This window comes from Haematobia irritans, chromosome 2 (assembly GCF_050003625.1).
Source record: "Haematobia irritans isolate KBUSLIRL chromosome 2, ASM5000362v1, whole genome shotgun sequence".
Classification (NCBI taxonomy): domain Eukaryota; kingdom Metazoa; phylum Arthropoda; class Insecta; order Diptera; family Muscidae; genus Haematobia; species Haematobia irritans.
In genome coordinates this window covers 71,764,224-72,002,003 of record NC_134398.1, presented here as the reverse complement: position 1 = coordinate 72,002,003, position 237,780 = coordinate 71,764,224, and the positions used below count along the sequence as shown (strand labels likewise).

Below are 237,780 nucleotides of genomic sequence, written 5' to 3'. Positions count from 1 at the left end.
TGTGAAAGTATGTGAAATGTTAAAATTATGATATTTTATAGATAATATCTCGCTGAAGATGGTCACCGAAGGTGTATCGAAATATCCGAAATAGCAATATTTCAATAATAAAACAATGAAAAACAATTACAACAGCATTTTTCATTTATCATGACCTCAAGCCAAATGAAAAATCCCAATATTTATAAAATTCCAAAGGTCAACTAAGAAAACTAAACGTAAAAAACATCTTTAAAATAAAGTGTTGAAAAAATGTCCTATATTTGAACGATTTTTTGCTTTGTAGTCAAGATGCGAAAAGACAACAAATTTAAAGACAATTTCATTAAATTTAAAGAATTTTTCTGAATTATTAAAGTCAAGTTGACCTTAGCCCAAACATTGTTTCTTTCATGTTATGATACTCAGTTTTAAGTGAAATCACTTAATTATAAGGATAATACCACTTCATTGAAAAGTTTATCGACTTTTGGACAAGGAAAAAAACTTTATATTAGAGAAATGCGTCTTCTATGCTAAGCAAAATTTGCATTCTTATTTTAAAGACATGAAATCTTTAACCTCACGACAATATTTTTTTCAGTGTACATGCTTGAAAGGGGTACATAACTAAGTTTTGACTAATAAATATACATGTTGACCGATCTTCCATTTTTATTTGTCGAGCATTTAGAAGACGATTTGCATAAGATAAAAATTCGATGACTCTTTATACACAGAAAAAAAGTGTCTTGTAAATTTAAGGACCATTTTAACTTCCACATAGTTCAACAAATTTACTGTAATATAGTTCATTTTTCGTAACCACAACAAAAATTAACTTAGCTAAAGGAAAACTTATAAAAATTCAGTAAATATTTTTTAGTTCACTAACTAGGAAATGGGAAGGATTTTTCCTTAAATAAATTTCCAACACAGTAATTAATGCATTGCTGATTCTATTATACAAATACATGGGCAATATAAAAATCTTACTACGAAATGTGGAAAACTTACTAAGAAAAAAGTTTGTATGGAAAACAAATTTTGTAGCAAAAATAATAACTTAACGACATTACCGATTCGTATGATGGCTACCTACAGATTATTTCCCTTTTTATTATAAGGTAGAGTGTTTTCCCTCACATTGAAAATTGTAGATAAAGTAGAATAAAAAGTAGTTAATATAATCCTTGACGGGTGTATGTCATTTTTTATAGCTTCCTCATAAATTTGGTATATATTTTACCTTAACTTATTGATAGAATTCCAACTAATCAATAAACGTGCTTCTGGAAAATGAAGTGAGAAGAGAGTAATGAAATCATTGCATCATATGAGGGAGTTTTTAGAGACATTTTGTGTATATCTCGTATGATTGTTTGTGTTTGTTATTGCGTCATTTATGCTGTTGTTGGTTGTTTTGATTCTAGAGACAATGGAATGTTCCTTGTGTGTTGTTGGTATCTTTTGTGGTGAGAGTTGTTTTTTTTTGCAATAGCGAGATCAGAAAAGGATCGTGTGTGTGTGTATGTGGAGTTGTGTTTCTTTACGGCAGGTATCCCTGCAAACATTTTCAAACATCCCAAATGAGTTTTTGCAAAAAAGAGTCTTAACTTACTCTTTTGGAAGATTCAAAAATGTTTAATCGCGGGGAAGATTCAAATTTTAGTCATATATTAGTCTAAACAATGGTTATTTATAATCGTTTAATTTAAATCATCAGAAAGATTCGATTATCCATTTATTACTCTATTCTTATGTTGTTAATATTAAACTATTTTACTGGGTAATATAAAACTCTTTTACTTAACTCTTAAATTACGAATGTGGGGAGAGTCATTTATAACAAGACAAAGATAACAACAAAATATTAGTGGACAAAATATGAACCGTTGAGGATAACGGTACCAAATATTTTGCAAAATATTTGGAAGCTTATAATGATCATTTTGGATTCAAACATCGTGGTGAGTAGTTGTATTTTACAAAATGTCTGCAAAAGCGATTCGATTAAAAAGCAAGAGGGAAGCAAATCGGTTAATTAATAATGTGTTTAGTTGTGAAACAGAATATAATATACAAAATTTAGTGAAAATTAATGAACAAAGTGAAAATATATTGGAAAATTTTGAAAACATTGAATATGAAATAGTGCAAAATAAAAATTGTGATGATGATGATAAAAGTGAAATATACAGTGAAAATTTCCTTTCAGATTTAACTCATCGCAAATTCCCAAATTCGGACGATGGTAAAATAAGTTCCATTTTGCAGCAGTACATCGTACACGCTAAAGATCGTGTAGAAAAACGCCAAAAGTCGAATTAATCTGCTTTGTTTAATATGCTAATTTTATTCCCATATTTTTGATTCCTTTTTATATAATAATTTAACTAGTTGTTATTAAGTCGAAATGAATTCATTTTTAGTTCCTTATATTGTTATTAATTACTATTAAATATAAAATACTAGCAACAGGGTTTTTATAGAATTAAAGTGACAATTTTGATTTTCTGTCTTTATTGTAATTTAGTATTTTTATTACTATTGCTATATCTTTATTGCAGATTTAATGAATTAATTTTTAGGTTTTTGTTTCATACATTTTTATAAAATAAGTAAATTAAACTAGAATTGGTTTGTTGTTTTTATGTTTTTTTTTTTTTTTTTATTATATATTTAAGGATAAGTATAATTAGTTCTTTAAGTACCTGAATTTGTATATCAACAATAAAGCCATAAATTAAATATGCAAATTTTAATTACAAGTGTATTTCGTGGGAACAATTAAATACTAGTTAGAAGGAGTAATTTCTAACTCTTGAAAAGACTCAATATTTAATCTGACGTGGGGAGTTATTTCTTAATCTTTTGTAGGGGTTATTTATGAAGCATTCGATTGATTCATATATGAGTAAGTAGATTTATCATATTATACTTCTTTCAAATGACTTTTTTTACTAATCTGAAATCATTTTGAGACACAACTATTTTATACTGGGGACGCATAAATGACTCTCAGATTCGCTCTTCCGCAATCGTTTTGAACATCAAAATGATTCAAAGAAGACTCATTTGCGATCGAAAATGTTTGCAGGGATGTATCCTTTATGACTATTTGTGTCTTTGAGTTTTATTGCTACATTCACTCCTGTTGATGCATTTATGAAATGCATTCGTGGTTTTAATTTTGCAAAATTGTATGTGCGGTACACCGAAAGAATTTTCTTCGTAAAAAGAACGAAAAATTTCGTTAAAAGTACGAAATTTGTCATTGTTTTACAACCAAAGAAACTTTTCATTAAAAGTACGAAATATTTCGTACTTTTTACGAAGAAAAGTTCTTCCAAAATGTTCGTACTTTTTATGAAGAATCTTCGTACTTTTTATGAAAAATTTTCGTACTTTTTATGAAACAATTTCGTTCTTTTTATGAAAATGTTTCGTACTTTTTATGAAAAAATTTCGTAGTTTTCATGAAATATGTTCGTACTTTTTATGAAAAACTACTTCTGAAAAATGTTCGAACTTTTAGAAAAAAAATTTATAGTCGAAAGTGCATTTGGTTGTAGTTGCAAGTGTGAAAAATGACATCACTACTTTACATCTTAAGTTTTTGAATAATTTTTAGTTTTATTGCTTCACTTTTATTCATAGCGCGCTATCACCCAAATGAGAAGCAGCATAGACTTGCATAAAAAAAATAGAATAAAGGAATACACTCAAGCACATTATAAAAGACAATTTAATGCCGCGAACGGAAATTTTACAACTTCAATGAAACTTCTTCGTTATTTCAAAGAAAATGTTTCGTACTTTTTATGAAGAAATTTTAACGCAGAATGTTTCGTAAAATATTCGTAAAAACTTCTTCACAAAATTCATGAAATGTGAAGAAAGTTTCGTTAAAAGTACGAACTTTTTACGAAGAAAAGTTAATGTAGAATGTTTCGTAGAAGTTTCGTATATTCGTAAAATGTTCTTCGTAAAATTTACGAAAATCAATGAAAATTTCGTTATTTTAATGAAGAATTCAGGAAGAATAGTTAATGAAGAATTCTTCGTAAAATTAACGAAGAGAATTCTTTCGGTGTATTGGTGTTTATTAATGAAAATACATTTATTTCGAAACATTTTAGAAACTGAGAGGTGAATGATGTGATGTTAGAGAAATCAAAAACACTTTTTTATTGATAAAAAAAAAAAAACAATTAACAAATTAAGGAACTGTATATTTCTGTTAATAGTTTAAAATTAGTGTGGATTTTTAATTGATTTACATAAAAAATATACAACATGGTAATAGGATGGTGGTAATAGGATGATCTATATTTATTCTACATCTGGATCACAGGTTGGAGATGCAACCAGTTTTTATACCCTCCATCATAGGATGGGGGTATATTAACTTTGTCATTCCGTTTGTAACACATCGAAATATTGCTCTAAGACCCCATAAAGTATATATATTATGGGTCGTGGTGACATTCTGAGTCGATCTAAGCATGTCCGTCCGTCCGTCCGTCTGTTGAAATCACGCTAACTTCCGAAAGAAACAAGCTATCGACTTCAAACTTGGCACAAGTAGTTGTTATCGATGTAGGTCGGATGGTATTGAAAATGGGCCATATCGGTCCACTTTTACGTATAGCCCCCATATAAAGGGACCCTCAGATTTGGCTTGTGGAGCCTCTAACAGAAGCATATTTCATCCGATCCGGCTGAAATTTGGTACATGGTGTTGGTATATGGTCTCTAACAACCATGCAAAAATTGGTCCACATCGGTCCATAATTATATATAGCCCCCATATAAACCGATCCCCAGATTTGGATTGCGGAGCCTAAAAGAGAAGCAAATTTCATCCGATCCGGCTGATATTTGGTACATGGTGTTGGTATATGGTCTCTAACAGCCATGCAAAAATTGGTCCACATCGGTCCATAATTATATATAGCCGCCATATAAACCGTTCCCCAGATTTGGCTTCCGGAGCCTCTAAGAGAAGCATATTTCATCCGATCAGGCTGAAATTTGGTACATGGTGTTGGTATATGGTCCCTAACAACCGGTAATAGGATGGTGGTAATAGGATGATCTATATTTATTCTACATCTGGATCACAGGTTGGAGATGCAACCAGTTTTTATACCCTCCATCATAGGATGGGGGTATATTAACTTTGTCATTCCGTTTGTAACACATCGAAATATTGCTCTAAGACCCCATAAAGTATATATATTATGGGTCGTGGTGACATTCTGAGTCGATCTAAGCATGTCCGTCCGTCCGTCCGTCTGTTGAAATCACGCTAACTTCCGAAAGAAACAAGCTATCGACTTCAAACTTGGCACAAGTAGTTGTTATCGATGTAGGTCGGATGGTATTGAAAATGGGCCATATCGGTCCACTTTTACGTATAGCCCCCATATAAAGGGACCCTCAGATTTGGCTTGTGGAGCCTCTAACAGAAGCATATTTCATCCGATCCGGCTGAAATTTGGTACATGGTGTTGGTATATGGTCTCTAACAACCATGCAAAAATTGGTCCACATCGGTTCATAATTATATATAGCCCCCATATAAACCGATCCCCAGATTTGGCTTGCGGAGCCTAAAAGAGAAGCAAATTTCATCCGATCAGGCTGAAATTTGGTACATGGTGTTGGTATATGGTCTCTAACAATCATGCAAAAATTGGTCCACATCGGTCCATAATTATATATAGCCCCCATATAAACCGATACCCAGGTTTGGCTTGCGGAGCCTAAAACAGAAGCAAATTTCATCCAAGCCGGTTGTAATTTGGAACATGGTGATAGTATATGATCTTTAACAACCGTGCCAGAATTGGTCCATATCGGTCCATAATTATATATAGCCCCCATATAAAACGTTCTCCAGATTTGACCTCAGGAGCCTCTTGGAGGGGCAAAATTCATCCGATCCGGTTCAAATTAGGAACGTGGTGTTAGTATATGGTCGCTAACAACCATACCAAAATTGGTCCAATCACACAAAAATTGGTCCATATCGGTTCATAATCATGGTTGCCACTAGAGCCAAAAATAATCTACCAAAAATTTATTTCTATAGAAAATTTTGTCAAAATTTTATTTCTATAGAAAATTTTGTCAAAATTGTATTTCTAGAGAAAATTTTGTTAAAATTTTATTCGGTTCATAATAAAATTTTCGTCATTTTCAAAATTTTATTTCTATAGAAAATTTTGTCAAAATTTTATTTCTATAGACAATTTTGTCAAAATTTTATTTCTATAGAAAATTTTGTTCAAATTTTATTCGGTTCATAATCATGGTTGCCACTCGAGCCACAAATAATCTACCAAGATTTTATTTCTATAGAAAATTTTGTCAAAAGTTTATTTCTATAGAAAATTTTGTTAAAATTTTATTTCTGTAGAAAATTTTGTCAAAATTGTATGTCTACTTTGTCAAACTGAATTATATAAGTATTGGATCGATCTTTTTTGATTTAATATATACCACGTATGGACTTACATACAATTTAGAAGACGGTGTAAGGAGGTTTTAAGATACCTTGCCATCGGCAAGCGTTACCGCAACTTAAGTAATTCGATTGTGGATGGCAGTGTTTAGAAGAAGTTTCTACGCAATCCATGATGGAGGGTACATAAGCTTCGGCCTGGCCGAACTTACGGCCGTATATACTTGTTTGAATCTATATTTATACCCTGCGCCACACTGTGGAACGGGGTATTATAAGTTAGTGCATATGTTTGTAACACCCAGAAGGAGACGAGATAGACACATGGTGTCTTTGGCAATAATGCTCAGGGTGGGTCCCTGAGTCGATATAACCATGTCCGTCTGTCTGTGAACACATTTTTGTGATCAAAGTCTAGGTCGCAATTTAAGTTCAATCGCCTTCAAATTTGGCACATGTTCCTAATGTGGGTCAGAGTAGAACCCTATTGATTTTGGAAGAAATCGGTTCAGATTTAGATATAGCTCCCATATATATCTTTCGCCCGATATGTGCTAATATGGTCCTAAAAGCCAGAGTTTTGGCCCAATTTGGTTGATATTTTGCACAGGGGGTAGATTTAGCATTGTAGCTATGCGTGCGAAATTTGGTTGAAATCGATTCAGATTTAGATATAGCTCCCATCTATATCTTTCGTCCGATATGGACATATATGGACCCAGAAGCCAGAGTTTTATCCCGATTAGCTTTAAATTTTGCACAAGGAGTACAAGTGGTAGTATAGTCAGGTGTGCCAAATTTGATTGAAATCGGTTCAGATTTAGATATAGCTTCCATATATATTTTTCGCCCGATATGGACTTATATGGCCCAAGAAGCCAGAGTTTTGGCCCAATTTGGTTGAAATTTTGCACTAGGAGTACAATTAGTAATATAGTCATGTGTGCCAAATTTGATTGAAATCGGTTCAGATTTAGATATAGCTCCCATATATATGTTTTTGTGATTTCGACACAAATGGTCAAAATACCAACATTTTCCTTGTTAAATCGCCACTGCTTAGTCGAAAAGTTGTAAAAATGGCTCTAATTTTCCTAAACTTCTAATACATATATATCGAGCGATAAATCATAAATATATTTTGCGAAGTTTCCTTAAAATTGCTCCAGATTTAAATGTTTCCCATATTTTTTTACTAAAATTGTGTTCCACCCTAGAGCATTAGCCAACTTAAATTTTGAGTCTATAGATTTTGTAAAAGTCTATCAAATTGTGTCTAAATCGAGTGATATTTAAATGTATGTATTTGGGACAAACCTTTATATATAGCACCCAACACATTTGACGGATGTGATATGGTATCGAAAATTTAGATCTACAAAGTGGTGCAGGGTATAATATAGTCGGCCCCGCCCGACTTTAGATTTTCCTTACTTGTTTTTATGTTAAAGCAATTCCTACAGGTGAGTACTAAGTTCGAGTTTAGCCGCTAAAATTAAAAATAAATCACTAAGAAAAGTATAAAATTATACGTCTTCGATACAAATTTAAATATAACTTGATGGAGAATAGCCCAATCCAAGTTTTTTATAAAGATTATTTTTTTATAATGGATTATTAAAGAAAACTTATCATGGAAATTGTGATTTTAGCCTCTAAACTCGACCCTAATATCCTCCTTAAATACTAAATGCTATGCTGACAAGTGGAAATTATGTCTAATTTTAGAATATTTTTTATTTCAAATATATTCTGAGAATAATTTCAATAACGTCCCATTAGTCCATGGATATGATTCCAATAATGTACCTACTGGATGGATTTTTCAATGTGGTAAGTTTTTCTATAAACGGTATTTTGTCCGTTTTTAATAAAACCAAAATTTCAATTTATTAAAAATAATTATTTTCACTTGCAGGTATACAGGCCTTGTAATGGTATTTTTTTGGAATATTCTTACTGGTTAATGCTAACTGAGCTGATATCCTTATTGTCTCTAGGAAATACTCTTGAAATAAGTTAAAAATCAATATGTACGATAGAATTTGATAATATTTTGTATAACTTTGCAATTTCAGATGCTTATAAGACAAATCCGCCCAACAAAAGTTAGCCAAAATCGATTCAATTGGACAACAATTCAATGAATATAGCAACTTATCATATATCTTTCATATGAATAGAAAACATGGAAATTTAAATTAATTAGTTTAGTCCTAATAACATAGAATATTACCCTTTTGAAGAAGCAATTATTAACTACACGGATGAAAAATACTGTTTTTCATATGTTTGGCTATAAACATTATATGTTTGGAACACAAATTTTTAAACACAATATTTTTGAGTGCAAGCATATAATGTTCATAAACTAGCATAACATGTTTGGGACATATATGTTAATATGTTAGAACATATTATGTTTGGGACATAAAATGTTTGTAAATATAATATGCTTGGATGCAAACATATATTAATTTAGAAATAGCCTATAAACATATATGTGTTTAGTAGCTTGGAGCGCTATTTAACAGGGAGCGATATTGAATTAAGTTGGTGTTTGTTGCTTGTTATTACAAAATTAACATTTTATTTTTCCTTGGGCAATTGATCAGCTACTTCTTTGATCCTTACAAACTGTGTGGTCCGCTGTTCGAATCCCCGTCCGGCAAAAGGTAGAATTAAAATAAAAAAAATCATACAATTGAATAATTTCTTCTACAATGTTTGTATTACAGAAAAAGGTGCTAAGAACTAAAAAATCTCGTGGAAGTGAGAAAGATGTGGGGGAATATACAATTGGGCAGAAACAAAATTTTGAGCATTCAGGTCGAAAACCTATGTTGTTAGCACCTATATTACCTGTTTATTTTCATAATTCATTATGATTGTAAATATATAAATAAATATATAAAATTTTGAGCACAATATTGTTTGGGAGAATTTTTTTTAAGCATATAATATTTTTGGGTGCAAAATGCTTCCAAACATATTATATGTTCACATAATAACATATTGTTTTTTGGAAGACAACATTATTGAATTTGTTTGGAAATTAGACTACCCAAACATATATTGTTTAGACCAATATGCTTTCAAACATATTATATATTGGAAGAGATCAAACATATAAATGTTTGGGCAATACTCAAAAATATATATGCTTGAAGCAAAATATGTTTGGGAGTATATGTTACAGAAGCGATTTTTTGTGAGCGTGTACCGACAAGTAACTGCATCCAACGTACGAATAAAAATATTTCCTTTATTATATATCATAAGCCATAGTTTTGTCTAATATAATAATAATTTTTTGAAATAAAATACTGGTGGTTATAGAAAATTTACATGATAGAAAATTTACACGAAAAATTTCTTAGTTTTATAAAGGCTTGTTGTACCTTTGATTCTTCAATTTCTCAACTGTTTTGAAAATTATACTGACAAACAGTTTATTTCAAACCAATTTCTTAATACAGGTTTCCCAAAAAATTGTTCATTTTTCCGGATAGCAGGAATATTTTGAATGAGTTTATGTATTTCTTCCCACAGCATAGAAATAATGAACTAAAATACGATGCAATACATGAACTAATTTATAAGAAAATCATGAACTTATCTAGATGAAAAAAATCTTTGGCGCCAAATCATGGTCATTCTTACTATGGGTTAGTTCATTTTTCATAAAAAATAGTAAACTTTTTTTTCGGTGTACCAATAATTAATTTTGATAAGAGCTTGTATCGGATGATATTTTGAGCACCCAATTCCTGGTTTTGTGCCTTGAAATCTTCATTTCTTTAGCATAATTTCCAATTTTTAAATTATAAACGATTTACAGCAGAGCCTATTCTCTTACTTTTTCCAAAAAACTTGCCACAACTTTTAATGAATTTTAAATTAAATTATGGACTTTTTGGGATCAAAGCGTTTCATTTTATGGATATGAGCCCGAAAAATACTGGCTACACTGATTACTAATAACAAAAAACCAACCACTAGAACGTGTAAAACTCCTGAATATGGCTAAATTTTGTTCTGCAATTGAAAGTTCGCTAACATTTCAAAAAATACAAATACATTTTTTACAAAAAAATAATACTTTACCAACCAAAAATGGAGCACTTTATCAGCAGAATTGTAAGGAAGAGGGGCAGTAACAACTGCTTACCAAACAACTGAAGCACTGATTTTAAAACATCAAGTAGTGGCGCTTATTATTCTTTTATATATAGCTAAATAACGATCGTGATATAAATATTAACCTTTTAAATTTCTAATTTATTTAAAAATATATTTGTTTTATTTCAAAACAAATGAATTGAAATACAAAAATAATTACATGTAACAGTGACACTACTTAATTTTAATAAGTCACGCACTAACACGAAATGAAATACACACGCAGAGAAGGAATATGATCAACCCAAACATGTTTCAAAAGCAAAATGTTATTTATATACGATGGACATGAAACATTTTTGTAGCAAAAATGTTGTTTTCTCGGCAAACATATGCATGGTTGCCGAAATCAGATACATAATATTCGAGAAAATAACATGGTTGCGACATATATGTTCCATGTTCACCGTCCAAAAATTAGAAACCACATTAAACCAAAAACCAGTACTATTGCCAAAAACCTCTACATGTACTAAGTTAATCAGTACATCTGACAATTCTACTCGCAAGTAATTTCAGTAATTTATACTGCAGGTATAAATCGATATATAACACTAGTTTACAATTTATAAAATGTGCTTCATTTACACTTGATGAGCGGCAACTATTTTATGTATTTTCATCTGCTAAATTCGAAAATAGAGGTTAGATTGTTTTTATTTACACACTATTAAGGACAAATTTCTTTAAAATAATGAAATTTTAATTAAAAGAAAGTTTATAATCTTTGCTTCAAAATTTTTTTCATTAAATTTAGGACACATATTTTGAAAATTTGCGCCCCTTCGTTAAAGTTGCATGACTTTAAACTAACGCAAATTTTCCTTAAAGTAAAGAAACACATTATTGGTTTAAAGAAATCGTCCTTAAATTAACTGAAATATTGAATCTTTAGATTTAAGATAAAAACGCTTCAAATATAGGCTAAGACTTATTTTGAGGATTTAGCATCTTTGGTTTAAAGTTATTTTGGAATTAAGAAAATATATTTTACTTCGAAATATCCGTCATAATTTCGATTTTTAAACTGGCATTTGTTTGTACGTGAATAGCTTCATCAATATACCGGAAAAATAGAATGAAAATTCAATAAATGAGATCTGTATCCTAATTTTAATTTAATAGATCCTAGATTTAGGTCGCAAAACAATTTCCTTATTTTAAAGAACCCGCATCGGAACCAATACCAAAATCCTTAAAGGAAGGTCAAAATCTTTGGATCCAAGTAAACTTTTTTTTGAGTGTTTGAAGTAACACTTTCCAATGTCATTAATCATAGATATGTATATATGTCACATATTTCATATATGTATGCACCATCAAAAAAAAATCGCTTCTCTAACATATGTTCCAAACATATTTTGCAGGACTTCGACATTCGACATATTCGTTTTATGTGAACATATTATATGTTTGGGATAATTTTGAGCCCAAAAATATTATATGCTTGGAAGAATTTTCTCCAAAGAATATTGTGCTCATTCCCTCACATAATTTCCACTTCCACGAAATTTTTTAGTCCTTGGCACCTTTATTTTATAATTTCTTTAAATTTTATCTTTCGCCTGGACGGAGAATCGAATCGAGGACCATACAGCTTGTAAGCCAACACACTATCCACACGGACGAAAAAGACTGTTTTTCATATGTTTGGGTGTAAAAATTATATGTTTGGAACTCAAATTTTTAAACACAATATTTTTAAGTGCAAGCATATAATGTTCATAAACTGGCATAACATGTTTGGGACCTATATGTTAATATGTTAGAACATATTATGTTTGGGACATAAAATGTTTGTAAATATAATATGATTGGATGCAAACATATATTAATTAGAAATAGACTATAAACATATATGTGTTTAGAAAGAGAGACCTACAGAGTATGCTGCAATTAAAAGAATGGAAGTAACCAATTGGCGCCTTAAAATATATACACAAAGAAAATTCCATTAAAGATTGGAAAAATACTATGTGTGAATATAAACAAGTATAAATTTACAAATTTGGAGTAAACATATATATGTTGTGATATAAGACCGCCAAAAATTGTATATGCTTAAGTAAAAAGATTAAAATGAGTATTCGGAGAGAAATTTCATTAAGAAGCAAGAAAAAAGACATTTAAAACAAGTAAGAAAAGTCTAAAGTCGGGCGGGGCCGACCATATTATACCCTGCACCACTTTGTAGATCTAAATTTTCGATACCATATCACATCCGTCAAATGTGTTGGGGACTATATATAAAGGTTTGTCCCAAATACATACATATAAATATCACTCGATTTGGACAGAATTTGATAGACTTCTACAAAATGTATAGACTCAAAATTTAAGTTGGCTAATGCACTAGGGTGGAACACAATTTTAGTAAAAAACCAGTAAGGAAAGTCTAAAGTCGGGCGGGGCCGACTATATTATACCCTGCACCACTTTGTAGATCTAAATTTTCGATACCATATCACATCCGTCAAATGTGTTGGGGGCTATATATAAAAGTCTGTCCTAAATACATACATTTAAATATCACTCGATCTGGAAGAATTTGATAGACTTCTACAAAATCTATAGACTCAAAATTTAAGTCGGCTAATGCACTAGGGTGGAACACAATGTTAGTAAAAAAAAAATATGGGAAACGTTTAAATCTGAAGCAATTTTAAGGAAACTTCGAAAAAGTTTATTTATGATTTATCGCTCGATATATATGTATTAGAAGTTTAGAAAATTAGATTCATTTTTACAACTTTTCGACTAAGCAGTGGCGATTTTACAAGGAAAATGTTGGTATTTTGACCATTTTTGTCGAAATCAGAAAAACATATATATGGGAGCTATATCTAAATCTGAACCGATTTCAACCAAATTTGGCACGCATAGTTACAATACTAATTCTACTCCCTGTGCAAAATTTCAACTAAATCGGAGTTAAAAATTGGCCTCTGTGGTCATATGAGTATAAATCGGGCGAAAGCTTTATATGGGAGATATATCCAAATCTGAACCGATTTCAAGCAAATTTGGCACGCATAGTTACAACGCTAATTCTACTCCCTGTGCAAAATTTCAACTAAATCGGAGCAAAAAAATGGCCTCTGTGGGCAAATGAGTGTAAATCGGGCGAAAGCTATATATGGGAGCTATATCTAAATCTGAACCGATTTGGCTGATATTTTGCAAGTTTTTCGAGACTCATAACATATTCGGGTGTACCGAATTTGAGGAAGATCGGTTGATATACACGCCAATTATGACCAGATCGGTGAAAAATATATGGCAGCTATATCTAAATCTGAACCGATTTTTTCCAAAATCAATAGGTATCGTCTTTGAGCCGAAACAGGACCCTATACCAAATTTTAGGACAATCGGACTAAAACTGCGAGCTGTACTTTGCACACAAAAATACATCAACAGACAGACAGACAGACAGACAGACAGACGGACATCGCTAAATCGAGTCAGAATTTAATTCTAAGCCGATCCGTATACTAAAAGGTTGGTCTATGATTACTACTTCTTGGCGTTACATACAAATGCACAAACTTATTATACCCTGTACCACAGTAGTGGTGAAGGGTATAAATATGGGAAACATTTAAATCTGAAGCAATTTTAAGGAAACTTCGCAAAAGTTTATTTATGATTTATCGCTCGATATATATGTATTAGAAGTTTAGGAAAATTAGAGTAATTTTTACAACTTTTCGACTAGGCAGTGGCGATTTTACAAGGAAAATGTTGGTCGAAATCAGAAAAACATATATATGGGAGCTAAATCTAAATCTGAACCAATGTCAACCAAATTTGGCACGCATAGCTACAATGCTAATTCTACTCCCTCTGCAAAATTTCAACTAAATCGGAGTTAAAAATTGGCCTCTGTGGTCATATGAGTGTAAATCGGGCGAAAGCTATATATGGGAGATATATCTAAATCTGAACCGATTTCAACCAAATTTGGCAAGTATAGCTACAATGCTAATTCTACTCCCTGTGCAAAATTTCAACTAAATCGGAGCAAAAAATTGGCCTCTGTGGTCATTTGAGTGTAAATCGGGCGAAAGCTATATATGGGAGCTATATCTAAATCTGAACCGATTTCAACCAAATTTGACAATCATAGCTACAATGCTAATTCTACTCCCTGTGCAAAATTTCAACTAAATCGGAGCAAAAAATTGGCCTCTGTGGGCAAATGAGTGTAAATCGGGTGAATGCTATATATGGGAGCTATATCTAAATCTGAACCGATTTGGCTGATATTTTGCAATTTTTTCGAGAGTCATAAAATATTCAGATCTATGGAATTTGAGGAAGATCGGTTGATATACACGCCAATTATGACCAGATCGGTGAAAAATATATATGGCAGCTATATCTAAATCTGAACCGATTTTTTCCAAAATCAATAGGGATCGTCTTTGAGCCGAAACAGGACCCTATACCAAATTTTAGGACAATCGGACGAAAACTGCGAGCTGTACTTTGCACACAAAAATACATCAACAGACAGACAGACGGACAGACAGACAGACAGACAGACAGACAGACAGACAGACAGACGGACATCGCTAAATCGACTCAGAATTTAATTCTAAGACGATCGGTATACTAAACGATGGGTCTCAGACTTTTCCTTCTTGGCGTTACATACAAATGCACAAACTTATTATACCCTGTACCACAGTAGTGGTGAAGGGTATAAAAAGCATGAGTTTTGTTTATCATTTTCACATTACGGGCATTACAAAAACAAAGTTTAGTTCCTCTTTATTAATAAGTAGTCCAAGAGGAGTTGACGGATACTTTCGAAAATAAAAGCGGACATTGAGTTTGAGTTTTGCCACTAAAATTATTTCTCATTTTAACGGCAAAACTCGCATCGGTAAAACCAGAATAACATTATAACTTTGTATTATAACTTGGTGGTGAATGATCCAAAGCAACAATTGAATAAGTTTATTTTCTTTAGAACAAATTATTAAAGAAAGCAAACAATTGTTCACACCTAATTAAATGTATGTGTTGGTTGTAAAATTATTGTTTCGAATTTAAATATAATGTGCTTTTGAATGGTTATCGTTAACTTTAGGATTCGATGGAAAAATATTTATATATTACTCGACTTCACTTCCTTTGTAAGAGTTTTTTGAATTTCTTCGAAAATTTCAAACTTGTGTACAAAACCCTTTTTTGTTACAATTTTTTTATTTTTGCAATAAAAAATAATATATGATTTGAAATCAGTCCATTTCGTTTATATCAAACACTGTTCTTTTCTCAATTTAAGTCTTTTATAATACACACTTTACAGTTTCGTAGTAAAAAGTTAATATAGTAGTATGTAATGTTGAACACCTTTTCGGGATATTCCGAACGTATTTGGAATATACGTAAAAAAATATATGTAAACAAAAAAATAAAAAAAAATGGTGTCGGTCGAAGCAGGGATCGAACCCAGGACCCTTGGCATGCAAGGCGGTCGTACCAACAATGGCTCCACGTCGCCAACATATGTATGTTTAACAATGTTATGTTGTTAAACAATGTTATGTTTGCATCGGCTTGTGGGCGCCGCAAGCTATGCTATATAAATATGACTTATAACGATAATTATCTCCTGATGACCATAACAGCTACATAGCCCATTGGTCCGCTGTTCGAATCCCCGTCCAGCAAAAGGTAAAATTAAAAAAAATTATAAAATTTAATAATTTCTTCTACAATGTTTGTATTACTGAAAAAGGTGCTATGAACTAAAAAACTCGTGGAAGTGAGAAAAATGTGAGGGAATATATAATTAGGCCGAAAAAAAATTGAGCACAATCTTCTATGGGAGAAAATTCTTGCAAGCATATAATATTTTTGGGTTTAAAATGTTTCCAAACATTTTATATGTTCACATAATAACATATAGTTTTTTGGAATACAACATTATTGAATTTCGATGGAAAAATACATAATGTTTGGAACTTAGACTACCCAAACATATTATATTGTTTAGACCAATATGCTTTCAAACATATTATATATTGGAAGAAATCAAATATATAAATGTTTGGGCAATACCTTGAAGCAAAATGTGTTTGGGAGTATATGTTACAGAAGCGATTTTTTTGAGGGTGTATATATATTCTTGATCGGGGAAAATTCTAAGACGATATAACCATGTCCGATTTGGGGTCTTTGAAATTGAAATTTGAAATCTGGAGTTATGTTAGGACCATAAAGAGTAGCGCTAAAAACGGTGAGTATCGGTCCATGTTTTGATATAGCCACCATATAGACCGACCTCCCGATTTTACTTCTTGGGCTTCTAAAATCCGTAGTTTTTATCCAATTTGCCTGAAATTTGAAATCTAAAAGTATTTTAGGACCATAAAGAGGTGTGCCGATGAGTATCAGTCTATGTTTTAGTATAGCCCCCATAAGTCCGATCTCCCGATTTAACTCCTTGGGTTTCTAGATACCGTAGTTTTTATCCGATTTGCCTGAAATTGCAAATATACTGGTATTTTAGACTCACAAAAATGAGTATCGGATTTAGTTTTTATCGGTCCATTTAGTAAGGCCTCCATATAGACCGATTTCACCTCCAAATAGACAGGGTAAAGAAGCCGCACTGACCGTGAAAATTGCCTAAAACTGAATATAAAATTTCCAGATTTTACTTCTCGTAATCATTTAAATAATGCACGCAGAGAAGAAACATGATTGTCACAATCATATTCGAAGAGCAAAATAATATGATAGGAGCTATTTTTGAGGCGACCATGTAACATTATGTTACTTCCAGTTAAAAAAAGAACATGGCCACAACCTAAAATGTTTCGATCTTTATGAAAAAACTTTTTTGGTCATCGAAAAAAGTATGCCACACAAGAAAAGAAGACACAAAATTAACTTTATTTATTTGGTTTTATTTATTTATAAACTAATTCATTGTTTATTTGTAATTATAATGTCGTGCAAGCAAACATCACATATTTTTACACACTCTATTTTGGTTCAATTTCAACAATAGTAATCATTCCATATTTACATCGTGCCTATCAAAGGTCCAAACGCAGACATCATGTAACTGTAAATAAAAATAAATGATACCATTAGCAAAATGCAGAACAAAAACCAGGTACATTTTTTTCAATTGCACTTCCCTTTTTTGTAGTCACATAAAACCACGTGCCACTTCTGAATAAATAAATGAACACAAAACACAATAATTCCGTATTCTTTGCCCATTCCAAGCACCAATCAACACACGACTGACGCGCAAAATTAAAATCGTGTGTACCTGCTCAATGTTTTTATAAAATTCTTTTCGCTGCAAAAAAGTTAAAAAATTAAATGGTCACGAAAAAAATGTACATGGTCTTTATGGCCATGCAATGGTTCCAGACCTTTAAAAATACTTTTTTCCCTGCAAAAACATAAAAAAAATATGATCAGGTACATGATTTTCTATTTATGATCAGGTACATGAAATTCTATCATTTAAACGATAGAACATGTTTGCGAGCCACCGTGGTGCAATGGTTAGCATGCCCGCCTTGCATACATAAGGTCGTGGGTTCGATTCCTGCTTCGACCGAACACCAAAAAGTTTTTCAGCGGTGGATTATCCCACCTCAGTAATGCTGGTGACATTTCTGAGGGTTTCAAAGCTTCTCTAAGTGGTTTCACTGCAATATGGAACGCCGTTCGGACTCGGCGGAGGTCCCTTGTCATTGAGCTTACCATGGAATCGGGCAGCACTCAGTGATAAGAGAGAAGTTCACCAATGTGGTATCACAAAGGACTGAATAGTCTAAGTGAGCCTGAAATATCGGGCTGCCACCTAACCTAACCTAACCTATGTTTGCGACATTTGAGAACCATTTAAATGCTTGTTGTCAGCATACATTTTTCTCTGCTATAAACTATTTTTACAAAGACAAAATACATGGTTTTCGCTGCAATTACATACTCTAGATAAGCATTAAATGGATGCGGCAACCATGTCCAAACATGTTTTTTCTGTGCGTGTTACCAATTTTATTGCACGATTTTGCAATGTCATTATTCTGTCAATTTAAACTAGTTTTCTCTGTATTGCTTGCCAAAAAAGTAAATTAGGTAAATTGTATAATTTTATAGTATAGTTTTTGACAATTTTTTCTTTGTCTGTAGGCAAAAATGGGGAAGTATACGAATTGTAAAAGTTGCTACAAAAATGACAATTAAGCGGGTAACACAATTTTATGAAATTTATGGTTGTGAAATAAACGGCAGAATTCCAAATTCTGCCCTTTTAGAATTGACAAAATGGGGATCAATTTCTGCCGAAGGTGTTCCAATGGCAACTAATTAGAGAATAATTTTAGATGCACAGAAAAATTTGTTAAAAACAAAAAGCAAATGGAGAAATACACATCCTTAAGAAAGGGGACGACAAGTCGCATTTAGTGCTTTCCTTCATGTGGTGTCAAAATGTACCGATACAATATATAATGGACGAAACGGAAATTAATGGAGCTCAAAATGGGACGGACTTGAACAACTTTTGTAGAGAAGTTGTTGTCAACAGTTCGTTCCAGTTGAGTGTCAAAATTTGAGAACCCGGTGTATATGTAGAAATCGACGAGTCGGAAGCCGGCAAAAGTAAATACAAAATGTAGACGGGCAGTGCGTATTTTGAGTGGTGAGAGTGCTAATAAGTGCTTTGTAGTTCCCGTTGAGGACCGCAGCCGAGAGACCCTGTTGGCCATAATAAAAAAATATATCCGCCCTGTTTGTTTCTGACTGTTGGAAGGTGAGTTATTTTTTATTTTATTTTATAGTATTGAACAGTAAAGTTATAATCATCTAGTTTCAGGCCCACGATACTTTATCACAAGAGGGGTACACTCACTATAAAGTGAACCATAGACCCAGAAACCAACCAGCACACAAACACAATCGCAGGGCTGTGGCTCCACCTTTAGTCTTCGTTGCCGATATTTAGCTGTAGAAAATTGTTTTTCAACGGTTATTTGCAAAAAAATTATATTTGTAAGATGGTGTAATATAGAGGAATTTTTTTTATTCACTTTGCGAAATAGGCGGGATTATTGTATAATGCTGAAGATGCGCAAAGCGATTTGCATGGAGAATAATTCCGGCGGGTATACGCAGAAGAACTCGTTTTCGAAAACGAGGACGAAAATTAGATGATGGTGAGGAATGTGGATGATGATGGAAGATCCATCAACATAAAAACTTCAAGAGTTTAAAGAAAATGTCCTTTGAATTTTTAAAGGTTAATAAATCCAAAAAAGCGCTATAGGCGAAAAATTTTTTTTCAAAAAAATCGCGTGATTTCCATTTTTTATTAAACCGTTTTCACATGCGGCGCTTAGTTTTTTTTTAAGAAAAACTAAGCGGCGAATGTGAAAATTTTTTAACGGAATATGGATATAAACCGGTTGTTCAAACTTATGAGTTTAGACTTATAAGTACTCATATGTGAAAATGTTGTAATTTTATGACACCTTTTGAATAATTAAAATAACATTTAGATACTATTGTTATGATTTTATTTATTTTATTATGAATTTATTTTATTTTATTATGAATTTAGCAATAAGATTTCGTGGCAAGTCATCGAAATAGAATTTTACCACTAGCTTTTTTATACTTCAACGGTGAGCATAGAACAAACCCACTCTCCTATAATAACTCTTCCTTGAGATATTATCCCCTTTTGTTATAGACCCTGCTGCTGGGAAGTAAATTCCAGAGACTTATTACAGTCCACTATCACTCCAAAGGTTTATAAGAATGAATTCCATCTCTCCAGACTTCATCTCTCTATACACATAAGTCTAAACATCGGTTAATATCACCGGTCATAGTACAGATATCAGCTTGACTTTGACTCTGACGGATAGGTAGAGGTGCTAGGTACTCAATGCAATCGCTTATTTAGTAACTTTACATCGAGTATTTTTTTGAGCTTATAACCCAAGTTTTTACCTTCTCATTCAAATTTAGACTACTACAAAACAAAGTCTTTAATAAAAACGTTCACCAAACTTTCATCAATCACACGCCATACCTCTACTCTCCAGACTAAGAATAATCTTTACATGCATTCCTCCAGTATGGACGCCTCTATTCGCCATACTCCCAAACAGGGCTGCCAAAAAAATTTCAAGAAAAATCATCACTTTTTTCGATAAAAATCATCATAATCGGCACTTGCATTTTAAAAATCGTCAAAAAATCCAAAATGTAAATAATATTGAAATCAAACATTTTTGTTTTGGGTAAACACAAGACAAAAATAAAAAAAATGTACACAACAATGCATTTCCATAAGAAAAACATAACGAAGTCAGTTTTGTATAACAATAAGATTAACATAAAATTCATTTTCTAAAACAAACAAAACAAAATATTTCGTAATTTTTCTATAAAAAAACTATTTTTCTAAGATATTGTTATTAATTCAGTAACACTTTTATTTAAAAATAAAATATTGTGAAACTCAAGAAAAAGTCCAGTGTTTTCCAAAGCAGGTGATTTTTTATGATGTATCCGATAGATATGTCTATATGTGGTTATTTTTTTTTTGTACTACACCCTCAAAAAAAATCGCTTCTTTAACATATGTTCCAAACATATTTTGCAGTAAGCACATATATTATTGCATACTGCCGAAACATTAATATGTTTGTTTTATGTGAACATATTATATGTTTGGAAGCATTTTGAGCCAAAAATATTATATGCTTGGAAGAATTTTTCCCAAACACGATTGTGCTTATTCCCTAACATACTCGTAATTTTCACTTAGTTATTGGCACCTTTCTCGGTAATACAAATAATGTTGAAGAAATTATTCACTTTTATAAATTTTTTAAATTTTACCTTTCGCCTGCACGGAGAATTGAACCGAGGACCATACAGTTTGTAAGCCAACACACTATCCACTGGGCTACGTAGCTGTTATAGTCACCAGTAGATAATTATCGTTTTAAGTTACATTTATATAGCATAGTTTGCAGCGCCCACGAGCCCATGCAAACATAACATTATTTAACAGAAACATACATTTGTTTGCCACGTGGAGCAGTGGTTAGCATGTCTGCCTTGCATGCAAAGGGTCGTGGGTTCAATCCCTGCTCCGACCGAACATTTTTTTTTAGTTTTTTTTTTTTGTAATTTAAACATTTATATTTATACTATATTAATTTTTTTAAATGAAACATCGAAATGTGCGTTATTAAAGATTTATAGTCAGTAACAGTGCTTGATATAAACGAAATTGAATGATTTTTGGATAAAATATTATTTTTTATTGCAAAAATAACAATCTTGTAATAAAAAACTGTTTTTGTACAAAACTTTAAAATTTGGAAGGAATTCAAAAACTAACAAAAGAAGAACGTGGAGTCGAGTATAAACATACATACATAATTTTATAATATAAACATAAATTTATTTAGGAGTGAACAGTTTTTTACTAGCATTTAACACCACGCTCTAAAATTCCTTTTATTTTTCTTTAATAATTCATTTTAAAGAAAATAAACTTTTTAAATTGTTTTAGCTGTAAAAGTCGAACTTAATGCCCGCTTTTATATTTGATGGTGTCCGTCAACTCCTCGTGGACTACTTTTTAATAAAGAGAAACTAAACTTTGTTTTTTTACATTTTACTGTGTAATTTTTCACTATTTCCTCCTTATTTCATTTTACCGTCCCAACTCTAAAAAGAGTATAGTGCCCTTTCGTTATTTTTATGAAGACCCCTGATTTCTTTTAACGAACCAAGAAAAAAATAATGCCAAAATGATAAACAAAACACATGTCCACACATACATAAAATGCTGCTCTCAAGGCGAAAACATAAGCTGTTTGTTTTTCAAATGTCTATTCTATTGGTTCAGAATGTATATTCTCTTTATTCAAATTAAATAATATTTAGACTTAAACATATCAAATTTTTGGCCTTATCATAAAACAGTTTTCCGAAACAACATACAAGCGGTTTCACAGAAATTGTTCTCTTTTGACTCTTTTGCTGTGTTATATTGATATCTTTCGTCAACTCTCCCGGTTTCCATCTCTATTTCTCTCTATACTCTCTCTGTCGCTTTGAATAAAATATCACAACATATGTATGTTTAGTTGAAATTTGTAAATTTATATATGTTTGTATTCACACATATGATTTTTATGAAACATTCATGACCCAAACATAATATATTCTAACATATTACCATAGATGTCCCAAACATTTAGTGTTAGTTTAGGAAAATTACATGTTCGCACTTAAATATATTGTGGTTTAAAATCGTGCCCGAAACACATTTTGTTTATATCGGAACATATGAAAAACATATTTTTCTAACAGTGTATCATCATAATTAAACGTAAACGTTCCTATTGCATATTCTGAGTAAATCATTATCAATTCTGGATTAAAACATCTTGAGTCATTTAATTTTAGGTCATGTTTTGAACAGAATATTCCTTCCAATAAATTATTTCCCAGCTATCATCTAATTTTATTTTACTTGATTAAACATTTCTACGTTTGCTGTGGAGTGTGGAGGAATCATGATTATTTATACGAATTTTGACAAAACTCGCAAAGCCAAAGTAGTCCACATTTTCCAAACAATTTCAAATTTATTTTAATATTTTCAAAAATTTCTTCAAAATGTAAAAAGTTCAACTCCTTAAAATATGTGTCTAAAGAACGAAACAAATGTTGTCAAAATAGGACAAACAATCGGAGTTGTCCATTTTTTGAGTAAAAAATCGTCAAAATTCCGATAAATCGGCAAAATTCCGATAAATCGGCAAAATTGGCAGCCCTGCTCCCAAAATATTCCCAGCAATTTTCCAACCATATTCCAAAAACATATTAATCTCTCCTGCTATACATTTCCCCTACAGCCGACAGATGGCGCTGACCTCAACACCAACCACACTCAAACTATTCGGTCACACTTGCAAAGAGTTTATACATTTCTTTAATCGATTAACTAAAGAAACTTTGAGAGCCTCTATTTGTAATATTCGATTTACAGTCAATCTATAATTTCGAATAATTGTGCAAACTAGTATGTGGTATAAAAGTTTTGTAAAATTCAAATTCAATAATAAAATATTTCATAAAATTGTTTTAATTAAGTTCATGGATTACCATCCTTACAGACTAACAGGATTTATTTATAATTACTATAAAAAGTATTTTATATATATGAGGTGATTACCGTCTATATACTAAACTTAATCTATATTTTATTTAGTTTATCGACCTTTTTTTTCTATATTTATTAAATATGAAATGAATTGGGTTTTAATGTTTACCTTTCGTGCATTTTCGATACAAAATTATATTTATTTATTAATTTTTAAGTTTAGTTTATTTATAATCATAATAAATTATGAAAATAAATACAGATAAAGAGTAAGAAATTAACAACTAAGGGCGTTTTCGTTTCGCAAAAAATATGTTGCCCTGGTGTTACACTACTTTTTCCCTCATTTTATTTTCGCCCAAATGATAGTGTCAATCCAAAGTTATTGTTAATTCATAATATTGTAAGGAATAGAGGATCCAAAAGCTATGAAAGTGTCCTCCATATTTGGCAATCAGTTTGGAGAATGTTGCACCTTTTTTTACCAATCGAAATTGCCATAAGTGTTTCGACTTAAAAATTATAAATATATAAAAATAATTGTCTTAAAATCTAACGTATTCGAGAAAGTCTTGATATTATACTGACATACATAAGTTATTTATTGGTCATACAATCGATGGTGATATCGAATCTGAAAAGAAACCATTATCTTTTCCACGAGAAAACAAATTTGAAGTCGAGTCTAAATTTGAATTTTGAAAAAAGGCAAAATCTTAATTTGCTTCCTAGAAGCAAGTACACAAAACCCAAATTTAAAAGGGAATTGTGTCTTAAAAGTATCCTTACTTGCATGCCCGGTTTCAAAATCTTTGAAACCGGGCATGCTTTTTTTTGTGACTGTAATTACGGTTATTGAGTTCCAAAATTCCAATTTGAGTTATAACATTTTCGGAATCAAAATCACCATCGGTCACATATTTACTCGTAGTGATGCGAATACGTGCAACAAACCTATTGTTACATGCATTCGTAATACTATTCCTTTAGCAGACGCAGCATAGGAATTTTCTATTTTCTAAAATAAAATTAGGAATTCCACGAAAAAGTGATAGATCGAGATAAAAAAGTTGTGTTATATACCTGGTTCATTCATATCTTACACGGTGTCTTAAAAGCTTAGAGATTTGTTTATTTTTTATAAAATAGAAAAACTAATACAAACGTTTCGTCACCTATAATTTTTTTTTTTTTAAGTTTGCATTTATTAAATAGAGCTTAAAGACTAAGGCGATTCTAACAATTCGTCTAGTGTCCTAAGACGTCTCGTGTCCTAGAAACTAATTGATATAATTATTTTTTATTTGAATTGCTTCAATCACATCAATTATAATATCAATCACCAACAAAATGGAATTATAAAATTGTTAGAACAATAACATTTTGTTGGAAAAATCAATTACAATTAAATAATTATTTGATATGTGTTGTGATTCAATGCGCCTTTCAAATAGCAATCCAAATTCAGAGTGGAATGATTGGAGAAAAGAAACAGTGTGGTTCATGCTATTTCTATGGTTAATTTATGATTTAAATGAAAATATCTTTGTCAAAAATTTCGGATTTAATTTAAAATTTATTTTATTATAATTGTATTCGTTCGTTGTTTTAATTGTATTATTCAATTAAAATCTCAGTTGAAAAGTAAAATTATTCGGTCAATATATAAAGTGACAAGTAAAGAGCACCAAAGTATTTCCAACTAAAAAGTTGTGTCAGACCGAAAATATTTTCAATTAGAAATTAATTGATACATTTAACTTTTTAATAAAATGTAAATAAATATAATTTAAAAATTATTAAACTAAACTACAAAAATTAAAATGTTGAGATAAATAATATGTTAAATAAATTATTTATCTCAACATTTTAGTTTAAAACTTAAACTTAACATAAGATTTTTATTTAAAATCCTTATCCTGAATTACTGAAAATTAATTATTTTTTTAATTGAATAAACAACTTTTTAAAGAAATGATTGATTTCTTATGGTTTTATAAAAAAAAAACAATTGACAAAAATCAATGAAGTTTTTAATTGAATCCTATAAATATTAATAAAAAAAGAACCGATGAAATTAAATTACTTTTTAATTACATATCCTAAGCAAAAAAAAAACAACGAAAGTTTTTATAACAGATTTAACTTTGTTCATGTTCATAAAACTGATTGATTTTAGTTAAATTTAGCCAAATGTGAACTTTGTCCTTAATTGAATTAGATTTTGCTGGCTTTAATGACGGAAACTTAAAATGACAAAAAAAAACTAGAGTACCTATTTTTCTAAATTCAAAATTGGCCCATATTTATATTTTTTTTAAAGTGTACCATATTCATAAGTTTCCAAAATGAGTAAATTTAAACCATTTTTAAATCCAATATTTTCCTTAAAAATTGTTCTTAATTGTATCAGGCTCCAATTAATAAAATATTTTCTAACAAATCTACGCAGGTTTCGTGGTGGGTTAATTTTTTGGATGTATACTTTTTACAGATTTAATTAAATCTGTGATTGATACTATTATCTTCGTGATTGATGAAATTCAATTACGGAAAATTACGGCACTTTCTCTACACATATTGGAATAACTTGAAAACGGTTCATCAAAATCAATTTAAAAAAAATCCGAAACTCCCAAACAATATTCTCTTTAACCCTCCGATGAGTGACAGTTCTGAACTTCACGGCCGTGTGAAAAGGACCTACGGACCTTTTTTTTGTAAATCATGTTTTTTCTTCATATAATTTTTTTTTCATTTTTTGTTTTGTTTTTATTGTTTATAACTAAATTCTACATACAAAAATATTTTTTTTTTAATTTTTTTCTTGAATTTTCTTAAGACTATAATAAAAAATTTAAAAATTATTGTTTTTGAGCGTGTACTTCTTGTCCCCTGCCCTGTGCGCAAGTGTTGCAGCGATGTAAAAGTGTGCTATGTTCTCCGCAAGCAGCGTTGCCGCAGCCGAAGCAGTATGCCCGCGTTTTCCGCTGCCGCCCGTACTCAGAACGGCAAAGCCTACATGACGGTCTAGTTTACCTAGCCGCAAACGACGGTACATTGCCTTCCATCGGTCTTGGTAATACCTGAAGGGAAAAGAAAAATAAAAAACAAATAAATATATATTCTATTCTTGAATTTGAAGATGTTTTTCTTACCCTGACATCGAATGCTTTCATCGCATTGCGTATCCTTGGATATGAGGTTATATGGTTGTTCAGGGCACGTTCTTCGATATTTGATGTGGCCAATTGTTTCGTTAGCAGTAACAAGAACGACCGCCGTCTGTCACTCCTTTTTATAGGCTTCATTTCGTTGTAAATCGTAAAAGCAGTCAATGCAGCGACGTCCAGCATATTATAAAATTTGGCCATCTTCTTGAACTCCTGTGTAATGAATATTTTATTGTAGCGCACTGTACCAACATATGCGGTCTTCCTCCTCAACAAAATACGCGCCAAGTCAAGAGTGGTAAAGAAATTGTCCGCTTATATAGTACGGCCAGGATCTAAATATTTTTCCACAATATCCAGCACTACGTTCTGCCCTTGGTTTATCTCCCGTTGTTGGTTTGGCAGTTTTCCAGAATATATCATTCCCTTCACAGGATAATAACTCTGTGAGTCGCATAACCACCATACTTTCAAACCATACTTAGCTGGATTTGACGGAATATATTGTGTGAAGCGGGTGCGGCCTCTGTAAGGGAACAACTGTTAGTGCGTCATGAGGAGTGTAAGCTGCTGCCAAGTTATGTTGCAACATTTCCCAAATGTCGTCAATAGCCGCAGTTTTGCTGTTGATGAGTCCCTGTTGTGGAGTGTTTCCATTGTCGAATCGAATAAATTGCTTTATACACATGAAGCGATCGTACGAAAACGCAGCTTTGTATATTGGGCAACGCGTCGCGTCCCATAATTCCATAGCTGGTTCATGGTTTGATCTTGTGAGTCCAGCATACAAAAAATAGCTACAAAGGCGCCAAACTCTTGGGGATTCGCCAAATTCCATGCAGCTGTAACCTCCCTGCTTTTACGATTTGTTTCACGTAGCACTAAGTGTATCACTTCCTCTGTCATGATTGAACGCATTATTGTATAGGGGTCGTGTATATTTCCTGTTGGTCCTGGTTTCTTTCTTCTGAAGTCGACCACGTTATGATAACGAGTGCGTGATGTTGGTGGTGCTTTTTACTCCATTGGGTGCCATCTTTTTCAATATAGTAACTTTCATTCGTTTCCTGTCCATCATTTTCTTCCTCTTCATCATCGTCGTCATCAGTATCTTCATTTAGCTCGACGTATTCTTCAGTTTCGGCAGCTGACTCTTCAAAAAAATATGTGTGTATTTTTGTTCTTCGAAATTCGAATGTGTATTTTTGTTCTTAGAATTTTTTGTTTTTATCATCATCCCTAATGTCTTTGAGTTTAGGTCTTTGTGTTCAGAACAAGTAAATTATGTGTTGAAACAATAAAATTTTAATGATGCCCAAAAACATGCATTTATTAGTGAAATTCAGTACAAGGTCCATGCGGACCTATTCACACGTCCGCGTACTATCCTCTCTAAAACCTCAATAACTCCTAAAGTAATGATCCGATCGTCTTGATTTTTTTCCGAAAGATGCGCAACAAAATAATCTTGGAATACAGAGTAACTTTGGGGGGTGGGTTGTAGTGGCCGAAGTAGGAGTAATTTCAGTTTGAAAAGGCAAAAAGGTCCCTAGGGACCGTGCTTACATTGTGCTTACATTGTATTCAAATTTTCCAAGTAGTTTTAGAGATATCGTTCAAGTTTTGAAAAAATAAATAAATAAAATTTTTTACAAAAAAAAAAATTGTTTTTAAAAAATCCTAAAGTATAAAAATTGGACAAAAATCACAGTTTTTGTCTAAAAACACTTAGTTAAATATATTTCGAATAAAATGAGCTTTTTTAATTACAATCGGTGCACATTTTTTGATTTTGATTTTGTTTACGATTTACTAAATTATAAATAGCGATTTCCATACAAAAATATAATTTTCTAATTTGTATGTAATAAGTTATTTTTTATGGTTCTGTCGATTAAGAACTGAATATTGTTTTTAAGGTTAAGGTGGGTATTAAGTTCGAGTTTAGCCGCTAAAATCGTCATTTTTCACGATTACTTTTCTTTAATAATCCATTTTAAGGAATACAAACTTTGTGAAAATTTGCTTTGGGCTTTTACCCATCAAGTTATAAAAAAATTTGCAACAAATATGTATACTTACTTTTATGCCTTTTTCTTACTGATTTAGTTTTCACTTTAGCGATTTTAGCGGCTAAACTCGAACTTAGTACCCACCTTTATTTGGGACGCTGAAATCACTTATGTAACTAAAAATTTTACTTTATTGTGGACTATATCTTATATAGTCTATATCGTTTTCTTTTTATCAGAACAATAAAAAATTGAATATATGCAAAAACGGCCTATAAGTGAAATGGATTATTCAGCAAAATAAATGTGTGATTTTATTTCATAGTGATACTAAAAGAATGATGTTTGGACTATTTGTTAAAATCTCCTATAAGCCTAGTACTGAGATCACGTTTTCGCACAAAAAACTGTTATACTCCATATAAAAAAGGTTAAGCCTAGTACCACGATCACGTTTTCGCACGAAAAACTGTTATACTCCATATAAAAAACGTTAGCGCGGAATAAATGCGAAATCTTTGTTTTAAGTATATTCAGACATATATTTATACAACCCTGGATTTTTCGTGCGAACAACGGGAGATAAACCAAGGGCAGAACGTAGTGCTGGATATTATGGAAAAATATTTAGATGCTGGCCGTACTATATAAGCGGACAATTTCTTTACCACTCTTGACTTGGCGCGTATTTTGTTGAGGAGGAAGACCGCATATGTTGGTACAGTGCGCTACAATAAAATATTCATTACACAGGAGTTCAAGAAGATGGCCAAATTTTATAATATGCTGGACGTCGCTGCATTGACTGCTTTTACGATTTACAACGAAATGAAGCCTATAAAAAGGAGTGACAGACGGCGGTCGTTCTTGTTACTGCTAACGAAACAATTGGCCACATCAAATATCGAAGAACGTGCCCTGAACAACCATATAACCTCATATCCAAGGATACGCAATGCGATGAAAGCATTCGATGTCAGGGTAAGAAAAACATCTTCAAATTCAAGAATAGAATATATATTATACAACAGACATATATTTATACAACCCTGGATTTTTCGCACGAAAAAATAGGCAGGCATATTATTTCGCATAAATAAGTTAACATCCCTGATTTTGAGACCCTATTTACAGAGATAGATGAAGATATTCGTTTTTCGCAGAAACGAACTTAGTACTAAAGTGAAAGTACTACACCCATAGAAAAATTATTACCATACGGGCTCAAATCGATACCGTACGTTATTGATAGTTAGCCAACCCCGTATGGTACAATATCAATACCGAATGGTACAGGCGGTACGCAAACCATGAAAGTACCATTCGGTATTAAGAAAGTATCAATATGGTATTGAAAATAATACCTAAGCGGTACTATTATTTATACCATAAAGGTATTGATGTATAAACAGTGCAGTATTACCAAATAATACCTAAATGGTAGTGGTTTAATAATATTTAGTTTAATAAAACACACATAAAATGTCTTTGTTACGTACTTCATTTAATACATAACATACATACAAAAACCTAATCATATATCCATGCAATTCAGGCACTGCATCCCTCAAGTCGTCTGTTTTTGTATTTGGAAGGTTTTTGTATGTCAGTTGCGCATCTAATTAAAGGATGATCGAATTAGAAAACATAAATAATGCTAACAAATATTATACTAACCTACACTGGTAGAAAAAGTTTCGTTATATTAATGAAATGTGTCATTAAAATCGAGCCAATGAAACAAATTCATTGATATAACGAAATTTTTCGTTATTATAACGAATTTTTTGTTAGTCAACGAAACGTTTCGTACTATTAACGAACATTTTCATTGTCTTAATGAAAATGTTTCGTTGTATCAATGAAAAATTTTCGTTGGCTCAATTTCAATGAAATTTTCTTTGTGTGTATACTTCGCTATGTTCACTGAATTCATTTAATTTTCGTCATCTTATCCCAAGCTATTGTTATTTACAAGCCGCATGAAAAAACAAGTAAGGAAAGTCTAAAGTCGGGCGGGGCCCACTATATTATACCCTGCACCACTTTGTAGATCTAAATTTTCGATACCATATCACATCCGTCAAATGTGTTGGGGCTATATATAAAGCTTTGTCCCAAATACATACATTTAAATATCACTCGATCTGGACAGAATTTGATAGACTTCTACAAAATCTATAGACTCAAAATTTAAGTCGGCTAATGCACTAGGGTGGAACACAATGTTAGTAAAAAAAATATGGGAAACATTTAAATCTGGAGCAATTTTAAGAAAACTTCGCAAAAGTTTATTTATGATTTATCGCTCGATATATATGCATTAGAAGTTTAGGAAAATTAGAGTCATTTTTACAACTTTTCGACTAAGCAGTGGCGATTTTACAAGGAAAATGTTGGTATTTTGACCATTTTTGTCGAAATCGGAAAAACATATATATGGGAGCTATATCTAAATCTCAACCGATTTCAACCAAATTTGGCACGCATAGCTACAATGCTAATTCTAAAAATTGGCCTCTACGGTCATATGAGTGTAAATCAGGCGAAAGCTATATATGGGAGATATATCTAAATCTGAACCGATTTCAACCAAATTTGGCACGCAGAGCTACAATGCTAATTCTACTCCCTGTGCAAAATTTCAACTAAATCGGAGCAAAAAATTGGCCTCTGTGGTCATATGAGTGTAAATCGGGCGAAAGCTATATATGGGAGCTATATCTAAATCTGAACCGATTTCAACCAAATTTGGCACGCATAGCTACAATGCTAATTATACTCCCTGTGCAAAATTTCAACTAAATCGGAGCAAAAAATTGGCCTCTGTGGTCATTTGAGTGTAAATCGGGCGAAAGCTATATATGGTAGTGTTGGGAAAGTAACGAGTATTTGATTACAAGTACTCGTTACTGACTAATTTTTTGAGTACTCGTTACGAGTAAATGAGTACTCAATACCCTGCCAACATTTTTTGAATTTGGGGGCGCTTCTGAGAATCCCCAGTACGTCGAAAACAATCATATACGATATCAAAAACTCGTCGGAAAAGCGCCGTCACTATTGAGAAGTTGTACCACGCCAAGTTACTACAAAAAGGTTTCGCATGAGTGCAATTATTAGGTGCCTTTATAGATCAATTTAGAACAACGCCAATAAGAGACCCTCCAAACAATCAGAAAAAGCACATTTTAAGATAGTGGTAAAAGAATCATTGTGGTCGAGTAAAACACGATTGTTTAGATATTTATTAATTTGATTAATCATTTACAAATTCTTAAAAATATAACATTTATACCACTATCACATCACATTTAACATAATTTTTGGCATTAATGATGATGTAGAGTTACAAGTAGCGAGTTACATGTTATAGCGTCTATCAGCCAGTGTTTTTATTCGATGGAGGCAGCGTGTCTGTAAAATATTTGAAAAACAATCACTTTATTCCATTTGGAAAATCAAAAATTGTTCACCAATATACCTTTCACAATTTTAAGCGTAAAATCTATGTTTTCAGAACTTTATTTTCGTTTTTATTTAAATAAAATATAACAAGCTGGTTGCGCTTGGCGTTTCACAAAAAATAAAATGGCTTTTGTAAAAGTAGTGATGGCAAAATACATGTATGAAGTACATTTTGTACTTTATGATATGCTGCCCCCCATCACAGTAGGATGGTTGTAGTAACATTTACGAGTCTGTGGTAGCGATGAAGATGAAATGGAACTTTGAAATGCTGGCAGGGTATCTTCAATGCCAGTTTTTTTCTTCTAACGGTAAGTAAGTTGGCGGTTTGGAAGTAAAATTCTTGACTTCTTGGAAAATATTAATTGAAGTTTTCGAAAATCGTTTTTTCAGTTAAAATGACACGAAAAGGATATATGGCTTCATATTTGAAGAAAGTGAAAAATTTATCTGATTTCTTAAACAGAATCACATGGATCACGTCTCATGCGAATAGTATGAATAATAATGTCGTTGATTTATTCAAAAACCCATGGAAGATATCAACATTGGGTCTCACGATAAAAATGATCGCTAAATATTTGTATCCACTGTCAGTGGTGGATAATGGTGGATTTAAAAAGTTTGAAAATTGCAAGCATCAGTAATACACAATGCCATCTACATATACTCTGACGAAAAAATACCGAATATTGAATACGAAGTTGGCTCTAAAAATTTGAATGATTGGTGAAAATCTTTTTCTAACGAGACCCATATACTACAACACCACATTTTAAAACACTAGAATGAAACTGGATAATGTAATCTGCTTTTCTATACCGTTTTTTAATTTTAAAAAGAAGAAAAAAATTGCTCACAATGTCTTTTTTAATTTTTTTTATAAAAGTAACGAGTAGTAACGAGTACTCGATTCAAAAGTAACGAATAGTAACGAGTAGTCAAAAGTAATCAAAAATTACAACACTAATATATGGGAGCTATATCTAAATCTGAACCGATTTCAACCAAATTTGGCACGCATAGCTACAATGCTAATTATACTCCCTGTGCAAAATTTCAACTAAATCGGATCAAAAAATTGGCCTCTGTGGGCAAATGAGTGTAAATCGGGCGAAAGCTATATATGGGAGCTATATCTAAATCTGAACCGATTTGGCTGATATTTTGCAAGTTTTTCGAGACTCATAAAATATTCGGATGTACGGAATTTGAGGAAGATCGGTTGATATACACGCCAATTATGACCAGATCGGTGAAAAATATATATGGCAGCTATATCTAAATCTGAACCAATTTTTTCCAAAATCAATAGGGATCGTCTTTGAGCCGAAACAGGACTATCGGACTAAAAGCTGTACTTTGCAAAGCTGTACTTTGCACACAAAAATACATCAACAGACAGACAGACAGACGGACATCGCTAAATCGACTCAGAATTTAATTCTAAGACGATCGGTATACTAAACGATGAGTCTCAGACTTTTCCTTCTTGGCGTTACATACAAATGCACAAACTTATTATACCCTGTACCACAGTAGTGGTGAAGGGTATAAAAAACTAAACTACCAAGGCGACCAATTACAATTGGTCGCAACGTATATATATCATGTGTTACGGCGCACAGTGTGTCCTTCCCATACATTCGATGGCCAAAAATAGAAGGAGTTGTACGGGAGTAATGAAATTTGGCACGAGTTCCTAATATAATAGAATTAAGAAAATTTCAATGTATCGACAAAATTGACCACGCCCATCGCCCACCGCCCATACAAACTAAAATCATTTTTGGCTGTTAAAAATTAACTATTGCTACAAATTTCCTGAAAATTGCTGGAAGAACATATCTATGCAACACCTTTTAAAAAAAATTATTTCTTCAACATTGACCACGCCCATCGCCCACCTCCCATACAAATGATATTTCAAAAATGCCCGATTTACACTCATTTGCCCACAGAGGCCAATTTTTTGCTCCGATTTAGTTGAAATTTTGCATAGGGAGTAGAATTAGCATTGTAACTATGCGTGCCAAATTTGGTTGAAATCGGTTCAGATTTAGATATATATCTCCCATATATAGCTTTCGCCCGATTTACACTCATATGACCGCAGACGCCAATTTTTAACTCCGATTTAGTTGAAATTTTGCACAGGGAGTAGAATTAGCATTGTAGCCATGCGTGCCAAATTTGGTTGAAATCGGTTCAGATTTAGATATATCTCCCATATATAGCTTTCGTCCGATTTACACTCATATGACCACAGAGGCCAATTTTTAATTCCGATTTAGTTGAAATTTTGCACAGGGTGTAGAATTAGCATTGTAACTATGAGTGCCAAATTTGGTTGAAATCGGTTCAGATTTGGATACATCTCCCATATATAGCTTTCGCCCGATTTACACTCATATGACCACAGAGGCCAATGTTTAACTCCCCATTTACTCATGAGTTGCATATATTTTGGAAATGATGCTACTTCATTTTCGGATTTTGACTTCATCAGTCTAACTGCCGTGTGATCCAAAAGCTCCTGCAAACTGACTTTGCTTAAATTTTCCTCTACTATAACGTTTGCTGGATAACACATTCTTTTGGCCGCCAAAACTTTTTTGTAGCTTGGATATATATTATAACCAATATCTTTTCCTGATCTTCGCAGTATTTCATACTGGTGTATTGTCAATGAAGCATCAACAATTAGACTAAGTGCTTTTTCAGGACTAAAACATTTTTGAACTTCATTTTTGTCTCCAATTTTTTTGGCAGCAGATAATATGATATCTTCAGAGTTGTCTTCACAAAATGTAGTCAGCTTTTTCCTTTTCGTTCTTTCATTGCTCTCTTCAAAGGTTTTCTTTGGACGACCACGTTTACCAGGAGTAGACTGGGTTTGATCTTCGTCATCCACTGTATCATACACTACTTCATCAGTCAACGTATAAAAGTGTGTTAGCCATTCTTCATTATCACTATAAAACCTTGACGAAGTACGATGACTCTTGTTCCACTTCTTTAAAAATTGAGGCATGAATGTTTGTTTCAAAAACCGACTGAACTTTTCTTGATTTATTTCAGACGCGCTTTTATAATTCGCGAAAACTTCACCAATTATAAGATCAATATCTTTTTTACATTTAACAACAATTTCCGAGAGCGTTCTGAAAGATTTTTTTGACTTTTTTATTGTTTTTAAGAAATTTGCTTTAATTGCTTAATAAACACTCACTTATTACTTTACCAACTACAATTGGGAATGACAAAGAAGTAAAGAGCATAAACAAATGACAAAATCGATGCCACCAATGATCAATGATTGTTGTTGTTGTAAGAAATATAGCGTTATATTTTTTTTAATTTTGCAAAAATAAAATGCACATCAACATAGGTTCTATTTTTAGAATGACTATAAGAACTGCTACAATTTTAAAAGACTCTACACATTGCGTGTAATAATAAGTGACGTTATTATTCATTCAATCCCAACGTCTTTAATAGCTCAGTGGATAGATTTGGCGGCTGGTGTGCGAACATCTGGAGTTCGAGCCCAACTCATGCTCAAGTTTTCATTATGGTATGTAAAAATTTATTTAAAAAAAAAATAATAACTGATATGATTTGAATTTCAGTGTACGAACACTTTATACACAATTATCTTACAAATATACTATTTATAGTAATAGACATGCACACAGGCAAAACAACAACAAGCAGTAACGAAAGAAAGAGTGCGCAGTTGTTGATGCACTCGTAAAATAACGCATAACGCATATTTTTTACTGTAATTTTTTGGTTTTCCATTGTTTTTTTGGCCGCGGGCAAATTTGGGCACAAATTTTTTTTTTTGAAACTGTTAGCTGAGACCCTCAGCTTTAATTTGGTATAGGACTCCATGTTTCGCACTGCTTCGCACACAACTAAAAGTTTAACGGAAAATCATAAATGTTTATCTTTTTGGCCCAAAATAAAAAAAAAAAAAATAATAATGTGTTTTTTTTTTCAATTTTTATTTTTTTAATTTACATAATGCTTGATGCCTATTTAAAGTGAAAAAAAATTCTATAAGATACACTCGGTGTATAGTTTATAAGTAACAATGTTTTAAATATGACATAGAAAACTAACCTATTTGAGACTTGTTCACATATGCCAACTTTGCGCTGCTCGGGACAGAAAACCAATGGAGATATTTGCATAAAATTTTACACACATGACCTTTGTAATATAGTTTAACCAACTGTGCAAAAATCATCAAAATCGGAGAGCAGGTCCAAAATGATTTATTGCCGCAGCGGACACAGTGTGCGGCGTTGTGATAGTTAATACCACAATAATACCGGATGTAAATGATTTGATATAAAGTGGCACCAAAATTAAATGTAACGTGAATCAATTTATTAATACCAAACGGTAATGGTCACATACCGCCTTTTTTCTACCAGTGTAGTAACACTACTGTATTTATCAAAAGTTTATTAAATTTCTTTTTTGTTAATACTTATATACACCCAGAAAAAAGTGACCCTTCTTTAAGTTAAAATGAACTCATTGTGAAGAAAGTTGAACTTCGTATAGCGCCAAAGACATTTTTATTTGTTTGAACGATGTGATTTTTGTAGAAATTAGGTAGAATGCATTTCATATATTAGTTAACATTTTCCTATGTTTATGTACCACTATACTACAGAATGAAAAAAATTAACTGAATTGAATTCATATATGGAATGATTTTATTGAACTTTTTTTCATTCATTTGGACAAATCTTACATATTTGTGGTAAACTTTTTACTTCAAATTTAGAACTGCTTACCTTCGTTTTTAAATACAATTTTATGTATTTATATAAGCAATTTTTTCTTCAATAAAAGACATGTTTTATTAATATATTAAATATATTTATTTAGAATCAACTGGCCTTGAAATGTTAAAACACATTTTTTTCTTCTTCTAGTACCTTTCACTTTGAATATTTAAGTTGCTGCCTAGCAATTTTGTCCACCTTTTACAATTTCAATACCTACAAATATAAACAAAAAAATCCTAAACCAATTTTTCACAAAAGGTTAGCGTCACTGAATATTACCCCATAGTTGTTATTCTACTGGTGTTTTCTTTTTTACACCCTCAAAAAAAATCGCTTCTCTAACATATGTTCCAAACATATTTTGCAGGAAGCACATATATTATAGGATACTGCCGAAACATTAATATGTTTGTTTTATGTGAGCATATTATATGTTTGGAAGCATTTTGAGCCCAAAAATATTATATGCTTGGAAGAATTTTTCCCAAAGACGATTGTGCTCATTGCCTAACATACTCGTAATTTTCACTTATACAAAATATTTTAGTTCTTGGCACCTTTTTCTGTAATACAAATGATGTTGAAGAAATTATTCACTTTTATACATTTTTTATATTTTACCTTTCGCCTGCATGGAGAATCGAACCGAGGACCATACAGTTTGTAAGCCAACACACTATCCACTGGACTACGTAGCTGTTATAGTCACCAGTTATCGTTATAAGTTACATTTATATAGCATAGTTTGCAGCGCCCACGAGCCCATGCAAACATAACATTATTTAACAGAAACATACATTTGTTTGCCACGTGGAGCAGTGGTTAGCATGTCTGCCTTGCATGCAAAGGGTCGTGGGTTCAATCCCTGCTCCGACCGAACACTTTTTTTTTAATCTACACATTTATATTTATACTATATTAAATTTTTATAATGAAACTTCGAAATGTGGGTTATTAAAGATTTATAGTCAGAAAAGAACAGTGCTTGATATAAACGAAATTGACTTATTTTTGGATAAAATATTATTTTTTTATTGCAAAAATACCAATTTTGTAACAAAAAACTGTTTTTGGTACAAAACTTTACAATTTGGAAGGAATTCAAAAACGCTAACAAAAGAAGAACATGTCGAGTATAAACATACATAAATAATTTTATAATATAAACATAAATTTATTTAGGCGTGAACAGTTTTTTACTAGCATTTAACACCATCGCTCTAAAATGCCTTTTATTTTTCTTTAATAATTCATTTTAAAGAAAATAAACTTTTTAAATTGTTTTACTGCAAAACTCGAACTTAATGTCCGCTTTTATATTTGAAGGTGTCCGTCAACTCCTCGTGGACTACTTATTAATAAAGAGGAACTAAACTTTGTTTTTATACATTTTACTGTGTAATTTTTCACTATTTTCTCCTTATTTCATTTAACTGTCCCAACTCTAAAAAGAGTATAGTGCCCTTTCGTTATTTTTATGAAGACTCCTGATTTCTTTTAACGAACCAAGAAACAAATTGCGCCCATAATGCCAAAATGATAAACAAAACACATGTCCACACATACATAAAAGGCTGCTCCCAAGCATAGACCAAGAAAATATAGAGACATACCTTGATAATTCACCATGGTTTTGTTTATTTGCAGTGCGCAGTCATTCCACTCAATTGCGCAGTCAAGTGGCTCAATTTCTTTTTGGAAAACGAGAATAATCGTATAAATTAGTCAATTTGCATTACAAAAAAGGTGTGGATGAATAGTATTTTATAAACTGTCACAATATTTGGTGTTTCAACGAGAGAACAAAGGAAAGAAAACAAATTAAAGCCAAATTAAAAAATCACTCAATTGCAGACGAAAAAGAGCCATCTACGGTGTGCAGACAAACTACAGCGCTGTGAATTCACTTGAGATGTCTATACCTTCCTTGGTCTATGCTCCCAAGCCCAAAACATATGCTGTTTGTTTTTCAAATGTCTATTCTCTTGGTTCCGAATGTCTATTCTCTTTATTCAAACTAAATAATATTTAGACTTAAGCATATCAAATTTTTGGCCTTATCATAAAACAGTTTTCCGAAACAACATACAAGCGGTTTCACAGAAATTGTTCTCTTTTGATTCTTTCGCTGTGTTATGTTGATATCTTTCGTCAACTCTCCCGGTTTCCATCTCTATTTCTTTCTCTATACTCTCTCTGTCGCTTTGAATAAAATATCACAACATATGTATGTTTAGTCGAAATTTGTAAATGTATATATGTTTGCTTTCACACATATGATTTTTATGAAACATTCATGCCCCAAACATAATATATTCTAACATATTAACATATATGTCCCAAACATTTAGTGTTAGTTTAGGAACATTACATGTTAGCACTTAAATATATTGTGTTTTAAAATTGTGCCCGAAACACATTTTGTTTATATCGGAACATATGAAAAACATATTTTTCTAACAGTGTATAAACCAATTTTCAAAAAATGGACATTTTTCTCACTAATTTAAAATAACAAATATTTTATATATTTTATTTGTTTTTTATTATATTATTTTACAATATTAGCTTTTAACAATCTCTCCGTATACCATAACAACGCGATTCCAACTAAAAAACAACCCACGCTCAAACACATCGATGACAGGTATCGATTACAGGTGGATAAAAGAAATGTAGGAAATTTTCCTATATTCTAACAAGTGTGTTTCCTTAAGTTTTGAAATGATTGAATACTTCTTAGTACGAATGAACTAAAATATTTTTCTATGCCAAGTGTTATTCGTATGTATGATAAGCTTTCTATAATAAAGGAAGTCAGAATTATCATTTTATAAGAAATCTTACTAAATTTGAAGAAACTTGGGTTTAGTTCGGTTTTTGTTTATTTTTAAAGTATGCTTTGTTAGCAGTGAATAAAATTTTCTTTTTCAGTAGTAAATTATTATACCCAGCGAAGAAAACAGTATTAGTAAAATGCCATGCCTTATTCTAGTTAATGAACTATTCCTAACTGCTTTCAGTTTAGGATTTTTTTTGCTGAATCAAGTAAATATTATTATTTTAAATTGATGAACATTTTTCCTTTAGTTTCGAAGACACTTTTTTCTGGGTGTATGTATATGTTATTTTAGTTTATCTTTTGTTTCTCCTTTTCTTTTATAATTTGTCACCCAAATCTACTTACATTGTTATTGGAAGCGTACACAGGTAGTGATGAAATATAGTCAAAGATCTCTCTCCTATATTTGAGATATACCCACCCTAGTACACATGCAGGCCTTGATGTATACCCATAGCCACATGACGTTTATAGATGTTAGTCATGACTAACTGAAGGGCATTTCAATGGTCACTCATCCATAGCCTAGGCTTTGTGTGGTGTATGATGGTACTGGTATTCGTTGTATATTCTTTCAAAACATTTAAATTGAGTGTTCGTATGGCGACAGTGCTTATAATTCTCATTTAGTTTGTACTTCATTATGGTTATAATGTTAACGATAACCGACGGAATGTTATCGCTTCTCGGCCTTATGGCTAAGATCAAAGTGTAGTATCTGTTCTTATCAGCTTAACATCTGATAGATCCTCCATCGGAGGACAACAAATGTTAAACTGATTTTTGGAAATAGGCGGGGTGTTTAAGGGCTTGCTCTACCCCTGCCACGGGTTGGCCCGGTATTGCAGTACCGCCGGGATTTCGGCCCAAATAAACTAATACATTTCAAACAATATGAAGAAAATGTTGCCATGGAGATTTTGTTCTTAATAGTGGTAAGCTGCTGTGCAGTGTTACCAGGTTTGGGTCTCCCCACCCTCTCGTCCAAACCAGGGATGGAAAATACAATTTTTAAGAAAGTACAAAAAAGGTATTTTTTGAGCGGAAAGGTACTTTTTACTAAATTTCAACAAAAATTTCACTGGAAGATTATTGTCAAGAGACTGAATTTTAAAGAAAATAAAATTTTGAAAAAATTTTCAATATAAATAAAATTTGGCAAAAACCTTTTTTCGGAAGGTTCAAGTGTGGTTTATTGTTAGGTTTAATAAACTGCCTGAATTTATTCTTATAATTGGTTGATAGTTTTGCTGCAAGTAGGGGATGCTGATGAGGAATGTGGTAATTCCGAAACGTGCGTCCATCCAACCATCTTGCAGTCTATAGGACTTTGCCCAAATAAATTTGACAAACATTCTTTTCCTCTGTTGGTTAAGCTACACTTGTAGTTTAGTCAATGTATGGTTTTAAGCTGCAATAAAAAAACAACAACAATGCTTAAAGAACAAAACCAACAATAACAGAACAAAACGAAGGGAAATAAAATTTTGCAAAAAAATTCTATAGAAAAAAAATTTTGCAAAATTTTTTCTATAGAAATAAAGTTTTGCAAAAATTTCCTATAGAAATAACATTTTTACAAAATTTTCAATTGAAATAAAATTTTGACAAAATTATCTATAAAAATAAAATTTTGCAAAAATTCTATATAGAAATAAAATTTAGACAACATTTTCTACCGAAATAAAAAATTGATAATATAGAATCGCATTCTTTTTTCGACTAAAACATTCTTGAAGTTCAATAAAATCCTGTTTTTGACTATATCTTTTACAAAATCGAGATTTTCTTCCCACATGAACATGTCTGTTTTGCCATATTTGTAAAAGACTATTAGCAAATAAGGTTGATAAAAACTTTCTCAAAATATTAAAATATTTTGCCAAAGCTATTGTACCATAAATCTGATATCGACTCAAAAATGTCTACACAAAAGGTACTAAATCATTCGCGGGGGTACTACGGTACTGACCGGGGTGAAAAAGTATTGAAAAAAGTACTTTAGTACTGAATTTTCCATCCCTGGTCCAAACCTGTGTTGCAGTGTTGCCAGGTTAGGGGTTTCCCCCCCAAATTTAGGGGGATTTTTAGGGGTAAAATTTATTTGGGGGTAAAAAATTATTTCAGACCTTATAAAGTGGAGCAATTCTCAAGCAAATTCGGAACAATTTATAGCATTCTAGTTATGAGAAAAAAGATGCGGAAAGTCAACAAGAAGATCCTAAATACAAACAAGTATTATTTTCGTTATCTTTTTTAAACTCTTCTGTTGAAAGGGCATTTTTAATATTTGACAAAATTAAAAACAATCGTATTTTAACTTAGCAGCTGAAAGCTTTTTAAGTGTAAACCCGCTTTTTAAATTGATATACATATTGTATTATTACATCCATAAAAAAAATAATTTACTCAGGGATGAAATTTTAAACAAACGAAAATCTCTTTTGTTTTAAAGTATTTTCTTAAATAGCAAATTTTATTTTTTATTTACTTCAAACGAAAAAAAAAATTTAGCATCAAAAGAAAACCTAGTTTTTCTAAAATTTCGTTTCTCAGGAAAGAACTCTTCTTTCAGGATATATATTTGTGTTAAATTTAATTTTTAAAGTATATCACTACAGGATTTTTGCACGTAATTTTGGGACCACTTTTTGTACTTTTACATTCTGAAATTTTTTGGGGGTTTTTAAACAAAGCTTAGACCAGTTTAGGGGTTTTTTTCTTAAGATTTGTGGGGAAGAATCAAAAATCACCTGGCAACACTGCTGTGTTGTCAGTAGTGGGATTCTGTATTCAATTTTAATGATGAGATGGGATAACAAGAAAAATAACATCCAATGTATTCGGTAGACGTTTTAAACTACATTTACAATCGTTTAAAATCAGCTATGTTGTTTTCTGTGCAGATAACAATAAATAATTCATTAAGTAAACAACGAAGATTTTTTGGTTGTTTATTTTCTCTAATGAATTCACGTTATCAGCAGAAAATTTCATTCATGCAAAATAGGGTCTTTAATTATGTACGCTACTTTTAATAGGAAAAAAATTGATCCCTTCTCTATTACAAAAAGAGTTTTCTGCAATATTTTAAAAATCTGAAGGTTCTAAGCCGTTCTAAGAATTTTGTCGGGCGGAACTGCCTTAAATGGTCTTAAATTAGAGGGAATTTCATATACGTTGAGAATATCACCCATTTTTCTCTTCCGGATTTGTGTATTTCTTTTAAATTTCCATACAATTTCCAATTTTGCAAACTTTTTTTGTCATTCCACCGTTTTTCGTAGCAGGGTTGCCAAGCGCAGCGCAGCTTAAACAACAGTTGCTACATATTAGTTACAGAATGACACGATCGTTAGTGCAAACACGTTTTTTCGTAGACAACGTAAACGATGCGATTATCGTGAAGAAATACAGAATCCCACTACAGATTGGGGATGTAGCTGAGGATAACATCGTGGTTTGGGGATTTTCTGGGTATATTAGATTCAGGGCTGCCAATTTTGACGATTTTTTTACTCACAAAATGGACAATTCCGATTTTTTTCCGATTTTAACGATATTAACTACGTTTAGACACATAGTTTAGGGAGTTAAAGTTTTAACATTTTGAAGAAATTTGTTAATATATAAAAATAAATTTGAAAAATTTTGGGAAAAAACTCGGAAACAAAAAAAAAAAAACAGCAAACATATATATTTTTAAGGAAAAAACTAAAATTAGATGATAGTTGGAGAATAATTCATTGGATGGAATATTCTGTTCAAAAAATAACCTAAAATGAAATAACTCAAGTTGTTTTAATACCAAAATGGATAATGATTTACTCAGAATGTGTAATAGAAACTAATTATGATAAAATTCTAGTACAGTATAAAAAATAACCACATATAGATATGTCTATCGGAAACACCATAAAATATCACCTGTTTTGGAAAACACGAGACTTTTTCTTTAGTTTCAAAATATTTAATTTTTAAATAAAAATCTTACTCAATTAATAACAATATTTTAGAAAAATAGATTTTTTATACAAAAATGACGAAATATTTTTGTTTAACCAGAAAATGATTTTTATGGTGATGTTATTTGTATACAAAACTGATTTCTTTATATATATTTTTTTTTATTGAAATGCATAGTTGTGTACATTAACTTTCTGTTTTGTATATGTTTTTTGTTTACCCAAAAACTATGTATAATTTTAATATTATTTGTATTGCCGATTTTTTTGACTATTTTTAAAATGCAAGTGCCGATTATGACGATTTTTATCCAAAAATGGGACGATTTTTCTTGAAATTTTATTGGCAGCCCTGATTAGATTTTGCAAAATATTCCTCTCCAACTAACAGGTACTGCTCAGTGATGCCAATTTAGACCTTTTTGATTTCCAAAAGGCACCAAATTTATGATAAGACTGTCAATAGTAGAGATGTGCGCGTGACACGAAATTCTCGTGACACGCGTGCTTCACGCGAGAATCACGTGAGTCGTGAACAAAATCCAAAGCAAGTCTCGTGAATGTGCGTGAATGGGACTAAAATAAATATGTCGTGCGTGAGTGTGCGTGAGAAATAAAGTCGGTTCGTGAATGTGCGTGAATAAAATTTCTGCAAAATCACACTCACGAAAAAATCAATATTTAATTCATATTCGTATTTTAACTGAAATTAATTTAGCTCTCGAACTATATTCTGTTTTTGAAGTTTGTTACCTTTGCAGGTTCGTGAATTTGTCGTGAATCACGAGAATTATCGTGAATCGTGCGTGAACGTGAGTCTTTAAAAGTAGTTCGTGCGTGAGTACTGGTTTTCATTTCGTGAATGTGCGTGAGTGGGATTGGCTACAACGCGTATGGTGCGTGAGCGTGCGTGAATAAACATTTTGTTTCGTGAATGTGCGTGAGTGTGAGTGAAATTTCAGTCACGCGCACACCTCTAGTCAAAAGCTTAAGAAACTCAACTAAATTGATTGTTAGGAAGGTGGTATTGGTCTTTTTTTTAGTCAATATTTTTATTTAGGGTATTATTTTGAAAAACGTTTGTATTAAATTGACAAAAGCACTCATAATTGAAATCAGAAATAAACTACCTTCAAATATTAAAATACTAGAAAATATTTCCAAAAGACATATTTGAAATTCATTACTGATCAAAATAAATTGAATGAAGGTCAAATAAGCATTAGAAATTATAAAGCTCTTGGATAGAGGTCCAAAACTTAAAATGTTTCAAATAAATAAATTAAAAATGCTTCAAATCAAATCAATGACCAAATGTTCTATAATACATCATTGAATTTTTTTATTTTGTTTTTAGTAGTAGATTGAATTTCAGCTGGCTGGAGTAGTTTTTGTGGTGGGAACTTCTAATCTTACTTTGTATCTTCTATGGCTTTTAATATTCCATTCTATAACAATCGCTTTTATGGCAAAACAAATGATTTTGTTGCGTTTTAAACGTTATGCAAGTCTTTAGTTTAAAAAGTTATTTGTAACTCAGTGTATGTTGCCTATCACATGCATTCGTTTATGGGAGAGTAGGAAATTTGAAAAAAAAAAAAGACAATTTTCAATTTAATGAAAATGTAATAAAAGAAACAAATAGTAGACAATTTCTAAAGATTTTTTTTATTATTTCAAACAAAAACAAGTATTACGGCCATAAGTTCGGCCAGGCCGAATCTTAAATACCCTCCATAATGGATTGAGTAGAAACTTCTACTGAAGACTGCCATTCACAATCAATTTACTTGGGTTGTGGTAATGCTTGCCGATGACCTCGCCATCTTAAAACTTCTTAACATCGTCCTCTAAATTGTAAGTTAGTCCATACGTAGTACATATTAGACAAAAACAAGTATATACAGCAGTAAATTCGGCCGGGCCGAATTTTAAATACCCACCACCATGAATTAAATATGATAGTTTACTTTGAAAATTCTTTGCCGTAGTGGGTTACTTGATAATATATAGAATTGTAGGGGGTTTGATGACAAATCTTCTCCCAAGACAGTCAGCTCCCGAAGACAAACTTTAAAGATTCTACCTATGAAGGCCAGATAAGATTCTAGATTTATGCCTTCTTTGGAATTGCACCTTGTCTCTGTTATCAGTTGCCTGCGGTGCAACTATTTCATCTCCAATCAACGCATTACTGAGGTTTTCGGCTACCTTAGTCGACCAACATGTACCAGCATGTGTATTATCAGCAGTTTCCATGGCAACATTTGATTGCGTATTGTTGCCTGGTGGAGCCGTCTGCTTAAAGATGTTAAGTTCTTGCTGAAGAGCAAGAATTTTTTGCTCCATAATTTTCTTTTCTTCATTTGCTTGTTCTAGCGCTGTTTGCAAATTGCTTAGTGTAATTTGAAATTTAAAATAATCATAACGGGAGGCTGAATCACTATCAGAACTCTTCTTCCTCTTATTGTGATCTCGCTTCTTATTTCGCTTATTTTCAACAGTTTTGAATCCTTCATCAGATGCCCCAGTATCAGTTGCCATTTGCAAGGAATCATCATTTTTAGTGTTGTTACTATTGGCATCCACATTTATTGCGTATTTAGATATTGTTGACATGACTAAATTGCTATCGAAGACTTGTACTGGTTTATGGCAAGGGCCAAAATTGGAATTCCCAACACCACTATGAGGTGTTGGCAACGCAATTGACGTTGGTAATTGAGTGTTATGAGTTTTGATTTCACTCATAAGGTGAGTTTTTTTCACCAAAACACTAAGTTAAAACTACAAATATATTTATGAAGACGATTTTTTCACCAAAACACTAAGTTAAAACTACAAATATATTTATGAAGACGATTATATTTTGATCGAGTATTGCCAAATAATGGATGGAAAAGATCCAAGGAATTGATTGCAAATAATTTTATATTTCTAAATTAGTTAATTAAAAAAAGTAACCGTTAAAACAAGCTGGTTTTCAGCTTGAAAACTGAACATAGTACTCAGCTATATAGGGGAAATTATTTCCCAGCACTCCCACGTAGTTATGGTTGCAGTTTATATTACTGGCACTGGCACTCAAAACAGCTTTTTCACTTTCACTATTTTTCAAGTTATCCAGTTTTTCTAGTCCGACTGGTTTTTTCACTTGTTAGCACTACTTCACTTCACTGAGAAGACACACTATGATGACGATAACAGATAAACGCGTCATATTATCATTGCTTTTTAATTTATCTTCTCCCTCTTCTGCGCCTGCTATACCCTGAAAGAAGTGTTTTCTTTTTTGAGAAACGTAATTTTAGACAAGCAAAGTTTTCTTTTGACACAAATGTTAGAGACAATCGTTGAATAAACGAAACACTCTATAAGAAAAAGAAATTTCGTTTGTCTAAAATTTTATTATAGATTACTAATTTCCAGCAAATCGGATAAAAACTACGTATTCTAGAAGACCAAGAAATAAAGCCAGGAGATCGGGGTATATGGGGCTATACCAAAACATGGACCGATAGGCACCATTTGCTACTCACAAATTTGTGATCTTAAAATACCTCCAGATTTTAAATTTCAAACAAATTGGCCAAAAAATATAGTCTCTACAAGCCCAAGAAGTAAAAATCGAGAGCAGTCTATATGGGGGTTATGCCACAAAATGGGCCGATACACCTCAATTTCGGCACTTTTATTTGTGGTCTAAAAATACCTCTACACCCATAGAAAAAATCATGAACGGCGTTGTCATTTCAAAACGTTTCGTTCATGAAAGTGAATCAACACACATGTGTTGTCAAACTGAGAACAGACGGGGTCAATCTGACAACGTTAAAATGACACCATCCGTTGTCAAAACAGCAACGAGTGTTCATGATCTGAAAACGTAATGGTTACGAATTTATTAACAAAATTAAAAAAAAAAGATTTCCGCTACCGTGACTCGAACCTGTGTTGTGTGCACCATACGCGTTAACAGTCGCTTTAGCTCATTGCACCACCGGCGGAGTTGCCATAACAACGTCTACCGATTATTTTAAGAATTTTCATGGAAAAAGAAAAACGAATGCCGTTCATGAAATCGTGAACGCCCGTGGACAAAATCGTGAACATTTCGTTTTGATTTTTTGTGAACGTTTCCGTTTCATTTTGTCACCGTCCGTTCACGATTGTGGAACGCAATTTTTCTATTAGTGTAGATTTCGAATTTCAGGCAAATCATGTAATAAATACAGTTTATTGTAGCTCAAGAATTTCAGCTAAGCGGATGGTAAATATAGTTTCTGGAAGCCCAAGAAGCAAAATGGAAGATCGGTATATATGGGGGCTATACCGAAAAATGGACCGATGGGCACCATTTTCGGCACACCTTTTTATGGTCCCAAAAGAACACTAGATTTTCAATTTCAGGAAAATCGGATAGAAAATATAGTTTCTACAAGCCCAAGGAGCAAAATCGGGAAATCAGTCTCTATGGGGGCTATATTAAAACATGGACCGATGAGCACCATTTTCGGCACACCTTTTTATGGTCTTCAAATACCTCCAAATTTCCAATTTCAGGCAAATCGGATGGTAAATATAGTTTCTAGAAGCAAATTCGGGATATCGGTCTATATGGGGGCTATACCAAAACATGGACCGATGACCACCATTTTCGGTACACCTTTTTATGGTCGTCAAATACCTCTATATTTCCAATTTCAGGCAAATTGGATGGTAAATATAGTTTCTAGAAGCCCTAAAAGCAAATTCGGGATATCGGTCTATATGGGGGCTATACCAAAACATGGCCCGATGCGGACCACTTTCGACACACCTCTTTATGGTTCCAAAATACCTTTAGATTTTCAATTTCATACAAATCGGATAGAAAATACTGTTTCTAGACGTGTAAGAAGCAAAATCAGGAGATCGGTCTATATGGGGGCTATACCAAAACATGGACCGATATGGACCATTTTCGACACACCTCTTTATAGTCCCACAATACCTCCAGATTTCCAATTTCAGGCAAATCGGATGGTAAATATAGTTTCTAGACGCCCAAGAAGCAAAATCGGGAGATCGGTCTATATGGGGGCTATATCAAAACATGGACCGATATGGACCATTTTCGACACACCTCTTTATGGTCCCAAAATACCTCTAGATTTCCAATTGCAGGCAAATCTGATAAAAACTACGGTTTTTATAGGCCCAAGACCCCAAATCGGGAGGTCGGTTTATATGGGGACTATATCAAAACTTGGACCGATATAGCACATCTTCGAACTTGACCTGCCTGCAAACAAAAACTAATCTGTGCCAAATTTCGGGACGATAGCACCATTATTGAAGGCTGTAGCGTGATTACAACAGACAAACAGACAGACAGACAGACAGACAGACGGACAGACGGACATGCTTATATCGTCTTAGAATTTCTCCCTGATCAAGAATATATATACTTTATATAGTCGGAAATCGATATTTCGATGTGTTACAAACGGAATGACAAACTTATTATACCCCGTCACCATTTTATGGTGGTGGGTATAATAAATGGTGACGAAAACATGGTGTTTTTTGGCCATGTAATGGTTCTAGACATGTGTATACGTAACATATAAAAATACTTTTTTCCCCTGTAAAAAAGTCAAAAAATTGAACGGTCATGATTTTCCCTATCTCAAATTCTATCATTCAAATAATAGAGCATGTTTGTGGCATTTGAGAACCATTTACATGATTAGTTTTTGCATACATTTTTCTCTGCTCGAAAATTATTTTTACAAAGACAAAATACATGGTTTTCGCGACAATTACATGCTCTAGATAAGCATTAAATGTCCAAACATCTTTTTTCTTTGCGTGTGGTTACATGCCTCGGACTCCACCCCGCCATGGTCCGGATCGTGGTGTGTACGTTGTCCCTAAGTTATGGGGACGAGGTCCTCACGGTCGGTCACCACCCAAAAATAACATTTTGCCCTTAAAACATGTTTGAGGTGATCATATTCCTTCTCTGGGTGCACTCAATCGACAAATTAGAGTCTGCCTATTATCCACAAAATAGACCAGATCTAATAATGTTCCAGCTAAATCAGCCCTATGCCACTCATAGAGGCAAATTCAGCACTGCCGACTTTCGAGACTGCTGCGATTGCCCTAAAAAACAGAGTTGTATTTTGCTGTTTATGGTGACTTGAATAAATGAATAGGTCTGTTCGCGTACTTTTCCAGTAAAAAATATCCAGTAAAAACTAGCAAGAGAGTAAGAGTGTATTTTACACTCTTTGCTTAAAATTGCTGAAAAGTACACGAACGGTATCCAGTAACTATTTGCACATTGAAAATTTCAGCTGCTAAAACATTGAAAACAAAAAATAAATCCTGTATATTTAACTTCCAATCGTAGTTGCCGAACATGTACATTGTATTGGTACTTTGTTTGTTATCATAAACCAGCTGACAAACTATGCTATGGTTTGCAAGATTTTACTGGGGGAAAAATCTCTAGCAAAAACTTGCAATTTCTCTATCTCATAACTGTCAAATGTTGTCTCTCTCCGGCTCTCTTTTGTTGGCGTTTTGGTGTAAACGAACGACTTCCAGTAAAAATTTGTAATAATTATCAAAAATTATCGGGTTCTCGAACGGAGCTAATGTTGACTAATTTCAATTTTTTCAATTCAATTTTGATTCCAATTTTCTTTTTACATGTGATTCTTACATCTAAATTCTTATTATATTGTTTATATTTCCTTAGCATACATTACATATTTTTCAAAGGATTTTCAATTCTACATATATAGTTATGTGTTTGGTAGGCCAGCCACACCCATTCAACTTTCCTTGTTATATATCTAATTGACCTATTAGAGACAATCTTTTCGTTATTTAACTAGGAAAAGGATAAAATGCTAGGCATTTAGATCTTTTCTTTTTATTCTTCTATATATAAGTGCCTATAATCGAAATATACTATTCTATATAAGGTATATACAAAATCAAATTAAAATTAGTAAATTAAAATTAAAACCAAAAATTTGCCATCCCTTAAAAAGTAGGTTAAATCATAAAGCACAAAATAAATAGTGAAAAACTAAAGATAGGATTGAGGGATAATATATTTACAAAGGGAGGCTATGTCGCAATTCGACAATCTATTGGGCGGTTCTATATACTAGGTCATCGAAACCATATTTTCCAAAACGTATATGATAAAACAGCAGTTTACCATTGTTATCGTATAGTTTGCCAGCATTGGCCATAGGCAGTAAGGAGCCTGGAGGGAGATAGCCATTGGCCTCCAATATTGGGTCGATGTGCTGTTGCTCAATACAACATGCCCTCACCATCTCGTTAGGGTGGCGGAGCTACCAAGTTGGGCCCCCCTCCAGTGCTGCCGCTACTACTTCAATCGAAGTATTTTGCTTCAATTTCACAAAATTTACTTCGTCACTCCTTCTTCCAAAAATCTGCTTCTCTTTTTGTCCTGCTTCAAATTTTTAAATTCTTCTCCATATTACCTAATTGTTTTTCCTATTCCTTTAATTATGATGAACATGGCGGTTTTAATCATTGAATTATTAACCAATGTGGACCAATTTTTGCATAGTTGTTAGAGACCACATACTTACACCATGTACCAAATTTCAGCTGGATCGGATGAAATTTAATTCTCTTATGCGCTTTACAGTTATTCCGGACGGAATGTCGGTGTTTTTAAGAATCTTACAGTGTGTCGGATCGATACGATTTGTCGGCGATGACTAAATAATCGGTAAATGTGTTATCGATCCCATAAACATGCAGCAGTATCGATTATGCCTTCGGACTTAACTGATAATGTGCACAATATACACAGAAAAAAAAGGTGTCTTGTAAATTTAAGGACCATTGTAACTTTCACATAGTTCAACAAATTTACTGTAATATAGTTCATTTTTCGTAACCACAACGAAAATTAATTTAGCTAAAGGAAAACTTATAAAAATTCAGTAAATGTTTTTTAGTTCACTAACTACGAAATGGGAAGGATTTTTCCTTAAATAAATTTCCAACACAGTAGTTAACGCATCGTTGATTCTATTATAAATATACATGGGCAATATAAAAATCTTACTACGAAATGTGGACAATTTACTAAGAAAAAATTTTGTATGGAAAAAAATTTTTGTAGTAAAAATTAACTTAACGACATTACCGATTCGTACGATGGTTACCTACAGATTATTTCCCTTTTTACTATATGTTGGAGTGTTTTTACTCACATTGAAAATTTTAGATAAAGTAGAATAAAAAGTAGTTAATATAATCCTTGACGGGTGTATATAATTTTATATAGATTCCTCATAGATTTGGTATATATTTAACCTTAACTTATAGATAGAATTCCAACCAATCAATAAACGTGCTACTGGAAAATGTGAGTGCATCATGTGAGGGAGTTTTTAGAGACATTTTGTGTATATCTCGTATGATTGTTTGTTATTGCGTCATTTATGCTGTTGTTGGTTGTTTTGATTCTAGAGACAATGGAATGTTCCTTGTGTGTTGTTGGTATCTTTTGTGGAGAGAGTTGTTTTCTTGCAATAGCGAGATCAGAAAGGGATCGTGTGTGTGTGTGGAGTTGTTTTTCTTTACGGCAGCTATGTATCCTTTATGACTATTTGTGTCTTTGAGTTTTATTGTTGCATTCACTTATGTTGATGCATTTATGAAGTGCACACGTGGATTTAATTTTGCAAAATTGTACGTGCGGTATTGGTGTTTATTAATGAAAATACATTTATTCGAAGGTTCGGTTAGGATGTGGTATATTTCTGTTAATAGTTTAAAATTAGTGAGGATTTTTAATTGATTTACATAAATATATACAACATGAGTGGTAATAGCATGATCTATATTTATTCCACATCTGAATTACAGGTTGGAGTCTATTTTTTGAATCTATTTTTTTATGTTACAGCAATTCTTACAGGTGAGTACTAAGTTCGAGTTTAGCCGCTAAAATTAAAAATAAATCACTAAGAAAATTATAAAATTGTACGTCTTCGATACAAATTTAAATATAACTTGATGGAGAATAGCCCAAACCAAGTTTTTTATAAAGATTATTTTTTTAATGGATTATTAAAGAAAACTTGTCATAAAAATTGCGATTTTAGCCTCTAAACTCGAACTTAATGTCCAACTTAAATACTAAATGCTATACTGGCAAGTGGAAATTATGTCTAATTTTATAATATTTTTTATTTCAAATATATTCTGAGAATAATTTCAAAAACGTCCTATTAGTCCATGTATATGATTCCAATACCTACAGGATGGATTTTTCAATGTGGTAAGTTTTTCTATAAACGGTATTTTGTCCGTTTTTAATAAAACCAAAATTTCAATTTATTAAAAATAATTTTTTTCACTTGCAGTTAGACAGGTCTTGTAATGGTAATTTTTTGAATATTCTTACTGTTTAATGCTAATTAAGCTGATATCCTTATTGGCTCTAAGAAATACTCTTGAAAACCGTAAGTTAAAAATCAATATGAACGATAGAATTAATTAATTAATAATATTTTTCTTATATTTTGTATAACTTTGCAATTTCAGATGTTTAAACGACAAATCCGCCCAACAAAAGTTAGCCAAAATCGATTAAATTGGACAATTCAATTGAATATAGCAACTTATGCCACATATATCTTTCATATGGATAGAAAACATGGAAATTTAAATTAATTACTTTAGTCCTATTAACATAGAATATTACTCTTTTGAAGAAGCAATTACTAACTACCGACAAGTAACTGCATCCAACGTACGAATAAAAATATTTCCTTTGTTGTATATCATAAGCCATAGTTTTGTGTAATATTATAAAATTTTTTTGAAATAAAATACTGGTGGTTATAGAAAATTGACTTGCTTTGTACGAAAAATTTCTTAGTTGTATAGAGGCTTGTTGTACCTTTGATTCCTCAATTTCTCTACTTTTTTGAAAATTATACTGACAAACAGTTTATTTCAAACCAATTTCTTAATACAGGTTTCCCAAAAAATTGTTCATTTTTCTGGATAGCAGGAATATTTTGAATGAGTTTAAGTATATTCTTCCCACAGCATAGTAATAATGAACTAAAATACGATGCAATACATGAACTAATTTATAAGAAAATCATGAACTTATCTAGATGAAGAAAATCTTTGGCGCCAAATCATGGTCATTCTTACTATGGGTTAGTTCATTTTTCATAAAAAATAGTAAACTTTTTTTTCGGTGTATGAGATATGTTCGACACGAGCACTGGCATTAGAGACCCCGCAAGCCAAATTTGGGAGTCCGTTTATATGGGGGCTATACGTAAAAGTGGACCGATATGGCCCATTTCCAATACCATTCGACCTACTTGTGCCAAGTTTCAAGTCGATAGCTTCTTTCGTTCGGAAGTTAGCGTGATTTCAACAGACGGACGGGCATGCTCAGATCGACTCAGAATTTCACCACGACCCAGAATATATATATAATTTATGGGGTCTTAGAGCAATATTTCGATGTGTTACAAACGGAATGACAAAGTTAATATACCCCCATCCTATGGTGGAGGGTATAATAAAATGAATCTATTGTTTTGTTTTCAAAAATGTATGCTACTTCAATTTTATTCAATCTACTCCACTTCTTTCCAAAATCTACTTCACTCAATTTTTCACTAGCGACAGCACTGCCCCCTCCCAAATCTGCGTTGTCAGATTAGGCGATTTTTTTTTCATTTTGGGGATTCGGCTGAGGATAGCGTCGTGGTTTGGGGATTTTTCTGGGTGGGTATATTAGATTTAGCAAAATATTCCTCTCCTACTAAGAGGTACTTCAGAAACTTTCTATAGAAATAAAAATGTGACAAAATTTTCTATAGAATTAAAATTTTGGAAAAATTTTAACTTTTAAATTATATTACTCTTGAAAAATGGTCCGCTGGCACGAATTTTGGTCCAATTTTGGAAAAATGTTGGTCCAAAATAAAAATTCCTTGCGGCAACGCTGCTTTATATACTTGCTTTTTTTTTAAATTCACTGTGATACAAATATACTCATGATTGCAAATCAGGTATTGGAGTAAAATACATTTTAGCTAGCTGTTAGTTCAATTTTATTCTTAAATTGAAATAACTTTATGAACATGCCACCGGTATCAATTTCTTTGGTGGCATACGAAGTTCAATTTTCTCACTGGAAATTCAGTTTAACAAAAACAATAAATAAACCTATCTTTACTAAAAAATTAAAAATCTCGTTTATAGTTTTAATACATTTACGGCCATTATTATGTAGCTCAGTTAGGTTTTAACTGCCAGTTAACAAAAAGTAAATTGCAAATATCTTCTCTCCAGTTAACTTTAACATAATTGAAAAATGTTCAGCAGTTAAGCCCCTAACTGGCATATGGAATATATAGACAAGATGACATATATGTCTATAGTTCGGTTTAAAAGTTCATTAGCAAACGTAGCGCTAACTGGGTGAAGGAACAGAATGGTAGGAGCATCATATTTATGTCATTATACTGCAAACCAACAGATACACTTGGTATGGATGAACTGGACAAAATTGGTGAGATAATAGGCTCGAGTGAAGCGGTAATGGGTGCTGATCTTAATGCTAAACACCAGGCCTGGGGTGGTGATGTGATAAATTCATCGGGCAGAGTCCTTAACGAATGGCTCTGCACTAGCCCAAGACCGACAGAAATGGCGACTAGAAGCTGTTTCACCACAGTGTCATTTATTGACATATTTTTGACCACAGCAGGAATTGAACTACTGGACCATTCTCAAGCCGGACTTAAGACTTTAGAATTTGAATCTGACCACAGGGGTGTCGAGATAATGACACATCGTGTACAGGAGGAGGAGCCTAGGGAGATATTTGTCTTTGAGTCATTGGATAAAAAGAAATTTAATGATACGCTAGCAATAGGTCTTGAAAATGTAATTTTGCCAAAGGATAGAAATGCCACCATAGGAGAGATTGATGAGGCAGTTGGGGTCATAACCATGGCTATGAGGCATGCCATGAATAATTCTATGAGGAAAGTTAGACCAACTAGAAGATGTATGACGGAGTTACCAGCTGATGTCATATCATGGATACATCAAAAGAAAAACCTCCGCAGAAGGCTCCACAGATTACACGATCTGCAAGATTACAACACCACAAGGGCAATCATAAAAAAACTCGACCCGTGTAAAAATCGGTGGATCTGATCATATATAATTATATCAAAGTCAATCTAATTATATCTGATCATATATGGTTTGAGATATAATTAGATCTACATAGATATGACACGTATTGTGTTATATATTATTAGATATAATGTCAGATCTCAGCATATATATTGTTATATCTAATAATATAAACTTTATCTAATAAGATATAAATATATATGTTTATATATGGCATCATATCCAATTGCATCTAGCATATATTGGACCATATCTAATAGTACATGTATGACAATAAATCAAACACTAGTATAGGAAATAGATTTTTTTTATTTTTCACATTTTACTATACTACCACTTTTAAATTATTTGGCATTTTAGATACATAGTTTTCAATTTGCAAAAAGTGTTCAATTTCTTGCACATCGCTAAGTTTAATTATTTCAATTGTGCTGGTACTAGAAAAAGGTACAATATGTGTAACAAACGTTTTAGTTTTTTTATGTTGTATTCGATTATTTCGATTAACATCAAAAATATTAAAAAAAAAAATAAAGTTCATTGTAATATATAAAACAAGTAAGTAAAGTAGAAAGTCGGGCGGGGCCGACTATATCATACCCTTAACCACTATTACAGAATTAGTAATCATAAGCACTTGTGGGGTAACATATAGGTCTGGAAGATAAACCGCAGTTGCATCTTTAAGAAAATTAAGGGGTACATGTCTATGGGTGCTTTGTGTCAATCTGACTATAGCTCATAGTCAATGTTGCCAGGGAATATGTTCGGTTTACCCTACAAGGACAAAAAAGTTCCCTACTTTCCCATACATTCCCAAACAATTTTCCCTACTATAGTTTTCGTTAAATTTAAAAAATTTTACAAAACAAAAATGGTTCTAAGTACTTTATTATCTTAAAACATGAATATGGTTAGGTTAGGTTAAAGTGGCAGCCCGATTAAATTTCAGGCTCACTTAGACTATTCAGTCCATTGTGATACCACATTTAACTAAAAGTACCTATTACATATGGGCACTTCTAGTCTTAACCACTGAACCTTCTCTATTATTTACTTTTGTGGAACCAACCAGATTGCTCCAAAAACATTAACAAACTGCTTAAGTTAACGTTTTCCAGGTCAGCCAGTAATCTAAAGCTATATGCTCCTAAAATTCGCTTACGCCTTACACAAAAAGCAGGACACTCACACAAGAGGTGTTTAATTGATTCCTTTTCCTCCACGTCATGACAGCTTATACAATAGTCATTATACTTCGCACCTATAGTTTTTGCAAATTCGCCTATCAGGCAGCGACATGAATATGCAACGTATATAACTTAGAATATAAATTTGTATTACCACCACGGTTGCCACAGTTGGTAAAATTCTACCCAAATTAGTAACCTTTTTTGTTACATCTCTACAAAAATAAAATTTTGGAAAATGTTTCTATAAACAAACTTTTGTGAGAAATTTTTCTATAGAAAGTTTTGTATAGAAATAATATTTTGAAAAAAAAAATCTATAGAAATACAATTTTGACCAAATGTTCTATAGAAATAAAATGTTGACAAAATTTTCTACAGGAATAAAGTTTACCACACATTATTAAAGATCAAGCCTTGCCGGCTTCTAATTTCCTCCTCTAGAGCCACCAAAATGTAAAAATTATTACAAATTGTGTTGAGTGCAAATGTCCTACATTGTGGCCCTACGTCCCTACAAGACGCTAAATATTAGAAAACCCCTACATATAGTGAATTTCCCCTACTTCTAGCAACACTGGCTGTGTTGATATTGCACCTAATATTGAGTATGCCACTAATATTGAGCCCATTATTAAAAAAGAGAAAATCGTTAAATTAGTGTGGGTAATAAATACAAATTTGTAAAAATCGAGCAATATTGTTATGTAAGAGCTACAAGTACGTATAAGTACGATCGGCTAGTACATCAAAATTTGAAATTTGAGTAACATTGGTTAATAAATAAGAGTACTATGGCCAAATTTGGGAAAATCGAGCGATACATATATATGGAAGCTATATTTAAATCTGAACCAATTTGCATAATATTTTGCTGGTTTGATTAATACCACAAAAGGTTACCTTGTGCAAGATTTGAGTAAGATCAGTTAAGAAATGAGGCCTATATGGTCAAACATAAGGTTATTAGGGGCGAATTTTTCAAAATCGGGTGATATATATATGGGAGCTATATCTACATCTGAACCGATTTCGATGAAATTTTGCACATATAATTAGTACTATAAAGGACTGGATCTAGCCAACTTTGAGTAAGATCGGTTAATAAATAAGGGTTCTATGGCCAAATTTGGGAAAATCGGGCTATACATATATATGGGAGCTATATCTAAATCTGAACCGATTTCGATGATTTTTTGCACATATAGTTAGTGCTATAGAAGACTACATTTAGACAAATTTGGGTAAGATCGGTTGATAAAAAAGGGTTTTATGGCCAAATTTAGAAAAATCGGGCGGTACATATATATGGGAGCTATAGCTAAATCTGAACCGATTTCGATGATTTTTTGCACATATAGTTAGTGCTATAGAAGATTATATTTAGCCAACTTTGAGTAAGATCGGTTGATAAATAAAGGGTTTGTGGCCACATTTGGGAAAATCGGGTGATACATACATATGAGAGCTATATCTAAATCTGAATAAATCCGATTTGGATGAAATTTTGCAGACTTGAAGAGCGATGGAAAAGATTACCTTTGCCAAATTTGGTGACGATCCGTTTAAAAAAAAACGCAGCGTGACCCCATTTGTCGAAATCGGGCGATACATATATATGGGAGCTATATCTAAATTTGATCCGATTTCTTCTAAATTCAATAGCGTTCGTCCTTGTGCCCAAAAAACTCCCTGTACCAAATTTCATCAAAATCGATTAATAATTGCGACCGGAATCTTGTGAACAACAAATACATGGACAGACGGACGGACGGACGGACACCAAGCGCTAGATCGACTCAGGAGGTGATTCTGAGTCGATCGGTATATATTTTATGGGGTCTAAAATCAATATTTCTGGTAGGCACATTTTTTGGCCGATCAAACTTATTATACCCTGACCACTATGTGTAAGCGTATTGTGTAATTATTTGTCTTTGTGTTCTTGTATAATAAGGACGTGTAGATAACATTGTCTATTTAGGTTAGGTTAGGTTAAAGTGGCAGCCCGATTAAGATTCAGGCTCACTTAGACTATTCAGTCCATTGTGATACCACATTAACTAAAAGTACCTATTACATATGGGCACTTCTAGTTTTAACCGCTGAACCTTCTTGATTATTTTTCTTTGTTGAACCAACCAGATTGTTCCAAAAACAGTAGCAGACTGCTTAAGTTAACGTTTTCCAGATCCGCCAGTAATCTGAAGCTATATGCTCCTAAAAGTTGCTTGCGCTTTACACAAAATGCAGGACACTCACACAAGAGGTGTTTAATTGATTCGTTTTCCTCCGCATCATGACAGCTCATACAATAGTCATTATACTTCGCGCCAATAGTTTTTGCAAAATCGCCTATCAGGCAGCGACCCGTTATAGCAGATATCAGGAGTGATATCTGACGTCTCGAGAACATTAGCATATCTAGTGTGCGGTTTAAGTTGAAATGGGGCCATATTTGCTTGGTGTCGTTACAACCCTTGCAATTCTCCCATCGAACATTTGCCATCATAACAGCCTTCTCACGCAGCATGAGCTTGCAGGTAGCTAGGGGCATACCAACAAATTCTAGTTCCCCTGGAATATGTAAGGTAGTCCCTAGCCTTGCCAACTCATCCGCTTCGCAGTTCCCCGGTATGTTCCTATGGCCAGGCACCCATATTAGGTGAATATTGTACTGCTCAGCCATCTCATTGAGAGATTTGCGGCAGTCGATGGCCGTTTTCGAGTTGAGGAACACAGAGTCCAAGGATTTTATTGCAGGTTGACTGTCTGAGTATATATTAATGCCCACATTTTTTGGAACATTACTTCTCAGCCAATTCGCCACCTCTCTTATTGCTAATATTTCAGCCTGAAAAACACTACAGTGATTAGGTAATCTTTTCGCTATTCGAAGTTCCAGATCATTAGAATATACTCCGAACCCCACTTGTCCATCCAATTTGGAAATCTATATATTCTTTATTCCCCGGGGTCTGTGTGCACCACGCCTCACTGTTGGGGATTAGAGTCTTAAACTTTTTGTCGAAAAGTGGACTCGCCAAAGTGTAATCCACTACGTTAGGCACATCTGGCATTATTTGGAGGACAGAACTGTGACCGTAACCTTTTTCCGACCACAGCGATAGTTCGCGCAACCGCACAGCCGTTGTTGCAGCTGACTGTTTGGCCAAAATGTCTAAAGGCAATAGATGCAGCACGACATTAAGGGAATTTGTTCCTGTCTTGCTGAATGCGCCTGAAATACACAAACACGCCATACGCTGAACTTTATCTAAACAAGTCGGTTTCTGAAGTGCCGGCCACCAGACTACAACACCATATAGCATTATAGGTCTAACCACTGCCGTGTATAGCCAATGCACAATTTTTGGTTTTAGTCCCCACTTTTTTCCTATTGACTTTTTGCACGAGTACAAAGCTACAGTTGCCTTCCTCGCCCTTTCTTCAATATTAAGCTTAAAGTTCAGCTTCCTGTCCAAAATAACGCCAAGGTATTTTGCACATTCACCAAAGGGAATTTCAATACCCCCTAAGGAAATAGGCCTAACCGTGGGAGTTTTGCGATCGTTGCAGTACATGACTAATTCTGTCTTTGCAGGATTTACCCCAAGACCATTGTCTTTCGCCCATTTCTCAGTCATCCGGAGGGCCCTCTGAATAATATCTCTGATTGTGGATGGGAATTTTCCCCTGACTGCCAGAGCCACATCATCTGCGTATGCCACCACTTTTATCCTTTCTTTTTCTAGAGTAACCAGAAAGCTATTTATAGCAACATTCCAAAGAAGAGGTGATAGAACTCCTCCTTGGGGAGTGCCTCTGTTCACATACCTTTGTATGTTTGCTTGTCCTAGTGTGGCTGAAATACGTCTCTTCATTAGCAGTTCGTCTAACAGCCTGAGTATACATGGATCAACATTCAGAGTTGTCAGTCCATTTACTATCGAGCTCGGATGGACATTATTGAACGCCCCTTCGATGTCTAGAAACGCTACGATTGTGTATTCTTTGACAGATAGTGAGCTTTCAATAAAGCTGACTAGTTCATGTAGTGCGGTCTCAGTAGACCTGCCCTTCGAGTATGCATGCTGTCCTTACGAGAACAACCTTGAATCGATGCTAGTTCTAAGATAAATATCTATCATCCTCTCCAGAGTCTTAAGTAGGAATGAGGATAAGCTGATTGGTCGGAAATCCTTCGCCCTCGAGTGAGAGGCTTTTCCCGCTTTAGGTATGAAAACGACTTTTGTTTCCCTCCACTTTCCTGGGATATATGATAAGTTGATACATCCTTTATATATCACTGACAACCAGGGGATAATTTTGTCAGTTACAGCTTGTAACTCCGCCGGAGTAATTCCATCAGGTCCGGGGGATTTGAATGGTCCAAAGCTATTTAGCGCCCATCTTATTCTAGTTTCCGATACAATTTCCTCGACAGGAAACGACCGCTGAGCAACTGTGGCACCGCCAGTACATGGTTCAACCGTCTGATTTCCAGGAAAATGTGTGTCCAATAGTACCTCCAGCGTCTCCTCACTGGACGTTGTCCAATTTCCCTCCGATGTTTCAATGAAACCTGGAGCGGAGTTGGTGGATGCTAGAACCTTCCGTAGTCTGGAAGCCTCGGACGTATTCTCAATACTGCTGCAGTAGTCATTCCAAGAGTTATGCTGAGCCTTTCTCAGTTCTCGCTTGTATCCTCTCAGATTCCTCTTGTAAGCGTCCCAGTCCTCAGGGGCTCTGGTGGACTTTGCCTTGTTAAAGAGCTTCCTGCAGGATTTCCTCATATTACTTAATTCCGTAGACCACCATGGTGGTCGATGTTTCCCCCTTGGCTTTCCTCTAGGGCATGCAGCTTTCAGTGAGATGTTGAAGGCCTTAGTAATCCGCTCCACTGCGTGTTCGATATCTTGCACATTTCTCATATTTGTCTCTGTTATTTCCGGTATCATCATATTGAACGATTCCCTATACCTATTCCAGTCAGCTTTCCTAACATTTGGCGAAAATATGGTCTTGGTGATGTGAACATCAAATTTGAAACTGATGTAGCGATGATCTGAGAAGCTGTGTTCACTTAAAACATGCCACTCAGATATCATTTCATTCAGTTCTTGCGAGGCCAAGGTGATGTCCAAAACCTCTTGCCTGTTTTTAGTGACAAAGGTTGGGGCATCTCCCTTGTTGCAAACTACCAGATTAGTACGCAAAATAAACTCGATTAGCAACTCTCCCCTTGCATTAGTATCACTACTTCCCCATATACTATGATGCGCATTCGCATCGCATCCTATAATGAGTTTCGTCTTTGTTTTCAGTGACTCCTCAACTAAGGTCTTAACGGCACATGGAGGCATCTCCCTGTCATGTCCCATATAGACCGAAGATACCCAATATTTGCATTTGGCTATTTCTAAATTGGCAACGACAGTGTCTGCATTGCACATTGAAGGAAGCAGAAACAAGTTAAGCTCGTTTTTAGCAATTATACAGGCTCGAATTACATCATTACCAGTATACTGCAATAGTTTGAACCCCGGAGTACTTAATTCACATATTTTGTTTCTATAAACATATGGTTCTTGAATAAGAACTATGTCTATGTCCCCTTTCATCAGGAGAACTTTTAAGGCAGCACATGCAGCCTTACAATGATGAAGATTTATCTGGAGGATCCGTAGGACCATCGAGATTTTCAACAACCGTCACATTAGCCGCTTCAATCGAGTCATCAAGAATGTCCTCTTCAGAGATATCGGTGACTCTCGCAATAACCATAGGTTCGACTTTGGTGAGTTCTGAGGCAATAGAAGCCTCCTCACGCATACGGTATCTATCCATGTCTTCAACTTTGGTATCTCCCTCGCCTTCGCAAGAGGATCCGCTTACTTCTGATTCAGACAGAGGCTTGTCCATTTCTGAATCCTTTAGCTGATCGTTTTTATACACCTTCATTTGGATATAATGAAAGCCATAACATACACGGCCCTGGGACTTTGCTAGATGTGGCAAAGACTGAGTGTTCAATATAAACACTGCATGCCGTCTTGGTCCATCCACTTCATCCAAACGGCCAACCTTCCAATCAGCTGTTGGAAGATCTGGATTGCATCGTTTCAGTCTATTTAAAATAGATTCAGGGTCAGAAGGGTTTGCAGGTATCCAGGCATGTGCTCTAGGTCTAGCCGGTATGTCTTTCTTCTCGACTAACTCTAGAGCAGCTCCTTCCCAAACTTCACCAATTAATATCAGAGCAGCTTTAAAACATTCTATAGACCTCTGGTCCTCAAATGCGACTAGCTTAAATCGTCCTTGATACCAACCAGCCTCTTGGTGTCGAGGATCTGGGCCGGGAAACTTTTCCAGCACCTGTGAGTAAACGACAGACAGAGTATTCTCAATTTCCCCCATTTTTGCTTTGGAACCATACCGTCCAATGCTCCTTTATTAATGATAGCCATCACAAGGCTATCTTTAGCAACTGAGGCAAACGATCTTTGATCCCTTTTGGAGGATGGCAGCTCATCCGGCGATCGTTCCCTTTTTCCAGTCTTAAGAATTCCTTGAGCCCATTTTAAGGAATCGCTTTGTTTAGCCGACAGCGTGCTTGGGTCGACTGATCCTAACTTCTTTAGGATAAAGAAAGCATTTCTGCGTTCCTTGAATCTCTTTCGTGAGGGATTACCTCCTTTTGATGTCGTTACCTTAGAAAAAGTTCGACTTGTCAGAGTGTCGCCACCTGTCGACCCGTCTACAGGTCGACTAATTGGGCCTAACTCTTGGTCATTGCCCAGATTTATAACTCCAGTCGATACCCGTCCACTGGGCCCTGAAGTTAGCAACCCAGTGGATGACTAGGAATTTCGCTGCATGGTGGCTTAATATCCCACCACACTTGAAATTCGTAGTAGGTACCTATTACGATGAGTTTATCCGCTATTGAAAAACACGTCCGTTCCGTTCGACGGTTGAATAGAGGGTCAACATTGTCTATTTGACACCTAGAGAAAAATATTAAAGTTTTCAAGCCTTTAAAATAGGTTTTTGCAATATTTGACTCTTGGAAATTCAGTTCATAATTTACACATTTTCCAAATGTATGAAATACATGTGGTTTCGAAAACGGTAATTGTGGTACTTCGAACATTTTGCGTAGATTAATTGCACCTTCTGATATCTTCAGATTATTCATTATTTCCTTTCCTAAATGTTTAGTTCCATGTGCAGTCTTCGCCAAACGAAATTTTGGACAAACAAAGTTCGTTTCTCATTTGCTATTCGCTGTAAGGAAGTGTATTTGGAAGAAAAGTATATACTTTTTGTGATAAACGTTTATTCTTTTCCAGGATGTAAAAACAATTTCATAAAGACAAACTCAAAAAAAAAACATTGTTTTCTTGCTAATTGCATTTTCCCTCACATCTTTCTCAAATCCACGAGGTTTTTTAGTTCTTAACACCTTTTCCTGTAATACCAACAATGTAGAAGAAATTATACGATTTTATAAATTTTTAAAATTTTTTTACCTTTTGCCTGGAAGGAGAATCGAACCGCGGACCATGCACTTTGTAAGCCAACACACTAACCACTGAGCTATGTACCTGTTATGGTCATCAATAGATAAATATCCATATAAGTTATATTTATATAGCATAGCTTGCGGCGCCCACGAACCGAATAAACAAAGTTTATTTAACAGAAACAAACAATTAGTTTGGCACCGTGGAGCAGTGGTTGCTACGTCCGACTTGCATGCCAAGGGTCGTGGGTTCGATCCCTGCTTCGACCAATGTTTTTTTTTTGTTTTTTGTTTGTTTTTTTTTACATATATTCCAGATATGTTCGGAAGATTCCGAAAAAAGTTCAACATTACATTGTAGTATATTAAATTTTGAACTGTAAAATGTGTCTTATTAAAGACCTAAAGTCAGAAAAGAACAGTGTTTGATATAAACGAAATGGACTGTGTTGTTGTTTCACAAATAATTTTTTTTATTGAAAAAATAAAAATTTTGTAACAAACGAACTTTTTTGGTGATAAAAGTTTAAAATTTTCGAAGCAATTCAAAAAACTCTAACAAAAGAAAAACGTTTTCGGTACACGTTTTCCAAACGTTTTTTTTCTTTGCGTGTATGCAACAACTGATGCACGTTATATGTCATACAATGTTTTCCGTATATTTTCTGAAATTCTTTAACAAAGTACTTTAATAGCACATCGGTATCTTTCAAAGTCTTAAATCTGTATGATACCATAGTCCAATGGTTATAATAAAATTTGATCGCAGTTGCTGAACCAGATCGAGTTCAAAGAAATTGCATATATTATCATTTCCACACGACGAACATATATTAATGGCTTTCGTTGTCAAATACACAAGACAGTTCACGCAATAATAGTGCTCAATGATCGAAATGGTATCAAATTTTTTCTCGAGATATTTAAAGAATTTGTGCAGCGTCTTGGGCATCAAATTATCTCCTGGCAACATCTTTCCTAAAAGCTGAAGTTGGCACAACAAAGCAGTTTTTGTTAAATTCTGAGAAAGCCACATATCCACGACATTAAATACTGCTTGGTCCAACGTTATATCACTGCCTCTATAAAGCATACAGGATTCAACGCTATCTTCTACTAAACTTTCTTCGTCTTCACTTTGTGAATTGCTTGTGGAACTATAAGCGGAGCATGAGTCAGATTCACTTTCTGGATATTCATCATTTTGATCTTCACGTTCTTCCACACTTGAACAGTTATTACCTTCCTCATCCGTCCAACTTTCCTCACTGCTAGTATCACTTTCATCAAAAAACAAAACATTCTTATTGGCCTCGTCATCATTGTTGCTATCTATAGTCTCCTCATAATTTATATCTCCTTCCCCCATGAATTTTTTATTATGTTCTTCCCAACGTTTGCGATTTGCATAAGGAAGCTAAACTAGTTAATTGGCTTAATTTACTTACTGTCGCTTTAGATTGCTTTTCCCAGGCTTTATACCGCTTTGGGCTTGGTTCGTATTGGAAGTTGTCTTCCTGTGATGTAGAAATAAAATTTTGTAAAAATTTTCTATAGAAATAAAATTTTGTAAAACTGTTCTATAGAAATAAAATTTTGTAAAAATTTTCTATAGAAATAAAATTTTGGCAAAATTTTCTATAGAAATAAAATGTTGGCAAATTTTCTACAGAAATAAAATTTTGGCAAAATTTTCTATAGAAATAAAATTTTTACAAAATTGTATATACCCGTGTAAAAATTGAGAGATCTCATCATGTCTAATAATATCAAAGTATATATAATTATATCTGCTCAGCTTTGGTTGTAGATATAAATAGATCTACGGAGATATGTTATGTATAGTGTTATATATGATTAGATCCGATTCAAGATCTCATTATATATGTTGTTATATCTATTTATATCAATCATATATGGTAAGATATAATTGTATATCTTCATATATGACATCATATCTAATTATATATACTATATATAGCTCCATATCTAATTATATATATATCGCATTAAATCATGAACCAGTTCTGTAACACGGATAAAAAAATTTGTATATGTTTGTGTTTAAAAATAATGTGTTTGTTACGAGAATATTAACATGATATACTTGGTTATAAGCACGTATGTTTGGTCGCACATCAAAACAAGTGGTGAACATAACCAAACAATCTTTATATGTTGTGACAGTTTCAAGAAACCCTTTTAAATATAATTTTGAAGTGTATTCATAAAATGCTTAACTTTCAGACACAACTGTCTTTATACCCTTCACCACTTTGGTCGCACATCAAAACAAGTGGTGAACATAACCAAACAATCTTTATATGTTGTGACAGTTTCAAGAAACCCTTTTAAATATAATTTTGAAGTGTATTCATAAAATGCTTAACTTTCAGACACAACTGTCTTTATACCCTTCACCACTACTGTGGTACAGGGTATAATAAGTTTGTGCATTTGTATGTAACGCCAAGAAGGAGTAATCATAGACCAACCTTTTAGTATACGGATCGGCTTAGAATTAAATTCTGAGTCGATTCAGCGATGTCCGTCCGTCTGTCTGTCTGTCTGTCCGTCTGTCTGTCTGTCTGTTGATGTATTTTTGTGTGCAAAGTACAGCTCGCAGTTTTAGTCCGATTGTCCTAAAATTTGGTATAGGGTCCTATTTCGGCTCAAAGACGATCCCTATTGATTTTGGAAAAAATCGGTTCAGATTTAGATATAGCTGTCATATATATTTTTCACCGATCTGGTCATAATTGGCGCGTATATCAACCGATCTTCCTCAAATTCCGTACATCCGAATATTTTATGGGTCTCGAAAAACTTGCAAAATATCAGCCAAATCGGTTCAGATTTAGATATAGCTCCCATATATAGCTTTCGCCCGATTTACACTCATTTGCCCACAGAGGCCAATTTTTTGCTCCGATTTAGTTGAAATTTTGCATAGGGAGTAGAATTAGCATTGTAACTATGTGTGCCAAATTTGGTTGAAATCGGTTCAGATTTGGATATATCTCCCATATATAGCTTTCGCCCGATTTACACTCATATGACCACAGAGGCCAATTTTTAACTCCGATTTAGTTGAAATTTTGCACAGGGAGTAGAATTAGCATTGTAGCTATGCGTGCCAAATTTGGTTGAAATCGATTCAGATTTAGATATAGCTCCCATATATACACTGTTAGAAAAATATGTTTTTCATATGTTCTGATATAAACAAAATGTGTTTCGGGCACAATTTTTAAACACAATATATTTAAGTGCAAACATATAATGTTCATAACTAACACAAAATGTTTGGGACACATATGTTAATATGTTAGAATATATTATGTTTGGGGCATGAATGTTTCATAAAAATAATATGCGTGAATGTAAACATATATAAATTTACAAATTTCGAGTAAACATATATATGTTCAGTGTTGCCAATTTGGTGCTTTTAGCACCAAATTTAGTGCTTTTTGATTTCTAAAAAGCACCAAATTGCATTTTTAGTGCCTTTTCAAAAAAAGCACCAACTTGGTGCTTTCTGGCATTTTCATTTAGTGCGTTTGGTGCTTTTTTTATTTTGAACAGTATTAAGTTTAATTGATACAAAAATTTTGACTAGACTTTCAAGAGCCGAAGAAACTCAAATTTATTGCCAAATATAGAATTTGATTGTTATGAAGTTGGTATTGATTATTTTTTAATTAATATTGTTATTTAGGGTATTCTGTAGGAAAGTAGAGCGATGAGTGTCGAATTTTTGAATTTGGTAAAGATGTCATTAAAAACGTTTGTATTAAATTCACAAAAGCACGCACAACTGAAATAAGCAATAGACTCCTTCCATATATTAATATTTTGAAAGTTGAAAAACATCACTGATCAAAATGAATTGGACGAAAGCATTAAAACTGATCAAGGTGTATACTTGAATAGCGGTTCATAATGGTGAGTACTAAGTTTGAGTTTTGCCGCTAAAGTGAAAACTGTCTCAGTAAAAATGGCCATAAAATTATGCATATTTGCTGCAAATTTTATTATAACTTGATTGGGAATAGCCAAAAGCAAATTTTCACAAAGTTTGTATTCCTTAAAATGATTTATTAAAGAAAAGTAATTGTGAAAAAAATGACTATTTTATATTTTAGCGGCTAAACTCGATCTTAATACCCACCTTAACTTCTTGAAATTCAATTCACAAAAGTTCTATAATACATCTTCAGAAGTTTTTTTTTTTTTTTTTTTTTTTTTTTTTTTTTTTTTAGTAGTAGAGCATTTAATTTTCGATTTTGTGGTGGAAGGTGGTATGTTAGAATTTATAATATTTTTTTGGTGCTTTTTGGGCTTGGGGAGTTGGCAACACTGTATATGTTGTGATACTTTATTCAGAGAGCGACAGAGAGAGAGAGTTAGTATAGAGAAAGAAATAGAAATGGAAACCGGGAGGGTTGAATAAAAAGATATCAACATAACACAGCGAGAGAATGAAATGAGAGCAATTTCTGTGCAACCGCTTGTATGTTGTTTCGGAAAACTGTTTTATAATATGGCCAAAAATTTGATATGCTTAAGTCTAAATATTATTTAATTTGAATAAAGAGAATAGACATTCGGAACCAAGAGAATAGACATTTGAAAAAAAAACAGCATATTTGTATTACAGAAAAAGATGCCAAGAACTCAAAAATTTAGTGGAAGTTAAAAATATGTGAGGGAATGAACACAATCTTCTTTGGGGAATTCTTCCAAGCATATACTATTTTTGGACTCAAAATGCTTCCAAACATATAATATGCTCACATAAAACAAACATATTAATGTTTCGGCGGTATCTAATAATATATGTGCTTCCTGCAAAATATGTTTGGAACATATGTTAGAGAAGCGATTTTTTTTGAGGGTGTAGCTTTCGCCCGATTTACACTCATATGACCACAGAGGCCAATTTTTAACTCCGATTTAGTTGAAATTTTGCACAGGGAGTAGAATTAGTATTGTAGCTATGCGTGCCAAATTTCGTTGAAATCGGTTCAGATTTAGATATAGCTCCCATATATATGTTTTCCTGATTTCGACAAAAATGGTCAAAATACCAACAATTTCCTTGTAAAATCGCCACTGCTTAGTCGAATAGTTGAAAAAATGACTCTAATTTTCCTAAACTTGTAATACATATATATCGAGCGATAAATCATAAATAAACTTTTGCAAAGTTTCCTTAAAATTGCTTCAGATTTAAATGTTTCCCATATTTTTTTACTAAAATTGTGTTCCACCCTAGTGCATTAGCCGACTTAAATTTTGAGTCTATAGATTTTGCAGAAGTCTATCTAATTCGGTCCAGATGGAGTGATACTTAAATGTATGTATTTGGGACAAACCTTTATATATAGCCCCCCACACATTTGACGGATGTGATATGGTATCGAAAATTTAGATCTACAAAGTGGTGCAGGGTATAATATAGTCGGCCCCGCCCGACTTTAGACTTTCCTTACTGGTTTTGTTTTCAAAAATGTCACCCCATAACTATCACCATTAGCAACGCCTGTTGTTATTAAATTTGAAAAAAATATATATCAAATATTTGATGATGCGAGTTTGATATTTTTATTTCATATAAAAATCTAATGTCTTCTCATTTTTCGAGAAAGATAAAAGAGTAAGAGAAGCTGTGATATGATAAGTTTTAGAGGTGTGCACGTGAGTAATAGTTTACTCACGCTCACGCACACTCACGACGAAAAAAACTTACTCACGCACGATATTGTGTGGTAGGACTCACGATCAAGCACACTCAGGAAAGGAAAATTTGTACTCACGCATATTCACGTACGAAAATGTCGCAGCTTATTAAAACAACCGTGACTCACGAATAATTTTTTAGATAATTTACCTTAGCGACGTGTCTGAAAACATGAGCATTATTAAAATCGACAGTTTTTTTTAAATTCTTAACGTTCCAGGTGTCACTAAAATTGTAAATGAATTTAACTCTTAAGCGTTTGATGTTGGTGAGCGGGAATATCTTCGTGAGCGTAATTCATTTTGGTTTGTTAATCACGCTCACGTACACTCACGCCGTTGCCATGATCGTGAATCACGACTTAGGCGTGAGTCACGAAAATTGTCGTGAGTCACGACAATTTCGTGTCACGTGCACACCTCTAGTAAGTTTATTGTTTTGTTGCTATTTTTATATATTGAATATTTTCTCTTTTTTAGGGGGATGAAGTTGTGGTAGTCCTGGAAAAGATTAAAAGGAGACAGTGAAGCAACGTAAAGATTTGTGACCAGGCCATATCGGAAGTTGCGATAGAAGGAAGTATTATCCAATATCAAAAAGAATAAAAATTTGGAGATGATTTGCACTGTGAACCGGATACATTCCCGTGCAATTATTCATAATATGGTATTTGGGGCTTCGCACAAACCATTCAATATAGCGTTAGGTTAAAGTGGCAACCCGATTAAGATTCAGGCTCACTTAGACTATTCTGTCCATTGTGATATATAGCGTTGGTTTAAATTATTGGGTATGAGATGCAAATTTTGGTAAGTATATATATTATTTGCAAATATATTTTTAAATAAACTGATAATTCTTCTGTATATTTTATATTTTTCAGAGTTTTCATTCCGAGGAGCCAAATGAAGGAATTGCGAGACTCATTTAAAGAACTGTTTGCAGAGAGCAATGTACTAATGCCTTGGGAAATTTAAATGCCAGAGCCCTTGGTGGCTATGTATATATATTTTGTTTTTGTTGTTGTTTTTTTTTTTTAATTCTTAGATTTTATACCTAGACATATATAATGTACATATGTTTAATCCAACTTATAATATTAAATACTCTTTTCATTATAAAATCATAAAATAAATCTTATTTATTAATTACTGTTATTTCAATAATTTTGGAAATTTGTAGATAAAATTATATATAATTAGAAATATTAACATCTAATTATATCAAATTAGATATAGTTAGATGTGGGCCAAATTTGAGATCTGGTCAGATCTAATTCCTTTAGAATTAGATCTAATCAGATATTACCATTTTTCGGATCTGTCCAGATCTGCCTACATATACTGCCATATCTAATCAGATATGGCAGGAGATCTAATAATGTCTGGCTAGATCCACCATTATTCAAATGCGGATAACGAAATTTGAAGAGGAAAATCATCTCAAAACACTAAAAGGGATAAGTACTGGCAGAAATATGTTTAGGAAAATTAAAAGCATTAGTGCGTTGGGCCGTAAATACCATGTTGCTGAGTTAATTGGTCCACAAGGTAATAGGATTACAAGGGATTCAGACAAATCCGATATAATTGCTGAAAGCCTAGCGGTGATATATGAAGATACAGGTGGTGAAGTTTCTCAGCCTGATGAATGCATACCCACAATAGAATTTGGACAAATTTATAGAGCAGATGGAACAATGGCGCATGGAGCATCACAACCACCGTTGCGATTTATAAAATCCGGTGAAATTGGTGCCATACTGAAACGGCTAAATAACAAAAGGAGCGGTGGAGAGGATGAAATACCGAACTATGTCCTAAGAAAAACAAACGAGGTAACATGGGACAAATTGGCTCTGCTTTATAACCATTGCCTAAACCTGGCGTACTTCCCCAAAGCCTGGAAAACATCGAGGGTAATTCCGATCTTGAAACCCGGAAAAGACCCCACTTGCCCTAGCTCTTACCGGCCGATATCACTCCTTTCGAGTTTGGGCAAGGTATTTGAGATAATAATACTCGAAAAACTGAATGAACACATTGATGAGGCTAATGTATTGTGTGATGGACAATGTGGCTTCAGAAGAGGTATGTCAACGACGCATGCACGGGTCATGATCAATGAAAAAATCACCGAAGGGCTGAACCGTAGGAGCGCTACAATAGCTGTAGGCCTTGATTTTAGCAAGGCCTTTGATACCGTGTGGCACAGTGGTAAGATTGAGAAAATGGGCAACCTAGGATTTAATGATAACATCAGGCGACTTATAAGAAATTATCTCTATGGTAGAAGCTTTTCAGTGCGTATGGGAGAGGACTGCTCACAATATAGGGCCATTACAGCGGGTGTCCCGCAGTGCTCAGTATTAGGCCCTGTACTATATAACATCTATCTGGCGGACACACCACAACCTCATGGAGATTATATGCTGCTGATCTATGCAGATGATATCCTAGTAGCTGCAACCCACCCACCTGGGGCCAGGACTGCGGCACGACGCCTGGAGCAATATTTAAATATTCTTAATGAATATTTCATTAAATGGTGCCTCAGACTAAACATAGAAAAATGCCAGTCGATCATCCTCAAAGGCAGCAGAAAGGGGCTATATCGAAATGCCAAAAGATTTAAACCTAAGATAACAATAGAGGGCCAACTGGTGGAGAACGAGGAAATTATCAAATATCTGGGTGTTGTGCTACAAGAAAACATGCGATTTTCAAGGCATATTGATGAGGCCCTAAGAAAAGGTAAAGCAGCATTCCACTCAATAAGGAAATTGCTAACGACGAGAGGTGGACTGAGTAAAAGGGTAAAGCTCACCATCTACAAACAAATTGTGCGACCGACGCTGTCATATGCGTTCCCAGCCTGGGCCATGATTTCGTCTCATCAGATGGAGAGATTGAGAGTATTTGAAAGAAAAATGCTTGCATACTGTCTGGACCTTCGAAAGAAGCAAAGAGCAGATGATACATTTGTATTTCACAGCAATAGATTCGTCTATGATAAGAGTGAGGTGGAAAGAATAGACCGGCTTATGGTCGAACAGGCCAAGAAGCACTTCGAAAAGTACACCGATCATCACAATCCTATGATTCGAGAACAGCTATTAGACAGGCCCCAATATGAAGACATAGTCAGAACTAACGGTTATCTGTCCCCAATGTGTCTCCCACATCTGGATGATGATGGGGGGATTTTTGATGATACTATTTCCCAATAGAAGGTATGGTACAGTAGGCTTGGCGGACCTGGTGTACAGCACTATTCAGTGAGAATCTATTATTATAATAACATGAGATTGAAGTTGAATTAAATTTAATTTTATTCCTATATGTTTATATTGTTTTACCTTATTTCTAATTTTATTTTATTTTATTTTATTTTGATTGTTTTATTTTATTTTATTTACTTTATGTTGTTACGTAAAGGGTGATTTGTTAAGAGCTTGATAACTTTTTTTTTTTAAAAAACGCATAAAATTTGCAAAATCTCATTGGTTCTTTATTTGAAACGTTAGATTGGTCCATGACATTTACTTTTTGAAGATAATTTCATTTAAATGTTGACCGCGGCTGCGTCTTAGGTGGTCCATTCGGAAAGTCCAATTTTGGGCAACTTTTTCGAGCATTTCGGCCGGAATAGCCCGAATTTCTTCGGAAATGTTGTCTTCCAAAGCTGGAATAGTTGCTGGCTTATTTCTGTAGACTTTAGACTTGACGTAGCCCCACAAAAAATAGTCTAAAGGCGTCAAATCGCATGATCTTGGTGGCCAACTTACCGGTCCATTTCTTGAGATGAATTGTTCTCCGAAGTTTTCCCTCAAAATGGCCATAGAATCGCGAGCTGTGTGGCATGTAGCGCCATCTTGTTGAAACCACATGTCAACCAAGTTCAGTTCTTCCATTTTTGGCAACAAAAAGTTTGTTAGCATCGAACGATAGCGATCGCCATTCACCGTAACGTTGCGTCCAACAGCATCTTTGAAAAAATACGGTCCAATGATTCCACCAGCGTACAAACCACACCAAACAGTGCATTTTTCGGGATGCATGGGCAGTTCTTGAACGGCTTCTGGTTGCTCTTCACTCCAAATGCGGCAATTTTGCTTATTTACGTAGCCATTCAACCAGAAATGAGCCTCATCGCTGAACAAAATTTGTCGATAAAAAAGCGGATTTTCTGCCACTGATTTTGGTAATAAAATTCAATGATTTGCAAGCGTTGCTCGTTAGTAAGTCTATTCATGATGAAATGTCAAAGCATACTGAGCATCTTTCTCTTTGACACCATGTCTGAAATCCCACGTGATCTGTCAAATACTAATGCATGAAAATCCTAACCTCAAAAGAATCACCCTTTATATACGTTTTGTATCATTTGCTTCATTTTGCTTGTAAATAGTCCTTGTAAATATTTTCCTTAGTTTAAGTAGTTTTTAGGCGACAACACCAAGACAAACGAAAAATGTGATTTTTCTTCCATTTTCCACAGTAGATTGAATACGAAATAATGACTTAGGTCTTCACAGAAAATTTTTATTTAAGAATGGGCTGGCCTTGCCAAAAAATTCCAATTAGAATTAAACTGAATGTATTATTCTTAGAGAAATGTATTTACATGCCAAGAAAATTATTAATGATCTAAATGAATTAATATTGTAAATGAAAGTCTTGGAAATAAAATCAAACATCGTAGCGCTAACTGAGCTTCATGAAAACGGGGGTTAAAAGATTTAAAAAAAAAATATATAGTAAAAGATTAACAACTTCATTCTGTCTTAAAAGAAAAATAAACAAAAATTAAAATAAATTTGGAAAAAAAATAAATCTGTTTGTAACTTTAAAATGTCCCAACAATAAAAATGGAAGTTGTTCAACAAATATTTTTTTAAGACCATCCCGGGATCCTCCATTTACTTTTTTCCACTTCATTGAAGTTATTTTTGGGCCATTCTTAGAAAATACGCTATCTGGCTGTTTAAAGGGAAATTTTAAATTTTGGATTATTAAACGTCACAAAAAAGAATAAAAAATCAAGAAAAAGGGTAAAAAAAATAATGAAAAGAAAATCCGTGGGTATTTGAACCTGTGCTTATTGACTTTTCCCTTCCGTGGAAGTTCTTTTGAAAACGTTTTGCAAGTTACTCTTTTTTACCAAAACAAACACAATGACAAGGTGTTTTAATAAGGTCCACTTGTCTTTATTTTCTCTTATATGGTATATATAATTTATTATTAAATAATAATTATCCATTTTAACAAATTGTCATTAAACATTTCAATGAAACTTTTAGCCCATTGTCCATAGTTAATTAAAACACTCACACACAAACAAATTTAGTTCAGATTAAACTTTATTAGATAAAATGTCAACAAACAACTTATAAACTATCCTAAATGTATAGTAGAATATATAGAATATATCAAATAAATAACCCAGCAAAAAAATGTGAAATCTGAAATTTCAAAACTGGTCTGATACATGATTAAAGCAATTCAATTGCAAACATAATATTGAACAAACAAAGGACAAATAAAGTTTGCTTACAAATTAAACGTGAATATGATTTATTCTAAAATACATTTGTCTGAAAGTTCGAATATTCGAACATTTTTATGTTTTTTGTTTCGTTTTCTTACAACTTCGAAAATATCTCTTCAATGTTGAGTTAGTATTTTCGATATATTTTTAGATGTTTTTATGTAAAGCTTCAAACCATTGACAAGTACTTACTTAAGAGTTAAGAGTGGTGAATTCGTTTTTTTAAGAGTGGTGAATTCGTTTTTTTGTTTGCTTTTTTGTTTTCACTGTGAAAACATAATTTGGTCCATGTCTCATGTACATACAAATTAATTTCAATCAATTTAAAATTGTTCTTAGACTATTTGTTTAAACGTAAATTACTCAATCATCAAAAACAATAACATTTTGAACCTTTGGGCAGATGCTTTAAGAGAGACCCAGCTCCGCATCCCTTTCCACTTAACCAGTTAAGTTTTACATATAAGAATCTACGGGATAACGTTCGGCTTCCTCCAACATATGGCGAAATTCCATATGTTGGCCCGTTTGGCCGATATTGCCATTCATATATGCTGAGGGCACTTTAGTATTATTTTCTAATTGATTACCGCTTGGATGGCGATTTTTTAGATGACCATTCATGAGACTGACATGATGGCTTATTGTTGGCACTGCACCAGGCACATTATTTTCAAGATCCTGTAGGATGGCATCGGTTTGTTGATCCATACGGGTAGCTGCTCCTGTTATAGTCTGGTGTTGATTGTTGTTGGCAAAGGAACCAGTAATATTCTGTATATGATTACGTATAGATTTTTCAAATTCCCTCTGTACAGATGGGCTGTCCGTATCACCATCAATCTGAAAAAAATTGAAGTGGTTCAAATCTTGTAACTTTTAATCTCAGACTTAGATATCTTACAATTTGCAACCGATTACTATTGTCCATGGCCTTAAGCATGGGTAAGGTTTGTTCACGAAATAGTTCCAGACGACGGCGAAATGATGACACAGTATCATCTATACGCCCTCGACCTAACTGAAGTTTTGAGCAATCCAATAATATAATGGGTGGTCTTTGTTTGTACTGAAAAGAAAAATGTCGTATTAGTAAGTCTATGAACTAGCATTAGCGTAGCTAGACAATTTTCAATGGGGGGGGGGGGGGGGCTAAGCCCCCCTAGCTAAGAATTTATAGACTGAACTTATAGGTTCAATTAATGTTTTATTTCATAAAAATGAATAAAAAATCAGGCATCTAGACAATTCATTTATAATAAACCAACTAAAAGTAGTTCCACACTTTTTCCAGCAAAAAATTGGGAGTTGTTCTAAAGGCACAACCTTAAAGCACTTCCAAAAATGTCCTCACAAAGAAGTTAATTATTTAACTACACAGCAAGTTTTTATACCCACCACCATAGGATGGGGGGTATATTAACTTTGTCATTCCGTTTGTAACACATCGAAATATTGCTCTAAGACCCCATAAAGTATATATATTCTGGGTCGTGGTGAAATTCTGAGTCGATCTGAGCATGTCCGTCCGTCCGTCCGTCCGTCTGTTGAAATCACGCTAACTTCCGAACGAAACAAGCTATCGACTTGAAACTTGGCACAAGTAGTTGTTATTGATGTAGGTCGGATGGTATTGCAAATGGGCCATATCGGTCCACTTTTACGTATAGCCCCCATATAAAGGGACCCCAAAATTTGGCTTGCGAGGCCTCTAAGAGAAGCAAATTTCATCCGATCCGGCTGAAATTTGGTACATGGTGTTAGTATATGGTCTCTAACAACCATGCAAAAATTGGTCCACATCGGTCCATAATTATATATAGCCCCCATATAAACCGATCCCCCGATTTGGCTTGCGAGGCCCCTAAGAGAAGCAAATTTCATCCGATCCGGCTGAAATTTGGTACATGGTGTTAGTATATGGTCTCTAACAACCATGCAAAAATTGGTCCACATCGGTCCATAATTATATATAGCCCCCATATAAACCGATCCCCCGATTTAGCTTGCGAGGCCCCTAAGAGAAGCAAATTTCATCCGATCCGGCTGAAATTTGGTACATGGTGTCAGTATATGGTCTCTAACAACCATGCAAAAATTGGTCCACATCGGTCCATAATTATATATAGCCCCCATATAAACCGATCCCCCGATTTGGCTTGCGAGGCCTCTAATAGAAGCAAATTTCATCCGATCCGGCTGAAATTTGGTACATGGTGTTAGTATATGGTCTCGAACAACCATGCAAAAATTGGTCCACATCGGTCCATAATTATATATAGCCCCCATATAAACCGATCCCCCGATTTGGCTTGCGAGGCCTCTAAGAGAAGCAAATTTCATCCGATATGGCTGAAATTTGGTACGTGATGTTAGTATATGGTCTCTAACAACCATGCAAAAATTGGTCCACATCGGCTCATAATTATATATAGCCCCCATATAAACCGATCACCAGAATTGACCTCCGGAACCTCTTGGAAGACCAAAATTCATCTGATTCAGTTGAAATTTGGTACGTGGTGTTAATATATGGCCTCAAACTCCCATGCAAAAATTGGTCGATATCGGTCCATAATTATATATAGGCCCCATATAAACCGATCCCCAGATTTGACCTCCAGAGCCCCTTGGAAGAGCAAAATACTTCCCATTCGGTTAAAATTTGGTACGTGATGTTAGTATATGGTATCCAACAACCATGCAGGAATAAGAAGTTTTAAGATACCACAACCCAAGTAATTCGATTGTGGATGACAGTCTTTCGTAGAAGTTTCTACGCAATCCATGGTGGTTGGTACATAAGATTCGGCCTGGCCGAACTTGCGGCTGTATATACTTGTTTACTTTAATTTTTTTGCTCATATTTTAATGGGTAATTTTTTGTTTTCTTTTTTTCAAATAGTTTAAGAAAAGAGTAAGAATAAATAAAATGGTACAAATCATTCAAATTTTGCCACAAAAATGCCAAATCCATTATAGAAAAATCGATAATTTTTGAAAATATTCGAGGGAAAATGTTTCAAACAAGCTTTAGAATGCATTAAATCATAAAAACATAAAAATATAAAAATTATTTATTTGGGAAAATATCATAAAAGTTTTCAATTCACATTCAATACACTGAATTCGGATCGCACCTTAAGAAGTGATGCAAATTCATTGCAACGGCTGTTGAAACGGTGGACATATGTCCTATGACAAGTTAATATTACATTTATCGCTTCTCCGCCAATTTTGCACCACTTCCGGACACAAAAAGAAAATTTTCACTTCTTTTGGGGCTAAAATTTTTCTGGGGGGGTCTAAGCCCCCTCCCCAGAGGCCTTCCTACGCTTATGTGAACTAGACTGGTAGAACTGAATAGGAAAAAATTAAAATTCCACTGCACAAAAAATTGTCATTGTGTTACAACTGAAGAAATTGTTAATCAAAGATATGAAATTGTGCATCCTGTTAACGAATAATTTTTTTTTTCTAAAATATCGACATCGACTTTTTGTAGTCATAAAATTCAATCAAATAACTTTCGATTTTTCAAGAGAATCGAATAAAAGTATAAATCAAAATTTTATGTCAACCAAGATCGACTAATCGACGTTTGTTGGAAAATTCGAATTTGTATTGAAATTATGAAAATCACTTTGTGTAGACAGTTCATCAAAATATCGAAAGGCAAAATTCGACTTTTGAATAATCGCACAAATCAAAGCCGACTTTATTATAAATTTAATATGTCGAAACCAGGCATTCAGATAAATATCTTAAATTGCAACATCCCAAACATGTTTGCATTCAAAATATTTCTTTGAAATGATTTTTTGAAAAATGTGCTGCTACTTGTTATGACATTTCTAGCACATTTTTATATTATATATCACAAGTGGCTATTTTCATTACTCAATAAACAATTGAGTAATTAAAGTGTAACTGATTTCTATTTCAACCAACTTCATTCCTTATGTTGGCCAAAACCAAAAAAGTCGAAGAAAGTGTTAACGCTTGTATTTAACGAAACAATGCTCAGTCTAAATTTAAACATTAAAATTTAAATGCATGCTTAGTATAACTCCTTGTTTCTTTGACTCGAAATCAATATCAAAAAAATGGAAAGGCATAAAATCCTTGGAAGTGGATACGATTTTGTTCACTGTGGGACAAGTGTGGCAAAGGATGCAATAAAATGTTAAATATTTATGTATTTGAACTTTAGAAGGAAACTTGTTGGTCTAGGTTAGGTTAGGCATAGTGGCAGGCAGATATTTCAGGCTCATTTAGACTATTCAGTCCATTGCGTTATCCCAGTGACGCACTTCTCTCTTATCATTGAGTGCTGCCCGATTCTATATTTAGCTCAATGACAAGGAACTTGTTGGTCTAAAATGTGTATGGTCTGTACACACATGATATTCGGGTTTGTCGAATAGTTTGAAAAGGCTATTGGATATGCTAATAATGAAGAACATTTAATCGCTGTAATCTATGATTATACCTTTTCCTCAAAGTATTTAACTTGCTGCAAATTTCTAGGATAACCATCCACAATGACACCAATTTTATCGGAATGCTGCCTTAGATTTGTTTCCAATATATTGTTGATAGCTTTCTCTGGAGCCATTTCACCTGCTGCCAAAGCTTCTTTAACTGCATAACTTTCTGTATTGGCACGTGGCGCTGCATCGGTGATACTGCGTAAAAGACGACCCACACTGGAAGCAAACAAAAACGGTCATCAGGTCGCAATGATAATTTCTTATGAAGGACTTACCTAAAATGGGCCCAACCTGGATTTAATCCTACAGCCTTCATACACAATGTAGCCTTATTACTTCCGGGACCACCTATAACCCATATCACTGGTGGTATACCATTCATATTCGTACTCATTGAGGTGGCAGCATTTGTCAATAATGGCTGCCTGGTGATGGCTCCCACCGCATTGGCTGACCCCACCGCCTGAGCAGCATTCGAGGCTATATGAGAAATAACGGCATTGGTTATACTACGATCGTCCTGTGGCTGCTGCTGTGATGGAACTGTTGAAATTTGACCAGCGTTATAATTAAGATTTCCTTGAATATTCTGTGGTGCTTGACTAGGTGCCGTGTCTACGCTAACTATACTGCCGGGTATATCATTTATCCCTCTGCCCATACCTGTAACTCCATTGAGAATTGCCTCCTGATTTTCCAAAGAGCTCAATATGTCAAGCACGGCCGAGCGAAAATCTTTGTAGACCTCTGAGGGAGCCCGCTCACCATTAACCTGTTAAAATTCGTGATAAAATACAAGTGGACACCAATGATAGGAGATCACGTCTTACCGCTATTAGCATATCACTTTGATCAAAATAATCGGCAACTGGCATAACATTCTTGAAGAAATTCTCTAATTCCATTTTGGCTAAGGAGAGTACTACATGGCCCAATTTGGCGCCATAATCGATTTGTTTTTGCAATACCGACTGACGCCATGATATCAGTATAACACCATTCACTACTTGTATCTGAAAATAAAAATAAAATGTCTTAATCAATATCTTTTGAAAAATATATGTATGAAATGTGTACAGTACATATGTGAAATTGAAGTACACTGAAAATAATCATAAAATGAAGTTATGGCCTCCATTTTAGCTATAGGAGCGATAATTTTTTCTTAGATCCGATGCTAATTTTTACGCCAAAAGAATTCTCCTCGTAAATTGAAAAACAATCAGAAAAGGACGAAGGACAGAAGTGATTTACAGTCAAAGATATATTTTATTAAAAGTACACAATATTATATTTTCTCTTCATTTTGTGTGTACAGAGAGTGCAACCTTAAAAAGGCAATCTTTTTAAGGGACAGAAAAGAATTCAAAAGAGCAAAGAGAGTGAGTGTAAAATGAACCGAAAAACATACATAATTTGTTCCAGCTTTCTGTGCACTATATTTCTTTGGTATAAAATATGAATGAAAACATTGAAATTAGTCAATCATTGAAAAGTCATAGTGTGGTGCTTGAAGTGTAAAGACATAAGCGGAAAATTGAAAGCTAAAGTGAAGTGTAGTAAAGCTGATTCTCTTTGGGAGAAGTGAATATTGTGATTAATATAGATTTTGAAATCTATAATAGTCATGGGCGACAGCAGTGGAGGTGATATAGTGGTATCAAACAATGAGAATTGCATAGTAGGCGCAGTTGGTGGTATCCAACCTACATGCTATTAAAACAATGAAGAGGATATACCGCTACAAAATTACATAAACACAATGGATAGCTGTAATGGCAATGCATTAATAAAAAACCAAGAATGTCATAACGAAGAACAACAGAATATAATGTTGGGCCAGGGAAGCACCACTAAAGAGTTTCAACCTGTCCTTTCCAAGAGAGACAAAAACAAAAGAAAGAAAAAATCATGTGACTCTTCTGATGAATATGAAAAAATGAAAACGGAAGCCATAATAGAAAATCTAACTAAACAACTAGATTCCCTACGTATGGATCACCAATTAGCTCTAATGAAAGTCAATGAGTTAATGAAAATGAACGAGGAACTATCAAGAAAATTGATGGAAAATAATACCCATCCAAAAGAAATAATATTTGATGCCAATAGCAATGCTGGGGCTATTGTAAATGTTGATTGGAGTAATGAGATAGCCGAAAATCTCAATATGGATACGAATAATGAAGATATCAAACTGCCGGTGATTCCTAAAGGAGCGATTCCGAAAAACATTTCAGAAAACAATGAAGGAAGAGGAAAATCATCTAATAATGGTCAGATGAACAAGAATGCACCAAAAAGAGTAGATGGAAACACTTCATCAGTAACAGCAGAAAATCAAGAAGAGAAACGAGCTGACAAGGACACAGGTAAGGCCAGCCCACCTTCTATTAAAATTTATGGAATGAATATAAAAGAATTTTCGAGATGTATTAGAGAAAGTTTAGGGCACAATCTTTTTACCATAAATATTAAAAACAAAAATTTGCTGAACCTTAAATTAAGTAGCATGAGGGACTATGATATTATGATGAAATATTTAGAAGAGAGAAAGATATCACATTTTACATATACGTCGAAGGCTGAGAAACCATATTCAGTATTAGTAAAAGGGTTATCTAGAGCCTATACGAAAGAAGACCTGGAGGAAGATGTCAGAAAACATTTGCCAAATGTAATACTCAAGAGTGCGGTAAACCTGGGAGATGATAGATGGATTGTCCAGATAGATGGGGGATCTGACATAAAATCCTTTAGACAAGTGAAATGTCTTATTAACAATTGCGTTCAAATGGAGACACATAAACGAGAGGGCATAGTACAATGCCGCAATTGCCAACGATTTGGCCACTTATCCACCAATTGCCACATGCCTTACAGATGTGTAAAATGTGGTCAATCTCATGGAGCTGGCAACTGCAAGATTCCTGGAAAAGACCAGGATATTGAGGCATCTATAGAAAAGGACCCAGTCACTGGAGAAATTGTCCGCAAGGTGGGACATGTAGTACACTGCATTAATTGCGCTGATGATGGACATGTGGCAAGCTCAAAATACTGCCCGAAAAGAATTGAGCTCATGCAAAAGATGAAAGACAAGAAATTGGCCAGAAAGGACACTGGTGGAAAAGTTCAAAAGGATGATGGTCTTTCGGCATTATTGAGTTTGAGATTGTATGACTAGACTTAAGTGTATATTTGTTAACGCCAACTCCCTGGTGTCTCGTTACAAGAGACATCACCTGGAGTTATTTGTTAGGGAGAACAGGCCGGACGTGCTACTTGTAGCGGAGACAGCATTATTAGACAGACACAACTTTGGACTGCAGGGATATAGTATATTTAGACAGGACAGGAAGGTGGGCCAGCCGGAGAGGGGTACGGCGGTCTGCCTGATGGACAAGTTAAAGCGCGAGAGGGTGTCCGTTGATTTTGGCAATATTGAGGCCACTGTTTTTAAAATTAGAGCAAGTGGGGGGAGATATGTATTGGCCATGTCTATGTATCTCAGACCGACAGAAAGACTAGAAATGGACAGTTTAGAGAGTATAGAAAGGACTATAGGAAATTATGAGGCTATAATTGGGGCAGACTTGAATGCGAGACATAGTCTCTGGGGTGATACGACAGAGAATTCTGGAGGCAGGACAATCTGTGACTGGCTTGATATGAGCCCTACCATACTGGTAAGATCAACGTATGGTCCCACGAGATACACGTCGACATCTCGAACTTTCATTGATTTTTTCATAACTACAATAAATATTCGACCGATTGCGGGGGTAGTTAGAGGGGATAAACTAGAAACTACGGACTTTGAATCAGACCATAGGGCTGTGATTTTGGAAACTGACACAACAGGACTAGAGGATTTAACAGGGATTTAACAGAGAGGTGGAGAGAGATTTGACAACGGACATATTACCGACAGACAGAAACGTACTGCCTGGGGAGATTGATGACGCGATTGAGAGACTGACAAGGGCAATTAACAGTGCTATGGACAACAATATAAGCAAATTTAGGCCTAGATATGGTAGACTTCCAGAGTTACCACAGGATATTATTCAGCTTATTAGTCGTAAGAAGTCTGTGAGGAGAAGATTACATAGGAGCACAGATATGGATGAACATAATGTATTGAGGGCGATTATTAAGAATATGAGCAAGATAATTTCGGAGAAGATATCCAGATTCGAGGAGGAAAATTTTATACGTAAATTGAATGCTATATCGACGGGCGGAGATATGTATAGGAAAATAAAGGCACTCAGTGGATCATTCCACAGGAAAACAATTAATGAACTTATTGATGACAGAGGCCAGACAATAGTTGGAAACTTTGAGAAAGCTGAGATTCTAACCACCGAGTTCTCAAGAAACCAAATTAACAGTTATCCAGAATTTAATAATCAAGATGAAGAGGAAGAATACGTACCAAATGTGGTTGATTTTGGAAATGGACACATGGCAGATGGCTCAACAATTGAAGAAGTCGAACAAATACCCATCCGATTTGTAAAGCCAAAGGAAATCGGATCAATACTGAAAAGATTAAATAATAAGAGAAGTAGTGGAACTGATGGCATTCCAAATTATGTCCTTAGAAGGTTTGGAGAAAAGACATGGACAAGATTAGCCGTCATATATAATCATTGTCTAAACACTGGATATTTTCCAAGAGGCTGGAAAAATTCGATAGTGATACCCATTCTGAAATCAGGGAAAGATCCCACCGACCCAGGCGGATATAGACCAATTTCTCTCCTCTCTAGTTTGGGGAAATTGTTTGAAATCATAATTTTGGAAAGAATGAATGATTATATGGAAGATGAGGACATTCTTAATAACTGCCAATACGGATTCAGAAAGAGGACTTCTACATCTCATGCACTGATGGTCTTGACGGATAAAATCACCAAAGGACTGAACAACAGGTCAGCTACGATTGCCGTTAGTTTAGATTTTAAAAAGGCATTTGATACGGTCTGGCAAGTCGGCCTAACTAGGAAGATGAGGTACAATGGTTTCTGCCCACAAATGATAAAATTAGTAAGACATTACCTTCATGAAAGGGCATTTACCGTATCGCTTGGGGATGTGAGATCAAACCCTAAGATAGTATTGGCTGGAGTTCCACAGGGTTCAGTTCTGGGCCCAGTACTCTATAATATCTACCTATCGGATATACCACAACCGACGGCTGAGAATCTGATACTCATATACGCGGATGACATTATGGTCGCATCCACACATTCAAGGGCAAGGACTGCTAACAGAAACCTCACGGATTATCTTGGGATCCTGAAGGCATATTTTGATAACTGGGGACTAACCCTTAATATAGACAAATGCAAAGCCATAATATTCAAAGGCAAGAGGAAAAGGATATACAAAAATGCCAGGAAATTTAGACCTGATATTAGGATTGGACAGGAGAGAATTCAATCCTAAAATATCTCGGTGTAGTCTTTCAAGAGAACATGACATTCACGAGACAAGTCGATCACTCGATCAAGAGTGATCAATTCATAATGTGCTGGCGAAAAGGGGTGGTCTTAGCAAGAAGATTAAACTTATGATATGTAAGCAAATAGTTAGGCCAACGATGGCATACGCTTTCCCGATATGGTTCACAATATCGGCACATCAGATGGACAGACTACGCGTTTTAGAGCGGAAGATTTTGAGATATTGCCTTGAACTGAATTGTCGACAGGATGAAAATGGACAATGGATAAGACCTAGTTGTCAGCAGATATATGATCTGAGCGCAATCGACAGAGTCGATAGGTTCGTGGTGAGGACAGCCATCAATCATATCTCGGGTTGTACCAGCCACCCTAACGAGATGGTGAGGGCATGTTGTATTGAGCAACAGCACATGGACCCAATATTGGAGGCCAATGACTATCTCCCTCCAGGCTCCTTACTGCCTATGGCCAATGCTGGCAAACTATACGATAACAATGGTAAACTGCTGTTTTATCATATACGTTTTGGAAAATATGGTTTCGATGACCTAGTATATAGAACCGCCCAATAGATTGTCGAATTGCGACATAGCCTCCCTTTGTAAATATATTATCCCTCAATCCTACCTTTAGTTTTTCACTATTTATTTTGTGCTTTATGATTTAACCTACTTTTTAAGGGATGGCAAATTTTTGGTTTTAATTTTAATTTACTAATTTTAATTTGATTTTGTATATACCTTATATAGAATAGTATATTTCGATTATAGGCACTTATATATAGAAGAATAAAAAGAAAAGATCTAAATGCTAGGTTTTATCCTTTTCCTAGTTAAATAACGAAAAGATTGTCTCTAATAGGTCAATTAGATATATAACAAGGAAAGTTGAATGGGTGTGGCTGGCCTACCAAACACATAACTATATATGTAGAATTGAAAATCCTTTGAAAAATATGTAATGTATGCTAAGGAAATATAAACAATATAATAAGAATTTAGATGTAAGAATCACATGTAAAAAGAAAATTGGAATCAAAATTGAATTGAAAAAATTGAAATTAGTCAACATTCATTTATTCAAGTCACCATAAACAGCAAAATACAACTCTGTTTTTTAGGGCAATCGCAGCAGTCTCGAAAGTCGGCAGTGCTGAATTTGCCTCTATGAGTGGCATAGGGCTGATTTAGCTGGAACATTATTAGATCTGGTCTATTTTGTGGATAATAGGCAGACTCTAATTTGTCGATTGAGTGCACCCAGAGAAGGAATATGATCACCTCAAACATGTTTTAAGGGCAAAATGTTATTTTTGGGTGGTGACCGACCGTGGGGACCTCGTCCCCATAACTTAGGGACAACGTACACACCACGATCCGGACCATGGCGGGGTGGAGTCAGAGGCATGTAACCACACGCAAAGAAAAAAGATGTTTGGACATTTAATGCTTATCTAGAGCATGTAATTGTCGCGAAAACCATGTATTTTGTCTTTGTAAAAATAATTTTCGAGCAGAGAAAAATGTATGCAAAAACTAATCATGTAAATGGTTCTCAAATGCCGCAAACATGGTCTATTATTTGAATGATAGAATTTGAGATAGGGAAAATCATGACCGTTCAATTTTTTGACTTTTTTACAGGGAAAAAAAGTATTTTTATATGTTACGTATACACATGTCTAGAACCATTACATGGCCAAAAAACACCATGTTTTCGTCACCATTTATTTTTTAAAATGTTTTGCAGCGAAAAGAATTTTATAAAAACATTTATGGTACATCTTGAGTAAGAAATTGTTATACATGATAGTATACCTCATTTTCAGGACAATTTCATCAAAAATCGAGGTAAATGATAAGGTCCTGTTTTGTTTAATGTGTTCATGTGAAATGGAATTCGTTCCACATAAATTAAAAAGCAATGATAATATGACGCGTTTATCTGTTATCGTCATCATAGTGTGTCTTCTCAGTGAAGTGAAGTAGTGCTAACAAGTGAAAAAACCAGTCGGACTAGAAAAACTGGATAACTTGAAAAATAGTGAAAGTGAAAAAGCTGTTTTGAGTGCCAGTGCCAGTAATATAAACTGCAACCATAACTACGTGGGAGTGCTGGGAAATAATTTCCCCTATATGAGTGAAATCAAAACTCGTAACACTCAACTACCAACGTCAATTGCGTTGCCAACACCTCATAGTGGTGTTGGGAATTCCAATTTTGGCCCTTGCCATAAACCAGTACAAGTCTTGGATGGCAATTTAGTCATGTCAACAATATCTAAATACGCAATAAATGTGGATGCCAATAGTAACAACACTAAAAATGATGATTCCTTGCAAATGGCAACTGCTACTGGGGCATCTGATGAAGGATTCAAAACTGTTGAAAATAAGCGAAATAAGAAGCGAGATCACAATAAGAGGAAGAAGAGTTCTGATAGTGATTCAGCCTCCCGTTATGATTATTTTAAATTTCAAATTACACTAAGCAATTTGCAAACAGCGCTAGAACAAGCAAATGAAGAAAAGAAAATTATGGAGCAAAAAATTCTTGCTCTTCAGCAAGAACTTAACATCTTTAAACAGACGACTCCACCAGGCAACAATACGCAATCAAATGTTGCCATGGAAACTGCTGATAATACACATGCTGGTACATGTTGGTCGACTAAGGTAGCCGAAAACCTCAGTAATGCGTTGATTGGAGATGAAATAGTTGCACCGCAGGCAACTGATAACAGAGACAAGGTGCAATTCCAAAGAAGGCATAAATCTAGAATCTTATCTGGCCTTCATAGGTAGAATCTTTAAAGTTTGTCTTCGGGAGCTGACTGTCTTGGGAGAAGATTTGTCATCAAACCCCCTACAATTCTATATATTATCAAGTAACCCACTACGGCGAAGAGTTTTCAAAGTAAACTATCATATTTAATTCATGGTGGTGGGTATTTAAAATTCGGCCCGGCCGAATTTACTGCTGTATATACTTGTTTTTGTCTAATATATACTACGTATGGACTAACTTACAATTTAGAGGACGATGTTAAGAAGTTTTAAGATGGCGAGGTCATCGGCAAGCATTACCACAACCCAAGTAAATTGATTGTGGTAGAAGTAGAAGTTTCTACTCAATCCATTGTGGAGGGTATTTAAGATTCGGCCTGGCCGAACTTATGGCCGTAATACTTGTTTTTGTTTGAAATAATAAAAAAAAATCTTTAGAAATTGTCTACTATTTGTTTCTTTTATTACATTTTCATTAAATTGAAAATTGTCTGTTTTTATACCCAATTGCTCTAAAATATTGCTCTAAGACCCCATAAAGTATATATATTCTGGGTCGTGGTGAAATTCTGAGTCGATCTGAGCATGTCCGTCCGTCCGTCCGTCCGTCTGTTGAAATCACGCTAACTTCCGAATGAAACAAGCTATCGACTTGAAACTTGGCACAAGTAATTGTTATTGATGTAGGTCGGATGGTATTGCAAATGGGCCATATCGGTCCACTTTTACGTATAGCCCCCATATAAACGGACCCCAAAATTTGGCTTGCGAGGCCTCTAAGAGAAGCAAATTTCATCCGATCCGGCTGAAATTTGGTACATGGTGTTAGTATATGGTCTCTAACAAACATGCAAAAATTGGTCCGCATCGGTCCATAATTATATATAGCCCCCATATAAACCGATCCCCCGATTTGGCTTGCGAGGCCTCTAAGAGAAGCAAATTTCATCCGATCCGCCTGAAATTTGGTATATGGTGTTAGTATATGGTCTCTAACAACCATGCAAAAATTGGTCTACATCGGTCCATAATTATATATAGCCCCATATAAACCGATCCCCCGATTTGGCTTGCGAGGCCCCTAAGAGAAGCAAATTTCATCCGATCCGGCTGAAATTTGGTACATGGTGTCAGTATATGGTCTCTAACAACCATGCAAAAATTGGTCCACATCGGTCCATAATTATATATAGCCCCCATATAAACCGACCCCCCGATTTGGCTTGCGAGGCCTCTAAGAGAAGCAAATTTCATCTGATTCAGTTGAAATTTGGTATGTGGTGTTAATATATGGCCTCAAACTCCCATGCAAAAATTGGTCGATATCGGTCCATAATTATATATAGGCCCCATATAAACCGATCCCCAGATTTGACCCCCGGAGCACCTTGGAAGAGCAAAATTCTTCCCATTCGGTTGAAATTTGGTACGTGATGTTAGTATATGGTATCCAACAACCATGCAGGAATTGGTTCCTATCAGTCCATAATTATATATAGCCCCCATATAAACCGATCGCCAGATTTGACCTCCGGTGCCTTTTGGAGAAGCAAAATTCATCCGATCTGCTTGAAATTTGGTACGTGGTGGTAGTATATGATATTTAACAACCATGCCAAAAGTGGTCCATATCAGTCCATAATCATACATAGCCCCATATAAACCGATCCCGAGATTTGGTTTTGGAACCTCTTGGAGGAGCAAATTTCATACGAGTGAGTTGAAATTTGGTACATTGTGCTAGTATATGGTCGTTAACAACCATGCCTAACTAGGTCCATATCGGTGTATAGTTATATATGGCCCTCAGATAAATCGATCCCCAATCACACAAAAATTGGTCCATATCAAGTTCATAATTGTATATAGCCCCCATATAAGCGACCCCCATATTTCAATTCTGGCTCTCTACGTACAAAAAGTCCATATCGATTCGTAATTATTTGTAGACTTAACTATACATAACTTTTTTGTCTAATATATACCATGTATGGACTAAATCACAATTTAGAAAACGATGTTAAGAAGTTTTAAGATACCACAACCCAAGTAATTCGATTGTGGATGACAGTATTTCGTAGAAGTTTCTACGCAATCCATGGTGGTGGGTACATAAGATTCGGCCTGGCCGAACTTGCGACCGTATATACATGTTTTTTTTTTCAAATTTCCTACTCTCCCATAAACGAATGCATGTGATAGGCAACATACACTGAGTTACAAATAACTTTTTAAACTAAAGACTTGCATAACGTTTAAAACGCAACAAAATCATTTGTTTTGCCATAAAAGCGATTGTTATAGAATGGAATATTAAAAGCCATAGAAGATACAAAGTAAGATTAGAAGTTCCCACCACAAAAACTACTCCAGCCAGCTGAAATTCAATCTACTACTAAAAACAAAATAAAAAATTCAATGATGTATTATAGAACATTTGGTCATTGATTTGATTTGAAGCATTTTTAATTTATTTATTTGAAACATTTTAATTTTTGGACCTCTATCCAAGAGCTTTATAATTTCTAATGCTTATTTGACCTTCATTCAATTTATTTTGATCAGTAATGAATTTCAAATATGTCTTTTGGAAATATTTTCTAGTATTTTAATATTTGAAGGTAGTTTATTTCTTATTTCAATTATGAGTGCTTTTGTCAATTTAATACAAACGTTTTTCAAAATAATACCACAAATAAAAAAAATTGACTAAAAAAAGACCAATACCACCTTCCTAACAATCAATTTAGTTGAGTTTCTTAAGCTTTTGACAGTCTTATCATAAATTTGGTGCCTTTTGGAAATCAAAAAGGTCTAAATTCGCATCACTGAGCAGTACCTGTTAGTTGGAGAGGATTATTTTGCAAAATCTAATCAGGGCTGCCAATAAAATTTCAAGAAAAATCGTCCCATTTTTGGATAAAAATCGTCATAATCGGCACTTGCATTTTAAAAATAGTCAAAAAAATCGGCAATATAAATAATATTAAAATTATACATATTTTTTGGGTAAACAAAAAACATATACAAAACAGAAAGTTAATGTACACAACTATGCATTTCAATAAAAAAAATATATAAAGAAATCAGTTTTGTATACAAATAACATCACCATAAAAATCATTTTCTGGTTAAACAAAAATATTTCGTCATTTTTGTATAAAAAAATCTATTTTTCTAAAATATTGTTATTAATTGAGTAAGATTTTTATTTAAAAATTAAATATTTTGAAACTAAAGAAAAAGTCTCGTGTTTTCCAAAACAGGTGATATTTTATGGTGTTTCCGATAGACATATCTATATGTGGTTATTTTTTATACTGTACTATAATTTTATCATAATTAGTTTCTATTGCACATTCTGAGTAAATCATTATCCATTTTGGTATTAAAACAACTTGAGTTATTTCATTTTAGGTTATTTTTTGAACAGAATATTCCATCCATTGAATTATTCTCCAACTATCTAATTTTAGTTTTTTGCTTAAAAATATATACGTTTGCTGTTTTTTTCCGAGTTTTTTCCCAAAAATTTTCAAATTTATTGTTATATATTCTTCAAAATGTTAAAACTTTAACTCCCTAAACTAACTATGTGTCCAAAGAACGTAGTTAATATCGGAAAAAAATCGGAATTGTCCATTTTGTGAGTAAAAAATCGTCAAAATTGGCAGCCCTGAATCTAATATACCCAGAAAATACCCAAACCACGATGTTATCCTCAACCAAATCCCCAAAATGAAAAAAATCCCCAATCTGACAACAAAGGTTCGGGACGAGGGGTGGGGAGACCCAAACCTGGTAACACTGCACAGCAGCTTACCATTATTTCTTTATACTGTTTGAAATGTATTAGTTTATTTGGGCCGAAATCCCGGCGGTACTGCAATACCGGGCCAACCCGTGGCAGGGGTAGAGCAAGCCCTTAAACACCCCGCCTATTTCCAAAAATCAGTTTAACATTTGTTGTCCTCCGATGGAGGATCTATCAGATGTTAAGCTGATAAGAACAGATACTACACTTTGATCTTAGCCATAAGGCCGAGAAGCGATAACATTTGCCGGTTATCGTTAACATTATAAACATAATGAAGTACAAACTAAATGAGAATTATAAGCACTGCCGCCATACGAACACTCAATTTAAATGTTTTGAAAGAATATACAACGAATAACAGTACCACCATACACCACAATAAGCCTAGGCTATGGATGAGCGACCTTTGAAATGACTAACATCTATAAACGTCATGTGGCTATGGGTATACGTAAAGGCCAGCATGTGCACTAGGGTGGGTATATCCCAATGTAGGAGAGGGGTATTTGACTACATTTCATCACTACCTGTGTACGCTTCCAATAACAATGTAAGAAGATTTGAAATTGGAATTTTTCAATCGGGTGAGAAAGTGAATTGTCGGTTCTATAATACTTTTACCACAAATTAAAAAAGAAAAGGATAAACAAAAGATAACATTAAATAACATATACATACATATATAAATATTAAAAAAAAAAAAAATTCAGTAAACTTTTGATAAATACAGTAGTGTTCGCTTATAATCCATCGCGCATATTGCTTAGTACTAAGTTCGTTTCTGCGAAAAACGAATATCTTCATCTATCTCCGTAAATAAGGTATCAAACCAAGGGATGTTAACTTATTTATGCGAAATAATATGCCTGCCTATTTTTTCGTGCGAAAAATCCAGGGTTGTATAAATATGTGTCTCAAATACTCAAAACAGAGATTTCGCATTTATTCCGCGCTAACCTTTTTTATATGGAGTATAACAGTTTTTTGTGCGAAAACATGATCTTAGTACTAAGCTTATAGGAGATTTTAACATATAGTCCAAACATTATTCTTTTAGTATCACTATGAAATAAAATGCACACATTTATTTTGGTGAATAATCCATTTCACTTATAGGCCGTTTTTTACATATATTCCATTTTTTATTGTGCTGATAAAAAGAAAACGATATAGACTATTTAAGATATAGTCCACAATAAAGTAAAATGTTTAATTACATAAGTGAACAAAATTGAGTTTGATTCAGCGTCCCAAATAACCTTAAAAACAATATTCAGTTCTTAATCGACAGAACCATAAAAAACTGATTTATTACATACAAACACTTACATATTAGAAAATGTTATTTTTGTATGGAAATCTCTATTTATATCAATTCAGTAAATCGTTTACAAAATCGAAAGCTGTGCACCGATTGTAATGAAATAAAGCTCATTTTATTCGAAATATATTTAACTAAGTGTTTCCAGTGATTTTTGTCCAATTTTGGTATTTTAAGAATTTTTTAAAAGCAAAATTTTTTTTGTAAAAAATTTTATTTTTTTTTTTCAAACGATATCTCTAAAACTTCTTGGGAAATTTAAATACAATGTAAGCACGGGTTAAAGAGAATATTGTTTGGGAGTTTTTTTTTTTATTGATTTTGCTGAACCGTTTTCAAGTTATTCCAATATATGTAGCGGAAGTGCCGTAATTTTGAAAATAACCGTATATCTCGAAAAGTCGATCCGATAGGAAAAAAGAACCAAGTGCATATTTGGATTCAGCGTCCCAAATAGCCTTGAAAACAACATTCAGTTCTTAAACAACAGAACCATTGTTCCCTTAAATTATTTTTACTGAACTTCGAATTGGCATTGTGAGAAATACATATGATTCGTTTATGAATAAGAAGCAGCTGTTAATTATATGCTATGTTTTGCAAGTTTTTACTGCAAAAAAATCTCTATTGCTCAAATATACAATTTGATCTCCCTCGCTTCGCTGTCTTTTTGGAGTAAACGAACGAATTCCAGTAGAAATTCATGATATTTATCCAAAATGATCGGGTACTCGAACAGGGCTATTACAATCTTATTTTTACTTTGGAAATACGAACATACTAACGAACACAGCTACAGAATTAAGAAGGTTATTCCGGTTTATTGCATAATTAAAAATATAGGTGAAGACAGATATTCTTTTTATGTCTTGTCAAAAACTAAATGAAAAAGGTGCACTTACCAATAAAATACGTTTGAATCAGTTGTCTACTGTAGAAGTAGACAACAGCTACAATTCCAAAGCGAAAACCAAATATTTACTATATATACAAAAGTTTCGTACTATTCGTCCAACCCTAATACACATCCGTACAAGTTTATATACAAAAACATCATAGTTTTATTTGTATGGGGTTAGACTGCATACACAGGGAAAATTAACCGAGACGCAATTTATCTAAAATTTTTTACATCTGTTGGAAACAAACTTCAATCTTAAAAACAATTGGCATTTGACATATCAACATGTATTCGCAGTACTATAGTTAATCAATAATCTAACTTAAATAAATATCGACAAAAAATATCATTCTACTCTGATTCGCTCACTCTGTGCAAATGCTTTTATTATTAACAGCAGTTTTTCTGTATGTGGGAAATAAAATGCTCATCGGCATAACGCAAATTACCGTTCACCAACATCTGCCAGAGATGGTGAATTCAAAGTTCGTACTAACAAGTACTTTTTAAACTCTTTTTGAAAGCAATATCTTGTCTGTGGAATTTCTTTTTTTAATAAAATTTTAATTTTACTCCATACCTTACTACCTGGAAGCAATGTATTATTTTATTAGAAGACTACACCTTCGCTAAACTATACTCTTATATTAATACATTTTACCATTGGTGGCAGTGATTTGATGACTGAACCGATATATGTACATAATTATTTATAATTCGCTGTGAGTAATTATATATTGTTAATACCGTGGAATGGTTTTCGGAACGATTATAAAGTTAGTTTTAGAACTAATGGTACACCGAAAAAAAGTGAACTGTTTTGTAGGAAGAATGAACTACCTCGCACGAAAATTGAACTAAATTTTACTCCCCATTTTGAGATTTCCCTAAAGGTTTGTTAAAACCAGGAAATTTTAATGTTGTACTTTTTAACTACAGTTCACGAAATTACACCCTCTAATAGAAGAAAGTATTAACTGAAAGATAAGAAGAAAATCATTGGCGCCAAATCATGACCATTTTAACCATACAGTAAGTAGTTCATTCTTACTATTTTTGGAATCGTACGAAAATTTACTTTTGCTTTAGTTCATATTGAACTTATATGTACGGTCATTGAACTTTATACCCACGTTTAGTTCATAACATTTTTGAGACATACTTAAAAAAAGTAAGATTTCATTAAGCTATGGAAACTTTCGATAAAAATAATAAAATTTAACTACTAGCAAATAAATTTTTTCCAATAAAAAAAAATTAAATTTAGCGTTAGTTTAACTACGGACATTTTTTTCTGTGTAGTAACTAAGTTGGTCTTAATCAACTTTATTGATCAAGAATCTTCATAATAAAATGAGTAAATTTGATCAAATGAACTTAATATTTTTTGTCTGTGAATTTGAACAAAACGAGATTAAATGTTATCGACATATTACTTGTATTGCATGTTTTGCAGTTACTTCCTGTTTATTCTATCAAGCAAAGCATGCAATTTTTCTATCAACTTTTGTCTTAAAGGGAACTTCGTAGACCTTTTTTGTAAAAAAAAAACTAAACTTCTTTATGCTTTTTATATTATACATGTGCTCTAAATGGTATGTTCCATCACTAATAAATTGAAATCTCCAAGTGGTGGTTGTTTTATAAAATTTCCTTCAAAACAAATGTTTAGTACAGCCACAGTGCAAAACACGCGCAACGGCCAACAGTGTTAATGCAAAGACAATAAACTCTAGGAGGATAGGAAATTGGGTACTGAGGAGATCGAATCATTTAACGTGTTAGTTTCATACTCGACCCAAACGAGTATGAAAGAAAATTAAGTGCACGAAATAAATTTCCTTAAACGGGAAAATGTAATATTTTCTGTTGTTGCCTAAAATTTAACATTGTTTCATTAAGAAAATTAAGTTTTTCATTTAAAAAATAAAAACGAAAAACAAATTACAAACATGTATGGATCTAACATGGTAAATGCAACATTTGGTATGACGCCAACCAATTTCCTATCTTCCTAAAATTTATTGTCTTTGGTGTTAGTGGAGGTGTGCCATCTTGTCTGAACACATGGTTGCTCAGTATTAATCAGTGATGAGAAACACTGGCATGCTGTACATTTTTAATAATACGCACAACCCTGTACCCAAGTTCTGTAATTCTCACATTAATAAATTACTCACATGATGTATCAAAAATGGAACAGAAACAAGAGAAATTTAAACAAAATTTTGTTTCTCCTATTGAAAGTTCCTTTACTTTTGTGATTCGAGAAATGGCTATTATGTGTCAATCATTTTTCTTTTCTTTAGAAAAATTTTCTTAAAAGTGTTGCTGTAATGCATTTGAAATTCTTCTACAAACATATCTTTTTAAGATTATCTCGGGATCCTCTATCTAACCCTCTATTTCACTAAAGCCAATATAACTTTATTTTAGTTCATGGAAATATTATGCTTTGAGAAAGTTTCCTTTACTCTAATAGTTTTTTTTTGCGTACGTTAATTAAATTAACTAAAAAACGGAAAAAATTATACACAATTGAAACATAAAGATTTACTAAATTCGTACTTCTTATTTCTTTAAATGCGCCCATCTTGGACTTCGTATGACACTAAAGACATTCTTGAAATTTCGAACTCCAATTTTTTAACAAAGTGAAAAATTGTCTAATAAATTTTCTTGAATTTGTGCAAACATATTTATGTAATACCGTTTAGTTAAAAATTTCTATAAATAATCTAAATTTTAAATTTAATTTTAAATTTTGGACTTGGCGGAAAAGAATAGAATATCAATGAAAAAAATTTTTTGAGAAGTTTTTGCAAATTAAGTGAATTAACAATTGTGTTCTTGAATATAAATGGATAAAATATATGTTTACGAAAATGTATGTAGGTATGGTGAAAGTAACAATGAATTGAAGGCTATTTGTATTCTTGTTATGAAGTTTCAGTTTTGGTTACTATTATAATGTTGGACTTTTTGTTTTGATTTCCAACTGTGAAGTTTGAAAAATGGAAAATGTGTACTGTTTTTTATGAAAATATATTGATGCGATACTCATAAAATGGTATAATGACTCATTCCTCAAATTGGCTGTATTCGATCCACCCAACCGTACTGCATTCATTTTAGGTAAATGATTTTAGTACATATTCGCATACAATTTATTAGTCTCATCACTGGTATTCATATACAATTGTATTCATATGTATGGAAAGGGTCAGAGATGAGCTACATAAATGATATGGTACGGTACAGTGAACCCACCAGGAAGAAAACTTGTGGTTAATTTCAAAAAATTTTGAATATTTTTAGAAAATTTTAACTAAACAATATTACAAACGCTGGCATCACGCCGATATCACAAAAATAAGTAAATATTTTTCGACGAATTCAAGAAAATTTATTAGACATAATTAAGTTTTTTCACATGTTAAAGAAAATTTTGTAGTTTAAAGGAAAAAGATTGGAGTTCAAAACTACAAAAATGTCTTTAGTGACATACGAAGTTCATGATGAACGCATTAAAGGAATAATGAATTATGTTATGAGAAATACGAATTTAGTAAATCTTTATGCTTAATTTATGTATAATTTTTTTCCCCGTTTTTTAGTTAATTTAACTAACGTACGCAAAAAAAATTATTAGAGTAAAGGAAACTTTCTCCAAACATAATAATTCCACGAACTAAAATAAAGTTAAATTGGCTTTAGTGTAATAGAGTTAAATTTTTTTGAGGGTAAACAAACATTATTTTTATCCAATAATGTTTATTTTTTGGCTTAATTTCTATGTCAAGGCCGGTGCTTTTTCTGGACTTTGCGGTGGAAATCGGGTAATTACTTCATGTTAATAATAAAATTTACAAACCAGGTAAACCATCCTTTCAGAAATATTATTTCGAACTTGTTTTCTTAACACAAATACAGTTTTAAAACCATCATTTAAAAAAGCTCAATATTAACACAAAGCAATAGAAAATTTTCTATTATATTTTCTATCATATGCTTTTCTCTACCGTTTTGTACCTGATCATCGTTTCTCATCACTGGTTGATGATGACTGGTTTGGTGGTTGCTTATTGTGTTGTTGTTGGTGTAGTCACATTGTCTGAATATGTGCTGTGTAGGGTTGTCATTGTTTAAAAATTCCAATACATATGACTAAACCACGTGAAGATTGTAATTAATTTTTCGTTGTTAAATAATAGAAATTTCTGGTAAATAAATCATGACATTGTATTTAAATATATTTCCTTCTTTCGTAAACTTATATTAAAGGAAAAACTAGAAGTTCAAAATTGTTAAAATGTCTTTAGCGATATACGAAGTTCTAGACAGAAACTATGATCACATGTTGAGTAAAATTTATTCAATAAAAACAATATGAAATATTTTGTGTGAATTTCGAATTTAGTAAAATTGTGTACTTCATTTGTATAAAATTTTAATTAAAATAAGGAATGTTTTTTGAAAGCAAAATTCAACCACAAATAAGTAATAACCACACTGAAAAAAAAACGGTGAACCCACCAGGAAGAAAACTTTGAATATTTGTAGGCAATTTTAACTAAACAGTTTCAGCGGTGGATTACCCCACCTCAGTAATGCTGGTGACATTTCTGAGGGTTTCAAAGCTTCTCTAAGTGGCTATTGGGACTATATAATTCTTCTTTCACAAAATTATGTTCAAGTTTTTTGGAAGCAATAGAAAAACAGCCGATTTTGTTGAAAGTTGTCGTTATATATCATTTTTATAAAACTTTCACAGACATACGTAGTACCCCAGCAAAAAAATTGGAAATTGTTTCACAAACATTGGAAAAGACAACAAGAAAAGTGCTATTTGGCTATGTAAAGATTTAAATTTTAGACAATTAAATGAAATAAAATAAAAGAATAGGATATCATTAAAAAAGTAAACAAAAGAACACTGAAAATAAAATTAAAAATTTTACTCCCGCGGGGATTTGAACGTATGCCATGACTTTTTCGATACCATGGGTGTTATTTTGAGAAGGTTTTACAAATTGCGATATATTTAAAATAAGTTTATATGAAAAAAATATATTTATACAATATGTGCCAAAACTAACAAAATAAAAAATAAGTTTAACCCTTTGACTAGCGATATCCACCTAGAAGGACATTCGAAAACGATGCCAAACTCTACTTTTCCACTTAGTTTCGATTCATTTCTCGATGGTATTGCAAAGTAGTGGCTTTAATCTAAATAAGCTATAAATATTTTCCATATTGGTGAACACTAAAATGCATTTTTATACACTTCTTTAACAATAAACGAAAAATACGAAATTTTAAAGCCATTTTTCTACTGTATGTCTCTAGTAAATGCTCATTCGTACAAAAACTATTGCTAATATTTTTTGTATTTTTTCTCACACTTCGGAAGATATTATAGGCCAAATAGCGCTTAAATTCGTAAGGCAATTTGGTCACAATTCAAGAATCAAGTTTACAGAACAAGCTCATATAGCTCGTGAAGTAATTGTGGTAGGTCTTCAAAATTAAAATTTTTGGTCTGCAAGTAAGAACAGAAGAAAAATTTATGTTTTTAATATTAGTTTTATTTCGATAGTGAAGAGGTTAAAATAAAAAAAAGAAAAAAAATTACAAACATTTTAATTGACGTTTCGATATTTCGTGGAAAACAATTTTGTCCGATTTTTCCGAGGCACAACAACTAAAGCTTGCGACGTATGCTAACCATTCTACAACGGTGAATATTTATTATTATATTATTATATAATATATATTTATATTTATTATTATAATATATTTATATTTTATTAATTTAATTTATATAAATATTTAACATAGATTTACATATATGAATTATGGCAGGATCACATACATAGGTATATTTAATCTTAATGAAGGAATATCTCGAATGGCATCTCTAATAAAAAAAATATTATGTACTTTGCTGATATAAAGAAACGAATGTCAGTGTATGTTTATGTCTCAAAGCTGTAGATTTTCTTGGCTGCGTACTCTGTTCTATTGTAATTCCCATTTACGTTGCGCTTCTTCATATTCTTATACTTCAGTTTTTGGGCTGTTTAGTTACTCTGGCTTCTCTTCAGTTGTCGAATAAATCTTTCGCCTTTTACTAAAGATTTCCGTGGAGAGGAGCACTCTAATGAGTCTAAAATAAATTTTTTTATAGGCCTTCCTTTATTGGAGGGCCATTATTAATAAATGTGAAAGTTGGATAAGACGTGTTTTAATTAAGGCATGGAATATATCTGGATTTGTTGCTTCTACAACTAAATCAGCGTTAATAATGCTGATTCAGTGTTGTCAGGTTGGGGGTTTTCCCCCCAAATTTAGGGGTTTTTTACACGTTTAGTGGGATTTTTGGGGGTAACATTTATTTGGGGGGATTTTTGGGGGTAAAAAATTATTTTAAACCCTATAAAGTGGAGCAATTCTCAACAAAATTTGGAACAATTCTGGCCAGTGTTGCCAATTTGGTGCTTTTAGCACCAAATTTAGTGCTTTTTGATTTCTAAAAAGCACCAAATTGCCTTTTTGGTGCTTTTTCAAAAAAAGCACCAACTTGGTGCTTTCTGGCATTTTCATTTAGTGCTTTTGGTGCTTTTTTTATTTGGAACAGTATTAAGTTTAATTGATACAAAAATTTTGATTAGACTTTCAAGAGCCGAAAAAACTCAAATTTATTGCCAAATATAGAATTTGATTGTTATGAAGTTGGTATTGATTATTTTTTAATTAATATTGTTATTTAGGGTATTCTGTAGGAAAGTCGAGCGATGAGTGTCGAATTTTTGAATTTGGTAAAGATGTCATTAAAAACGTTTGTAATAGATTCAGAAAAGCACGCACAACTGAAAAAAGCAATAGACTCCTTCCATATATTAATATTTTGAAAGTTGAAAAACATCACTGATCAAAAAGAATTGGACGAAAGCATTAAAACTGATCAAAGTGTATACTTGAATAGCGGTTCATAATGGTGAGTACTAAGTTCGAGTTTTGCCGCTAATGTGAAAACTATATCAGTAAACAAGGCATAAAATTATGCATATTTGCTGCAAATTTTATTAGAACTTGATGGGGAATAGCCAAAAGCAAATTTTCATAAAGTTTGTATTCCTTAAAATGAATTACTTAAGAAAAGTAATTATGAAAAATAGTAATTTTAGCAGCTAAACTCGATCTTAATACCCACGTTAACTTCTTAAAATTCAATTCACAAAAGTTGTATAAAACATCTTCGGAAGTTTTTTTTTTTTTTTTTTTTTTTTTTTTTTTTTTTTTTTTTTAGTAGAGCGTTTAATTTTCGATTTTGTGGTGGAAGGTGGTGTGTTAGAATTTATAATATATTTTTGGTGCTTTTTGGCCTTGGGGAGTTGGCAACACTGATTCTGGCATGAATTTTGAAAAAAAATGAGGGAAGTCAACCCATGTTCTTAAATACAAGCAATGGCATTCTGTTTTAAACGCATCTGTTGAAGGGGCATTTTTAATATTTGATACAATTAAAAACAAATTAAGAAATGGTATTGTAACATTAAATTATTGGTCTCATAATTTCACGCCTACAATTTGGCGAATAATGTATATATTTACTGAACTTTAATTTTTTTTTATTTTATTATTATACCCATAGAAAAATTACTTTCCTCAGGAACGAAATTTTAGACAAATAAACCCGAATTTGTGAAAAGCGGTATAATGATGTTATCTACTGATTTTTATTTACTTCAAAAGAAATTTTGTTCTTCAGAAAAAAAATCTTTCAGTATATATATTTGTGTTAAATTTAATTTGTAAAGTGTATAACTGCACGATTTTTTTAGCGAAATTTGGGACACCTTTTTGACTTATTAACATTCTTAAATTTTTTGGGGGTTTTTGAAAAAAGTCTAGACCAATTTAGGGGCTTTTTTCTTAAGATTTGGGGGGAAGAATCAAAACTCAACTGGCAACACTGTGCTGATTATTAGTGCTAAATAGTGTTGTAAATTTTGATTACTTTTGACTACTCGTTACTTTTGAATTGAGTACTCGTTACTTTTATAAAAAAAAATTAAAAAAGACACTTTAATAACATCTTCCTCTTTTTTAAATTTAAAAACAGTATAGAAAAGCAAATTCTATTATCCAGTTTTATTCTAGTGTTATAAAATGTGGTGTTGTAGATATATGGGTCTCGTTAGAAAAAGATTTTCACCAATCATTCAAATTTTTAGAGCCAATTTCGTATTCACTATTTGGTATTTTTTCGTCAGGGTATATCTAAATGGCATTGTGTATTACTGATGCTTGCTATTTGCAAACTTTTTAAATCCACCATTGACAGTGGATGAAAATATTTAGCGATCATTTTTATCGTGAAATTTTCCAAGGGTTTTTGAATAAGCTTGAGTACCTTCTCTGAAAACAATTGGATTGAACCAGCTGAAGTCAACGACATTATTATTCATACTATTCGCATGAGACGTGATCCATGTGATGCTTTAAATTATAGCTCCCACCTACACCCAATGCAATTTTTTTCAAATGCAAACGTTGTTAAGAAATCAGATAAATTTTTCAGTTTCTTCAAAGGTGAAGCCATATATCCTTTTCGTGTTATTTTAACTGATAAAACTATTTTCGAAAACTTCAATTAATATTTTCCAAGAAGTCAAGAATTTTACTTCCAAACCGCCAACTTACCGTCAGAAGAAAAAAACTGGCATTGAAGATATTGAGTACTCTTTTACTAGTAACGAGTACTCAAAAAATTAGTCAGTAACGAGTACTTGTAATCAAATACTCGTTACTTTCCCAACACTAGTGCTAAATCTAAAGAGTTTTTTTGTTAGTCAAGCAATCACCTATGTGCAGTGCTGCCGCTAGTGAAAAATTGAGTGAAGTAGATTTTGGGAAAAAAGTGGAATTGAACGTACGACGTAAATACGCCAATATGTTGTCGCCGTCAATTTATTTTGTTTATTTTTTATTATTATTTTAATTTTAACATCAATAAAATTATTAATTATTTAATAAAGAGTTTTTATTGTAAACTCTTTTTTAGTTAAAATGTTCTCTTTTTTTAAAGCGAAAGTTCTCTTTTGAAAATTATCCATATGGAAACCCTATATATAGCTCCCATATAAACTGATCCCCCGATTTGGCTTGCGGAGCCTCTAAGAGAACCAAATTTCATCCGATCCGGCTGAAATTTGGTACATGGTGTAAGTAGGGTTGCCAGATGATGGTTGCCGCAATCCGGGACATTGCGCCGTACATTCCGGGATTTGTCGGGACAAGCAAAAACAGTCATATTTTTCGATATTAGTTCGCCATATTTTATTACTTGGTAAATTTGCATAAACGCCATGGCATAGTCGTAATTGTCAGCAAGCTTTGAAATTCCTAAATATATTGGAGCCTCTGAAACTTTATCCCAAGATGGCTGCGACGATTTTATATAAAACGTAAATAATTTTGGGAATATTTTTTTTTTTAACGGAAACCTAAACTCATATTTACTGGCATATTACTTTCGGGTTTGGTAAACAAACTTAAGCTCTGAGGTGACAATCGCTGCTTCTTTTGTAGTGGCTTTCGACTGGACTGGGAATTTGGATATCGCCATGGACATGGTTTTAGGTATATTTCGTATCCGAATTGGGGATTGTTATAGTGTCACTAAAGGGTCTATGGTAATTATAGGATAAAATCGAACTTTGAAATGATGGCAGGGAGCACAAACTTGACTTATAATTTGTTAAAATGCATTTTGCAGAAAAACGTGAATTGGATATTTGCGTATATTTTTTTTACATTTACTACTCAAGTGACAGCTGATGATTCGCAAGACAGTGATTTGATTTTTTTCTCAAAGTGGTGAGATTAAATGAAATGGTCAAAATCGGAAAAACAAATGTACATTTAAAATGTATGAAAATCCAAAACCAAAAATATTTTTGAAAGCGATTTAATTTTAAATCGTTTTCATTTTTAAGAAATGTAAAAAAAAATAAAACATATGCCTTGAGTAATTGAAATTCCGGGATATTTGGTAAATTTTGTGAAAGATCCGGGACACTTCCTAGAGACGAAATTCCGGGACAATCCAGGCGAATCCCGGCCATCTGGCAAGCCTAGGTGTAAGTATATGGTCTCTAAAACCTATGCAAAAATTGGTCCACATCGGTTAATAATTCAATGATTAAAACCGCTATGTTCATCGTAATTAAAGGAATAGGAAAAACAATTTGGTAATATGGGGAAAAATTTAAAATTTTAATACATCAATAACAACTACTTGTGCCAAGTTTCAAGTCGATAGCTTGTTTCGTTCGGAAGTAAGCGTGATTTCAACAGACGGACGGCAGGGATGGAAAATGCAGTACTATAGTACTTCTTTCAATACTTTTTCACCCTGGTCAGTACCGCAGTACCCCTGCGAATGATTTAGTACCTTTTGTGTAGAAATTTTTGAACCGATATCAGCTTTTTGGTACAATAGTTTTGACAACATATTTTAATATTTTGAGAAAGTCTTTAACGAACTTATTTGCTAATAGTCTTTTACAAATTTGGCAAAACAGAGAAGTTCATGTTGGAAGAAAATCTCGATTTTGTAAAAGACATAGTCAAAAACACGATTTTATTGTATTTCATGAATGTTTAGTCGAAAAAAGCATGTGTTTCTATATTATGCTTCTATAGAAAATTTTGTTAAATTTTTGTTTCTATAGAAAATTTTGTCAAAATTTTATTTCTATGGAAAACTTTGTCAAAATTTTATTTTCATAGAAAATTTTGCCAAAAATTTATTTCTATAGAAAATTTTGTCAAAATTTTATTTCTGTAGTAAATTTTGTCAAAATCTTGTTTCTACAGAACATATTATCAAGATTTTATTTCTATAGGAAATGTTGGCAACATTTGATTTCTATAGAACATTTAATCAAAATTTTATTTCTGTAGAAAATTTTGTCAAAATCTTATTTCTATAGAACATATTATCAAAATTTTATTTCTATAGAAAATGTTGCCAACATTTTTGTTTGTCAAAATTTTATTTCTACAGAAAAATTTTGTAAAAATTTTGTTTCTATAGAAAATTTTGTAAAAATTTTATTTCTATAAAAAATTTTGTCAAAATTTTATTTTTATAGAAAATTTTGTCAAAATTTTACTTCTGTAGAAAATTTTGTCAAAATCCTTTTTCTATAGAACATATTATTAAAATTTTATTTCTATAGACAATGTTGTCAACATTTTATTTCTATAGAACATTTTATCAACATTTTATTTCTATAGAAGATTTTGCCAACATTTTTTTTTGTCAAAATTTTATTTCTATAGAAACTTTTGTCAAAATCTTATTTCTATAGAACATATTATCAAAATTTTATTTTCATAGAAAATGTTGTCAACATTTTATTTCTATAGAAAATTTTGTCAAAAATTTATTTTTATTTATCTACAGAAATTTTATGAAGTAAATTGTGGCAATTACAATACTACGGTAGTCTTTGTAAGCGGATATAAAACTAAAAAAATTAAACTGAGGAGTTGACAAACAAAATTTTATTTGCTTTAAAATTCATTCTAAAAAAGCTGTTGACAGAAATCTTCCAATGGAATTTTTGTTGAAATTTTGTGAAAAGTACTTTTTCGGTTAAAAAATACCTTTTTTGTACTTTCTTAAAAATTGTATTTTCCATCCCGCCGTCAATGCAACAGAGAAATTTGTGACAAATGAGAATCAATGCTTCTTCTTCCTTTTCATTGTTTCGCTTTTTTTTTGGTTGTGAAAAAAACGTGGTATCGCAATAATTGAAAAGTGAGTTTTATAAGTGAATTAAAAAATGAACAAAAGAAATTACAAAAGACTTGTGAAAAAGCAATTAATATTGTACAAGGATAGAGCAAATGCTGAAGAGGAGAGCAGTTTCAGTGATTTTGTGCTGCAAGAAGAAAACTGTGAAACTTTTTAAGATAGCTGATTTGCTCACTCCAACTCTGAATTTGAGGGAAAAACTGAAGCAATGGTACATCGAAACATCGCCTTCCAGAAAGTGTTTGGATAAGCTGCTCAGTATATTGCAGGAGGAAGGCCTAGACGTTCCGCCTTGAAGAAATAGTGCCCATGAAAAAGACTGAATTTTTCTTTAATTTAATTAAATATACATAATAAATATGATTTTAATTTCTAATTTAACGCCTTTTTATTTGGTAAAAAAATGTTGACAAAATGGTGACAATGGACTACTGATTCAGTGGTTCCAATGTCTCCATATGGTTCCAAAAGTACCACCTAGTCAATAGTTCTTGTGTCAGTAGTTCATTCTCAATGACAAGTACATGTTAAATGTCAATAGAATTTTACATTGTCTGGGGTATATTTGGTCAGTAGTACTGGCGACACAGTCAATAGTAAGTCAGTACTGTTTCACAAATTGCGCTCAAATGATGAATCGAACTGAACGATATATGAATCGCAGTATAAAGTGCTAACTTCGCATTTGCTTTTCGATTATCATTTGTTGGCTTTATCCATCTCTTTAACAAAGGATCTGCTTCCCATGCTTTTCTGTATTTTTGGGAATAGTCCATCTATATAATATATACCTATTTTAATATATTTCTAGTATTTTTTAATAATAATTTATATTTACCTTAAGAAAAATACCAAATACGAATAAAGAAGGGGATAAATTTGCAACTGACAACGGCATAAGTCAAAATAAACCACAAAACAAAAAATGCACCAACTTGAGTTCATCAAAACACCATCATCTTGATTTACACTAGAGGTTGGCACGTGACATGAAATTGTCGTGACTCACGAAAATTTTCGTGACAAACAAAACATATGTCGTGCGTAAGGGTTAGTCAGGAAAATAATTTCTTCGTGAGTGTGCATGAGTACCGAATTTCGGAAAAATACGCTCACGAAAATAATCCCGTACATGAACATAAAACTCTTACGAGTTGAATTCATTTACAATTTTAGTGACATCTATGATGTTAAGAATCAACGAGGTAGGTGGTTACATTAGTGTATAATTCCATAGTCAGAATATATAATAGACCCTTATAAACTATCATATAGTGATTCACCTTCAAAGTAATAAGTCCCGCTATAATACCCTAGCAAAAAATTTGGAAGTTCTTCCAAAGACACAACTTTAAAAGCACTTCCAGAAGATCTACTCCCAATGACGCTCTTTATTTTAACTAACATACACAGGAAGTTATTCTCATTCAATTTAAAAAAAAAATGTTTTTTTTTCATATTTTTAATGGGTAATTTAAACTTTTTTTGTTTCAAATTTGTTAAAAACGGTATAAGAATTCATAAAAAGGTACACGGACGAAAAAGACTGTTTTTCATATGTTTGGGTGTAAAAATTATATGTTTGGAACTCAAATTTGTAAACACAATATTTTCAAGTGCAAGCTTATGATGTTCATAAACTAGCATAACATGTTTGGGACATATATGTTAATATGTTAGAACATATTATGTTTGGGACATAAAATGTTTGTAAATATAATATGCTTGGATGCAAACACATATTAATTTAGAAATAGACTATAAACATAATATATGTGTTTAGAAAGAGAGACATAGAATGTGTGCTGGAAGTAAAATCATGAAAGTAACAAATTGGCGCCTTAAAAATATATATACACAAAGAAAATTCAATTAAATATTGGAAAAATACTGTGTGTAAATATAAACAAGTATAAACTTCCAAATTTGGAGTAAACATATATATGTTGTGATATAAGACCGCCAAAAATTGTATATGCTTAAGTAAAAAGATTAAAATGAGTATTCGGAGAGAAAATTCATTCGGAACCATGAGAAAAGACATTAAAAAAAGAGCATGAGTTTTGTTTATCATTTTCGCATTACGGGCACTTTTTTTTGTTTCGTCAAAACAAATCGGAACGTAGGACGAGTAAGTCAAAATATTCAAACAAAGGTAATTAAAGGGATCTTCATAAAAACTAACGAAAGGGCACTATACACTGAAAAATAGCATGCCCAGTTCCAAAGATTGTGTCTCTATTTTAACAATTTTGGTATTGATTCCGAGCCAATGAAGCCGAGAATTCAAGTAAGGATACTTTTAAGACACAATTCTCTTTTAAAAGTGGGTTTTGTGTATTTGATTCTATGAAGCAAATTTTATTTTTTCGCTTTTTCAGCTTTTTTCATATGCTATAAAAAGTCCGTTGAAAACAAGACGTCCATTAGAAATTATGCTATTTTTCAAGTAAAAAACGTCTTTAAAATAACGTTTTGAAAAACATGTCCAGATGCAAGAATGCAACATGTTATGATACCCATTTTCAAGTCACTTAACCCTCTAATGCCCCAATTTTTTTGCCAGCTGATGAAATATTCAATGTTAACGATACAAAATCAAGAAAACGAAACAAGAAAAATTTATACGGCAAAATTCAGTATATGCTGCAAAGCCCCTAGATCAGTTTTAACTAAGTTTTCTTTTTATTTTACCCATTTTTGTTGTCTTAAGGTGTGTTTTACGAAAAGTTTCCTTATGTAAAGAAGCCCGCCTAAAGGCGGGATTGGGCATTAGAGGGTTAATTATAAGGACAACACGACATCATTAAAAAGTTTATCGACTTTTGAACATGGAAAAAACTTTATATTAGAGAAATGCGTCGTCTAAGCTAAGCAAATTTTGTATTCTTATTTTAAGGACATGAAATCTTTGGCCTCACGACAATATTTTTTCAGTGTACTCTTTTTAGAGTTGTGACAGTAAAATGAAAACATTGGGAAACAGTGAAAAATTAAACAGTAAGATCTATAAAAACAAAGATTATTTCCTCTTTATTAATGAGTAATCCAAGAGGAGTGGACGGATTCTTCGAAAATAAAAGAAAATAAAAAAGGCATTGAGTTCGAGCTTTGCCGCTAAAATTATTTCTCATTTTAACGGCAAATCTCGAACCGGTAAACCCAGAATAACATTATAACTTTTTTAGGCAAATTGTATTATAACTTGGTGGGGCATGATCCCAAGCAACAATTGAATAAGTTTATTTTCTTTAGAATAAATTATTAAAGAAAGCAAATAATTGTTCACACCTAAATAAATGTATGTCTTGGTTGTAAAATTATTGTTTAGAATTTAAATATAATGTGCTTTTGAATGGTTATCGTTAACTTTAGGATTCGATGGAAAAATATTTATATATATATACTCGACTTCACATTCTTCCTTTGTAAGATTTTTTGAATTTCTTCGAAAATTTCCTTTATTTAATTTCCCTTGTTTGTTACAAAATTTTTATTTTTGCAATAAAAAATAATATATGATTTGAACTCAGTCCATTTCGTTTATATCAAGCACTGTTGTTTTCTGAGTTTAAGTCTTTTATAAGACACACTTTACAGTTTCGTAGTAAAAATTTAATATAGTAGTATGTAATGTTGAACACCTTTTCGGGATATTCCGAACGTATCTGGAATATACGTAAAAAAATATATGTAAAAAAAAAAATAAAAAAATTATGTCGGTCGAAGCATGCAAGGCGGACGTACCAACCACTGATCCACGCCGCCAACAAATGTATGTTTAACAAAGTTATGTTGTTAAACAATGTTATGTTTGCATCGGCTCGTGGGCGCCGCAAGCTATGCTATATAAATATGACTTACAACGATAATTATCTCTTGATTACCATAACAGCTACGTAGCCCAGTGGTTAGTGTGCTGGCTTACAAACTGTGTGGTCCGCTGTTCGAATTCCCGTCCGGCGAAAGGTAAAATTTAACCCTTCTGCAATGTTTCGAAATATACCACACATATTATGTTTTGGGTCAATTTGACCCACCCATACAATCTCAACGTAATTTAAAAAAAAATGGATGTTTATTTAGTTCACATTACTTTTATTGTTGACGTTGTGTTTTTAAATCAAAATATGTACATAAATACAAAAATTCATTACATAAGTATCAGAAATTATAATATATAGCAGTCTTTTATTGACAATTTTTGCAAACTATATTGCTGTGTTCTTTGCAAACAAAGTGATTGCAGGTGTTGCACACAGTTGAATATTTGTTTGCGTTTTTTGTTTGTTGGCAAAAGAAACAACGTTGCCTCTTTCGTGAAGTTCCAGGGCTTTCAATATTACACTGAGATGAGGTTGCTTCTGAAGACTGATGTGGCTGTTGGATACTTTTGACAACGTTTTTAGCCGATGCGCCGTACGGTAGTTTCTCCCTTCGCAAAATTTGGGGCTTGATCATCTGGTTTGCAAGATCTTCCAGAAAAAGCCTGCGCTTTACAAGCTTGTTGGAATTCCAGGAAGGATTTATTTCTGTCCATATGACATAAGCGTTGTATGCTGGAACATCTATGATATTTGAAAATAATGCAACCGGCCAACGTTTAGTTTGACGTTTGCACGTATAGTTAGCTACAAGTTGGTCAAGTGCATCTACTCCAGCCTTATTTTTATTGTAAAGAAGTATTATTTCGGGCTTTTTCTTATCTTCATCACTTACAGCAGCAGAATGATGAAGAGAGCTCAGCGCAATTACGAACTTATACTTCTTGGGTACATAGGACACAATAGTTAACGCATTTGTGAATAAAAATTCGCTATGAAATACATCCTTCTTTTTCATGTCAATGATTTTAGCTGGCAAAAAAAGTATTATTTTTTCTGACTGTACCTACTAAAGTTATATTTCGACGAAGTAATTGCAAGGCCAGGTTATGCCTTGTAAAGAAATTATCACACGTAATGGTATGTCCTCTGGGAAGTGACTCTGACAGAGATAAGACAACACGTTCTTTGCCGACCCAAATAAACTTCCATGTTCCACGCATATTTGCTCGTCGAATCACATAGGGTCCATATGGATCATGCATAATATTCATTTTGCTATTTTACCTCATTAAATTCGCACACAAACTCTTGGTGGGTCAAAATGACCCAAAACATAATAAGTGTTACAAAAACATAAATATCGGGTCACCGCTGAAACGAAAAAATTTTTTGTATTGTTTCTATACAAAAACGTTGCTTTTAAATAACGTTATGAATAGAAAAGGCACCAGCTCATTCCATTAGTCCTAAGCAGAATTATTAAGAGATTTCTTTTGAAATTGGGTCATATTGACCCAAACATAGCAGAAGGGTTAAAAAAATTAAAAAATTTAATAATTTCTTCTACAATGTTTGTATTACAGAAAAAGGTGCTATGAACTAAAAAACTCGTGGAAGTGAGAAAAATGTGAGGGAATATATAATTAGGCAGAAAAAAAATTTGAGCACAATCTTCTATGGGAGAAAATTCTTCTAAGCATATAATATTTTTGGGTTCAAAATGTTTCCAAACATATTATATAATCACATAATAACATATAGTTTTTTGGAGACAACATTATTGAATTTGGATGGAAAAATACATAATGTTTGGTAGTCTAACTACCCAAAAAAATTATATTGTTTAGACCAATATACTTTCAAACATATTATATATTGGAAGAAATCAAATATATAAATGTTTGGGCAATACCCAAAAATGTATATGTTTGAAGCAAAATGTGTTTGGGAGTATATGTTACAGAAGCGATTTTTTTGAGGGTGTACAAATTATTTAAATATTGTCGAAGAAAATGCTAAATCCAATCTGGAAAAATTGTGAATTTTTGAAAATATTTGAGGTCAAACGTTTCAGGCAAGCGTTAGAAACCATTAAAAATTATAAAAATTATTTATTTCACAAAATTTCACAGAATTTTTTAATTTACATCCAAAACATTGAATTAGGATCACACCTAAAGAAGTGATGCAAATTCAGTGCACCGGCTGTTGAAATGATGGACTTCAGTCCTATGACAAGCCCATGTTAAATGCATCGCGCCAATTTTGCACCACTTCCGGATCCAAAAAGAACATTTTCGTTACTGATTTGGCGACGCTTTTTTTTGCTGGGACGTTACAAGTCACCAAAGTTCTTATAGTTGTCAGTTTTTATTTAATAGGTAAGTAATTTTAATTAATGTAATTTAATTCAATTCTAATTAATTTGTTTATTTATTCATGTTATTTTCAGATACAAGGTACTTTCCATTGTAGCTGATTTGGAAACGATGGCCGTCGTAGTCGCGATTAAATTAATTTTTTGTATTATTTATTTATTATATGTTCTTTTTTATTTTGTATTATATGTTCTTGTTTGTTAAAATTAAACTACATAATTACGTTTTAAAAAACAAACTCAGTGAAAATAAAAACGTCCAAACAATATTTGTATTTCGGAAATTGTAGGCTAATTTGAAATTACTGCACGGATATGTATAAACATTATATATATAAACGGATGGGTATAAACATTATATGTTTGGAACTCAAATTTTTAAACACAATATTTTTGAGTGCAAACATATAATGTTAATAAACTAGCATAATAGGTTTGGGACATATATGTTAATATGTTAGAACATATTATGTTTGGGACATAAAATGTTTGTAAATATAATATGCTTGGATTCAAACATATATTAATTTGGAAATAGCCCATAAACATATATGTGTTTACAAAGAGAGACAAAGTGTATGCTGGAAGTAAAATAATGAAAGTAACCAATTGGCGCATTACAAATATATATACACAAAGAAAATTTCATTAAATATAGGAAAAATAATACGTGTGAATATAAGCAAGTATAAATTTACATATTATGAGTAAACATATATATGATGTGATATAAGACTTCGCCAAAAATTGTATATGCTTAAGTAAAATATTAAAATGAGTATTCGGGGAGAAAATTCATTCGGAACCAAGATAAAATATATTTGAAAAAAGAGCATGAGTTTTGTTTATCATTTACGGGCACAATTTTTTTGTTTCGTCAAAACAAATCGGAACGTAGGACGAGTATGTCAAAATATTCAAACGAAGGTAATTAAAGGGATCTTCATAAAAACTAACGAAAGGGAGCCACCGTGGTGCAATGGTTAGCATGCCCGCCTTGCATACACAAGGTCGTGGGTTCGATTCCTGCTACGACCGAACACCAAAAAATTTTTCGGCGGTGGATTATCCCACCTCAGTAATGCTGGTGACATTTCTGAGGGTTTCAAAACTACTCTAAGTGGTTTCACTGGAATGTGGAACGCCGTTCGGACTCGGCTATAAAAAGGAGGTCCCTTGTCATTGAGCTTAACATGGAATCGGGCAGCACTTAGTGATAAGAGAGAAGTTCACCACTGTGGTATCACAATGGACTGAATAGTCTAAGTGAGCCTGATACATCGGGCTACCACATAACCTAACCTAACCTAACCTAACCTAACGAAAGGGCACTATACACTAAACAAAAAGCTTGTCCGGTTCCAAAGATTGTGCCTCCACTTTAACAATTTTGGTATTGATTCCGAACCAAATAAGCGGAGAATACAAGTAAGGATGCTCTTAAGACACAATTCTCTTTTAAATGGGGTTTTGTGTACTTGACTCTACGAAGCACATTTCAATTTTTCGCTTTTTCAGCTTTTTTTCATATGTTATAAAATGTCCGTTAAAAACAAGACTTCCAGTAGATATTATGCTATGTTTCAAGTAAAAAATGTCTTTAAAATAAAGTATTGAAAAACATATCCTATTTTTTAATGATTTTTGCCTTGTAGTCAAGATGCAAAAATGCAACAAATTTAAAGACAGTTTCATTAATTTTAAAGAATTTTTCTGAATTAGTAAAGTCAAGTTGACCTTAGTCCAAAAATTTATTCTTTCATGTTATGATACCCATTTTTAAGTCAAATCACTTAATTATAACGACAACACGACTTCATTGAAAGTATCGACCTTTGAACATGGAAAAAAATTTATATTAGAGAAATGCGTCTTCTAAGCTAAGCAAAAGTTGTATTCTTATTACTCTTTGGCCTCACGACAATATTTTTTCAGTGCACTCTTTTTAGAGTTGTGAAAGTAAAATGAAAACAGGGCGAAACAGTGAAAAATTAAACAGTAAGATCTATAAAAACAAAGATTAGTACCTCTTTATTAATGAGTAGTCTAAGAGGAGTTGACCGATTTTTTCGAAAATAAAAGCGGGCATTGAGTTCGAGTTTTGCCGCTAAAATTTTTTCTCATTTTAGCGGCAAAACCAGAATAACATTACAACTTTTTCCGGTAAATTGTATTATAACATGGTGGGGAAAGATCCAAAGCAACAATTGAATAAGTTTATTTTCTTTAAAAGAAATTATTAAAGAAAGGTAAAAGGGTAAACATGGCCATTGTAACGCGATAATACCAATTTATACCGGCCTTAAGAATTAATTAAAGTACAAAATTATTCGTTAATAAAAATTCATATTTATTTGTATTTCTAAATTAGCAAACAATTGTTCACACCAAAATAAATGTATGTGCTGTTGTAAAATTACTGTTTAGAATTTAAATATAATGTGCTTTTGAATGATTGTCGTTAACCTTAGGATTCGATGGAAAAATATTTTTATATACTCGAATTCACGTTCTTCTTTTCTAAGGGTTTTTGAATTTCTTCGAAAATTGTAAACTTGTATACAAAAACCTTTTTTGTTACACAATTTTTTTTTTTGATTTGAACTCAGTCCATTTCTTTATATCAAGCATTTTTCTTTTCTGACTTTAAGTCTTTTATAAAACACACTTTACAATTTCGTAGTAAAAATTTAATATAATATTATGTAATGCTGAACACCTTTTCGGGAACTTCCGAACGAATCTGGAATATATGTTAAAAAATATATTAAAAAAAAATGGGAAGCAGGGACCGAACCCAGGACCCCTGTCACGCAAGGCGGACGACCAACCACTGCTCCACGCTGCCAACAAATATATGTTTAACAATGTTATGTTGTTAAACAATGTTATGTTTGCATCGGCTCGTGGGCGCCGCAAGCTATGCTATATAAATATGACTTACAACGATAATAATCTCTTGACGACCATAACAGCTACGTAGCCCAGTGGTTAGTGTGCTGGCTTACAAACTGTGTGGTCCGCTGTTCGAATTCCCGTCCGGCAAAAGGTAAAATTTAACCCTTCTGCAATGTTTCGAAATATACCACACATATTATGTTTTGGGTCAATTTGACCCACCCATACAATCTCAACGTAATTTATAACCAAAAACAATAGAAAAGGAAGATTGGAAAATGAGCGACGTCATACCAAAAGTTGCATTTACGGTGTTCGATACATACACGTTCGTTCATTTTTAATTTGCAATATTTTTTGTTAAAAACTCACAAGTGATGTTAAATTTTGTGTAAATAATAATGAGAAACTTTTGACCGATTGTTCTACGTCATTCCCTGATATAAATTTCTTTTTATTCTTAGTTTAATTTGTGGAACAAAAAATCATGAACGACACGTTTGCATCGAACGCCGTCAATGGTTTGATACCCTCTGCTGCCATTTTCCCATCTTCATCTTCCATTGTTTTTGCTTATAACGATAATTATCTCTTGATGACCATAACAGCTACGTAGTCCAGTGGTTAGTGTGCTGGCTTACAAACTGTGTGGTCCGCTGTTCGAATCCCCGTCCGGCAAAAGGTAAAATTGAAAAAAAAAATTATAAAATTTAATAATTTCTTCTACAATGTTTGTATTACAGAAAAAGGTGCTAAGATCTAAAAAAAACTCATGGAAGTGAATGATACAATTAGGCAGAAAAAAAATTTTGAGCACAATATTCTTTGGGAGAAAATTCTTCTCAGCATATAATATTTTTGGTCCAAAATGCCTCCAAACATATTATATGTTCACATAATAACATATAGTTTTTTGGAAGACAACATTATTGAATTTGGATGGAAAAATACAAAATGTTTGGAACTTAGACTACCCAAACATATTATATTGTTTAGACCAATATGCTTTCAAACATATATATTGGGAGAGATCAAACGTATAAATGTTTGGGCAATACCCAAAAATGTATATGCTTGAAGCAAAATATGTTTGGGAGTATATGTTACAGAAGCGATTTTTTTTGAAGGTGTGGTTGGTGACGTAGGAAGATGGGAAATTGGCATGCGTCACACCAAATGTTGCATTGACGGTGTTATTTCCATACATGTTTGTAATTTTTTATTTGTTTTACGTTTTTATTTTTTAAATTAAAAAGTAAATTTTCTTAATGAAACAATGTTAAATTTTTGGCAACAACAAAAAAATTATATTTTCCGTTTTATCGAAATTTATTTCATGCACTTAATTTCTTTTTATTTGCATTTTAATGCTATGTCAACACTTGTCGTATACGCGTTTGGTTCGATAAACGAAAAGTATGGACCTAACACCGTAAGTGGTTTGATGTGCTCAGTAGCCAATTTCCCATCTTCCTACGTTATTGTCTTTGGTTGGTGCTTGCATATGTAATTATTAAATGCACTAATAATAATGTCCTAATTATAAGCAACAAGTAATGCAGAAAATAGTCTATTGGTTATTTTTGGCGACATGTCCTCGTAAAACTCTCCGCTAAAACAGATGAACCGTAATGCGGAGTGTAAGTAGGAGTGTTTATAAATGAGCTATATAGTTAGGTATTCACTGCTTCCCAGAACAAGCGGGATATTATACACGTGCACACCTCCAATATACACATATACAATCACAGAAAAAATATGTGTTTCTCTCGCACCAACAAAAATTGTTTGAAGTTTAATCTCCTTCTATTGTTTCTTTACCATCTCTCTCTGTACCAGGGATGGAAAATAACATTTTTAAGAAAGTACAAAAAAGGTATTTTTTGAACGAAAAAGTACTTTTCAATAAATTTCGGTTTTTATTAGGGCTGTGACCCGGTATTTTTTATTTTGAATCCCGGGATTTTTCGGGATCCCGAAAAAATAGTTTCAATTTGTTAAAATTAATAAATTGGAGTCTTCATTCAGTGTAAACGGCCCTTAGGTTAGGTTAGGTGGCAGGTGATGTATCAGGCTCACTTAGACTATTCAGTCCATTGAAATGCCACATTGGTGAACTTCTCTCTTATCACTGAGTGCTGCCCTTAAATTTCATACCCGACAAATTGAGTTAATGAACATTTATGGTACACCTTGCGTAAGAATTTATTATACATTAAGGTGAGTACTAAGTTCGAGTTTAGCCGCTAAAATGAAAACTAAAACAGTAAAAAAAGGCATAAAGTTATACATCATTGTTGCAAATTTTATTATAACGAAGCCAATATTCACAATGTTTCTATTCCTTAAAATGGATTATTAAAGAAAAGTAATCGTGAAAAAAATGAATTTTAGCGGCTAAACTCTAACTTAATACCCACCTTTAAGATGAGTATTATGTTCGTATTTTCCCCAAAACACTAAATTAAATGTATAAAAATCTGTATGAAGTCAACTATATTTTTATAAAGTGTTGTGAAATAATGAATGGAAGAATGAAAGAATTAAGGAATTGATTGTGAACCATTTTATATTTATAATTCAATTAATTTAAAAAAGTAACCGCGAAAACAAGCTTGTTTTAAACTTGAAAAGTGAACGTAGTACTCAGCTTTAGGTATACTAAACAGCACAATTTCATCAAAAATCGAAGTAAACGATAAGTTCTTTTGAATAATGAGTTCATGTGAAATGGAATTCGTGCCACATAAAAAAACAATGTTAAAGGTTCGTCGAAAATATGGATGCCTTGATATTTTGACTTAAATCGAAGTACAAAAGGATTATCACAAGTATGCGAAAATACGCCTAATCTAACCTAATCCTTAAAATGTTTTGCTGTTTCTTTGTTAATAAAATTGAATTAAACTAAATTGGTATAATGTACAACAATGTTTTGGTGCTGTAGATTGTTATTACTTAAAATATATAAGAAATCCCGAAAATTTCGGGATCCCGAATAAAATCTCGGGATGCAATATGTTGAAATCCCGAATCCCGGGACAGGCCTAGTTTTTATTCAACAAAAACATCTTATTTGAATATTTGGATTTTTCCATACTTTCTTATTTCAGTATGCCAACGAAAATTCCATTGGAACATTATTGTCAAGAACTCCATTCCAGGAGCTGCATTCCAATATTAAGTGTTAATGTTGTTGTGTTGTTCGCAAGTTTTAATATAAAAAATAAAATCAAATTTTTGTTACATTTAAACACGATTGAGGCTGGTTGCAGACTGATGTTATTCAACAACAAGAATTACAAAGTAGGTGTCTTACATGCTATAGTTCATAATAGATGAGATCAGTTAAGAGAATATTACATATGGTAATTAATCATATACACATTCTAATACATAACATTCCTCCTAACTTAAATTAAATGTTATATGTAAAATGCTCTAACATATTCAATTATTTCAATTCAATTATTTTCCTGCTCATAGTTCGCTTAACCACTCCACCTATCTTCGACTCGCCAAAATCCTGTTTTTCTTCTCCACCTAAATTCGACTCTCCCAAATCCTGATTTTCTTCTAAACTCTTCTCCTGTTGTTCGTTTTTACCCCTACATAGTTCGGATCTGTGGCTGTCCTCCTGTGCTTCATTTCTTTGCCTATTTACCTTCAACTGGAAGTCCTCTGCTCTCATTCTTTTATCCATTAACGTCTTTCTCAAATTAGCCTTAAACGTCTGTACTGCTCTCTCTTTGATCCCCCGTTCGATTGGGGGTGGTATGGTGGTGTCCTCAGAGCTAATATATTACTTTTAGTACAGAAATCTAAGAACTCACATGAGTTAAAAGGTGGACCATTGTCACTAACGATCTGCTTTGGCAATCCAAAAATAGTAAACATAGAACGACATTTCTCAATAACTGCACGTGCCGTCGTAGCTGACATTACAACTGCCTCAATCCACTTTGAGTAACTATCATAAATTATCAATATCTGACTTCCATGCAAAGAACAAAAATCCACATGGATTCTCTCAAACGGGTATTCACAAGGCGGCCAAGAACTCAACTGTGAATAATTACGCTCTGCTTCGCTCAATGTGCTGGAAGCAAATAAGACGGGCCTCTGCACCCCATCCACCATGTGGGACAAAACGCCGCCAACACCGTATGGACTAGCATCAGTCGAAATTATTATAGGTTTATGTGTGTCATAATGAGTCAATAACTCTATATCATTCAATAATTGTTTACTCCTCTGAAAGCATATGCGGTGCATCTCTGTCCATTGCCATCTAACATTTTTACCCATCAAATTATATAAACATTGTAAATTCCCTGATAAATTGGGAATGCATTTATTATAGTAATTGACCATACCTAAATAAGATTGTAGTTGCGACTTTAAAATCCTCCACTTTCGCACTACTGGGTCTAATACCCGCAGAGTCGATAGAATAGCCTAAATAAATAGCTTACTCTTTCCTAATGTTGATTCGGCATATATATCTTATTGCTAGAACTTGTTCTTTTGGAAATTCTGGTTGGCTCTAAGGATATATCAGGTTTGGTTGCAAACTTCTCTATATCTTTCCAAATAGATTTGAAGTTACTTCGATTTTCTTTAAAAATATTGAGTGTAGCATTAATTGTATCATTTGCTTGTCCGAGCGTAGCACTTTCTGTTAGAAAAAATGTGCTCAACACATGAATGGATTGGTGGGCGAAGTGAAATATAAACAAATTCACTATAAAATCAGATTTTGATATTATACTTAATAAACCAAGAGCCTCTACTGCATTTTTATCGTTGTTTTCATTAACTTCACCTTCCAATGCAATTTTAATGGCAGTGTAATTACTAATTAGTGACTTGCAATTTTGGTATCTGGTGCTCCATCTTGTATTGCTTAAACTGGCGATAGTCGAATTTGTTATTTGCAGGGATTGGCAAATAGCCTTTAAGGCACTATTGTTTCCAGGCTTAGAAAAGTGAATGTAGAGCGATTCCACTGTATTAAAAAAAGCGACGAAGTGGGTATATTACGGCAAGAATCGACAATTACAAGATTTAATCTATGCGCCAAGCAGTGAATAAATACATCATGTGGGTTTGTTTCCTTAATTTTTGCCTGTAAACCACCTTTAAAGCCTGACATTACACTTGCGCCGTCATATGACTGTCCAATTATTGGAAATCTTATCAATTTTTTATTTTCCAAAAATTTTAAAATAAGATTCTTTAGTGCATTAGCATCTCTCTCGGTAGAACAATCAATAAATCCAAGAAATCGCTCTTCAACATCTAAATTTTTCGCGAATCTTATCACAATCGACAACTGCTGCTCTTTATAGCACCGTGCTTCATCTACCATTAATGAATAAAAACCAAATTTTCCCACAGCATCTACAATTATGTCGTTAATAATGTCAGCACATGTTTCAATAATTTCATTTTGTATAGTTGGACTGCAATAATTGATGTTATTTTTGAAGTAATATTTAAACTTTTCGTCATATTTAGCAAAATGTTCTGCAAATTCCAAAAAGTTTCCTCTGTTTCTGGAGTTTTCGTCTTCTCTGTGTCCACGAAGTGGTAGTCCTTGGCGGGCTAACAACAGAACTATATCAATAACTTTTCTTAAATATTCACGACGATCTTGATTCTGTGACAAATCTTATGCATTTTATATGCCTGGAAACACTGAGAGTGGTAAAAGTCTTCACCCAAGACGAATGACTCCGCTGAGCCAACAATATGAGTCATATCGGCTTTTATCCTAGTCGCCAATGTTAGGTTAGGTGGCAGCCGATGTATCAGGCTCACTTAGACTATTCAGTCCATTGTGGTACCACATTGGTGAACTTCTCTCTTATCACTGAGTGCTGCCCGATTCCATGTTAAGCTCAATGACAAGGGACCTCCTTTTTATAGCCGAGTCCGAACGGCGTTCCACATTGCAGTTAAACCACTTAGAGAAGCTTTGAAACCCTCAGAAATGTCACCAGCATTACTGAGGTGGGATAATCCACCGCTGAAAAACTTTTTGGTGTTCGGTCGAAGCAGGATTCGAACCCACGACTTAGTGTATGCAAAGCGGGCAAGCTAACCATTGCACCACGGTGGCTCCCAGTTACAATGTTACATTTAAACACGATTGAGGCTGGTTGCAGACTAATTTTATTCAACAACAAGAATTACAATGTAGGTGTCTTACATGCTATAGTTCATAATAGTTGAGATCAGTATAAGAGAATATTACATATGGTAATTAATCATATACATATTCTAACACATAACAATTTTGTTTATCAACTCCCCAATTTTAAATTATTTTTTTTAGTTCTAAATCCGCTTACAAAGATTACCTATCGATAACTTCGTAATAAAGGATCACATGCATTTCCGGCACAAAATATTTTTAAAATTCAAAAATAAAACAATCGTGTGTTTGACTCTGACTTTTACAAAATCAAGATTTTCTTCTCGCAGGAACTGTGACAAACATTTGTAAGGATGCAGGTTTAATATATTGCAAAAGAAGTTTGTTAAAGGCTTTCTCAAAATATTAAGTTGGTGCTTTTCTGAAAAGGCACTAAAAAGGCAATTTGGCACCAAATTTACATCACTGGATAGGCTATTAAATAATCCCATGTATCATTACACGTACTTCGTACAGCAACATTCTTGAATGCACATCATAGGTGATAAATGAATAAGTAGATTTTATCCAAATTGTGTTCATCTTGAACTTGACTCCATATATGGTAGAGTCTATGTAAGATAAAAAAGGCAGATTAAATACTTACACACAGAGAAGAGGTTGGTTGGAAATCGGTTGAAGTAATGAAAATTCTACATTTATAATTAAATATCAATTACCCCAATCTATGTACTATATTTGCAATCATACTTTGGTCTTTAATATAATGCTTCTACTATTTCAATGGATTTACGTTTATGTTAGACGACAGACAGTTGTAGGAACTGAATATCTCTACTTTGAAAACTTATGCTTGAATTCGGATGACACGACCTGCCGTAATTAAATGTCGTAACTGTCACTTAGTTATCACCACTTACGGATGGTTTTCACAACCGAATGTCATTTGAATTATTTTACAAATGTCATTTCTATTAAAATATTAATTTCATATCTAAAGATTTTTTCGGACTTCAAATTAAAACGACAGAATTTTCAGCTACAGTAATTTTTTAATTATCTAAATATGCACGAAATTATCTGGAGAATTCGGTATGTAACAGATAGGATGAGAAATACACTTCCTCAATGGTCAGTGAGTCAAATATGCAGGGAAACCAGGTTATATTATATGTCAGAATAACATCACAAATTGAAAGAGCAGCTATGTAAAATGTATCTCCATGATTCTACAAAAACAACCTTAAAAGTTGGACACACCAGGTAGATCCAGATTACATTATGTGCTCCAAACCGGATTGGGATACAACCCAATTTCTTATACTATATGTTTAATTTTTAAATTCCTTTGCATGATAAAACGGATGCGTTGATACATTCAACAGGTATTTATCCCTAGCATCGCCCAGTCCATGATTTGACCGTTGAATTAAAATCGGTTTCTTTTAATTTATCATCATCATTTATTTGGATCATTTGATATCAAATACATTGTATTTAGATTTATATGCACCATTATACATTTTTTTAAATAAAATAAAATATTATATTTATTTGGGAAGGATTTGGTTTTTAATTTGGTCATGAGTATTATTAAGGTTGGGCAGCACAACCGAATAAAGAAGGTAGCCACAACCGATGTCGTTGGCAGACCCAACCAATACCATATGATGTATTAGTTGTGTCGACCGAATCAGCCGGGTGACACAACTGGCAGCTAATAGTTGCTACAACTGCCAATAGGAGGTTGGCAATAAATTCGATTGTCACAACCAATCTGTATTCTCTGTGTAGGTACATACACATACATATTTGTGGACATGTCATGTTGATTCTTACTATAATCTTAACGTAGAAAGGTCGGTTCAAATGGTTCAGAAGTAAATCTGAAATACATTTATCAGAGTATAGAAACTTTTGTATAAATATGTATATGAACGTTAATAAGTAGTCCAAACTACCTCAAAACATTTTTCCGACTTCGCCAGATATCGCGAAAGTTTATATTTCTTCGTCATGGATTTCTGTTATAAACATCTCTGGTCAGTATTTTAATAAATTAAAAGAAACCGATTTCGATTCACTGGTCAAATCATGGACTGGACGATGCTAGGGATAAATACCTGTTGAAATGTAGCAACGCATTCATTTTATCATGCAAAGGAATTTAAAAATTAAACATATAGTATTAGAAATTGGGGTGTATCCCAATCCGGTTTGGAGCATATAATGTAATCTGGACCTACCTGGGTGTCCAACTTTTAAGGTTGTTTTTGTAGAATCATGGAGGTACATTTTACACAGCTGCTGTTTCAATTTGTGATGTTATTCTGACATATAATATAACCTGGCTTCCCTGCATACTTGACTCACTGACCATTGAGGAAGTGTATTTATCATCCTATCTGTTTCATACCGAATTCTTCAGATAATTTGGTGCATGCTTAGATGATTAAAGAATTACCACAGCTGAAAATTCTGCCGTTTTAATTTGAAGTCAAAAATAAGTCTGCTTTAGATATGAAATTAATATTTTAATAGAAATGACATTTGTAAAATAATTCAAATGACATTCGGTTGTGAAAACCGTCCGTAAGTGGTGATAACTAAGTGACAGTTACGACAATTAATTACGGCAGGTCGTGTCATCCGAATTCAAGCATAATTTTTCAAAGTAGAGATATTCAGTTCCTACAACTGTCTGTCGTCTATCACAAACGTGAATCCATTGAAATAGTAGAAACATTATAGTAAAGACCAACGTATGATTGCAAATATAGTACATAGATTGGGGTAATTGATATTTAATTATAAATGTAGAATTTTCATTACTTCAACCGATTTCCAACCAACCTCTTCTCTGTGTGTATATAACGAACTTCAGTTTATATAGAGGTTTATATGGTGGAATAATTATGCATGAATTTTGCATGGTTGTTATAGAGAATAAAGTCAATGGCCATGTATTAAATTTCAACCGGATCGGATGAAATTTGAAATATGGGAGTCGGACTATACTTAAAAGTGGCCAATTTCCAAAACCATCCGACCTACATGAATAACAACTACTTGTGCCAAGTTTCAAGTTGAGTTACATGAGAAGTTTAGTTACATAAGAAGATTCACTTTGGTGGTGACAAATGGTTCAATTTGGGATGAATAATTCTCGTATGTAATTTCCATAAGAACTTTTTTATATGAGACCCAAAATGAATCATCTCCTCCTCCAAATCTATGGAAATTCGAGATGAAACATACTCATAATGAAAAAATTGTGATACTCTCATACTTTAATTAAATTTTAATTTGAAGACCTCCTACCCAATTCTAACTTTATACAAAAAAAAAATTTCTCCCTCCCCAATGAAATGTTAAACCAAAGAATTGGTAAAGTTGTCTCTTTAAAGAAAAATAAATCTTAGTTTATTGCACCAGTGGTCACCTTTTTTCCCGAACAAAATTTATTTTTGCCTGAAAGAAACAGTTTTTTCTACACCCAGAGAAATGATTGGTTGGAATTCGAGTACGACAACAAATAGATAGTGGAGACCTACAATTTTTAGTTGTTTGGAATAAATGTTAGTTACTTCCCTTGTTTAATGGTTTCTATAACCAATATAATAGCTGTGTGACTAAAAATTCGTACACCCGACCAAATATTGGTCGTTATTTATATATTGAAGTAAGCAACCATTTCAATATATTCCATATTGTTGTGATAACTAATTTGTTTTGCCAATGTGTCACCAAACCCAACAGAAAGTCTGTCTGGCCAATAAGTTGGTTGTGTTAACAGATTTGATAGTTATAAAGGGAACTTGTTGCTATGGACTACATATATGAAAACAAATAATCTTTTGTTTCATTAATTATCAAGTTTTTCAATGTAAGTAAGATCAACATCAAATTGCAACTCACTCTTCACCATTTATCTTAATTTCCATAAAATATGTAGAGATATCTTAGCAAATGTGACCACTACCGAAGTTGGGAAAGGTAAATATATGGTTTGTCTGCCTCATTATCGGTCTCAAAATCTCAACATTTCCCTGCTGCCGATATACAAGAAAAATTTATGAGCCTGATTGAATCCCAAGTCACACTGAAAATTAATCACGTGATTGTGAGTGGTCGAACTAACAAAGTTAATGTATGGTCGTGAGCCTTTTATGAGTACCCTTCATAAAAGGCTTTTTACAAGATCCTTTTTGGTCAATAACTACAATATACATTAATATATAATAAAATAAAAACTAAAATGAATTCAACGGATTTTTTCTTTAAATTCGCAAGCATTGGTTATCGGGCAAATAGTTAGTTGTTTTGACAAACGAACGCAATTGTATTGGTTGTGATTGCCAATTAGACTGTTAATGTGCCCAAAATGTAGTTCTTCAAACTATTTTATATACTGTTGTGTCAGACAACAATTGGTTGCTTCAACAAATTTTGTCGGTTATATTCTGATAGTAGATGGGACCAAATAATTTGGTTGGCAAAAAAATTGGTTGGCACAACAAATTTGTTTTCTGTGTGTACCAAACAAAAAAAAATAATTTCGTTCGATATTTCTTTAACCAATATCGATAAAGTTCCCGAAAAATCATTCATTCGATTAAATTGCTGACCTCTCTATGACATGGATCGAAACCACCACCAAACGCACCAAAGTCCGGTATGTCTCAAACGTGTTTAAATTTTTCATTAGAATACCGTTGTGCTTATTTCCCACAAATTATGAAATACGGCTGACACTACTATTAAGTGTCGCCCATGTATATGTCAATGTCGATTTAGAAAAAAAGACGAGTTGAGCACATGGCATTGAGGGAGTCCTGTGGCAGGATTTGTTATAAAAAAAAAAAAAAAACCTACAAGGTTAACAGTTCATTTCCGCCATTGACTTACTGCCTGCCGACCAGTTGTTGGTTTACTTTGGGGGTCCGTATATCATTAATGCCCTGTCAGTGAATGTCCACAAATAACGCACGAACAAATGAGTGGATGAACAAATGATTCATTATTAATTAAACATTTTAATTAATGCAGCTTGAAATTCAAGCACAGCCAACTCGTTCAATGGCCGGCAATACCAAGAAAGGTCAACAATGTCCTATAAGGACAATGCCGAACTATCAAAACTACAACAATATTAGATTCAAGAGCAACCTGTGTCAATATTATACCAAAAGGAGAAAGTTATTCGGGGACCTCAAATTAAGTAGACACATGAATTAATGATGGAGTAGAGTAGAGTACATATTCCATAGACGAAGAGCTATACAAATGCTCGCACATTTTTATCTATCTACATGGGTTGGTCGGAGGTGTTAGGAAAATAATTTCTTCGTTTTACCAAGACAAAAAACTAAACAAATTCAAACGGATTTACACCCAGAAGAGGAATATGATCATTCCAAACATTTTTAAAGAGCTAAAAGTTATTTTTGAACGGTGAAAATGGAACATGTTTGGCGGAACCATATTATTTTATCGAAAATTATGTATCTGATTTCGGCGACCATGTATATGTTTGCCACAAAAATGTTTCATGTTCACCGTCCAAAAGTTATATTCTGCTCTTACAACATGTTTGGGGTGATCATGTTCCTTCTCTGCGCGTAGGGATTGAAAAATCGAGTAAAAATCTATTATGATTTTTGTTTTTTGTCAATAAAAAGTCAAAGTCGACTTTGGTTGTCATTAAATTCGAAAAATTAAAATGTTTGAAATTATTTACGACCAGTTAATAGAAAGAAAATTGCAGATGTTTTATTTCCGGTTATTGTTAATTCAAAAATTTTAAGCAGTTACGATCACGGTTGCCATGCGTGCCAAAAATAATTTTCCACAATTTGAAGAAATTTTACCACAATGAACCAAATTAAAAAAATAAATTATTTTGAAGTTTTTGATTAAATCTTTGTTGTTAGTATGAAAACATTTGTTTTCTTCGAATGATTGAACGATTCCCCCAGCCCTCAAAAAAAGTTTACTTGGATCCAAAGATTTTGACCTTCCCTTCCCCTAAGGATTTTGGTATTGATTCCGAGCCAAAGATGCGGCTTCTTTAAAATAAAGAGTTTTTTAGCGACCTATCTGGCTTTAAATCTAGGACCAGATCTCATTTATCAATTTGTCATTCACTTTTCGCGGTTTATTAATAACGGTACTCACGTACAAACAAATGCCAGTTTAAAAATCAAAATTATATACTTCAAAGTAAAAAATGTTTTATTAATTCCAAAAAAACTTTAAACCTAAGACGCTAATTCCTCAAAATATGTCTTAGCCTATAATTGAAGCGTTTTTATCTTAAATCTAAACTTTCAACATTTTAGTTAATTTAAGGCAATTTCTTTAAATCAAAAATGTGTTTATTTACTTTAAGGAAAATTAGCCTTAGTTCAAAGACATGCGACTTTAACGGAGGGACGAAAATTTATAAAATTTGTGTCCTAAATTTAATGAAAAAAAATTTTTGAAACAAAAATTATAAACTTTATTTTAATTAAAATTTCATTATTTTAAAGACATTTGTCCTTAATATTTTGTATATTTCACGTCCTAATATTTAGGTTGCGTAATCTTTAATATCACGTAAATATTTTTTTCAGTGTATTAGCGAAAATTTTTGGAGTGTATAAATACTCTTGAATTGTACATGTGTCGACATGTTTTAATGTTCTGTATGATTTAACGATTTTGAATTGCACCAAATTGCTACTTCTACCAAAAAGTAAAACTTGTCGTCACAATGGACTTTAATAGTATGACAAAATACGAAAATTAATATTTTTAAAGATTTTGAATTATAACAAATTTCTCAAAATGTTATTTCTATAGAAAATTTTGTCAACATTTTATTTTTTTATAGAAAATTGTATCTCTATAGAAAATTTTATGAAAATTTTATTTCTATCGAAAATTTTGTCAAAATTTAATTTCTATAGACAATTTTGTCAAAATTTTATTTCTATAGAAATTTTATCTCTATAGAAAATTTTGTTAAAATTTTATCTCTATAGAAAATTTTGTCTAAATTTTATTTTTATAGAAGATTTTGTCATAATTTTATTTCTATAGAAAATTTTTTCGGAAGTTTATTGCTATAGAAAATTGAAGTACATCTTAGTTGGAGAGAAATCTACCTAAAAATCAAGGGTTCTACCAATCTACCAAGAATTCTACCAATTGTGGTAACCGTGGTTACGATCCTGAATTGTAATTAAACAGTAAGAGAAATATGCCCGTAGGAGGTCTAAAAGGTTTTAGTTAACACGGCACTAAAGGAGCTTCATGCAAAATGGAGTCTAATAGACTTTTGATATGTGCCCAAATCGACTAATCAATTTTCAACATTAAAGTCGAAATTGAATTGAGAGAGGGATGTGATGAGGGACTTTTTGTTCTGTTAGTCAAAAATCAAACTTGACGCAGAGAAAAAACATGTTTGGACATGGTTGCCGCATCTATCTAGTCATGTAATTGTTGCGAAAATCATGTATTTTGTCTTTTTCTACCAGAGAAAAATGTATGCTGCACTGAAAAAAATATTGTCGTGAGGTCAAAGATTTCATGTCTTTAAAATACGAATACAAATTTTGCTTAGTTTAGAAGACGCATTTCTCTAAATTAAAGTTATTTTCCTTGTCCAAAAGTTGATAAACTTTTCAATGAAGTCGTATTGTCCTTATAATTATGTGATTTGACTTAAAAATGGGTATCTTAACATGAAAGAAAAAATTTATAGGCTAAGGTCAACTTGACTTTAATAATTCAGAAAAATTCTTTAAATTTAATGAAATTGTCTTTAAATTTGTTGTCTTTTTGCATCTTGACTACAAAGCAAAAAATCGTTCAAATATAGGACATGTTTTTCAAAACTTTATTTTAAAGAAGTTTTTTACTTGAAACATAGCATAATTTCTACTGGAAGTCGGGTCCTAATTTGGAAAATAAGGTTGCCGTTAACTCGTTTTTAAAGGACTTTGATAGCAAATGAAGAAAAAAAGCTGAGAAAGCGAAACATTAAAATTTGCTTCCTAGAAGCAAGTACACAAAACCTAAATTTAAAAGAGAATTGGGTCTTAAAAGTATCCTTACTTGTATTCTCCGCTTCTTTGGCTCGGAATCAATACCAAATTTTTTAAAGTAAAGACAAAATCTTTGGAACCGAGTATGCTTTTTTTCAATGTGACAACAAGCATTTAAATGGTTCTCAAATGCCGCAAGCATGTTTTAACATTTAAATGATAGAATTTGAGATCGTGAAAATTATGTACCTGACCATTCAATTTTTATTACTTTTTTGCAGGGAAAAAAGTATTTTTATATGTTAGGTTGCCCAGCAAAAAAATTTGGAAGTTCTTTCAAAGGCACAACTTTAAAAGCACTTCCAGAAGATGCACTCCCAATGATGTTCTTTATTTTAACTACCCAGGAAGTTCTTTTAATTCAATTTGTTATAACATGGCTTTTTTCATACATTTAATGGGTAATTTTTACTTTTCTTGTTTCAAATAGGTTAAAAACAGACTAAGAATTCAAAAAATTGTACAAATCATTTAAATTTTGTTTAAAAAAAATGCTAAATCCAATCTGAAAAAACTGTGAATTTTTGAAAATATTTGAGGTCAAACGTTTCCGGCAAGCGTTAGAATCCATTAAAAATTATAAAAAATTATTTATTTGACAATATATCACAGAACTTTTTAATTTACATCCAAAACATTGAATTCGAATCACATCTAAAGAAGTGATGCAAATTCAGTGCACCAGCTGTTGAAATGGAGGACTTCCGTCCTATGACAAGCCCATATTAAATTCATCGCTTCTGTGTCAATTTTGCACCACTTCCGGATCCAAAAAGAACATTTTCATTACTTATTTGGCAACGGTTTTTTTTGGTGGGTAGGTATAGACATGTCTAGAAATACGACTTTAGAAGTTTTTTTTTGGCAAGCAATACTAGTTAAAATTGACAGAAGAATGATATTGCAAAATCGTACAATAAAATTGGTAACACACACAGAAAAAAACATGTTTGGACATGGTTGTCGCTTCCACACAGAGAATACGGATTGGTTGTGATAACCGAATTTATTGCCAACCTCCTTTTGGCAGTTGCAGTTACTATCAGTTGGCAGTTGTGTCACCCGAATGATTCAGTCGATACAACCAATATCACATATTGTGTTGGTTGGGTCTGCCGACGACATTGGTTGTGATTACCTTCATAATTCGGTTGTGTTGCCCAACCTTGATAATAGTCATGACCGAATTAAAAAGCAATTCCTTTCCACTTAAATATTTTATTATATTTAAACATGTTTATAGTGGTACAAACTGTTCTAACTACAAGATATTTCATAACAAAAGATGAAAATTGAATTTTGTTTGCAATTAAGTTGGTTGTAAATCAGCTTATATATCCTTCGTTATAAATTGATCAAATCATCCAAACCGGCAAAAAATCTTTGCTAAAAAAACAAAAAACCATCGTTTAATAAATCGATTTGTACAAATAAAAACGACTGAAAGATCGACCTAGCCCAATTCTAAGTACCCTACACCATGCAGGACTTATAAAGGGGACTGATCCGTTCGAGTCGGTTACTGTAAGGAATTCCAACCAAACTGTTTTGTGTGTGTATAAATACTGACGGCAAACTTTTACTCCGGTTTATAGCTAGATACGCTAAATTTGGTCGAAATTGGATCAGATTTAGATTTAATACATATCTTTCGCCCAATGACGACGGATGTCATTGTGTCGCTTCGGAAATTTTGTATCGAATATGTACATCTACAGAATGGTGCAGGGTATAATATAACTCACCCGCCCGACTTTAGACTTGCCTTACTTGAATACTCACCATCATTCCATTGTAATAAATTTATCATTCCGCTTGTAACGCAAACGAAATATCGATTTCCGACTATATAAACCTATATTTCTTCTTGATCAGGGAGAAATTCTAAGACGATATCCTTCTGTATTTCTGGCTGTGTGTCTGTTGTAATGACGCTATAGCTTTCAATAATGTATTTACCGTGCTGAAATTTTACACAAACTCGTCTTTTGTCTGCATGCAGGTCAAATTTGAAGATGGTTTTAATATAGCACCATATAAAGTGATGATCTGATTTGGGTTCTTTAGCATCGAGACATCGCAATTTCTATTCGAGCAAATGGAATCTTAGATATTTTGGGTCCCGCAAATATGTGAATGGAATTTGGAGTGCATCGGTCCAGTTTTTGGTATAGCCCCATTTCCCGCTCTGACTTCTTGTGTTTCTCGAAACCGACATTTTTATCAGACTTTGTTGAAATTGGTAAACTAGAGTTAATTTGTTTTTCCTAAAATTGGAAAAATTTGGTTTATATTGGTAGAGGTTTGATATTGTTCTCATATACACCGGTCTCTCGAATTATCTTCTTCAGGGACAAGAAGGAGCACTGATCACCCAAATTGCACGGGACCAGAAGTAAAACCGATCTGCTTGGGAGAGTCGATTTTACCTCTTATAAAGTTCTGGATCCAAGCTGAACCTCAACCTCCGAATTTATGTTTTATACATGCTAGAAGTGCGGCACAATGAGTTGAGTTCTCTAAAAAAAAAATTCCAATACAAACCATTGTTTTGAATTTCTTGCCCACATCCTCTTCACAGACCAATCTTGCTCTGTTACGATCACAAATAACAGATAATATCGATATTTTTTGCCATTTTTTGTTTGTTTTAAAGTTTCAAATAATACAAAAAATTCTTCAACTTATTTTCATTAATACAAATGACATTTAAAAAATTCGAAATGTTATTCGGTTGTGAATACTATATGAAAGTGGTAACTGCTGAATGATAGTTGAGAATTTTCCTTACGGTTGGTCGTATCAACCAATTTGAATCAAAATTAATCAAATGAGGTAGGTTCGGTTGCCACAACCAATTATCTTGTAGCACGACAGAAAAACTGTTAAAAATCTCAACTAATGGTTACAGGTATGACCAAATGCATGTAAGTATAGAAAATTGGTATAATCAACTTTAATTTATTTCTAAATACAGAATATTCGCAAATTCAACCGAATTCCAACTAATCTATTCTCTGTGTGCATTTAATGCTTATCTAGAGCATGTTATTATCGCGAAAACCATTTATTTTGCCTTTGTAAAAATAGTTTTATAGCAGAGAAAAATGTATGCTGACAACAAACATTTAAATGGTTCTCAAATGTCGCAAACATGTTCTATCATTTAAATGATACAAATTGAGACCATAACATGGTCGTGAAAATCATGTAACTGATCATTACATTTTTTTTACTTATTTGCAGGGAAAAAAGTATTTTTATAGGTTACGTATAGACATGTCTGGAACCATTACATGTCCTTAAAGACCATGTAAATTTTTTCGTGACCATTTAATTTTTTAATTTTTTGCAGCGAAAAGAATTTTATAAAAACATTGAGCAGGTACACACGATTTTAATTTTGCACGTCAGTCATGTGTTGATTGTTCCTTGGAATAGACTGAGAATACGGAATTACTGCGTTAATTTATTTATTCAGAAGTGGCACGTGGTTTTATGTGACTACAAAAAAGGGAAGTGCAATTGAAAAAATGTACCTGTTTTTTGTTCTGCATTTTGCTAATGGTATCATTTATTTTTATTTACAGTTACATGATGTCTGCGTTTGGACATTTGATAGGCACGAAGTAAATATGGAATGATTACTTATTGTTGAAATTGAACCAAAATAGAGTGTGTAAAATTATGTGATGTTTGCTTGCACAGCATTAAAAATACAAGCAAACAATGAATTAGTTTATAAATAAATAAAAACAAATAAATAAAGTTAATTTTGTGTTTTGTTTTCTCAAGTGGCGTCTTTTTTTGACGACGAAAAAAGTTTTTTCATAAAGATCAAAACATTTTAGGTTGTGACCATGCTCTTTTAACTAGAAGAAAAACATTTTTGACGAATACCATAACAATTTAGATCGTGACAATTGTCTTTTCATTCAAACAAAATTCTTTTTATCAATATAATAACATTTTAGATAAGGGCAATTTTATTTTTCTTAGAACTATTTTCACTGAGCCAACATGGTTGCAGGCGAAAATGCTACATGGTCGCCGCAAAAATAGCTCCTATCATATTATTTTGCTCTTCGAATATGATGGGGACAATCATGTTTCTCTGTGCGTGTTGTCATTCTGACTACAATACCTAGTATATTCCTATACGACTATAAACTCACCTTCTCGGAATATTCCACTACATCCCTCATGGATCGAGGATATCCTGAGATCAGATAGGCTTTGGCAGCTGGAGCCATCTTCATTTCTAACATTAAAACTTCGGTAACGGTTTTTGAAGATAATTGTGAAAAGTCTTGCATATCTGTAAAGAAATAATAAAATGTGTAAATATATAAAGTTATTAATAATAAATCAATTAAAAAAAAACATGTATATACGGCCTTAAGTTCGGCCAGGCCGAATCTTATGTACCCTCCACCACGGGTTGCGTAAAACTTCTACTAAAGACGGTCATACCCAATTGAATTACTTGGGTTGCGGCCGATGGCAAGGCATCTTAAAGTGTGGTTCACTTTGGGTTTGGTGAACTACCATAATTTGTTCTGATAATTGGTTGATAGTTTTGTTGCAAGTAGAGGATGCTCATGAGGAGTGTGGTAACTCCGAAACGTGCGTCCATCCAACCATCTTGCAGTCTATAGGGCTTTGCCCAAATAAATTTGACAAACATTCGTTTCCTCTGTTGGTTAAGCTAGTCTTGTAGTTTAGTCAACGCAATGGTTTTTAAGCTGAGATCAAAACAAGAAATAAAATTTTGAGAAAATTTTCTATAGAAATATAAAATTTTTAAAAAATTTTCTATGGCAATAAAAAGCGGACCGATAATGCCCATTTGCAATACATCAATAACAACTACTTGTGTCAAGTTTCAAGTCGATAGCTTGTGTCGTTCGGAAGTTAGCGCTATTTCAACAGACGGACGGACGGACATGCTTAGATCGACTCAGAATTTCGCCACGACCCAGAATATATATACTTTATGGGGTCTTAGAGCAATATTTCGATGTGCTACAAACGGAATGGCAAAGTTAATATACCACCCATCTTATGGTGGAGGGTATATAAATATGTTCATGTGAAATGTGTTAATTCTCTATATACACTGTCTCAAACAATTGTCCGTACACCAAATTGTTAAAGCTATATTTTATTGTATTTCAGAAACTATATGTCCGATTTATTTCAAGTAAATTGTATTTTGAAGTTCAAGCTTTAATGATTATTTTCTATTTGATACCAATAAAGATCGAATAAAATCAAATTATCTAGTTTCCAAGATACGATGAAATATATGTTCAACAGTTTGGTGTACGGACAATTGTTTGAGACAGTGTACCTCTAATTAGACTAATTTCAAATATGCTGAAACTATCAATGTATAAAGACGTATGGTAGTTTATTTTTATTAATATTATTTATTCATGATAATTCAATACAATATTAACAATTATTCGCTCCAGCGCCTTATAGGCTTAGGTTAGGTTAAAGTGGTAGCCCGATTAAGTTTAAGGCTCACTTAGACTATTCAGTCCATTGCGATACCACATTAACTAAAAGTACCTATTACATATGGGCACTTCTAGTTTTAACCGCTGAACCTTTTTGATTATTTTCTTCTGTTGAACCAACCAGATTGTTCCAGAAACATTAGCAGACTGCTTAAGTTAACGTTTTCCAGGTCCGCCAGTAATCTAAAGCTATATGCCCCCAAAATTTGCTTACGCCTTACACAAAATGCAGGACACTCACACAAGAGGTGTTTAATTGATTCCTTTTCCTCCGTATCATGACAGCTCATACAGTAGTCACTATGCCTATCAGGAAGCGACCCGATGTAGCAGATATCAGGAGTGATATCTGACGTCTTGAGAACACTAGCATATCTAGTGTGCGGTTTAAGTTTAAATTGGGCCATATTTGCTTGGTGCCGTTACAACCCTTGCAATTCTCCCATCAAACATTTGCCATCATAACAGCCTTCTCACCCAGTAAGAGCTTGCAGGTAGCCAGAAGCATACCAACAGATTCTAGTTCCCATGGAATGTGTAAGGTAGTTCCTAGCCTTGCTAACTCATCCGCTTCGCAGTTCCCCGGTATGTTCCTATGGCCAGGCATCCATATTAGGTGAATATTGTACTGCTCAACCATCTCGTTGAGACATTTTCGGCAGTCGATTGCCGTTTTCGAGTTAAGGAACACAGAATCCAAGGGTTTTATTACAGGTTGACTGTCTGAGTATATATTAATGATAATATTTGTTGGAACATTACTTCTCTGCCAATTAGCCACCTCTCTTATTGCTAATATTTCAGCCTGAAAAACTCTACAGTGATTAGGTAATCTTTTCGCTGTTCGAAGTTCCAGATCTTTGGAATATACTCCGAAACCTATTTGTCCGTCCAATTTGGAGCCATCAGTGTAGAAATCTATATATCGTTTATTGCCCGGGATCTGTTTACACCACGCCTCACTGTTGGGAATTAGAGTTTGAAACTTTTTGTCGAAAAGTGGTGTCGCCAGAGTGTAATCCACTACGTTTGGCACATCTGGCATTATTTTGAGGACCGAACTGTGACCGTACCTTTTGTCGACCACAGCGATTGCTCGCGCAACCACACAGCCGTTGTCGCAGCTGACTGTTTGCCCAAAAATGTCTAAAGGCAATATATGCATTCCTTAAGACAGGGAATTTGTTCCTGTCTTAAGGAATGCGCCTGAGATACACAAGCACGCCATACGCTGAACTTTGTCTAAACTTGTCGGCTGCTGAAGTGCCGGCCACCAGACAACAACACCATAAGCATCATATAGTGTATAGCCAATTTTCGGTTTTAGTCCCCACTTTTTTCCTATTGCCTTTTGCACGAGTACAAAGCTATAATACTCCCTAAGGATATGGGCTTAACCGTGGGAATTTTGCGATCTTTGCAGTACATGACTAGTTCTGGATTTACCCCAAGACCATTCTCTTTCGCCAATTGCTCAGTCATCTGGAGGGCTCTCCGTATAATATCTCTGATTGTGGCTGGGAATTTTCCCCTGACTGCTAGAGCCACATCATCTGCGTATGCCACCACTTTTATCCTTTCTTTTTCTAGGGAAACCATAGTGTTGTTTCCTCCTTGTGGAGTGCCTCTATTCACATACCTTTGTATGTTTGCTTGTCCTAGTGTGACTGAAATACGTCTCCTCATTAGAAGTTCGTCTAACAGCCTAAGTATACCTGGATCAACATTCAGAGTTATCAGTCCATATAATGGCGATCTCGGGTGGACGTTATTGAATGCCCCTTCGATGTCTAGAAACGCCACGATTGCGTATTCATTGACAGATAGTGAGCTTTCAATAAAGCTGATTAGTTCATGTAATGCGGTCTCAGTAGACCTGCCCTTCGAATATGCATGCTGTCGTTTCCAGAGCAAACTTGAATCGACGCTAGTTCTAAGATAAATATCTATCATCTTCTCCAGAGTCTTAACTAGTACCTTCCGTAGTCTGGAAGCCTCGGACGTATTCTCAATACTGCTGCAGTAATCATTCCAGGAGTTATGCTGAGCCTTTCTCAGTTCTCGCTTGTATCCTCTCAGATTCTTCTTGTAAGCGTCCCAATCCTCCGGAGCTCTGGTGGGAAATTTGCTCTGCTAAAGACCTCTCTACAGGATTTCCTCATATTACTTAACTCCGTAGACCATAATGGCGGTCGATTTTCCCCCTTGGCTTTCCTCTAGGGCATGCAGCTTTCAGTGAGATGTTGAAGGCCTTAGTTATCCGCTCCACTGGCAGTAGAAACCACCTCTCGCATACGGTGTCCATCCATGTCTTTGGTATCTCCCTCGACTTCGCAAGAAGATCTGCTTATTTCTGATTCAGACAGGGGCTTGTCCATTTCTGAATCCTATAGCTGATCGTTTTTATATACCTTCATTTGGATGTACTGAAAGCCATAACATACACGGCCCTGGGACTTTGCTAGCTGTGGCAAAGACTGAGTGTTCAATATCAACACTGCATGTCGTCTTGGTCCATCCACTTCATCCTACCGGCCAACCTTCCAATCATCTGTTTGAAGATCTGGATTGCATTGTTTCAGACTATTTAAAATAGATTCAGGGTCAGAAGGGTTTGCAGGTATCCACGCATGTGCTGTAGGTCTAGCCGGTATGTCTTTCTTCTCGACTAACTCTAGAGAAGCTCCTTCCCAAACTTCACCAATTAGAATCAACGCAGCTTTAAAACAATCTATAGACCTTTGGTCCTAAAATGCGACTAGCTTAAATCGTTCTTGATACCAACCAGCCTCATGGTGTCGAGGATCTGCGCCGGGAAACTTTTCTAGCACCTGTGAGTAGACGCCAGACAAAGCATTCTCAATTTTCCCCACTTGTGCTTTGGAACAATACCGTCACTGCTCCCCTGTTAACAATCGCCATCATAACAGTGTTATTTTGCCACTGAAGCAAACGATCTTTGATCCCTTTTGGAAGATGGCAGTTCATCCTGCGATCTTTCCCTCTTTCCAGCTTCAAGAATTCCTTGCGCACATTTTAAGCAATTGCTTTTCTTTGTCGACAATGTGGTTGCGTCGACTGATCCTAATTTCTTTAGGATAAACAAGGGATTTCTGCGTTCCTTAAATCTCTTTCTGGAGGGAGTAACTCCTTTTGATGTCGTTACCTTAGGAAAGGTTCGACTTGTCAAATTACCGCAACTTGTCGACCCGTCTACAGGTCGACTAATTGGGCCTAACTCTTGGTCATTGTCTAAATTTATAACTTCAGTCGATACCCGTCCACTGGGCCCTGGAGTTAGCAACCCAGTGGATGATTTTGAATTTCGCTGTATGGTGGCTTAATTTACCACCACACTTGAAAATCGTAATAAGTACTTATTACGATGAAATAATCCGCTATTAAAAACACGTCCGTTCAGATCGACTGTTGAATGAATATAGGCTTATAGAGGCTTATCTGACAACTAACTAAAGTTCAACTATTATTTCTAAATTATCTGAATATTCTAATTAACAAAAATCCTTCTAGATTTTCCCTATACTTTTTTTTCAAATTATTTTTAAAAGTATACAATCCTGAAATATTCTTCAGATCGAATTCCTTGTTTCGTTACTTCCAACCGACATCTTACTGTTTTTATACCCTCCACCATAGGATGGGGGGTATATTAACTTTGTCATTCCGTTTGTAACACATCGAAATATTGCTCTAAGACCCTATAAAGTATATATATTCTGGGTCGTGGTGAAATTCTGAGTCGATCTGAGCATGTCCGTCCGTCCGTCCGTCTGTTGAAATAACGCTAACTTCCGAACGAAACAAGCTATCGACTTGAAACTTGGCACAAGTAGTTGTTATTGATGTAGGTCGGATGGTATTGAAAATGGGCCATATCGGTCCACTTTTACGTATAGCCCCCATATAAACGGACCCCCAAATTGCTTGCGAGGCCTCTAAGAGAAGCAAATTTCATCCGATCCGGCTGAAATTTGGTACATGGTGTTAGTATATGGTCTCTAACAACCATGCAAAATTGGTCCACATCGGTCCGTAATTATATATAGCCCCCATATAAACCGATCCCCCGATTTGGCTTGCGAGGTCTCTAAGAGAAGCAAATTTCATCCGATCCGGCTGAAATTTAGTACATGATGTTAGTATATGGTCTCTAACAACCATGCAAAAATTGGTCCACATCGGTCCATAATTATACATAGCCCCCATATAAACCGATCCCCCGATTTGGCTTGCGAGGCCTCTAAGAGAAGCAAATTTCATCCGATCAGGCTGAAATTTGGTACATGATGTTAGTATATGGTATCCAACAACCATGCAAGAATTGGTTCCTATCAGCCCATAATTATATATAGCTCCCATATAAACCGATCCCCAGATTTGACCTCCGGTGCCTTTTGGAGAAGCAAAATTCATCCGATCTGCTTGAAATTTTGGTACGTGGTGATCGTATATGATATTTAACAACCATGCCAAAAGTGGTTCATATCAGTCCATAATCATATATAGCCCCCATATAAACCGATCCCGAGATTTGGTATGGACTAACTCACAATTTAGAAATCGATATTAAGACGTTTTAAGATACCACAACCCAAGTAATTCGATTGTGGATGATAGTCTTTCGTAGAAGTTTCTACGCAATCCATGGTGGAGGGTACATAAGATTCGGCCTGGCCGAACTTACGGCCGTATACACTTGTTATATTATTTGACTGCCTTGTATCTCGTTCACTGCTCATAATTGTTCTTTGAAAAATGTTTGTTCTTCCACCGGTTCCATTCAATACTTTGAATATGTAGAGCAATAATCCTTGCTTATATAATCCATATATCGGAATTACATTTTTAGTTTTATAACATACTTGTACAAATCATATGAAGATTATCTCAAAGGCAAGTTATATACAAGGTTCAAGGCCTTGTTTTGAGAACGTTGTAGTGCTTTTAACGCATTTGTATTTCTGCAGGCATAAGGTGAGTACTATGTTCGGGGTTTTCACCAAAACACTAAATTAAAAGTACAAATATATTTATTAAAACGATTATATTTTGATCAAGTCTTTTCAAATAATGGATGGAAAAGATCCAAGGAATTGGTTGTATATAATTTTATATTTCTAAATTAATTAATAAAAAAAGTAACCGTGAAAATAAGCTGGTTTTCAGCTTGAAAACTGAACATAGTACTAAGCTATACCCGGTAATCTTGTAGGTAATCCTAATCAAAAAGAAATAACCACTTATAAATTGACATCGCTACAAAGGATGTTATCGATAAAAAGTTAAAATTATCCATTGGAACAACTTCCAAATTTTTTTGTTGGGTTACATTATAGAACTATTGATCTTTTATTTCCTTTCAATTAATACTTAGTATTTATACAAAATTTTTACAAAGCTTTATATTATAAATAGTGTATTTAAATCAAAATTAAAATAGAAAATGTAGGTTTATTTAACAAAATACTAAAACGTGTTGCAAGAGGAGACACGATACAAATAATTTAGTAAGAAGAGTCTAATTGAAGAATATTCAAAAATATAATATAATAAAAATTATAATATAACAAAAACATTTAATTTGTTTCTGTTGTTTAAGAAAATTTCGTATCTAACGAATAGAAGGCGGAATTAATTTAAGAAAACTTCTCTCATGTTAGAAAGCAATAAGTTAATAGTACCAATTCCATATTTATCATGTGCAATTGTAATAATATGTAAAAATATGAACTATTTTAGGCGAAATTCGAAATTAGTAAAATTGTTAACTTTATTTGTTTCATTGTAAATTCATGTCGTTAGACTAAGCCAAACATTATTAACAGCAAGTAATTTACTTGATGTTAATGTTTTCAGCGCTGATGAAAAATTTTACAAATTTTATTTAATGTTAACAAAGAATATACTTATATAAATAAATTAAACACTAGACAGAAAAAGGAGTCAACTTTTTTTGGGAAAAATTAAATTAACTAAAGCAAAATAATTCTTTTTGTTATAAAAATAAGTTAATAAAAAATCAGTCGCTAGTAAGATTTGATCCTTAGTTCTTTATTTTGTATTCATAATTAAAACTAAAAAAACACTTCGAGAATTATGCCTTTGCTGTGTTACCAGGTTGGTGGGTTTCCCCCCAAATTTAGGATTTTTTGTTTTATGCTTAGTATACTAAGTTCGATTCGAATATAAGCATTTCTTACTGTCAATATACAGGAAGCCACCGTGGTGCAATGGTTACCATGTCCGCCTTGCATACACAAGGTCGTGGGTTCGATTCCTGCTTCGACCGAACACTAAAAAGTTTTTCAGCGGTGGATTATCCCACCTCAGTAATGCTGGTGACATTTCTGAGGGTTTCAAAGCTTCTCTAAGTGGTTTCACTGCAATGTGGAACGCCGTTCGGACTGGGCTATAAAAAGGAGGTCCCTTGTCATTGAGCTTAACATGGAATCGGGCAGCACTCAGTGATAAGAGAGAAGTTCACAAATGTGGTACCACAATGGACTGAATAGTCTAAGTGAGCCTGATACATCGGGCTGCCACATAACCTAGCCTAACCTACTGTCAATATGGTTGTTAGCTTATTTGTGCGAAATAATATGACTGCCTATTCTTCCGTGCCAAATTTTCACTATCTGCATCACTATTTGTTTTAGAAAAACGCAAAAGAGAGATTTCGCAGTTATTCCGCCCAAACATTTTTTATATGGAGTAAAATAGAGTTAACAAGTATGTACGGCCGTAAGTTCGGCCAGGCCGAATCTTATGTACCCTCCACCATGGATTGTGTAGAAACTTCTACGAAAGACTTTAATCCACAATCGAATTAATTGGGTTGTGGTATCTTAAAACTTCTTAACATCGTTTTCTAAATGGTGAGTTAGTCCATACGTGGTATATATTAGGCAAAAAAGGTATGTATAACATAGGTAAGTCCACAAATAATTACGAATCGAAATGTACTTTTGCACGGTACGTAGAGAGCCAGAATTGAAATATGGGGGTCGCTTATATCGGGGCTATATACAATTATGAACTTGATATGGACCAATTTTTGTGTGATTGGGGATCGATTTATCAGAGAGCTATATATAACTATAGACCGATATGGACCTAGTTAGGCATGGTTGTTAACGGCCATATACTAGCACAATGTAACAAATTTCAACTGACTCGCATGAAATTTTCTCTCCAAAACCAAATCTCGGTATCGGTTTATATGGGGGCTATATATGATTATTGACTGATATGGACCACTGTTGGCATGGTTGTTAAATTTCATATACTACCACCACGTACCAAATTTCAACCAGATCGGATGAATTTTGCTTCTCCAAAAGGCACCGGAGGTCAAATCTTAGAATCGGTTTATATAGGGACTATATATAACTATGGACTGATTGAACCAATTCTTGCATGGTTGTTGGATACCATATACTAACATCACGTACCAAATTTTAATCGAATCGGATGAATTTTGCTCTTCCAAGGGGCTCCGGATGTCAAATCTGGGGATCGGTTTATATGGGGGCTATATATAATTATGGACTGATGTGGACCCATTTTCGCATGGTCATTAGAGACCATATACTAACACCATGTACCAAATTTCAGCCGGACAGGATGAAATTTGCTTCTCTTAGAGGCTCCGCAAGCAAAATCTGGGGATCGGTTTATATGGGGGCTATATATAATTATCGACCGATGTGGACCCATTTTTGCATGGTTCTTAGAGACCATATTCCAACACCAAAATCGGGGATCGTAAGCCAAATCGGGGGATCGGTTTATATGGGGGCTATACGTAAAAGTGGACCGATATGACCCAATTGCAATACCATCTGACCTACATCAATAACAACTACTTGTGCCAAGTTTCAAGTCGATAGCTTGTTTCGTTCGGAACAGAGACGGTCTGTATCAAACTCTTTTAGGTTTGCGACTGTCGCAAAGTTGTAAACGTCGTAAACGTCACATACGCGTCGTAAATGTTGAAAAAGTAACAAAAGTCCCAAACTGAAAATACTTTAGTCGCGTCAGCTAGGCAGCGAATTCGATGATATCCAAGACGATGGTATGTGCGAAGAAGTTTCAATTCTTAGGAATGTTCACAATTTTCGGTTTTAGTCCCCACATTTTTCCTATTGCCTTTTGCACGAGTTCAGGGTAACCGTGGATTTTCTCGTCCTTTCTTAGCTTTAAGTTCAGTCTCCTGTCCAATATAACCCCAAGGTATTTTGCACACTCACACTGTTAGAAAAATATGTTTTTCATATGTTCCGATATAAACAAAATGTGTTTCGGGCACGATTTTAAACCACAATATATTTAAGTGCGAACATGTAATTTTCCTAAACTAACACTAAATGTTTGGGACATCTATGTTAATATGTTAGAATATATTATGTTTGGGGCATGAATGTTTCATAAAAATCATATACAAACATATATAAATTTACAAATTTCAACTAAACATACATATGTTGTGATATTTTATTCAAAGCGACAGAGAGAGTATAGAGAGAAATAGAGATGGAAACCGGGAGAGTTGACGAAAGATATCAATATAACACAGCAAAAGAGTCAAAAGAGAACAATTTCTGTGAAACCGCTTGTATGTTATTTCGGAAAACTGTTTTATGATAAGGCCAAAAATTTGATATGTTTAAGTCTAAATATTATTTAATTTGAATAAAGAGAATATACATTCTGAACCAAGAGAATAGACATTTGAAAAACAAACAGCTTATGTTTTCGCCTTGAGAGCAGCATTTTATGTATGTGTGGACATGTGTTTTGTTTATCATTTTGGCATTATTTTTTTCTTGGTTCGTTAAAAGAAATCAGGGGTCTTCATAAAAATAACGAATGGGCACTATACTCTTTTTAGAGTTGGGACGGTAAAATGAAATAAGGAGGAAATAGTGAAAAATTACACAGTAAAATGTAAAAAAACAAAGTTTAGTTTCTCTTTATTAAAACGTAGTCCACGAGGAGTTGACGGACACCATCAAATATAAAAGCGGGCATTAAGTTCGACTTTTACAGCCAAAACAATTTAAAAAGTTTATTTTCTTTAAAATGAATTATTAAAGAAAAATAAAAGGAATTTTAGAGCGATGGTGTTAAATGCTAGTAAAAAACTGTTCACTCCTAAATAAATTTATGTTTATATTATAAAATTATGTATGTATGTTTATACTCGACTCCACGTTCTTCTTTTGTTAGTTTTTGAATTCCTTCCAAATTTTAAAGTTTTGTACAAAAACAGTTTTTTATTACAAGATTGTTATTTTTGCAATAAAAAATAATATTTTATCCAAAAATCATTCAATTTCGTTTATATCAAGCACTGTTACTGACTATAAATCTTTAATAACGCACATTTCGATGTTTCATTTAAAAAAATTAATATAGTACAAATATAAATGTGTAAATTAAAAAAAAAAAAAAAAAAAAAAAATGTTCGGTCGGAGCAGGGATTGAACCCACGACCCTTTGCATGCAAGGCAGACATACTAACCACTGCTCCACGTGGCAAACAAATGTATGTTTCTGTTAAATAATGTTATGTTTGCATGGGCTCGTGGGCGCTGCAAACTATGCTATATAAATGTAACTTAAAACGATAATTATCTACTGGTGACTATAACAGCTACGTAGCCCAGTGGATAGTGTGTTGGCTTACAAACTGTATGGTCCTCGGTTCGATTCTCCGTGCAGGCGAAAGGTAAAATTTAAAAAATTTATAAAAGTGAATAATTTCTTCAACATTATTTGTATTACAGCGAAAGGTGCCAATAACTAAAAAATTTCGTGGAAGTGAAAATTACGAGTATGTTAGGGAATCGTGTTTGGGAAAAATTCTTCCAAGCATATAATATTTTTGGCTCAAAATGCTTCCAAACATATAATATGTTCACATAAAACAAACATATTAATGTTTCGGCAGTATGCAATAATATATGTGCTTCCTGCAAAATATGTTTGGAACATATGTTAAAGAAGCGATTTTTTTTGAGGGTGCACCAACGGGAATTTCGATACCACCTAAGAAACTAGGCTTGATCATGGGAAAACGTTCATAAATTTCGGCAGAAACTCACAGCGAATGCTGTCAAACTAAATTAAAAAATGTTCAGGATTTCTTCTATTCAAAATTTGGTTTTCTACAGCAGGTTTACGACTTTTGCGACATACGTATTATACCGTCGCAAATGTATGTCGCAAAAGTCACAGTTTTTGACAGGCCAACCCTGGTTCGGAAGTTAGCGTGATTTCAACAGACGGACGGGCATGCTCAGATCGACTCAGAATTTCACCACGACCCAGAATATAACATATATACTTTATGGGGTCTTAGAGCAATATTTCGATGTGTTACAAACGGAATGACAAAGTTAATATACCCGCATCCTATGGTGGAGGGTATAAAAAAACTAAAGATGGCGAATGAGAGAGATAATGAAAGACATCAGCACAACACTTTTAAATTTAGTTTATAAATAAATATGTAGAGCATAGCATTAAAATAAATTATAAACATATTTTTTATTTGTAATTCAACGCAAGTATGTATATGGCATTTTGCTGCAAGTAAAAAATGGAATTTATGCCTAAGGTGAAACATAATATGTTTGAACTGTATGTTTGAGCAGAATGTGTTTGGGAGTATATGTTTCAGAAGCGACTTTTTTGAGAGTGTAGGATTTAGCGGATACATTTACTTGGGGATTTTTAGAGGTAAAAGATAGCTGACACCTTATAAAATTCGGAACAATTATGGACGAATTTGAAGAAAAAATGATGCAGGTGGTCAACCCAAATTCGTACAAATTCCCTTAAAAAATCGCCTCTGTAACATATACTCCCAAATTTATTCCGCTTTAAAAATATATATTTTCGGAATTTGTTCAAACAAAAAAATATTTGTATTGTGCAAACATGTTATGTTTCACCCGAAGCATATATTTTTTAAATTAGTTTCTAAACGTTTGTTTGCTTGCAGCAAAATGTCTTAAATACAATTGTGTTGGAATAGAAATAAAAACATATGTTTGTAATTTATTTGAATATTACACCCCAAATACTTATATACAAAATAAGTAAGACGATAAGAAATCATGAACTCGTACTCGGCAACCTACATTTTTATTTGTTGTAATTAAACTAGCAGTTTAACATATCTACTCGCCAAAAATATTTTTTCCTGCAAACGAAATGTTATACAAACAAATATCGTTTCCCATTTGCTTTTCGCTGTAAGGAAGTTTATTTGGAAGAAACGTGTATACGTTTTATGATAAAAGTTGATTCTTTTACAGGATGTAAAAACAATTTCATAAAGACTAACTCAAAAAAATTGTTTCTGACTATCTGCTTTTTCCCTCATATCTTTCTCATATCGACGAAGTTTTTTAGTTCTTGCCATCTTTTTCTGTAATACAAACGATATAGAAGAAATTATTCCATTATATATATTTTTTTTAAATTGTACCTTTCGCCTGGACGAATAATCGAACTGAGGACACACAACACAATATTCACTGGGCTACGTAACTGTTATCGTCATTAACATACAATTATCGCTATTGCCATCAACGCACAAGCAACGCAAACAGTCAAGCAGTATAGTTTTCGGCGCCCACAAGCTGACGTAAAGAAAGTTTATTTGACAGAAACATACATTTAGTTGGTCACCGTGGAACAGTGATAAGCATGTCAGCTTTGCTTCAACCTAACACCAAACATATATTTTTACCTAAATTCCAAAAATGTTCAAAAGATTCCGGAAAGATGTTTGACCTTACGTACTATTATATTAAATTTTTACTATCAAACTTCAAAATGTGTCTTATTAAAGACTTATAGTCAGAAAAGAATAGTGCTTGATATAAACGAAATGGAATATGTTTTTGAATCAAAGTTTTTTTAGTGCAAAAGTAAAAATTTTGTAACAAAAAAATTTTTTGGTGATGAAAGTTTGAAATTTTCGATGAAATTCATAAAACTCTAACAAAAGAAAAACGTTTCGGTACACGTTGTCCAAATCGGATTTCCAAACATATAATTTTTACACCGAAACATATGTCTTTTTCGTTCGTGTATAAGCATTAATGCATTAGCATTGCTTTCGCTACCCTTTTCAAATGCTTCTGAGTGGTTCTATTATGATACCAATTCACGATCGGAGTTATAGTTTTTCAAAATGTAGAGAATTAGATAGTTAGGAAATGAAAGAGCTATAAAAACAATTGATAACAATTAAAAGTAAATTGGTTAGCAAACTTATTTTTTAATGTTTTCATTTAAATGAACATTCAAGGCATAAATAAATACTAAAGCACTGCGAGTTCTTCCGTCCTAGGACAAGCCCATGTAAACTTCATTTGAGATGGTCAATAGTAGATCCCATAATTGTGAATGGACCAACTTACCGTTTCCCATGGCATATTGTTGCAATAGATCCATCATATTGATGTGTATTACCCCACGGCGTTCTTGCATGAAGGTGTCGCAGTGGGTGACTTTGCCACTACCTGGGCCTCCTAAAACAAATATCACTGGCACTTTGGGCGGATCGAATTTTATTTTTCCAACATTTGGCATATCGGTACCGTTTATATTCGCCGATCCGGCAATATGTCCACCGTTGGCACTGTTTCGATTCTGTGTACGATTCCATTCGTTGCCTTGTTCGCCGGTGTCCTGTGCTGCACTGGCATCTATAAAAAGAATAACAACATACTGTCATTAGACGTGTCTATTCTTAATAACTGTTATATGTATTGATGTTGTATGCACCCAGAGAAGGAATATGACCACCTCAAACATGTTTCAAGAGCAAAATGTAATTTTTGGATGGTGACCATATAACATGTTCGCTGTAACCATGTTATTTTCTCGGAAATTATGTACATGTTTTCGGAAAGCATGTTATGTTTGGCGAGAAAACAACATTTTTGCGACAAACATGGTACATGGTCACCATCCAAAAACAACATTTTGCTCTTGAAACATGTTTGAGGTGATCATATTCCTTCTCTGGGTGTGTGTAATATGCGCTAGAACGACCAAATAAACGAATCGTCTTACAGAATGTTTTCAAGTAAACTCATTTTATTTATTCGTGACAATAGCCTATATACAAAATAGTAAAATAGTTCTTATTCTAATTATGTATTTAGTAAGTATTTGCAATTATATCTATGTGTCAAAGATCACTGATACGGATTTTATGGCTGGGCAAAATTGCAGTACATTCTTCAGAGTTACCACAGCTCTAATTGTTTTATTATAGTTGGGAAGATACAGCTGTTATCAGCACAATAGTTTATATCTCTACTTAAAACAATTCCAAACATACTTCATAAAAAGTGGTCATACTGCTTGGATCACAAGAAAAGACCACGAATTGATGGCACATACATATATATTCCACAATGACCGATTCTATGACAGAAGAGCGTTAAAGAAGATTGAGAAACTCATTATTGAACATGCCATGAAACGCTTCGGAAGGTACACTGATCATTACCAAATCCATGATTCGTGACCACTATGAAAATTTATTTCAGACTAATGGGATCTATCCCAAACGTTTCTCTCAAATTTATTTAATGATGGAAACATTTTTGACGACCCTGGGAAGGTGATACTCTACTCGTATAACAGGCAGAGAAGAAACATGATTGTCACAATCATATTTGAAGAGCAAAATAATATGATAGGAGCTATTTCTGCGGCGACCATGTAACATTTTCACCTGCAACCATGTTGGCTCAGTGAACATGGTTCTAAGAAAAATATAATTGTCCTCATCTAAAATGATAAAAATAATTTTGTTTGAATGAAAAGACAATGGTCGCGATTTAAAATGTTATGGTATTCATTCAAAATTTTTTTCTTCTAGTTAAAAGGACATGATCACAACCTAAAATGTTTTGATCTTTATGAAAAAACTTTTTTTGTCGTCGAAAAAAGGACTCCACTTGAGAAAACAACACACAAAATTAATTTTATTTATTTATAAACTAATTCATTGTTTATTTGTATTTATAACGTCGTTCAAGCAAACATCATATATTTTTAAACACTCTATTTTATTTCAATGTCAACAATAAGTAATTATTCCATATTTACATGGTGCCCATCAAATGTAAAAACGCAGACATCATGTAACTGCAAATAAAAATAAATGATACCATATAGCAAAATGCAGAACAAAAAACAGGTACATTTTTTTCAATTACACTTTCCTTTTTTGTCTTCACATAAAACCACGTGCCACTTCTGAATAAATAAATTAACACAAGACAGTAAATCCGTATTCTCCGTCCATTCCAAGAAACAATCAACATGATTGTGCAAAATGAAAATCGTGTGTGCCCGCTCAATGTTTTTATAAAATTCTTTTCGCTGCAAAAAAGTTAAAAAATTAAATGGCCACGAAAAAAATGTAAATGGTCTTTATGGCCATGTAATGGTTCTAGACATGTCTATACTTAACCTATAAAAATACTTTTTTCCCTTTAAAAAAATTGAATGGTCAGGTACATGATATTGCCGACCATTTAATGGTCTCAAATTCTATCATTTAAACGATAGAACATGTTTGCGGTATTTGAGAACCATTCAAATGCTTATTGCCACCGTACAATTTTCTCCGCTCGAAAACTATTTTTACAAAGACAAAATACATGGCTTTCGCGGCAATTACATGCTCTACACCCTCACAAAAAATCGCTTCTGTAACATATACTCCCAAACATATTTTGCTGCAAGCATATACATTTTTGGGTATTGCCCAAACATTTATATGTTTGATCTCTTCCCATATATAATATGTTTGAAAGCATATTGGTCTAAACAATATATGTTTGGGTAGTCTAAGTTCCAAACATTTTGTATTTTTGCATCCAAATTCAATAATGTTGTCTTCCAAAAAACAATATGTTATTATGTGAACATATAATATGTTTGGAAGCATTTTGCACCCAAAAATATTATATGCTCAAAAAAAATTCTCCCAAACAATACTGTGCTCAAAATTTTATTTATTTATTTATATATTTACAATCATAATGAATTATGAAAATAAACAGGTAATATAGGTGCTAACAACATAGGTTTTCGACCTGAATGCTCAAAATTTTGTTTCTGCCCAATTGTATATTCCCCGACATCTTTCTCACTTCCACGAGATTTTTTAGTTCTTAGCACCTTTTTCTATAATACAAACATTGTAGAAGAAATTATTCAATTTTATGATTTTTTTTTTTATTTTAATTTTACCTTTTGCCGGACGGGGATTCGAACAGCGGACCACACAGTTTGTAAGGATCAAAGAATCAATTGCCCAAGGAAAAATAAAATGTTAATTTTGTAATAACAAGCAACAACCACCAACTTAATTCAATATCGCTCCCTGTTAAATAGCGCTCCAAGCTACTAAACACATATATGTTTATAGGCTATTTCTAAATTAATATATGTTTGCATCCAAGCATATTATATTTGCAAACATTTTATGGCCCAAACATAATATGTTCTAACATATTAACATATATGTCCCAAATATGTTATGCTAGTTTATGAACATTATATGCATGCACTCAAAAATATTGTGTTTACAAAGTTGTGTTCCAAACATATAATGTTTATAGCCAAACATATGAAAAACAGTCTTTTTCATCCGTGTAGATAAGCATTAAATGGATGCGGCAACCATGTCCAAACATGGTTTTTCTGTGCGTGTATATGTTATTGTCATTAAAAAAAGGTAACGGTAAAACGGCTCTTGTTCCATCACTCTCAGCAATAGCGTATGCTCGGACAAAATAACTTATTGTCAACAAATGATGTCAGTTACCAAAATCCTAGGCTTGTCAGATGTATTGACGTACGTTATGATTTGCGGTACTATTAGTTTTTGTTTTACAAAAAAAAATTCAATTTCAATCAAAGCAATTCAATCAAATTATTAATGACACTGAAAATGGAAACAAAACAGGAGACCCCTTTTCTGATCATCTTATGATACCAAAGTCAACATTGTCTAGACACACATATAAAATACTTTCGTACAGAGTGTTTTTTTTTTGGTTTTCGGTAAGTTTTCTAAAAACTAATAAGATTTTGTTAGGAAGAAATGGTTTTGTAAGACATATAAAATAATATTGGAGTTCTGTGGTGAAAATAAAATCACAGCATTACGATTTTGCAAATATGAATTGTTTTTTAATATATTAAATGATTTTTTAATAATATAAATAACTTTTATTTGTGTTTTTTTTTATATCTTTTATGACACCTTTGGTCTTCCTAATTTATCATTTAGATTTACCAGTATTCGATAGTCGTTAGCTTTTTATGGTCAATGAACACACAAGGTCTTTATGGACTTTTACACCTTCTTCACACCTTCATTTTGGTTGTTCATTGACACCAGTAAATCAAATGGAGTTCAAAGGGATGTTCTGAAAAGGCCTTCTGTAAAAGATGGTGATAATTTTACACTTTGAGTCTCTCATATCAAAACGTTTTCATCGAAAAATGAAAACAAATGTCAATATGTTAAAACAAATGAGAAAAGTAGAAAATCGGGCACCCAGAAAAAAGTGACCCCTTCTTTAAGTTAAAATGAACTCATTGTGAAGAAAGTTGAACTTCGTATAGCGCCAAAGACATTTTTATTTGTTTGAACGATGTGATTTTCGTAGAAATTAGGAATAATGCATTCCATATATTAGTTAACATTTTCCTATATTTATATACCACTATACTACAGAATGAAAAAATTTAACTAATTTGAATTCATATATGGAATGATTTTATTGAAATTTTTTCATTCATTTCGACAAATCTTACACATTTGTGGTAAAACTTTTACTTCATAATTAGAACTGCTTACCTTCGTTTTTAAATACAATTTTATTTATTTCTATAAGCAATTTTATCTTCAATAAAAGACATGTTTTATTAATATATTGAATATATTTATTAAGAATCAACAGCATCGAATCTCTTTGAAATATTAATTTATTATTCCACTATTTCCAATTTCCGTGTGATATTATCAACTGTAAAACGCACTTTTTCTTCTTCTTGTACTTTTCACTTTTAATAAGTTGCTGCCTAACGATTTTGTCCTCCTTTTACAATTTCAATGCCTACAAATATAAAAAATCATAAAACATTTTTGTTGCAGAAGGTTTGCGTCACTGAATATTACCTGATAATTGAAGATTCCAAAATGAAGACAAATGAAAGGGTTGTTATTCTGCTGGTGTTTGCTTTCTTTATAAAGGGTGATTCTTTTGAGGTTAGGATTTTCATGCATTAGTATTTGACAGATCACGTGGGATTTCAGACATGGTGTCAAAGAGAAAGATGCTCAGTATGCTTTGACATTTCATCATGAATAGACTTACTAACGAGCAACGCTTGCAAATCATTGAATTTTATTACCAAAATCAGTGGCAGAAAATCCGCTTTTTTATCGACAAATTTTGTTCAGCGATGAGGCTCATTTCTGGTTGAATGGCTACGTAAATAAGCAAAATTGCCGCATTTGGAGTGAAGAGCAACCAGAAGCCGTTCAAGAACTGCCCATGCATCCCGAAAGATGCACTGTTTGGTGTGGTTTGTACGCTGGTGGAATCATTGGACCGTATTTTTTCAAAGATGCTGTTGGACGCAACGTTACGGTGAATGGCGATCGCTATCGTTCGATGCTAACAAACTTTTTGTTGCCAAAAATGGAAGAACTGAACTTGGTTGACATGTGGTTTCAACAAGATGGCGCTACATGCCACACAGCTCGCGATTCTATGGCCATTTTGAGGGAAAACTTCGGAGAACAATTCATCTCAAGAAATGGACCGGTAAGTTGGCCACCAAGATCATGCGATTTGACGCCTTTAGACTATTTTTTGTGGGGCTACGTCAAGTCTAAAGTCTACAGAAATAAGCCAGCAACTATTCCAGCTTTGGAAGACAACATTTCCGAAGAAATTCGGGCTATTCCGGCCGAAATGCTCGAAAAAGTTGCCCAAAATTGGACTTTCCGAATGGACCACCTAAGACGCAGCCGCGGTCAACATTTAAATGAAATTATCTTCAAAAAGTAAATGTCATGGACCAATCTAACGTTTCAAATAAAGAACCGATGAGATTTTGCAAATTTTATGCGTTTTTTTTTAAAAAAAAGTTATCAAGCTCTTAACAAATCACCCTTTAAATAACAAATATTTTATATATTTTATTTGTTATTTATTATATTATTTTACCATATTATTTTTTAACAATCTCTCCGCATACCAAAACAACGCGATTCCAACTAAAACAACAACCGACGCGCAAATATATCGATTACACCCACGCGCAAACACATCGATTACGATGACAGGTATCGATTACAGGTAGACAATAGAAATGTAGGAAAATTTCCTATATTCTAACAAGTGTGTTTCCTTAAGTTTTGAAAGGAGTGCATACTTCTTAGTACGAATGAACTAAAATATTTTTCTATGCCAAGTGTTGTTCGTATGTATGAAAAACTTTCTATTATAAAGGAAGTCGCAATTATCATTTTATAAGAAATTTTACTAATTTTGAGGAAACTTGGTTTTAGTTCGGTTTTTGTTTATTTTTACGAATGCTTTGTTATCGGTGAATAAAATTTTCTTTTTCAGTAGTAAATTCTTATACCCAGCGAAGAAAATAGTATGAGTAAAATTCCATGCCTTATTCTAGTTAATGAACTAATCCTAACTGCTTACAGTTTAGGATTTTTTTACTGAAACGAGTAAATTTTATTATTTTTCACAAAAATTTACCTTAATGGAAATAAAATGGATAAACTATATTGATGAAAATTTTTTCCTTTAGTTTCGAAGGCACTTTTTTCTGGGTGGGCGGGGCCGAATCTGACCCCATTTATCGAAATCGGGCGATACATGTATATGAGAGCTATATCTATATTTAATCGGATTTTTTTTTTCACAATTCAATAGCGTTCGTCCCTGTACCAAAAAAAAACCCCATATACCAAATTTCATCAAAATCGGTTAATAATTGCGACCGGTATCCTGCTAGAAACAAATACATGATCGACTCAGTAGGTGATTCTCAGTTGATCAGCATATATTTGATGATGGGGTTTAAAATAAATATTTCTGGTAGGCACATTTTTTGGCAGATCAAAGTATAAAAATAACTTCAACCACTATATAAAATATAGGTCAATTATTCTTCCAATGAGAAAAATTATATAAATTTTTTCGGGAAACATTAAGATACACTTCAACAATTAGAAATTAAACTACTAATAAATTCTTATTAAGTGTACACATAAAAGTAGTTATGCTATCAACCATTCAATTTTTCATGCATTTTCTGAAAAAGTTGCACAACTTTGAGAGAATGGTGTAGTGAAGTACACTGGATGGTCATTCATTCGATCGAGTTCATATTTTAATATAATATTTCACACTGTTTCGTTCCGATTTTATATAGGTTCCATAACTAAGAAGTTCAAAGGTTAAAGACTAACATCCACTATCGAATTACTTTGAGTGGATTGCTGGGAACAACCTATGAAAGGTATATTCAAATTTCTTAACATTGCCTTCTATATTGTAGGTTAGTTTATGTTGGATAGAAAAGACAGACAAATATCTACATAAAACACTTTAGTTCTTGATCGGTTTGTATAGAGGAGTCGACCACGAAAGAATTCGTTAATTTTAAGCAAATTTCTTCAGTAAATCAACGAAATTTTCATTGATTTTCGTAAATTTTACGAGGAACTTTTTTCAAATATACGAAATGTCTATGAAATATTCTACGAAATGTCTATGAAATATTCTAACTTTTCTTCATCACATTACATGATTTTTGTGAAGAACTTTATACGAATTCATTAACATTTTACGACAAATTCTTTTTAAAAAATGTCTTCATAAAAAGTACGAAACATTTTCGTTGAAATTACGAAGAAGGTTTATTGAAAGTATAAAATTTACGTGTGTTACAAAAATTGTCTCTAATAATGAGGATATTTTTTAATTTTTTTTTAATTTTTTAATGCATGTATATATTACTTCCCATTTTGATGATACACTCAAAAAAAATTGAACTCTATATGTCACTAAATCAATTTCATTCTATTTTAGTTAATGGAATTGTTGTATTTTGAGAAAGTTTAATTGACTTTAAGATTTTTTTTGCTTTCGTTAGTTAAATGAATTAAAAAAGGAGAAAAATCACGAATGAAGCATAAAGATTTACTAAATTCGTGTCTCCCATAAAATAGTTCCGAGTTTCTTAAAATTTTCAAATTTTACCAATAATGCACTAAAGACATTTTTGCAATTTTGAATTCCATTTTTTTCCTTCACGCTACGAAATTGTCTTTTACAAGTGAAAGAAAATAAGTAGGTCTAATAAATTTTCTAAAATTTGTAAAAAAAAATATTTACCTGTTTTTGTGAAAAAAAAATAATAAAAAAATTAGTAATAATTTTTTTAAAATTAATCAAACATTTTCGATTCTGTTGGGGTCACCGTAGTGTATGAATACAAATGAGACAACCAAACTGAGAATTATTCAACAGTATAAGGTTTAAAGTAGTGATGACATTTTCAAACTTGTTACTATCGCACTTAATTTCTTTTTCTAACAAAAAGTACGAACATTTCTCATAACAATTATGAAACTGTTTCAAAACTATTCAACTTTGAAGAACAAATTTCGCCAAATAAATATACCATTTCGTTTTTATTTGAGAAGGTTTTTTTGGCAGTAAAAAATTTCGTACTACATACAAATTGATCCAATTAGTTTTTTAATTGAAATGTCATCCATCACAAAAATGATAGTATCAATCACAGTTTAAAAAAAAATCTTGATTGAAAAATTAATTGATTTCATTAGCAAATTTCAATTAATTTTTTAAGTGATTCAATTAAAAATTTAATTGATGTTGATTGCAAAACTCAATTAATTTATTAATTAAAAAAGATAGCTATTTTTAATTAATTTCTGAATTGGCTTAGAGTTTTTACTTGGATTAATAGTTGGTTGTTTGAAATACATTTTTAATTAAAAATTAAAAAAAAAAATCATCACTTTTTTAACTGAATTAGTCTTTCGAATTTGATTAAAAGGTTAATTGTATCAATTAATTTTTGTATTTATATTTTCTCTCATGATTAAAAAGTTAATTGTATCAATTAATTTATTAATTGAAAAAATGTTCAACTGCAATTAACTTTTTAATTGGAAATATTTTGGTGATATTTTTTTCTGTGTATAACAGGTTTGTACACTACAAACAAATTCTGAATATATTTATGTTTGAAGGAGAATATGTTTGGGAGTATATGGTACGTTATACAGGCGATTTTTTGAGGGTGTTCGGCTACATTAGCGTCTTTGAGCCAACACGATTGACAGAAGCATTTGTTGGTAAAAATTAGTGAACGGAGCATTTCAAATCGGCAAGCGACTCGACGGCCATCATACTTTTCCACCATAATTGACATGCTAGTACAACACATAATCGTACTACTTGTTTAACCCTAGTTTTGGCATTATATACAAATGTAAATATCTCATTTTTGAAACTCTTGCTCTTCGGACTCAGTAGCCAATTTTTTGTGCTCTTTCATAAAATGTACATATTTAACAATTTTCTTTTTCTTCAAAATCAGCTACTATTTACAAATGTAAATATTTATGGTTTAAGATACTTTTAGTTGATTTGTTTTGAATTATTTCATATGAAAATAATACAAATAAAAAAAGAGGATATAAAAACCAAAGACAATAAACTTTAGGAAGATAGGAAATTGGCTTGCGTCATACGAAATGTTGCATTTACCATGTTAGTTCCATACACGTTTTTAATTTTTTATTTGTTTTTCGTTTATATTTTTAAATGAAAAACTTAATTTTCTAACCCCCATTTTCATGAAGCTCCGTTAGTGCTACGTTAGCTAACGAACTTTTAAACCGTGATATCTACATATCTGTCATTTTGCGTATATATTCCAAATGCCAGTCTAATAAATTTTCTAAAACTTGTAAAAAAAAAATATTTACCTGTTTTTGTGAAAAAAAAAATAATAAAAAAATTAGTAATAATTTTTTTAAAATTAATCAAACATTTTCGATTCTGGTGGGGTCACCGTAGTGTATGAATACAAATGACTGAGAATTATTCAACAGTATAAGGTTTAAAGTAGTGATGACATTTTCAAACTTGTTACTATCGCACTTAATTTCTTTTTCTAACAAAAAGTACGAACATTTTTCATAACAATTATGAAACTGTTTCAAAACTATTCAACTTTGAAGAACAAATTTCGTTAAATAAATACACCATTTCGTTTTTGTTTGTGAAGGTTTTTTTGGCTGTAAAACAATCAAAAATTTTTTTAATGTCTTCAATCACGAAAATGATAGTATCAATCACAGTTTTAATTGGGCATAGAAAATTCTTGATTAAAAAATTAATTGACTTCATTAGCAAATTTCAATTAATTTTTTAATTGATTCAATTAAAAATGTAATTGATGTTGATTTGCAAAACTCAGTTAATTTATTAATTAAAAAAGATAACTATTTTTAATTAATTTCTGAATTGGCTTAGAGTTTTTGTTTGAAATACATTTTTAATTAAAAATTAAAAAAAATTAATCATTTTTTTAAAATGAATTAGTCTTCCGAACTTGATTAAAAGGTTAATTGTATCAATTATTTTTTTAATTAAAAATTTTAAAATTTTCAATCATTGACTTAATTAACTTAATGTTTCTCTCATGATTAAAAAGTTAATTGTATCAATTAATTTATTAATTGAAAAATGTTCTACTTCATTAACTTTTTAATTGGAAATATTTTGGTGATATTTTTTTCTGTGTATAACAGGTTTGTACACTACAAACAAATTCTGAAAATATTTATGTTTGAAGGAGAATATGTTTGGGAGTATATGGTATGTTATACAGGCGATTTTTTGAGGGTGTTCGGCTACATTAGCGTCTTTGAGCCAACACGATTGACAGAAGCATTTGTTGGTAAAAATTAGTGAACGGAGCATTTCAAATCGGCAAGCGACTCGACGGCCATCATACTTTTCCACCATAATTGACATGCTAGTACAACACATAATCGTACTACTTGTTTAACCCTAGTTTTGGCATTATATACAAATGTAAATATCTCATTTTTGAAACTCTTGCTCTTCGGACTCAGTAGCCAATTTTTTGTGCTCTTTCATAAAATGTACATATTTAACAATTTTCTTTTTCTTCAAAATCAGCTACTATTTACAAATGTAAATATTTATGGTTTAAGATACTTTTAGTTGATTTGTTTTGAGTTATTTCATATGAAAATAATACAAATAAAAAAAGAGGATATAAAAACCAAAGACAATAAACTTTAGGAAGATAGGAAATTGGCTTGCGTCATACGAAATGTTGCATTTACCATGTTAGTTCCATACATGTTTTTAATTGTTTATTTGTTTTTCGTTTATATTTTTAAATGAAAAACTTAATTTTCTTACGGCCATTTTCATGAAGCTCCGTTAGTGCTACGTTAGCTAACGAACTTTTAAACCGTGATATCTACATATCTGTCATCTTGCGTATATATTTCATACCAATACCAATTGGAAACTTAACTGCTGAAAAATTTTCAGTTAAAGTTAACCGGAGAAAAGATATTTCCATTTTTCTTTCTGTTAACTGGAAGTTAATGCCTAACGGAGCTACATGAAAATGGCCGTTAACGAAACAATGTTAAATTTTAGGCAACAACAAAAAAATTACATTTTCCCCTTTATGGAAGTTTATTTCGTGCACTTAATTTCGTTTGCATTTTAATGCTATGTCAATACTTGTCGTATACGCGTTTGGTTCGATAAACGAAAAGAATGAAACTAACACCGTAAATGGTTTGATCTCCTCTGTAGCCACTTTCCTATCTTTGATAAAAACTCAAAATATTAATATCTTAGGCAACTGTAGCATTTGGTATGCACCTAGCTGTGCTCCACACAGACTGGTTTTTTAGATTGCCCACATATTTTTCTTATAGAACGCTTCCTTTTTTCTCACCATGGTAGCACATATAGCAAGCGGTTTTTACTTTTGAATATCGTCTGTCACCTTCATCACCCAACAAAAAATAATTCAGCAGTAAGAGTTTAGTTGCGCTTTTTGGTATACAATAAAGTAGGCAGTGCCTCCACACTGCATGAATCGGTGGCAATAACGTAAACGAGTAATCAAACTGGTTTATGATCATTCGTTTACGTTATTGCAATCAATTCATACAGTATAGATGCATGAAAGGTAGTGCTGTTTTCCTTCACGCCAACAATGTTATACTCTAGATTATATATGGCTTCTGAGGAAATTTTCTATTAAAATGAGCAATTATATCAGCGCTATGTAGAAACTGCTCTAAATCGGGACATCGCCCACAAAAATCACCGATGATTCGGTTGTTTTGTAAGCAGTTGGTACTGCCTCTCTTCCTTACAATCCTGCTGAAATAGTGCTCCATTTTTGAAAATGTGTCTACAATGCTCAATTTGTTTTTGGTAACTGGTTTAGGGCCGATAAAACGAGATTCACGAAAAATTTTATATTTTCGCATCCACTAGAGTTTTGAAGGATTTTTATCCAATTTTAATCCGTATTTTCCAACCAATAATTGCTACCTAACGCCACTAATTCAGATAAAATTTCACGTAAATACACGCACAGAAAAACCATGTTTGGACATGGTTGCCGCATCCATTTAATGCTTATCTAGAGCATGTAATTGCCGCGAAAACCATGTATTTTGTCATTGTAAAAATAGTTTTCGAGCGGAGAAAAATTTATGGTGGCAATAAGCATTTGAATGGTTCTCAAATACCGCAAACATGTTCTATCATATAAACGATAGAATTTGAGACCATTAAATGGTCGGGAAAATCATGTACCTGACCATTCAATTTTGTTTACTTTTTTACAGGGAAAAAAGTATTTTTATAGGTTAAGTATAGACATGTCTAGAACCATTACATGGCCATAAAGACCATTTACATTTTTTCGTGACCATTTAATTTTTTAACTTGTTTGCAGCGAAAAGAATTTTATAAAAACATTGAGCAGGTACACACGATTTTCATTTTGCGCGTCAGTCGTGTGTTGATTGTTTCTTGGAATGGACGGAGAATACGGATTTACTGTGTTTTGTGTTAATTTATTTACATATTCAGGAGTGGCACGTGGTTTTATGTGAACACAAAAAAGGAAAGTGTAATTGAAAAAATGTACCTGCTTTTTTGTTCTGCATTTTGCTATATGGTATTTATTTTTATTTGCAGTTACATGATGTCTGCGTTTGTACATTTGATGGGAACGATGTAAATATGGAATAATTAATTATTGTTGAAATTGAAATAAAATAGAGTGTGTAAAAATATATGATGTTTGCTTGAACGGCATTATAAATACAAATAAACAATGAATTAGTTTATAAATATATAAAAACAAACAAATAAAGTTAATTTTGTGTTTTCTTTTCTCAAGTGGCGTCCTTTTTTCGACGATGATAAAAGTTTTTTCATAAAGATCAAAACATTTTAGGTTGTGACCATGTTCTTTTAACTAGGAGAAAAACATTTTTAATGAATACCATAACATTTTAAATCGTGACCATTGTCTTTTCATTCAAACAAAATTCTTTTTATCAATATAATAACATTTTAGATGAGGACAAATACATTTTTCTTAGAACCATGTTCACTGAGCCAACATGGTTGCAGGTTAAAATGTTACATCGTCGCCGCAAAAATAGCTCCTATCATATTATTTTGCTCTTCGAATATGATTGTGACAATCATGTTTCTTCTTTGCGTGTAGGAATAAAACTTTGGCCACTATGGTCATATGTGTATAAATCGGGTGAAATGGGAGCTATATCTAAATGTGAATCGATTTAACCCAAATTTGACATGCATAGTAAGAATGTTAATTCTATTCCCTGTGCAAAATTGCATGTAAATTGCAGTAAAACTTTGGTCTCTGTGGTAATATGGGTGTATATCGGGCGAAAGATATATATGGGAGCTGTATCTAACTCTGAACCGATTTCAATAATGTCGAACAGATTATTTAAAAAACATTATCTGTAGGACGAACGAAGAAAAAAGTGCTTACTAAGCTGAAAATAACAAAGGAAACAAAATATTTACATATGCAATTAGTGGCAGATAATGTGGAAAAAATTGGTGCCAAAGCTATGGTTAAAAGTGTATATTTTAATTCACAAATAAATAAATTTCATTTCGTTAGTATTTTGGCTATTATTTTATTTAGCTATTTTTGCTATATTTTCCATGGTCCAAGACAAAGAAATTTCATTTTGCTATTTTTTCTGACTATTTCTTTATTTTAGCTATTTTCTGCTACATTTTTATACCCTCCACCATAGGATGGGGGTATATTAATTTTGTCATTCCGTTTGTAACAAATCGAAATATTGCTCTAAGACCCCATAAAGTATATATATTCTGGGTCGTGGTGAAATTCTGAGTCGATCTGAGCATGTCCGTCCGTCCGTCTGTTGAAATCACGCTAACTTCCGAACGAAACAAGCTATCGACTTGAAACTTGGCACAAGTAGTTGTTATTGATGTAGGTCGGATGGTATTGCAAATGGGCCATATCGGTCCACTTTTACGTATAGCCCCCATACAAACGGACCCCCAAATTTGGCTTGCCGATCCTCTAAGAGAAGCAAATTTCAGCCGATCCGGCTAAAATTTTGTACATGGTGTTAGTATATGGTCTCTGACAACCATGCAAAAATTAGTCTACATCGGTCCATAACTATATATAGCCCCCATATAAACCGATCCCCCGATTTGGCTTGCGGAGCCTCTAAGAGAAGCAAATTTCATCCGATCCGGCTGAAATTTGGTACATGGTGTTGGTATATGGTATCTAACAACCATGCAAAAATTGGCCCACATCGGTCCATAATTATATATATAGCCCCCATATAGATCGATCCCCCGATTTGACTTGCGGAGCCTCTGAGAGAAGCAAATTTCATCCGATCTGGCTGAAATTTGGTACATGGTGTTGCAAAAATTGGTCCACATCGGTCCATATATATAGAGCCCCCATATAAACCGATCCCCAAATTTTGCTTGCCGATCCTCTAAGAGAAGCAAATAATTATATATAGCCCCCATATAGACCGATCACCAGATTTGACCTCCGGAGCCTCTTGGAGGACCCAAATTTATCTGATTCTGTTGAAATTTGGTACGTGGTGTTAATATATGGCCTCAATTTGACCTTCGGTGCCTTTTGGAGAAGCAAAATTCATCCGATCTGGTTGAAATTTGGTACGTGGTTGTAGTATATGATATTTAACAACCATGCCAAAAGTGGTCCATATCAGTCCATAATCATATAAAGCCCCCATATAAACCGATCCCGAGATTTTGTTTTGGAGTCACTTGGAGGAGCAAATTTCATCCGAGTCAGTTGAAATTTGGTACATTGTGCTAGTATATGGCCGTTAACAACAGTGCCTAACAAGGTCCATATCGGTCTATAGTTATATATAGCCATCAGATAAATCGATTCCCAATCACACAAAAATTGGTCCATATTATGTCCATAATTGTATATAGCCCACATAGTTATAAGCGCCCCCATATTTCAATTCTAGCTCTCTACGTACCGTGCAAAAGTCCATATCGATTCGTAATTATTTGTAGACTTACATATACATACCTTTTTTGTCAAATATATACCACGTATGGACTAACTCACAATTTAGAAAACGATGTTAAGAAGTTTAAAGATACCACAACCCAAGTAATTCGATTGTGGATTACAGTCTTTCGTAGAAGTTTCTACGCAATCCATGATGGAGGGTACATAAGATTCGGCCTGGCCGAATTTGCGGCCGTATATACTTGTTCTTCTTCTCCACCGTCATTGATATGTTTATATACCTGGCTGCACCTATTGCCCATAGGAAATATTAACCTTAATAAAAGATCCTATCAAATTTGCACAATTTATTTCATAGTTATATTTAATTCTATTGCCACAATTAATAATTTAGTAATTGTGCTAATGTATAAACTGTGTTTTAACGAGGCCTGCATGCGGAAGACCTACCGTATATTATTACAGGAGTGACAATCTATATAGTCGTAGAGAGAGGAATATGTGTGTCTAACTCGTAAACATTTTTCTATGACACAATTCACATTTTAACCTCTCTTCTTTGGCGACACACTTCACAGAAATTGACCTCCCACATTGAAAGGTAAACCAAACACCACACAAGGTAAAATGGTGTACTTTTTAAGAGTAAGGACAAAAGCAGAGTAATCACTTCTTTGAAGGTTTAAATCTCAGGGACAAAGTGTATGATATTTTTGGTAGGAAGAGAACATTAACGTTTTCTTCCAAAAAAGACACGTGGGTCGTTTCTAATGTGTCAATAAATGGAGGACGTAACGCCATCAATCAAATGTGCCAAAAGGAAATGGTTTGTGACAATTATCGATTCATGTGAAGCAAAGATCTAACCTGTGTAGATAAAACCTTATGTACATATTTATATATATTGTTCAATCCTCAAGAATACCATTTCCATCTTCGGGAAATTGCGCATTAGTAAGGAAAACGAAAGAAATTTATTTATTTAATCAACAACGTTTTATTTTGTTGTTAACGTTGTTTCTTTCAGGACAAACAGAGTTCGTTGAGAACCCAAGTCGTAACAAGTGGCTCTTATTTTCGTTGAAATTACGAAGAAGGTTGTAGAAATTTGGGCCATTGAGTAAGTAGAATAAGATCACATACACAGAAAAAAATTTCACAAAAATTTTCCAAATAAAATCTTAATTGAGTTTTAAAAAATATTCAATTAAAAATTTATTTGATTCAACAAATTTTTTAATTGAAAGAAAAATCAACCACAAACATTAATAGTATCAATTAATTTTTTAATTGATACTATCATATCTGTGATTGAAGAAATTTCAATTAAAAAATTAATTGGATCAATTAATTTCGTGATTGAATCAGAAAAAAAAATTTTTTGTGTGTAGGGGGTTGTTTGAGAAATTACCTGTTGAAGGCCGCGTCTTCTTCAAATTTGTCTATGATAAGTTATCTTGTCATTTTTATCGTAGCGATGAAGAACGAATTATAGCCGTTTGATCTTAATACACGAACGAAAAAGACTGTATTTCATATGTTTTAGTGTAAAAATTATATGTTTGGAACTCAAATTTTGTAACACAATATATTTAAGTGAAAACATACAATGTTCATAAACTAACATAACATGTTTGGGACATATATGTTAATATGATAGAACATATTATGTTTGGGACATAAAATGTTTGTAAATATAATATGCTTGGATGCAAACGTATATTAATTTAGAAATAGCCTATAAACATATATATTTGTTTAGAAAGAGAGCCCTAGAGAGTATGCTGCAAGCAAAAGAATGGATGTAATCATTTGACGCCTTAAAAATACATATACACAAAAAAAATTCATTAAAATGTTTTTCTACCTAAGGTGCACAGAAAAAAATTTCCGTAGTTAAACTAACGCTAAATTTAACTTGGTTTTATTGGAAAAAATTTATTTACTTGTAAAGGGTGATTTGTTAAGAGCTTGATAACTTTTTTTTTTTTTTAAAAAACGCATAAAATTTGCAAAATCTCATCGGTTCTTTATTTGAAACGTTAGATTGGTCCATGACATTTACTTTTTGAAGATAATTTCATTTAAATGTTGACCGCGGCTGCGTCTTAGGTGGTCCATTCGGAAACTCCAATTTTGGGCAACTTTTTCGAGCATTTCGGCCGGAATAGCCCGAATTTCTTCGGAAATGTTGTCTTCCAAAGCTGGAATAGTTGCTGGCTTATTTCTGTAGACTTTAGACTTGACGTAGCCCCACAAAAAATAGTCTAAAGGCGTCAAATCGCATGATCTTGGTGGCCAACTTACCGGTCCATTTCTTGAGATGAATTGTTCTCCGAAGTTTTCCCTCAAAATGGCCATAGAATCGCGAGCTGTGTGGCATGTAGCGCCATCTTGTTGAAACCACATGTCAACCAAGTTCAGTTCTTCCATTTTTGGCAACAAAAAGTTTGTTAGCATCGAACGATAGCGATCGCCATTCACCGTAACGTTGCGTCCAACAGCATCTTTGAAAAAATACGGTCCAATGATTCCACCAGCGTACAAACCACACCAAACAGTGCATTTTTCGGGATGCATGGGCAGTTCTTGAACGGCTTCTGGTTGCTCTTCACTCCAAATGCGGCAATTTTGCTTATTTACGTAGCCATTCAACCAGAAATGAGCCTCATCGCTGAACAAAATTTGTCGATAAAAAAGCGGATTTTCTGCCACTGATTTTGGTAATAAAATTCAATGATTTGCAAGCGTTGCTCGTTAGTAAGTCTATTCATGATGAAATGTCAAAGCATACTGAACATCTTTCTCTTTGACACCATGTCTGAAATCCCACGTGATCTGTCAAATACTAATGCATGAAAATCCTAACCTCAAAAGAATCACCCTTTAGTTAAATTTTATTATTTTTATCGCAATTTTTCACAGCTCAATGAAATCTTACTTTTTTTTAAGTATTTCTCAAAAATTTTATGAACTATGGGTATAAAGTTCAATGGCCGTGCACATAAGTTCAACATGAACTAAAGCAAAAGAAGATTTTCGTACGATTTCCAATAATAGTAAGAATGAACTACTGTATGGTTAAAATTGTCATGATTTGGCGCCAATGATTTTCTTCTTTATTTTTAGTTAATTTTTTCTTCTATGAGATGATGTAATTTCGTGAACTGCAGTTAAAAAGCACAACAGGGCATTACAATTTCCTGGTTTTAAAAACGCTTTATGGAAATCTCAAAATGTGGAGTAAAATTTAGTTCAATTTTCGTGCCAGGTAATTCATTCTTCCTCTAAAACAGTTCACTTTTTTCGGTGTGAAACATAATCCCCGAAATTCGACATCGCAAATCGCAAAGTTTTCGTTTGACCATAATTTCTTAGCTAGGAAACTTTTAACCTTAAACCTTTGCAATATAGTTCTCTTTAATGAGAATTTCAAATTATAATTGTATTGGAGTCCTATTTCCTCGTTAGAAGAAAAATAAATTCTTGCGATTTGTCACTCCGTATATCGGAACATGGGGGAATATGTTCGAACAATATAAGCAATAGTTTATTTGGAAGCAGAATGTGTTTGGGGTATATGTTACAGAAGCAGAAGGGTGTACAAATAAAGTCTCATAATTTTAATGATGTTTTGTCCAAAAATAATTTTCCAGGTTAAATTAGTTTATATAGAATGCATTACCCACAATATACAATTATTTTATAATAAGTCAATAAGTTAGTATCGATATTGGTATTAATCGAACCGGATTGTATTCGAATATCAAATCTATTGTTATTAAGAACACATCACTAATCTAATGGATTTCATCTAAAGGGTGGTTAAATTGTAAGGGTCGATGTTGAATGTGAACCACACCTAAAAGCCAAGTTTTTTCCGAATTTTATTTGACATTTCTCTATTTCAGACTTACTCAATTTGAACCATGGAGAGATACACAATCCAACAACGTGTTAAATGGTTCCAAGAAATGGCAACAGTGGATGATCAATTTTCGAAGAAAATCATCTTCAGTGATGAGACACATTTTCACCTCTGTGGATTCGTCAATAAAGAGAATTGCCGCATTTGGGCGAATGAGAATCCAAGAGTGATTGTCGAAAAACCAATACACCCGCAAAGAGTGACTGTTTGGTGCGGTTTATGGGCTGGCGGCATCATCGGGCCGTATTTTTTCCAAAATGAGGCCGGTCAGGCAGTTACTGTGAATGGTGTTCGATATCGTGAGATGATAACGAACTTTTTATGGCCCGAATCGGAAAATATGGATGTGGACGATATGTGGTTTCAGCAGGACGTGCCACTTGCCACACAGCTAACGAAACAATGGCTCTTTTGCGCAACAAATTCAATGGCCGTGTTATCTCACGTAATGGCGATGTCAATTGGCCGCCAAGATCATGTGATTTGACACCGTTGGACTTTTTCTTTGGGGTTATTTGAAAGAAAAGGTGTACGTCGATAAGCCAGCAACAATTCAAGAGCTAAAGGATGAGATAATTCGGCACATTAACGGCATAGAACCTCCATTATGCCTCAGGGTCATGGAAAATTTGTGCCACCAAGGTCGATATTTTGTTCCATACATAATTGAGTAATACCAATATATCATAATAAAATAAAATTACAATAATTTCCTAAGTAGCTTGTGTTTTATTCAAAATCAACATCGGCCCTTGAAATTTTAACCACCCTTTATTTAATTTCTCGAGCTAATTTTCCACTAATTTTTCATTAAAATAACAAAAGGAAGTTTAAGGTGACCATAAATTTACATAACAGTGGTACGTATGAATTCTGTGCGTCTATTTCTGCAGTTCTCTTATTTGGTTTACTATTTGGAAAATGGCATCACAACAGGTTGTTTTATAAGAAAAGGTCGCCCATTTTATACGTATATTTAAACATATAATGATATACGAAATAGTATACAACAGTGAAAAATTAATAAACATTGTTCAAAACAAGCATTTTACAATTTTTTTCAAAGAGTTAAAGAAGGATACATGCTACAATAAATTTTTGCAACATGCCAAATATTTATTAATTTAGAAATAGCCTATAAACATATATGTGTTTAGAAAGAGGTAAAACATAATACGTTGGAACAATACAAACAATATTTTGTTTGGACCATTCCTGAAAATATATATGCTTGAAGCAAAATGTGTTTGGGGCATATGTTACAGAAGCATTTTTTTTTTTGAGGGTGTAGAGGTACGAACATATTTCATAAAAAGTACGAAACTTTCTCATAAAAAGTAAGAAGTTTTACATATAGAGTATGAACGTTTTACATACAACTACGAGTATGAAGAATAAATTTCGTTGAAAGAACGTAACATTTAGTTATTTTAATGAAAGTTTCATTGGCTGTAAAACAAAAACAAATAATAAAGAAATCGAATTTTTGTGGAATTTTTAGCATGAAAACAACTAAATCACATACACCGAAAAAAAGTGAACTGTTTTAGAGGAAGAATGAACTACATGGCACGAAAATTGAACTAAATTTTACTCCACATTTTGAGATTTCCACAAAGCGTTGTTAAAACCAGGAAATGTTAATGCCCTGTTGTACTTTTTAACTGCAGTGCACGAAATGACATCATCTCATAGAAGAAAGAATTAACTAAAAATAAAGAAGAAAATCATTGGCGCCAAATCATGACCATTTTAACCATACAGTAGTTCATTCTTACTATTTTTGGGAATCGTACGAAAATCTTATTTTGTTTTAGTTCATATTGAACTTATGTGTACGGTCATTGAACTTTATTCTCATAGTTCATAAAATTTTTGAGACATACTTAAAAAAAATAAGATTTCATTAAGCTTTGGAAAATTTCGATAAAAAAATAAATAAAACTACAAGCAAATAATTTTTTTCCAATAAAAATAAGTTAAATTTAGCGTTAGTTTAACTACGGAAACTTTTTCTGTGTACGTCTTTTAATTCAGATTCGACTTTTTTGATTTTGACTAACTTACAAGTCGACTCTAAAATCTTACATGGTCGCCACAAAACAGCTCCAATCATATTATTTTGCTTTTCGAATACCAAATGATAGTGTTTCTTCTCTGCGTATGGATGTATGTTAATGTTCCAATAACTATTATGCACACTCAGTCAACATGAAACAAGTAAGTAAAGTCTAAAGTCGGGCGGGGCCGACTATATTATACACTGCACTACTTTGTAGATCTAAATTTTCGATACCATATCACATCCGTCAAATGTGTTGGGGGCTATATATAAAGGTTTGTCCCAAATACATACATTTAAATATCACCCGATCTGGAAGAATTTGATAGACTTCTACAAAATCTATAGACTCAAAATTTAAGTCGGCTAATGCACTAGGGTGGAACACAATATTAGTAAAAAAATATGTGAAACATTTAAATCTGAAGCAATTTTAAGGAAACTTCGCAAAAGTTTATTTATGATTTATCGCTCGATATATATGTATTAGAAGTTTAGGAAACTTAGAGTCATTTTTACAACTTTTGGACTAAGCAGTGGCGATTTTACAAGGAAAATGTTGGTATTTTGACCATTTTTGTCGAAATCAGAAAAACATATATATGGGAGCTATATCTAAATCTGAACCGATTTCAACCAAATTTGGCACGCATAGCAACAATGCTAATTCTACTCTCTGTGCAAAATTTCAACTAAATCGGAGTTAAAAATTTGCCTCTGTGGTCATATGAGTGTAAATCGGGCGAAAGCTATATATGGGAGTTATATCTAAATCTGAACCGATTTCAACCAAATTTGGCACGCATAGTTACAATGCTAATTCTACTCCCTGTGCAAAATTTCAACTAAATCGGAGTTAAAAATTGGCCTCTGTGGGCAAATGAGTGTAAATCGGGCGAAAGCTATATATGGGAGATATATCTAAATCTGAACCGATTTGGCTGATATTTTGCAAGTTTTTCGAGACCCATAAAATATTCGGATGTACGGAATTTGAGGAAGATCGGTTGATACACACGCCAATTATGACCAGATCGGTGAAAAATATATATGGCAGCTATATCTAAATCTGAACCGATTTTTCCAAAATCAATAGGGATCGTCTTTGAGCCGAAACAGGACCCTATACCAAATTTTAGGACAATCGGACTAAAACTGCGAGCTGTACTTTGCACACAAAAATACATCAACAGACAGACAGACGGACAGACAGACAGACAGACGGACATCGCTAAATCGACTCAGAATTTAATTCTAAGCCGATCGGTATACTAAAAGATGGGTCTATGACCACTATTTCTTGGCGTTACATACAAATGCACAAACTTATTATACCCTGTACCACAGTAGTGGTGAAGGGTATAAATATGTGTGAATATAAACATATATAAATTTACAAATTTCGAGTAAACATATATATATTGTGATATTTTATTCGGAGAGCGACAGAGAGATAGAGAGAGAGTATAGAGAAAGAAATAAAGATGGAAACCGAGTGAGAGTATGAAAAGAGAACAATTTCTGTGAAACCGCTTGTATGTTGTTTCTGAAAACTGTTTTATGATGAGGCCAAAAATTTGATATGCTTAAGTTTAAATATTATTTAATTTGAATATTAAAATGAGTATTGGGAGTAAAGATAATAGACATTCGGAACCAAGAGAATAGACATTTGAAAAAAAAAACAGCATGTGTTTTCGCCTTGAGAGCAGCATTTTATGTATGTGTGTTATGTGTGGACATGTGTTTTGTTTATCATTTTGGCATTATGGGCACAATTTTTTCCTTGGTTCGTTAAAAGAATTCGGAACGTACGAGGAGTAAGTCGAAATATTCAGACAAAGGAAATTAAAAAAAACAAGTACGGAAAGTCTAAACTCGGGCGGGGCCGACTATATTATACCCTTCACCACTTTGTAAGTCCACCTTTTCGATACCATATCAAATCCGTCCAATGTGTTGGATGCTATATGCACCCATACACATATATTCTGTATATCTGACCAAATCTGGACAATACTTATAGATTTTACATTTAAGTCGGCTAATGCACTGAGGTGGAACACAATGTTAGTAAAAAAAAAATATAGGAAACATATAAATATGAACCAATTTTGAGGCAACTTCGCAAAAGTGTATTTATGATTTATCGGCCGATAGATGTGTAATAGAGTAATAGGAAAGTTTGAGTCATTTTGATAAGTTTTTGACTAAGCAGTGGCGATTTGATAAGGAAAATGTGGGTATTTCGGCCAGTTTTGCCTACATAGGAAAAACATATATATGGAATCTATATCGAAATCTGATTTCAATCAAATTTCACATGCCTAGTTACTATGTTGAATCTACTCCTTGTGCAAAATTTCACGTAAATCGGTTTACAACTTTGACCCCTGTGGTCATATGACGGAAAATCGGGTGAATGATACATATGGGAGCTATATCTAAATCTGAACCGATTTCAACTAAATTTGGTACAATTAACGATACTATTAAAAGTAGAGGTGTGGGCGTGAATGAATTTTCACTCACACTCACGCACATTCACGAAGTCAAATATTTATTCACGCACGCTCACCCACGTGTCGTAGCCACTCCCAGTCACGCACATTCACGAAATGAAAAGCAGTAATCACGCACGCTCACGCACGAAGTACTTTTACATACTCACGCTCACGTACGATTCACGACAATTCACGTGACTCACGACAAATTCACGAGACTCATGACATTTTCCCATCGGGAATGAGCAAGGGTAATAAAATTCATAAATAAAATATAGTTCGACAACTAAATCAATTGATTTTTTTCGTGAGCGTGATTTTGCAGAAATTTTATTCACGCACATTCACGAACCGATTTTATACTCACGCACACTCACGCACACTCACGCACGACATATTTGTTTTAGTCCCATTCACGCACATTCACGAGAGTTGCTTCAGATTTTATTCACGACTCACGTGATTCACGCGTGTCACAATAATTTCGTGTCACGCGCACACCTCTAATTAAAAGTGCTCGTTGTGCACAATTTGAAGCAGATCAGGGCAAAACTCTGGCTTTTGGGGCCATATAAGTCCAAATCGGACGAAAGATATATATGGGAGCTATATATAAATCTAAACCGATTTAGCTGATTTTTTGCAGATTTTACGGGACTGGCAAAACATTCAAATGTACGAAATTTGAAGAATATCGGACACCTTCAAATATAAAAGCGGGCATTAAGTTCGAGTTTTGCAGCTAAAACAATTGAAAAAGTTTATTTTCTTAAAATGAATTATTAAAGAAAAGTAAAAGGCAAAACATTTTAGAGCGATAATGCCAACTTAATACCGGCCTTAAAGGTTAAAATGAAATTAAGTACAAAACACGACAAGTCATTTAAAATGTTGTTAAATGCTAGTAAAAAACTGTTCACGCCTAAATACATTTATGTGTATATTATAAAATTACTTTTGTATGTTTATACTCGACTCCGCGTTCTTCTCTTGTTAGTGTTTTTGAATTCCTTCCAAAATTTCAAACTTTTATACCAAAAACAGTTTTTTGTTACAAAATTGTTATTTTTGCTATAAAAAATAATATTTTATCCAAAAGCTTAGTCCATTTCGTTTATTTCTGACTGTAAATCTTTAATAACCCACATTTAGAAGATTCAAACAAAAATATTGTATAAATATAAATGTGTAAATTAAAAAAAATGGTGTTCGGTCGGAGCAGGGATTGAACCCACCACCCGTTGCATGCAAGGCAGACATGCTAACCACTGTTATGTTTGCATGGGCTCGTGGGCGCTGCAAACTATGCTATATATAGAAAAAGAAAGAAAGAAAATTTCATTAAAAGTCAGCCAACGAAACAATTTCATTGATATAACGAAACATTTTCATTAATACAATGAAAATATTCGTTAATAGCACGAAATGTTATGTTGATTTGCAGAAAATTCGTTATATTAACGAAAAAATTCGTTGTATTAACGAATTTGTTTCATTGACTGACTTTTAACGACACATTTCGTTAATATAACGAATCTTTTTCTATTAGTGTATATAAATATAACTTATAACGATAATTGTCTACTGGTGAACAGCTACGTAGCCTAGTGGATAGTGTGTTGGCTTACAAACTGTATGATCCTCGGTTCGATTCTCCGTCCAGGCGAAAGGTAAAATTTAAAAAATTATAAAATTAAATAATTTCTTCAACATTATTTGTGGGAGCCACCGTAGTGCAATGGTTAGCATGTCCGCCTTGCATACACATGGGTTCGATTCCTGCTTCGACCGAACACCAAAAAGTTTTTCAGCGGTGGATTCTCCCACCTCAGTAATGCTGATGACATTTCTGGGGGTTTCAAAGCTTCTCTAAGTGGTTTCACTGCAATGTGGAACGCCGTTCGGACTCGGCTATAAAAAGGAGGTCCCTTGTCATTGAGCTTAACGTGGAATCGGGCAGCACTCAGTGATAAGAGAGAAGTTCACCAATGTGGTATCACAATCAGCGTTGCCATAACGAAATTTTATTTTGGACCAAATTTTTTCCAAAATTGGACCACAATTCCCTGCTGCGGACCAAATTTCCAATTTCGGATAAAAATGCCTTAAAACGTATTTTATTGTTATAAATAGTGCTTTTATTAAAAAAGTAAAGTAAACCAGAAAGGGCTGATATAATTTAGCGGTTGACATAGTAATCAAATCGTCGACTTTTCAACGTTTTTAAAATTTGGGAAAATAGACTTTTTGAAAAGGTCGTAAGGGGTAAAAAAATATGAAACCTGACCCAAAACCTAAATCGCGAAATTTTCATTCGATTTTCTGCGATTGAAATGGTATCTAATCACACACTGAAAAAAGCATTCACGGTTCCAAAGATTTTGTCTTTGTCCTTGTCGACTACAAGGGAAAATTATTTTATGTTTCAAATAAAAAACGACTTTAAAATAAAATGTTAAAATATATATTTTTAAACGCTTTTTAGTTTTGTACTCAAGATGCAAAAAGTCAACAATACTATAGACAATTTCATTAATTTTGCAGATTTTTTTAGAAGTATTAAAGCCAAGTTTACTTAAGTAAAACGAAATTTTCGTTCATTTTAGGATACCCAATTTTAAGTCGAATCGTTTAACTATAAAGACAAAACGACTTCATTGAAAAGTTTAGCGACTTTTGGACAAGGAAACAACTTTATAACAAAGAAATGAGTCTCCTATGCTAAGCAAAATTCGCATTTAATAACACGAAATATTCGGTCTCACGACAATATTTTTTTCAGTGCATAGATACTATTGAATATGTGATAAAAATTTTAAATACTAGAAAAAAATTATAAATTTATGAAAATGGACCAAAATGGACCAAATTCCGTTTGGTCAGACCATCGGACCAAATTTAAAAATTAGAAATCTTTTGGACCAATTTTGGTCCGATCGGACCAAAATGGCAACGCTGATCACAATGGACTGAATAGTCTAAGTGAGCCTGATACATCGGGCTGCCACCTAACCTAACCTAACATTATTTGTATTACAGAAAAAAGTGCCAAGAACTAAAAAATCAAAATGATTCCAAACATATTAATGTTTCGGCAGTATCCAATAATATATGTGCTTCCTGCAAAATATGTTTGGAACATAAAATGACCTCCTTAATTGGAAGTTGATTTTCATTTACAGTCATACCTTACATTGATCGAATGAATAACGCAATGGAAACTAATTTGCGTAAAAACTTGTTTAGTTACAAAAATGTGAAGTGTTTTCAAAGATTTAGATTAGGCGGAGTCAGACTCCGACTCCACAGCCCTGGTTTTACCATCGCAAACTAAAACGAAAATTCGGAGACAATGGTAAACACGTTCTACATTTAAATTGAGTACGATATTATCTGAAAAATTGAACTAACCGCATAAGAGAGTACTGTAATATTACTCATATTGTTTTTATTTTCATATTTTTATTAGAGCATATTGGGTCTTATGACAACTTGATATGGAAGAAAATGTAAACTTAGCACCAAGAATTATGCTAAAATGTCTGAGTCAAAGAGAGAGAACGTGATTATATTTCAGAGGCATCAATAAACTTTCTATAAAGCAATGGCATTCCATGTGTTCAGTTTACTTTCCACATATGCACACACATGTAGAACAATTACACGCGCTTATTCCGTAGTGAAGGCTATGACAGTCGATAGTTTTGAAATGAAAGAAAAAACAAAAAAACATGTCAATTAAATCGTTCAAAGGGAGACCATACAGAAGAAAATCGATAAAAGTAAGCAACCTAGCTCAATACAAATTTCTATACATTCATACCTATAACAGTGTGGAGGTGTGTGTGTGTGTGAAGGAAGGCCTTTTTATATGACGTTTGTTATTAATGTTGTTATATCAAAAAAGCTTTGCAAATAAGTTCAAACGGATGTGGATGTTCATGTCATGGAATAATATTGGCGGGAAATTTTATTTATGTCTCACCCGTAATGTGAATGAAATTGTAATGTGATATGTTAGGGTTTCCAACAACACTACAGCTAAATTGGCGGCCTATATTTCCAAATGTGTTTCATACGACAGCATTTGGAGCGAAAAGGTCGTTACATGAATCAATTTCCACTTCCAAATTCCTGATCAAAACAAGTAGGAAAGAGCGAATATGTGATACTCTAACTTTATGGAATTTGCCACAGTTATCAAAATAAGACTTTGTGCAAATTCGTTGAGGCTTAGTGCAAATCAGTGTTGCCAGGTTTGGGGGATTTTTAGGGGTAAAATTTATTTAGGGGGTAAAAAAATATCTTAGACCTTATAAAGTGGAACAAATCTCAAGCAAATTCGGAACAATTCTGGCATGAATTATGAGAAAAAAGATGAGAGAAGTCAAAAAGAAGATCCTAAATACAAGCAAGTATGCAATAGCATTATTTTCGTTATCTTTTTTAAACGCTTCTGTTGAAAGGGCATTTGTAATATTTGACACAATTAAAAACAATCATATTTTAATTTAGCAGCTGAAATCATTTCAAGAGTAAGCCTGCTTTTTAAATTGATATACATATTGTATTATTACATCCAAAGAAACAATAATTTCTTCAGGGACGACATTTTAAACAAACGAAATTGACTTTTGCTATAAAGTATTTTCTTAAAAAGCAAATTATTTTTTTTTTACTTCAAAAGAAATTTTTTTAGTATCAAACGAAAACTTACAGCCTATTTCTGATATCCGAACGAAAGCAATTGCGAACGAACGGCAGTCACTCACTTTCGTCTAGATTTGGGTTTCTCTAACTTCCTTTCGTTCGTTCGCATGGCTTACGTTACTGTCAAATGCTAATATTACCAGATATCAATTATTTCAATTACTTGAAAAAGGCCCATACATTTTAAAAATTATTTTCCATAAAATTCAATCTGGCATCGCCGTTTATTTTGCAAATTTTTCTCATTGTTGATATTTGGTTTAGCTCAATATTTAGTATAAATACCCTTCACCACTACTGTGGTACAGGGTATTTATACCCTTCACCACTACTGTGGTACAGGGTATAATAAGTTTGTGCATTTGTATGTAACGCCAAGAAGGAAAAGTCTGAGACCCATCGTTTAGTATACCGATCGTCTTAGTATTAAATTCTGAGTCGATTTAGCGATGTCCGTCTGTTCATGTATTTTTGTGCGCAAAGTACAGGTCGCAGTTTAAGTCCGATCGTCCTCAAATTTGGCATAAGGTCGTTTTTTGGAACAAAGACACTCGCTATTGATTTTGGAAAAAATCGGTTCAGATTTAGATATAGCTGCTATATATATTTATCCCCGATCTGGTCATAATTGGCGTGTTTATCAACCGATGTTCTTCAAAATCAGTACATCCGAATATTTTATGAGTCTCGAAAAACTTGCAAAATATCAGCTAAATCGGTTCAGATTTAGATATAGCTCCCATATATATCTTTCGTCCGATTTATACTCATATGACCACAGTGGCCAATTTTTAACTCCGATTTAGTTGAAATTTTGCACAGGGAGTAGAATTAGCATTCTAGCTATGCGTGCCAAATTTTATTGAAATCGGTTCAGATTTAGATATAGCTCCCATATATAGCTTTCGCCCGATTTACACTCATATGACCACAGAGGCCAATTTTTAACTCCGATTTAGTTGAAATTTTGCATAGGGAGTAGAATTAGCATTGTAGCTATGCGTGCCAAATTTGGTTGAAATCGGTTCAGATTTAGATATAGCTCCCATATATATGTTTTTCTGATTTCGACAAAAATGGTCAAAATACCAAATATTTCCCTTGTAAAATCGCCACTGCTTAGTCGAAATGTTGTAAAAATGACTCTAATTTTCCTAAACTTCTAATACATATATATCGAGCGATAAATCATAAATTAACTTTTGCGAAGTTTCCTTAAAATTGCTTCAGATTTAAATGTTTCCCATATTTTTTACTAACATTGCGTTCCACCCTAGTGCATTTAGCCGACTTAAATTTTGGGTCTATCAAATTCTGTCCAGATCGAGTGATATTTATGTATTAGGGACAAACTTTTTTATATACCCCCAATACATTTGACGGATGTGATATGGTATCCAAAAATGTATATCTACAAAGTGGTGCAGGGTGTATTATAGTCGGCCCCGCCCGACTTTAGACTTTCCTTACTTGTTGTGTACTATTTAAGTTCTTAAATTTTTTGGGGGTTTTTGAAAAAAGTCTAGACCAATTTAGGGGTTTTTTTCTTAAGATTTGGGGGGGTGGGGAAGAATCAAAATTACCTGCCAACACTGCAATGATTGATTTCATTACTCTCTTCTCACTTCATTTTCCAGTAGCACGTTTATTGATTAGTTGGTATTCTATCTACGAGTATAGGATAAGGTAAAATATATTCAAAATTTACGAGGAATCTATAAAAATTGATGTACACCCGTCAACGATTATACTCGTATTGACTACATTTTATTCTACTTTATCTAAAATTTTCAATGCGAGGAAAATACTTCAACTTATAATAAAAAGGGGAATAAGCTGTAGGTAGCCATCATACAAATCGGTAATATGGTTAAGTTAATTTTTACTACAAAAAATTTTTCCATACAAAAATTTTTCTTAGTAAATTATCCACATTTGGTAGTAAGATTTTTATATTGCCTATGCATTTTTATAATACAATCAACGATGCATTAACTATTGTATTGGAAATTTATTTAAGGAAAACCCTTTCCCATTTCGTAAGTGAACTAAAAACCATTTACTGAAATTTTATAAGTTTTCCTTTAGCTACGTTAATTTTCGTTGTGGTTATGAAAAATGAACTATATTACAGTAAATTTTTTGAACTATGTGGAAGTAAACTGGTCCTAAAATTTACAAGACACTTTTTTCCGTGTAGCATGGATACACTCAGTTTTGCACATTATGCATAAAAATTATAAATAAAAATTTAAATCAAATATTTCCTTTTCCTTTGTGTTTAATTACGCTTTTTACACGCCTTGGCATACTTTCTGCCTAGGTTTCTATTATTTCTTTTGGAATGTCCGACCATTCCTGTTTAACTCGGCTACAGAGCGCAAACCTCCACAAATTTTGGCAAATTCGATTGCAAAATATCAAGGTAGTCTTCCTTTTTCATGATTCCTACAATTTTTACTAGCGGTCAAGTTTGCCACCAATTAAAACATCCCATACCATGAGGCTTCCCCCTTCATATTTAATGGTCTGTTGGACATGGCATTTTTGAAGACTTTCATGAGGTCATTTCCAATAATATTCTTTTCCATCGGATATAAAGTGGTTTATTTTCGTTTCATCAGTCATCAACGGTCCAATCTTTGTGGGGCTTGCAAAATGCCAACTGTTTCTTGATATATTGTCATACAACGCCGGTTTCTTCTTTTTAACTGCTGTCACTAACCCAAAGCTCTCCGAGCTGTCCAAGCACTAACTTTTTATTTATAGCATCAACGGCTTGTTTTAGTGTCTTTGAGTCTTTGCTTTTAGCTCCCTTACCAGGAGACGAGCATATGAATTTTTTAATTTTTAGGCATCCTGCCAGGTTGGACGGCAATGACGGTTCGCTGGCTAATATTTAATTTCTGTGCTATATTGCGGGATGAAAACCCTTCTTTAGTCATTCTTACGACATCATTTTCAATAGCATCTGATTTTCCATGATTTTAGAAGAACCGCAGTTTGATTCAATGTCCACCTCGACATTGAACAACAAGTATCAATCGTACATGAAAACAGTATGCTTGTTAAGCAACACAAATCACTCATCATAACGGTATACGGTAAATTTGGAACATTTCTTTGTGACTGAGACGTTTTATAGAGAATAACTCACTGAGTACATGAGACTAATTTCTTGTTTGTGCTTTTACTTATTTGTTTTGATTACTTTTTCAAAATGGTATTTTTGGGAATCGGTTTGTAAGAACATAAACTGTTAATGGTGTATATTGTATGGCGATTGGCCTAACTAGACGATTTCTATTTAATAAAGATTGCAAAAGGTGAACACATGCACTTTGGTTTGCTCCCCACTGTATGTAAAAAAGGGTGATGGCAAATTGGAGCATACGAAGACGCACTAAAAATCATTAAAATTGAGTCAATGAAAATCTTTATTTTTTATTGATATAATATTTTCATTAGGGCAGTGAAGATATTGGTTTATAGTTCGAAAAGTATCGTTGATTAACCGAAAATTCTATCTTCATTTTCATTATTTGCAAATTCGTTTTCCGAATATTTGCGATCAATACAATTATTTAGTTACATTTCAAACAAATACATATATACATATATTTTTTTCATGAAGTATTTAGCAGATCCGCAAATCACTCTCTGTCTCTCGCCATGCTTCATAGATTAGTGACATCTCAGATACCAGTCCATTCCACGATGTTGCCAAGCCATGTTAACTCTTTTCTTCCTCTAATAGATTTCCTTCAATTTTTATGCGGGTTATGTTTTGTAAGAGTTTATATTTTTGATTCCTCATAATATGAGTTCTCTTTCGCAATGCATTCTCCTGAATACTTCAGTATTTGAGACATGGGCAGTCCAAGGAATTTTTAATATTCAAAGGCAGATTTTATAGTTCACACCTCCATTTCCAGCGAAGATTATGATCTTTCTTTTGATTAAAATTTCTGTTTTAAAGAAATTTGTCCTTTTTTCAGTGTACGGTTATAACGAACTAAAAATTCCGGTCCCTGCGAGTTCATTATAACCCTTCCGCCTATTAAATTATATAAAAATGAATTAAACTAAATAAATAAAATTAAAACAAGTATATACAGCAGTAAGTTCGGCCAGGCCGAATCTTAAATGACCCACCACCACCATGAAGAAATGTAACAGTTACCTTTGAAAACTCTTTGTCGTAGCGTGTTACTTGATAATATATAACGGGTTACTTGATAATATGTAGAATGATAATATATAGAAATGATTAAATAACGCCTTGATTCGAAATCTAAAAATCTATAGATTTGGAAATTTCACTTTCAGTTTCAAGCAACTCTCATGACCAGTGCGCCTTCTATACCCTCAAGAAGTGAAATCGGTCTATATGGAGGCCTTTTCAAATGGAGCGATAAAAACTAAATCCGTTACAATTTCAGACAAATTGGGAAAAACTACGTTTTATATAGGTCCAAGGAGTTAAATCAAGAAATCAGTCTATATGGGTGCTATGCCAAAAATATGCACCGATACACAAAATTCAGCACACCTAGTTGTGGTTCTGAAAAACCTACAGAATTTAGACCCAAAACGGAGGGCGGGTTTATAAGGTTGATATATCAAAATCTATACCAATACACAATTTATTCGAAACACCAATTTCAAGCAAATTGAATGAAAACTACTGTCTCTAGAAGCTCAAGAGGTAAAATCGTGCGATCAGGCTATATGGGAGCTATAGCAAACCATAGACCGATACACTCCATATTCGGCACACCTGTTTGTGGTTCTAACATACCTTTAGAAAATCGGATTGAAAATACTGTTTCTAGAACCCCAATAAGTAAAATCAGGAGATCGGTCTATATGGGGGCTATACCAAAAAATGGACCGATACACCTCATTTTCAACACGCCTATTTTTGGTTCCAAAATACCTATAGATTTCAATTTCAGGAAAATCAGATTGAAAATTCGGTTTCTAAGAAGTAAAATTGGGAGATCGGTTTCCAATTTCAGGCAAATTGGATAGAAAATACGGTTTCTAGAAGCCCAAGACCCCAAATCGGGGGGTCGGTTTATATGGGGGCTATACCAAAACATGGACTGATATAGCCCATCTTCGAACTTGACCTGCTTGGAGACAAAAACAGAGTTTGTGCAAAAATTAAGCAAGATATCTTTATTATTGAAGGCTGTAGCGTGATTACAACAGACATCCAGACAGACAGACAGACGGACATCGTTATATAGTCTTAGAATTTCTCCCTCATCAAGAATATATATACTTTATATAGTCGGAAATCGATATTTCAAAGTGTTACAAACGGAATGCCAATCTTATTATACCCCCATCACCATTCTATGGTAACGTGTATAAAAATTAGTTGAATCAAGTCATTTTATGATCGAAGACAATAAATATTTTTGCCCAAAGAAAAAATAAACCAAATTTATTTAATTTTATTACAGGCGATGCAACGGTTGAGTTTAAACTTTTTTATTTGCTTTTAAAGAAAGTTTGTTTGCGTGAAAAGAAAATTTCGTTCCTTCAGAAAAGAAAACACTGTATTCAACATGATCAATGGAAATGTTAGCATAAATGTATACATACATAAACAATTGGGTAGATGGAAAAAGAATAAAATTAAGTCAATGATATTAAATTACAAATCTTTCTCCTTTTGGACATTACGTACAAATGCATAAAGTTTGTATATTTCCATAGCCACGGTAATAATCTAGGGTATAAATAGCACAAAACTTTTCCGCCATTTCATGCTACAATAAAAATGAAACCGCTAAAGGAAATGACAACAAAAACTGGTACAATGTACTGGCTATTATCTCCCGGAAATACGAGAACTTGCACGTAAACATTTTCCCCCGGTGTGTTTCTATATTTGTGCCAAAAGCCTTTAGCGGTTATTAATGTCTGCAGGATAACAAATGGCTCCAAATTGCAATTAAAATGTTTAACAACACGTTAACACGAATGGCTAATCGGTCCATCATTTCCTTAAGTTGGTGGATGACTGTAGCCACCTTCACATTTCCGGTAGAGGCAGCTTAAAAAGGTCTACACAGCATTTTACTTTGCGTGGACGGCTAAGTGTCTGGGTTTACAAATCTATTTGCACGTAAAATTTTGTCATAGTTGAAACCAAAACAAGCCAAAGGCCTTTGCGGCCTATGTAATATTTGAGAAATGTTAAAACTCTATTTTAAACTAGCCCAAACTGGCAGTGAACTTAAGACCCGCAAATTATACAATATCTAGACAAGATCCCACAGCCTTGACAATTGTGTTAGTTGTGCAGAGATTAATAAAGAAATAACTGATGTTCTTTCTGCCATGTTGCATCTATTACCTTTGGATACATTAGTTTAATAATCTCCAATTTTTATACCCTGCGCCACACTGAGGAACAGGGTAATTGATATCTGGAAGTAGTTTGGGACCACAAATAGTTGTGCCGAGTATACGAGGTAAAACCTTCATATAGACCGATCTCCCGATAATAATTACACGAGGACACACAACGTGAACATTTTCATAGATTGAATGAATGGCAATGAAATCATTAGCATACCCAGAAAAAAAAGTGTCTCGTAAATTTAAGAAGATTTTTACAATAATTTATTACAAGAATTTTCCAGAATTTTAGTTAATTTTTCGTATCTTTAACGAAAATTAACTACTCGAAAGGAAATTTTACAAATTTTAAGTAGCAATCGTTTAGTTCATAGCCTACAAAATACGATGGAAATTTCCTTAAAAATTTTCTTAACTGGTAGTTAATAATTCTTTCGTCATACTATAAAACTACTTATGAAATGTAAAATACTTTCTAAGTAATAAGTGTAATTTACTATAAAGAGTTTTTGTATGAGAAAATATTTTTTTACGAAAATTGAACTTGAAAGCGGATAGCAATTTCTTACTGGCAATTGCTATAGTTAATAATAGTTGGTACAACATTTCTCAATGAAATATTTTTAGTTCACATGTAATTAAATTTATAGACATTTTTGTCAAAAATGGGTAGATATCATTTCATGAAGTTTTTGCTAATTTTAAGTTAAACGTTTCATCGTTCTTATACTGATATGCATTTAAGAGTATTGTTTTTAGAGTAAATTGTGGACATATGCGATGAACTAATGCATAGTACAGAGATCTTTCTCGACAAAATGGAATATGTTTAATGTAAAGATTATGTTACTTGAAATTTTTTTTGAGAGTGAGAGCATGCAATGCAATAATGAGAAATGGTAGCGAGTGATGGGGATGTTGTGTATATCTGAGCGTGGAGTTGTTTTTATTTTTGTTGTTTCAGTGGTTTGTGTGTGTTTATTATTCGCGAATGTTTTATTTGTCTGGATGAGGTGTTGTTTTCAATGAAGGCACATGTGTTTTTGTTGTTGTAGAAATGTTTTGGTTTTGCTTGGTTTTGTTTGGCATGCTTCAGTTGTATAGTTGGCGTTGGCGTGGGCTGTTGCACCTTTTTAGCAAGTATGTAACAAGGGAATATAAAGGTATATTTTGTTTTTTGAGACATATATTTGTGTTTGTTTATTAAAACTTTTAAATGAAAGTTGTTAATATTTTAGCGATGAGGTGTACAATGGCGAAGTGATGATCGGTAGCTTAGAAAAAAGTTATTAAGAATGTTCAATATTTAGGAAAAAATGCTGAAATGGAAAGTATATTGAAATTGTTTTATCTAATTTAATTTTTATTATTCAATGTAAAAAAAATATTCAATTTCAGAGTAACTCCAGATGAATTTGGAAAATTGTTTGTTACACCTCAGCGTATAGTTTAATCATAAATAGGTAAGTGTTCTTTTTTCAATGTGGTTTTCTTTCAAAAATAATATTCTTTATGTATATTATTATATGCTAATTATTATTATTATTTTTTTAACCAGTTTCATGTTTTTCTTTGTTGTAAAAAATATTTAATTTAAGAGCAACCCCAGATGGATTCGGGCAAATTTTTATATTTCTCCTCAGCGTATAGTTTAATAGAGAAGTGGTAAGTTTTGGCTTTCTTTTCACTAGAATATTTACGTTTTTATGACCTTTTTATTATCAAAATTACAGAATTTTATTTTAGTATTACTTTAATCAAATATTTTTGGAAACCAATTTAATATTTTTAATGTTAAAAAAACAAATATTTAATTTCAGAACAACAATTTGGAAACATTTTTATTAATTGGTAAGCTTTCTTTAACATTCTTTTAACCAGAATATTTACTTTTTTATGCGTATTATTTCTTTAATTAGATCTTTTGGAAACCAATTTAACGTTTTTTTAATGTAAAAAATAAATATTTAATTTCAGAGTAACCCCAAATGAATTTCGATAACTTTTTAACCCCAGCGTACATTGTAATAGAGAATTGGTAAGTTTTATACTAAAACTTTGGCTTTCTTTTAACAAGAATATTTATTGTATTATGTCCTTCACATCGATAACAACACAATTTTATGAGTTCATATATTACTTAATTCATTATTTCTCTAATTGTTTCAGGTACAAACTTTATGAGGTACGTTTATCTAAGAAAAGTTGAATTCCTTACACCATTTAATAAAATGCCCCCAAATATGGTAAGTTACAAGCTAATTTGAAGAGCTAAAAAATTATATTTTATTACATGTTAATTTTTAACAATTTTCTTTATTCCTTCCATTTTTTCAGCAAGATGCGTGAAAAATATACTTACGATGAATAAAAAACTAAGGAAAAGTCAAAATGTCCATAAAGCGAGTTAAAATAAACTACTTTCTTGTTCCACGTGGTCATAATTTTTATTCACAAAAACATTGTATTAAGAATTTTCATCATAAGTTTTTATAATAAAGTACTTTTGCTTAAAGAATGTTTAATTTTATTGTATTAAAATTTTCATAATAGTAAAACGGTTTGTTGTTCCTTTAATTATTTAATTTCTCTATACTGTGGAATGATTGATTTAAAAATAGTTTAGTCGTCGACATTTTAAAGAGACTGTTAACCAATTTTTATTATCGGGTTTGCCAAAAAATAAGCAAGTAAACCAAAATAATTCTGACTTTTTAACTTGGTAGTGGTATATAAATCTTATGGTGTTGTAAAAATGAACTAAAATATAATGTTATGGATTAACTAAAATTTAAGAGAATTATAAACTAGACAAGTTGAAAAAAATCTTAAGGGCTAAATCATGGTCAATATTACTACAGTTTAGTTCATTTTGCAATAGAAAAGGGTTCACTGTTTTTTCAGTGTATACATTACGGCTCGATTGTGAACCGTATAAAGAATTCCCAGAAGAAAAAGCTTTTAAAAAAGTAGTTTGGATCCCCAAAATGTGCGGAAGTAGTTCAAATTTGGATCATCTCTAATGAATTTTACAAGGGCTTGTCATAGGACGGAAGTACTCTATTTTTGGATTGCTTTAGAAGTTGTGCCTTGTAAGTTCATTAGAATGATGGAGGAACCAGGGATGCTCTTAAAAGGAAATTTAGGAAGGAAATTTAGAAATGAAATGACGATCAGATCTAGGGCACATAGGAAAGTGAACTTAGAGAATAACAAACCAATAGAGGCAACGCGAGTCGAGTTGGATAAATCGGCACGGGAGACGAGAGGAATGACGAAAATACAATGGGGTGAGCCAGACAAGAACAAATGGGAGCAACCCTGCCCTGCCTTTACTAGGAAAAGAGTTAAGTATATCGGTGAAGAGGTTATTCGGGACCTCGGCCAGCTTGGATACAGGGACTGGAGACATAGTAGCGTATTCCTGGAATAAAAAAAGGGTACGATGAGAAAAAGAAGTTAGAGCGCACAACATGTCGAATATTGGCTTATGTGCACTCTTAGAAAAATATGTTTTTCATATGTTCCGATATAAACAAAGTGTGTTTCGGGCACAATTTTAAAACACAATATATTTAAGTGCAAACATGTAATGTTCCTAAACTAACACTAAATGTTTGGGACATCTATGTTAATATGTTAGAATATATTATGTTTGGGGCATAAATGTTTCATAAAAATCATATGTGTGAATGCAAACATATATAAATTTACAAATTTCGACTAAACATACATATGTTGTGATATTTTATCCAAAGCGACAGAGAGAGAGAGAGTATAGAGAGAGAAATAGAGATGGAAACCGGGAGAGTTGACGAAAGATATCAACATAACACAGCGAAAGAATCAAAAGAGAACAATTTCTGTGAAACCGCTTGTATGTTGTTTCGGAAAACTGTTTTATGATAAGGCCAAAAATTTGAATGAAATCGAAGTTTCATTATAAAAATTTAATATAGTATAAATATAAATGTGCAAATTTAAAAAAAAAAACAAGTTTTCTGTCGGAGCAGGGTTTGAACCCACGACCCTTTGCATGCAAGGCAGACATGCTAACCACTGCTCCACGTGGCAAACAAATGTATGTTTCTGTTAAATAGTGTTATGTTTGCATGGGCTCGTGGGCGCTGCAAACTATGCTATATAAATGTAACTTATAACGATAATTATCTGCTGGTGACCATAACAGCTACGTAGCCCAGTGGATAGTGTGTTGGCTTACAAACTGTATGGCCCTCGGTTCGATTCTCCGTGCAGGCAAAAGGTAAAATTTAAAAAAATTATAAAAGTGAATAATTTCTTCAACATTATTCGTATTACAGAAAAAGGTGCCAAGAATTAAAATATTTCGTGGAAGTGAAAATAACGAGTATGTTAGGGAATGAGCACAATCGTCTTTGGGAAAAATTCTTCCAAGCATATAATATTTTTGGGCTCAAAATGCTTCCAAACATATAATATGTTCACATAAAACAAACATATTAATGTTTCGGCAGTATCCAATAATATATGTGCTTCCTGCAAAATATGTTTGGAACATATGTTAAAGAAGCGATTTTTTTTGAGGGTGTGTATGTCAGCCGACTGTAGACAAGAAAACATGGATCCTGTTTTGAAACTAATTTAACCTGAGGGGTTCATATAAAATATATTGTTAGGTTAGGTGCTAGGTGTCTTAGAACCTGGACCAGAGGATACCCAGCAGCGGAAATAGGCGTTTTATAATGCCTCCCAACACATGCAGTAGGCATGCAAAGCACATACGTACTCGCTTTCAGATTTACACGGCGTGTCTTACGCTTCTCATAGTAGGGGGAAATTTTTTTTTATGTTTATTTTCGGTTTATTGACTTGTGCTTACAACGTGTACAACTATAAATAAACAAAAAATGGATTTCTTATGAGTTATATGTGATACATACATAGTCCACAAATTGGATACTCAAGTACATTTCATATATAGAGTTTTTGCTTTAAATTTTTTAGAAAATATTATCACTTGTTAATAATTAGTGTTGAAAGATCGATAACAATTTTTTTATGTAATGAAAAACTTACAAAAACATTACTTTAATTTTTACAAGGATGAAAAAAAAAATAAAAGAAAGATGTTAGGAGAGATAAAAAGAGTGTTTGGGTTAATTGATTGTTCCAGGTCTCGTATCCATGTCTTTCTTGGAAATGGAAGAATCAAATCGTAAATCATTGTTTAATATTAAATCGTTATTGATTGCCTTTATATTGGCTCTTCTATATAAATGGTAGAAAATTGGAATACCGGGTTCATTTTGAATAAATCCATTTTGGTCTAAATATGGAAATGCTTCAGGAGGTACAAAACCAAGCTTTTGCAAATATAGTTGTAGTCTGCATAGTATGGAGCTTTAATAAAGTTATTGAGTACTTTTTGCAATGTGATTTCTTATTAATTTGATTATGAAATTGTCAATTCCCAGAATATCTGCCTTATTATACAGTTTTCGATTAGATAAATATTTCGTGTAGTCACTCTCAGTAGGGCGGAAAAATATACTGCAAAAAAGCGCTATTATAATGCCTCATTTGACAGGCATGGAAAACCCACTGCAAATGTAGGTATTTTATAAGATATACAAAAGTGTCATTTTGGAATGTGCTCAGACAAAAAAAGATAAACAAATTTCCTTATTTTTTTATATTTCATATAATTCTTCTTATGTATCCGACATTAATTAAACATTCCCACCATTGTATACCCATTTTAAAGTCGAATCACTTAATTCTAACAAAACGATTTCATTGACAAGATTATCGACTTTTGAATAAGGAAAAAAATGTTATATCAGAGAAATATTTGGTCTCACAACAATATTTTTGCAGTGTATCTCTTTTCTACCCTTAACCGATCTGTTGAGGGGATTACTATTAGTTACTGCATATGTTACCAACACCCAGATGGAGACATGGTAGACACATGGTTTATTTGGCAATATTGCTCAGGGCCGGCACCAGATTCGAGCCAGCCATGTCCGTTTGTCTGTGAACACATTTTTGTAATCAAATTCTAGGTCGCAGTTTTAATCTAATTTGGCACAAATATGTATTTTCGGTCAGAGTGAGACCCTATTGATGTTGGAAGAAATCGGTTCATATATTTATCTTTCACCCGATATACCGACATCGGCCCCGTCCGACTTTCCTCTTCACTTTCCGTTTTACTTTCCGTTCCAGGGCATGAGCCTAGACACATAGAGAGAGATTTTATAGAAGTGTAAACATATGTTTCCAAATCTGTTCAGATTTAAATAAATGCATATGGGAGTTTATATTGTGTTGAGTGCTTTATATATAGCACTCAACACATTTGAAAGATTTAAGATGGAATCGAAAATGAAGATCTACAAAGTGGTTCAGGGTATAAAATCCTTTCTTTTTTTAATTTTTGCTTTTTTCTCTCAATTGTACGCTATAAAATATTTTTAGGAATTTTAAAAATTGGTAACAATTGTTTGCTTTATTCAGTTGAAAGGGCGAATTTTTTACCATTAGTAATTCAAATGGACTTTTCGATTAATTGAAAAGTCAAAGTCGACTTTTTGTTATACACAAATTTTACTAATGGACTTTTGATCATTTTGAAAATTTGCAAAATCGAATTTTAAAGAATATGGTCAACATTTCGACATAGATATGTATGAACATACATGCACCCAGAAAAAGTGCCTTCGAAACTAAAGGATAAAATGTTCATCAATTTCGTTTAGCCATTTTATTTCCATTAAGGTTAATTTTTGTATGAAATAATAAAATTTACTTGTTTCAGTAAACAAATCCTAAACTGAAAGTAGTTAGGAATAGTTCATTAACTAGAATAAGGCATGACATTTTACTAATACTGTTTTCTTCGCTGGGTATAAGAATTTACTATTCAACAAGAAAATTTTGTTCACTGATAACAAAGCATTCGTAAAAATAAAAAAAAACCGAACTAAAACCTAGTTTCCTTAAATTTAGTAAAATTTCTTATAAAATTATAATTCTGACTTCCTTTATTATAGAAAGCTTATCATACATTCGAATAACACTTGACGTATAAAAATATTTTAGTTCATTCATACTAAGAAGTATTCAATCCTTTCAAAGCTCAAGGAAACAAACTTGTTAAATATAGGAAATTTTCCTATATTTCTTTTATCTACCTGTAATCGAGATGTTTGCGCGTGGGTTGTTGTTTTAGTTGGAATCGTGTTGTTATGATATACGAAGAGATTCACTCAAAAAAAAAAAGTGAACTCTCTATTTCACTAAAGCCAATTTAACTTTATTTTAGTTCATGGAATTATTATGTTTGGAGCAAGTTTCCTTTACTCTAATAATTTTTTGTGTATGTTAGTTAAATTAACTAAAACCGAGGAAAAAATATACTCAAATAAAGCATAAAGATAAACTAAATTCGTGTCTTCCACAAAATAGTTCAGAATTTCTTTAGATTTGTAAATTTTACCACAAATGCGTCCATCATGAACTTCGTATGTCACTAAAGACATTGTTGCAATTTTAAACTCCAAGTTTTTCCTTCAAACTACAACATTTTCTTTAATAAGTGAAAAAAGTTAGTTATGTCTAATAAATTTTCTTGAATTTGTCGAAAAATATTTACTTATTTTTATGACATCGGCGTGATGCCAACGTTTGTAATACTGTTTAGTTACAATTGTCTACAAATATTCAAAATTTTCTAAAATTAACCGAAAGTTTTCTTCCTGGTGGGTTCACTGTTTTTTCAGTGTACGTTCCGATTTGTTTTGACGAAACGAAAAAAAAAGTGCCCGTAATACGCAAATGATAAACAAAACTCATGCTTTTTTAAATGTCTTTTCTCTTGGTTCCGAATGAATTTTCTCTCCGAATACTCATTTTAATCTTTTTACTTAAGCATATAAAATTTTTGGCGGTCTTATATCACAACATATATATGTTTACTCCAAATTTGTAAATTTATACTTGTTTATATTCACACATAGTATTTTTTCAATCTTTAATGGAATTTTCTTTGTGTATATATATTTTTAAGGTGCCAATTGGTTACTTTCATTATTTTACTTCCAGCATACACTTTATGTCTCTCTTTCTAAACACATATATGTTCATAATCTATTTCTAAATTAGTATATGTTTGCATCCAAGCATATTATATTTACAAACATTTTATGTCCCAAACATAATATGTTCTAACATATTAACATATATGTCCCAAACATATTATGCTAGTTTATGAACATTATATGCTTGCACTTAAAAATATTGTGTTTACAAATTTGAGTTCCAAACATATAATTTTTACACCCAAACCTATGAAAAACAGTCTTTTTCGTCCGTGTATTCAATATATTAATAAAACATGTCTTTTATTGAAGAAAAATTGCTTATATAAATAAATAAAATTGTATTTAAAAACGAAGGTAAGCAATTCTAATTTTGAAGTAAAAGGTTTACCACAAATATGTAAGATTTGTCCAAATGAACGAAAAAAGTTCAATAAAATCATTCCACATATGAATTCAATTCAGTTAATTTTTTTCATTCTGTAGTATAGTGGTACATACATTTAGGAAAATGTTTACTAATATATGAAATGCATTCTACCTAATTTCTACGAAAATCACATCGTTCGAACAAATAAAAATGTCTTTGGCGCTATACGAAGTTCAACTTTCTTCACAATGAGTTAATTTTAACTTAAAGAAGGGGTCACTTTTTTCTGGGTGTATTCATCTCAATTATTAAATTTTGAAAAAGTCGAAAACTCGAAAAGTAAAGTTTTCCAAATTTTGATGAAAAGTGAACGATTGAAAAGTCAACTAATCAAACGTAATTGCGAGAAGAAAAAATAAAAGATTTTACTGATGTTTTCTGTGGATATTTTAATGTTTTACTTGCTAAGAAAATATGGACCCAAATTTGTGTACACATTTTCTTACTACATTAACTAAAAAGTAAGCTTTTTCTAATACAATTATGGGTCATACATTTTGCGCATTTTAATATGTTTTAATATTATTAATAGCATGCGAAGCAACATGTTGGACATGTGCAAAAATGCTCTTTTTGAGGCATGTAAAATTGCCTGCTTGTAGAAGCGAAACGTGCATGACTATGGGATCTTCGAAAAGCGCTTATAATTGCAGTGTCAATGAGAAGGCATCTAAGATTCCGCTGCTGGGTATTTTTTAATGCTTAAAAGGCTTATGTGTATGTCAGCCGATTGTAGACAAGAAAACATGGATCCTCTTTTGAAACTAATCTAACCTGAGGGGTTCATATAAAATGACTATTGAAACAATTTCGAGAAATCACAAACATTGAGTCATAATAGTATTCTTGTGAAATTAAAGACGGAAACTAACTAACTCATACCGATGTTTATATCAGCTCATGATTTACAGTTCCCTGGAGTTCTCCTGCATGTACGCCCACTATGTGGATAATTAATGATTTTGATTATTTCTCAGTTTGTAATTTCATGTTGTGTTATTGGTGAATTGTAGTAATTAATTGAGTTTTTTTCTGAAATAACAAAGATAGATAGACACATAGACATGTGTGTCGCACTATAAGAAAACTTCCCAAGGTAAGATTTTATCCTTGGTTAGTTTTTTTGGTGGGTGGTTCGCCTTCATATGGTACCATGATTAGAGAAACTAACTCAGTTTCACAGCATTTCCAAAACCTCAACCCTGGAGATACGTTAACTTCAAGCTGGATGTGTGGTGACAATTCGAGGCAAGCAACAGTTTTTCGATAGTAAATGTGGACATTACGGAGGTTTTATGTCTGGAGGCACAAACGAGTTTCAGCCATGCTATGAAAAAAAAAAAATAATAAATAAAAGAACTAAAGGTGTGTTTGGTAGTTTCATATGGGATTGGCCTTGCTATTTGTTGTGTGTATGGGTTAGAGAAAGAGAGAAGGAGAGTACGTAATTTAGGTGGGCGATTATTCCAACGAAGTTACCAACCACGAATCCACTTACTACAATTATCCATTTACGATTTTGAGCGATAATCATCATTATCACTGCACCATCATCATCGTCGCCACAATCGTCATCATCGACAATAAACAAATGAACTGACGAGGGAGTGTATATAGCCCCGGCACATGTATTGACATGTATCACAAGCGAAAGAGAGCGCAATAGGATCAAGGTCGTTGGCGACCCATATATTAAAGGTGCTTCCAACTATACACCCACACAACTGGAGACCATTCATTCATCTGTTTGCTTGGTTGCCATATGCTGTGGAACACCACAATTTCCTTCTCATTTCGTGCTCAATTTGCTTTTTATATTGGCTTTGCCACCTTGTACTCCGTTAACTCAAGGCAAAGGGACAAATGGGCATTTCTTATGGGATTGGACATTAGCACGGGAGCAAACATCACATTATCATCTCAAGAACTGTCTCTTATTAATATGTTAGCATTAACATATATGTGCCAAATTTGATATACTTGTTTATGAATATCATATGCTTGCAGATAAAAATAATGTGCTGAAAATGTAAGTTCGAAACATTTTTTGTACAGTGTAGAGGTAATGGGGTATTTCCACTCGCATTCACAGAGAAAATATTTGTTGACTTCAATCACGAAGTTAATGGACAAAATTATTTTGTATTAATAATTGTTATTGAGAAAGCCAATTAAAATTTAATTAATCCAATTAAATATGTACACTGAAAAAAAATATAGTCACGATGTCAAAGAATTCATGTCTTTAAAATAAATAATAAATTTTGCTTAGCATAGAAGACGCATTTCTTTAATATAAAGTTTTTTTCTTTGTCCAAAAGTCGCATTGTCCTTATAATTAAGTGATTAGACTTAAAAATGGGTATCATCACATGAAAGAAAAAAATTTTGGGCTAAGGTCAACTTGACTTTAATAATTCAGAAAAATTCTTCAAAATTAATTATATTGTCTTTAAATTTGTTGTCTTTTTGCATCTTGACTACAAAGCAAATATTCGTTCAAATATAGGACATGGTTTTCAACCCTTTATTTTAAAGACTTTTTACTTGAAACATAGCGTTATTTCTACCGGAAGTCGAGTCTGAATTTGGAAAATAAAGTTGTCGTTAACTCGTTTTTAAAGGACTTTGATAGCATATGAAGAAAACAAGCTGAAAAACGACCAATTAAAATTTGCTTCCTAGAAGCACGTGCACAAACCCCAAATTTAAGAGAGAATTGTGTCGTTGGCTCAGAATCAATACCAAAATTTTTGAAGTAAAGACAAAATCTTTGGAACCGGACATGTTTTTTTCTCATTGTAATTGGTCCATTTAAGCATTTCCTCTAAATATACTAAATTTATAAAAGCGTTTTCGTTTTCGACTTTAAAAATTACACAAAATAATTTTTGCTAATGTTAACAAATTTAAGTTATTTTTTTTATGAGTTTCTGTAACAAAAAATGTTATGTAATTGTTGTTAAAAACATGAAACAATAAAAAACTCATAGATAAACAGATGAAAACAACGCAAGCACTTTGTGAATATACAATGAAAAAATATTGTCGTGAGACCAATGATTTCTCAATCTTTTTTTGTGTTTTTTGCTTAGCATACGCATTTCTCTCATACAAAAGTTTTTTTTCCAATTTTTAAAAATGGGTATCTTTACATGAACGAAAATTTTGTTTGACTAAAGTCGCTTTTATGGGTGATTACTTATTTATTTTGCCCTTTATGTAAAATAAAAATGTTTATTCAAAGAAGATTTTTAAATTTTCTCAATATAGGCCGTTTTCCAAAAAAATAAATGACACTTTAAAAATCCAAATTATAGCAGATATTCTAAAGCCAGAAATATTTTCTCAATTAAAAAAAAAAAACTTTAAACCAAATATATTAGCCTATTTTTGACGCACTTTTATCTTTAATCCAAAGATTCAATATATAATTTATTTCAAAGATGATTTCTTTAAATCAAAAATATTTTTCTTACTTAATAGACTTTAATGGAGGGACGTACATTTCATACATTCGTGTCCTAAACTTAAAGAAAAAATTCTTAAAGCGATGATTATGATATTTCTTTTAATTATACTGTCTTTATTTTAAAGGAATTTATGCTTAATATAATGTAAATTGCTTATAGTAAAATTTAGGTTGCATAATCTTGCATATTGGGCCAACATTTTCTTCAGTGTATGTTGCAAAAATAGAATGAATTTTCGATATATGAAATTGGTATCCTAATTTTTATTTTATAGAGCCTAGATTTAAACCTTCATAAAACACACTTTTATTTGTTGACCTTCCTTCCTTCCTTCCTTCCTTGGTATTGATTCCGCTTTATTACAATAAACACGTTTTTTATGTAGCTATCTAGTTTCAAATCTAGGCTTTATCAAATTAAATCGAAAATTTTCAGTGAATTTTCGTTTGTTTACAAACCACTCCTTTGTTTTTTTTTAGATTTTGTATCAGTATTGCGCACATAATTTTTTTGTGATTCAATCACGAAATTAATAATTCCTTTGCTAGTCGTATGTCTTTGAAGTAAAGTAAATTTCCCTTTTAGTAAAGAACAACATTTTTGATTCAAAGAAATAATCTTTAAGCTTACTGAGATATTGAAACTTTGAATTAAAGATAAAAATGCTTCAAGAATCGGCTAATACTTATTTTGAGGATTTCGCATCTTTGGTTTTGAAATATATTTTGCTTTGAAGTATGTCTTATAATTTGGATTGTTAAATTGACATTTATTTGAGTATGAATACCATTGTTGATATATCGCAAAAAGAGAACGAAAATCCGATCCGTTAGACAGCTCCATAAAAGTGTCTTTGTTTTGAAGAAGCAGCATCTTTGGATCGCAATCAAAATCCTTAAGGGAAGATCAAAATCTTTGAATTCAAGTAACCTTGGTTTTAGTGTATATGAAATAATTTTCTTACAATTTTAAAGAGTTCACTCAATTTAGCACTTCCTTATGATTTTATTTTTCAATTTGAATCTAAATTTGATGAATACTATGCATGTATATATTAATTATTTGTGAACAAAAATTTCAATTATATTTTTAAATGTAAATACTTTTTATTTATTTAGAAATTTTGATTTTATTCGATCTTTCTATTGGACTTTTTATTTAATTAAAAATTTAAATGCAAATATTAATATTTTAATTAAAAGCGTTAAAATTGGCAATCGTTGTCTTAACGGACTTTTTTTTTAATTTGATTTAAATATTAATTATCTCAGTTAATTTTTTTAACTGCTTACGTTTTCAACTTCAATCATTTGTTTAATTGGAAAATGTTTAGTGATATTTTTGTTTCACCAATCCCTGGTTCTTGGTCGAAGTACTGAACTCCATTATTAGACACATTCATGGTCGAAAAATACTGTTTTTCATATGTTTCGACGTGAAAATTATATATTTGGAACACAAACTTTGAAATGCAACATATATTGCTCATACACTAGTAAAATATGTTTGAGGTATATATGTTAATATTTTAGAACATATTATTTTTAATTAAACTGTCTGCATCCAGAGACATACATGTAATGTCTCTGGATGCAACTATGTATTAATTTAGAAATTTCGTACAAACATATATATGTTTAGAAACGCCAGAGAGAGCGAGAGAGAATAGAGAAACAAATAAAGATGCCGACGGAGATGGATAACGAAGGGCATGTAAATATATGTAAAACTGCAACATTAATTACAGCAAATAAAATTGTAACTTGATTAGAAAACGTTCATGATTGCTTACATCGGAAGTATTCTCTTCCTTAATTTTATGAAACATTCTTGATTAGCTATTCTTCGTAACATAAAATTGTAACTTGATTAGAAAACGTTCATGATTGCTTACATCGGAAGTATTCTCTTCCTTAATTTTATGAAACATTCTTTATTAACTATTCTTCGTAACATCTTCATTAAAACAACGAAATGGAAATCATTGATTCTTGTAAAATTAACGAAGAACGTTAATTTTACAACTTTTTCTTGTAAAAAGTTCGTATCATTAACGAAACTTTCTTTACGTCTCATAATAGTTGTGAAGAAGTTTTTAAAACGTGTTATGTTCGGGTGTTTATGCTTCTAACACTATAAGTGACATACAGCTCTAAGAGAAGTGCCCAACTATTTTAATGGTGATTTCGTTTGGGAAAAAAAAGTGTTGCATACAAATGGTACAACATTTTATGGTGTTACCACAGTGTTGCCGAAACCCCTTGCAATGATAACACCGTTTGCGTGTGAAAACGAACAAAAAAGGTGCAACACTGATACAAAATCAAAACAAAAGAAATTTGGCGGAAATAGTTCGATTATTATTAACAACTATTATTGGAATCTCGACTAACACGCAAATTTTTCTTGAACTAAGAGAAATTGTTAAAACTTTTGATTTTATATATTTTTAATGATCAGAGTACAAATTAATTACATCCTCAACAAACTCGCCGTTAGTCATTTTGTCCAAGCAATGATGTTGTAACTTCTTCATCTCCAATAGCGCATCTACAATTGTGTTGACCAAAAAAACGCATTTGCTTTTTGCATTTTGCTATTATATTAAAAATATTTAATATCGAATTTTGTTGTCGCGGCACTAACCAAATGGTATATTTCTTGGTAAATTAATCAGCTGTGTTGAAGAAATTAAAAAGCAACCACAATACACGCGTCATGCACTTTCTTTTGTATTTTCAACAACGCTATTATTTAGGTCGAAGAATAAAAGCGTCTTCAACATCTGATTGAAAGTGTAACCATAGACCAAGAAAATATAGAGACATACCTTGATAATTCACCATGGTTTTGTTTATTTGCAGTGCGCAGTCATTCCACTCAATTGCGCAGTCAAGTGACTCAATTTCTTTTTGGAAAACGAGAATAACCGTATAAATTAGTAAATTTGCATTACAAAAAAGGTGTAGATGAATAGTATTTAATAAACTCTCACAATATTTGGTGTTTCAACGAGAGAACAAAGGAAAGAAAACAAATTAAAGCCAAATTAAAGAATCACTCAATTGCAGACGAAAAAGAGCCATCTACGGTGTGCAGACAAACTACAGCGCTGTGAATTCACTTGAGATGTCTATACCTTCCTTGGTCTATGGTGTAACCATCTGTACCGTAGACCAGCTACGGTGTAAAATGGGTTACACTTTTGCTCTTGCGATGGGTAACACCCCGTCAATCGAACGTGCACATTTTGGGTAGGATGCACTGAATTTTCCAATCGAACAAAAATGTTCGATTTATGGGGGTAAGGAGTAAAGTATGCAACATATTTTTTTACCAATCGAAATCACCATAAGAGATGTAAGATAGTAGTGAATACATCGACGATCCAAGTCATATTATTTTCAAGGAGAAGAGAGAGCTGCTATATCCCAGTTTCGAAAATTAAAATAGATAACTTCGATATTGCATGGAACGATATGGTGAAATTTTTGGGAGTGATTCTCGACAGTAAGATTACATTTGGCGACCACATCAGCTACACCAAACTATACAAAATTTTGTATCATTTTATAAACAAAAAATCAAGGCTGCCTATTCGCAATAAATTAATAATCCTTAGAGAGATTTTCCATGCTATTTTGTATTACGAAGCTCCTGGCACAAAGCAGCAGATTTGTCATATACGAAAAAAAAGTTAATTGCCTGTTTCAGTATCAGGCTAACATGAAAAAAAAAAATAATAAAAATAATAAAAAAAGTTATCCAAAATAAAATTGTGAATATTATGGTAAATTACAATCTCCGTTTTGTAAAAAACAAAATAAAAGATATCACTCATAATTTGTATGCCACACGCTCAAAAATATCGCGTCTCTAACATATGTTCCAAACATATTTTGCAGGAAGTACATATATTATTGGATATTGCCGAAATATTATTATGTTTGTTTATGTGAACATATTATATGTTTGGAAGCATTTTGAGCCCAAAAATATTACATGCTTAGAAGAAAGATTGTGCTAAACAAAATTATTTCTGTCTAATTGCATATTCCCTCACATCTTTCTCACTTCCACGCGATTTTTTAGTTCTTAGCACCTTTTTCTGTATTACAAACAATGTTGAAGAAATTATAAATTTTTTTAAATATTGTTAAATTTTACATTTCGCCTGGACGGAGAAATGAACCGAGGACCATACAGTTTGTAAGCCACACACTATCCACTGGGCTATGTAACTAAAGGGTGATTTGTTAAGAGCTTGATAACTTTTTTTAAAAAAAAAACGCATAAAATTTGCAAAATCTCATCGGTTCTTTATTTGAAACGTTAGATTGGTCCATGACATTTACTTTTTGAAGATAATTTCATTTAAATGTTGACCGCGGCTGCGTCTTAGGTGGTCCATTCGGAAAGTCCAATTTTGGGCAACTTTTTCGAGCATTTCGGCCGGAATAGCCCGAATTTCTTCGGAAATGTTGTCTTCCAAAGCTGGAATAGTTGCTGGCTTATTTCTGTAGACTTTAGACTTGACGTAGCCCCACAAAAAATAGTCTAAAGGCGTCAAATCGCATGATCTTGGTGGCCAACTTACCGGTCCATTTCTTGAGATGAATTGTTCTCCGAAGTTTTCCCTCAAAATGGCCATAGAATCGCGAGCTGTGTGGCATGTAGCGCCATCTTGTTGAAACCACATGTCAACCAAGTTCAGTTCTTCCATTTTTGACAACAAAAAGTTTGTTAGCATCGAACGATAGCGATCGCCATTCACCGTAACGTTGCGTCCAACAGCATCTTTGAAAAAATACGGTCCAATGATTCCACCAGCGTACAAACCACACCAAACAGTGCATTTTTCGGGATGCATGGGCAGTTCTTGAACGGCTTCTGGTTGCTCTTCACTCCAAATGCGGCAATTTTGCTTATTTACGTAGCCATTCAACCAGAAATGAGCCTCATCGCTGAACAAAATTTGTCGATAAACACATTTCGAACCGAACACTGATTTTGGTAATAAAATTCAATGATTTGCAAGCGTTGCTCGTTAGTAAGTCTATTCATGATGAAATGTCAAAGCATACTGAGCATCTTTCTCTTTGACACCATGTCTGAAATCCCACGTGATCTGTCAAATACTAATGCATGAAAATCCTAACCTCAAAAGAATCACCCTTTATTATTGTCATCAATAGACAATTATCGTTATAAGGTATATTTATATAGCATAGTTTGCGGCGCCCACGAGCCGATTATTTAACAGAAACATACGTTGGCCACGTGGAGCAATGGTTAGCATGTCCGCCTTGCATGCAAAGGGTCGTGGGTTCAATCCCGGCTCCGACCGAACACCAATTTTTTATACATTTATTTTTACACATATTTCAAAAATTCCGAAAATGTGTACAGTAAGAAGAGAACAGCGCTTGATATTAACGAGCTTTTGGATAAAATATTATTTTTTTATTGCAAAAATAAGAATTTTTAATAAAAAAAGTTTTTGATATAAAAGTTTCGTAATTTTCGAATAAATTCAAAAACTCTAACATAAGAAGAACGTGAAGTCCAGTATAAACATAAATAATTTCACAATATACACATAAAGTTATTTAGGCGTGAACTATTTTTTACTAGCGTTTAACACCATTTGAAATGCATTTAAAATTTATGGTATTTAGAAATACAAATAAATATCATTTTTGATTAACGAATAATTTTGTAATTAATTTCATTTTTACCTTTATTTTTTTATAAAGATCCCTATGCAATTTTTATATATTGTCCACTGTTTTTATACCCTAAACCACATAGGGGTCAGAGTATAATAAGTTTGATCTGCCAAAAAATGTGCTTACCAGAAATATTGATTTTAGATCCCATAAAATATATACCGATCGACTCAGAATCACCTCCTGAGTCGTTCTAGCGCTTGGTGTCCGTCCGTCCGTCTGTCCATATTTTTGTTGTTCACAGTATTCCGGTCGCAATTATTAACCGATTTTGATGAAATTTGGTACAAGGAGTTTTTTGGGCACAAGGACGAACGCTATTGAATTTGGAAGAAATCGGATCTAATTTAGATATAGCTCCCATATATATGTATCGCCCGATTTCGAATGGGATTACGTTGCGCTTTTTTATAAACTGACCGTCACCAAATTTGGCAAAAAAATAATCGCCCTTCAAGTCTTTCATCCAAATCGGTTCAGATTTAGATATAGCTCTCATATATATGTATCGGCCCATTTTCCCAAATTTGGCCACAAAACCCTTATTTATCAACCGATATTACTCAAAGTTGGCTAAATGTAATCTTCTATAGCACTTACTGTATGTGCAAAAAATCATGGAAATCGGTTCAGATTTAGCTATAGCTCCCATATATATGTACCGGCCGATTTTCCCAAATTTGGCTATAAAACCCTTATTTATCAACCGATCTTACTCAAAGTTGGCTGAATGTAATCTATAGCACTAACTGTATGTGCAAAATTTCATCGAAATCTGTTCAGATTGAGATATAGCTCCCATATATATGTATAGCCAGATTTTCCCAAATTTGGCCATAGAACCCTTATTTATTAACCGATCTTACTCAAAGTTGGCTAGATCCAGTCCTCTGTAGTACTAACTATAGGTGAAAATTTCATTGAAATCGGTTCAGATGTAGATATAGCTCCCATATATGTATTGCCCGATTTTGAAAAATTCGCCCCTAATAACCTTATGTTTCACCATACAGGCCAAATTTTGCACATGGTAACCTTTTTTGGTATTAATCAAACCCGCAAAATATTATGCAAATTGGTTCAGATTTAGATATAGCTTCCATATGCATCGCTCGATTTTCCCAAATTTGGCCATAATACTCTTTTTTATTAACCAATGTTACTCAAATTTCAAATTTTGATGCACTAGCCGATCGTATTTATACGTACTTGAAAAATATTGCTCGATTTTTACAAATTTGGATTTATTACCCACACTAATTGGGCGATTTTCTCTTATTTAATAATGGGCTCAATATTAGTGGCATACTAACCCCGTAGGTGCAATATCAACTACAGCCAGAGGTGCTAGAAGTAGGGGAAATTCCCTATATGTAGGTTTTTTCTAATATTTAGCGTCTTGTAGGACGTAGGGCCACAATGTAGGAAAATTTTCACTCAACACAATTTGTAATAATTTTTACATTTTAGTGGCTCTAGAGTAGGAAATTAGAAGCCGGCAGGGCTTGATCTTTAACAATGTGTGGTAACAACAGTTACCACTCGTGCAAAAAAAAGATATAACAAAATTTTAAGATTACCACAAATTATCACAAATCTACCAAACAAATATTTCTATACAAATTTTTGTCAAAACTTTATTCCTGTAGAAATTTTTGTCAACATTTTATTTCTATAGAAAATTGTATTTCTATAGAAATTTTTTCAAAATATTATTTCTATAAAAATGTTCTCAAAATTTTATTTCTATGCAATTTTTTCTCAAAATTTTATTTGTATAGAATTTACTATCAAAATTTTATTTCTATAGAAAAATTTCTCAAAAATATTTGTTTATAGAAACTTTTTCTAAAATTTTTTTTCTATAGAGATTTAACAAAAAAAATTGCTATATTTGGTAGAATTCTACCAACTGTGGCAACCGTGATGGCAATACAAATTTATTTTCTAGGTTATATACATTGCATTTTCATGTTCTAAGATAATAAAGTACTTAGAACCATTTTTGTTTTGTAAAATTTGTTTAAATTTAACGAAAAATATTGTAGGGAAAATTGTTTGGGAATGTATGGGAAAGTAGGGAACTTTTTTGTCCTTGTACGGTAAACCGAATATTTTCCCTGACGATGAGCTATAGTGAGATTGAGACAAAGCACCCATAAACATGTACCCCTTAATTTTCTTAAATATGCAACTGCGGTTTATCTCCCAGACCTATATCAATGTTACCCCACAAATGCTTATGATTACTAATTCAGTAAGTGTGGTTTAGGGTATGATATAGTCGGCCTCGACCGACTTTGTACTTTACTTACTTGTTTTTTTTTAATTCCTTTGTCTGGATATTTTTTACTCGTTGTACGTTTCGATTTCTTTTGACGAACCAAGAACAAAAGTTGTGCCATAATGCCAAAATGAGAAACAAAACACATGTCCACCGTGGTGCAATGGTTAGCATGCCCGCCTAGCATACACAAGGTCGTGGGTTCGATTCCTGCTTCGACCGAACACCAAAAAGTTTTTCCGCTCTTGATTATCCCACCTCAGTAATGCTGGTAACATTTCAGAGGGTTTCAAAGTTTCTCTAAGTGGTTTCACTGCAAGGTGGAACGCCGTTCGGACTCGGCTATAAAAAGGAGGTCCCTTGTCATTGAGCTTAACAATGGACTGAATAGTCTAAGTGAGCCTGATACACCGGGCTGCCACCTAACCTAAACTAACCTAACCTAACCTAACCTAAACACATGTCCACACACATAAAATGTTGCCCTCAAGGCAAAAACACATGCTGTTATTTTCAAATGTCTATTCTCTTTACTCCGAATACTCATTTTAATCTTCAAATTATATAATATTTAGGCTAAACATATCAATTTTTTGTGAAGCCTTATTAACATGCCAAGTGCATAGCCAAAACAAATGAACACATAAAACAGTTTTCCGAAGCAATATACAAGCAGTTTGACAGAAATTGCTCACTTTTGATTCTCTCGCTGTGTTATGTTGATATCTTTCGTCAACCCTCCCGGTTTCCATCTCTATTACTTTCTCTTACTCTCTGTCTGAGAAAATATCACATTCATATTACTCTGAATAAAATATGACAACATATATATGTTTACTCGAAATTAGTGAACTTACCCTGCCAAAATTTTTTTAATTGGACGGCGTTTCTGAAAATCCCCACCACGTCGAAAACAGTCGTATACGATATCCAAAACTCGTCGGAAAAGTGACGTCACTATTGAGAAGTTGTACCACGCCAAGTTAATTAAAAAAAGTTTCGCATAAGTGCACTTATCAGGTGCCTTTTTAGATAAATTTAGAACGACGCCAATAAGAGCCCCTTCAAACTATCAGAAAAAGTATATTTTAAGATAGTTGTAAACGAATCATTGTGATCAAGTAAAACACGATTGTTTAGATGTTTATTAATTTGATTAAACATTTATAAATTCTTACAAATATAACACTTATACTTTCTTTCACATCACATTTAAGATATTTTTTGCATCAATAAAAGAACGATGTCGAGTTACAAGTAGCAAGTTACATGTTTCAGCGTCTATCAGCCAGTGTATTTTTTCTCGATGGAGGCAGCGTGCCTGGAAAAATGTCTGAAAACCTATCACTTTATTCCATTTGGAAATTCGGAAATTATTCACCAATATACCTTTCACACTTTTAAGCGAAATAACTATGTTTTTAGCACTTAATTTTCGTTTTTATTTAAATAAAATATAATAAGCAAGTTGCGCTTGGTATTTCACAAAATATAAAATGGCTCTTGAAACAATAGTGATGGCAAAATACTTTCATGTACCTTCCGTACTCTTTGATAAGTTTCCCCATCATTGGCGATTGTTGTAGTGTCACTTACGAGTCTGTGGTAGCGATGAGGATGAAATGGAACTTTGAAATGCCAGCAGGGTATATACATATGTTTACATTACACACATATTACTTTTATGAAACATTCATGTCCCAAACATAATATATTCTAACATATCAACATATATGTCCCAAACATTTAATGCTAGTTTAGGAACATTACATTTTTGCACTTAAATAATATATATTGTGCCCGAAACACATTTTGTTTATATCGGAACATATGAAAAGCATATTTTTCCAACAGTGTAGATGTTCACAATTTTCGTATGTGCATGTACGTTGTATTTCATAAATACCAACTTTTTACTCTTTTCACAATATTTTCTGGAAGTTTTTCGTTTATTAATGTCCCCTCTCCTTTGATATTTAGTTACAAATATCAAATAATTCAAAATTTAAAAATTATGTTTTAGTTGAAAAGTTGTGATATGTAACTGCACTCTTAAAATGTACACTCATAAAACAAAAAAAGTGAACCCAATATTTCACTAAAGCCTATTTAATTATATTTTAGTTCATGGAATTATTATGTTTTAAGAAAGTTTCCATAACTTTTCTTTAGCGTACGTTAGTTAAATTAACTAAAACAGAGTAAAAACTTATACACAAATTAAGCATAAAGATTAACTAAATTCGTGTCTCTTCCAAAATAGTTCAGAATTTTTTAAAATTTGTAAATTTTACCAATAATGAGCCCATCATGAACTTCGTGCGGTACTAAAGACATTTTAGCAATTTTGAACTCCAATTTTTATCTTCTTATCTTTTATATATATAGGTGTAATTATATCCGTTACCTACATATAATTACACCTCAAATACGCATATAAGAAAATGTAGCAAAAACCACATGTCTTTTTGCAGTGTTTTGGCGCTAAACCTGTTTCACATAAGAAAAACTTAAAAAAAAACTGATATAAGAACAACAATTTCCTATAAGAAACTTTTTTTATGTGTCGAATTTTTTTAGATACATTTTATTGATACATCATAAAATAACACGGACGCAGGCATAATTAGTTGGCAATTAACTTTCGTAAAAGAACAGACGTAAATTCTCTCTACATTTTCGTTGGAGTCTAACGATGTTAGTCGAATTATTGGATAATAAATATAACAATTAATCAAAAATCGGAAAACTAATTTTTATTAAAAGGACCTCAAGCCGAAATAATAAAAGAAATTATTTAATATCCTTTTTAAATTTTTCTTTTTAATTGTTTTTTTTTTTTTAATCGTAGCTAATTAGCAAATTAGTGGCATCGCAAAAGACTATAAAACTAAGCAACTTTAAAATGTACATATTGACGGAATTTTTTTAAGTTTTGTTTATTTTATTCTAATTGTTGAGATTGTAGTTCTTAAACTCTCCATTTTAACTTCATATAGTTATACAAAAATTTTACTACAATCAACAAATTTACAAGAACTAAAATAATGTTAATTTGGCTATGGAAATTTTCATTACCATTGAGTAGGTTTGTTTCGTTAGTCAAAGAGTTAAGCGTTCGTAATTCAAATTAAGAAGTAATTCCTTACAAATTATTTTTCGAATGCTTTCATCTCCAATCTTCCCATTTCAGTTGCACTTTGTTATGTGCAAAATACAATTTTTAATTTTTTTTCATGGGTGATGGCAACACTATAACATTCGGTTTCGAAAGTAAATTCAAGAACACCTCACATGATGATTGTCCAGCTGACATGCAAGAAGGACGAATCTATTGACTAAGAGTGGAATATTGCACACAATGAATGGAATAAGAGACACTTTATTGTTGTTGTTATTTTTGCATTTGCTTTCACTTTCTAATCATTTCGTTCTCTCACTCACCTGTGTCTAAACAAATACCCATTATCCATTCGGTGGCCAATGTAGCGGAATCACAGCTAATTCCGTGGCTAACGTTACTTGTCCCTGACCGTTCGTGGTGTTTTCGGTTATTTTTCGCTTCGTAATTCTTGGCTTGATTGGTGTCCGTTCACCTCGTCGTCAATGTGAGGGAGAGGCTCTCTAATGATACAATATTAACTTTATTATTATGATGATTATTATTTCCTGTGTATTGGCCTTCTATGATTGTAATGGTGAAAGATTCGTTTTGTTTCCTTCACCGCGGATGTCGTTCGCCATTAATACAAATTGAAAATTGTAAAATAATTTGGTGTTATAAAATTTTTATTTTTGTTTTTTTACAACTTCGAAAGAGTTAACCGTTATTTGAAAAACGAACAGAACACTTTGGGGGATCTTTAAGGGCCCTCCACAGCGTTTGCTGTTATAGGGGTGCATTCGAAATCTTGTCATTTGGGTTGAATTAAATTATTTTTTTGTTTGCAATTATTTTATTTATTCTCAGTTTTGACAATTTTAACTTTTTAACGTTGAAATTTTTTTTACATATTTTTTTGTTTGCGTATAATCTCCGGTTTATTATTTTTCTATTACATCTATTTTTTATAATATTTATTGAGTACAATGCCTGGCGTTCGGTTTTATTTAATTTTTTTTTTTTATCAAACAATTTTGATCTATTGCTTTTGTAATATTTTGCCGTTATTGGTTTTTATTTTTTTCGCTTTTTCATACCGATTTGTTGAGCGTTCGAAATGAAACTAAACGTTGACATTGTTAGATGGATGAGTTTTTAGCTTAGCCGGTTGCACTAACTGCTAGACCTCGTTCATGAATATTTTATCTGTTCTAGCAGAAGTTTTCATAAGTTTTTCTGAGTTACCCTACAGTGAGTAACATTCGAATTTCAATTGGGAAAGTAGTGTGCTGTAGGTATCTTTCAGCGTTGCCAATTTAGCTTTTTTCCCGCTAGATTTGGCTTTTTTTGAAGACGTTTAGCGGGAAAAAAATGCATTTAGCTTTTAGCTTTTTTTCTGGCTTTTTTTCATGACCCTTTTAGCTATTTTTGGCTTTTTTATTTTCGACATGTTCCTATTGAAATATGAAATAATTCGAAGCTCAATTGAAGCATTAATAATTATTTCAGCCATTATCCGGGAATTTTTGGAGCAAATACACCTTGTTGTAAAGTTTTTTCCTCGTATTCGTAAAAGTTATCGTAAACTTTAAATCTACTATTACCATACAAATTCCTTATATAAACTGTCAGTAAATTATTGGGAATATTATCATTTGACTCGTTTATCCTATGTTATTATAATATTCTAAATTTATTATGATATTACTAAACTAAAATAGTAGATGTGAATTGCTTTGTACACTAAAAAAACATTGTCGTGAGGCCAAAGATTTCATGTCCTTAAAATACGTTCCCGAATTTTGGTTATAATAGCATTTGTGAATTTCATGTCCTTAAAATACGAACGCGAATTTTGGTTATAATAGCATTTGTGAATTTCTCTTATATAAACTTTTTTCCTTGTCCAAAAGCCGATAAAGTCGTTTTGTCCTTATAGTTAATTGATTTAACTTAAAAGTGGGTATCTTTACATGAAAGAAGGCTAGGGTCAATTCTACAAAATTCTTAAAATTAATGAAATAGTCTTTAAATTTGTGGAGTTTTTGTATCTTGACCACAAACCAAAATAAGGCTCAAAAATAGAAGAGGGTTTTCAACATTTTATTTTAAAAACGTATACATAGAATAATTTCTACTTAGAGTCTGAATTTGGAAATTTAAGTTTTCGTTAGCACGTTTTTAAAGCACTGTGGTAGTTCATGAATAAAAAGCTGAAAAAACGAATAAGTTCAAATTTGACTCGGAATCAATACCAAAATCATTAGTGTTCAAAATCTTTGGAACCGAACATAGAAATAATATAATAATAATAAATAAAATAATAATAATAAAGTTTTGAATGTGGTATTATTTTTTTAACATAAAAATATGCAATAAAAAATTCGTAGTGATAGGATCAAAAAATCTGCTATTTATTAAAGGAATGGATTTACATTTACGAAAATTGGACAACAATAGGTTTGTAGGGAAATTTTTGAATAAAAGTTATTCAGTATAAACTTGCAAGATAGTTAGAATGGGTTTTATTCTCTTGGGAAGTATTAGGAGAAGTGTACTCGTTCACGAATTTATCATTAATTCAGTTAAAATGAAATATGTTGATATTTTCGAATGCAGTTCTATGTGACATTGTGCAATATATCGCACATTTGACTTGTTGATGATTAACCAGCTGATAATTGCAAGTTTACTGGGAAAGATGTTTTTACTAGGAAATATAAACGAAGGACTTCCAGTAAAAATTTGTGATAGTAATCCAAATGTATCGAGTACGCAAACAGAGCTAATATGACTTAGATTTTCTTACGGTCTCACAGAAATGGAAATAAAATGAATACAATTAAAATAATATGCATAATAAGTGAAATAAAGCCTTTAAATTTGTTAAATTTCAATAAAAAACGTGACTTTTTGATACAAAAAAATTTAGCTTTTTTTCTAGCTATTTTTTAAAATTTTTTTAGCTTTTTTTGGCTAGTTTTTTAGACAAATCTAGCGGTTTTTGGTGAAACAATTCTGGCAACGCTGGTATCTTTATACCCTTCACCACTACTGTGGTACAGGGTATAATAAGTTTGTGCATTTGTATGTAACGCCAAGAAGGAAAAGTCTGAGACACATCGTTTAGTATACCGATCGTCTTAGTATTAAATTCTGAGTCGATTTAGCGATGTCCGTCTGTCTGTCTGTCCGTCCGTCTGTCTGTCTGTCCGTCCGTCTGTCTGTCTGTCTGTTCATGTATTTTTGTGCGCAAAGTACAGGTTGCAGTTTAAGTCCGATCGTCCTCAAATTTGGCATAAGGTCGTTTTTTGGAACAAAGACAATCGCTATTGATTTTGGAAAAAATCGGTTCAGATTTAGATATAGCTGCTATATATTTATCCCCGATTTGGTCATAATTGGCGTGTTATTCAACCGATGTTCTTCAAAATCAGTACATCCGAATATTTTATGAGTCTCGAAAAACTTGCAAAATATCAGCTAAATCGGTTCAGATTTAGATATAGCTCCCATATATATCTTCCGTCCGATTTATACTCATATGACCACAGAGGCCAATTTCTAACTCCGATTTAGTTGAAATTTTGCACAGGGAGTAGAATTAGCATTCTAGCTATGCGTGCCAAATTTTATTGAAATCGGTTCAGATTTAGATATAGCTCCCATATATAGCTTTCGCCCGATTTACACTCATACGACCACAGAGGCCAATTTTTTGCTCCGATTTAGTTGAAATTTTGCACAGGGAGTAGAATTAGCATTGTAGCTATGCGTGACAAATTTAGTTGAAATCGGTTCAGATTTAGATATATCTCCCACATATAGCTTTCGCCCGATTTACATTCATATGACCATAGAGGCCAATCTTTTACTCCGATTTAATTGAAATTTTGCATAGAGAGTAGAATTAGCATTGTAGCTATGCGTGCCAAATTTGGTTGATATCGGTTCAGATTTAGATATAGCTCCCATATATAAGTTTTTCTGATTTCGACAAAAATGGTCAAAATACCAATATTTCCCTTGTAAAATCGCCACTGCTTAGTCGAAAAGTTGTAAAAATTACTCCAATTTTCCTAAACTTCTAATACATATATATCGAGCGATAAATCATAAATTAACTTTTGCGAAGTTTCCTTAAAATTGCTTCAGATTTAAATGTTTCCCATATTTTTTTACTAACATTGCGTTCCACCCTAGTGCTTTTAGCCGACTTAAATTTTGGGTCTATCAAATTCTGTCCAGATCGAGTGATATTTAAATGTATGTAAAGGGTGATTTGTTAAGAGCTTGATAACTTTTTTTAAAAAAAAAACGCATAAAATTTGCAAAATCTCATCGGTTCTTTATTTGAAACGTTAGATTGGTCCATGACATTTACTTTTTGAAGATAATTTCATTTAAATGTTGACCGCGGCTGCGTCTTAGGTGGTCCATTCGGAAAGTCCAATTTTGGGCAACTTTTTCGAGCATTTCGGCCGGAATAGCCCGAATTTCTTCGGAAATGTTGTCTTCCAAAGTTGGAATAGTTGCTGGCTTATTTCTGTAGACTTTAGACTTGACGTAGCCCCACAAAAAATAGTCTAAAGGCGTCAAATCGCATGATCTTGGTGGCCAACTTACCGGTCCATTTCTTGAGATGAATTGTTCTCCGAAGTTTTCCCTCAAAATGGCCATAGAATCGCGAGCTGTGTGGCATGTAGCGCCATCTTGTTGAAACCACATGTCAACCAAGTTCAGTTCTTCCACTTTTGGCAACAAAAAGTTTGTTAGCATCGAACGATATCGATCGCCATTCACCGTAACGTTGCGTCCAACAGCATCTTTGAAAAAATACGGTCCAATGATTCCACCAGCGTACAAACCACACCAAACAGTGCATTTTTCGGGATGCATGGGCAGTTCTTGAACGGCTTCTGGTTGCTCTTCACTCCAAATGCGGCAATTTTGCTTATTTACGTAGCCATTCAACCAGAAATGAGCCTCATCGCTGAACAAAATTTGTCGATAAACACATTTCGAACCGAACACTGATTTTGGTAATAAAATTCAATGATTTGCAAGCGTTGCTCGTTAGTAAGTCTATTCATGATGAAATGTCAAAGCATACTGAGCATCTTTCTCTTTGACACCATGTCTGAAATCCCACGTGATCTGTCAAATACTAATGCATGAAAATCCTAACCTCAAAAGAATCACCCTTTATTAGGCACAAACTTTTATATATATATCCCCCAATACATTTGACGGATGTGATATGGTATCCAAAAATTTATATCTACAAAGTGGTGCAGGGTGTAATATAGTCGGCCCCGCCCGACTTAAGACTTTCCTTACTTGTTTTTTATTTGTATTCTGCATTAAACATGTCACACGAAAATCCTAATTGAACAAGGTGAGACTTCATTCCTATCAAGGGGAGCAATTCGATACTATTTTCACTTTATTAATACATTCAGTTTTTCTTATAGTCAAGTCAGATTTTCATGCCACTCAGTGTAAGAAACCAATAAAAGATAAGCAAGCTCCCCTTTTGACGACAAAATAGATCCACACTTTAAATGTTCATTGCTTTTTATTTTTTTCTTTGAACAATTTTTCAATAAGATTTGTGTAAATATTCAATTAAAGAAATAATTGAACCTATATTTATTTTACAATGCAACTACAATTTTCTATAAGATTTAATTAGATAAGTAATTGAATCAAATCTTTTATTTAAATCGCCAACATTTTATCATCCAGCAAAAAAAGCCTCGCTAAAAACGTGGTGAAAATGTTCTTTTTGGATCCGGAAGTGGTGCAAAATTGGCGCAGAAGCGATGAATTTAACATGGGCTTGTCATAGGACGGATGTCCACCATTTCAACATCCGTTGCACTGAATTTGCATCACTCCTTTAGGTGTAGTGCGAATTCAATGTTTCGGATGTGAATTATAATTATTTATAAATAATTTTTTATTTTTTTTATGATTTTTAATGCATTCTAAAACGTTTGACCTCAAATATTTTCAACAATGTGCATTTTTTCATGAATGGATTTAAATTTTTTTCCACAAAATTTTAAAAATTTGTACCATTTTATTAATTCTTATTCTCTTTTTAACCTTGATAAAACAAAATAATTTAATTTTTTTTTATTAAAAATATGAAAAAAGCGACTTTTACAAAATTTAATCAAAGTAACTTACTATGTAGTTAAAATAAAGAACATCTTTGGGAGGGCATCTTTGGAAGTGCTTTTAAAGTAGTGCCTTTAGAAGAACTTCCAATTTTTTTGCTGCGCACTTACATTTTTTATTGGGATAATTAATATTTTAATTAAAAACGAAAACAGTTTCTAGAAATTTCTTAAATACTTTATTTATTTGATTAAAAAATGAATTGCACCAATTATTGTTTAATTCAACGTATTTTTTATAAAATGATTTTGTATTTTTTATGAAACAGTTTCGTACTTTTCATGAAACAGTTTCGTACTTCTTATGAAAAATGTTAGTACATTTCTTTGTTAGAAAAAAAATGTACTAACAAGTTTGCAAAATGTCATCACTACTTTATATCTTAAGTTTTTGAATAGTTTTCAGATTGGTTGCCTCACTTTTCTTCATAACATCCCACCACTCAAATGAGAAGCTGCTTAGACATGCATTAAAAAATTGAATAAAGGAATAACTCAAACACACTATCAGAGACAATTTTATGTCGCGAACGGAAATTTGACAACTACAATAAAACTTCTTCATAATTTCAACGAATGTGTTTCGTACTTTTTATGAAGATTTTTAACGCAGAATGTTTCATAAAATATTTAAAATATTTTGCACAAAAATCATGAAATGTGAGGAAAATGTCGTTAAAGGCACGAACTTTTTTCGAAGAAAAGTTAATGTAGAATATTTCGTATATTCGTAAAATTTACGAAAATCAATGAAAATTTCGTTGTTTTAATAAAGAATATACGGAGAATAGTTAATGAAGAATTCTCCGTAAAATAAATGAAGAGAATTCTTTCGGTGTAATAGGGGATTGGCAACCGTTGGCGTAGTTCAAGTTCCGTGCCCATAAAACAAACATGAAAAGTGTGTCCACTACGCAAAAAAAAATCTTATGGTTACCCGGTCATGTTTCAACATCGATGCATAGCCGAATATCCATGGAAAGAAATTTATTTATATTTATAAAATTCGGAAAAATTGAACCGATAGTACGGTCCATATAATTTAATTTTTGAAGATTATTTGAGGCGCAGTCGCACCTCAATGGTCCATGTGCTTAGTCCAATTTCGTACGATTAAGGCGGCCCCGAACGTAAAATAAAATGTTCACCGAACTCACCTCTCCATTGTTACGCGTGTGTCATGTGGCACTATCTTGTTGAAACTAACAGGTTGGCTGATAAGTCTCCGGTCTGACACATAGATGGCGTCGCTAGTATTAAATACATACTATTTTTATATAGACCAACCTTCAATTGATTCGTGCACAAATTTGACGTCTGTAAGTCAATTAGTTTGTGAGATAGAGCGTCTTTTGTGAAACAACTTTTGTTATTGTGAAAAAAAAATGGAAAAAAAGGAATTTCGTGTTTTGATAAAATACTGTTTTCTGAAGGGAAAAAATACGGTGGAAGCAAAACCTTGACTTGATAATGAGCTTCCGGACTCTGCCCCAGGGAAATCAACAATAATTGATTGGTATGCAAAATTCAAGCGTGGTGAAATGAGCACGGAGGACGGTGAACGCAGTGGACGCCCGAAAGAGGTGGTTACCGACGAAAACATCAAAAAAATCCACAAAATGATTTTGAATGACCGTAAAATGAAGTTGATCGAGATAGCAGAGGCCTTAAAGATATCAAAGGAACGTGTTGGTCATATCATTCATCAATATTTGGATATGCGGAAGCTCTGTGCAAAATGGGTGCCGCGCGAGCTCACATTTGACCAAAAACAACAACGTGTTGATGATTCTGAGCGGTGTTTGCAGCTGTTAACTCGTAATATACCCGAGTTTTTTCGCCGATATGTGACAATGGATGAAACATGGTTCCATCACTACACTCCTGAGTCCAATCGACAGTCGGCTGAGTGGACAGCGACCGGTGAACCGTCTCCGAAGCGTGGAAAGACTCAAAAGTCCGCTGGCAAAGTAATGGCCTCTGTTTTTTTGGGATGCGCATGGAATAATTTTTATCGATTATCTTGAGAAGGGGAAAACCATCAACAGTGACTATTATTGGAGCGTTTGAAGGTCGAAATCGCGGCAAAACGGCCCCATATGAAGAAAAAAAAGTGTTGTTCCACCAAGACAATGCACCGTGCCACAAGTCATTGAGAACGATGGCAAAAATTCATGAATTGGGCTTCGAATTGCTTCCCAACCCACCGTATTCTCCAGATCTGGCCCCAGCGACTTTTTCTTGTTCTCAGGCCTCAAAAGGATGCTCGCAGGGAAAAAATTTGGCTGCAATGAAGAGGTGATCGCCGAAACTAAGGCCTATTTTGAGGCAAAACTGAAGGAGTACTACCAAAATGGTATAAAAAAATTGGAAGGTCGTTATAATCGTTGTATCGCTCTTGAAGGGAACTATGTTGAATAATAAAAACGAATTTTGACAAAAAATGTGTGTTTCTTTGTTAGACCGGGGACTTATCAGCCATCCTATTACATGTCATTCATGTCGTGCATTTTGGGCAAAAAAGGTGGTGTTCATTTCACGGTAGCGCTCACCATTCACTGTTACGTTATGATTGGCATAATCTTTTAAGAAGCATGGTCTAATGATGCCCCCTACCCATAAACTCCACGACACTGTGACATTTTCTGGCCGCATTTGTAGCTGGCAATGCTTCTGCCTGATCTTCACTCCAAAATCGACAATTCTACGTAAATCGTCGCTGCACACAATTTTTCGCGATGGAATTTCTTAACAGATCACGTATTTTGATAATAAAATTCAATAATTTGCCAGAGTTGTTTGTTTGAAAGAAGATTCATAGTTAAATTATAAGCCAAACTGAATACGTTTGTCAGTGAAACAAAACACGAAACGTGTGTCAGCTGTTTAAACCAGTGTTGTCAAAAAAAAAAAAAAAAAAACAAAAAAAATCCAATCGAGTAAACGAACACAGCAGCACAAAATGCGCAATGTGAGCCAACTGAAGAAATTAATGTGTTAAATAAATATAACAATAAATTAAAACAAAAAATTAAATTTAATCTTAAAAAATTAAAATAGATTTAAAATACATATAAAATTACTATAGGTGCAAGTAAACATTACAAACACAAAAATATATTAATGAGACGTAACAGATAACATTAAAATTTACTATCAATTGATAAATATGTAAAGGGTGATTCTTTTGAGGTTAGGATTTTCATGCATTAGTATTTGACAGATCACGTGGGATTTCAGACATGGTGTCAAAGAGAAAGATGCTCAGTATGCTTTGACATTTCATCATGAATAGACTTACGATCTGCCACAACGTCGAATTTTCAGTGAATGGGCCCTAGAAAAGTTGGCAGAAAATCCGCTTTTTTATCGACAAATTTTGTTCAGCGATGAGGCTCATTTCTGGTTGAATGGCTACGTAAATAAGCAAAATTGCCGCATTTGGAGTGAAGAGCAACCAGAAGCCGTTCAAGAACTGCCCATGCATCCCGAAAAATGCACTGTTTGGTGTGGTTTGTACGCTGGTGGAATCATTGGACCGTATTTTTTCAAAGATGCTGTTGGACGCAACGTTACGGTGAATGGCGATCGCTATCGTTCGATGCTAACAAACTTTTTGTTGCCAAAAATGGAAGAACTGAACTTGGTTGACATGTGGTTTCAACAAGATGGCGCTACATGCCACACAGCTCGCGATTCTATGGCCATTTTGAGGGAAAACTTCGGAGAACAATTCATCTCAAGAAATGGACCGGTAAGTTGGCCACCAAGATCATGCGATTTGACGCCTTTAGACTATTTTTTGTGGGGCTACGTCAAGTCTAAAGTCTACAGAAATAAGCCAGCAACTATTCCAGCTTTGGAAGACAACATTTCCGAAGAAATTCGGGCTATTCCGGCCGAAATGCTCGAAAAAGTTGCCCAAAATTGGACTTTCCGAATGGACCACCTAAGACGCAGCCGCGGTCAACATTTAAATGAAATTATCTTCAAAAAGTAAATGTCATGGACCAATCTAACGTTTCAAATAAAGAACCGATGAGATTTTGCAAATTTTATGCGTTTTTTTTTTAAAAAAAAGTTATCAAGCTCTTAACAAATCACCCTTTAGATCACAAAACAAATTCATTAAAAACTACTCTCTACAAGCAACTTGCATTTCTTCTTTTGAACACAAAAATACCGCCTTTTTTTAGAAAATGTACATATCTGTATAATATCTTTGTCGTGCGAAAATAAAAATTTGAAGGGTGTCCTACTGGTCGGCTTTACTAACACTGGAGTCATTAAAGTTCCATAGCATTTGTATTTCGATGGTGGTGAGGACCTATCTACAAAAAGCTTTGCGTGTTTATGAATGCATATACATGTATATGTTTACACATATCTATGTGTCAAACAAATGTTGTTCTTGTAGTATTTCTTTTATACTAAACTTTTTCTCTCAAAGCCTCTGTTCCAGAGAACTAACCAACGAATGCTAACGGTCTTAACCTCACAGGTGTTTTTATTCCAATTTCACTTCTCGTCGTTTTGTTTTTATTGTTATTGTATTGGGCCAGCAATAGTACTGGTGACAGATATAAAACCAACAACAAACGTGGCATAAATTGTTCTCTCTGAAAAAAAAAACACATTGCTTAAATTCAATACCAACTAACTAACTAAACAAAGTAAGTCCTGAAGAATCCTTTTTCATCGGTGAGTCCCATTCTAGCACTTCACACACACACGTACAAGTTTCCAATTCTATTTCTGTGGGTGTGTCAAGGTGTATAGTGAATATTGGTGTGCTGCTATATTATTATGTTTTGTGACCTCCAAAGCTTTCTTATTCTCGTCTTCAAATAGATTACATTTGTTTTGGGTAAATGAACTCTGATTACATTTTGGTGCATTTGCTGTGGTCAACTCTTTTTTTTCATTTGTAAAGAATTTTATTTCGATTACTTTTCCTACACTTAGAGAAATATTGATCTAATATCAGAGATTATGCAAACCAAATTTTTGGTGCTAAATTTGCACAATATTTCGAACAATTTTTTTTAAAGATAGAAATTTTAATTCAAATTTTTCGATGTTGTTTTTCTATTAATTATAGGATACTATTCATTGGAATTGGCGTTTTTGCGAATGCCTTTGAACTAACGAAATTTTTTATTACTGTAAAGAAAAATATTTTTGGTTTAATGAAATATTCTATAAACTAAACAGCAAAAACGTCGCCAAAAAAGTAGTGAGAATGTTCTATTTGGATCCAGAAGTGGTACAAAATTGGCGCAGAAGCGATGGATTTGACATGTACTTGCCATAGGACGGTGTGATCCGATTTCAGTGTTTTGGATTTGAATTAAAAAATTTTGTGATATTTTGCCAAACAAATATTTTTTATAATTTTTTATGAATTCCAAAGCTTGTATGAAACGTCAAATATTTTCCAAAATTCGCAATTTTTCTAGAATGGATTTGACATTTTTTCGACAAAATTTAAATAATTTATTAGTTCTTACTCAGTTTTTAGCCTTTTTGTATTAAACAACGCTAAAATATCGGTAAAAATATGAAAAGGCGAGGTATAAAAAATTGATTTAAAAAAACTTCCTCTGTAGTTAACATAAAGAACATCTTTGGGAGGACATTTTTGGAAGTGCTTTTAAAGTTGTGCTTTTAGAACAACTTGAATTTTTTTCTTGGTAAAGATTCAAATATTGGCAAAGGATTGTTTTAAAGATGTTTGATTTAATTTGTTTCTCAAATCGTTTCAAACACACGAGATTTGCCTTACAAATCAGTTACTTTACAAAAACAAAAGTTCTGGATGTGCAGAATTTTATATTTTTACTAAAATGTGCTGTTTACTTATTACACAGTTTGAGAGGTGCCTTTTCTTATGAAACTTTTTTTAAAAATGTCAATGACACAACAATAGCCTAAATTTTAATTTTTGAATTATAAAAACTGAATTTTGCGCCGATTTGTTCTAGGTTTGTATTCATTTGCACCGCTTAAATTAGCACCCTATCTCCAACTCTATCGGTGAAAATTGCCAAAACATTGTAAAAAATTTGCCATTCTTAAAAATTTTAATTTTAGCGCTTTTTTTTCATTTCGGTTGTTTTCTCCGAAAAGGCGTGAGATAGAATGCACAAATGAGCACAGGGCTAGAACAGTTTAATACAATATTAAAATTTTCGAAAATGACGAATATAGACATTTTTCGAAATTGAAACGGCACAATAATGTACTCGACTAGCTCAACCTTTAAATTTTTCGAAAATGGCAAAAATTTGGTTCGAAACTGTGTTTTTTAAATATGAAAAAAATGCAGCATTCAAAAAAAAAATCGATTTTCAAAATAAAAAAAAAACATATTTCCGTAATAAACTTGGACCCACCATATAGCCGATGATGGAATAGAAATAATATGCATAACATGAAATTTAGGTATACACAAATGTAAACGACAAACTGGACATCGGGATAGTAAACACAAATGCAGCTACTCTTGCGTGGAAGTTATAAAGGAGGGACTGCAATTGATGTTGCAAAACAAGCATTAGCACTTCACCCAACATGTATAGTACCGTGGTAGAAACGAATGGAATCAAAAGAATTCATTGCTATGTTCCAAAGAATAAAATGCAGCATTGTAAAATTGGTTTTTTAAATCCAAAGTTATTAGTAAAATAAATAGTCATGCTTCTTCTTTTTCAAATCAATTATCATGTATGTGTGTGTGTGTAAACAGTCGTATCACTAGTTGCGTATGTATACAATGGCGTGCAGAAATGAGTACATAATTATTTTTTTTCAATTCGAAACGAATAAAAAAGCAGTAATAAAGAAACGCAAAATAATTTTAGTTTTCCTTTATTCATTCTTCAATTCTAAATAAAACAACAAAAAACTCAAAATAAAAAGTAAAGAATTCAGAGAGATAAATAAACATAACAAAAAAACTCGCATGTACTCAATTTTGCACTTTTTGATGTACTCAGCATAAAACCAAAATATACCGTTAGTTTTTTTTTATTATACCCTCCACCATAGGATGGGGGTATATTAACTTTGTCATTCCGTTTGTAACACATCGAAATATTGCTCTAAGACCCCATAAAGTATATATATTCTGGGTCGTGGTGAAATTCTGAGTCGATCTGAGCATGTCCGTCCGTCCGTCGGTCCGTCTGTTGAAATCACGCTAACTTCCGAACGAAACAAGGTATCGACTTGAAACTTGGCACAAGTAGTTGTTATTGATGTAGGTCGGATGGTATTGAAAATGTGCCATATCGGTCCACTTTTACGTATAGCCCCCATATAAACGGACCCCCAAATTTGGCTTGCGATTGCTCTAAGAGAAGCAAATTTCATCCGATCCGGCTGAAATTTGCTACATGGTGTTAGTATATCGTCTCTAACAACCATGCAAGAATTGGTTCACATCGGTCCATAATTATATATAGCCCCCATATAAACCGATCCCCCGATTTGGCTTGCGCAGCCTCTAAGAGAAGCAAATTTCATCCGATCCGGCTGAAATTTGGTACATGGTGTTGGTATATGTTCTCTACTGACCATGCAAAAATTGGTCCACATCGGCCCATAATTATATATAGCCCCCATATAAACCGATCCCCAGATTTGACCTCCGGAGCCTCTTAGAGGAGCAAAAGTCATCCGATCCGATTGAAATTTGGTCCGTGGTGTTAGTATATTGTCTCTACCAACCATGCCAAAATTGGTCCATATCGGTCCATAATTACATATATAGGCCCCATATAAGCCGATCCCCAGATTTGACCTCCGGAGCCTCTTAGAGGAGCAAAATTCATCCGATCCGGTTGAAATTGGGTACGTGGTGTTAGTATATGGTATCTAAGAACCATGCAAGAATTGATCCATATCGGTCCATAATTATATATAACCCCCATATAAATCGATCCCCAGATTTTCGGTCTATAGTTATATATAGGCGATCCCCAATCACACAAAAATTGGTCCTTATCGGTTCATAATCATGGTTGCCACTCGAGCCAAAAATAATCTACCAAAATTTTATTTTTATAGAAAACATTGTCAAAATGTTATTTCTATAGACAATTTTGTCAAAATTTTATTTCTATACAAAATTTTGTCAAAATTTATTTCTATAGAACATTCTGTCAAAATTTTATTTTGTCAAAATTTTATTTCTAAAGAAAAATTTATCCAAATTTTATTTCTATAGAAAATTTTTTTTCCAAATTTTACTTCTATAGAAAATGTTGTCCAAATTTTATTTCTATAGAAACTTTAAACTTAATTATATACGTATTTAATCGACCTTTTTTAGTTTAATATATACCACGTATGGACTATGTGGTATATATTACGGTGTTAGAAATTTTTAAAATACCTTGCCATCGGCAAGTGTTACCCCAACCCAAGTAATTCGATTGTGGATGACAGTCTTCAGTAGAAGTTTCTACGCAATCCATGGTGGAGGGTACATAAGCTTCGGCCTGGCCGAACTTACGGCCGTATATACTTGTTGTTTTTTTTTTTTCTTTCTTTCTTTATGATCAGTAATACAATTTTGTGTTTAGAAACGTGTTTGCTAGTAAAAGTTAAAGCTTTACTCGAAGTGTACTGCAATAATATCAAGTAAAAATTAAAATGAAAAAGTTATCGTACGATGTGGAGAACAATATAGTTTCCTTAACCCGTATTCTTCCGAGTTATAAAATAATCATCCGATTATAATAATGTTTGATTCACAGCATGTATAGGCTACCTTTAGTATATATACAAAAAAATTGTCATATCGAGTTCAGGTTTCCGGAAAATGGGTGTCGCAATTAACAAAGAATACCCTTGTTGTTTTTTATTTTTTTTTCTGTGCACCGATAACGGTACACTGGTCCATTGAACATGCCAATATTTCTGTCGTCATATGACGACGCTATGAGAATATGGGTTAACAAATAATGGGTCTTCATCGCGGAAAATAGCTAAGGAACTAAATATAGATCAGTCTGTGGTCATTCGCGCCCAAAAAAGACGAAATACTACTCCCAAAGAGCAAACCAGAGGCCTCCGAAAACTATTGACCGAAGCGGACGCTCGCCTTATGATGGCAGAAATGAGGCAGAACAAGTCCGTAACGCCGAAAAATTCTACTGTTGCCAAAAATAAGCAAATTAGTAAATGGACAGCAAGACGAGCGCTCCCCAACATTGGTTATGTTTCAGCTGTAAAAAAAATAAACCTGCATTGTCCGAAAATAATCAAAAGGCTCGAATGAAGTTTGCAACAGAGCATAAAAATTGGACAACAGATGACTGGAAACGTGTTATCTGGTCAGATGAATCAAAATTTAATCGTTTCCAATCGGAAGTAGTATTTCAACAGGATGGTGATCCGAAGCATAGTGCAAAAATAGTGAAAAAATGGCTTGGTGAGCAAAATTTCAAGTGATGAATAGGCCAGCGCAAAGCCCCGACTTCAACCCGATAGTGAATTTATGGTCAATCGTTCGAAGACGGCGATGGGATTGTAAAAATCAGCTCCATCAAAATTAGAAGATCTGTGGGAACGACTACAGCTTGAATGGCAGAATATACTAGATGAAATTATACAGGAATTAGTTGAAAGTATGCCAAAACGTACACGCAGAGAAGAAACATGATTGCCACAATCATATTCGAAGAGCAAAATAATATAATAGGAGCTATTTTTACGGCGACCATGTAACATTTTCACCTGCAACCATGTTGGCTCAGTGAACATGGTTCTAAGAACAATAAAATTGTCCTCATCTAAAATGTTATTATATTCGTAAAAAGAATTTTGTTTGAATCAAAAGACAATGGTCACGATCTATAATGTTATGATATTCGTCAAAAAAGTTTTTTTCCCAGTTAAAAGAACATGGTCACAATCTAAAAAGTCATGATCTTTATGAAAGAAACTTTTTTCGTTGTCGAAAAAAGGACGCCGCTTGAGAAAAGAAAACACAAATTGAACTTTATTTATTAATTTATAAATTAAATCATTGTTTATTTGTATTTATAATGTCGTGCAAGCAATGATCATATATTTTTAAACACTCGATTTTGGTTCAATTTCAACAATAAATAATCATTCCATATTTATTTTGTGCCCATCAAATGTACCAACGCAGACATCATGTAACTGCAAATAAAAATAAATTATGCCATATATCAAAATGCAGAACAAAACACAGGTACATTTTTTTCAATTACACTTTCCTATTTTTGTGTTCACATAAAACCACGTGCCACTTCTGAATAAATAAATTAACACAAAACACAGTGATTCCGCATTCTCCGTCCATTCCAAGAAACAATCAACACACGACTGCCGCGCAAAATGAAAATCGTGTGTACCTGCTCAATGTTTTTATAAAATTCTTTTCGCTGCAAAAAAATTAAAAAAATAAATGGTCTTTATGGCCATGTAATGGTTCTAGTCATGTCCATACCTAAAGGTGAGTACTATGTTCGAGTTTTTCACCAAAACACTAAATTAAAAGTGCAAAAATATATATGAAGACGATAACATTTTTACCAAGTCTCTTCAAATTATGGATGGAAAAGATCCAATGTATTGATTGCGAACCATTTAATATTTCGAAATTAATTGATTAAAAAAAGTAACCGTGAAAACAAGCTGGTTTTCAGCTTGAAAAGTGAACATAGTAGTCAGCTTAAGCTATAAAATTACTTTTTTCCCTGCTAAAAAGTCAAACAACTGAATGGTCAGGTACATGATTTTCCCCACCATGTAATGGTCTCAAATTCTATCATTTAAACAATAGAACATGTTTGCGGCAGTTAGGAACCATTTAAACGTTTATTGCCAACATATATTTTCTCCGCTCGTAAATTATTTTTACAAAGACAAAATCAATGGTTTTCACGACAATTACATACTCTAGAAAGGCATTAAATGGATGCGGCAACCATATCCAAACAGGTTTTTTCTGTGCGTGTATAAATATGGTATTAAAAAATAAAGGGTTATGGACCAAGTACAAGAAAATGTTCCAACTGAAACCGGTATAGAAAAGTGCAAAATTGAGTACATGCGAGTATTTTTTTTGTTATTTTGAGTTTCTTTATTGCTGCTTTTTTATTCGTTTAGAATTGATAACAGGTTGGCTGATAAGTCCCCGGTCTGACACATAGATGGCGTCGCTAGTATTAAATGCATATTATTTTTATATCGTACCTACCTTCAAATGATTCGTGTCAAAATTCGGTAAGACGTATGTAAGTCAATTAGTTTGTGAGATAGAGCGTCTTTTGTGAAGCAACTTTTGTTATTGTGAAAAAAATGGAAAAAAATACAGTGGAAGCAAAAACTTCGCTTGATAATGGGTTTCCGGACTCTGTCCCAGGGAAATCAACAATAATTGATTGGTATGCAAAATTCAAGCGTGGTGAAATGAACACGGAGGACGGTAAACTCAGTAGACGCCCGAAAGAGGTGGTTACCGACGAAAACATCAAAAAAATCAACAAAATGATTTTGAATGACCGTAATATTAAGTTGATCGAGATAGCAGAGACCTTAAAGATATCAAAGGAACGTGTTGGTCATATAATTCATCAATATTTGGATATGCGGAAGCTCTGTGCAAAATGGGTGCCGCGCGACCTCAAATTTGACCAAAAACAACAACGTGTTGATGATTCTGAGTGGTGTTTGCAGCTGTTAACTCGTAATACACCCGAGTTTTTCCGTCGATATGTGACAATGGATGAAACATGGCTCCATCACTACACTTCTGAGTCCAATCGACAGTCGGCTGAGTGGACAGCGACCGGTGAACCGTCTCCGAAGCGTGGAAAGACTCAAAAGTCCGCTGGCAAAGTAATAGCCTCTGTTTTTTTGGGATGCGCATGGCATAATTTTTATCGATTATCTTGAGAACGGAAAAACCATCAACAGTGACTATTATATGGCGTTATTGGAGAGTTTGAAGGTCGAAATCGCGGCAAAACGGCCCCATATGAAGAAGAAAAAAGTGTTGTTCCACTAAGACAATGCACCGTGCCACAAGTCATTGAGAACGATGGCAAAAATTCATCAATTGGGCTTCGAATTGCTTCCCCACCCACCGTATTCTCCAGATCTGGCCTCAGAGATTTTTTTCTTGTTCTCAGACCTCAAAAGGATGCTCGCAGGGAAAAATTTGGCTGCAATGAAGAGGTGACCGCCGAAACTGAGGCAAAACCCAAGGAGTACTACCAAAATGGTATCAAAAAATTGGAAGGTCGTTATAATCGTTGTATCGCTCTTGAAGGGAACTTATCAGCCAACCTGTTATCTGTCGGAATCACCATCAAAAATCACCTGTTTTTGAGGACGCGGGACTTTTTCTTGAGTTCCAAAATATTTAATTTTTAAATAAAAATGTTACTCAGTTAATAACAATATTTTAGAAAAATAGATTTTTTATATAAAAATTACGAAATATTTTTGTTTAACTAGAAAATGATTTTAATGTTAATGTTATTCGCATACAAATCTGATTTCTTTATATTTTATTTTATTGAAATGCATAGTCGTGTACATTATGTTGCTGTTTTGTATGTGAAATAAATACTTTTGTTTTGTGTTTACCCAAAAAATTGTTTAATTTTAATATTGTTTATAATGCCGATTTTTTGACGATTTTTAAAATGCAAGAGCCGATTATGACGATTTTTATCGACAAAAGTGACGATTTTTCTTGAAATTTTATTGGCAGTCCTGGTATAGCCCTCATATAAACCGACGTTCAGATTTGGCTTGCGGAAAACCTATCCTCAGATTTGACCTCCGGTGCCCTTTGGAGAAGCACAATTCATCCGATCTGACTGAAATTTAGTACGTGGTGTTAGTATATGGTCTCTAACAACCATGCAGGAATTGGTCCATATCAGTCCATAATTATATATAGTCCCCATATAAACCGATCCCCAGATTTGACCGCCGGTGCCTAACGAAGTCCACATCGGTCTATAGTTATATATAGCCCTCAGATAAATCAATTCCCAATCACACAAAAATTGGTCCATATCAAGTTCATAATTGTATATAGCCCCCATATAAACGACCCCCTTGTTTCAATTCTGACTTTCTAAGTACCGTGCAAAAGTCCATATCGATTCGTAGTTATTTGTAACATAGACTTACCTACATATACCTTTTTTGTCTAATATATACCAAGTATGGACTAACATCCAATTTAGAAGACGATGTTAAGAAGTTTTAAGATACCTTACCATCGGTAAGCATTACAACAGCCCAGGTAATTCGATTGTGGATGACAGGAGGGAACATAAGATTCGACCCGGCTGAATTTACGGCCGTATATACTTGTTTCTTTTTAATATTTTTTTATTATTTAAAAATGTTTTATTTTATTTTTATTTTTTTATATATTGTTAAAAATTATAGGATATCCTTTATTTATTACTTTGATATTTTCCGTTTTTCGTTAAATCCCAAACTTAAGATTTAAACTTGGGGTTTTCTCTGACGTAATTTGTTGTTTTTACTTTATATTTTAAAATATATATATAATTGCATTAGTTATAAAATTTTAAAAAAATTATTGGATATTCGTTATGTTATGGGGGTATTATGCAATAAATACATGTAAAGGTACACAATTCGAACAAATCTAAACTGATAAATTGATGGTATTTCCGAAATTGTTTGCTTAAAAAAATAATCAATGGCGATCATATTTCTTTTATGGTGATCATGACAAATATAGCAAGGAATAGTCGGGATGTACTAAGTTATTAAGGTTATAATTTGTGTTTGGAAATCGGATACAATTTAGTTAAATTAAATAAAACATTGTTATAATTAGGAACAATTATGCTACATACTTCTAAAGACACTATTCCCGAGCAAAACCTGCTAGGTGTTAGGGATATAGATGTTCTCATGAAATCTTATTTTGCTTTGTTCACATAAAACTACACTCGAATAAATTGTAGGAAATTCTCTTTACAGGGCAAAAACAATGACAGCATTGTCATGGCAAACCGAAAAATTCATCGGATTAGTCCACAAATTGTCTGCCAACTGTACTGACTGACAACGTGTGACACCTAATCATTCACGAATTCACAGCTAAAACTCACTCTATCAACAAACAAAAGAGAAAATTCACTCGCACTCGTTGGGAATGGCGTGCCTTCCTATTGCCTGATATATTTCACTCCCTCTTGTATCAAGTCTTAGGTCGACTATGTGTTTCTTTTACTAATGGGACATTCCCAGTCGAACCATTCACATATACAACCACATCTCAATAGGGGAGTTAGGGGGTTACAATCATATCACGATGAAGAATGGTGACCAGGGATGAAAAATCAATTTTTTAAATTGTACCAACCAGAATAAAAAAAGTGTACTTTTTGGGTTAAAATTGTACCAAATTTCAATTTCAAAAATAATGGATTGGAATATCGGAACCGAAAAAAAATTATATATCAACTTGTAAAATAACGAATGTGTTATTTGTAAAGGTCAAAATTCAAAATCCAATGTGTTTGTTGTCAAAGAATTCATCATATTTTCGTATGAAAATAATCAGTCAAACACGTAATAAAATTGAGGATTTCAATGCCAGCGATTCTTGAAATACAACAACACATGCAATGTTGGCTCAAAAATTGTGAATTAGAAAAAATGGCCTATGTGGACACCATATTTGATGTCTCGAATATTTTAAATATGATGTTTGCATATTTATATTTTGTTGTCAGATACACATTGAACTCCAAATTTTAAATGGACATTTTTTATCCCATTTGATTGTAATTTGGTCAGTACCTAAACTATATGTACAATATAACTTATGTTGGGCTTCTCACGTATTTTAAAGACGAACTAAATTGTTCGTTCGATTGTGGATGACAGTCTTTCGTAGAAGTTTCTACGCAATTTTTATCCCATTTGATTGTAATGTGGTCAGTACCTAAAATATGTGTACAATATAATTTAGGTTGGGCTTCTCACGTATTTTGAAGACGAACTGAATTGTTCCAAATAGGTCATTGTAGTAGCATTGTACTTTTGAGAAGTTGAATGTACCAAATATGGTACAATTGTATCAACTTTTACATCCCTGATGGTGACTTCTATTCCATAAGGTGCTAATGTCTGTTACCTGAATGTGGGTGAGTGAGTATTTACTACATTGTCACCTTAATCAACGGAACCAATAACGATGAGGGTGGCATAGGGAGCTTACAAAATCATAACAAATGTCCTTGATGTTGCTTGGCCGGTACAGTACGCCACTACTCGTATTGTACACTTAATGCAAAATGAACTGAAATTTTTTAAAAATAAATACCCCTAGAAAAAAATCCAATTTTTTCTTCCAAAATATGAAATGTTAGATTTTTAACTAATTTGTACCATAGATCTCGTGTCCTTTTATAACTTATAAATTTTGGCTTTTGATGATATGGTTGATTTGTCGTTTTGCACCAACGCTTGCACCAAGACTTTTGGCTTTGTTACCAGTATCATTATAACGATTTATGATGCAATATGCGAATATTCGGTTCATTTTTTTGTGTTTGATTGCGCCAAAAATATGTATTTTCAAATAATATAATATTTTGATAAGCTGAATCACACTGTGTACATATATATGCCCTGTACTTCGTAATAATTAGGCCGGAGACTGTGCACACTAATATGGGATTCGAATCAGGTGTGTTTGTGGCACACCATAGGACAATAAAAAAGAATGCCAATGTCCCCTCATATGGAGTAAATGCAATTTGTGTCATACAAGCTAATAAAAGTCTCGCTTGGAATAAATGGATTTTGTTGCATGACAAGACAACAGTACATGTGAGTTAATTAAATGGTCCTATCCGTATGAGGTCATTTGGGATTTTCAATAGCAAGGATAATGCAAATGTTATGGACAGCAATTTACAATGGATATCGCTGTTGCATTTGTCGGTCAGCCATATGGAAAACGACCTCAATTTGACCTTGCACCCTGAATAGATTTTGATCTTCTAACATATGTTGCAAGCATTATTTGAATCAAAGTCATATTGTTTATGCAGTGAAACATGACTTGTAGTGATTTCGTTTGGGAAAAAAGGTATTGTAAGAGTATACAAATTGCGCAACATTTTATGGTATTACCACAATGTTGCCGCAAAGACCACACTGTTTGCTTTTGGAAACGAACAAAAGTGTGCAACACTGATACATATTAAACAAAAAAAAAAAAAAAAAAAACAAGTGGTCTGTAAACAAAAGAAAATTTGCTTTTCGATTGTTGTTAACAAATAAATGCAAACGCATATGCGATTTGGATATTTCAATCCAACAAAAATTTTCAAGTTATGGGAGAAAGGTTTAAATATGCAACACAATCGTAATCACTATAAAATATTTAATCCGAAATATGTATGTTAATCTTGAAGGCTCCAAGAACGAGCACACAGTTCTCATAATTCCAAGCATCGTAAAGACATTCAAAATTGCTAATTTTTGAAATATTTAAATAATATTCATACAAGCGTTAGAATGCATAAAAAATTATAAAAATAATTTAATTAGGAAAATATAACAAATTTTCTTTTTTCACTTCCAAAACACTGGATTTGGATCACACCTTAACTCTCTAATGCCCAAGCCCGCCTTTAGGCGGGCTTCATTTAATAAGGAAGCTTTTAGTAAAACACACCTTAAGACAACAAAAATGGGCAAAATAAAAAGAAAACTTATTTGAAACTATTCAAGAGGCTTTGCAACATATGCTGAATTTTACGGAAACCCTGGTTCAGCATCGATAAGTGTTTTTATTTTTGCGCGCTCGTATATATTTTAAAAATATCCATGAATAATTGAGTGTTACGCATTTATGTATATAGTGTGAATCAGTGTCTATTCGAGATAAGTCGAGTTCGTTGCTTGTGTGCGATTTTCGTTGTTTTTTGGTGATTCTAACTTTAGTCTCCCAGTGAGTTATACTTTATTTACGTTGCATTGTTTTCTTCATTTTGGGTTTGCTTTATTCTCCCGTGATATATACAGAATCTGAAGCATATTTTTAGGATCTGACTTAATATTAGTACGAATATTTTATTTTACGGTATTATACACGACATATAAGGCATATTTTTAAGATCTAAATTAATATTGGATGAAATTCTCTATTTTCCTCAATTTTCGAGGTTTACTGTGAGGCGCTTGTTTAAAATGGAGTGTAGAGGAAGAAGCCCTCATCTTTTTCTGCCCCATCTGACGCGAATATTCACTCGCTCGAGTCGGGTGACTTGCTCGGGTCTTTTCTTTCTCCTACACCCCTTGTACAGGTTACACCTTCATTGCCTAGCCCTCGCGACACCACTGTTGTGCCCTCGCCGAAGACTCCGTCTATTAACGAATGTGTATCTGGTCGGGATCTTGATTCCCACGCACGGACTTCCTTAATTCCTAGCAATTCTCACTCTTCAACATCTGTAACTCGCCCGGTTAATATTCCCTCTCCAGGTAGCCATTGCACTCCTTTAGCTGATTTGAATGTGAGTGGCCCCAGCAATCAACTACACAAGTTAGTTGTTGTTCCCCCGCGTAGATCAGTCTTTATTTCTAGACTTTCGCCTGTTACATCTGAGTCTGATATTATTTCCTACATTCGTTCTAAAAGTGTTAAATTTAATAAAAAATATTGTAATGTGTTTAAATTTAATTTTAATTCTCCCAGGGATATCGCGTCGTTTTAAATTACCGTTCCACAAGTATTGTTTGAAACTATTCTTGCTGGTGAGTTTTGGCCCTCAGGTGTTTTGGTAAAGGAATTCATCTCTAGAGACAGGCCTAGACGTTTCGATCCTGTGGATATTACATCCAATATTGAACTGAAATCAATTCCAAAAAACTGATTACTAACACCTCTATTATTTATCAGAACGTTCGCGGCATTAACTCGAAGTTGAAGGATATTTATGTTAGTAGCTTTACGTTATCATCTTACTTTCACTGAGACATGGCTCACACCACATGTCATTAACTCTGAAATACTGTGTGATTAATTTAATATTTTTAGAAAGGACCGCTTGTCTAGCAGGGGTGGTGGCGTATTGGTTGCAGTTCATAACTCACTTCCTTCATCTGTTGTTGATATTCCTGGGGATGATGAGGATGAATTTGTTTGTGTTAAGGCTCGTTTATGTAATCGCACTTTCTTTCTTATATCTTTGTATATTCCACCTGAATCTAGTCAGGAGGTTTATATGGATTGTGCTCAGCGTCTACGATGTGTTAATGAAATTTCATCTCCCGATGATATTCTGATCGTTCTCGGAGATTTCAATCTTCCTAAGATCTCTTGGAAACCTTGTGCTGACTCTAACTATCTTCTTCCCCAAATATTTGAACGTTTCAATTCTTTTTTTGACATTTTGTCCGATCTTGCTCTGTCTCAAATTAATAATATCCAGAACACTTATGGCAGAATGCTTGACTCCTATAAATTGAATGTTGATTCACCAAATTCTACTCGAATGACTCGATTAAATTTTAGGAATTCGGACATAATTGGTCTTAAGAATGCTAGTTTCTCAAGTGTCTAGGTTTTATATTATCTTTAATGATCTGATAAGGAATTTTGTTTCCTTATCTAATAGACGGTCGTATCTTGGACCCCATTGGTTTACAAGGGAACTACGTCGTGTTCGTAACTTGAGGAATAAGATGTACAGGAAATTTCTATTAAGTGGCAATTCTATGGATTTTCGCAACTACTCAGTTGTTAAATCCAAGTTCGTCAGTCTTAATAGGAATTGTTATGAGCGTTATTTGATAAGAATGCGCTATACGTTGAACTCCGATCCTAAAAGTTTTTATAATTTCGTTAATTCGAAAAGAAGACACGGGCCTTTCCTAGTTTCATGAGATATAAGGGTACCGTTTCTGATAATGAGAGAGTGATTGCTGATTTTTTCGCTGATTATTTTAAAGAGTCTTATGTTGATAGTTCGATTCTTGGATCAGATATTTTCTCATATTACATTGACGGAATCTGAAGTTCTCGACGGATTGAGATCCTTATCTATAAATTATTGCCCTGGACCTGATGGTATACCTTCTTCCATTCTGAAGGAATGCGCGGATTTTTTATATATTCCTCTGACACATCTGTTTAACTTGTCTTTGAGGGCTGGCAGTTTCCCAGACATATGGAAGGTTAGTCATGTCATTCCCTTGTTCAAGAAAGGTAGAAGAACGGACATTGAGAATTATAGATGTATCGCTAAGTTGAGTGTGATACCTAAACTGTTTGAGCTTTTGGTAACTAGGAGAATTTCGTGCTCCATTCCCAATGTTATTTCGGAATCCCAACATGGTTTTATGAGAAGTACGTCTACTGTGACAAATTTACTGGAATTTGTTAGTCATGTTTTCGAATCATTCTCTCGGAGAGGTCAACTGGATGTGATCTATACGGATTTCAGCAAGGCGTTTGACAAGGTGAGTCATAGGTTGCTACTTTACAAATTGGATGTTTTGGGATTTCCACCTATCCTTCTCCGGTGGATCGATTCCTACTTGCATGGTAGAACTCAGAGAGTTGCATTTAACGATTGCTTATCCACGCTTATAAATGTGACATCTGGCGTGCCTCAATGTAGCCACTTAGGACCTGTACTGTTTAATCTATATTTGAACGATCTTCCCTCGGTTATCGTATCATCGAGGATTTTGATGTACGCAGATGATGTTAAGTTGTTTCTTTCACTTGATTCTGCTAGTGATTCTTTCCTTCTTCAGGATGACATTGGCAGACTAGTCGAATGGTGTACTTCTAATTGTATGGTACTTAATCTTGTGAAGTGTAAGAAAATTACTTTTTCCCGTAGAATTTGTGAACAGACTAAGTACTATATTGGGAACTATAAGCTGGAAAATGTGCTGAGATTTAATGATTTAGGCGTTTTGTTGGATTCCAGGCTTGACTTCGGTCCTCATATTGAGGAATGTGTGAATAAGGCTAAGGGTGTTTTGGGTTTCATTAAGAGATGTTCCAAGGAATTTGTTGATCCTTATTTGACGAAAAGGCTCTTTACGACTCTGGTTAAGCCGATATTGGAGTATGCGTGTGTTGTCTGGTCACCAAGTGATCGCTATTCTATTGATCGTGTTGAATCTGTCCAGAAGCATTTTCTTATTTTTGCTTTGAGAGGGCTTGGCTGGAATAATTTATATGACTTGCCTCCTTATTCTAGCCGTCTTTTATTAAATGATCTTCCTTCTCTTGAGCGTAGAAGGTTCATGCATGGTATTGTATTTCTCACTAATCTTATTAATGGAGATATTGATTCACACTACCTATCCTCGAAAATTTGCTATAATGTTCCTAATCGTTTAACAAGGAACTTTGTACTCTTAAAGATCGACTTTTGTAGACATAACTATGAATTATTTAATCCGCTTAACGTTTTGTGTAGAAACTATAACTCGGTGTATACATTGCACTCGTTATCTGATTGATGATCGACTCCTGCTATAAAGGAAACTATACTTAAGTTGGACAATAAGGTTGCTGAACCAAGGATTGTTGTCTTCTAATTTTTCAGGTAGATTGCTATACATCTGAGTCTGACTACGGGAGTCCCTATTGTCTTGCGGTGGCCCCTACTCACCTAAAGGCTCGGGGGGTCCTTTCTGGCCAATTTTCAAACACACGATGCGCTCATACTCTGACATCTGGAATTTTTAGCCTTGTTTGGCTCAGCGGGGTATTGGGGTCCCTTCTGACCCATCTGTTGATATATGTTGAACCTTTATTGAGTTCCGCGGAGCCCCTACTGGCTCAACGGGGTCCCTTCTGACCCATCTCCAATAACTAACTTAGGAGTCCCTTCTGACTCGCTGTGGTCCTTACTGACCTATAGGGCCCCTTCTGGCCCACTTGGAATATAGAATTGTATTTAATTGAATTGAAATGTTATATTTTGCAATGTCCCGGCTGCTATTAGCCGTGTAAATAAGTAAATAAAAATAATTTTTTTCTTGCTTAGTTCTCTTGCTTTTGTGTCGTTAACATTGAAAATTCAATCAGCTGGCATTGGGGCATTAGAGGGTTAATAAGTGATGCATATTCGGTGCAACGTCTGTTGAATAATGCAACGTCTGTTGAATAATGCAACGTCTGTTGAACATTTATGATGCACCAGATTATTTACAAATACATTTAATAGCTTATATTTGCCCACCAAATTGCAACCAATACCACGAAAATACGAAATTTAATTTTTAGCGGATTTATTCTTTACGAAAAATTCATAGGAATTCCCCAAAATTAATATTTGGAACTGAAAGTATACGAAAAATCCAAGCGAGATGTCACAAAATTAGTGTTTGGCATTGACACATTTTTTCAGGTCATTTATATACTCTAGGGTCTATTGATTATAACATATCAAACAAGTAAGGAAAGTTTGGTCGATAGTATTATAACCTGCTCCACTATGTAGATCTACATTTTCGATACCATCTCAAATCCTTCAAATTTGTTGGTTCGTATATATAAAGGTTTATGTTCCCACGAAATGTTTTAGACTTCTACAAAATTTCTAAACTTAAATGCCCTGGGGCGGAGCACAATATTAGAAGCAAGTATATACGGCCGTAAGTTCGCCCAAGTCGAATCTATTGTACCCTCCACCATGGATTGCGTCGAAACTTCTACTGAAGATTGCGATCCACATTCGAATTAGTTGGGTTGTGGCAACACTTGCCGATGCTAAGGTATCTTAAGAGAAGGTCAAAATCTTTGAATACAAGTAAACTTTTGTTTTGAGTGTATACATGTAAATATGTCATAGTTTGGATCAGATATTTTAAAATGTATATCTATCAACTCATATGCCTTTGCAGAGCTTTACGAAGGGTTGAATCGGGAGGAATTTTCCCTTCTTAGTTTCAAGAAAATTTGTGAATAAGGTGTACCAAGACGTCTTCTCTTTCAAGGGGAAAAAAAATTGTTTCAATTGATTGGGGAAACCTGCTTACCATAAGGTCTAAAATATTCGTAGTGTTATGTACAAAATTCGAGGTTATTTCCATCACAAAATTATTTTTCCAGTGACTACTCATATCTCACCTCGAAAACAAGCAGGTGCTACGACTAAGAAATCCCCACATTCTGTCATCGCAGTGTGGTGTCGATATTGTTAATTATGGTGTTACGAAATTAATATTTTAACGATCGAAAATACAAATCATTTTCTTGGCTGAAAATAAGAAAAAATTGGTAATAGCAAATTATGGCCATGACATACGTGAGTACGCATGTGGTGTGGAGATGTGCACATGAGTTGGATTTCACTCACGCACACGCTCATTCACGAGGAAATATGTATTAACCACCCACGATTTGTGTGGTAAGAGCTTGCACTTAACTAAGGTGGGTACTATGTTCGGTTTTCGAGTTGAAAGCCACTTTATTTTCGCGATTACTTTTCCTGAAATAATCAAAATTATAAATGAAAACAGACATATTCTTATAAAGTCTTGCCAAAATCTAGAGGAACAAGAAATTGCACATCAATTGAGTTAATCTATCTGCTTTATATTGAACTGTTTTAATAAAGTAACCACGAAAATTTCAACGCGAAAAGCCAACATAGTACTTATCTTAAGGTGGGTACTGTGTTCGGTTTTCCAGTTGAAAGCTATTTTATTTTTGCGATTACTTTTCCTGAAATAATCATTATTATAAATGAAAACAAACCTATTCCTTTAAAGTCTTGCCGAAACCTAGAGGAACAAGAATCAATTGAGTTAATTTATCTGATTTGTATTGAACTGTTTTAATAAAAAAAACCGCGAAAATTTCAACGCGAAAACCGAACATAGTACCCACCTTTAGGCATATTCATGAATCGAAAATACGTACCCATACACGAACAATTTATATATGTAAATTTGCATTATTTCCGTTGTTGTTTTACTCAAAAACTGTATTTGGAGCAAAGATTGTAAGAAAGTTAGCATCAGACGTTTGCAACTAAAGTTTTATAATTTCTTTTAACGAAGGTTATTTAAATGCGCTTGTGTATGGATTATAAATAGGCATGCATGTGTGATGATGACTATATGTGTGCTGATAACAATAGGAGCTGTATGATTCAATGGGTAATTTATTGGTGTACAAATCGGATGGTCCGTGGTTTGATTCGCCGTCCGGGCAAAAAGTAAACTTAGAAAAATCTATAAAATTTCATCTCATGCGAAAGTGAAATACATATAGAAATGATATCAGAGTCTTGCTAGTCTTTATTAAATTATTTTCAAAAACTAATGTGATTTTCTACCAAATAATTTACTTTGCGTGTAGTGTAAACAACTGATGACGACGTTTCGTAACATATTTATGTCAAACTATAAAGTTGTCCAAGTTACATATACCTGTTTTGCCTTAATGCTTCCCATTAAGAGTTTTATAGTTAAACATACAACTCACAAGGATAAATGTTTTACGCACTAAAAGTCCCCCAAAGAATTGTGTCATTGACCAGAAAAATTGAACACAAACTATTCCCCTCTAACTTCGTGCTAATGAAAATTCCAAAATTAATTTATTAAAAATTAATAAATTCATATACTCGTAGATTTTGAAATTGGTAAAACCAATGAGTCAATAAATCCCACGTATTATTAACAATCCCTACAAGAGACCTCTTATATGAATCAATTTTTTATTAATAATTAACTCCTCCTTAGAATTAGGGTTCTTTTTCGAGAGGGTCCTTCACATGTGTGTGGGTTTTGGTTAACAACTAAACTAAATAACTTTTGATTAAAACAAGGCGGTCTTTAGACAATCGTCGTTGTTGTTTTTTCCTTTTCAGGTTTGCTGTAGTTGTTCCGGTTCATGTTCATGTTGATTTTCTTAAAAATTTCGTGTTAGGAAGGGGATGTGATATGCCTATGAATATCGACATATCCTCAAAAATGTCAGGTTTCGTGAATATACCCAATAACAGAATATCAACACTGAATGAGAGCATTAAAAGTTACCACGAGTAATAAATTAAATTCTAATTTATGTTTTATGCATTACAATAAAAACCCGGACGAAAAACACAAATTTTATATGTTTCGGTTTAAAAATTATCGGGTATCTTCTGGGTTTCACATGAAAGACTTGCGGGGAATTGTTTCCGGCGGGGTTGTTCTACAAGCTACTACTTCCCTCACAGGTGGGAAAACTTTTCCAACATTTTTTTGTGGAATCTGTTTTATTTGCAAAAAGGAGGATTTGATATCAAAGTACTCGTAAATCTTTTATTTCTAATTTTTCATATGTTTTCTACATGCTTCATAAGTATTGAGTGATAAAGTAGAATGAAATCCCTTTAAAAACAAGATTAAAAATTAAACCACAAATTGTACAAGATTCCCCTTTCACTTGTTGAAAAAGCCGATAGCCTTTGTAGCTAGTGCTTTCTTTAACAATTTTGGTTTTGACACCGAGCCAAAGAGGTGGAGAATACAAGTAAGGATACTTTTAAGACACAATTCTCTTTTAAATTTGGGTTTTGTGTACTTGATTCTAGGAAGCAAATTTTAATTATTCGTTTTTTCAGATTTTTTTCTTCATGTGCCTTCAAACGAGTTAACGGCAATTTTATTTTCCAAATTCAGACTCGACTTTCAGTACAATTTATGCTATGTTTCAAGTAAAAAACGTCTTTAAAATAAAGTGCTGAAAAACATGTAATATTTTTGAAAGATTTTTTGCTTTGTAATCAAGATACAAAAAGGCAACAAATTTAAATTCAATTTCATTAATTTAAAAAAAAAATTCTGAATTATTAAAGTCAAGTTGAGCTTACCCCAAAAATTTTTTCTTTCTGTATGAATATGACTGTTTTTAATAAAAACAAACACGTTTTTGAAGCATATACAACAAATTAAAATAATAATTTTGATGACAAAATTGATATAAACGATTGGGCAACTTAACTTCTGCAAAGCGTCGCACGCAAGAATTAATCAAGTATAATGAACTGTGTTAAGAGTTCTCGCCGTCGCACATAGGTAGATATTGAGTAATTAGGCGGCCAAAAGCCAAATTTGAAATTCGTACACCCTCAAAAAAAATCGCCTCTCTAACATATGTTCCAAACATATTTTGCAGGAAGCACATATATTATTGGATACTGCCGAAACATTAATATGTTTGTTTTATGTGAACATATTCTATTTTTGGAAGCATTTTGAGCCAAA

The 237,780-nt window shown here is 33.1% G+C and overlaps 1 protein-coding gene, 1 long non-coding RNA gene and 3 other non-coding genes across 6 annotated transcripts; 2 read left to right on the top strand and 3 right to left on the bottom strand.

Annotated features, from left to right (window-relative positions):
- Positions 1 to 32,368: 32,368 nt before the first annotated feature.
- Positions 32,369 to 32,683, bottom strand: LOC142225722 (uncharacterized). The gene is made up of 2 exons (XR_012719382.1): positions 32,483 to 32,683; positions 32,369 to 32,415 (listed from the first exon to the last, which is right to left on the bottom strand). It is a non-coding gene; the product is annotated as an uncharacterized LOC142225722 (long non-coding RNA).
- An 8,111-nt stretch (positions 32,684 to 40,794) lies between these two features.
- On the top strand, positions 40,795 to 40,991 carry LOC142227721 (U2 spliceosomal RNA). The gene has a single exon (XR_012720006.1). It is a non-coding gene; the product is annotated as a U2 spliceosomal RNA (small nuclear RNA).
- Positions 40,992 to 76,248: 35,257 nt separating this feature from the next.
- Positions 76,249 to 207,417, bottom strand: LOC142225493 (uncharacterized). 2 transcript variants are annotated; one of them, XM_075295279.1, is made up of 9 exons: positions 206,650 to 207,417; positions 148,299 to 148,586; positions 134,491 to 134,633; positions 81,650 to 81,832; positions 81,483 to 81,591; positions 81,095 to 81,362; positions 80,819 to 81,035; positions 77,231 to 77,395; positions 76,249 to 77,169 (listed from the first exon to the last, which is right to left on the bottom strand). In XM_075295279.1, the coding sequence occupies exons 1-9, from the start codon at positions 206,669 to 206,671 to the stop codon at positions 76,783 to 76,785; spliced, it is 1,782 nt and encodes a 593-aa protein (XP_075151394.1). In that variant the 5' UTR covers positions 206,672 to 207,417; the 3' UTR covers positions 76,249 to 76,782. The 2 variants fall into 2 exon arrangements, with proteins under 2 accessions (XP_075151394.1, XP_075151393.1); XM_075295278.1 differs by having other exon boundaries at positions 81,095 to 81,591.
- Positions 92,939 to 93,135, bottom strand: LOC142227720 (U2 spliceosomal RNA). Its single transcript, XR_012720005.1, has one exon. It is a non-coding gene; the product is annotated as a U2 spliceosomal RNA (small nuclear RNA).
- On the top strand, positions 101,212 to 101,334 carry LOC142227703 (U5 spliceosomal RNA). The gene has a single exon (XR_012719988.1). It is a non-coding gene; the product is annotated as a U5 spliceosomal RNA (small nuclear RNA).
- Positions 207,418 to 237,780: the final 30,363 nt, after the last annotated feature.

Excerpts from the sequence above, each read along its gene's own strand:
- LOC142225493 (XM_075295278.1), bottom strand. The coding sequence starts at position 206,671 with ATGGGTATTTGTTTAGACACAG. Across the intron at positions 148,587-206,649 it reads GGGTATTTGTTTAGACACAG|ATGCCAGTGCAGCACAGGAC; the intron begins GTGAGTGAGAGA and ends TTCTTTTTATAG. Across the intron at positions 77,396-80,818 it reads TTAAATACTTTGAGGAAAAG|TACAAACAAAGACCACCCAT; the intron begins GTATAATCATAG and ends TTTTCTTTTCAG.